The 246152-nt window shown below is 47.4% G+C and overlaps 1 protein-coding gene, 2 long non-coding RNA genes and 1 pseudogene across 12 annotated transcripts; 2 read left to right on the top strand and 2 right to left on the bottom strand.

Moving 5' to 3' along the window:
- Positions 1 to 47308: 47308 nt before the first annotated feature.
- Positions 47309 to 67742, bottom strand: LOC105484260 (uncharacterized). Of its 6 annotated transcripts, none has more exons than XR_011609256.1 (11): positions 67703 to 67742; positions 67216 to 67283; positions 63802 to 63889; positions 58394 to 60025; positions 55902 to 56002; positions 55536 to 55804; positions 54355 to 54456; positions 53638 to 53790; positions 51810 to 53072; positions 51330 to 51644; positions 47309 to 51224 (listed from the first exon to the last, which is right to left on the bottom strand). It is a non-coding gene; the product is annotated as an uncharacterized lncRNA (long non-coding RNA). The 6 variants fall into 6 exon arrangements; XR_988832.2 differs by having other exon boundaries at positions 58394 to 58470; XR_011609255.1 differs by having other exon boundaries at positions 58394 to 63889.
- Positions 67743 to 69156: 1414 nt separating this feature from the next.
- On the bottom strand, positions 69157 to 125023 carry LOC139356821 (uncharacterized). 2 transcript variants are annotated; one of them, XR_011609253.1, is made up of 3 exons: positions 124806 to 125023; positions 102663 to 102739; positions 69157 to 69307 (listed from the first exon to the last, which is right to left on the bottom strand). It is a non-coding gene; the product is annotated as an uncharacterized lncRNA (long non-coding RNA). The 2 variants fall into 2 exon arrangements; XR_011609254.1 differs by having other exon boundaries at positions 69157 to 69282.
- Positions 76485 to 76856, top strand: LOC139356820 (non-histone chromosomal protein HMG-17 pseudogene; annotated as a pseudogene).
- A 609-nt stretch (positions 125024 to 125632) lies between the features above and the next one.
- Positions 125633 to 196091, top strand: LOC105484261 (tetraspanin 11). Of its 4 annotated transcripts, XR_988836.3 has the most exons (9): positions 125633 to 125830; positions 153963 to 154057; positions 163660 to 163851; positions 178547 to 178621; positions 179561 to 179665; positions 182533 to 182691; positions 183064 to 183150; positions 183310 to 183420; positions 191844 to 196091. XR_988836.3 is itself a non-coding variant. In XM_011745731.3 (8 exons), exons 2-8 carry the CDS (start codon positions 153974 to 153976, stop codon positions 183346 to 183348), a joined length of 741 nt encoding a protein of 246 aa, XP_011744033.1. In that variant the 5' UTR covers positions 125633 to 125830; positions 153963 to 153973; the 3' UTR covers positions 183349 to 184553. The 4 variants fall into 4 exon arrangements, 3 of the variants coding, with proteins under 3 accessions (XP_011744033.1, XP_011744030.1, XP_011744031.1); XM_011745731.3 differs by lacking the exon at positions 191844 to 196091 and having other exon boundaries at positions 183310 to 184553; XM_011745728.3 differs by lacking the exon at positions 183310 to 183420 and having other exon boundaries at positions 125635 to 125830.
- Positions 196092 to 246152: the final 50061 nt, after the last annotated feature.

Here is a 246152-nt window from a genome sequence, read left to right as displayed (position 1 = left end):
TGTTTTTGTGTGACTCAGTTCCCAAGCTTCACTTTCCCTTTGGCATAGTGAGTTTGGGGTCCCAAGACTTTTATTTTCCATTCACAGCCCTAACAATTTTCATTTCTAATAAGTTCCTAGGTGATGCAGATAATGTGGGTCCAGGGACCAGTTTTTGGGAACCACTGCAGGTATGGTTCCCAATCCTGACTAATCATCAGAATCACCTGTATTGTTAAAAACAAAACAAAAGAAAAACAAACACACAAACAACAAAAAAAAAAACAGATTCCCAAGAGCCTCATGCCAGAAGCCACCAATTTGAATCTTCAGAAGTGGAGCCACTGGGAACCTGTTTATTTGATAAATCCCCCCATTAGATCCTGGTGTTCAGCAGATGTGGAGTTCCACAGCCCCAGAGTACTCAGGATTATGCTAAACATTTAGTCAGTGTCTAAGAAAGCCTTGATTGATTGGCTGACTTAGATCCGGAGGCGCTTTCAGCAGTAAAATGTGAATCCTTTTGTATGCTAATTTTTTATTTAATTTGTGATGATGATATTCTTTGGAGAAGATCTGTACTGGTCTCTTAGCTACATAAAAATGAGCACTTTTGTAAAGGAAGTTCTTACAATTCTAATAGACAAATTAAAAACTCTGGCACAACCATGTAAATCATCAGAATATTTCCATAGCAATAGCGCAAAAACTTAAAAAAAAAAAAGGATTCCCACTTTGGGAGGCCGAGGCAGGCGGATCATGAGGTCAGGAGATGGAGACCATCCTGGCTAACACGGTGAAACCCCGTCTCTATTAAAAATACAAAAAAATTAGCCAGGCATGGCGGCAGGCACCTGGAGTCTCAGCTACTCAGGAGTCTGAGGCAGGAGAATGGTGTGAACCGGGGAGGCGGAGCTTGCAGTGAGCTGAGATTGCGCCCGGCACTACAGCCTGGGCAACAGAGCGAGACTCCATCTCAAAAATAATAATAATAATAATAATAAAATAAGGAGTCCAAATGCAATTATCCTGAGATTGTGTCAGATTTATCCTTTAGAAATTAATAGTTGCCTTTTATCAGAATTTCTTGGCAATGTGACTAGATTGGTGGCTCATATGCTTATCAAAATTTAGTAGGTTTGATTTTCCAGGTAACATTACTTCCTTTCCTGATATTCTTCATAGGCTGGTTTTTATAACATATTTCTCCTGGTAACTATTTAGCAGAGATTAAGAGCAGAACAATGTTCTTATTTTTTTTTAAGTATTTTATTTAATAAAAAGGAGGGTTGTCACTTCAATAATCTCTGACTAAATTAGGAATTGGATAATATAGGTCTAAACTGTGTAATTTCATCTTTTCTTCATTTCCGTAATGGTTCTAGGTCACATTTCTTACTAACGAACTTCTAAATTTTGTGCAACCTACTTAACTGAAATGAACCATTAAGCTTTGGCTTGTTACATATATGCACAAATGAAGAAATGGCTTGTAAGCTTACCTCTAAATTGTGGTTCATTTAGAGAAGTTACTGTATAATTTGTAGATTGGGTACTGAACACAGTATTTTTAAAATTAGATAATAGAGAGCTAATAGTGACCCAAATGGAAAAACACACCCTATGTTCACTAATAAAATGTAAAATAGAATTCGTCATTCTCTATGTGATGACAAAGAGCACAAAAGCAATGTGAAAATTAACTTAATTGGAAATATTGTAAAATTATTTTCAATATCATACGTTAAATTAAGGCATTGCTTTGATTGCTAAGTAGATAATAGAAAAAGCCGAAGTGGTAAGCCTTGTTAGAATTTGTGCAAATGCTTTACAAATTGCTGATTTTCTAGTACCATCACAACATTTAATAGTGGTACATTTAATAGAAAGACAGTTCAAGTTGAAATAGACGACAGTTAAGTAGATGTTTTGAACAAGTTGTTCAAAAACTTCTCAAACGAAATTTCATCTTTTGTATCCAGAGAGCTAAAAATACATTCCCTAGGATCTAGTACTTTCCTTACACATAGTTGGTAGTCAGTAAACACTTGTCAAAAGTAAGGGAATAGATGAATACTACAGGATAATGTAGTGGAGTCTAAGCTGGTACTGCTCACTGCACGACAGCCAATAAGTCAAGAGACAAGGTGTTGGGGCAAGAGGGCAATAACTCAGTGAATTATTGCTCAGAGAGCCAGCAAACCAAGAAGATGGCAGACTAATGTCCTAAAGAACTGTCTCAAGGCAATGTGCATTTCCGGTCCCTTTAATGTTAAGGGAAGCGGGTAGAAGGAGATTGACGTCAAGAGGTGACTGACAGTTACAGGCATCTGGGCAGCAGAGAGGGTCTGACAGGGAGTTGGAAAACTTCTTTGTCCTTGGTCAGGTCACAATGCTCCTATAAATCTTTAATTATATGTTTCTTCTTATTATTTTATTTTTTCGGATACTGAGTGAAAGCTAGGATCCCATAAATCTTTAATATAACATTGTTACTTGTATGTACACACTCCTTATCTCCTTGGAGGTTAGTTTTGGGAAGGAACTAGCATCCTATTACCCTTGCTTTAAAGTTAAACTACAAACTAAATTCCTTCCATTGTATCATTATCTTGGCCTACATGCAGAGATAAGCAAAATTAATCTACAAGGTACCACCTGGAGGGGAAAGAGGGGTGTTAGGAGCAAAATGGATTTTGTTAAGCTAGGCCTCCTTTTCACTGTTACAAAGATGCTAGGAGAAAAGCTTATCTCCTTGGCACTGGAGAGAAGTCTGGGTGCAAAAGAGAAACAAATTGAAAATCAGTTGTGATTCTTTTAGGATTCGTTAATTTCATCCTCCAGATCTCTTTTGCCAGTCCAATCCTCTCCCAAGAAGTCCAGATTCCAGCTCTTACTGGACACCGCCATTTCAAATAATGCAGCCAACAGGTTAAGAATACAGATGCTGAACCAAGACAGGTTAGGTTCAAATCTCCATACCCGACTGACTTTAGCTGTTTGACCTCAGGCAAGTTACTTTACTTATTGATATCTCATTTGTGAAATTGAGACAATAATAGCATAGCTATCTTAAGTTGTACTGGAAGGATTATGTGACTTAAGACATGTAAAGCATTTGGGATAGTGCCCACATACCTGTGATAGACAGCTTCAGACATAGCTCCCAATGGTCTCCACGTCTTGGTGATCAGCCCTTGTATAATCCCTTCCCCTTGAGTGTGGGCTGAGCCTAATAACTTACTTCTAATACACGGAATTTGGCAAAAGTGAGGGTATGACAGTTAATTTTTTTAATGTCAACTTCATGAGGCTGAGGGATGCCCACATACTGGGTATAACATTATTTCTCAGTGTATCTTTGAGGATATTCCCATAAGAGATCGGCATTTGAATCAGTAGACTGAGTAAAGAATATTGCACTCACCAACGTAAGTGGGCATCATCCAATCCATTGAGGACCCAGATAGAATAAAAAGATAGTGAAAGGACAAATTGGCCAGGCGCTGTGGCTCACACTTGTAATCCCAGCACTTTGGGAGGCTGACCCGGGCAAATCACTCAAGGTCAGGAGTTCAAGACCAGCCTGACCAACATGGCGAAATCCTGTCTCTACTAAAAATACAAAAATTAGCTGGGCCTGGTGGCAGGTGCCTGTAACCCCAGCTAGTCAGGAGGCTGAGGCAGGAGAATCGCTTGAACCCGGGAGGCGGAGGTTGCAGTGAGCTGAGATTGCACCACTGCATTCCAGCCTGGGTGACAAAGCGAGACTCTCTCTCAAAAAAAGGACAAATGTACTCTCTGTTTCAGCCAAGACATCCATTTTCTCCTGCCCTTGAACATCTTTGCTTCTGGTTCTCAGGTCTTCAAGTTTATGGTGGAACTACACTACTGGCTTTCCTGGCCCTCCAGCTTGCACACAGCCTCTGTATCACATGAGCTAATCCCTCATAATACATCTTTCTATAGATATAGATATAGATATAGATACAGATACACACACACATACACGTATGTATCCCATTGGTTCAGTTTCTCTGGAGGACCCCAACTAATACAGATTTAACATGGTTTCTGTGATTAGGTTACTAAAGACTGTGACTTCCATCTTGCTAGCACTGTATCTCTCCTTCTCTGATGAAGTCAGCTGCCATGTTGTGAGCTGCTCTATGGAGAGGTCCATGTGGCAAGGAACTGAGGGAGACCTCTGGCTGACAGTTTGTGAGTAAATAAAGCCTTAGTCCAACAACCTGCAAGAACGTGAATTCTGCTAGCAACTACCCAAGGGAGCTAGGAAGACAGTCCTTCCCAGTTGAGTCCTAGAACTGCAGCCCTGCAAGAGTCCCAGAGCTACAGGGCCCAGCTAATCCACAACTAGGTTTCTAATCTCCAGAAACAATGAGGTAATAAATGCTGCTTTATGCCACTAAGTTTCAGGATAATTTGTTATACAATACTTAAGCATTCTATAAATGTAAGCTAGTAACAGACATCTCGAATTCCACATCTCCTCCCCCACTATTCACACCTCAGTAAATGGAAAACCACCATGTATCCAAGTTGATCAAACCAAAAACCTAAAAAAAGAAAATCGTTTTTAATTATCTTTTTCTCAATGCCTTCTCCCCTAAATAGACCAACTTCATGAATATCTGAGTAAGAGCGTTTCAAGAATAGAAAGTTCAAAAGCTCTTAAGCCAAAAATAAACTTGGGTTATTTTAAGACAAAAGAGAGAGATGTTACAGAACTGAATTTTATCTGCTCACCTGGCTCAGCAAAGCCAATCACTGACACTGGGATAGCAGTGAGAGAAAGTGAGGCACTGACTGCAGGGCGCCAAGCAAGCAGAATCAGGGCAGCTGAAGCTTAGGACCTGAACTCCCCGATGGCTTGCAGGCAAGGATTTTTAAAGGCAGGGGTAGATGTAACCTCCACGTGTTGTTTTATGATTTTGCCTGTAACACAGGCAAAAGCTACAGGCAAACCTGTAAATCAATACATGGAGGTTACATGTTGGCTTAGGCCTAAAAGGGTGGGATATCGTGAAGCAGGCTTACATGTCATAGGTAGATTCAAAGATTTTCTCCTTTGCAATTGGTTTAGGAAGAAAAGTTTAAAAAAAAAAAATTGGGATTGGCAGAAAAATGTCAATCAGAATGATATAGTTTGGCTGTGTCCCCAGAGCCCCCAGGGTACTATGACATTCTCTAAGCCCCTCTGGAAAAATTTTAGGACAAAGAATGTGGTCAGAGTTCAGTTTTCAATTCCCGCTTATCTGAGGTCTACAGGCCAGCAGATCCATTCAGTGAGGGCCCTCAGTGGGGTCCAAATCTCTGAAAGACAACTCTGGGACATATGTTAAGATGTTATCTTTAGTTTCCATAAGGAAAGCAAACATCTCTGGAACTTTAACTTCCTTGGCTACTGCTTTAGACTACTATTACCTTCTTGTTTGACAAATTTCTTTTTACTTCTGGGGCTAGCTAGGTTCCTGGAATTTTCCTTAAAGGAACTCCAGATTTTTCTTTATTTCCATGCTTGAGGTTTTCAGTCCTCTAGAAAGGGGGTTCCTGCTCCATCTCACCCCAGTGCCCTTAGTAATCTGGCCCCTTGCTTTCTTCTCTAATTCTGTTTTTATATCATTCTCCCTCTTACTAGCAGTTCCAGCCACACAGGCTTTTAGCTGCCTGGTTGTTCTTGTTTGGCACCCTACAAATAAATGCTTTTCCTTCTATTGCTGCAAAACTTCAGTGTAGATATCTGGTTTTACTGTGCCAGGAGAGCAGACCCAAGTTTGGTTCTATAATAGTAATGTAATTTTCACCTATTATAAGTCAAAAGATATTATGCCTATTTGTAAGTCAAAAGATATTCATTTGTTTAGGGAAGTAATTGTGGACATCTTCCTAATAATTTAATTCCAATATAGAATTTACACTAACCTAACATTTTAATAATGTTAAAAATTCATTAAGAATCTTCTTTAGATACGAAGGCCCATCTTATTCTGTCCAACAAATTCCTCTCCAACAGTCATCCCTAATTTCTTCACTTTGAACTGCCAACTACCCATTCTTTAAAAATAGTAGGATAAGAATACTATTTATGAGCTTCCTGTTTGTGAATGGCATTACATGAAGGATCCTGTAAAAATCAGAAGAGAATATTCACGACAATGAAGATGATAGTGAGAGCAGCTAATATTTATTTCTCCTCTTCTGCACCAGGCATCACATTAAGCACTTTATACACGTATCTCATTTAATCTTGACAACAATCCTATGAGCTAAGTACCCTTATGCCATTTGTACTGATGAAAGCACCAAGGCCCAGGGAGGTGAGCTAAGTGGCCCAAGGTCCCACAAAGCAAACACTTGTACCACACGTTTTGCTCCAGAACCCATGCTCTTAATTGCTGCTATGCTGCCTCTCTAAATAATAAAAATGGGACACTTCCAAAAGGTAGGCCACTATTCTCTATCCACAGTGGAAAGGTTAAAAAGAGAAATGAAAGATTATATTCAATTCTGTGCATTCAGTGAACATTACCGAATGCCTGATAAAGAAAAGTAGGCTTTGATGTTACATGCATAGCGCTGCCCTAACCTGCACTAGCTGCTGATCTCGGGCCAATCACCCAGCCTCTCATAAACAGGTTAATCATGCTGACCCCATAGGCTTTTGTGAGCATGGGATGAAATGTGAACCACTGGCACAGTGCCTGGCACAAAGAACACAGCTTTGTACACTCTGGAAGAGTTGTTGGGCTGAAAGTAGCTTCTGGCAACCAGAAGATAAAATGGTTAAACCAAAGAGTTGTTCTAACACTACAGGTCAAAATAAAAAGTGCTCAGGAAAAAAGAATTTGTGATGAAACACATTCTGTCTATAAAATTGTGTGTAAACATTCACCATCTCCAAATTGTTGTTGTTTTTCCTTACGGAGATTCCTCTGGATGACAGTCATGGGAAATGGCAAGAAAGACCAGGTAGGGAAAGGCTGAGCCAAAAGACTGCCCAGGGAAATGCAATTACTGATGGTTTCTCCAGTATTGATTTCTGTGGGGACATCAGAGTTACCTGAGTTTTGAGGTGCTAACCCCAGGCAGCCAGAACCGGGGCTGGGGCTGGTCTCAGCTTATCAATGCTTTCCAAGCAGAGCTAACCATTCATTCCTTTATTCATGCATTGCATTCTTTTGTTCTTTCATTCAACACTTATTTATTAAGCCCCACGTGCTGTGCTTGCAGCCTTGAGTCAGCAATAGAACAGGCCTGCAAAAGCCTCCTCTCTGTCTCAGAATAGAGTCATGGAGGGCTAAATCTAACTGGGCTTTCAATAGACATTTATAATCTAGAAGTTGGTGCAGGCTCACTTTAAGAAGGCTCACCCAGTGCCTTCATGGTAGAATTCAGGAAACCCAGACCCAGGCAGCAACTGTCCGAGGTTGCAGAGATAGTAAGCAGCAAAGTCAGTATGCGAATCTAGGTCTTCTGAAGCCACATCTGTACGCCCCTCACTATATCACTACAACACCAGGAAGAGAGAGAGAGCCCAGGGTTTCTTTCTCTTGAAAAGGACCAGTCACTGGAACAGAGCTGTTTGTCCATGGAGATGAGTTGTCTGTGAGCCAGGTTTACAAAGAGTAGAGTGAGGCCAGGTGCAGTGGCTTATGCCTGTAATCCCAGCAGTTTAGGAGGCAGAGGCGGGCGGATCAGGAGGTCAGGAGATCAAGACCATCCTGACCAACACGGTGAAACCCCATCTCTACTTAAAAAAAAATACAAAAAAAATTAGCTGGGCGTGGTGGTAGGCGCCTGTAGTCCCAGCTACTCGGGAGGCTGAGGCAGGAGAATGGCGTGAACCCAGGAGGTGGAGCTTGTGGTGAGCCTAGATCGCACCACTGGGCTCCAACCTGGGCGACAGAGCGAGATTCCGTCTCAAAAAAAAAAAAAAAAAAAAAGGAGTAGAGTGGGAGATCGCAGACAAATATGGCCAGCAAGCATCTCTCTCCAGCCCTCTCTGGAGCCAGCTGTGTCCCTGCTTATGACTTTCGGTTGCTTCACTGTGCAAGGAAAGTCAAAGCCCAGTTCCCATGCCACAGAGGAGTCCCTATCTCCTTTTCTGGCATCTTTTCTCAAGTTCCTGCTACAGATTCTCCACTCTAGCCACATACCTTACCCTGTCCCACCCAAGGACCTTGGCTTCTACCACCGGGAAGGATTCTGCCAACCCCAGGACTGTCCAAATGCCTTTTCTTTTTCTTTTCTTTTTTCTTTTTTTTTTTTTTTTTTTTGGAGACAGAGTTTCACTCTTGTTGCCCATGCTGGAGTGCAGTGGCGCCATCTCGGCTCACTGCAACCTCCGTCTCCTGGGTTCAAGTGATCCTCCTGCCTCAGTCTCCTGAGTTGCTGGGATTACAGGCACCCACCCCCACACCCAGCTAATTTTTTGTAGTTTTTTTTAGTAGAGACAGGGTTTCATCATGTTAGACAGGCTGGCCAGGCTAGTCTGGAACTCCTGAACTCAGGTGATCCACCCCCCTCAGCCTCCCAAAGTGCTGGGATTACAGGCATAAACCACTGCGCCCAACCCAGATGCCTTTTCTATGAAGTATATCCCAGTTGGAAGTAATTTTTGTTTACCCTGGATTTCTGTACTCACTGATTGTGCAAAGAGCTTGCTACAGGCGGCCTTGCAAGATAGTTCTCTACCTTCAAGCCTTACTTCCTCCTAAATGAGTTAGGTCCCATGACATTAGAACCTTTGGGATATTTCTGTACAGTTCTAGTTCCTAGCATTAGCACCTTGTATTCTTTAGGCACCTGACAAATGGCCACCAATCCTCCAGGTGAAAGGACTTTTTACCAAGCCTGCAGGAAGCGCCAGCTAGGCAGGTGTCTCCCTGCTTTGCCCAACAGTGAAAGTCACAGAACATTTCTCAACATTATTCACGTTAAAAACATCTTTTTCCTGCTAAATAGACACACCCTCCACCCTCTTTTAGTAAATCTTCCACAAAATTAGATAAGGAGAAATAACCCTTTGTTTCACATCCGCTGACTCAGATACTGAGCATTATTCAACTGGGTAGGGGTTGGCAGTGGAGAGAAGGGGGCTGAGCAAACTACAAGTGGAGGAAGAAGAGGACAGCCTGGGAGAGGGAGAGCAGAAGAAAGGCGAGCACATTGTGCAGGGGCACCGTGTTTTGCTGTTCCTTTTTTTCTTTCTTTTCTTCATATGGCCCTGGCTCACAGCAAGGCCACTACCTGACAAGCAGATGGGTCACTTCCCATGGGCGCAGCGTGGGTACAACTTGATAGCTACAAAACCAGACAACCTCTCGCCATGCGCTCACCCTGTTCCCAGACCCGGGTGGTGGTCTGGGGGATTGGAAGGGGCGGGAAGGGCGCTGTCTTAATAATCATCCTCACATCTCAGGACTTCGCCCCTCTGGGGAGGTGACCCTTGGCCACCCTCTGCGCAGTTCTCCCTGAAAGATCATGCCACGTCTTAGCACTCTGATCCCTGCGCCCCTGCAGGCCTCCCGGATCGCCCACAAGTCTCGACGAACGCAGGGGGGCGCGGCTGAAGTCAGTCGGGCCGCCCACTTGCTGCACGGCTGCCACGGGACTGGCACAGGATCCTCGACAGCATTATGGGCACCTGGTAGAGCGGCCGATTCCGAGGGCGGGATGGGCCCTTCCGAGGTCGGGCCGTGCCCCGCTGGGCAGCGCGGAGAGGATGTGTAAGGCATGCGACTTGGAGCCAGGTCCAGACCCATCCTGGCTCCTCTCAGGGCTCCTTCCCCTCCTCCCATTCCACCCCAGCCCTGCTGGCTCTCCCGCAGGACCCAGCACCGCGGTAGCTTTCTCTGAACTGCGGCTCAGGGGCTCAGGCGGAGGTGTCACTCCTGTCTCCAGCCCAGGACGGCAGGTCAGGTTATGCAAAGCGTGCGGCACGATCTCCCCCCACCTCCAACCCCCTTTTCTCCCCGGTCCACACTGCAGTTCCCACCGCTCCGGGTGTCCTCCCCAGTGCGCCACGATTTTTGTGTCCAAGCCCCACAGTCCCTCTGAGACCAACCCCTAGCCAGCACAGACTTCCTGCCTCCCCAGCTCGGGTGAGTAGTCCCGAAACGCCCGCGGCCGCAGCATCCTCTGGGTGGCCGCGCTTCCGGGACCACGTGGTACCCCCGAGTAGTCCAGGAGCTGCAAGAGAGGCGCGCGGGGGCCAGCAAGCTCTAGAACAGCAACAGCGGCCCCAGCTGGGGCCCCCGGGACGACTAGTGGCCGGCGACGCTGCGCCCGCACGGTCCCAGGTCGCCGGCCCGCACGGTCCCAGCAGTGTCCAGGAGGGGTCGGGGCCCCGGACTGGGGGCGCAGCGAAGACCGCCCGCAGGCATTCCCTTGGGCAGCTAAGTCCGAGTCAGCTCTACTTAGCCCGCTTCCAGCTTCTAGCCCCGGCTCAGGTGGGGACCTTGCCTAGGAGAGGAGTCTGAGCTGGGGACTCGGCTCTCCTCCCGCCCCTCCCGGCCCGTGCGCCCCAGACACGCGCTCCTGCCGCTGCTTCCTCTGCCCCCAGCCCACAGCTCCAAACCCGCGGGGCGAGCCGTCACCTTACTCTCGAGCCTTAGCCGGCTCCCAAATTTAATTTCCGCCCTGGCTGTCAAGCCATAAAAGTCGATTATAATCGCCTCTTCCCCCACCCTCCTGCCTTTGCTCTCGCCCCCGTTTCAGATTTCTCTTATTTCTCTTCTTGACGTCAAGCCCCCAAGTCGGGACTCTAGGAAGTCCGTCTTCTTAGACCTAGCCCCTTTGTATCCTCCCCCATCCCCACCCCTTTCACTCTCGCTCTCGCTCTGATTTCTTGGCCTTTCCGTTTTTTCTCTCCAGGTAGGGACAGCTCCGGGCCGGGGGTGGAGGGTGGTGCGATGGGGTGGAGGCAAGGAAATTCCCAGCCTTCCAGCGCGAACCTGGGAGACCGGCAGGCATCTGGTCTCGTCCCTCTGGGTCCCCTCCGCACCCAAGAGTGTCTTCCCAAGAGGCTTACTTCACAGAAGGAATGTCGTCAGCTGATTATATCTGATTAGTATCCAGTTCCGACGACTCATCCCTTAAAATGTGTGCTGCCTGCATCCTCTTCTCTCTGGACCCTCCAGGACGTTACCAAGTCGGGCATGCGTTTCCCCTCTTCTAGGATCCTGCCACTCCTCATGGCCAGTCCGTGGCTTCGAGCCTTCCCTTCCACTAGTTCCTCCTACACGCTCCGGCCACATTTGCCTTTGGTAAACTGCTTTTTTTTTTTTTCTTCTGAGACAGAGTTTTGATCTTATTGCCCAGGCTAGAGTGCAGTGGCACAATCTCGGCTCACTGCAACATCTGCCTTCCGGTTTCAAGCAATTCTGCCTCAGTCTCCCAAGTCGAGGGGATTACAGGCACCCGCCACTACGCCCAGCTAATTTTTTTGTATTTTTAGTAGAGAAGGGGTTTCACCATGTTGGTCAGGCTGGTCTTGAGCTGCTGACCTTGTGATCCACCCGCCTCGGCCTCCCAAAGTGCTGGTGGAGCCACCGCGCCCGGCCAGGTAAACTGCACTTTTTAACCTCTTCCGCCTGAACCCACCATCATCTTCATTTCCTTGCCTGTTAAAGTCTGCCTCTGCCTGGCCTTAACACCCATGGACTCTAGACTCACATAGCCTTTCCCTTGCATATTCCACCTGCTGGGAGAGGATCTCCCAGATCTGGGGCGATGGGGTTTCTCACTGTCCAAAACGCTCAAGGCCTTTGCCCCTGCTGACTGGGCCCTGGCCATGATCTCTGCGAGCCCCTCGCAAAGGATAGGACCTGGATGAATGAGGCCTGAAGCTCAGTGATCTATAAATATTTTTGCTTGTTTGTTTCTAAAAGAGTTTTGGAAAACTCTGCATCCTTTCATGCATTTTTAAGATGACATCTAAAACCATGCTAAATTTAAATAGATGTAGAGGATGTAACTGTTATGTAAAAATTGGCTTTTGTGGGAGGCAGCTTCTAAGATGGCCCCTGAATCCCACCTCCTGGTAGTCAGAACCCCCTGAAATTCCCCACCCCCTCCCTGCTTGGGGCTAACAATAGAATAGATCGAATATAAAAGAATGCAATAAACATGATAGGATGTCACTTACAAGATTAGTTTCCAAAAAGGCCATGGCTTCTGTCATGCCCAGCCTATCAGTTCTTTGCTCTGTGAGAAGCCATGCTGTTGTTATCGGTGGAGGGCTTGATTACTAGTCCTCCAGGTTCTTGGCATTTTGGACAAAAAAAGCAAGGAAAGAATGAAGCAAGGAAGGCTCAGATGTATTGAAATGAAACTACACTCCACAGAGTAGGAGCCCACTCTAGTAACTGGCTCAAGAACACCTGCTGTAGGCCAGGCGCAGTGGCTCACGCCTGTAATCCCAGCACTTTGGGAGGCCGAGGCAGGTGGATCACCTGAAGTTGGGACTTCGAGACCAGCCTGACCAACATGAAGAAACCCTGTCTCTACTAAAATACAAAATTAGCCGGACGTGGTGGTACATGCCTGTAATCCCAGCTACTCGGGAGGCTGAGGTAGGAGAATCGCTTGAAACCAGGGAGGCAGAGATTGTGGTGAGCCAAGATCGTGCCATTGCACTCCAGCCTGGGCAACAAGAGCGAAACTCCATCTCAAAAAAAACAACAAAAAAAAAACCAAAAACAAAAACAGAAAACAAACAAACAAAAAAACACCTGCTGCAAAATCTTCTGGGGTTTAAACACTCTCTAGAGATTTCTCATTGGTTACTTGGTTGCACCCTATGCAAATGAAGACTTGGCCCCCAGCCAGTCTGATTGGTCGTGGGAGGTAACCAGTCTGATTGGTCACAGGGAGGTGACCAAGCAGGGGTACTTTCCATTTTTCATCTGCCAGAGACATGGGGTTTTCCTTTTGATTCAGGTCTAGGAGGTCGGCGCCCATCACCTTAGGTTTTCTGCCTCCAGACCCTATTCTCCTGCCTCACTGTGAGCCATCCTATGAGGGGCTCAAGTCGCAGAGAACGAAGAAGGGCCTTTGCCCGTAGCAAGAAATTGAGATCCTCATTTCATCATTACAATTATTAGTACATAACCGATCAAAATAACGTAAATATAATCCACATACTAATAATTATTAAACATTATAACAAATTGTTATTTGAAATTCACCTCAATGAAATTAATTGACTTTTTCTTCCTAATTAGTTCACGTATCTGTGAACAAATATTGCTTATTCCTACGAGACAATACTCAGCGTTTTAACGTATTTTAGATGTAAGCCTTCAAGTACCTTGCTTCCATAAATAATTATAACGTTAATTTTTTGTCACTATGTTACTCAATTCTTTGAACCCTTTCTAAGTTACATGCCAAAAATCACATAGCCGTCTGTCGCCAATATTTTTTTTTTTTTTTTTTTTTTTTTTTTTTAGGGATGTGGTCTCATTAGGTTGCCCAAGCCGGACTTGTACTTTTGGCCTCAAGAGGTCCTCCCATCTCAGTCTCCCAAGTAGCTGGGACTACAAGCATGCACCACTACACTCAGCCAAATACTTTCAATAATTTGCCAGCTGATAACTTAATTGGGTTCTCCTTCAGGTTTGGTAAGGCAATATTTGGAACTTACCTGATTTACTATATATTATACACACACACACACATATATCGATACATAGATACATATGGTTACCCAGTGGTCAGAGTCCCATCAGACACCAGTATTTGGGATTATTCTTTTGTCTGGTGCCTAGGGTTTTTTTTCATACCCCAGTGTTGGTGAGAGGCCTACCTTTCTTCTGAAAGTGGGAGGACAACTATGAAAAAAGTGTGGGAAAGGAGATAAGCCTCCACCCACACCTGACACCTTAACAGCTGGTAGCTTTACAGGCAGGTCAGTTTCTGGAATAGGACATAAGATGTTGAGATTCTAAAGATTCATTCTCTTCAAGCCAGGGTCAGCAAATTTTTTCTGTAAAGTGTCAGATAGTAAATATTTCAGGCTTTGCCAGCCAGATGGTCCTATCCCAACTCTTTAACTCTGACCTTATAGCAGCCAGAGACAATATGTAAACAAAAGATTATGGCTATGCTCCAATAAAACTTTAATTATGGACACTTATAATTGAATTTCATGTGTCCCCAAATATTAGTACCCTTTTGATTTTTCCCCCAACCATTAAAAAATGTAAAAACCATCTTAGTTCCCTGGGGGGTACAGAAACAGGCAGCAGATTTCATCCATAAGCCCTAGTGTGCTGACCTCTGCCAAAGTATTCATGTCAGCATGCTCCTTGGAAAGGCTTCAGGTAACCTCAGGGAATCTGTACTCTCATTTGAAATTGCTATCCTGGTTCTCTACTATGGCTACATATTAGGATCTCACGGGGTGCTTTAAAAACTACCAATGCTTGCCAGGCGTGGTGGCCCATGCCTGTAATCCCAGCACTTTGGGAGGCCAAGGTGGGTGGATTACCTGAGGTCAGGAGTTCGAGACCAGCCCAGTCAACATTGTGAAACCCCATCTCTCTTAAAAACACAAAAAAATTAGCCAGGCGTGGTGGCAGGTGCCTGTAGTCCCAGCTACTCGGGAGACTGAGGCAGCAGAATCACTCAAACCCAGGAGGAAGAGGCTGCAATGAGCTGAGATCATGCCACTGCATTCCAGTCTGGGTGGCAAGTAAAACTCCGTCTCAAAAAAAAAAAAGTACCAGTGCCAAAATGCTCAACCCCACTCTTTCATACTGATTCAGTTGGTCTGGAGTGGGATCTGGGCATAAGGTAGTTTTAAAAATTTCCCAGGTGATTCTAATATGCATCCTGGCCTTGGTCCAGTGTCCTAATTGCTGTAGGCTTTGCACATCTCTCAGGGCAAAATGCTGCTTTGTGTTATAGTTACTGTATTTCATCCAGTCAAAGGTGTCATGATTGTGAGATGAAGTCCCATTTTAGAAATCTTAAAGTGTAAAAAATATAGTTGCCTTTGGGTGAAATGTAATTTTGCCTTGTCTACAAGATTGATCCCCCCCGATGGCAAGGATCCTGACTTCCTCATTCCTGTGTTGCTCTCTCAACATTCACGTTTAGCTGAGTGTGAGGTGTTCAGTGAATGTTTGCTTTGTTTATTGCAAACAAAGCAATTGTTCTTTTCTGTTCACTTCTCTGCCCTGACAGAAGTGCCCTCAAGAAGTGTCTTAAGGAGACAGTTGATAAACAAACAACAGTTTTGGATTCACTGACTGATTATGAAAGAAGCAGTAGATTGGTATCAAGAATCAGTCAGGTAGGAAATGGAGCACTTGGTGGTGTCTTTGGCTATGGGAAAAAGGAAATGCCCACTGATCCCATTCCTGGAAAATGGGAGAGGAGACAGAATACCCTTCACAATGAGGAAGATGGGATTAGGAATTAGTCTCTGATTGACTGATATTTGTGTCTCCATTATCTGAAATCATGCTGTTTGTTTGACTTATTTTTCCAATATGTGCTCTGCTGGTGTAAAGTCTGAATGAAGGAAGGAACTGGAGTCATTTCCCCACATTGCTATGGTTTGAATGTGTCCCCTAAATTTAATGTCTTGGAAACTTAATCCCCAAATTCAAATGTTGATTTGACGTGGAACATTTAGGAAGTAATTAGGATTAGATAAGGTCATCATCGTGGGCTCCCACCCCCATGATGGGATTAGTGGCTTTATAGGAAGAGGAAGATAAGAAGGGAAAGAAAGACATGCATATGTTTGACCACTTGTGATGTGATGCCCTTTGCCATGTTGTGACACAGCAAGGAGACCCTCACCAGATGCCAGTGCCATGTTCTTAGACTTCTCAGCCTCCATATTCATGAACTAAATAAGCTTTCTTTTCTTTATAAATTACCCAGCATGTAGTATTCTGTTAGGTAACAGAAGACAGACTAAGACAACCATACTCCCAGTGCCTAGATTAATACATACCCAGTAGACGATTAATACATATGGTTCATATGGTTGTTTGTTTGTTTGTTTTTTGAGACAGACTCTTGCTCTGTCACCCAGGCTGTAGTTCAATGGCACAATCTCAGCTCACTGCAACCTCTGCTTCTCCAGTTCAAGTGATTTTCATGCCTCAACCACCTGAGTAGCTGGGATTACAGGTGTGCCCCACCACACCCAGCTAATTTTTGTATTTTTAGTAGAGACAGGGTTTTGCCATGTTGGTCAGGCTTGTCTCAAACTCCTGGCCTCCAGTTATCCACCTGCCTTGGCCTCCCACAGTGCTGGGATTACAGGTGTGAGCCATTTGCCTGGCCAAAATATGTTTTGAATAAACTATTGAATAAATGTGCCAACTGAGATTCACTAAATCTCAAGAGGGGTTTCTGTGTGTGGAAAACTTTTTCACAGTAATGTGTTTTGTTTTTAGTCCCTTAAATTGAGTTGCAAAATCTAAATCCTAGTTTTTCTCAAGCTTTTAAATTCAACTTGACAAAGCTTGTAAGTCCATGTATTACTCTCCTAATATTTGTAGAAAATAAGTACAATCACTTTTGCTGGTTCTTTGATTCATGTGTTAACTCATAAATGTAACAGACCAAATCCTTTCTTAAATATTTAAGGGCCCAGCTATACCTGGGCCCTTTTTAGCCATGGCTGGAGGTGGAGTGGCTGAGATACAGGGAGCAGTGTTCTAAGGCTACATAAGGCAGCAGGGCCCTGGGCCCAGCCAAGGAAACCATTCTTCCCTCCTACGACTCTGGACCCGTGATGGGAGAGGCTGCCACAAAGGTCTCTGAAATGCCTTGGAACCCTTTTCTCCATGTCTTGTCTATCAACATTTGCCTTCCTTTTAGTTATGCAAATCTCTGCAGCCTTCTTTGATTCCTCCCCAGAAAATAAGCTTCGCTTTTCTACCACATGGCTGGGCTGCAAATTTTCCAAACTTGTACTCTCTGCTTCCCTTTTAAATATAAGTTCCAGTTTCAGATCATTTCTTTGCTCATACATATATGTTGTTAGAAGAAGCAGCCAGACCACATCTTGAACATTTCACTGCTTAGAAATTCCTTCCACCAGATACCCTAAATCATCTCTCTCAAATTTAAAGTTCCATGGATCCCTAGAGCGAGGGCACAATGCAGTCAGTTTCTTTGCTAAATCATAGCAAAAACGACTGACCTGTGCTCCAGTTCTCAATAAGTTGCTCATCTCCATCTGATACCTCCTCAGCCTGGACTTCATTATCAGCATTTTGGTCACAATAATTTAACAAGTCTCTAGGAAGTTCTAAACTTTCCCTCATCTTCCTGTCTTTTTCTGAGCCCTCTCCACTCTTCCAACCTCTGCTAGTTACCCAATTCCAAAGATGCTTCCACATTTTCAGGTATCATTATAGCAACACCCCACTACTCAGTACCAATTTTCTGTATTAGTCACATTGCTATAAATACCGGAGACTAGGTAATTTATAAGGAAAAGAGGTTCCACAGGTTGTACAGGAAGCATAGTGGATTCTGCTTCTAGGAAGTCCTCATGAAACGTACAGTCATGGTGGAAGGCAGAGGAGGAGCAAGCATTTCACATGGCTGGGGCAACTACCCACAGGGAGAATGCCACCGAATTCTACAATGATTAGCTTTTATTTCTAGGAGGCAAATAAACAGGTGGCTTATGCCTGTAATCCCAGCACTTCAGGAGGCCAAGGTGGGTGGATCACGAGGTCGGGAGATTGAGATTTATGGAGCTTTTTTTGCCTAAACCACTTAGCTTCTTAGCATAGGGACTTTTTAAAATCCTGATTATCAGAATATGGCTGAGAGATGTCAGAACCATTTTTCTCAGATATGAATTCTTAGAAAGAATAGAAACTGAATTTTTTTAATTTTTAATTTTAAGAGGAATTAGAACCAGAGAGAACTATTAAGAAAGGGGTATATCCAGTCTAAGGATTGTTAGGCTGAAGTCCATGAACAGGCTCTGGGAAGTTTGTAAACACTTGGATATTATTTGCAAAATGTGTGTGTGAATGTGCTTTACCTTAGAAAGAGAGTTCATGAATTTCATTAGATTGTTGAAAGAGTTTTGGTATTAACAAAGGAAAAACAAACCACCACCATCACATAACAAAACCACAACACTAATCTAGTCTAATCTTTTTCACCTAACAATAAGTAAATTGAGACTCTGATGGTTAAATTAATAGCCTGAGGCTACACAGTCAGTGGCAGAGCCCAGGATAAAGAGAGAGCTAGGTGGTGTACTTGGTAAATAAATTAGAAATTCCTAACTCTTAGGCTGGAGTTCTTCCTGTTATGTGACGACAGAGTAGGGAATCATTAGATCCAGGAATAATAATTAAATTTATATTTTAAAGAAAAGGTGCAGTGAAATTTAAAGGAAGAGAAAGGGGGTTGCAGATGATAGAATACAAAGAATGTTTGGAGAGATGAAGCAAGATGAGTCCATAGAATCAGAGGCTTAGAAGTAATTTCTATTTATGAAAGGGAGTGAGAACAATGTGGTGAGGTATATAGAGCTATGTGAAAGTGCTTGTCAATAACATGGCTGCAGAATGGTGATAATTGAAAAGGAAGTAAAACACAAAACATTTGCAGAATATTTCTTAATCAAAATTTCACCAGGGGTTCCAAAATGGAAGCATAGAATCAGGCTTGCTTTACTTCTTCCACAGAAAACCAAAAACAAATATATAGCTCTGAAATTATTGCCAGCAATATGTCAGAACTTGAATATGAAGATGAGACAGTTCCTGGGGCCACAGAGAAGTGAAAAACTTTGAGAAGATGGTAAGAGAATCATACTTTCATGTCCACAATGCCCCTCCTCCCAGTCTGCTCAACACCAAGTGTACGGAAAATTTCTCCCTGACTCACAGTTTCCGCACTGGAAAAAGCGAGGTTGAGGTGGACAACCAGCTTTCCTACCATCTTGGGTTCTCTGGCAGGAGACCCATCCCTGCCTCAACCCAAGGGAAGTATCAGGAGTACCTTGAAAGGAGAACTAGTCCTGAGGGCAGCCAGAGACAAAGGAAGGAAGTAAGACTACCATCCTCAGCCCTGGAACCTCTGTAACTCAGCAAAATGAGGCACAAATCAGAGTAGCTCTTCAGCAGCACCATGCTGTAGGAGGTTCATTCCACAGGTTTGTGGTCTGGGCAGAACACCCTAGGCAGCCTTCCTGCACTACTGCAGTATTTCATTTGGCGGCTCCCCATTTGAGCTAGGAAGCACTCTGATCATTTACTAGAACTGTAGCAAACCTAGGCTGAAAGTGCCATCTAGTGACAGAAAGAAGGCAGTGAGCTAGCAATAAAAAAAGAAGTCAACAGATAAATTACAGATAATCTGTAAGCAAACATATCCAATAAAAACCAAAACAAGCCACACAGAGAAGACTTGAACAAAGAGCTAATCCTTAAATGAAAGACATAGATGTACATCCACAAGAAACAACAGCAATCAGGGAACCATGACTTTTTCAAACAAACCAAACAAGGAACCGGTGACTGATCTTAATAAGACGGCAATATGTGAACTCTCTAAGAATTTAAAATATTAGTTTTTTAGTTAGAGTCTTACTCTGTCACACAGGCTGGAGTGCAGTGGTGCAATCTTGGCTCACTGCAACCCCCATCTCTCAGGTTCAAGCGATTCTTGTGCCTCAGCCTCCCAAGTAGCAAGATTACAGGCATGCACCATCACACCCAGTTAATTTTTGTATTTTTAGTAGAGATGGGGTTTCACCATGTTGCCCAGGTTGGTCTCAAACTCCTGGCCTCAAGTGGTCTTCCCGCCTCAGACTCCCAATGTGCTGGGATTATTGGCATGAGCCACTGTGCCCAGCCCAAAATAACAGTTTTAAGAAAACTTAATGACCTCCAAGATAACACAGAAAACAAATTTAGAAATTTATCAGAGAAATTTAACAAAGAGATTGAAGTAATTTCAAAAAACCAAACAGAAATCTTGGAATTGAGAAATACATTTGCTGGACTAAAAAATTCATTACAGGCCCTCAACAGCCAAATGCACTGAACAGACGAAAGAGTCAGTGAGCTTAAAGATGAGCTATTTGAATATTCACTGTTAGAGGACAAAGAAGAAAAAAGAAAAGAAACAGATCACCTACAAGATAGAGAAAATTACCTGAAAAGACAAAATTAAACATTATTGGTATTCAAGAGAGTTGAGAAAGTGTAGAAACCTTATTCAAAGAAATAGAAAACTTTCCAAAACATGAGAAAAAGATAATACCCAGGTACAGGAAAGTAAAAGAACACCAAACATTTTTGACCCAAATAAGACCAACCCAAGGCATATAACAGTCAAACTCTCAAAGGTCAATGACAAACAGAGGATCCTTTGTCTCTTTTAAGAGAAGATCCTAACAGTAGCAAGAGAAAAGAAACAAATAACATATAAAGTAGCTCTAATTCATTTGACAAGAGATTTCTCAACAGAAACTGTATAGGCCAAAAAGGAGTGAGATGACACTTTCAATGTGCTGAGTGAAAAAAACAGATATCCAAGAATATTGTATCCAGCAAAGTTATCCTTCAAATATGAAGGAGAGATAAAGTCTTTTCCAGACAAACAAAAGCTGAGAGAATTCACCACCACCAGACTCATCTTTCAAGAAATGCTAAAGATATTTTCTTCTGAAAGAAAAAAAATTAATGTGAATAAAGAAAACACTTGAAGATATAAAACCCATTGGTAAAATTAAGTATATGGACAAACCCAGAATAGTCTAATACCGTAACTGTGTATTTATATATTTATAATATAAATACAACCCTAGTATGAATTCAAAAGACAAACCTATTAAAAATAATATCTACAACAACTGGATAAGAGACAGGCAATATAAAATAAGTAAATTGAGGCAATATAAAGTCAAAATGTGTGTTGGGGGAGTGGAGTTAAAGTGTAGAGGGTTTCTTGTTGCTCCTATTTTGTGTGCATGACCTAAGATAAGCTGTCATCTCTTTAAATTAACGTGTTACACCTAGGAGATGTTTTTTGTAATGCTGATGGTAACCACAATACAAAAACCAACAATAGATTAACTAAAAATAACAAGTGATCAATTAAAACATACTACCAGAGAAAATAACTACAAAGAAAGACGGTAAGCAAAGGAAGAAAGAGAGGAGTTACAAAACAATCAGAAAATAAGCAAGAAAATGGCACTAGTAAGTCCCACCTTTTCAGTAATAACACTGAATGTAAATGGGCTCAATTCTATAATTAAAAGGCATAGAGTGGCTGAATGAATAAAGAAACATGACCCAACTATATGCTGCCTACAAGAAATCCACTTCACCTATAGAGACACAAATCAAAGATTGCAAAGAGACAAAGAAGGTCACCACATAGGGGTCCATTTAGCAAGAGGATATAATAGTTATAAATATCTACGCACTCAACACCGGAGCTTCCAAGTATATAAAATGAACATTACTATCTCTGAAGGTAGAGATAGACTACAATACAATAATAGTAGCAAATTCACCACATCAGTAGAACAAAGAAAAACATTTTCATCTCATGACAAGATGAGAAAAATCATTTCAATATATTCAGAAAACATTTTTTTTTTTTTTGGGACAGTCTCACTCTGTTGCCCAGGCTGGAGTTCGGTGGCACAATCTTGGCTCACTGCAATCTCCACTTACCAGATTCAAGTGATTCTCCTGCCTCAGCCTCCTGAGTAGCTGGAATTACAGGCATCCATCACCACACCAGGCTAATCTTTGTGTTTTAAGTAGAGACAGGGTTTCAGCATGTTGGCCAGGCTGGTCTCAAACTTCTGACCTCAGGTGATCTGCCTGCCTCAGCCTCCCAAAGTACTAGGATTACACGTGTGAGCCACTGTGCTTGGCCCAGAAAACATATTTAATAAAACAAAAATTAAACAAATTTTAAAACCCATCAGGTTTATTCATAGGATTCTAAATTTTATATGAAAAAGCAAAGGACTGAAAATATCCAAGACAGTCTTGGAAAAGAATAATAAAGTTGGGGCACTTACACTATTGGACTTCAAGACTTATTCTAAAGTTATAGTAATCAAAACTTTACCAGATGGTACTGGGATAAAGATCAACAAATAAGTAAACTGAATAAATAGAGAACCCCCAAATAGATGCATACCATGGCCATTTTGTTCTTAACAAGGTGCCAAAGCAATCCCATGGGAAAAGAAAATTCTTTAAGAAATAGTTCTGGAACAACTAGGTATCTCTCTACAGACATAAATGAACCTCTACCCTTGCCTCACACCACACATAAAAACTAATTCAAATGGAGCATAGACCTAAACATAAAAGTTATAAAGTCTCCAGTTGAAAACAAAAGAATATTTTTGTGAGCTGGACATAGGTAAAAGTTTCTTAGGATATAGAAAGCAATAAATTATAAATGAAACCTCATAAAAATAAAAAATGTGTTCTTCAAACACACTATTAAGAAAAAAGACAAGACATAAGGGAAATATTTTGCAAGACATATATATGACAAATAACTGATAAACAGAATATATTTTTTAAAAAATCCTGACCAAGTGGGGTGGCTTACACCTGTAATCCTGGAACTTTGGGAGGCTGAGGCAGGCAGATCACTTGAGCCCAGGAGTTCAAGGCCAGCCTGGGCAACATAGCAAGACCCCGTCTCATAAATAAATAAATAAATAAATAAATCTCCTTAACTCTATAATAAAAAGACAACTCAACTTTTATAAATAGGCAAAACATTTCAATAGACATTTTACAAATTAATATATATGAATGACCAATAAGAACATTAAAAAGTACTTAACATCATTAGTTGTTAGGAAAATACAAATTAAAACCACAATGAAAAACCACTACACACCTACCAGAATGACTAAAAATAAAAACACTGACAACCAATGTTGGCCAGGATTTGGAACAACCTGAACTTTCATGCATTGTTGGTGGGAATATTAAATTGTATAGTTACTTTGAAAAGGTCTACCTGTTTCTTAGGAAACTGAATATACATATGCTCTGTAACCTAGCTATTACATTTTTAGGTATTTGCCCAAGAGAAATAAAAAAACACAGTCCACAAAAAGATTTGTACAAAAATGTTTGTAGAAGCTCTATTTATAATAGCCCCAAACTAAAAACAGTCCAGGTGTACATCAGTAGGGAAAACTGTGGCATATTTATAAAGTAGTACAAACTAATATTAGATAAAATAGCATGAATAAATCTTGAAAATGCTATTTTGGTGAAAGAAGTCTAACACAAAAGAGACATATTTTATTATTCCAATTTATGAAGTTAGATCCTTGTAAAACAGGCAGAGCTAATATATGATCTTGTATTAGTCAGGATTTTCCAGAGGGACAGAACTTATAGGGTATGTGTGGGGGTGTGTGTGCGTGTGAGTTTATTAGGGAGAACTGGCTCACACGATTACAAGGCAAAGTCCCATGATAGGCTACCTGCAAGCTGGGGAAGGGACAAGCTGGTAGTGGCTCAATCCAAGTCCAAAAGCCTCAAACTAGAGAGGCTGACGGTGCAGTCTTCAGTCTGTGGGCAAAGGCGTGAAAGCCCCTGAAAAACCAATGGTGTGAGTCCCAGAATTCAAAAGCCAAAGAACCTGGAGTTTGATGTCCAAGGGCAGGAGGAGCAGAAGGAGGCATCCAGCACGGGAGAAAGAAGGCAGCCAGAAGACTCAGCAAGTCAGCTTATCCCACCTTCTTCTGCTGGCTTTGTTCTAGCCACCTGGCAGCCGATTGGATGGTGTCCACCCACATTGAGGGTGGATTTTCTTCTCCCAGTCCACTGACTCAAATGTCAATCTCAGATGTCTCCGCTTGCAGACATATCCATAAACAATGCTTTACCAGTTATCTTGGCATCCTTCAATCCAATCGAGTTGACAACTAATATTAACCATCACAGATGACCAAAAAAAAAAAACAAAATCAGACAGTGGATGCATCTAGAGGATAAAGGATCCAGGATTGACTAGGAAGGGTTATTTGTGGAGTTGCTAGACAAAGTACAAGATGCCAAGTTAAACTTGAATTTCAGATAAACAATGAATTTTGTTTTGTTTTTTGAGATGGAGTCTTGCTCTGTCCCCCAAGCTGTAGTGCAGTGGCGCGATCTTGGCTCATTGCAAGCTCCACCTCCCAGGTTCACACCATTCTCCTGCTTCAGCCTCCTGAGTAGCTGGGACTACAGGTGCCCGCCACCATACCCGGCTTTTTTTTTTTTTTTTTTAGTAGAGACCGGGTTTTACTGTATTAGCCAGGATAGTCTCAATCTCCTGATCTCGTGATTTGCCTGCCTGGGCCTCCCAAAGCACTGAGATTACAGGCATGAGCCACTGCACCCGGCCGAGTATTTTTTTTTTTTTTTTTTTTTGAGAAAAGGTCTCACTCTGGAATGCAATGGTGTGATCACAGCTCAGTGCAGCCTCAAACTCCTGGGGTCCTGTGATCCTCCCACTTCAACCACCCAAGTAGCTAGGACTACAAGCATGTACCACTACAACTGGCTAATATTTCTTTTTCTTTTTTCATAGAGACCGAGCCTTGCTATATTGCCCAGGCTGGTCTCGAACTCCTGACCTCAAGCAATCTTTCCGCCATGGCCTCCCAAAGTGCTGAGATTACAGGTGTGAGCCATCATGCCCACGTCGGCAACAAATGATTTTTTTAGGACAAGAATTTCTCATGCACTAGTAGGGGCATACTTACACACACACACAAAGCCATCATTTATCTGAAATTCAAATGTAACTGGGCACCTTATTATTATTTTTCCTTCTAAATCTGGCAACCCCCGACATGAGGAAACTTTCTAGAGTGATGATAATATTTTATATATTATAGGGGTTTAGGTTACACAGGTATATATATTTGTAAAAATTCATCTAATGTTACATTAAAAATGTATGTATTTCATTGTACGTAAAGGTTATCTAAAAAAACTACAAATATTGAACTCTAGTTAATGATATGCATGCTGAAGTGCTAAGTGTAGTAATATCTACAACTTGCTTTGAAATGCCTTGAAAAAGAAAGATGGATTAATGGGTGCATAGAGGAATTGACAAAAGGACAGACAAGTCATCAGCAAATATCATAGAATGGTAATGAGAATCTAGGTGGTCGATTTATGGCTGCTCACTGTACAATTTTTCAACCTTTCTGTTTAAAAATTTTCACAATAAAATGCTGGGGAAAATTCAAGGGGAAAAGATTCATGATGAATAGTGTGACACCAATTTTTCAAAATGTAGATAAATATACACAAAGAACAACCAAAGTGAAATACATTACAATGGTAACAGTTACTATCCAGAAAAACAATAACAACAACAAAAAAAGAAACTTCACAGAATCCCATGAGACAGCAAAAGGGTGCATGATCTTCTTGCAAATTAGGCAGCTAAAATTTGTGTAAGAGGTTGCTTTTAAAACATGAAGCACAGATTTGCAAGGAAAGGCATGGGTTTAAAATGTTCCATTCTATTCAACAAGCCTCATCCTGTTTTTATGTGGCTCAGTGGGTACCACCCTGGGAGTAGACCCAGCTGTTCTGTTACAATTCAGAAATTGTTCAATTTCCATGTAGTTGTGTGGTGTCGATGTGCCATTAATTATTTGATCAGTCCCATATGGATGGACATTGGGCTGTTTCCAGTGTTTTCACTGCTAGTTTTCTTCTTTTTACTTTGCAGTGATTATATCCACAGGGAGGTGCAAAATAGTAGGCAGAGTCCCTTGGATGCTTCACACAGCTTCCCCTAAAGGTGACATCTTCCATAATAGCAGTTACAGTATCAAAACTAGGGAACTGGCATTGGTTCAATATTGTTAGACTACAGACCTTATGCGGTTTTCACAATTTTTACATGCACTTGTGTGTGTGTGTGTTTTCTATGCAAGTTGACCTCATGTATAGTATCTTGTAACCACCACCACCACCATCAACATAGAAGTGTTGTACCACCAAGTGGAACTCCCTTGTGCTGCCCCTGTTCAGTTACATCATCCACCTGTCCCTGTTCCCCTGGCCACTGCTAATCTGTTCTCCATCTCTATAGTTTTGTCATTTTGAGGATGGTATTACATGAAATTATACAGTGTGTAGCCTTCTATGCAATTGACCTTTTTCACTCAGTTTCATGCTCTGAAGATCCTTCAAGTTGAAGTATGTATCAACAGTTTATTTCTTTTTATTCCTGAGTAGTAGTCCATTGAATGGATATAATAGAGTTTGTTGAATCCTTCACTCATTGAACAAAATTTGGGTGGTTTCCAGTTTGGGGCTCTTATGAATAAGGTTCTCATGAACATTCATGTACAGGCTTTTTATGAACATAAGTTTTCATTCTTTAGGATATATGCCAAAGACTGCAGTTGCTGAGTCACATGGTAAGTGCATGTTGAGTTTTATAAGAAACTGCCAAGCTATTTTCCAGAGTGGCTGTACCATTTTCTATTCACGCTAGCAATGTATGAGATGTCCAGTTTCTTTGCATTCTTGCTAGCATCTGTTGTTATTTTTCATCTTATCCATTTTAAGAGGAATAATGATAGCTCATTGTGGTTTTAATTTGTATTCCCCTCATGGCTAATGATGCTGATCATATTTACATGTGCATATTTGCTGTTCATTTCCTTTTTTTTTTTTTTTTTTTTTTTGAGACAAGGTCTCACTTTGTCACTCAGGCTGAAGTGCAGTGGTGTGATCACAGCTCATTGCAGTCTCAACCTCCCTGGCTCAAACGATCCTCCTACCTTAGCCTCCCAAGTAGCTAGAACTACTGGCGCATGCCATCACACCTGGCTAATTTTTAAATTTTTTTGTAGAGATGGTGTCTCCCTGTGTCTTCCAGGCTGGTCTCCAACTCCTGGGCTCAAGTGATTCTCCTGCCTTAGCCTTCCAAAGTTCTGGGATTATAGGCATGAGCCACTGCACCTGGCCTCATATTCGTTGTTTGGTGAGATGTCTGTTTGTGTCTTTTGCTCATTTTCTCAGGGGATTTTATAAAATGTGTTGTTTTAAGGGTTCTTTGTATATTCCAGATGCAAGTCCTTTGTCAGAGATACGGTTGCAAATGTTTTCACTCAGTCTGTAGCATGTCATTTCATCCTTTTAATAGAATCCTTCACAAAGCCAAAGTCCTAACTTTTGATGAAGTCCATTTTATCCATCTTTTCTTCCATAAATTATTATTTTGGTGGCATGTCTAAGGACTAGGTCTTGAATATGTATCCTATATTTTCTTCTAAAAGTTTTATAGTTTTACATTTTATATTTAAATATGTGGTCCATTTGAATTGGTTTTTATATAAGGTAGGAGCTTTAGGTTGTGGTTCAATGTTTTGCACATGACAGTTCAAGCTTTAGGTTGTGGTTCAATGTTTTGCACATGACAGTTCAATCGTTCCAATAGCATCTGTTGAAAGAGTGTCTTTGTTTACTGAGTTGCCTTTGCACCTCTGTCAGAAGTCAATTGGCTGTATTTGTGTAGATCTATTTCTAGACTCACTGCATTCTTCTTTTTACCCTTTATCTTTGCATGCAAATTATAGAATCACCTTGTCTCTATCTATAAAATATCCTGTGCTGGGATTTTGATGGAGTTGCATTAAAAGTATAGATCAATTTGGGAAGACTTAAAATCTCTAATACATTGAGTCTTCAAATCCATGAATCCTATACTCATGATTTATTTAGCGCTTCTTTGATTTTGTTTACAGCATTGTGTACGTTTTCAGCACACAGATCCTGCATATACCTAAAAGTTTTATGTTTCAGAGATATTATAGGTGTAATTATTTTGACATTTTTGGTTTTTAGTTATTTATTGCTAGTGTGTAGAAATTCAGTTGTGTGTTTTGTATTGACCTTGTATTACTTTTAGGACGTGTGTGTGTATTCCTTGGAATTTTCTATGAAGAAATCATCTTACTTATTAATAGGGATGATTTCTTTCCCCCAAGAAAGTAATTTTTCCATCCAAGGAGTCACTCTGGTTCTCTCTCCATGTCTGTCTATCCAGTGCTTGCTATTCTGGAAAGAGGAAAAGTCCCTTATCTAGAGCTCCACTCCAGTCTTTGGGCCTTAACGTATGTGTGTGTTTTGGTAGAGGGGGTGTTCAAGCATCTCCCCAACAATGTGGAGACCAGTTATGTGTGGTGACTCACACCTGTAATCCCAGCACTTTGGGAGGCCAAGGTGGGAGGATTACTTGAGCCAAGAGTTGGAGACCCACCTAAGCAAAATAGTGAAACCCAGTATCTGTAAAAATACAAAAATTAGCTGGGTATGGTGACATGCTTCTCTAGTCCCAGCTACATGTGGGAGGCTAAGTTGACAGGATCTCTTGAGCCCAGGAGGCCAAGGCTGCAGTGAGCCATGATTGTGCCACTGCACTCCAGCCTAGGCAACAGAGTGAGACCCTGTCTCAAAAAAGCAAAAAACCAATATGGAGATCTAGCAAAAACGCATTTACCTGTTACATTGACATATGATGCAATAAATCAACTTTTCATTGCTTTGAGATAGAAATAAATAGTTAAAACCAAAAGTGGCCTCACAAAAAAAAACTGTGCAAACATTCGTATGTGGAACTCTCTCTGACTTGTCCCTCTCACCAAGCTACAAAGAGAAGGGAGAGCTGGGGGCTAGGAGGGGAGCAGGAAGAGGGAGATCTGTGTAGGGAGGGGGAAGGTGCCCCATCTGTGACAATTGTAGGACACGTCTTTCCTCAAAACGTGGCTGCTGGAGAACCCAGACTCTGGCGACTGAGAGCTGCTCTGTGAGTCAGGTTTGAGCTTCCCCACCTGCCTTTGGACAGGACCTGTGTCACATGGCACCTGGATAGCATGAGAGGAAGAACATTAGCAGAGTGGGGGACTGGGTGGCAGAGACCCTCACACCTGCCAGGAAGGTCCATGTGGCTGTGAAAACACCACCAGATTGAAAATCTTACTGTGTAGATCCTTGGGACATCAGCTACTCCACCACACTGGTCACTGTGGTTAGGTGAACTCAAAATGTCTTTCCACAAAATGGTAAGACAGCCAAGTAAAAAGTGGTCCCTGGAGAACTTCCGACTGGCCTGTGCACTGGAGGGACAGGGTGGGGCCTCAGGAAGTTCGTGCTGTTTGGTGACCTGGAATTCAATCTGTGAGATGGGGGCCTGTTAACAGGAACCCCTTGTGCTTTGCTGAGAATCTTTTTCATTTTCACCCAATACATTCTGTAACCACTCACCCTTCAAAGTGTCTGCATGCCTCATCTTTCCTGGTTGTGTGATGAGAACCTGGTTGCTGTTGTTGTTTTCCTGCAACAATGGGAAGAGACACAGAAGGAGCCAAAATATGCCTTTTCTTGCCCCTATTTTCCCTTTCAGTCCTCTCTCTGCTGACCTTTACCCCAGAACCAGGTCTTCTTTCAAAAACAGAATTGGCCCAGACTCTATCAGCAAGTTTTTGACTGTCCTGGGGTTTAAAGAGGGCTTCTAGGAGCCAGACAACCTTTTTCTTGGTCTCTTTGCTAAACTGATTCTAACTCCTAGAGAATGGCATTTCAATTATTCCAGGCCTCTAGGCATGAAGATGCCATCATCCTCCTTTGGAACATTTATGATAATGGCGTGATGGTGCTGAAAACCCCAGTTGCCAGGGTTCTAGTCTATCCCTAACCTAAATTCTTGTTCTATATTTTTGCCTTTAGAAGTGGTAAGTGTGCGTTGTTCAGCCTCTGTAAAGCAACCATCACTCTTTTGGTGATTCCGAACTTCTCATTTTCTGAGTGTTCTTATTTCTCAGAAAGATTTGAACTTGGGCATGGAAAGGTCTGCTTCTCCTGTGCTGGCTCTGCTGTCTTCAGCTGGAGGGTCAGGAGACATTCTGGGTGGAGAACGGCTGTCAGGGAGTACAGGCAACTTCACTCCAGAGAAGCACCTGGAATTTGGAACCAGGGAAACGGGAGGCTAAGAGACATCCTCTTGTTCTTTGACCTGATTCCCCAGTCAGAGGGAAATCAACTGGGGGCTATAACTAATAACTTCTGAATAGCAGGGAAATTTTCACTAATCCAAGTCAAAACCTAGGAAAAAGCCCCCTCTTTTTATCTCAAAACTGTGAAAATCTTCTAGGAACAGGCAGAAAACAAACAGCTGGAGATTTTTTTGCTTCATATGGCCACACACATGAAGAATTACTAAAAGACCAAGGTGTGGAAATAAAAGAGGCAGGCTGCTCAGAGGACAAATAAAAATTAAGTGGATCAAATCAAAGATCTTAAGTTGTGCTTCTTCAAGTCCTTTGGTTTCTCAGCCACTGGTTGTTTTCTCCTGCCATGCAGGGGTTTTCAGGAGGGCTAAAGAAGATTTGGCAATTATGTTTCACAAGGTCATAGGGAAAATTCCATTTCAGGTGGGGAGTAGACATCACTAAGCACATTGTGGGTGTGGTTCATTGATGTCACTACTCATTGAACTATCCTGATGACAGGCATCATACATGTCTTGGACTAGAAGACCAGCAGGTCAGGCTAGGAAAGATCCACTACCCTAGATGGGGAACTCCCATCTGTACCTCCTTCCCTCACAGCAGCACTGCGCAAGGTGCCCTTGTCACAGCTGACATCTTTCTTGTAGGGTGCAGGGAGGAAGGCTACTCTGGCCAGTGTTGACATTAGACAAGAAGGGAGCCTGTGGGTGTCAGTGGGGAGGGTGAGGGGATCATACTTGGCAGGACGCTGGGAGCTGTGGGCACGAGCCCATCCCATTAGCCCACACCACTGTCCAGTGAGACCTGGGAATGAAAAATTCAAAAGAGAAGGCAGCAGAAAACTTTTGAGAGAGAGAGAGAGAGAGTGTAGGGTCAATCAAAACTCCAAATTTCCATCTAGGGGCCAAATATACAGCAAGAACCTGTTGTCAGTTCAAAAGGGCCCCCATCACCATCATAACTAGAATCTTAGCAGCACAGTGGTAGAAACCTTGGGAAAGTAGAAAAAGGATGTTACCTAAAGTCAATTTCTAGAAGACCTTTATGGTAATGAAAAGGAACCAAGAAAATCTAGATGGGTTGAACTTGGAGAACCACAAAGACTCTTGTTTCTAGACTCTAGAAACAGTTAATCTGGGAGTTGCTGACACATTTCTCCACTTTTTCATGAATCAGTCCATGAAAGCACAACTCACTGGCATTGAGGAATGGATGGTGGTCTATTTTCATTTCTAGCTTGCTGATATAAGTGCCAAGAAGAGCTGAACACTGGGACTAGAAGAGATTCAATGAGCCAATTCAGGGTGAATAGTTGGGTCCTATTTTCCCCAAAGCAGTTGCTTTTCAACCATCACTGTCAAAATACATTTGAAGGACACACCACCATAGGGCAATGTTCTAGGGAGATGCAAACTAGCATAAGAGTTGCCCCCACAAAATTTGTTTCCACCACCATGAGCTCCTGCTTGCTGCCTCCTCCCTTGTCCTGGTCCCCTCCATAGCGGCGAGAGGAAAGCCTGGTGTAGAGTGAGGAAGGGATAGAGAAATGAGCATGGCAGAGTTGATTTTTGGACAAACAAAGGTTTCACCCAGTTGCCCGTCTTGAGCTCCTGCTGTCTGCATTTGGGTAGAGCAGAGGCTTGGAATAGAGAGGCCCCTCCCTCCAGCCAGCCTGACACTACTTCCATCCTCTCAGTCAGGGCACATTTTCCCCAGGAAACCAAAGGCAGAAGTCCATGCTGTGGCAGTGAAGAGAAGGTCAGCCTCCTCTTCTGTGAAGGATTCTGATGCCAGCTCAGGGACACAGAGGCTGGTCAGAATGCCTCCCTATACCTCACAGTGAAACATTGCTTTTGGAGAAGTACCAAGCCAGAGAACCCAAGCAGAGTGGACAGAGTGAAGACAAGAATAAAAGACGTCAGGCCGGGCATGGTGACTCATGCCTGTAGTCCCAGCACTTTGGGAGGCCAAGGTGTGCGGATCACTTGAGGTCAGGAGTTTGAAATCAGCCTTGTCAACATGGTGAAACCCCGTCTGTACTAAAAATACAAAAATTAGCCAGGCGTGGTGGTTGGCACCTGTAATCCCAGCTGCTCGGGAGGCTGAGGCAGGAGAATCACTTGAAACCAGGAGGTGGAGGTTGTAGTAAGCTGAGATTGCGCCATTGCACTCCAGCCTGGGCAACAAGAGTGAAACTCCATCTCAAAAAACAAACAAACAAAAAGAATAAAACAGGTCTTGGTTTCACAAAGTGAGACATGGTACAAATATACCCATCACATGATTTTAGAAAAATTGAGTGAAATGGAAGCAAACACAAGATACGCAAAGCAGTAATGTCCTAACTTGTTTGCAGATACCAGAATAATGACTTACACTGGTGATACTGAGGGAGAAGGAAAGGAAAAAATCAGTTGGGGAATACTCGGACTGCAAAAGCAGCCTGCCTCAAAAGTCACAGCAACAGGAAAAAATAAAACAACATGGGAAAAACCTCAGGCTGCACCTGCACGCAGATAATCAGACAGAGTCCAGCAGAGAAGCCCTTTGTTCTTTGTATAATTAACGAACTCCCAGGAAAAAGTTTATTCCCCTTTTCAGGCATATACACGGTGGGCTCCATGGAAACTGGCACGGGAGGAGGGGGACTTACCTAAAACAAACCCACAGTTATATAAACAAGAGAAGTGGTGCTTTGCCTAGAGCCATACCTACAGCTGCATAAGATAAGGGCAATTGCACAGACAGTTTTACTGGTAAAAAGTTACTAAAACAGTTACAGGGAGGAGAGCAGTTTCATATAGAAGTTTATTGCAATCAGCTGCAACCCAGCAATCCACTTGGACTCCCCTCTGCTGCAGAGAGCTTTCTTCTTTAGCTTATTAAACTTTTGCTCCAACCTCACCCTTGTAGCCACGTTCCTTAATCTTCTTGGATGTAGGACAAAGAACCCTGGGTACTAGTTCAAACAATGAGAAACTGCTACATTAAAATGCATTAGTGAGACTGCAACAATACCTTTGCTCATTGTACAAATTAAAAGAAAAATCATTCCCTTTCCCTCAATCACATAGAGAAAAGCACTTGAAGTGTTCAGAAGTAACCCGTGTCACACTCCAAATACAAAATGATTTACATGCAGCAAAATACACAAGAAGTGAATTAAAATATAATCATATTCACTTGGCACAATTGTAACTCCATTAAAACAAATGTGAAAAATACTGAAACTGACATGAATTTAAGTTTCTTCAACAGAAACATAAAAGTAATAAAAAATTACATGAGATATATTGAAGCAAAATGCCTTCTTGAGTTTTTCCCTTAAATTTCTCTGTTTTTTTAATATAGTTTTAATGCCAAAGGAACTCACAACTATATTTTTAAAGTGAATATTATCGCATTGTTTTTGCATTATCTTGTGGGACAGAAATGCAAAGAGTTACAGATTACCACCTTAGAAGTAGAGGCAGTGGTCTGTTTTTGTATTCAAACGGTCCCAGATTTAGATCTCCACACAATTAAACCAGAAAACGGGGATTGTGTACTCACAGGTGCCGTGGGCACACGATATGGGTGCATATACATTTGGATATAGGTACACAACCTACTACATACACACATATGTAACACACACAAAGATTCACCCATGCTCCTCCCTCCCACACCCACCTATACACGCAGGATAAAAAGGAACCCAACTCAGTTACCCATATCGTGCAAGATATATCAAGTGCATTGCCAATTACCTTTACATTAGAAAACCAAACAAAGCCAGAAAAAAAAAAAAAAAAAAAAAAACAAAAACGGATTACTACTTAAGGGATTTATAACAAATTTTGGGGCATACACAATACTTGGTGTAATTCTCCAACACGGTCTTCTATTGAACCCTCCCTGGATAAAGGAAACCACAACCATTTAAATAATACAAGAAAACCAAACCCAGTTTACATTGGCAAAAGCGAAAATTAGGTGGGTGGCTACAGGACTTTGTAAACACTCTTCTTCCTCTCTTCCCCCCTGGGAAAATAAAAACTAAACTAAACTAAACTAAAATTTTTAAAAGCCCAAAACAAATAAAAAAACAAAAACTGCAAGGAAAGTGTCAAACCACAAAACAAAAGAACGCTCCACAGAAGCTCAGCACATCTTCATTTGTGGGCGCTGGCGCCCTTTCCCTGTGGGCGGCGCCAGCTCCTTTCTCCGCTGCCTGCCCAGCTGTTGGGCTGGAGCTCCGCGTGCTGGGTGTAGGTCAAGTGATCCCGTCGCGGGCGGGCGGAGGTGGCCGGGCAGCCGCCGCTGTGCCCGGGTCTGGGGTGAGTTGCACTGCTACCCTGGGCCCCAGCCCTCACGCCTCTCTCCCGGAGCTCCGCGGCTTCGGCTGCTTCTTCCTCCCTCTGTGGGCTGGGTTGGGGTCCTCGCGAGAAGCGCTGCCCCGCTCCCTTCTCCAAATCCACAGGCCCTGGCTCTCTGGAGACAGGGAGGCTCATACAGGATATGTGCAAATGCTTTTATTACAAGCCGAGTTGAAAGATACCCGTTTGCTCTCCGGTCCTTTTGCTGAGCGCCGCAGGAAGCCGGGCTCCTCGGTCCCCAGAGGCAGCCGCAGGCTCGCGGCGCAGGGCCTGCAGTGCCAGTAACGGGCAGGCGCCTCTGCCCTCCCCTCCGTCCCTGATCTCCTGCCTCCTAGTCATGCCGTCTCTGCGGACTCATCCCGGGCTGCGGCCTTTCTTCCCTCAAAGCAGGCCCTTTACACATCGGACTCTACGTCTGGTCCCAATACAAATACATGAAAATGCGGTTCTTCAGGTGGCGAGAACAGTGAGCACTTCTGAAACAAGCCGATTAGGAACACTGAAGTAAATCTGAAGCTTAACGCCCCGGCGCCCTGACTACGGGCTGCCGAGCGGACCCTGCAGTCCCGCAGCTCCCCCGCACTCGCCGCCCTGGGCCGCAGCTCCCAGGCTCTTCTGCGCCGGCCCCTGCCGGCATTGGCCAGGTCCGGGCAGTTCACGAAAGGCAAGAGGGCGTCTGCAGGGCTCCGCGGGGCGCCCCGCTGAGGACTTTGTGGGCCTCGCACTCTACCTCCTCTCCTGTCCTGTCACTGAAAGGACACAAAGATAGATGTGTACCCGCCCCCCACCCGCTACACCCTTGTTCTGCTCTCTAATCTTTGCACATACCAGAGATTTCGTAAGTTCTGTGAGTACCTGGTTTTCTGCACGTACCAGAGATTTTGTTTTGCACATACCAGAGATTTTGTAAGTTCTGAGGCAAGGTCACAAGACGTGTTTAAGTAAGATAAACTCTTGCTGCCATAAACCTGCTCTCCCGCCTCAAAGTTTGAACCAAAATATCAGAAATGGCGGGAACCAATCATAGTTAGCCAGATCGCCTTGTTCAAACACTAGCCAATCATATATCTGATTTGTATAATAACTCTATGCCCACTTTTCTTAGACTATATAACACTGCTCGGAGCTCAGTGGGGGAGCTCTCCTGCCCGTCTCGTTTCACGAGCGAGGGAGAGTTCCAGGTTCGAACCTGTAATAAAGATCCTTGCTGCTTAGCTTTGACTCTGGACTCTGGTGGTCTTCTTCGGGGAATAAACGGTCTGGGCATAACATCACAGGCGGAGGCCAGCTTCTGTGTTGAACTCCTGTGAACTCGGGGTCTTGAGCAAATTGCCCCAGTCTTGAAATCAAAACCTAGGGGGTGGGGTTGGAGGCCATGAAGAATCAAAGGAACATTGTCACTGGAGCTTGACTCCTCTAGAGGGTGGCAGCAAGGGGCTTCTGACGCGGAACTTCGCGGGCCAGTGCATGTGTGTGCGCGCGCACGTGTGAGGGGTGCTTGTAGGAAATGAGCAGAGAGGGAGCATCAACCTAAGAATTAGGGATGTGTAGGCCAGAGAAGAGTTTTGCCTTGGGTATTGAAAGCCGTCATCAAATAAAGACTTGCCTCACAGAGGGACGGGGGAGCCTGCCCTGCTGCTTCCTAGGCCTATCCCAGCCTGCGCTTCTCTTCTCCTCTCTGATGCCTTTCATATTATTCTTCCCAAGAAACCTTCATTCTCCCTGCTGAAACTGCAGCCCCGAGCCCACTGCCCATAGCCCGTTGGCTGTGTTTCCTGGGGTAAGGATCCAGAAGTATGCATGCAAACACCATGCATGCATCTACTCGGAAAGGCCAGCAGGCGACCCCTAAAACTTCTCCATCCTTCCTGCTGGCCTCTTTATGCCTGGCTACGGGAAAACAAGCTCCCGAGACAAAGGAAGGGAGGAAGCCACAGAGCGCACCTGGCACAGCTCCTCCCAGGTGTCTGTTCGTCTTGCTCCCAACCCATATCACTCTCTCCTGATGCTGCCTAATTTTACTTTGGAGCTCCTGCCCCTTCCTGACCTGTTGCGTACGTGTTTATTTATTATCTGTCCCTCCTCACCACAATGTGAGTCACTAGAGCAGAGGCCTGTTTCTCAGCTGTGTCCCTGCACCTAGAACAGCGCCTGCACCTGGTAGGTGCTCAGGAGAGGTCTGTGAAATGAATAAAGGGTAACTGTCAGGCCTCTGAGCCCAAGCCAAGCCATCGCATCCCCTGTGATTTGCATGCATCCCCTGTGACTGGCACGTACATACGTACATACGCACAGATGACCTGAAGTAACTGAAGAATCACAAAAGTGCAAATGCCCTGCCTTGCCTTAACCGATGACATTCCACCACAAAAGAAGTGAAAATGGCCAGTCCTTGCCTTAAGCGATGATATTATCTTGTGAAATTCCTTTTCCTGATTCATCCTGGCTCAAAAAGCTCCCCCACTGAGCACCTTGTGACCCCCACTCCTGCCTGCCAGAGAACAACCCCCTTTGACTGTAATTTTCCTTTACCTACCCAAATCCTATAAACGGCCCCACCTTTATCTCCCTTCGCTGACTCTCTTTTCAGACTCACCCTGCCTGCACTCAGGTGAAATAAACAGCCATGTTGCTCACACAAAGCCTGTTTGGTGGTCTCGTCACACGGACGCGCATGACAGTAACAAGGCCACATGAAGCATCAGAGTTTTGGAGTTTCAAGGGACCTTCGAAGCCATCTCGTTTAAGTTCCCATCTCCTGCATGACAGCCTAATGACTGATGGGCACCATCTCTGCTTGCATATGTCTAGTGATGGGAGGCTCGCTACTTTTTAGGAAATGCCCCCTCATTTTGGGAGAGTTCAGTTGGGAATGTCTTCCTCATGTGACTTGAAATGTCCCCGCCTGTCCATTGAGCTAGTTGCTCCAGGACTGTGACCCTTTCCCCATGCCTCCCATTGCAGGTGGGAGATGCCCAGCACAGCCTCTGAAGTCATCTCCTTTCCTGGTTTACCTAATTCCTTCACCCAGTTCTCCTGTGAAATGGTTCCTAGGGACCTTGCCATCCTGATCATCCTTCTTTGGGTTTGTTCCAGTTTGTGGAAGGTCCCTTAAAATGTGGTGCCAGGATGCTCTAGATGCTCTCACCAGGCAGAGTACAGTGGAACTGAAAGCTCTCTTGTTCTAGACGAGCGGCTCTCAAGCTGGCTGTGCATCAGAATCATCAAAGGGCTTTTAAAAATGTCAGTTTCACTTGTCTTGGGTTTCCAAAGTGCCACAAGTGATTCTTATGAGCAGTCAGGGTTGAGCACCGCAGATGCTGACCCTCTGTTTGCATAGATCCAGTCCAAACTCACGTTTGCATTTTGTGCAATCACAGCACATGGCTGGCTCATACGATGGAGCCCCAAGGCCTTTCTTGAGGTTTACTGGCCTATGGCAGGGATACTTTTCTCAGTAGCTTTTTTCTCTGTCTGTATTAGGCCCAGCCTTAAGGGAGCCAGTAACATCTTGTGTGGTCCTGTTTTCCAGCGCCAGCTGTCCTTCTGTAGCCCTGAGAGGGAAGGGAGGGTCTTTCTGGCTCAGAGGCTTGACATACACTCAGTTTGGAAAGAGCCAGGTTCTCCCTCTCTGCTCCCCATGCCAAGTCCCCTTGCTGCCCATGGCCTCTCCCTTCCCTGTCTGCTGTGTGATAAGGAGTCATGTACCACCGCACCAGGCTGCTGGCACTGCTGTGGAACTGCCTCCTAGGGTCCCAGCCTGGCTACCCACCATGGGGAACACAGGCCAGGCTCTCTGCTTCGTGCTGCCATCCCTATGCCAGGGGGTGGTCTCCTCAGCACAGGAGCTGCAGTGGTTGGACAGGACACTGCTGGTGAGGTTCTTGCTAGACTCAGTTACCTCCAGCACAGGGTGGGAACCAGCTGCCAGGCCTGCCTGGGCTGGGGGCTGTGGCAGGGGTTGGTGGAGAATGACCTGGGAATGAGGCAGGGGGATGGCTTCTCTGAAGGGCTGAGGCTACCGCTGAAAATGCCTGTGGACACACAAATAGTGTGAGTTGTGGGGAGTGGTTGGTGCCAAGCAAGGCAGGGCCCTGCTTCTGAGCAACCACTGCTTTGCAGCTGTTGTTTCCAGCTAGTTCCACCCACCTGGGATTCACATGCCATCATTTTCACCCATCTCAATCCTACCTCATCAGACCTGGCATGAATTTCAACCATCTCAAAATATATTTTATGTTTATGTCAGTCTGATGTGGCCTGCTTCTCCTCTAACTTCAGAAAGCTGTGGTTGAGTGGAATTAAGATAATCTGCATTTCAGCCCTGGCCCTGTCACCTAACAGCTGTGAATTCTCTCACTCTTGGTCTTCTCATCAGTATAATAAAGAATCATGATGCCTATATCTTCTATAAACCAGAACACAAATACCCTCTATATCAATCTATCTTACAGGGTTGGTGTGAGGTTCAAGCAAAACAAGGTCTGTGAAGAAGTACAGTTGCACATCGCACAGAGCTAGACCAAACTAGTATTCGCTGCTTTAATTTTTACAATTAATCGGGCCATTAACAATGCCCCACCAACCTCTAGCTCAGGTTGTCATTGACCCATAGTTTAAGTCTCACACTATATTGTAATCAAACTATTTACATATCGTGTCCTCTGTCCCAGCATGTTCTTGAGCATCATGAGGGCAGGGACCAGGCTTGCTTGCCTTGACGACCTACCCTGGCAGAGGTTCCCCAGCGGCAGCTGCTCTGATGAGATGTGCTCCCTGGAGAGAGCAACACTGTGTGGGGAAAGCCCAGCTCTGAGAGGCAGAGAGAACGGGAAGATCACTGCCTATGTGGGAGGGAGGAGAAAGGGATAAAGAGTACAAAATAAAGATGACTTTCTTGCCTACCAGCAGGCTGAGAACAGATGGGGGAAACCAACTGTTAGAAATCTTTTAGAGTACAGCAAACCACCATGGCACACATGTACCAATGTAACAAACTTGCACGTTCTGCACATGTATCCCAGAACTTAAAGTAAAATAAGTAAAAAATAATAATAAAAGAAAGAAAGAAATCTTTTAGAATAACACACACAGTGTCCCCATAGTTTGCCACCTCCCTAGCCCAGCTCATCATGGTCCCAACGTGGGGCTCCTGGGTCCCTGGAGATCTAGGAAATGTTCAAGGTATGTTCAATATTTTGGAAAGTCCAGTGGAAATCATACTTTTTTAGGCAATGTCACCTGGACTAAGCAAAACAGTGCATTTCTTTGAAGTCAATTGGGTCACACTGGTCATCTTATGCTGATTATGAGCTTTGATTAGCAGCTGAATGCCTTCCCGTTCTCTCTGCCTAAACCGAGGTTTAGACCTCGGTTTTAGACCTCTATTAACCCCATCTTGCTTGGGGTTAATTAATAGAATGATCTTAGATAACTCTTTAAGTGAGTTAGTCCTAAATACCAAGAATATGTTTGGTACTCGCATCTTGCATTTCACTATCTCACCTGGAGCCAGCCAGGCCGAGAGGGATTCCATCCAGGGAATCTCCCTGACATGTTTTCCTTGGATGCCACTCCCTACTCTTGACCATGTTGCTGGCAGGTTCTTGGATCATTTCTCTGTGTCGGTGGATGGATTGTTGTGCAGCTAAATTTCCAGTATGTTCAAACTCTGTGTGCATGGGTGCCCTGCAGCTTAAGCCTGTTTGATGAGGGGACATCTATGGCACCACAAGAAGATAGCTCAGGCAGATCCTGCAGTTGCTGATTCTTCGGGATCCTGGGAAGAGTTCCTACTGAGCAGTATTTCCTAGATCCACCCTGTGACATTACCACTTTGCTAAAGCTCTTGCCTGCACAGGAAGAATGAGCAGCCCTAGCGAGGGGCTGTTAGGGCCAGGGGTAGGAGGTGTACCAGCAGTCAGAGACAGGGAAGACTGACTGATCTCTCGGGGATTTGTGCCTCATCTTGGGGACTATCCAGCCTGCTGGGTGGTGGCTGGCAGCCTGTCCAAATGTATGAGCCACCAGAGGGTCAAGCAGATGCAGGGCAGGACTATCTTCTGGGAGATGTGTCCCCCTAAATTCTTCTGTCACTTCAGACATTCCAGGTAGAAGGAGGTCCTTTGACCTGCAAAGCCAGCCAGAGAACCAGGAACAGGGCAGGGAAAGAGCATGCTAGCCTGAAACGGCTCACACCCAGCTGGGGTGCGAGAAGCAATGTCTGTGGCCCCAGACACACCTCCTTTCCCCACCCTGTCACCTTATCTCTGAGACATACTGTGCAGCATATGTCCAAGGCCCATCTGGCTACACCCTGCCTTTGGGATTCTGTTTCACCACTTTGGAAATCTGCCCAACTCACTTTGGGGAGGTTGTTTGAGTCAGGTTTCCATGGTCTCTCAATCATCCCTCAGCACTGACCAATGTCCCCTTAGAGGAGACCACCGGCCACATCTGGAAAGCAAGGTGTGTGTTTAATAGTGAGGCAGAGCAGAGGGAGCCCATCTTCGGGGATTGCTGGATGTTTCTCTTGTCCTCTTCTGGGTGTGTCAATTGTTGATTTTTGTCACCCCAGTAGGAGAGCCTGGAACAGAGAACTCTTGGGGCTCATTCTGGGAGGCTGAGAAATGCCACTGCGAAGGGACAGCTGCCACCCCCAGAAAGCAGCTTGCTCTTTTCCTTAGTGAAGAGACCCTCCCCCTGCCCCGCCATATTGTGCTTACACACAGGTTGACGCATTTCCTTCCCAGGAAATTCCGCCATGTCCCCGGCATCACAGATGTCTCCAGACCTGCTGATTGGGAGTTTCCAGCTCCTCACTCACAGCTTGTCCTATGAACTTGCATTTCAGATTTGGGGCAGTGAAGGCAGTCTCAGGTCAAAGGCATCAAGAGAGTTGAAAACATTCTAGGCCCATTAGGTTCTTTCAAGGAAAGGCCTCAGCTCCTGTGTTTGCATGTGCTGCTGCTATGTGCCACAACTACTCTCAACTTTAACCCAGACTTACCAGCCACCCCCCATTTCTCCCTGCCCTGCCAACCCTTTCATCACCAAAGGCACATAAGCAGCTGCTTACAACAAGCATACAATCATTCAGTCGGCAACTAGACGCACTGTAAGGAAGCTTGGGAGGTATTAAGTCAATGGCATCCGGGTCTTTTGATGGTGACTCACAGTCACCATCACAGTGAGAATATATTTGACACATTCCCATCATGCACAGATGCACCTAATGGAATCTTGTGCTTCACTGTCTCAGCTGGAGCCAGCCAGGCCAAGAGGGATTCCATCCAGGGAATCTCCCTGACATGTTTTCCTTGGATGCCATTCCCTACTCTTGACCATGTTGCTGGCAGTTTCTTGGACCATTTCTCTATGTCGGTGGATGGATTGTTGTGTAGCTAAATTTCCAGTGTGACTACGTTGCACACTGATAAGTTCTAATCTACTTTAATCTGTTCTCATTCATTAAAATTTTGATTTCACAATCCCTAGTATGTCGGCCTGCAGTCTGAGAGGCACAGTTGCCTTTTAACCTCCTTTTGCAGGTGAAGCCACCAACTTGCTGGTCCCTGGTGCAGCCCCCACTTCTGAGGGGAGACACTGCTGCCTTCATCTTCTGTGAATCCACCCCTGTTCCTGGCACAGCACAGTAACTTTGAGTCTTTACAGATGTGCAACAGCCTTTGTTGAGTGAGACCTCGCATTCTTATGCCTCCCTGCCTTGCTCTCATTCTCAACTAGTCAAGCCCTCCCTATTATATTTCCTCTTAGACATGTCACCCCTACTCTTGCACATCCAGCTGTTTGACCTTGTGCATCACACATGTTAAGCTTATCCTGCCCTCCACCTTCTCTGAATGCCTGTACTCCTCGGGGTTTGTACCACCCTGTGGGCAATTAGTTAGAGCTCTTTATGTTATCTTCGTCTTCTGAGACCCTGTTAGCTTCCTAACTCCTTGAGTATGGAAAACCTCCTTGAGTATGGGGACTGGTTTATTTACAACCTAGCAGCCAAAATGGGTTAAAGCGTACACTTTTCCTGACTTCCAGGATAGGTGGTTGTATATGAATTAATATTCCCCAAAAATCAATTTAGAGAATGTTATCTCTTAAGAAGCTTCCAATGTTTCTTTTGGTTTTATGTTGACTGCGTTTCATTTCATCAGGAACATGAAGGTCTATCACCCCCACCATCCTATTTTGTTGATGGGGACATGAAGGCACAGGGTGGTTGATGGATTTGTCAAGAACTCCTGATCTCTACTATTTCCATGCTTTTCCTTATTCACTAGATTCTTCTTTCTTCATCAGGGGGACAGGAGACACCTCTGCTACTCCTCCAACCCAGTTCTGGAGCAGAAAGCTCTGGACCCCAGGAAGTCACATGCTGCCCTAGCTTGGCTGGAGCCTTTCCCCACATCCCCCTGGGGGGTCCAGGGCCTCCCTCCCATCACCTCCAGCCACACCTTTCCTTTCTTCACAAGCCTAAAAAGCTAGTCCTTCCTCAATATAAAGTACTTTCAGGAAAGCTTCTGAAAACAGTGTGTCTTTAATGTTTTTTAATGTAACCCACTGTCATCAAGGCATTTTACAAGGAGACTCTCTAGATACACACACATATTGGCAATGAATGTTTGGCAAATGTTTCACCGCATAATACTAACATTTGTGACTTTTGATGCACTCTGATATTTCCTATTGTGCTATGCTATGCTATTCTTTTAAAGGGCTGACCAAATTGATGTCACAACCTTCTAATGGATCTAGGTCTGCAGTTTAAACACTCTACTCCAAAAGTTCCAGCAAGGACAAAAATCTCAGCCCTAAATTTGCCAACAATACCCTTTTCTGGGACTTTATTATAAGATGTTGCATGAAAAATTTGTTAATTGTTAATATATGTATGTGTGCACTGAGTCTTACTGGAAAATATATTGATGACTATTGGTTACAGCCTAAAAAGAATGCTTGAAAGTTTTCCTGGTGAGGAAAGACCAAGCTAAGAAGGGGAGTCTGTGTGTGTGTGTAATGGGGGTGGTCCCATCCCCCTAATGAGATGCCACATGCTGTGCAGATGTTTTATAATATTTGATCTCTTCTTCTCCCCAAAATCATGTCCAGAGGAGAAATTCCATGGACCTTCCCCTGCCTCCCCCAGACCCTTCCCAGCACCGTGACTGGCCTGGGCAGAGCTCACATCTCTGTGGGGAACAGGCTGGGCTTCCTGTGGGACTCAGGGTCTTCAATCACCTTTACTTCATAGGTCTCCTCCTCAGACCCCTTGTCTTAACACACTACAGCTCTCTGGCTCTCTCAGGAGTGGCACCTAAAATATCCAAAATGGAGACAAAAAATCAGAGACTGCCAACCCTCCTGCCCTTCCCTCAGCAAGTAAGGCATCACACACATATGCAGGCATGCACATGCGCACACAGGCACACGTGCACACCTATCGCAGGAAAACCCCACCCCCGATATTTATCGTGGGTTCTTTTCTATTTCCTAAGCATCTCAGCTGGCTTGAGAAGTAAAGGGAAAGAGTACAAGACAGAGAAATTTAAAGCTGGGTGTCCAGGGGAAACGTCACATGTTGGCAGGTTCTGTGATGCTCCCCGAGCCATAAAACCAGCAAGTTTTATTAGCGATTTTCAAAAGGGGAGGGAGTGCACGAATAGGGGGTGGGTCACAAAGATCACATACTTTACAAGGTAATGAAATATCACAAAGCAAGTGGAGGCAGAGCGAGATCACAGGACCACAGGATGGGACAAAATTAAAATTGCTAATGAAGTTTCGGGCATGCGTTGTCATTGATAACATCAAGAGACAGGGTTTGAGAGCAGACAACCTGTCTGACCAAAATTTATTAGGCAGGAATTTCCTCATCCTAATAAACCTGGGAGCACTACAGGAGACCCGGGCTTATTTCATCCCTTCAGCTTTGACCCTAAAAGGCGGTTGCCTTAAGGGGGCTGTCTATAGACCTACCCTCAGGGTGCATTCTTTCTCAGGGATGTTCCTTGCTGAGAAAAAGAATTCAGCGATATTTCTCCTATTTGCTTTTGAAAGAAGAGAAATATGGCTCTGTTCCGCCTGGCTCACCAGCACAGTCAGGCTCCAAGTCTTATCTCCCTTGTTCCCTGAAGATTGCTGTTATCCTGTTCTTTTTTCAAGGTGCCCAGATTTCATATTGTTCAAACACACATGCTCCACAAACAATATGTGCAGTTAACGCAATCATCACAAGGTCCTGAGGTGACATTCATCCTCCTCAGCTTATGAAGATGAAGGGATTAAGAGATTAAGGTAAAGACAGGCATAGGAAATCACAAGGGTATTGATTGGGAAAGTGATAAATGTCCATGAAATCTTCACAACTTATGTTCAGAGACTGCAGTAAAGACAGGCACAAGAAATTATAAAAGTATTAATTTGGGGAACTAATAAATGTCCATGAAATCTTCACAATTTATATTCTTCTGCCGCAGCTTCAGCCGGTCCCTCCGTTCGGGGTCCCTGACTTCACGCAACACACACCAACACAATTGCTGTGGACTTTTCCTCCTAAAATCACTGAGGAACCCATGGAGCCACAGAAGTGTTAAGATTAGGGTGAGGGTTTTATGTGGGAGAAGGATGTCTGGTTTGGATCCAAGAAGATCTGAGTGCTGTCCTCCACTCTAGCCCGAGTCACTTAGCCCACCCTGTGCCTCAGTTTCCCTTTCTATGAAATTGTGATAACCCATGCCCTGCCTGCCTCAGAAGCTTCCCCTGAGTCACAAATAAAGTAACAGATGAGATGATGCTTTGAGGGTGCAAAGAACCAACTTTGAAAGAAAGGTCCCGGGCTGTACGATATAGGGCAGTGTGGCCCTAGAGAGAAGGCTGTCCCTCCTCTTCATGGTAGACAGCTGGGCCTTTGGGCCTTTGTTTGGCACAGCTGAGAAGTTCCTGACATCTTATTTTGATAGTATCTTTGAGCAAAGGATAGTGAGCCTGAGGCCCTGCTGAGCCTGAATCCCACCTGAGCTCCAAATCTTCCTACGCCAGGATGTGCCTTGGGATAGAACACTTTCCCCCCTAGGACAGGGGCTTCTGCTCATCTAGTCACACCTTCTTGAGGTGTGAGCTAAGTGTTCTTCCTTTTCCTAGCAGTGCCTCCCTCCATCTTTCTTCCTATAGAGCCTGCATGCTGGGGCCCACTTTATCCTCAAGCCCCTGAGGGCACCAGGAAAAGATCCTGGCTTTGAGCCACTCAGACAGGGGAGGGGCAGAGCTCTCTCAGGGCTGCCCACCTATATTTGTCTGTCCTTGTATTGCTATAAAGGGATACCTGAGACTGGGTAATTTATAAAGAAGAGAGGTTTAATTGGCTCATAGTTCTGCAGACTGTACAGGAAGCATGATGCTGACATCTGCTTGGCTTCCAGGGAGGCCTCAGGAAACTTACAATCATGATAGTAGGTGAAGGGAGAGCAGACATGTCACATGGCTAGAGCAGAAGCAAGAGAGAAAGAGTGACATGCCACATAGTTTTAAACAGCCAGATCTTGCAAGAAGTCACCCACTATCACAAGGACAGTACCAAGGGGATAGTGCTAAACCTTCATGAGTAATCCACCCCCATGATCCAGTCACCTCCCATCAGGCCACACCTCCAATACCAGGGATTACAATTTGACATGAGATTTGGGCGGGGAGGCAGATCCAAACTATATCACCACCCCAGAGTTGGAAGGACAGATAAGCTATGGGACCTCCAGGTGGAGCAGGATGATAGGAATATGGCCTATGCTTTGGAAAGGCACAGTGGGCGGAGCTGAATATGCAGAATGGCAGAGGGCAGGCAACACCACTTCTGACATGCTGGCCCATTCTGAGCAAAAGCAATCCTGGAGCCAGAGCTGCCCTTAGCCTTGAGCTACCACATGGAGGACAAGGCCCCAGAGGCAGAACTTGGGCTTTATTTTTCTTCTTCACCAAGCTGAAGCATCCTGAGTGTTGTTTTCACCAACTGCAATGGAAGAGAGTGTTAATGATGTTCAATGAGCACTTACGATGTGCCGGGCATTGTGCTGAATGCTTTGCTGTGTTTTATTTCACTGATAGATGTATCTGTGGGGAGAAGAAAAACCCTGGGGCCTCCTCCCCCAGCTCCTCTAAAAATCACTCTCCCTTAATGTAACATAGAACAAAGTTTCATATGAAAATGCCCTTAGAGGGAGGTAATTAAAATAGCAAACACTGGTTTTATCTAGGTCTACACCCTCCCCTCCCCTGCTGGGAGGGGTCAGAAGTGAAGGCCCTTGTCCAGGTCTGTCCTCAGGACAGAGCCCAGAGAGCAGGCTATGCCACACCTCCTCTGTGCACCCTGGGGTGGTGGCCGGGCAGTCCATTCTCATGCATACACAAAAAGCCCACCTCACAGCTAGGTGAATGGCATTTTCTTTGTTCAGGTTGGCAAGGGTAAAGTGGGTAAGTCCATTCACTTTAGGGAGGTAGGGTACAGAGCAGAAGTGAGGGCAGCACCCACCTCTCAACTGGCTCACCCCTTCTTCTGTCCTGAGGGTTCTCATCCCCTTGTGCCTTCTGCCCCCACACCCAGGCTAGAAGGCGCCTTCCCTCACCTCCATCCTCCACCTCCAACTGAAGCCACAACAGGGAGTTAATGAACCTAATGCTTTGGTGAGGGACTGGGAAGCCAAACCTGGAGAGGCAGAGGTCCTGGGAAGAGGCCCAGAAGACAGCAGACCTTGCTCCTAGGATTGTGAAACAAGGTGCTTCCAGGCCATACAGCTGCCCTGCACATTATAGTCCTAATGATACAGACAGGTGACAGGGAAATACTGGGTAGAAGAGGGCAGTTCCCCAGCAAAGGCCCCACCCCCAAGCCTGGAAACCCACAGCCCTAAATGGGAACAAGCATTCCTGTTTTCAAGCCAAATGTTGCCTTTTGGCTCACCACACCCCTCTATCCTGTACCCATATAAACCCCAAACCCCAGGCTTCACAAGCAAACAAGCAGATGAACAAAAGAGCAGAGGAGCAGAAGAGTGGCATGGTGGAGAAGGAGAGAAAAGAAGGAGCATCTGAATGTTGAGAGGAGTTCAGCTGGGGACAGTCAGAGAGATCTGCCATGGGACAGCCAAACTCCAGAAAAAGATCCTCTTCCCACTCCATCCCCTTTTCAGCTCCCCATCCTTCCCTCTAAGAGCCACATCCATCACCCAATAAAATTCCCGCATTCACCATCCTTCAAGTCTGTGTGTGACCTGATTCTTCCTGGATGGCAGACAAGAACCCAGGTATCAAGAGGGCACTGAGCTGGTTAACACTTAAGCCGTCTACGGACAGTAGAGCTAAAAGAGCACTGTAGCATGCCCACTGGGACTCTGAGAGTCATAGGCACACACCCCTAGATGCCACCATGGGGCCAAAGCCCAAAAGCACTCACCTCAGCTCCTGCACCTGCCCGTCTGTGTGCTCCCCCTCCTGTAAGGGGTTTGAGTGGCGGCCAGACAAGCTGCACCCCTGTGGCATATCCTGCAAAGGATTGCAGGGGATCAGGGAAGTCTCCTGTTTTACTAAGAGGTGCAGCGTTAACTTACCTTGGAGGGCTGGAGGAGACCAGAAGAGACCACCTATCCCAGCTTCTTCCCCTGGATAGGAAATCCCCAGGGCAATTTCTGAGGAGACCGCTCAGAGAGATAGACCACTCTCAGACCTATCTGATGGTAAAGTGGGAGAAAAATGTGGCTGGTGGTAAACAGAGCCCTGCCTAAATCAATTTGCTGGGTTTTTTTTTTCTTTTCTATCACTATTAACTAAACAAAAGGTACATGTGACTGTGATATGAGTTTGCAGTTAGTAGTAATCAATTATTCATAGACCTGTGGACAAGTACCCCTCACCCCTACAACTTTCTACTACCCATAAGATGCACTTATGACCTCAAGTGAAAAGATGTAGCCCAAACAACAGGCTGAGATCCTGAAAGTTGATATCTATTAGCGCGGATTTCATCTCTTGATTCTCATGTTAATTTTTATTGAGCTTATTTTGCATGTGAAGAAATAGAGGCCCCAGGAGTTAAGCAAGTTCCCCGGGGGATAGTTGCTAGTGAGGGGCATAGTTTATGTCAGAAGCCAAGCTGAAGTCTTCTGATGTTTTCACCACACCATGATGAAACACCTCCAATGAAACTCCCACCTCCAGCAGGAGAGAAACACTCCTCTCCCTCTTTATTCCTTACAGGGAAATTTACAGTTCTTCTAGTTTCCTTAGAAGACAATGAAAAGGATATCTCTCCAGAAGGAACATCAGCAACTTTATGGAGGCACTCCAAGTTGCAGCTAAAATGAGGGCATCTCAGACACCTTCCTGGCTCCAGCCAGGGTGTGTTACAGGTAGTTAGAGAGGCATGAGCAGAGCAGAAGAGGGTTCTTCGCCACTCACTAGGAATGTGATGGTTCAACAATTATCATACTGCCTCTCTAAAAACGATAATTCAGTGTTGTACCCGAGTGCGTTAGAGAAACACCACACTTGGAGACAAATTTAAGAGTCCCTTATTAGCCGGCGACTGAGAGATGGCTAACGCTCGAAATTCTCTCGGCCCCGAGGAAGGGGCTTGATTTTCCCTTATACTTTGGTTTGGAAAGGGGAGGGTGAGCTTAGTTACAGGAGTTCTGCAGAAGTAAAAACAGGCAAAAAAATTAAAAAGACAAATGGTTACAGGGAAACAAACAGTTCCAGGTGCAGGGGATCTAAATCTACCATAAGGCGATAGGTATGGGGGATCTGCCGGACACAAACTCAAGGCTTTATGGTGTTATCTCTTGAGTGAAATCCTGGGAACTTTGTACATTGCTTGCTTCAGTACCTTATCAGTTAATTGAACTCTTTGATATGTTGAGAGTCAGCTTACACAAGTTAACTCCTTGAGGAAGGGGGTGGGTAAGGAGTCCTTGATGTCTTGTAAATGAAGGAGCCAAATGGAGTTCATCTGGCTTTCTCAGCTAAGGGAGAGCCTATTCATAAGGAAACAAGGCTAGGTGATTAAGGAAGAGTCTAAAAACAAGGCTGGGTATTACATTCCCCACTTGTGTATTTGGGGAATCAAATCGTTGATTCCTCAGTTACAATAAGGGGGTCATATTGAGTTTTAAGATACATAAGTTTGACAGAAGCTATGCGTTGCTTTACAAAGTTAAGAACCCAATTTAATATACACAGTCAAAAAATTAAGCTTAATAGCAGGATGAGAAGGGGTCCAGCTAATCCAGTGACTAGAGTAGTTAGCCATGGATTCCAGTTAAACATGTTTTGATACCAGAGGATGTTATTTTCTCATTCTTGTTGGCATCTATGTAGATTTTCTCGAACCTTTTGGAGAGTATCTTTTATGACTCCAGACTGATTGGCACAGAAGCAACAACTTTCTCCTAGAGCTGCGCATAAACCTCCTTGAGAGAGGAATATTAGATCTAAGCCTCAGCGGTTTTGAAGAACTACTTCAGCTAGAGACTCTACCTGGGAATGTAGTATATCTATGGCTGACTGGAGGTTACTTAAATCAGCATCCACCTGTTGAGATAGGGACATTAGTCCAGTTTCTCCTTGAACTAGGGCAGCCGTACTGATGGCCGCTGATCCAGGTATGCTAAGGCCGGCTAAGGGGGGATCTAGGAGCAGGGCGGCTCGGCGAAACCTGGGATGTAACTTAGGGGGAGCAATGAGAAGTTGTCCTTCTGGTCCACTGTACACGTATACCTGGGGAAGTACATGAACTAACACGCACAGGAGAGGTCCTGGTTCAGTCCCATTAAGGCAGCGAGTGAGACCTGAAGTGCAGGCCAACTAGTTATTGTTAGGCACTTGCTAAGAGACTGAGGTGCTTATGGAAGTAAGCAGGAACTGATTACAAGTAGCCTGAAAGGGAGAAGCAGATAAGTTATACCCGGTACTAATTAGACAAGAAGCGTTTCCAGACACATCCCCCCTAGTGTGAGGGCACGGGATTGTGCAAGACAGCACAGAGGGCCACTTTTAAGTATGGCTTCTACTCCTAATCCTACATAATAAGGAGGTTTTGCCTTTAGACATAGCCAACAATCTTGGGCTAGTTTACCCTGGGTGAGGTTAAGGAGGTGACGGGTTGAAGATGTTGTTGTTGTAGCTAGGGGTTTAGGAACTAGGAATGGTGGCGGAACAGTTAAATGGACCTTGTCAGGGTGTTTTTGGACATGGGGTCGCCTAGATCAGTTAAAGGCCCGATGGGCTTGGGTGGGCTCCATGAGACCAGGATTTTCTGTATGGTGAACATAGTCCCAACATCAAATCCTGGGATATAAAGTCTTAATCCCCATGACATGCCATAATACCAATGAGCTGAATTAGGGTCATGGACAGTTATAGTAAGAAGATTACAATTTTTGCTAGTACACAACTTAGGATGGGAAGCACAACTTATGGAAATAGTTGAAGATCAGGTTAATCCCTCAGAGTAAGTGGCTAAAGTAACACATGTCCAATCAGGGCAGAAAAACTAGTAAGTATCTGAGCAGCTAGAATCAGGGTGATTCCCAGGACAGAGGTAAAAGTCAACATTTTGGAGTCCCTTTTCTGCACCTTTGGAGCTCCCACATCCAGTCTGGCTCCCGGAGTGTCAAATCCTGCTGCAAAGTTGACGCTTCTTGCCCCCATGACCGGCAGATTGCGTTGCTCTCCGTGGGTACCGGCTGGTTCTGGGAACAGCGCACATAAATCAACTGCAAAGGAGACTTCTTCGGAAGTTCCTGCCCTCCAAGTAGTGTTTGCGAATACATGTCCTGTCGTGAAAGAGGTGAGGAGAAAGGAATAGGAAGGCACAGAGGACGTGACAGGCAAAAACAAACAAGAGAAGTAAATAAAAAGAATTAATCTAATGGCTTCACCTGACTTAGGCACAGTTTTAAGGGGCCTGACCCAGGCTTGGGGATCCATGTTTCTTGCTGGGCTTTGTTGATCTTTTTGATGCGGGAGTGATGAATCCAAGCAGGAATGCCGTCCACCTTCAGAGCCATTGGCATGGTGAGGATGACAGTATGAGGTCCTTTCCAAGCAGGAGTGACTCATTCTCTCTGGAACTTTTTAACAAACACCAGGTCACCAGGCTGGAACGAGTGGCAGGGCCCCGTCTGGTCAGGAACTAGATTGGGATGGGCTCCTCAGACAAGTGGCTGGATGATATCTTGTGCCTGTTGGAGAGACTGTAGATACTGTAACAAATTAGCTTGTGATATTTCTGCCAAATGGGTGTCCCTTAGCTTAGGCAAGATAGGCAGCGCCCTCCCATACACGATTTCAAAAGGTGAAAACCCAGCCCAGTAAGGAGTGCACCTTACTCTAAGAAGGGCTAAAGGAAGGAGTCTTACCTGATTCTCACTGGTCTCTAAGATTAACTTTGTAAGAGTGCTTTTCAGGGTGTGGTTCATGCGTTCTACCTGCCCAGAGCTCTGGGATCAATAGGCACAATGGAGCTTTCATTGCATGTTTAATGCCTTACTGACTGACTGAGCTATGGACGAGGTGAAGGCCGGTCCATTATCAGATCCTATGGCAGCAGGCAGCCCACATCGAGGGATGATTTCATTGAGTAAAAACCTAACTACCGTGATGGCAGTCTCGTTCTTGGTGGCAAATGCCTCAGTCCATCCGGAGAAGTTGTCTACTAGTATTAGAAGGTATTTTTACCCAGCCCGGTGTGGTTTTATTTCTGTAAAGTCAACTTCCCACCTTTCTCCTGGTGAGTGTCCTCGGAGACAGTGACCTGGGCTGGGTTTAGGACCTTGCTTGGCATTTACCTGGGCACAAGTTATACACCGGAGAGCCGCTTGATCTGCTAAGCTTTGAAGACAGGGTATCTTAAAACGGCTCCGGAGGAGCTGGGCCAATTTTGCTCCTCCTAAATGGGTGGTAGAATGCAAGCGACCGATTAAAGTTTCCTGGAGAGCTTGGGGTATGAAGATTCTGGAGTCAGGAAGATTCCACCAACCTTCCTGATTTTTATTGGCCCCGAGATCTGAAGCCAATTTTTCTTCTGTTGAGTACTTGGCATTGTCGGTCAGATCTGGCTGTGGAAAGGAGACTGTGGGTAACAAGTTTAGAGGCCTGACTAGAAGTCACGCTGCATCCCGGGTCTCTGAGTCAGCTTTCTGGTTACCACAGGCAACGGCTGTGTTTTCTCTTTGATGTCCTTTGCAGTGGATTACAGCCACCTGCTGAGGGAGCCATACGGCTTCAAGCAGGGCTAGAATTTCTTCTTTGTTTTTGATAGTCTTTCCTGAGTAGCCTGCACTCCTGATAGATGGCTCCATGTACATGTACAGCAAAAAAAGCATACCTGCTGTCAGTGTAAATGTTAATACGTTTATCCTTACCCCACTGGAGAGCCTGAGTGAGGGCGATCAATTCAGCTTTTTATGCCAGGGTATTTGCTGGTAAAGCCTGGGCCCATAGCACATCTGTCTCCATAGTAACGGCTGCACCAGCCTTTCGTACTCCCTGTTTGAGGAAGCTGCTACTGTCTGTAAACATGGTGGTGTCCGCCTTCTTCAGAGGCACATCTTGGAGATCAGGTCAGCCAGTTTCTGGAGTTTCTAATAGTTCCTGACAGTCAGGGACAGGTGTGGCGAAGTCTGGATCAGGAAGTAAAGTAGCTGGATTTAAACAGCTTGTGGGAGAGAAAGTCAAACGAGGCTGATCTAACAGTAAACTCTGATACTGCAGGATGCAAGCATTTGACATCCATTTGCCAAAAGCACTTCATAGCAAAGTCTCTACGGCATGAGGAGCTGTAAGGGTTAAATTCTGGCCCAGAGTTAACTTATCAGCCTCTTGGTCTAGGCTTGCTGTTGCCGCTATGGCTCACAGACAACTTGACCATCCAGAGGCCACAGGATCCAGCCCCTTAGACGAATAGGCCACTGGGCATCTCCAGGGTCCTAAAGTCTGAGTAAGCACCCCCTTAGCAACTCCCTGGCTTTCGTGGACAAACAGGTGAAACGGCTTTGGGATATTTGGGAGGGCTAGAGCAGGGACTTCAGTTAATGCCTTTTTCAGATTTTGAAAAGCCTGTTCTTCTGTGTCTGTCCAAACTAGCGGGCCATTCCCTCCTGTAGCAGTGTACAGGGGCTTGGCAATCTCCACGAACCCCAATATCCATAGGCGACAGTATCCCCCGGCCCCTAGGAATTCACGTACCTGTCTCTTGGTGGTGGGAGTGGGGATTCGTAGGATGGCTTCTTTCCAGGCACTGGTGAGTGCCCTTTTTCCTTGGTTTATCTCGTATCCCAGGTAGGACACTCTGGGAAGACAAAGCTGGGCCTTCTTGGCTGAGACTCGATACCCGAGCTCCTGAAGGAGATAAAGTAAGTCCCTAGTATGTTGCAGGGAACTGTCTATAGTTCCAGCAGCTAATAAAACGTTGTCCACGTACTGAAGAAGAGTACAGTTAGGGTGACTAGCTTGGAATGGTATAAGATCCTGCTGGAAAGCCTCTCCAAAAAGGGTGGGGGAATTTTTAAAACCTTGAGGTAACCGAGTCCAAGTCAATTGGGTATTGTCTCCTGAGCTAGGATCTGTCCATCCAAAAGCAAAGATTGGTTGGCTCTTAGGGGCCAGAGGAATAGCAAAGAAGGCATCCTTTAGGTCAAGGACAGTGTATACTATATGTTCTGGTGGGAGCAGGCTAAGTAGTGTATAAGGATGAGGGATGGTTGGATGGACAGTAATGGTCTGTTTGTTAACTTCCCTTAAGTCCTGTACCAGCTGGTAATCATTCATTCTGGGTTTCTGGACTGGGAAAAATGGAGTATTCTAGGCGGACTGACATGGTGTGAGTATGCCAGCTTGTAATAGTCATTGAATATGGGGATTAATCCCCTGTCTAGCCCAGTGACTCATAGGATATTGCTTTACCTGGACCAGCAAGGCAGTGGCCAGGAGTTGTACAACCACTGGCGGATGTTGTTTAGCCAGTCCTGGAGGGTTTGACTCGGCCCAAACTCGGGGAAAGAGTGTCTGTAAGTCCAACAGGAGAGGATTAGTATTAAGTTCCAGTGGTTATGATGGTGAAACTAAAAGATATTCCTCCGACAGAGGGGTAGTTAGCAGGAGTTGGGCAGTGCAGGGTGCTGTATTTCCTAGCATGAAGTGAGCCTCCTGGGCTGAGAAAGAGATAGAGGTCTGTAACTTATGGAGCAGGTCTTATCTGAGGAGAGGAAAAGGACACTCTGGAACCACAAGAAATGAGTATGTCACTCTTTTCTGTCCCAAGCTCACTTCTCATGAGTGTGTGACAGGATATTCCTAAATAGCTCCAGTAGCCCCTTGTACAGCCACTCTTTTATTAGAGACACTGCCCAAGGGGGTGTGCAGTACCGAGTGCTCTGCCCCAGTATCTACTAGGAAGCATACAGGCTGGCCCCCCACCATGGGCTCCTGGGGGCCAAGAGCGAGGGAGCCCTGGCCCCGTCAGTCATCTGACTCTTCCGTTGCAAGGAGGATGAGGACCTTTTTCTTTTCTAATTTCTCCTCTGGCCTTAGTGGGCGTTCCTTTTTCCAGTGCCCAGTCTGCTTGCGATAAGTACATTGGTCCTTTTCTAGGGGAGTCTCTTCACCTCTTTTGCCCTTCTGGTAGGGACCCGAGGTTTCCTGGCCATTCCTCTGTGATAGGGGCCTTCCCTTCTTGACCTTCTGGATAGCCACCAGGAGGCTTAGCAAAAACGAAGATTTTTGCTTGTCTTTTGGATACTTTATCAGCGGCCTTTTCAGCTGCCTGTGCAGATTGTTTTTGTTTTTCAAACTCTCGATTGTCAAAAACTTTTTGGGCTATCTCTAAAAGCTGACTCTAAAAGCTGGCTATCTCTAAAAGCAAATTCCTCCAGTTTTTGGAGTTTTCTTTTAATATCAGGGACTGCCTGAGCCACAGATGCCAAATTAAGAGCATGGCTATTTTCGGGAGCTGCGGGGTCAAAAGGGGTGTAAGTCCCATAGACCTCCTGGAGGCGTTAAAAACGCTCCCGGTGACTCATCAGGCCCCTGTACGAGTTTAGTCATCTTAGACAAGTTTATGGGTTTCCCAGCAGCTCCCTTGATACCTGCAAGGAGATACCAGTGAAAATCGTCCAAAGCTCTCTTCCCACCCAAGGAATTCGGGTCCCAATCAGGCCGGGTAGAGGGAAAGACCCTCCTCAAGAAGGTCTCTAGCTTCCTCCTCAGGACTATTGGCTGATGAGGAAATACTTTCCGGCCTCTCTTCGGATATGTCCCCTTTCTTCAGAGGTCAAAAGGGTCAAAGGAGCTGCTGACAGTCATCCCAGGTGGGCCAATGGGTCCGGAGCACGGACACCATCAGTGAGGTCAAGACCTGGGGATTTTCAGAGAAGGGAGGATTATGAGCCTTCCAGTTATACAGGTCAGAAGTAGAAAAAGGGACATAAACCAAGAATGGGCTGGGCACTCACCACCCGGAGGGACTTGTGCTTCTCTCAGTGGTAGAAGCGAGGGCTACTTCCTCCTGCCACAGCTGCAATCCAGAGGCAACAGGCGGAGACGAGGGAAGATTCTAAGGGAGCAGGACGGTTATAAGGTGGTGGAACTGGGTTGGGGAGACTCTCCTCTTCTTCAGAGGGAGGCAGTACAGGGGGAGCTAAACCGGCTGAGGGTCCAGCCGAAAGTGTGGTCTAGCCCAACAGGACCTTGGAGGCAGAATTATGAAGGGCGCATGAGCGGAGCCATGGAGGGGGGCTTCTGACCAAACTCAGCCATTGATCAATGTAGGGAAACTGATCGGGATGGCCAGGAGTTTCAGCAACAACCCGCCACACAGCCTGAACAACTGCGAGGTTCAGTGACCCTACTGGGGGCCACCCGACTCCGAACTTTGGCCGTTCTACTTCACAGAATGTCCGGAGTTTGCCTTTTTTAAGGCGGACTCCATAATCCTCTGAGAAGCCTAGAGAAAAATTCTGCAACGTACTTTGGAGGGGGCTCCAATCCTTACAGGGCTGGGAAGAGGAATTTCCCATTTTTGGAGGCAGTTTAACAAGGTTTGAGCAGGGATATCTGTCCACAACACCAACAGAGAAACTCACTTCCTGGGGACTGGAGTATCGGAAGAACAAAATTAACTTAACCAGAAGGAGCAGAAAGACAATAGCTAACACCACTTGCCACATGACGGTTACATTTTAGCTTTAAGATTGAGAGAGGAGGACTAGAGGCCGACCCGAGGTCTCCTTGGCCGGATGGACCTAGGTGTCCTCCCTCTTTCCCTGGATCTGTAGCCTAAATACTTTTGGTGTCTCCACAACTCAAAGGCAAATAGCTCAAACTCAGCCTTTTCTTTTAAGGGTTTGAGGAGTGAGAGCAGAACGAAGTCCTGGAGACACTGAACTTGCTGAGACACCAGAAAACGAGGTGTATGGGGTAAGGGGTAGGGATGAGAGGAGGAAAAGGGCCACTCAGCTCTTTCCTAAGGTAGGAGAGTAGCCACAGAGGAATAGAATAAGAGTCTAAATGAAGTAAAGCGGTATGGGCATAGGTTTCTCTGCACAGTGCCCTATTTAAGGGCACGGGAAAAGTTATGGGATGACAAAAGAGGTGAGCAAGGAGGTCTGCGGGGTGGCTATTTTGTTTTTTTTTTTTTTTTTTGAGACGGAGTCTCGCGCTGTCGCCCAGGCTGGAGTGCAGTGGTGCGATCTCAGCTCACTGCAAGCTCCACCTCCCGGGTTCACGCCATTCTCTCCTGCCTCAGCCTCCTGAGTAGCTGGGACTACAGGCGCCTGCCACCGCGCCCGGCTAATTTTTTGTATTTTTAGTAGAGACGGGGTTTCACCGTGGTCTCGATCTCCTGACCTTGTGATCCGCCCGCCTCGGTCTCCCAAAGTGCTGGGATTACAGGCGTGAGCCACTGCACCCGGCCTTGGGGTGGCTATTTTGAACCCATCACCGGTTTAGTCTAGAGGTGGCCCAGTCACTTGGACATGGGGTATGACAATTTAAAAGTCAGCAACCTTCATGGTGCCAGAAATCCCAAACAGGCGTATGTTCTTCACACTCATTCCCGTAACAACACCTGATTTGTTTCTGACAGAAAAGGCAGGACTGGGATGGCCAGCCTAAACAATTGATAAGAAATTTAACCTCCTGTGATAAAAAATCAACACTAAGGACCTTGAAGAAGTTCTTGCCCAGACGTCTTGGGAAATATCAACAACCTGACATACGAAACTTTGACAACCACTAAACAAGACTACAGACACCACGCAAGACAATGAACATAAAGCAAACAATAGATCCTAGGGTATATAAACAATTACAGCAGTTTTTATTAGACAGACAAGGGGAGGGGGGTCCCATGATGGGATCAGTCAGATGCCCTCCTGGCCGCTCCCCCGAGGGGACTTGGGCTCCTCTTAGCATTGGCAGGCCAGTATAAACCCATGGCTCAGATCAAGCTGTGTTGGATGCTGCCTTAAGCCTCATGAGGTCGCCACGGAACCGCAGGTGAGGGCCCACTCAAACCCCACAGATCCAGAGGCCCCTGGACTCCTCAGTCGTGCACACATTCACGCAGAGTTCATAACAATTTTTCTTATTTCTCATTCTAAACGAAGGTCCCGGGAGACCTGAACGAGAGAAGGAGAAGAGATAGGGAAAGGGGGAGAGAGAGCGAGAAAGAAAGAGAGGAGAGAGACACTAGTCTTAATGGAGAGGCCGGCCTGCCAGAAACCAGTACTCTATCCTCCAGTGTCCTGTAGTATGGATTGAGTCAAAGAGACGGACGCCCTTGTCAGGGCTGCCTCCCTCTCACCAAACCAGAACCAAAAGGCGCCTAACAGAAAAACCAGGGCTGTGTCCTCCAGCATCCTGGAAAAGTGGGCCGAGTCAAAGAGAGGGACACCCTCATCAGGGCTGCCTCCCTCTCACCAAACCAAAGTCAAATCTGACTTACCTGACCCCGGGATCAGAAGCTGAGGACTCAGAGGCTGAATTTTGTGGGCACACACACGGTAGTCGATCTGCTCTCCTCTGGAAGACAGTCACCTTTCAGAGACGTGGAAATTTTTTTTTCCAGGTGGGCTCCCCTATAAGCCAGGAATCCATCTAGGGGAGCCTGGAGTGAGCCCAGCTCTTGCCCAGTGGCGAATATAATCTCGCTGGGGCCTCCAAATGTTGTATCTGAGCAAGCTAGAGAAACGCCACACTTGTAGACAAATTTAAGAGTCCTTTATTAGCTGGCAACCGAGAGACTGCTAGTGCTCAAAATTCTCTCGGCCCCGAGGAAGGGGCTTGATTTTCCTTTATAGTTTGGTTTGGAAAGGGAAGGGTGAGCTTAGTTACAGGAGTTCTACAGAAGTAAAAACGTGCAAAAAAATTAAAAAGACAAATGGTTACAGGGAAACAAACAGTTCCAGGTGCAGGGGATCTAAATCTATCATAAGGCGATAGGTATGGGGGATCTGCCGGACACAAACTCAAGGCTTTATGGTGTTATCTCTTGAGCGAAATCCTGGGAACTTCGTATATTGCTTGCTTCAGTACCTTGTCAGTTAACTGGACTCTTTGATATGTTGAGAGTTAGCTTACACAAGTTAACTCCTTGAGGAAGGGGGTGGGTAAGGAGTCCTTGATGTCTTGTAAATGAAGGAGCCAAATGGAGTTCATCTGGCTTTCTCAGCTAAGGGAGAGCCTATTCACGTGGAAACAAGGCTAGGTGATTAAGGGAGAGTCTAAAAACAAGGTTAGGTATTACATTAGCAGCAGCAGGGCCAGGTGGCCAGGGAGAGACAACCTCCTGAGGATCCACAGCTGTTAACCTTAAAGTGTTAATTGAATGCAGACCCTGAGAAAAGCAACTTCCTAGGCATGCAAGTTAAGAGACAAAATGGTGAAGTACGACCTCCTGGGTACACTCCACTGGGAAAAGGAAAGCCTCAGACGGGCATGCATACGACTTCCTAAACACACTGCGCATGCTCAATTCCAAAGGGTAAGGATTTCACTGCGCATGCGGGAGCCCACCCCAAGGGAAGAATCATGGGAAAGAGGTGAGCCTGTGAAGTCCTAGGCTCATGGTTAATCACTGCTCTTGCACTTGTTCTCCAAATTGCCCACTTGGATCTATTCCAAGTGTTCTTTCCTTTCTTTACTGATCTAAAGACTTTTTAATAAACGTCCACTCCTTCTCTGAAATTTTCCATGATCTCTATTTCTGCTGTATGCCCCTCCATCAAATTCTTTCTTCTGAGGAGGCAAGAATTGAAGTTGCTGCAGACCCACATGGATTCACCACCAATAACTCAGACACCTTCTACTGGTAACAGGTAGACCAGCTCCATCAAGGTAGCTGGCTGGGCACATACCCAGGAGGAAGTCCGGTCAGCAGAGCACATTTGGTCCAGTGCATTCCCAGCTCCAGGTCTTGTCATCTGGCCCTAGGCTGACCCATACCTTCTGCTCCCCTGAAGCCATGGTCCAGCTTTAATCCTCTCCCTAGATCAGCTCCTCTTCTTCTCTCCACCGGGGATCATCATTCTTTTTATTCTCTCCCCTTTAGCTTTCCTTTCTTCTTGAATCCCCTCTCCTATATTTGTTGGAAAGCAATTTTGGAGGAACCTTCAAGTTACTAGAGGTCAAAACAAAGACAACTTAAAGAACAAGATGTCAACTCCACTGTGCTAGAAGTTGACAAATATCATCACCAATTACCAGAGGACAATGGTGAGGCACCCATGCTTCAGGTTGGGGAATGGGGAAAGAAGGATTTCAGGTCATAGCCCAGGAGTTCTCTTTTGGGGGAATGATGACATTTGGAAACTAAGTGTGACTTGGGATATGAGTACCTCAAGTTTCTAAACAGTTTGCTAGAACCCATTTCTTGTACCCTGAGCACATCTTACAAATTGTGACCTGGGCAGAGTTGAAGTTATAGTGTTGGGGTAAAGGAGCAAGGCAGGAAAAATGAGATGAAAATGGGGAAGGATTGGGGCTACTGGTCCCAAAGTCTGACCTGGTCCTCAGACAGTGTCCTAAACCTCCTTCTGGGATAGCTTAGGCAGTCACCTTTGTTATTGCAACGCAACTCATCATCCTAGTCAATTGGCTGACCTATTTAAACACACCCAGCTGTCTGCTAGTCCACCTTTAGACAAATATCCATGCCATCTGCCTATCTATCCACACACTTTTGTACTTACCTTCCTGACACTGGGTTAATCTGCTATTTTCTTGGTTAACTGCTGCGTATGAGGTGTCTCTCCCAGTTTCTCTGCCTTCCCTTGGTGCACTTGTCTTCTGATCCAGACCTGTGACCCGCCAGGAACTTTCCAAAGTTGCTTCCACAACTTCCGCCCACCTTCCTATGGTTCACTCATAGCTGCAGGGGAAACTCTGCGGTCTGGAAACTCCACCCCAACATGCAAGCCAGAGACTTTGCAGACTAAGAACTCATCCCTTCTTGCCTTGTCCTTGTAGAGTGTGCCTTGCCCACTCTAGGGAGCTCTTCCCCTCCATCACTGGGAAGGTGCTTGTTGGATGGGGATGGAGGCTGAGGTGAGTTTCTGCCCTCTTGGTAGAAGAGAATCACTTAATGACCAAAGTTGAATCTCAGAAGCCTGGAGATTTGTTTTGGGAATGAGCCATGGAACTGTTAGATACGAGTTCTAAATTTCCTTCCAAAGAATCAATATGTTGGTATGTTCAATTCTTTGCCTTCTACTTTTAAACTTAACTTCCTCATAAAGCAACCTTTTTCGATCACCTGCTCCACCCTGACTCATTTCAATCACTGCTCCACCCTGACTCATTCCGATTACCTGCCACCTGCTCCGCCGTAACTCATTCTCCACCCTGCATAACCATTTTTCCCACCAAACCACTCACCCCGTCACTCTCTTTAAATTAGCCAATCGGAATTTGTTTAGCCTGTGCCGTCTCACCCTAGCCAACAGAGGAACGACACAGCAGCAGGGGCCATGTGCGTCAGGAATAAAGACCCCTTCCCCTCCCTTATCCAAGTGTGCGCTCACCATTGCTCCATCTGTAAGGGCGCACCCTTCTATAGAAGTACATTGCCTTGCTGAGAATTAAAAAGAAAAATTTTATATTCAAGTGCTATTTCTTTTGTGGTACCGAAACTTTATTTGTAACAGAACAGTTAATCACTCTTTGTTCAGAGGCCACATGGAGAACTGGAGGAGATGTATACCTTGGTCTGAATGGCTCTAGGGTCCCACAGCCCAGAAATGATCATCATCCAACTACGAGACAAAGCATATCTTCACACACTGCCCCCAAGGAGCCTCTTGGTGGCAGAGGGGAAACATAGCGTCTGCCAGAGTATAGATGACTGTGATGGAAGTGTTAGTCTGAGAAGAGGGCAGGGGCAGCCGAGGGCAGGGGCGCTGTATGGACTCTTCATTCTCCTAATCCTTCTCCTTGGGTAGCTCCACCTATGGGCCACATGTGGTGGCTCATATCTCTAATCTCAACACTTTGGGAGCTGAGGCAGGAGGATTGCTTGAACCCAGGAGTTTGAGATCAGCCTGGGTAACACAGCGAGACCCTGTCTCTACAAAACATTTAAAAATTAGCCAAACATAGTGGCGTGCACCTGTAGTTCCAGTTACTTGGGAGGCTGAGGTGGGAGGATCACTTGAGCCCAGGAGTTCAAGGCTGCAGTGAGCTATGATCACTATGAGTGCACCACTACACTCCAGCCTGGGCAACAGAGCAAAACCCTGTCTCAAAATAAAACAGATTATTAAGGGGGTCTGAGACCAAAAAGTTTAACTGCTGATGCAGACATTAGAGCAAAGACATTACAAAACTAAATGTGTTGAGCAGCCTCACACAGTAACCACTATAAAAGTAAGGAAATCTGAGGTGGGGGGACTGCCTGAGCCAAAAAGTTGGAGACCAGCCTGGGCAACATAGCAAGACCCCACCTCTACAATTTTTTTTTTAAATAGCCAGGTGTGGTGGCATGTGCCTGTAGCCCTAGCTACTTGGGAGGCTAAGACAGGAGGATCACTTGAGCCCAGGAAGTCAAGGTTGTCATGAACTATGATCCTGCCACTGCACTCCAGCCTGGGTGACAGAGTGAGACCCTGTCTCAAAAATAAAAATTTTAAAACAGTAAGAAAATGTCATGCGGGTGTGCCCAAGGACATGTAGTTTCTTCTCAAGCAAGGAAAGTGTCTAGAATGAGATAATGTAGAGAGGACAGGGGTAAACAATGCCAATTTAAGCATCAACGACATGTCAGGGTTTGTGATGGCTGAGAGCAATGCAACCATGATTAAAATTCACCAACTATTCCAAAAAAGCTTACTGAGTAGAAGGAAAGAGAGACACAGCTGAAATTTTGATTGATACATGGGTAGGGAGAAGGGAAATGTATGCGTGGGATATAGGAGGTCAGTGGGGAGGGGACTTGTCCCTTTGGAAAGGGGAGAAGGGGGACTTCCTGAGAAAGGTATGTCTGTGCTGAGTCTTGGACGATGAGTGGGAATTTGGTTACTGAGTGGGAGAGGAGCTTCGGACGAAGAGGGTACCCCAGCACTGGTAACAGCATGAGCCTGGGCCCAGAGGTATGAACCCGCATGGTTCGAGAAGGTATGAAAGCGGGCAGAGAAAACGAAAGCAGACTAGAATGGCCCCCCCAACAAAATTAATGTAATGTCCCTCAATAAAATTAAGATTTTTAAAAAATCGAGACTTAGCAGCTCTGATAACATCAAGTATCTATTCTACTTTTAGAAGAGAATAGGCTAGTTCATAAGTTAGGTGTATGAAGACAAAGTACCTGTTTTGGAAAACAAAAATGAAACTGCTCTCACATCTTGATACAAAGTGAAATGCTCCTGTCACCCCTTTGCCTTCCAGGTGCTTTTCTGTCTTTGTGCAGATTCTGTCTCTGGCTCCCAAGGAATGCCCAGAGCGGCCATTATAGGCCATTGTGGGCCACAGGAGGAGGAAAGTTCACCCCCTCAGGGTTCATCAACATGAACCCCAGGACTTCACTCCACGTGGTTCAGAAAGGGATTGTGTGACTAGGTCATGCTACGCATGTGAAATTGTTTTTCCCGCCAAAGGAGCTGGTCAGGATGGCTCAATGTTTATTTCAGAAGCGGCGGATCAATGCCATTCTGAAAAGTGAGTATGCTGTTCTAAATCACATGGGGGCGGGGGAAAACCCTGCTAATCACGTCAAATAAAAGAGGAGAGGGGAGAGAAAGAGAACATCTTCTGATAGTAATCCATGCCCACCTATCCCCCCACCAGCAGACTTCATCAAAGGTTGAAATGACCCAAAAGATGCTCTGGCATTTACCCAGGGGTCCCTGGGGGAAATCTGACCTTTCCAACAGGCACTGGTAGGTGGCAGAAGAAGCCTCTTTGACATCCAGCTGGGACTCTGCTTCCAGTAGAAGCCTGATTAAAACCCCTGGAATTAAAGAGGGTTAGACAAGTCTCCAGACAGGGGACCTGGGTCCTAGAACCCCTCAGAGCACCAAGGCAGGCTGGCAGCAACCTGGGCAAATGTCTGCCCAGAACAGCAGGCAGCTGAGGCAGTGCAACCTGAGTGAGACTCTGCTGGCAGTCAGGCTGGGGGGCTAAGGCAGTGCAGGGAGAGAGCCAGCTCACAGTGGTCTGCAGGTGGAGGAGATTCTGCAAACAGGGAAGAAAACTATCAAGAGAAGTAACAGGCCCCAGGAGCAGATTGATATGAGACTGTCAGAGCAGAATGGGGACAAACAGTAAAGGAGTGAAGGTTTGAGTAGAGAGAGAGAAAGCCAGCCTGTCCTTACAAGTGAAGTGGTTCAGAGACAGGCAACCTAACATACAGAACCTTACTCTCAGGGACCTGGGCTTAAATCCCTCTTGCTAGTAATCCAGTGGTCTAGTTTCACTCATGGGGTTCACAAACATCTATGGGCCAAGGAACAGGCAGACAGTGATTGTGCCCGAGGAGGTGTGAGGGTGGGTGTGCGGAGGGAGCCACATGTCCCCAGGAGGGCCTTGGCTTTCCTTTCCTCGTGTTCCAGGATGATGGTTGTGATGCAGGACAGGCAAGCTCCAAAACTGGGGCTGAGCCCTAGAGAGATTTTTGCTTTGCCTAGGAAAGAATTTAAGGGTGAGCTGATGGGGTTAGCAATCTTTTATTAACTGGTACTGCTCCTAGCAGAGTAGGGCTAACTCATAAGCAGTGCACCTAGAGTTGGCAGTGTGTGGACTCTCGGCAACTATATTCATACTCTCAAAAGCCCACTTTTAATAATATGCAAGTTAAAGGATGGGTTAATGCAAATTGAGGGGGCAGGTTATTGAGACTTTTCTAGGAAAACAGCAGTAACTTCCAGTTTGTTGCCACGGAAAGGAGTGGTAATTTCCGAGTTGTCGCCATGGCATTTGTAAACTGTCATGGCGCTTGGTGGGCGTGTCTAATGCAAATAAGCAATGAGGTCGGCTAGCGATTGTTTTTGTCGCCAACTGCTGGTTTTGTTGTTTTTTGTTTTGTTTTGTTTTGTTTTGTTTTGAGACGGAGTCTCGCTCTGTCGCCCAGGCTGGAGTGCAGTGGCCAGATCTCAGCTCACTGCAAGCTCCGCCTCCCGGGTTCACGCCATTCTCCTGCCTCAGCCTCCCGAGTAGCTGGGACTACAGGCGCCCGCCACCTCGCCCTGCTAGTTTTTTGTATTTTTTAGTAGAGACGGGGTTTCACCGTGTTAGCCAGGATGGTCTCGATCTTCTGACCTCGTGATCCGCCCGTCTCGGCCTCCCAAAGTGCTGGGATTACAGGCTTGAGCCACCGCGCCCGGCCTGTTGTTTTTTTTTTAACTTTATCCCGTTTGGACTGGATCCTGTTTCAGTTAGCAGGGTTGTGACTAGGAAACAAGTATTCTATTTCAGTAGGAGGCCTGACTGTGAAGGCTTATCAGCCTAGTGTCTGAATCCGAGTGGAATCATATGGGACCCCCCCCCATCAATGGGGCCAGGTAGTAGGTGGCTCAGAGATGGCTCTAAGTGGTCTGATGACGTCACAGCCAACCCAATAAATACCGCCTTCATGTTTCTTTCGCCATTGTCAGTAAGTAGGTTCCTGTTTCAGTAACAGAGGTACACTTTGCACACATCGTGCGGCACATGCATGTGTATGTGAGGCCATTGGAGCATATTTCATTTTCAGAAGGCACCAATGCCAGATATTTGGTCAGAACAAATAACTGCATGTGGAGCGGTTCCCTCAACCTTTTCCCTTTCATGTCTTTTAAGTCCATCAGGCAAATTGAGCTGATGAGCATTGCCCTGATTCCCCTGGAGAAACACTGAGAGCTGATTATCTGTACAGGCTGCCAGAAGCCAGTAGCTGAAACACCACAGCTGCAATCACGGTAACGATTGCTATTAAATTAATAGGTAACAGTGCCAGGTGCTGTTCTAAGCTCTTGACAAATAGTAACTCATTTAACTAGTAGTAGCTGATACAGCATTTTATAAGCAACTTAAGTCAAAGTGATTTACCTGTGTTTGGCAACTAAAAATAAAACAAAAAAGGTATGGTATCAGCCCACTACTATTCTGTGCTCTGAGCAGGCCCGGTCCTCCCATGGGAGGCAGGCTGCCAAGGTCACTCCACCCCAGACACCCTCCCTGAGGCACAAGGAGGATGAACCATTCCCTCTCCCCATGCCCATTTTGTTTAAGCAGCAATGACAATGAGGAGGCCACATGAGACAATGTGGATGTAACTCTGGATCTATTCCTTACCCTCTTGGTCTGATTAAAAGCAGGAGCAGGAGGTCCCCATGCTTAGAGGCTGTCTCCAACCCAGGCTCCAAATAACTTTTTATGCTTCACTCAAAATCTCCCCTTCCTACCAGCCATTCCTTTCTATGGCACAAAGGTCTCCCTCCCCCACATTCCCCAGCCTTCCCCGAAGGGAATCAGGGGAACCACAAGGTGGCTGAGCTCCAGGGGACCATGGACTTTGATTCCCCACTGTCTTTTCCTTGCAATGCCATAGCACAGGGGGTGTCTGCTGCCAGGCCACCCAGAGGAGAACATGCCAGGCAGCTCAATCTAGCTTTTCCTCAGCTTAGTCAGAAGCTCTCAATCTTAGTATTGGACAAAGACAAACCCACCGCTGAATAGCCTGGGTTTTCTCTTCTTGTTTGACTCTCTCATCCTACCATGTTTAGAAACCTGTGCTGTTTCTCCTAAATGTACCATCCTAGCTCCTTAAATAGAAATTGTGTTAACTGGGCATATTCTTAATGCCTTTCCCTTTCCCTCTTATATAGACTTGACCTCTAAATTTTCCCCTTTGACCAAGACCTTCACTGAACACTTACTGATCACAAAACGTGTCTAGAAGAAATCGAGAATATGACTAGAAAAGAAGGTTTTGCAAAAAGAATAAAAGTGGGTGGCTTTGGAGGACAACTACATGCCCCTCCTAGGATCTTACCCTAGCAAGGCTAGTTCCAGGGCTACTAAGGAGAGTGGTCCCAAGGATATTACCTAAGCCAAGTGACCTTCATCTTGGTGCCCATCCCCTTAGAGGTCTACAGGCCAAAACAGTACAAAAAGCAAGATGGCAGAGTCAGATGGAGACAATGCCTGGTTTAGAGGCATGAGGGCCAGGATGGTATTGCATGCAGGACAGGAATGTTTACTAAGCTTCTGGGAATAGGACTTTGCTTGATCCAAAATGACTGGGAAAAAGTTCCATGGCACATCTTGATAAGAAAGGAAATGAACCCAAATCCTTACCTGGGTTCCTAAGAAGAAATAGAACCTCTCATCACTGATCAAGGTGAACCTGTCATCACTGGCCATTCCTATACAAGTACAGAAATGCATGAAGACTTTTAGATCACCCTGTACATAACATATTGAAAATATAACAAGGAGTTGTGATAGGTGAATGATGGAAGCCTCTAGTTTGGGCCTAATGATATGATGTTTAGGCTAAACTCAGGCAATTAAAAGAAATTAACTGTCTTTGAGGGGCATGCATTGCAGAAGAGGAAGCTTATACAAGTCTCTAAGGCAGGAACAAACTTGGGGGACAGACACAAAGGCAACCATGGCTGAAGCCTACTGCCAAGAGGGGTGAGGGAGGCAAGGGCAGGCACTGACAAGGTCCGCAGGACTCAGGCCCTGTGCAGTTTCTAGGGAGAGTCATCTGGATTTCATTGCAAATCTGACGGACAGTCCTTGGAAGGTTTTAACCAGAAGGGTGATGTGATCGACTTACATGAAAAAGATAACTCCAGATGGTCGATGGAGAACACCTGAAGGGGAAGAGAGTACAAACATGAAGGCCAAGCAAGAGGCTGCTGTAGTACTCCAGGCAGGAAATGATGGGAGCTTTCACCAGGCTGGACATAGTGGAGACGGAGGAAGCTGTATCCATTTGGCAAATGCTTTACAGGTCATCTCGACAAGACTTTATGGTGGATTGGATGTGAGTTAAAGGGGAGAAGGGAATCAAGGATGGACCTCTAGGGTTTTGACCTGAGTGACTCTGGATGGATGGTGGGGCTAATACAGGAGTTATTAAGAAATAATTTTTAGGCAGATAGAGAAGGTAAAAGGAGTTCTCAGTAAGGGTTTTTCTTTTAAAACGAGAGCAACCCCAATACCATTTCTTTTCTAACAGAAAGGCGCTTAAAGAGGGCCAGGCCAGCAAGCTTTGATATGCAAATGCACACCATTAGAAGCTGGGTTCACCCAGTATGGCGATTCCCACCTTCTTCTTGTCACCAGGTGTGTCAAGTGTCATAGGCACCTCCAGATAACTCCACATGTTCAGGACATTATGGCAGGCCCGCCTTTGCATAACAAAGGGCTAAGCTGGGACGGCCAGGTTTTTTGCCAGCTACATGAATGACACACCTGTTCAAACCAATCCCTTGGGCCCTACACAAATCAGACACTGCCTCCTCCAGCCTCCCATATAACCAATCACTTTTCTGCCACATAGAGTTTCTCTTTGCTTGGATCCCCCCCGCGCCGTCTCTGTGTGGGGCAGCTGTTTTCTTCTTCCTTTCCTCTTTCTTGCCTATTAAATTCTCTGCTCCTTAAAACCACTCCAGACTTGTGACCATGTTGGCGCATCTAAATCAGCATGAGACCAAGGACTCTGGTGTTCCTCCAATCATCAGAGCCATATCATTTTGCTGCATTGGCCGGGAATTCATTCAGCGGATTGGTGAGTACACAGTGGAGCAAATCTCAAACTCAAATCTGTCCTTCAATCTCAAGGCTCTCTTCCTGCTATTCTGCCGCCAAACTTTGTTTCTCTTTCTATCTGTGGTCTCTTACTCTCTGTGTGTGTAGAATGTGCAGGAATTTTTACAGCCTAAGGAAGTAATCCTATTAGGCAAGATCAGGAAATGCTGTAGTCTTGGGTATATAGCTCACGAAAATGCCCTTGCAATCTTCTAGGAACAGAGATTCCCACCCCTCCAGGCCACCCCCCACAATGCCGCCTCCCCTCCACCACGTGGTGAGGTTACTTGCTCTGGCAAGCACATGGTAGTCCTAAGACAACAGCGCCACCTAGTGGAAATAGAAATCCTGGCCGGGTGCGGTGGCTCACACCTGTAATCCCAGCATTTTGGGAGACCTTGGTGGGCGGATACATGAGGTACGGAGTTGGAGACCAGCCTGACCAACATGGAGAAACCCCATCTCTACTAAAAATACAAAATTAACCAGCCGTGGTGGCACATACCTGTAATCCCAGCTACTCAGGAGGCTGAGGCAGAAGAATCGCTTGAATCCGGGAGGTGGAGGTTGTGGTGAGTCGAGATCACGCCATTGCACTCCAGCCTGGGCAACAAGAGCGAAACTCCATCTCAAAAAAAAAAAAAGAAAAAAAAAAAATCCTCTCCATAAGACACATTGCTGGTTCTCTGCAGTATATTAAGCTTTCCAACTTTTCCTTTTTGTGCCTTTTCTACTGGAAACTAGGATCTAAGCTACTTCTGTAAATGGGAAAGTTCTGCCTTTTGCAGTTAGGAGTAAGATGTCTTCCGTAGCCAAGTTTTATTCTCAATATTGACCCACCAGCAGAAAAAATGGCTATTTAGTTCTTACGTTCTTTTAAGGAACCTATTCTGTCTCTGATTAAAATGGTACTTAATTAGTAAGGGGATTTTTAAGTCCGAAGGTTAACTGGAACCATTTTTCTAAGGGTAATTGCTTTAGCACGGGCCATAGTAGCGGGCAATCCAGCACACTGCCTCCTCCATTAAAGGAGCCTTGCCCTAAGGCGACACAGTCTCTCCCAATATCCATTTTTCGGGGAGCCAGGGGGATCATAGAGATTTAGGAAGTCAAAGGCGAATCACACAAGGTGGATAAGCTGAAGCTGCATGGGTAAAGTGTGGTTAGTCCCATCACTTAGTTCATCCGGTTCCATGGCTTGGAGGACCACGCCTACAGCCACGGGTGGCACATTTAACATGGTGCCTGGACCCAGGAAGCAGGGAGGGAAAACAGTGGGAGGACGCTCCCTGCCTCCTCCTCCACCCTGTGTATGTACAGTCATACGGAAAGGAAGGAGACTAAGAGGACGCTTTTATTTTTACTTGTTTTTCTAGATGGGAAACAGATTATCTTCGGCTTGCACCCCTCTGGAGTGCACTCTGAAACACTGGAACTACCTTTACCTCAGGACTTTGAAGGAAAAAGTGACTCATTTTATTTTACACAAGGGTGTGGTGTTTTTACTACACCTGTGCAGCGTTGTAAGATCAACCCAGGTCTTTCAGCAATCATATCGGGCAGGCCCAGGGAGAAAAGCTCCCCACAATTAGAAAAGCAACTTTCAGGGGAGCCATCTGAGGATCCCCCTTATTTTGGGCACCTTCAAGTTCCCTTCTCACTACAGGACCTTAAGCAAATAAAGTGAAACTTAGGCTGCTTTTCTAACGACCCTGATAGGTATACAGAAGCATTCCAAAATTTAACTCAGGTGTTTCAGCTCACATGAAGGGTTGTTATGCTCCTCCTAAACCATACCCTCACAGCAGCTGAAAAGCAGGCAGCTCTGCAAGCAGCAGAGATTTCGGAGATGAGCAATAGATCTCCTATAATATACCAAAAGGGAAGAACGCAGATATGGAAAGCAAAAAAAAACGTGGAAACTCCATTCCCACTAGGAAGGGAAGCAGTTCTGGTAAACAACCCTGATGGGGACCCCAATAACTCGAGAGATGAATGGAAAAGGAGGCACATTTTAAGATGCATATTAAAGGGCCTGTGGAAGACCAGGGCCAAACCTCTCAGTTACTCTGAACTGTCTAGGATAAACCAAAAGCCAGATGAGAATCCTGTAGCTTTTAGGGAAAGGCTAAGAGAGGCACTAATAAAGTACACCTCTTTATACCCTGATTCAGTCAAGGGCTCATTCCAAAGGACACGTTTATTACACAGGCAGCTCCCGATATTAAAAGGAAACTACAAAAGCAGGCTATAAGGCCAGATAGCACCTTAGAGAACCTCCTGAAGGTGGCCACTTTGGTCTTTTGTAATAGGAACGAGGAGGAGACCCAAAAGAATGAGAGAAATCTCAAGAGAAGGACAGAGGCTGTAGCGGCTGCTTTGCAGATTTGCAAAATCCAGGATCCCCAAGGTGCATACGCTAGTTGCTATTGGTGCGGCAGGCCAGGGTATTTTAAAAAAGAATCCCCAGGAAGCAAGACAAAGCCACCTCAACCCTGTCCAGCTTGTGGCACAGACCACTGAAGATGGAACTGCCCCCAGAGATGGAGGTCACTGGGTTCAGGACGAGTCTCACAGATGTTCCCACAGGACTGATGGGTCCTGGGGCTCAAACGCTGGCTTCAGCGGCTCAGACTGCCACTATAGCACAGGAGCCCTGGCTAATTCTGGAAATTAAAGGAAGGAAAGTAGACCTCCTTCTAAACGTTAGAGCCCGTCTCTCCCTTTTCTCCTCTCTAATCCAGGCCTCTCCTCTTCCCATAGTATGACCGTAAGGGGATGTCTCAGGAAAAACTCTAATCCAATATTTTTCTCAACCATAGTTGTAGTTAGGAGGACCTATTTACACATGCTTCCAAGTCATTATAACTCTACTAGTCAGAAAATCTCCAAGTTAACCCTAGGAAATAATTTAACTGTTTACACTTCACATAATGTGTCAGGATTACTGTCCTCTAGGGGGAGCCCTTAGCCAACAAACAGCTGGTAAAGCAAGAAGGACCTAAGGCAGGATAAGCGGTCGCCACTCTAAATAACGTCTCTCCCCAGGCACAGGTGCTGAATTAGCTGAGCAAATAGCTCCTACAAGAGCACTTAGATTAAGCAAGAGGAAGGTAGCTACCATTTATACTAACTCCAAGTATGCTTTCTGTTTTCCATGCACTCTGCAGGGATGTTATAGGGAGTCAGATTTCTGCTCTCTACAAGAAGGACTTTCTGGTCAGAATAAAGGGATACCTGCAGAAGTAGAGGGAGACAGAACCAACTCATCACACCTCAGCTGGGACAGTGGACAGCAGGGAGTAGGCTTCCAGAAGGTAAGTGATAGAGCAGATAGGCCTTCTCAGGCATGGCCTTCAAGCCCGTGGCTCTGATTCACTCAAATAGTATTGAATGAGTAGCAAAAGCAATGCTTTTTCTTTAGCTTTTTCTCAAGGTGACAAGAATGGGGTTTTTAAAGAGTGGTTTGAGAGGGTGGATTTAAAAGATTTACAGGCTGGGTGTCGTGGCTCATGCCTGTAATCCCAGCACTCTGGGAGGCTGAGGCGGGTGGATCACTTGAGGTCAGGAATTTGAGACCAGCCTGGCCAACATGGTGAAACCCTGTCTCTACTAAAAATATAAAAATTAGCTGGGCGTGGTGGCAGGCGTCTCTAATACAGCTACTTGGGAGGCTAAGGCAGGAGAATCGCACGAACCTGGGAGGCAGAAGTTGCAGTGAGCCAAGATCGCATCACTGCACTCCAGCCTGGGTGACAGAGTGAGATCCTGCCACCAAAAAAAAAAGAAAAGAAAAGAAAGAGGTAAATCTGCCATGGCTTTGCTCCCCTTCAGGGGATAACAGTGGGACATTTATCCAGTGGCCTGTGTGGGGCCGCAGCTTTTGCCAGCTGAAATGGTTGATAAAGAGAGAATGGCAGTAGCTGGGACCCCAAAGCCATAGCCCAGCCACCTGACACCTAAGAGGCTTGTGGGAAATACAGAAGCACCAAAGAAAAGCTAGACTTAGAAACGAGCTTGGGGATCATTTCACAGGTGAGGAAACTGAGGTCCAAAGAGCTGAAGGAAATGTGGGCTGCTGGGCTGCTCCGTACCTCCAGGTGAACATGCACCCCTTCCAAAGCCCCAGATCAGAGTCCTCTCCCCACAGCCCCAACCCACTCACGGCCCCCAGCAGCTGGGCCCCAGGAAAAGCACTGAGGAGGGAGGTCATGCAGCCCTAAGCTGGAGCCGACCCCCATGGCAGGCCGGCAGTGTGGCTGTGTGTTTCCCTGCAGAGGCACACAGGGACCTTGCAACCCCACCTCAGCAGCCACATTGACCTCCATCTCCTTGGTCATTGCACTGAGTTATTCATGAGGTTAATGATTCTGCTTTCACAATAAGTCAGCCTGACAACCTGCTCTTTGAAACATTAAAAGAAAACAAATAAACAAAAAACGCTGTAATTAAGTAACTGTCTCCAAGGTGCCTCTTTCCCAGAGATAGCAGTTAAGCCGGAGGGGAGCCAGGATGAAAGCTCAAACGCAAGTCCTTTTTGTCCCCAGGGGCACATTTCAGGCTCTTGTGCCTCAATGTTTTCCAAAGAGGCCAAAACAACAGAACCTGGGCAATGGGGTAGGAAAACTCCATATCTTTTATATCCAGCCCAGACCAGTTAACGTGACAAATTAGCGGGAGGCTGCCCTCCTGCGGGCCCTGGCGCCTGCTTCCTGAGGACCAGGGATCTAAGCAAACAGAGGTGAGCTCATGGATCCTCCTGAGCAGGGCAGGGAGGGCTGGAGATCACGTTAATCTGCTGCTGCCGCTGCTGCTGCAGCCAAGTGAGGCCCAAACTCAGCTTGGAAGGTGTCCACTCCTAGAGGGAAGCCTGGGCCATGGCTAGCAGGAGTGTCTTTCTGTCCTTCCTGATCAGGGAGGCCGCCAAAGCCAGCCTCGAGACCTGACAGACTCAGTGCAGAAAGAAGTGTCTGCTCCTAGGTGCTGGCAGTCTATGGAGATGGACATGTGCCTTACCCCATTTGTTTTCAAATATATATTTTTAAGCTAAACTTAAGACATGGAGGAGGAGGAGTGGAAAGGCTCTCTGTTGGTAAGATAAGGAGAATGTCTTCCATTTTCCCAGTCCTTTCCAAAACATAGTCACAATATCTCATCCTCACAATGGAATAACTGCTATTCAATATAATTTTGAATCAGTCATTTTGAGCATTATTATTTCAGCTTTATTAATAAGTGTGTGCAGTAGATGCTACACTCCCAGCCCCGGGGCTTCCCCACTCCCTACTGAGCTGCACTCCAACAGCACTGGAGCAAGCCCATCCTAAGTACCCTATGAAGTAGCTGAGGACCAAGCAGATGAGCTGAGACTCGTGGTCCCATCCACAGAAACTGACTCTCGTCCCCTTATGAGCATCAGTGGAATGCACTGGAGGAAATCCAGCTGCTCCCAGACCTGACAAGAAGGCATGGAAGAAATCAAGCAAGGTCATGCCATGGGAAGGGATCTGGACAGCACAGTGACCACCACTACTGTCACTGTCAGTGCAACCCCCCACCCACCACCTCTACTGGAATCACTCTCAACTGAGCCTGCATCTTTGCATTATTCATAAGACATGAAGACCTAGGCATGAGCACCTCACTCCCTCTCTGCCAGGAGTCAGTCACAGCATCTGGCTTTTTCAGCTTCCCAGTGAGAGATAGCTCCTGTCACGGAAGCTCACATAGTAGTGGATCACCAACACGGAAGGGGGTTCATAGGCTGTGCAGCCAAAACAAACAAAAAGACAGCCACACAGTAGGTCAACTGTTATCCCCATTTTACAGATGAGGAGACTGAGGCCCACAGCTTCATTACATTAAGTGACTAGCTCAGTGTCATACAGCCACTAAGAAATGTCATGCCTCTTATGGGTCGCTGTGCTTTGCTCATCAAATCAGGACAAGCTATGTGGAGAGACAGCTTCGTCTGCAGCCTTGCTTGGATAGGTGCTGCCCATCTCTGAATCTGAAGACAGCGCCCTCTAGGTTGAGAATATCCCGTACAAAGCAGGTGTTTGCATGCTGGCAGACGGTTCGGTATAGCCAGGCTCAGCCTTTCCCCCTCTCTCCCCATTCCTGTGATCTTTCTCTGGCTCCCTCTGGCCCCATCACCAAAGTATCCACCGCACGATGAGGTCAGGGAACTGAGCATCCTTCTGACTGCGGAGCTGTATGAGGCCGAGCAATGGACAAGTCGGGAGAGGGGCAGGAGCCTTGTGCTAAGGTGAGGGGGCTTCATTTAACCAGAGGCCGCTGGGAGCTTGGAAGGATTTTCAGCAAGAGAGTGACCTGATTAGGTTTTAGGAAGTGGGAGAATGGATAGGAGGGAATAAAGAGTGGACGTGAAGAGGCTTATTAATAGACTTATGGTAGACGGAGGTCATAGGGCAGATGGAGAAAAGTGAGTGAGTCAAATGCTAAACAGGTGGAATTCAAGGTCTCGGTGATTGATTAGACACAAGGTGGGTAGGGAGGGGGCAAAGGGGAAAAGTCAAGTTGCTTGGACAGCTGAGAGCTCTAAGAGAGACAACCCTAGTAGATAAACAGGTAAAAGAAAGTGTGATGTTTCCGGGGTTGAGGGCTCAGAAAGGACGTCTGGAAATGGAAAGGTCAAATACAGCCTCTTGCTTGGTCAGTGTGGATCACTCCCCTTCCTGCCTCTCTACTCCTCCAGCTGAACACTGTGGCCAGTTTCTGACTTCATCACCAGGTGTTACGAGGCAAGTTAACTGAGCAAGGCGGAAGCACCTGGCAGGTAGCAGCACAAAGCCAGGAGACCTGGGCTCTCCCATTGGTTCAGCTGCAAACTAATTCTGTGGCCTTGAGCAAATCTGGGTCTTGGTTTCCTGGCCATCACTAACATTCCAGGGGTTTATGAATGAAATGTGAGGAGGTGTGCTGCTATGTAAATGTTTACTGCTAATAACCAACCATCCACAAAACACCTGTGAATCACCTGGGCAACCCAACAGCTTTAAAAATCTTAAGTGACTCTTGTTCTTCTGATTCATCACTTTCTATGCATTTAACTTCCAGAACAAATTTAGCCCTCAAAATATCTTGGTACATTTTCTACCCACCCCTTACCCTTTAAATACTCCATCGTTTAAATGCCACGTCACCATTTCTGCACACCTGTTACCCAGCACACCCGCGTCCTTTTCCTCTTGAAGCAACAAGCCCAGCCACACCCACGCTTCGCTTCCTCCAGAGAAGACAAAAGGCACTGGAGACTCTGCCTTGCTGGATCTGCCCCAGCCATGTCCTAAAGGAAAAATGGCAGAGCATCTCAGGCAGGGGCAGGGAAAGCAGGGCAGGGAAGCAGGAGAGAGGGGCAGTTAGCAGTCAGTGAATAGGTGCAGGGTGGCTAGAGTTAAGGTTGGCAATTAAAATAATTTCCACCTACACACATGGCAGCCTTGAAGGCACAGGATGGGGGAAGATTGCCGCAGGATGCCAACTGCAGCATCCATTTTAAGACTTTCTGTTCACTGGCTACAGTTAACAGAAAGACTTTCTGTTCACTGGCATCAGCAGCCATCAGGTGGACCAGCCTGGAGTCCTAGCCCATTCTATCACTCATATGGACCATTATCTGCTCAAGGAATGAGTAGAACCAAGGCTGGCCCTGTCCTGCCAGAAGCATTGTCCTTAGCCACTCTCAGTTCACGGTCACCTTTAAAAAAAAAAAAAAAAAGCAGGAGCAGTGTGAAGAAGAAGAGGCGAGAACGACCCCCAGACCGACCAAAGCCCGCGCGCTGCATCCCGCGTCCAGCTCCTACCTCCCGCCGCCGTCGCCACCATGCCCAAGAGAAAGGCTGAAGGGGATGCTAAAGGAGATAAAGCCAAGGTGAAGGACGAACCACAGAGAAGATCCGCGAGGTTGTCTACTAAACCTGCTCCTCCAAAGCCAGAGCCCAAGCCTAAAAAGGCCCCTGCAAAGAAGGGAGAGAAGGTACCCAAAGGGAAAAAGGGAAAAGCTGATGCTGGCAAGGAGGGGAATAACCCTGCAGAAAACGGAGATGCCAAAACAGACCAGGCACAGAAAGCTGAAGGTGCTGGAGATGCTAAGTGAAGTGTGTGCATTTTTGATAACTGTGTACTTCTGGTGACTATACAGTTTGAAATACTATTTATCAAGTTTTATAAAAATGCAGAATTTTGTTTTACTTTTTTTTTTTAAGCTATGTTGTTAGCACACAGAACACTTCATTGTTGTCTTTGGGGAAGGGGCGTATGTCACTAATAGAATGTCTCCAAAGCTGGATTGATGTGGGGAAAACACCTTTCCCTTCTAGTTTTGGGAGACTTCCTCTTGGTTCCCAGGAGGAGGGAGTCCCTGACTTTGACACACATGGCCACCTTGGCACAAAAGCCTTGTGGTATGGAAAAACAAATTTGTTTTTATGTCCTCTTCTCCCTTTCCATCTTTCAGCATAGACTTAACTCCCTTAAGCCCAGACATCTGTTGGGACCTGACCCGTAGTCATTGGTTACCAGTGTGTCAGGCAATCTGGACTTTCCAGTGATGCCACTGAGATGGCACCTGTCAAAACAGCATTGGTTCCATTTCTAGATTGTGGATCTTCAGATAAATTCTGCCATTTTCATTTCACTTCCTGAAAGTCAGGGTCGGCTTGTGAAAAGTTGTTAAACAACATGCTAAATGTGAAATGTCAACCCTCACTCTAAACTTTCCCTGTTCAGAGCATCAGATGAAGACTTCATTGGGTTTTAGAGTGGCTTTCTGATTTTTGGTAGTCCATTGAAGAAGGGAGTTTGAAAGTTGTTGTATACTGTTAACGATTGTCTGCCCATGTCCTGCCTGAAATACCATCATTGTTTATGGAAAGTGTCTTTAATAAAGCTGGATACAGTTTGGCTTGGGAAAAAAAAAAAAAGCAAAAATTGCCTCTGAAATACCAGCAATTCCCTTAAATGCAGGGCTTACAATAAGCTGCGAAGGTTGCTTAAGAAAGGGCTGAAGAGCCTTTCAAAGTATTTGCACTTGAGAAATGGAAAACTCAGAAATGTTTGCCTCCTTGGGCAGCCTTGGCTGTGGGCTCTTCTGCAGCTGACTGGGGCTAGATGAGAACTTCTTTCAGAGCAACAGGTGCCACCGTCGTGAAAGCTAATAAGAGTGATAGAAAGTATTTATTGAGCACTTACTATGTGCCAGGAACTGTTCTAAGCATCCACATGCATTAACTCATTTACTCCTCATAACAACTGCATGAAGTAGCAACCATTATTTGCCTGCATTTTACAGATGGGGAAATCCAAGTACAAAGAGGCTAATTAACCGGCCCCAAGTTCCCCAGCTGGCAAGCAACAGAGCTGGGATGTGAAACCAGGCAGGTGGCTTCAAATAAGGCCTCTCTGAAGATAAAGTACATCCAAAGTTACACAAGGAAAGCAAGTTGAGTAGGTGAGATTTTTGTCTCTTATTCTTCTCTTCCCAGGTGCCGTTCTAAGTCCCTTCAGTGATGAGAATAATTCTCGAAGCCTCACCAGAGAGATGTGTGAGTGACAATGTGGAACGATTGTGAAGTTTCAGAAACTAGTTCCTAAGAGTGGTTCATATTTTAAGCTGAGATCAAATTACCAACCCCCTTTAAATTATGTCATGCTACTTCAATGATACATAAAGTTCCTCCTACCCTGCCCAGCTCCTCTTCCTCACCCTCCCTAGACATTTATATCATCAAAATGAGATGCTCTGGAAGCCCTTTAAAAGCTACTTCCAGCCAGGTGCGCTGGCTCACGCCTGTGATCCTAACACTTTGGGAGGCAAAGGCGCACAGATCACTTAAGCTGAGGAGTTCAGGACCAGTCTGGCCAACATGGCGAAACCCTGTCTCTACTAAAAATACAAATATTAGCTGCATGTGGTGGCACATGCCTGTAGTCCCAGCTACTTGAGAGGCTAAGGCACGAGAATCCTTTGAACTAGGGGAGCGGAGACTGCACTGAGCTGAGATTGCACCACTGCACTCCAGCCTGGGTAACAGAGCAAGACCCCGTCACAAAAAAAAAGAAAACTACTTCCAAAACCTGAGTGTTTTTATTCTTTTGTGAATAACATGAGAACTGCACACATCCCTGCATTCCCAGCAATTTCTTGAATTAGCTCATGTTGAGTGACTATCTTTTATGGAAGTTAATTCCTTGAGCTTAACCTCTGAGAATCTGCCAAAAATCTCCCAGCCAAGGTGAAGACAAGACTCGTTCTCTCGCCCCATCCCTATGTTGCTCTTTGATATTTGATTGTTACACCAGCTAATTCTAATAGGATAGACTTGAAATCCTTTCCCCCCAATAAACCTCTGTGCTGCAAGCGAGAGACTCCAAGATCTATGTACTCCACGTCTCTCATTCAAACATCCTTGGTTTGTAAATCTCCTAGACCTCCCCACTCCATTACATGCCTCTGCCCAGGTACCTAAAGGAAGCCACTGAAAACCTGAAAAACTGGCTTCAGATCCATGTAGTAGTTCCCTTGAAAAGGCTCCTTCTGCTGAAGAACTGGCAGTATCCCCTTCTCCATACCCAGCCCGCTGGCTTATCATTATTATTTGCCATCAGAAATCTCACATACTGTTTGTTCTCTGCCCAAATTCATATTCCAGTTGTTTGTTATCAAGGCCAGCCCACCCTGCACCTGGGAAAAGCGGCTGAAACCTGCAGGGCCCAATCTCTCTCCAGGCCATTTCCAGTCTCCGCAGACCTGGGTTCCCATTACGGCGCTTCCTCCTGACATTCTCTTTAGCTCAAACAGCACAACTTGTTTCTCTTTTTCCAGGGTCTGCTCCCTCCTGACTCAGGATCCTCTGAAGTCTTTCTGAAACTGACACCAGGATCAAGGGAGGAAAACCCAGGCAGCACAAAGCCTTTGACAGGCTCCTGTAACAAGTTCTGTGCTGCCAGCTCCTCTTGAAAATCCTCTCTCGGCTCTTTCTAGATGTGCCCCAGACTCTCACGAGCACATTTCTTTCAAACAGCCCATCAGTCACACCATGAGTGTTTACTTAGTGCCTGCCTCATGCGAGACATTGTCCTCCACACCCGGGAGCATGCCTCCCTGTAGAAGAATTGATTCCTGCCTTCCAGACCTCATGGCCTCTGCAAGGAAACACGATATCAGCCAAAGAAAATGCAAAGCCTGGAGAACGCTTTCCAAATGAGAGGCACAGGCTCTACTAGCTGAAGAAGTTGAAGATTAGAATTAAACCTTGAGGGGTAGGAGAGAGAGAGGGGGAAAGATGCTCTTCACAGGAGATCAAGTGAGCAAAGACACAAACATATTTGGGGGCAGTAAGTCCATGACCTGGGCAGGCTGAGGAGACTTCCTTTTATATATATATATATATATTTTTTTTTTTTTTTTGAGACAGGATCTTGCTCCATCGTCCAGGCTGGAGTGCAGAGGTACCATCTCACTGCACCCTCCCACCACCGGGTTCAAGTGGTTCTCGTGCCTCAGCCTCCTGAGTAGCTAGAACTATAGTCACGTGCACTACACGCGGCTAATTTTTGTATTTTTAGTAGAGATAGGGTTTCACCATGTTGCCCAGGCTGGTCTCGAACTCCTAACCTCAAGTGATCCAACTGCCTCCGCCTCTCAAAGCACTGGGATTACAGGCGTGAGCCACCACGCCCAGCTCTGAGGAAGTTTTTGAGTGGTACACTGGAAAGGTGCCTCATAGACACTGCCATCCCTTGTTGAAGCTAACCTCTCTCCAAGAAAATGGAAATAAAATAAGAGGTAGAGGGGCAGGACTTCCCACCAACAGGCATGGCCCTGGTGGTGCTTCTGCCTGGGAAGGTCCAGCTAGACCAGGGGCTCCTTTACTGGTAGTTCTAGCCCAAAGCTATCGTCCCCCTCCTGGGAGGGAGAGCCCTGTGACTTCCCCCAGCCCGCACTTACTCCACAAATTCCCCTGGACAGAGCACCAGCCTGGGAATCAGGGGACCTGGTTCCTGACCCAGCACTTTCACTAACTAGATGGCAAGCCACACAGCCTCGTGAGCCTCCATGTCTGCATGTGTACAATGACAATTGTCATTGACATTGGGGTTTGGAGAAGATGTACTAAGTCCTTTTAGCTCTTAGGTGTTATTTTCAATCATTTCTGTAGCCCACCTTCCATCATCCATTATTCAATGGGTCTCACGGGAGATCTTATTTTTCAGTTCCTGGGGTATTGTGATATGGTGAAATATATATATTTGGTCTTTATCCAGTTTCCTGGCATACAACTCCAAATCTCCATAGTGATGTCTTTTTGTATGCCAAGGAGTTGACTGGTGGCTGACAGCCCCTAAGTGGCTTCAGAATGGGGGCTGGTCATAAAGACCCAGGCTGGATGAGAGGATTGGCACTTTTAACCCCATTCCCTGGCCTCCAGAGAAAGGAGAGGAGCGGAAGGCTAAGTTGATCACCAATGACCAATGATTTAATCAGTCATGCCTACATAATAAAGCCTCTATAAACACCCAAAAGGACTTCCATACCAACCCCAACAGGGTTTGAAGAGCTTCCAGATAGCTGAACATATGAAGATTCCTGGAGGGTGGCATCCAAGGAGGGCATCGAAGCCCTGCCCACCTGCCTTTCCCTATGCATTTCTTCATCCGTACCCTTTGAAATAGCCTTTACAATAAACTCAGTATTTCCCTGAGCTCTGTGAGCCACTCTGGCAAACTAACTGGGCGCAAGGAGGGAGCTGTGGGAACCCTGATCTATAGCCAGTGGGCCAGAAGCACAGGTAAAACAACCTGGAACTTGTGATTGGCATTAGAAGTGGGGGATATTCTCATAGGACTGAGTCGTCAACCTGTGGGCTCTGATGCTATCTCCAGGTAGATAGTGTTGGAATTGAACTACAGTGGAGGACACCCAGCTGGTGTCCGCTGCTAGAGGATTGCTTGCTGGCTGGTGGGAGGAAACTCTACCCTGCAAACACATGTCTGGTGTCAGAAGTACTGTGTGACTGTGTTGGGAGAATGCAGTAGGAAAAAACTGGGCTTGTTATTCCTGTATGCTCTGAAGGTATTGTCCTTTTTGCCAGCTTTCTTCCTCTTCCTGCTATTTCCTGGCTGTCATCTTTTTCAAAATTTGCATTTTTTAAATATGAAAAGATTCATATTTATTATAGAAAATTTGGAAAATACAGAAAGCACAGAGACACTATGGAAATCATCTATAATTCAATCATTCAAAGACAACCACCATTAACTATTTGACGTATATCTTTCTCATAGACAGTGGTCCCTCAGTAGCCTGAGGAACTGGTTCCATGACCCCTGTGCATGCCAAAAACTGTGGATGCTCAAGTCCCTTATATAAAATGGTGTGCTATTTGCATATAACGTACACATGCCCTCCTGTATACTTTAAATCATCTCTAGATTACAATATAATGTAAATGCTATGTAAATAGTTATAATGTAATTTTATTTATATTGTTTTTTATTATTGTGTTTTTTTCTGAATAGTCATGCACTGCTTAATGACATTTTGGTCAATGACGAACTGCATATGTAATGATGGTTCCATAAGATTATAATGCAGCAGAAAATTTCCAGTCACCTAGTAACATCATAGCTCTCATAACATTGTAGTGCAATACATTACTCATGTGTTTGTGGTGGTCCTTTCAGAGGTATTCCAGAAGGAGGCATTGTTATCATAGGAGATGGCAGCTCAATGCATGTTATTGCTTCAAAAGACTTTCCAGTGGGACAAGATGTGGAGGTGGAAGACAGTGGTGTTGATTATCCTGAGCTGGTGTAAGCCTAAGCTAATGTGTGGTTTGTATCTTTGTTTTTAATAATGAGGTTTAAGAAGCCAAAATTAAAATAAAAGAATTAAAGAATAGAAAAAGCTTATATTAATAGAATAAGAAACAAAGAAAATATTTTATACAGCTGTAAAATATGTCTGTTTCAAGCTAAGTGTTATTACAAAAAAGTCAAAAAGTTTTTTAAAATTTTAAAGTTCATAAAGTAAAAAAGTTACAGTAGGCTAAGGTTAACTTCTTATTGAAGGAAGGATAATTTTTGGAACTAAACAGTGTAGCCTAAGTCTACAGGGTTTACAAAGTTTACAATGTCCTAGGCCATCACATTCACTCACCACTCACTCACTGACTCACCGAGAGCAATTTCAGTCCTGCAGACTCCATTCATGAAAAGTACCCTATACACATGTACCACTTTGTATCTTTTATATCGTATTTTTATTTCACCTTTTCTACATTTAGATACACAAATACTTACCATGGTGTTACAACTGCCTACAATGTTCAGTCCAGTCACATACTTTGCAGGTTTGTAGCCTCGGAGCAATAGGCTATCCCATACAGCCTAGGTGTGGAGTAGGTTCTACCATCTAGGTTTGTGTAAGGGCACTCTGATGTTTGCACAATGATGAAATCATCTAAGAATGCATTTCTCAGAATGTATCCCTGTTGTTAAGTAATGCATGACTGTATATTCCATCCTCAGTTGGTTGAATCCATGGATGCAGAACCCATGGATACAGAGGGCCGACTGTACATGCATACTGTCTTACTCCATTTTCTGTTGCTATAACTGAATACCTGATACCAGGTAATTTATCAAGAAAAGACATTTATTTCTTAAGTTCTGGAGGCAGGGGAGTCTCACACGAAGGTGCCAGCATCTGGTGAGAGCCTACTTCCTGCATTATAATGACAGAAGGCGTTATGTGGCAAGAAGGCAAAAGCATGAGCGTGCCAGCTCAGGGCTCCCTTCTCCTCTTATAAAGCCACCAGTCCCATCACGGGCCCACCCTGATTACCTTATCTCATCCTAGTTACCTCCCAAAGGCCCACCTCTAAATACCATCAACATATGAATTTGGTGATTAAAGTTTCCAAAACATTGAAACCATAGCACATGCATTTAGTTTTAGCCAAGTTAGTACCATACAGCACATAAATTATATATTGGTGACAATTCCACTTCCTGTATGGACAGACTAGGTTGGTTTTGGACCAACCCTCCCTGAGAACTAGAAAAGCTGGATGACGTATAACAAAATCTGTTTGAGGGCTTCTGAAAAATGGTCAAAGCAGTGAAACTTTGTGGTGTCACAATCTGAAAGAGGACGGAAATCAAGAGAAATGAACCTGGAATTTGGGGCCTCTCTGCCCCTCAAAGCTACAGGTAGATTCCATAAGCAAGAAGAGTGACCGGGGACTGATGAATGAATGAGCCTTGAGCAGTCTAGTGAGGTAATGTAACCAAAATGGAGGTCAGGATTCACTTCGGAAGAGGGATCCTGGTAACACCCCAGGAATTCTGCTGGGACCCCAAAGGCCTGTGCTGTAGTTATAAGAGTAAATCCACCCTCACAAAGAATGAAGCCAAGCCTCAAATCAGGTCAATTCGATCTAACCTTTGACTAGCTAACAGCCAGAAAAGCAAACCTTCCTCTGATGGAAGATAACATCAGCTAAAACCTCATATTATCCCTGTATTTTTCAAACACAATGTTTGACCCTCAAAAAGGTATATAATAGGGAAGCCTAGAGAGCTGTCTTTACTGGAGAAGTAGCTGTGGCAGATCATTGCACCATAGAATGTAATTGGAAAAGCAGATCCATATGCAAGAGCCATAGTTAAGGGCACCAGAGAGCCTAGGAGCCATTGAGGACTATACAGGATCAGGTTCTGGGGAGGAGAATCTGCGGAGAGGAAGCCGGGGATCTCTGTCAATTCTGTGAACAGGTAAAAAGCTGAGAAACTTTGCCCAGGCAGTGAGTCACTCCCAGGGGATTGAGAAACCATCAGAACTTCAGAAGTCTCATGAGGTTAATTGATTAAAATTGGAGACTTGAGGACTCTCAAAAATATGGTTTGTTTTGCCTCAATAAGTTGACTAAATTCTGTAACTGTGCAAGGAATATGGCTAAAATTTCAAGCAGAGAATTTTGGGCAGTTTTATGGTGTTGAGGAGAGAAATATTAGAATTTAGGGGCTGCCCGGGAAACATGTCTCAGTAAACATTTCAGAGATTCAATTAGAATCCCTGGAGGTCTATGCCCCAGGATCAGGAGCTAACCAGAGGCAACAAGCTGCACTGGAACTAGAACGACTCCATCCACCCTCCCAGTTGCTGCTACACCCTGCCTCTCAGGCCCTGAGCTGAAGCAGCACCCCTCTCCCAGGGCATCAATGCCTTGGCTACCCAGAACAGTCACACTCGCTAGTGCTGGAGCTGAAGTGGCACCGTATCTTCCAGGGAATTCTTGCCTTGGCTACTCAGGGTAGTCACACCTCTAGCACCTAAGCTGAAGTGGTGCCCTACCTCCCAGGGAATCAGTGCCTTGGATGAGCCTAGCAGCTCTACCTCCCAGGGCTGAATTGACATGGCACCCTGCATCCCAAGAAAACAGCATTGAGTGAGCTGAGACACCCCACCCTCCAGGCCAAACAACTATAGAACCCTGTCTTCTTGGAAGTGGACTACCCCTCACCCTTGCCACCAGAAGATTCTGAGCTGCTGAGTCACCCTGCATCCTTGGAAAGTGGAGTCATTGCTGTGTTGCTCCATGTCCCCTGGGGCCCAAGCCATAGCTGAACTCTGCCATTCCTGGTCCTTGCTGTCTCATGGAGCCAGGGGCACTGCCATGTTATCTCATCATCCCTGGGTCCAGAGTCACCACTACACAGTGCCTTATCCTCCAGAACCTGAGTTACTGTTGTGCCCTATTGGCTCCAGTTCCCAAATTATAGCTTTCTCTGCTCATGGACCTGAACCTCCAGAGCACCCCTTCTTCCCTGGAGCTGAGCCAGTGCTGTGCCCTGCCCTCCAGGGTCAGAGTCAGAGCTACCATCCAGCCCACTGAGTCTGAGCTGCTGGAGTATACCTCAAAGCCACAGACACCAGATTTATTGGCCATCTTAATCTACCTATGCCTCAGAGAGTGAACCTTCACTCCAAGTCCCAGCTGCCACAGTAGGTTTGTGAGATCCTGAGCCCAAACTCAGGTTTTACAGCTACTCTAAACACCTGTCCCTGGAACTCAGCACCACTGCAACCACTTGTGGGCCATGCCAGACCCAACATGAGGAGAGACGCCCTCACCTAAGACTCCTCTTGTGGAGAAAATGAGAATGGGAGGATCCTAAAAGCTCTTGCTACTGAGAACTCTAACAGCACACACTTCTGCCACTGCTGTCAGAAACTCCAGCAGCCTAGGCCAGTGAGGTGCCCATAGTCATCCTTGACCTTGACTGCAGCTGAAGAAGATGCACAGAGACTATACCACTGCATCCACTTGGAATCAGGGCCACCACACCCTGCCCAAACAGCATCTTAAGACCCACCTGCAGGTGAAAGTCTTTACCTACAAACGACACTCTGTAAATTTTGGAAGGGGTGACTGTTCCACCAGATGCACAGACACCAATACAAGGATAAAAGAAGCATGAAAAAGCAAGAAAACATGACACCACCAAAGGAACACAATAATTCTCTAGTGACTGACCTCAAAGAAAAGAAAATTTATCAATTGCCTGAAAAGGAGCTCAAAATAATATTTTCAAGAAAACTCAGCAAGATATAAGATTCAGGATACAGATGGACAACTCAAAAAACTCAAGGAAACAATTCATGATCTGACTGAGAAATTCAACCAAGAGATAGATATTATAAAAGAGAACCAAACAGAAATCGTGTAGCTGAAGAATTCAATAAATGAAACAAAAAATACAGTAGAGAATTTCAATAGCAGACTACATCATGCAGAAGAATCTGTGAACTTGATCACAGGTTTTTTGAAATTACTCAGGGTGGGGGAAAAGGAAAGAAAATAAAAAAGTAAGACAGCCTACATGACTTATTGGATGCCATTAAGCAAACTAACTCTTGCATTAGTTATGTTCCAGAAGAAGAGACAGAGAAAAGGATAAAAACTTCTTTAATTAAATAATTGCTGAAAACTTCCCTAGTCTTGGGAGAGATATAGACATCCAGATCCATGAAGCTCAAAGAGACTCAACCAAAAGAGGTCCTCCTCGAGACATATTATAACTAAACTGTCAAAAGTAATAAAGTGAGCATTTTGAAAGCAGCAAGGGAAAAGCATCAAGTCACATATAAGAGAATCACTACTAGGCTATCAATAGATTTCTCAAGAGAAACCTTGCAAGCCAGGAGAGAATGACATGAGAATGGGATGAGATATTCAAAGTGCTGAAAGAAAAAAAAAACTGTCAGCCAAGAATACTATATCAAGTAAGTCTGCCCTTCATAAATCAAAGAGTGGAAAAGACATAGAAAGAAAATCTGAGTGGAAAAGATATCCAAAGTCTAACCAAATGAAAACTGAAATGGCCATCCTAGTAGCAGAAAAATAGACCTCAAAGCAAAAAGTTGCTAAAGTTAAAGAAGAGTATTTCATAATCACAAAGGTTAATTCACCAGAAACTATCACAATTCTAAATCTATATGCATGCAACAACATAGTTTTAAAATATTTATTTTAAAAAGCAAAAATTTACAGAATTAGAAGGAAAGATGACAAATTCACACTCCTAGCAGAAAGAGTTCAATAAATCTCTCTCCATAGCCGATAATGGACCCAATAAAATCAGCAAGGAATGAGAAGAACAAAAACACATAATTGGCAAATGTACAGCACCACATAATTTCTTTTATATAATGTTCAAAAACTGGCAAAATGATGTCATTAGAAATCATGCCAGTGGCTGCTTTTCAGGAGGGAAAAAAAACGTAGTTGTTGGAAATGGATATAAAGGTGAGTTTTTGGGGTTCAGGCAACATTCTGTAAAGTTCTATTCCTTCAGCCAGGTTGTACTTAGATGAGTATGTTCATTTAGAGATAATCATTGAACTGGTATAATTCAATTTCAAATGCATATTAAATATATTTGTGTAGTTCGAACACTACACACAGCAATAAAAAACAATTTTGTCAACATATCAAACTGAGTAAGTCTTGGATATTGTGTTGAATGAAAACACATGGATAGAAGTTAAAAATTTTGTAAATTTTTTTAAAATGCTATATATTTTTATATACATAAATATATGTAGTAAAAGTATAACTTCTGAATAAGAAGAGTATGTACCAATTTCAGATAACTTCCATAGTTATCTATGGAGCAGCAGGGAAGGGGAGACTATGAAAGAGGACTCAATTATATATGCAACCTTTTATTTCTTAAAACATTCTTAAGTAAATATGGCAAACTGTCAACATTTGTTAAATTTGGCTGGAGGGTATATGGATGTTTGTTATATTTGCTGTAATTTTCTATATAAAAGATTTCATAATTACTTGTTTTTAATGCTGCAAATATTTTCTCATGTCATAAGATATTCTGAAATAGCAAATTTTAAAGACTTATTTTTACTATTATAAATATTACTATAATAAACATCCTTATCTTAAATATGTACTGTATTTGTAATTTCTTTTTTTTATTGTTATACTTTAAGTTCTAGGGTACACGTGTACAACGTGCAGGTTTGTTACACAGGTATACATGTGCCATGTTGGTTTACTGCACCCATCAACTCAACATTTACATTGGTATTTCTCCTAATGCTATCCCTCCCCCAGCCCCCTACTCCATGACAGGCCCCGGTGTGTGATGTTCCCCGCCCTGTGTCCAAGTGTTCCCATTGTTCAATTCCCACCTATGAGTGAGAACATGCAGTGTTTAGTTTTCTGTACTTGCAGTAGTTTGCTGAGAATGATGGTTTCCAGCTTCATCCATGTCCCTGCAAAGGACATGAACTCATCTGTTTTTATGGCTGAAAAGTATTCCATGGTGTATATGTGCCACATTTTCTTAATCCAGTCTATCATTGATGCACATTTGGGTTGGTTCCAAGTCTTTGCTATTGTGAGTAGTGCCACAATAAACATATGTGTGCATGGGTCTTTATAGTAGCATGATTTATAATCCTTTGGGTATGTACCCAGTAATGGGATTGCTGAGTCAAATGGTATTTCTAGTTCTAGATTCTTGAGGAATTGCCACAGTGTCTTCCACAATGGTTGAACTAATTTACACTCCCACCAACAGTGTAAAAGCTTTTCTATTTCTCCATATCCTCTCCAGCATCTGTTGTTTCCTGACCTTTTTTTTTTTTTTTTTTTTTTTGAGATGGAGTCTCACTCTGTTGCCCAGGCTGAAGTGCAGTGGTGTGATCTCGGCTCACTGCAAGCTCCACCTCCCAGGTTCACACCATTCTCCTGCCTCAGCCTCCCAAGTAGCTGGAACTACAGGTGCCTGCCCCCACAACTAATTTTTTTGTATTTTTAGTAGAGATGGAGCTTCACTGTGTTAGCCAGGATGGTCTCAATCTCCTGACCTTGTGATCCACCCGCCTTGGCCTCCCAAAGTGCTGGGATTACAGGCATGAGCCACCACACCCTGCCTTCCTGACTTTTTAATGACTGCCATTCTAACCGGCATGAGATGATATCTCATTGTGGTTTTGATTTGCATTTCTCTGATGACCAGGGATGATGAGCATTTTTTCACGTGTCTGTTGGCTGCATAAATGTCTTCTTTTGAGAAATGTCTGTTCATATTCTTTGCCCACTTTTTGATGGGGTTGTTTGTTTTTTTCTTGTGAATTTGTTTGAGTTATTTGTAGATTCTGGATATTAGCCCTTTGTCAAATGGGTAGATTGCAAAACTTCTTTCCCATTCTGTATGTTGCCTTTTCACTCTGATGGTACTTTCTTTTGCCATGCAGAAGCTCTTTAGTTTAGTTAGATCCCATATGTCTATTTTGGCTTTCGTAGCCATTGCTTTCACTGTTTTAGTCATGAAGCTCTTGCCCATGCCTATGTCCTGAATGGTATTGCCTAGGTTTTCTTCCATGGTTGTTATGGTTTTAGGTCTAACATTTAAGTCTTTAATCCATCTTGAATTAATTTTTGTATAAGGTGTAAAGAAAGGATCCAATATCAGCTTTCTACATATGGCTAGCCAGTTTCCCCAGCACCATTTATTAAATAGGGAATCCTTTCCCCATTTCTTGTTTTTGTTAGGTCTGTTGAAGATCACATGGTTGTAGATATGTGGTATTATTTCTGAGGCCTCTGTTCTGTTCCATTGGTCTATATATCTATTTTGGTACCAGTACCATGCTCTTTTGGTTACTGTAGCCTTGTAGTATAGTTTGAAGTCAGGTAGTGTGATGCCTCCAGCTTTGTTCTTTTTGCTTAGGATTGTCTTTGCAATGCAGGTTCTTTTTTTTGGTTCTATATGAACTTTAAAGTAGTTTTTCCAATTCTGTGAAGAAAGTCAGTGGTAGATTGATAGGGATAGCATTGGATCTATAAATTACCTTGGGCAGTATGGCCATTTTCACAATATTGATTCTTCTTATCCATGAGCATGGAATATTCTTCCATTTGTTTGCATCCTCTTTCATTTCGTTGAGCAGTGGTTTGTAGTTCTCCTTGAAAAGGTCCTTCACATCCCTTCTAAGTTGGATGCCTAGGTATTTTATTCTCTTTGTAGCAATTGTGAATGGGAGTTTACTCATGATTTAGCTCTCTGTCTGTTATTGGTGTATAGGAATGCTTGTGGGATTTTTGGACATTGATTTTGTATCCTGAGACTTTGCTGAAGTTGCTTATCAGCTTAAGGAGATTTTGGACTGAGACAATGGGGTTTTCTAAATATACAATCATGTCATCTGGAAACAGGTATGATTTGACTTCCTCTTTTCCTAATTGAATACCCTTTCTTTCTTTCTCTTCCCTGATTGCCCTGGCCAGAACTTCCAACACTATGCTGAATACGAGTGGTGAGAGGACATCCTTGTCTTATGCCGGTTTTCAAAGGGAATGCTTCCAGTTTTTGCCCATTTAGTATGATATTGGCTGTGGGTATGTCATAAATGGCTCTTATTATTTTGAGATACGTTCCATCAGTACCTAGTTTATTGAGAGTTTTTAGCATGAAGGACTGTTGAATTTTGTCAAAGCCGTTTTCTTTTTCTTTTTTTAAATTATACTTTAATTTCTAGGGTACATGTGCACAACATGCAGGTTTGTTACATATGTATACATGTGCCTCTGCATCTATTGAGATAATCATGTGGTTTTAGTCATTGGTTCTGTTTATGTGATGGGTTACATTTACTGATTTGTATACGTTGAACCAGCCTTGGTTAGATGAAGCCGACTTGATCATGGTAGATAAGCCTTTTGATGTGCTGCTGGATTCGGTTTGCCAGTGTTTTACTGAGGATTTTCGCATTGATGTTCATCAGGGACATTAGTCTAAAATTCTCTTTTTCTGTTGGTCTCTGCCAGGCTTTGGTATCAGTATGATGATGGGCTCATAAAATAAGTTAGGGAGGATTCCCTCTTTTTCTATTGATTGGCATAGTTTCAGAAGGAATGGTACCAGCTCCTCTTTGTACCTCTGTGAGAATTCGGCTGTGAATCCATCTGGTCCTGGACTTCTCTTGGTCGGTACACTATTAATTATTGCCTCAATTTCAGAGCCTGTTATTGGTCTATTCAGAGGTTCAACTTCTTCCTGGTTTAGTCTTGGGAGGGTGTATGTGTCCAGGAATTTATCCATTTCTTCTAGATTTTCTAGTTTTTTGCATAGAGGTGTTTATAGTATTCTCTGATGGTAGTTTGTATTTCTGTGGGATCGGTGAAGATATCCCCTTTTTCATTTTTTATTGCATCTATTTGATTCTTCTTTCTTTTCTTCTTTATTAGTCTTGCTAGCAGTCTGTCAATTTTGTTGATCTTTTTAAAAAAAAAAAAAAAAAGATTGCATTCCACTAGCTTTTGAATTTGTTTGCTTTTGCTTCTCTAGTTCTTTTAATTGTGATGTTAGGGTATCAATTTTAGATCTTTCCTCCTTTCTCTTGTGGGCATTTAGTGCTATAAATTTCCCTCTACACATTGTTTAAATGTGTCCCAGAGATTCTGGTATGTTGTGTCTTTGTTCTCATTGGTTTCAAAGAACATCTTTATTTCTGCCTTCATTTCATTATTTACCCAGTAGTCATTCAGGAGCAGGTTGTTCAGTTTCCACGTAGTTGTGGGTTTTGAGTGAGTTTCTTAATCCTGGGTTCTAATTTGATTGCACTGTGGTCTGAGAGACATTTTGTTATAATTTCTGCTCTTTTACATTTGCTGAGGAGTGCTTTACTTCCAAGTATGTAGTCAACTTTAGAATAAGTGTGATGTGGTGCTGAGAAGAATGTATGTTCTGTTGATTTGGGGTGGAGAGTTCTGTAGATGTCTATTAGGTCCACTTGGTGCAGAGCTAAGTTCAAGTCCTGGATATCCTTGTTAACCTTCTGTCTCATTGATCTGTCTAATATGGACAGTGGGGTGTTAAAGTCTCCCATTACTGTTGTGTGGGAGTCTAAGTCTCTCTGTAGGTCTCTAAGGACTTGTTTTATAAATCTGGGTGCTCCTGTATTGGGTGCATATATATTTAGGATAGTTAGCTCTTCTTGTTGAATTGATCCCTTTACCATTATTTAATGGCCTTCTTTGTCTCTTTTGATCTTTGTTGTTATAAAGTCTGTTTTATCAGAGACTAGGATTGCAAACCCTGCTTTTTTTTGCTTTCCATTTGCTTGGTAGATCTTCCTCCATCCCTTTATTTTGAGCCTATGTGTGTCTCTGCACATGAGATGGGTCTCCTGAATACAGCACACTGATGGGTCTTGACCCTTTATCTAATTTGCCAGTCTGTGTCTTTTAATTGGGGCATTTAGCCCATTTACATTTAAGGTTAACATTGTTATGTGTGAATTTGATCCTGTCATTATGATGTTAGCTGGTTATTTTGCCCATTAATTGATGCAGTTTCTTCATAGCATCAATGGTCTTTACAATTTGGCATGTTTTTGCAGTGACTGGTACTGGTTGTTCCTTTCCATATTTAGTGCTTCCTTCAGGAGCTCTTGTAAGGTAGGCCTGGTGGTGACACAATCTCTCAGCATTTGCTTGTCTGTAAAGGATTTTATTTCTCCTTCACTTATGAAGCTTAGTTTGGCTGGATATGAAATTCTGGGTTGAAAATTCTTTTCTTTAAGAATGTTGAATATTGGCCCTCACTCTCTTCTGGCTTGTAGGGTTTCTGCTGAGAGATGTGCTTTTAGTCTGATGGGCTTCCCTTTGTGGGTAACTCGACCTTTCTCTCTGGCTGCCCTTAACATTTTTTTCCTTCATTTCAACCTTGGTGAATCTGACAATTATGTGTCTTGGGGTTGTTCTTCTCGAGGAGTATCCTTGTGGCGTTCTCTGTGTTTCCTGAATTTGAATGTTGGCCTGCTTTGCTGGGTTGGGGAAGTTCTCCTGGATAATATCCTGAAGTGTGTTTTCCAGCTTGGTTCCATTCTCCCTGTCACTTTCAGGTACACCAATCAAACGTAGATTTGGTCTTTTCACATAGTCCCATATTTCTTGGAGGTTTTGTTCATTTCTTTTTACTCTTTTTTCTCTAATATTGTCTTCTCACTTTATTTCATTAATTTGATCTTCAATCACTGATATCCTTTCTTCCACTTGATCAAATCAGCTGTTGAAGCTTGTGCATGTGCCATGAAGTTCTCATGCCATGGTTTTCAGCTCCATCAGGTCATTTAAGGTCTTCCCTACACTGTTTATTCTAGTTAGCCATTTGTCTAACCTTTTTTCAAGGTTTTTAGCTTCCTTGCGATGGGTTAGAACATGCTCCTTTAGCTCAGAGAAGTTTGTTATTACTGACCCCCTGAAGACTACTTCAGTCAACTCATCAAAGTCATTCTCCGTCCAGCTTTGTTCTGTCGCTGGCGAGGAGCTGAGATCCTTTGGAGGAGAAATGGTGCTCTGGTTTTTAAAATTTTCAGTTTTTCTGCTCTGGTTTCTCCCTATCTTTGTGGTTTTATCTACCTTTGGTCTTTGATGTTGGTGACCTACAGATGGGGTTTTGGTGTGGATGTCTTTTTTGTTGATGTTGATACTATTCCTTTCTGTTTGTTAGTTTTCCTTCTAACAGTCAGGTCCCTCAGCTGCAGGCCTGTTGGAGTTTGCTGGAGGTCCACTGCAGACCCTGTTTGCCTGGGTATCACCAGTGGAAGCTGCAAAACAGCAAATATTGCAGAACAGCAAATATAGATGCCGGATCCTTCCTCTGGAAGCTTTGTCCCAGAGGGGCACCTGCCTGCATGAGGTGTCAGTCGGCCCCTACTGGGAGGTTTCTCCCAGTTAGGCTACACAGGGGTCAGGGACCCTTTTGAGGAGGCAGTCTGTCTGTTCTCAGAGCTCAAACACCATGGTGGGAGAACCACTGCTCTCTTCAGAGCTGTAAGACAGGGAGGTTTAAGTCTGCAGAAGTTTCTGCTGCCTTTTGTTCAGCTGTGCCCTGCCCCCAGAGAAGGAGTCTATAGTAGGTCTTGCTGAGCTGCGGTGGCCTCCACCCAGTTGGAGCTTCCCAGCTGCTTTGTTTACCTACTCAAGCCTCAGCAATGGCGGAAGCCCCTCCCCTCGCCATGCTGTAGCCTCACAGGTCAATCTCAGACTGCTGCGCTAGCAGTGAGCAAGGCTCTGTGGGTGTTGAACCCATCGAACAAGGCACAGGAGAGAATCTCCTCATCTGCTGGTCGCTAAGACAATTGGAAAAGTGCAGTATTTGGACGACAGTGTCCCATTTTTCCAGGTATGGTCTGTCATGGCTTCTTTCGGCTAGGAAAGGGAAATCCTCTGACCCCTTGTGCTTCCCAGGTGAGGCAATACCCTGCCCTGCTTCAGCTTGCCTTCCATGGGCTGTACTCACTGTCCAACCAGTCCCAATGAGATGAACCAGGTACCTCAGCTGGAAATGTAGAAATCACCCATCTTCTGCAACAATCACGCTGGGAGCTGGAGACCAGAGCTGTTCCTATTCTGTTATTTCTTAAGAGATATTTCTAGATGTGGGATTATTAAGAGCGTATTTAAAGTCTTTAATCAATATTTCCCCTACCATCACCACCAGCCCTCCTCCCCAATACTTAGAAGTCAGAATGGTTCAATGCCAATTGTCATAACACTGTTATTTATTAACCCCGGAAACCAAAACCCTCTTTTCTATCTGGCCTTGGGGTGTAGTCAGAGATCCACTCTCCACCAGACTCACATGCCCACTCTAGCCTGTGTCCTTCCCCAAATGCTTAGAGCTAATCTTCATACTCTGAATTCATGATGAAGGTTCTACTGGTGAGCCAGCTTAAACTAGTCTTCAAAGTGTACAAATGGCACGTAGATAATGAGCCTCAGCCATTAAGTAACCTCCTAAGGGAATGACGGAGGAGATGCTATGGTGGTTGCCCCTAACTTCAATGTGAAAGAGAACACAATCTACAACCTTGGCTCATCCAAGCACATCATTTCAGGTAGAGTTCTACTCCTTATATGAAGGAACATGGGAAGTTCATGAAGTCAGGGCCCAAACTCTCTTCCACCATGTCATTCTAGTAAATTACAGGCAAACCTGCTACTTCTCAGCAGAGGAATACTAGTTTTTCTGCCCCGAATGCAGTTGAAAGGAAACTGGTAATCAAAGAGAGAAGTTTCTTCCTCCACTCCCCAAGTTGCTTATTTTAAACTCCCTGAAAGCTTGTCACTAGGGGTTCTCTGAGTCACTCCATTCCCATCCCTGCCCCAGGTCCCTGACTCCCCAACTGTGAAAGCTATGCACTAGTGAAAAGTGTTGCTCATCTGCATCTGTGTCCTGTGGGTCTGTGAGACTTGTGTACATCCAGGGACCACTACAGAGACCACACCTGGGGTTGAAAAGTCACTGATAAGCTGTGCTCAGGCCTGTTCTACAATGAAACAGGAGAAGTATGGCAGGGGGAGCCAACAAACCCTTTGAGTTTTAGACTAAGTTGGAGTGAAAGATGACAGGGTGGAACAGCCTCAGCGGTGCAGAGTCAGGGTAGGAAGGTGGGACCCTTAGGCTCCAGCCTGGGAACAAGCCCATTCCCTCAAAGGAATGGCTGACAGCTTTCACTTTAACATGGATTTCCATCTCCATTTTCAAAGGGCCTCCCAAGGCCATTTCCCCTACCACCACCTGCAGCAGCACTTCTCCCCCATACTTAGAAGCCAGATACATCAGATGGCTGCCTTTTCATTCCTCCGCCTGATGAGCCATGGAAGCCTCCTAAGGTCGTCATGACTAATCCCTGTCTTCCAGGCTAGATAATAACTGAGTTACATGCCACCCAAGGGCAGAGCAGGCCATGTCTTGACTATCCACCAGTCTCCTCCAGCACAGAAGAAGAAATTAAATGAACCCAGGAGCCTTATGACTGGTAGATTTTACATAAGGGCTAGATGGACTGGATGAGCAGTGTAATGAAATCATCACTGCTCCCGAGTTGGACACAGGCGCCCATTGGAATGCATCAGAGTAAACTGCCAAATCTTTCATTGCCCAAGGTCAGAGGGCTCCACGAAGGGGAATGCCCATAGGCTGCTGTGAAGTATTACATCAACTCTTTCCTTCTGAATGTGACAGTATTTCTACATGCGTAATTGACACAATGAACAGCCTTGCCTTGCAGCCACACTGTGAGGCACTGCCTCCCATACACAGCACCGTTTTTGGCTCTCCCTGCTGTCCTCATTGGCCTCAAGCCAAAGCCTAATGGGCTGAATCCCTCCCAAAACTGCCCCCAACTTGTAAAATCCTGCAGTGGTCCCCCATTGCCTGCAGTATGAAATCCAAACTCCTTAGCATGACTGGCAAGTCATTCCAGATCTGGCTCCAGGCTGATTCTGGCCTCCAGTACCACTGTGTGCTTCCTCTCCTCCTGTGTACCCGAAACATTTGTAGATTCAGTATGTTCTTAATATGCCTTGCACCTTGATGCTGCCAAACCTTTGCTTGTGTTCCTTGCTCAGCCTAATATACTTTTTCCTCTTCCTCTATCTGTGGAAAGTCTTCTCATTCTTCTAGGCCTCAATTAAAAGGCTCTTGCTCCATAAAACACTCCTCATTCCATAATTCAGAGAGCATTAGTCTGTCCTCTGGCCCCCCATCTGCATCCCAATTCAGCTTGTTCCATTCTGTTCTGTATTTTTCATGTGTTCCTTCCATGGTTGGTCATGTATTGAAACATCTACTATGCGTCATCACTGTGCTCAGCATTTGGAATATATACATGATCCCAGCTTGGAGAACCCACAGTCTGGAGGCAGGGACAGCTATGCAAAAAGCTACAGTACAAGATAATATGGATAATCCAAATTATGTCCTCTGCCAAAATCTTTCAATGGTTTCCCACCTTACTTGGAGTGAAATCCAGTCATAACTGTTACCTACAGGACCTCACACAGCCTGGCTCTGATCACCTCTTGGGAATCTTCTCCCATCACTCCCCTCTTTCACTCCAGTGACCTCTGACCTCCCCACTGTTCCTCTCACACCCTGCATAGTCTTCCCCAGGGCATTTGCACTGCTGTTCCTTCTGCCTGTAAAGCTCCTCCCTGAGGTATTTGCATGGCTGGCCCCCTCACTTCCCTCTAGTCTTTTGTCAAATGTCACCTTCTCGGTAAGGCCTCTACTGGCCACCTATCTTCCTGACACTTTATGTCCACCTTCCTCTGTACTTATTCCATTGTAGGCACTATGTATTTTACTCATTTATTGTTCATGGTTTGCTCCTCCGATAGATTGCAAGCTCCGTGTCAGAAGGCATCTTTATCTGTCTTGTTCCAATGAATAACCTGAAACAGCATCTGGCACATAATAGGTGCTCATTAAAGATCTGCCAAATAAATAAATCACAGAATGAGTGCATGCTATAGGAGACAGAAGCAAGGGCAAAGGAAGGAACAACTCTGGTAAATCCCCCCAAAGTCCACTTCCTAGAGCCCAGATAGTTCACGTAAGTGAGAAATGCAAATCCAAAGAAGGGCCTGTATCACTGGCTTCTCCTGCTAGTATAATCAGCAAAACACTAAAAGGCTACATGGCCTGATCCACAGCTATTCATTCAGCCCCAAATATGAATGAAGTATCTACTATGTGCCAAGGGGTACTAGGATCTGGGGGCTCAGTGGTGAACAAGATCAGCTGTTCCCTGCCCTAAGCTAATTTAAAACAAAGTGAATGAACAACACAAATTGTAACAAGTGCTAGAACTCCTGCCCAAGTCATATCCTCCTGGAACTAAGAGGGAATTTTGCTTAGTGGGTAGAAATGTGGGCTCAGAATTAACTGCCTGATTCAGTTCTAGTTCCACTATTTATTAACTGTGTGACATTGAGTAAGTAACTTATCTTCTCTGAGCTTCAGTTTCTTCTTTTGCAAAATAGGAATCTTAATGAAACCATCTTTGAAAAAATGTAACATGGTGAGAAATCTAACCTAACTGACTCTGCCTTGCTTCTAACCTCACAAGGCTTTGTTAACTTTTGAACAGTTCCTTCCAGAAATTAACCCCCTCCTTGCAAGGGAACCAAAACCTCTTTTGTCAGACTCATGAAAGGCACAAGATTATGATTATGGGGAAGGGGAGGTGGTGGCGGTTGAATTCTGCTAAAATATAGGCATAGTAAAACAATAATGAGCCATTGTTCCAGAGGTTACAAGATTTGTTACTTCTTCAGTTATTCATATAGATAACATCACTACTGTCAAAACATAAAATTGGTCTTTGAGATATTTTTCAGACATTTGTATTCTGGTGACCAGCTGACTTCACCTGGACCCATGACCCATAGAAAGAACTGACTCCCACCCAGAAACTAACTCAGCGTGCAAAGACAGTTTGGACACACCTGTGGTTTCATCCCAACTAATCAGCAGCACCTGTTACCTAGCCCCATGTCTGCAAATTATCCTTACAAACCCTAGCCTCCAAGCTTTTGGGGAGGTGAATTTGAGAACTGTATCCCACCCTGCTTGGCTGAGCAAACGATAAACTCTTCCTCTGCAACACCACTGTCTCAGTATATCAGCTTTTTTTTTTTTCTTTTGAGGCAGGGTCTCACTCTGTCTCCCAGGCTGGAGTACAGTGGCATGATCTCGGCTCACTGGAACAGCACAATCTCGGCTCACTGCAACCTCCACCTCCTGGGTTCAAGCGAGTCTCATGCCTCAGCCTCCTAAGTAGCTAGGATTACAGGCATGTGCTACCATGCCCAGCTAGTTTTTGTATTTTTAGTAGAGATGTGGTTTTGCCATATTGTTCAGGATGGTCTCGAACTCCTGACCTCAGGCAATCCACCTGCTTCCACCTCCCAAAGTGGTGGGATTACAGGCATAAGCCACCGCGCCCCGTCTATATCAGCTTTTCTGCGTAGCAGTCAAGAAGTACCAGTTGGGCAGTTACATTACTAGTACCTAATGATTGGGATACTGTGAGGATTAAATAGATAATCCATAAAGAGACTGAAACAGTAAAATATCATCCAGTTGTCACCAATGTTAGGAGAAGAAGGACTCAACATCACATCAGCTCACTGATAGGTAAGCACATGTTTTCTGATTGACGTGAATTGTGTCAACAGTTAGTGGCAGAAACAAAAAAAGCAGCCAGAACTTTTCACTGTGTTGGTCTAACAGACAAAGCTACTCCTTCCTCCCAGCTTGTGATGTGATTATTCTCTTGCTCAGAATAAGTTTTGGCTTACTTTAGATCCCATAACTAAGTGTCCATTATGCTGTGTACTGAGCAGCAAATGGGAAGATCACAGGGCCTCCTGTAGCTGGAGCTGCCATTAGTGCCCTAGGGCATTTGTGTGCTGGCTTCTCAGTGTCCTCACCACTTCTGGCCCCTCCACCATGCCCACAAGCACAAGTGACTCTGGACACTGGGAAGCTATGGAGGAGGCTCAAGCTCTTTGAACTGACCAGTCTTCAGTTTTTAATGACCACCAGCAGTTGCAGCCACCCCCGCTGCACCAATTAGTCCTGAGACTAGAACAGGGTATATTCCTGGATCCCTTCCAGAATCCCCTCGACACACATCACAGCCCTGTTCTGCATTTCCTTTGCTTCCCCTACTTTTCTTCCCTTTCTTTTAGAGGTCCCACCTTCCCCAGAAAACTCTCAAGTGGCCACATAATTTCAAAGCACCCTTGCTTTTTCTGTGTCTGCAGAGAAGTAGATGAGTGTTACTCTAGTACTGAGCACATTGGATCATGGTGTCAGGTTATATTCCCCTCTCCACTTAAACAGTGACCTCCTTCAAGGCTAACATTGTTTCTTTTTCTAAATTTTTTCTTTCTTTCTTTCTTTCTTTCTTTCTTCTTTCTTTTCTTTTCCTTTCTTTTTTTTTCTTTTCTTTTCCTTTCTTTCTTTCCTTTTCCTTCCTTCTTTCTTTCCTTCCTTTCTTCCTTCCTTCCTTCTTTCTTTACTTTCTTTCTTTCCATCTTTCTCTCTTTCTTTCCTTTCTTTTCCTTTGTTTTAATAGAGACAGGGTCTCACTTTGTTGTCCAGGCTGGTTTTGAACTCCTGGCTTCAGGGTACTGGGATTACAGGTATGAGCCACTGTGCCTGGCCAACACTGTTTCTTTTGCTTCATACCTCCTGTACCTAGCATGGGATCTGGCATACAGTGGGAGGATAATAAATGTTGGTTAAGAATGAACAGGGAAGAAAGAAAGGAATGAGCAAATGCCTTCCAAAAAACAAGACAGAGAAGGGAAGGATGGGAAAGGACAGTGCAGGATCAAGGACTGTCAAGGATCAAGTGCTTGGCCCCAGCAAGGGCTACACAAGAGCCTATCCTTTGGGATTTTGCAGCATAATAAGCATGGAATCTATAGTTCCAGCCCTAGGTCTGTCAGTTACCAACTCTGACCCCAGACATTTCACTTACCAGTCTGTGGCTCCATTTCTTCATCAACAAAGGAAGCTATGTTGGGCTACGTGATCTCTTCCTTTGAAACAAATAGAAAAGTATATTCCCCACTCCCATCTGCAGGTTTCCTCAAGTCCCCTGATATGTTTGGCTATATCCCCACCCAAATTATGTCTTGAATTTCCATGTGTTGTGGGAGGGACCTGGTGACAGGTGATTGAATCATGGAGGCAGGTCTTTCCCATGCTGTTCTCATAATACTGAATAAGTCCCACGAGATCTGATGGTTTTAAGAATGGGAGCTTCCCTGCACAAACTCTCTCTTTGCCTGCTGCCAGCCATGTAAGACATGACTTGCTCCTTTTTGCCTTCTGCCATGATTGTGAGACCTTCCCAGCCATGTGGAACTATAAATCCACTAACCCTCTTTTTCTTCCTACTCTCTTTATCAGCAGCATGAAAACAAACTAATACATCCCCCTTTATGAAAGAACCCAGAAACCGTTCTGGTCACTGTAATGCTCTCTATGGATTTATCTAGTGTGGTCTTTCTCACACTTGAATGGATGATTCCAGAATGTAATTGCCTCACTCACAGTGTGGTGCTGGCAAGCAGTTGAGGTCTTGGGCACGCTGGGGTCAAATCAAAGTGGAGGTCCATAATCTAGGGTCCATTGTACAAAAGCATAATTTATTCACCACATTTCAGGTAGTATAGTCAGAGAAGAGTGAATTGAGAGGCATCAGGCATCAGCACACACACACAAAGTGCTTAGGGAATAAGAAGGAAGAGACCTGAGACGGGAGATAAATTGTCTTGTATGATCTTAAATATCACTTTTTTCTTATCTTGCCTGGATTAAGAGAGATTAGAAATGCTATCCCCAGCTAGTACAGGGTAGTAAGCAGTAAGAGTGCAGGGTTTAAAGACAGCCAGATGTGAGTTGAAATCTCAGCTCTACCCCTTACTAGCTGTGGGACTTTGAGCAAGTCTCTTCACCTCTCTGAGACTCAGTCTTCTCATGTAAATATATGGATAAAAATAATGTTTGCCTCCCAGGGTTATTGTGAGAGTTTAAACGATAATGCACAATTATCATCAGTGGGAGCTAAAACCACTAGACAAAAGACTTACGGGGTTAGTCACATGACCTCAAAATATCACTCCAGACTACTGTTTAGACTCTTCGAAACTGTCAATGTCATGAAAGGGGGATGCACAAGGGTGGGGGGGTGGTGAGAAACTACTCTAATTAAAGGAGACTAAAGAAACAGGAAAAGTAAATGCAATGTGTGATCCTTGATTAGATCCTAAATTGAGAAAAACAAGAGAGGAAGGAAGGAAGGGAGGGAGGAAGGCAAGCAGGGAGGAATTATTGAGAAATAGGGGAAATTTGAACAAAGATTATATAATAAATAATGGAATTGTTTTAATGTTAACTTTCCTGAGTAGAGAGAGGGAGCAATTAATAAAGCTAGATGTTTCAGTGCATATTATTCCAAATTTTTGCATGTTTTAAACATTTTCAAAATAAGGATTAGGCAGAAAAAATAATGCACGTAAAGTTCATGGTACATAATGTGTAACAAATATGATATGCTGGTGATGATATCTCGACTTGATTGAAGCTATTAAAATTTCAAAATGTTTATTTTATCTCCACATCTGTTTCTGACTTGCTATGTGAGATGGCTCAAGCCAGTAACCCATTCCAAGGTTCAGTTTTCCCATCTAGAAAGCAGGAAGACATCAGAGCCACATGTGGAACACCAAAAAGAAACAAATACTGAGAGGATAATAAAGATTACACATATAATGAGAAAATCAAATTCCTCTCTAGGGTTGGGATACATGAGTCCATGTTACTGTAATTATGATGGGAACACCCTCTGATTATTCAAATGAACTCTACCCTGGTGTATTTTTTTTTTCTTTTTGCATCTTTTTTCATACTATGATAAAGTTACTATCACTCTGTGCTTTTAAAATGTGCTATGAAGCTTAAAAGAGGAAAAGCAATGCCTGTTTAAGAAAACTCAAAGAGAAGGCAGGCCCTACGGCATGAGTAACACAATTCCATGAACATTGATTGAATACCTTCCTCTGTGTCAGCCACTTGGGATGCAAAAAGAGCAATAAGATGATTTTCTGCTGTTGCTTGAAGGCCTCATGACCTATTAAAGAAAAAAAAAACACATAATCAAGAAATTAGATAAGCCATATGAACTCTTTGCCAAACATTGTGTCATGTAAAACAGTAGGTTCATAGTAAGTAGGTATTCACTAAATCACTGTTAAATGAAAGAAGACTGGATGGATGGATGGATGGATTCATGGACAAACAGGAGGACAATAGAATGGAGAGAATGATATGAGAACCACCAGAAAGAATAACTAATTCCATATGAAGCTTTAGGAGGCTGGTGGAAAGCCACTGGTTTACTGATATTTGAAGTGGATGTTGAAGGACCAGGATAATTTCATTTGGAATGAAAACCATCTTAGGGGAACAGCATAACGTAAGGAATAATTTTTTACTTTTCAATCAAATCTGTCCTACTGGGAGAAAGAAATCAGAGGAATACAATGTTAATGATGTAGTCACCTAGGTAAACCTATTCTGAATCAAAAGAGAGGATGATAGCACTTTCTGGAAGAGGAACAACACAGTTTTGTTCCGTGAGCATTATTGAACATGCACCATGTTGAAACCATTTCTCAGTCTGATGATACAAAGACAGTCAGACACTACCATAGGCCAGAGAGTCCCATGGCTTGGTAGCAAGATTTTTTCTATAGATCTTTCTGTACTGGTCCACAAAAGTAAAAGTTAAAGGACAAGAGACAAGCAGTCAAACTTAAAACTAGTTCTTAAGTAAAAGTCTTTGCTGAACATTGGGTGGCATGTAAAACATAGTAGGGTCAGAGTAAGCAGGAATTCAGCAGATCACTGTTGAATGAAAGAATGGCTGAGTGAATGCATGGATGGATGGATGGATGGATGGATGGATGGATGGATGGATGGGTGGATGGATGGACAAGCAGACAGAAGAATGGAAAAGTTGATCAAATAACTCTAAATACAGGCAAAATAGAAACGCCCAGGGAAATGCCTCCTGAATAATATGTCTATACCTAAGCTGCCAGGGACTGGTTTGGGTTCCTGGAAGGCTTACATAGACAAAAGAGTTTTTAAAATGCCTGAAATCACTTAGAAAATGCAAAAGAGTAAAGAAAGTCAAAACTTAGAAAAGGATAATTGAAAACAGTACTTGAGTAAGACAATTTATACCCATTGCCATAATTTTATTTTGCCCTAATTATATATTTTCTTAAGAACTGTAAAGCCTAGGTTATAATGAAGATATAGCCTAATCATTTCACTGTTGATCTAATAAGAAGTTTTCTTTTTAGAAAAAGCAAAATAATATGGCCGAATCATGCTTTTCATCTCTTACCCCTTCTCTGTCATATAGAACTGGAGTAAATGTATTCATCTTCCCTCTCTGATTCCTCTAGCTGGTAGGGAGGAACTGAAATTGTGGGTACAGCCTAGGAGAAATTACCTGGCTTTTGGAGAATGTCTTACTACCCTCCAGAATAAATGACAGTAAAAGACAATGAGCTGGGCGTTGTCGCCAGCCCTTTGGGAGGCTGAGGCAGGCAAATTGCTTGAGCCCCAGAATTTCAGGGCCAGCCTGGCCAACATGGGGAAACACCGTCTCTACTAAAAAAATACAAAAATTAGCCAGGTGTGGTGGTGGGCACCTCTAGTCCCACCTACTTGGGAGGCTGAGGTAGGAGAATCTCTTGAACCCAGGAGGAGGAGGAGGTTGCAGGGAGCCAAGATTGCACCACTGCACTCCAGTCCTGGAGACACAGTGAGACTCCATCTCAATAATAATAGTAATTATAATAATAACAACAAAAGACAACAGAGGCTTATTTTACTGGGGAAATGGTGCAGTGTAGCAGCTAATTGTGCTGACTTGGGAATCAGTCTATGGGCAACATCCTTAATCTTCCTAGGCCTCAATTTCCTAATCTGTAAAATGGGGAGAATGTGAGTATCCATCTCATAAAGTTGTTATAAAGATTAAAATTATAGAGGATGCAAATCATTAGTAGTCATAATAAACTTATGTGCCAATAAATTAGCACTGTAACTCATAATAAATACAAAATAAATATTAACTATCGCTGAGAGATGATGAAAAATAAAAGCAGATAATTGGGAATTTGATATATAGTGTTCAATTGAACCAGTCATGGCTTGGTCACTCCACTGGCTAACACTGGAGTGAATCAAAATTTTTTTAAACCAATGGCTGTCAATGGGAAGTGGTACTGCCCCCAGGGGAAGTTTCAAAGAAGTTGTCACAGTGACTAGAAAACTCCACTGGTGCTAAATAGGTGAGGGCCAGGGATGATAAATGTCCTCCAGTGAGCAGGAGAATCCTGCACAACAAGAAATTGTCATCTAAAACACCAGAAGCACCCCTAATGAGAAATCGTGGATTAAACTCTCCATGGGATTCCATTCCCATTTCCATTCCCCTGGCCAGATTGCTTCAGGCTTGGACATGGGCCTATTTTGGCCAACAAGACATAAAAGCCTGTTGAGATTCTGAGAAAACCTTTTCCTGTGATTAAAATAAAAGCGTATCCCTCACTAGGGGAACTTGGGGCCTCCGTGGCTGACTTGCCACCATGAGGGGAAAGCCCAGAGACACAGAGAACACCCAGAGCCCTGACATTCCTGAGATGCCATATTAGTCAGTTTTGGAACTACCTACCTCCAGGTGTCTTGCAGGGCAAAAAAATTCATTTCTTTTAATATAATCAAATTTTAATCTGATTTAATCTATTATTTGCAGCCTGATGCATTCTGAATAGTATATTGTTTGGCCTAAAGAAGGTGAAAGGGGGAAAAAATCACATGATGATAGCTCTAATCTCATTAATTAGGGTGCTGCCCTCATCACCTAATCAGTTCTTAATGCCACCACATTGAGGATACCAACACATATGAATTTTGAGGGAACACAAATATTCAGCCCATAGCTGACTTGCATGCTAAAAGCTAAATACTCAACAGAGGAAAGATGTTGCTCCTCAAATGTATATACAGGTTTAACACAATCTCTATCAAAATCTGAGCAAGGTTTTTATAAATATAGCTTATTTTAAAATTTACATGGGGAGGCAAAGGAACTAGAATAGCTAAAACAAATTTGAAATAGAAGAATAACGTGAGTGGAATTAGTCTACTCAATTTCCAGACTTGTTATTTTGAAATATATAGCGACAGTGACGAAAACTGGATGGTATTGATGGAGAGATAGACACAGAGCTCACTGGAACAGAATAAAGAACCCAGAAATAGATTTGCACTAACATGCATGAGTGAGTTTTAGAAAAGGCACAGAAGTAATTTGATGGAGAAAAAAGAACCTTTTCAACAAATGGTACTAGAGGAATTGGACATTTACAGGGGAAAAAATACCTTGCCCTAACTACTATTTGGTACACAAAAATTAACTCAAAATGTATCATGGACTTATGAACAGCTATAAAACTTCTAGAAAAAAGCACAGGAGAAAATCTTCATTATATAGGGTTAGGCAAAGAGTTGTTAGACTTGACATCAAAAGCATGATCCATAAAAGGAAAATTTGAAAAATTGGACTTCATCAAAATTTAGAACTTTTAGTCCCTGAAAAACCCTGTCAAGAGGATGAAAAACAACCCACAAACAGAAAGAAGTTACTTGTAAACCACATATCTGACAAAGAATGAGTATTTGTAATATATAAGAATTCTTAAAACTCAACAGTTAAAAAAAATTAGAAAATAGACAAAGGATATGAACAAATATTTCACCGAAGAGGCTATACAGATGATAAATAAGAACACGAAAAGACGCTCAACATCACTAGCGATTAGGGAAATGCAAATGTAAACCATTAAGCTATCATACACACTTATCAGAATGACTGAAATGAAAGGTAGTGCCAATGAATGCAGCTGAGGACACAGAGAAACTGGATCTCTCGTGCATTGCTAATGCAAATTAAAATGGTATAGCCACTCTCTAAAAACTAAATGTGCAGCTACCATATGACCCAGCAATTGTACTCCTGGGCATTTATCCCAGAGAAATGAAAACTTATGTTTACACAAAAACCTGTACACAGGCCAGGCATGGTGGCTCACACCTGTAATCCCAGCACTTTGGGAGGCTGAGGTGGAAGGATTGCTTGAGCCCAGGATTCAAGGCCAGAACTGGACAACACAGTGAGATCCCCATCTCTACCAAAAAATTTTTTTTAATTAGCCAAGTGTTGTGGTGCATGCCAGTAGTCCCAGCTACTCGAGAGACTGAGGTGGGAGGATCACTTGAGCCCAGGAGGCCGAGGCTGCAGTGAACCGTGATCTTGCCACTGCACTTTAACTGGTGACAGAGTAAAACCCTAGGTGACAGAGCAAAACCCTGTCTCAAGCAAACAGACAAACAAACCAAAAAACCCTGCACACAATTTTTCATAGCACCTTTATGCATAAAAGCCAAAAACTGGAGACAGACCTGATGTCCTTCAATGAGTGAATGGTTAAACAATCTATGGTACAGCCATACACTGAAATACTGTTGATACATGCAACAACTTCTTGAATCTCCAGAGAATTATACTGAATGAAACAAAGAAAGTTAATCACAAAAGGTTACATACTGCATGATTCCATTTATATAGCTTTCTTGAAATGGCAAAATTATAGAAATGGAAAACTGATTCGTGGTTGCCAAGGGTAAAGAAGGGGGCTTGTAGGAAGAAGGGAAGTGGGTGTGGCTATAATAGGGCAACAGCGATGGAAATGTTCGCTATCTTGAATGCATCAATGTCGATACAGTTGTGATACTGTACTATGGTTTTATAAGACATTACCATTGAGGGAAACTGGGTAAAGGGTATGTGGAATCTCTCTGTATTAGTTCTTACAACTGCATGTGAATCTACAATTATTTCAAAATCAAAAGTTTAATTGAAAAAAAACTCCGCACCACAATCCACAAGTCCGTGGAGCCATGAAGCCCAGAGCTGTGTGGCATGGACTTAGAAACAAAGACCAAAACAGGCCCTGTGGGTGAGCAAGAGGGAAGAAGCCAACCGCCCCACACGGGATCAAGATAAATGTTCGTTGATATTACATTTGCAGAAAGAAAAAAGGAAGGAAATCACCATATGAGTTGATTTACAAAAGACTCTTCTTTCAGCCTGAATCCATCTGAAGCCAGAGATTCCATTCAACCTGGCACACATTCAGATAGCAAGTCTGCCTGGTACAGAAATCAGGCTCACACTGAGTAATTTGATCCATTTACTCCAAGTCAGCAGTTTGGACATATGTTTGCAATCTAAGGGCTTCCTGTGAGGTACACAGAGCCATAATAACATTTTTTACGAGAACTTTCTGGTTTTGGATGCCAGGCCAGACTGGAGTTGAAGACGTGGTTGGATGTAAACAAGAGTTTTAAAGGTCAGTTCTCTAGCCAGCAGGCTGGACTGTGTGGACCTTGACAGTGGGTGGGGAAACTGTTCTCAATGGGTTTTCTCATAAAAAGATGATTTGCATGTGTTTCCTTGTACCAGAGCAGAAAAATCCCACAGGACTTTTCCACTTTGCTTCTGTATCTGATGGAAGGCAGAGGAAGTGGCACAAAGCCAACACCCGCCCTTCAACCCCAATTCTCCCAGTCCAGCCCTGAGAAATGCTATCACGCTGGGTCCTATGTTAAGCAAAGCCACAGCCCCTCCTCTGACTGGGCCAGTACAGCTAAATAATAAATATCCTCCTCAACCCCATCGGTCTCTCTAATTCCTTAAAAAATCCCGCTACACTCCCAGCCCCTTGGAGAGCTGCTGCACCCTGCTCACCCTGGCTTTTGCACAGGGCCCATTTTACATGAGTCACTCCCAAAGGAACAATTCTCTTCCCAGTGTGCTCCTTAGGCATTTCAAGTGATTCTGTAAACCACATACTAAAAAAAGCAATGTTCTCATGTATTAATTTGACTAATATCCCATCAAATATGCCCCTACTGCTCTCAATTTATTCTACCAAACACAAGGATCTGGAAAAGCTCATTCTTTCTTACTCAACACTAGCACCCTTTTAACAATTTCATCTCCTCCTTCTGCTGCAGGAAATAAAACTCGGAGTTTGAAGGGAACCTTTCCTTAAACTGTAGACACAAACACTGCCTCTGTCTGTGGCCTTTGATCAGGAGTCCTAAGCCCTCATGCCTCAGCCTCCAAAGGGCTGTCCTCAAAGGCCAGGGGCAAAGGAAAGTTGACTGACTAATTTGGCAAGAGGCTCTTGACCAGGGATTCCTAACTCATCTGTGGCCTCTCCAGCCCCCAAAAGTGGAAGTCCATAGAATTATAGGGAGAGTATGAATATGCACGTCTTCCACATGTAAATTGATCTTTCTCATTTCCTATCTTTTTCTTCAACGGGGAATGGGGAAGGGTGCAGAGAGAAGGAAAGCACAAAACAGGATCAAGAAAGCAAACTGCCCAAATGACAGAAACCTCATACCAGAACGGTTGCTGAATTCTGAAGTCCTGGCTCCCAGCTCACAGGAGCCAATCTCACGTCCCAGTGAGTTGGGGGGAGTGTCTTCCTGAGCAGGTGAACGGGGCAGTGGTGTGGCTGCTCATCACCCCTCATCGCCATACTGTGAAGGTCACATGCAAGACAGGAAAAGCCATGGAGGAGATGAGGTGTGGGGCCAAGAACACTCAAGTTGGAGGTTCTCGCTGTGGGCTCAGCTATGTGATTATATACTAGGGCAAGCCCATTGTCCTTCTGTGCCTCAGTTTCCTCATTGGTAGGATTCAAATGTTAATACCCATCTCAGGAAATGATTGTGAGGAGTCAGTGTTAGGAATGTGTTCTGCTGCAAGTAACAGAAAGTCCAACAACTACATCTAAACAAATTAGGAGTTTGTTGCTCTCACATAAGAAGTCCAAAGGTAGATATTCCAGGGCTCAAATACCTGTGCGATTCTTATTTATTCTAAAACCCACATTTTTTCACATTTGAACATCTTTGGGAATCTGGTTGTATCTTAAAAACCTGTCAAGTTGTAGTTTAATTAACAGTATTTAATCTTTCCTAATGATACTTAAATACTGCTGTGTCTTATAATATTGCTTACGTATCCAATGAAGACAATATCGGGGCTAGACTCTTTCTAGTGTTTATCTCCTCCATTCTTAGTCTGTGGATGCCTTCCTGCATCCTCAAAACCTCTTGGTTGCAACATAGCTGCTGCATCTCCAAGAATCACATCCATATTACAGGCAGGAGGGAGAGAGAAGTGGGAAGAAGACGAAAGGTTTTCTTTCCTTGACATCTTTTTTCTTTTAGTTAGAAAGAGATGCCCTCTCTACCAACTTTCACTTACATATTATTGGGCAGAACTATGTCACATGGCCAACTACAGAGTTCTGGGAAGTTGAATGTTTAGATTTCCAGGCTCTCTAAAAGAGGAAGGCAAGGGAGGAAGTAGGTGCTTGCTTGGGTACTGAGTGAGCCCACCTATTGTATCTGCCACTGTATTTAAAGTACCTAGGACAAGTATCTGGCATGTAGCAGATGCTCAAGACAGAGAAATCCTGTACCTTCTACACACACACACACACACAAATACACACACACACACACACACACAAACACACACACACACACGATTTCTTTTGGAGATGAGGGAAGCCAGCCCACCAAACAACTTCATTTCTTGAAACACTACAATCACCACTCTATAGGAATGCAAATGAGGCTTACCCAAGAAAGAGTGATAAACACACTTCTATCCTTTCCAATTCTGCAGAGCCGTTTCAGTAGGCTCATGCACCAGAAGATTCTGGCACAAAATAAATAAACAAACTGTTTTGCTTTTCTCACACGTGAGGGATTTTTGGTTTCCATCCACCAAGCTGAGGCTCTCACTTCAGCTCTGCGGCAGCCACAGCCCTACAGGCCCTGCTTGGTCTCAGTGGGAAGCATTTACAAGCTGGCATCTGTGAGCCATCCTCACTTCAAATCTGTGAGCAGGGGATAAGCATTTCTATTTGCCAAAACTGCATCTCAGAGAAATTAGGAACATGTTCGAGGTCATCCAATTGGTAAGTGAGGAGCTAAGACAAACTGAGGTCGTTCTGGTGCCGGTACCCTTCCTTGATGTCTCCTTGCCCCACTGAGGGATTGCTTTCTGTTTAACTCTCAGTTTTAGGCCAAAAAAGTCAGGCATCTCCCCAACATCAGGATCCCATGGAAGGGTTGTCATAGTGATGATAGAAAGTGGAGGCACTTTAGGGTTTTCTCTGCCCCTCTGCTCCCAGGCAGGCCTGGGGGTCTGCTAGCCTCCTTGAGACTCTCTAAAGACATCTGGGCAGCAGAGTCAATCCCTGGGGGCTCATCTAGGAACTCCAGGGACTGTGTGCTTCCTTCTACTCCATAGATGGGAGACACTGCGACTTCTGCAAAGAGGAGGCAATGCCCAAGGTCATAACAGGAGTGAGAACCTGTGTGAGGACCAGACCAAAGGCTTCATGCTGCCCTCTCTCTGGGGCCCAGGGCTGCACTGGCTCCTGTTTTGTCCTTGATTAGAGATACCAGCTCTCAGACTTCTCAGGGTCACAGAGAGCAGGGCTGGGCTTGGAGGGGATGGGTTGGGAGGGAGAGATTCTGAGGTAAGACAGTGAGTCCCTGGGCAAGTATTTGTTTAAAGAGCAGCAGGAGAAGGGAGTGAAGTGGGGAAGCGGTGGAAGTGTGCAAATAGCCATGGTCCTTGGCCATTTTTGAGACTTCATCAGGGAGGCCTACCCTGACCCTCATGATCTAAATGAGCCCTCTACTTCATTATTTCCTCTGTTCTTTTCCATTATAGCACTCATTACCATTTTTGACTGCCTATTTCTTTGTGTGTCTTTTCTTTTTCATGTCTGTCCAGGCCACTAGGCTCTAGAGTCCATAAAGGCAGGAAAGACATTGGCTGTCCATTTGCCCAGGACCCAGCAGTGCCTGGCATATAGTAAATGCTCAACAAATACATAATGAGAAAATGGTTTTTTGGTTTTTTTTTTTAACATTCCTGATTCAGCTTGGACATTGATATGAACCAAAATACGTGACCATTGAATAGCTGCAACTTGTGTCTGTGAGTAATCACCATTAGATACAAGTTTAAAACAAATGTAATTTATTATAAAAATACTCTTTTGTTTATCTGTGATGTTTTTTAGTGCTGAGGCAGATAATAAAAGATCAGGCTGGGTATTGTGGGTCATGCCTGCAATCTCAGCACTTCGGGAGCCTAAGGCAGGAGGATCACTTGAGCTCAGGAGTTTGAGACCAGTCTGGGCAACATGGCAAGACCTTGTTTCTTCCAAAAAAAAAAAAAATTAAGATTAATATATTTTCCAATAGACATGAGTTAATTAAAAGATTATTTCTGATCTTATTATTTCACATATTTACTTCACGGTGTAATGATCAAGTCTGGCACATGATGGTTTGTAGTCTGTCTTACTTTTGTGTAGAAAACAATATTAAAGGGATTTTTATTTTGCTCCTTTGACATGAGAACATAGGGCAGAAGGTATCTTTTAGCCTCATAAGGGACCAAAAATCCCCCGGCTCACTACACACAGCCTCAGAGGGTACCGTTCCTACTGCTGTTCAGGTGAAAGGCACCCCTGGAGTTGGGCAGTGTGCAGCCTGCACAGCCTTGCAGGAGCAGCCTTGTGAAAATCCAGGCATGACAGCTCATCTCCCTGTTTTTACACTTGCCCCTTTTTGTTCTTCCCATGACATCCAGAATGATCTTTTCAAAATTTAGGTGAGAGCATGGGATTTGTCTCCTTGAAATTCTCCAGTGACCCCTCATTGTATTGAAAACAAAAACAAAACCCCTCTCCCTGGCCCTCGGGTCACATAGTATCTGCCCTTCACCTGTATCTCTTGCCTGTTGCTTACCTCCCCTTTCTCCTTTGCTCGCTGAACTCAGGTTCTCGGTTAGCCAAGTTCATACCTGATTCAGGGGCTTGCACCTGTGTGCCTTCTTCCTGAACTTGCTCTCCTACCTGGCTTCCTACCTTTGACCAATCTTCATTGGTGTATTAGTCTGCTTTCACACTGCTATAAAAGAACTACCTGAGACTGGGTAATTTATCAAGAAAAAAGGTTTAATTGACTCAGAGTTCCGCATGCCTGGGGAGGCCTCAGGAAACTTACAGTCATGATAGAAGGCAAAGAAGAAGCAAGGCACATCTTACATGGTAGCAGAAGATAAAGAGTGAGATGGGGGTGAACCATCACACACTTAAACCATCTGATCCCATGAGAACTCACTATAACAAGAACATCATGGGGGAAACTGCCCCCATGACCTAATCACTTCCCACCAGGTCCCTCCCTTTACACGTGAGGATTACAATTCAAGATGAGATTTGGGTGAGGACACAAAGTCAAACCATATCAACTGGCTATTTGCTTCTCATCACTCAGATCTCATCCCCAGGAGAGCTCTTCCCTGACTCTGATTCTGACCTGCACTCCTCAGTCACCCTCCATGACATCTCTGTGTCTCTTCTCTCCATAGAACTCATCACTATCTGATATGTCCTTGTTTCTCTATGTTTAGTCACTCATTATCTGTGTGCTCCACTAGACTTCAAGCTCAGTGAGAGCTGTGGCACTATCTACGTTGTTCTTTGCTGCACTTCCAGTGCTGACAACAGTGCCAGGCCCATAGTAAGTGCCCTTGAAACATTTATTAAATGGAGGAATGAAAATCCACAAGGAGACTTGGTGGTGGTGGCTCCCCAGCCTGGCTTGCTGACCAACTAGGGGAGTCCATCCGAGAACTCGAGAACCAACAGGAGCCTGTTGCCCTGGAAAGAGTCAAGAAGTCAAGAGGCCTGAGTCTACTGCCTTTTCTTGTTGCAGCCATTAGCCTCTCTCTCTCTCTCTCTCTGTCTCTCTCGCTCACTCTCGCTCTCATTCTTACTTTCGCTCTCTCTGTCTCAGGACTTCCATTTCCTCATCCGACTTGTGAGGCAATTGAATTGGGAGGTCTCTGAGGTCAGAGGGTTGGAGTCTTTGGGGTAGCCAAGTCCCTAACTCTCCAGAGCCACTGCAGGTCCTGAGCCTGGGGTTGGGCCAGACCCCACACACAGGCTTCCAAGAAGACACATTTGCAAAGCCTGTGTGCTGGCCCCTCCCCCAAGGCTTCAGAAACAGGTGCTTGAGACAAAATGAGGAACGTGATGGGAACTCTGTGATTGAAGAGAGTGTGTGGGTTTGACTTCTGGGCACCGTACTCAACAATCAGCCCGATGTGAGTGGGTCTCCCACTGCCTCAGCTGCTGGCCTCCACTCTCAGCCTGTATCCCATGAGAGTCTGGCTGATTTTCTGACTCTTCATTAGCACAAATCCAGCAGTGCCAATGTGGTATCTCCAGACAGAGGCCAAGCTGGCTCTCAGCACTGCCGACTGGGGAGCAGATAGACCTTGCTGCCGTTTCCTCTCCCCACCCTCCTGGGTTCGGCTCTGCCACCTCTTAGAGTAGGACTAGGCAATGGCCAGAGGGCAGCTCGGGGTAGATGGGAAGAGAACTGCTGCAGACCTGAATGAAAGGAAGGAGTAAGGCACACACATGACCACAGGAGGGAGGCGGAGGCTCCAGAGGCTATTCTGCCAACACCTGACCATGTGACATCATCTCCCTCTCTAGGGATCAGTCTCCTGATGACCTCTAAGCCATCGCCCAGTGCTAGAATGTTCAAGTTCTCATTAAGTGCTAATTTCTAAAACCGCGCTCATCACATATGTGCTATGTAGGAAATAGGGCAGGGAGGGAGATCGCAGGAATTCCTGTCTGATAAGAAGGAAGCGCATTGGTCAGCAGACTCCGGCCTTTCTTTCCACGACAGCACACTTGATGAAGGCTAATTGAGAGTTTAACATACTTCCAGGGATTTTTGTGGACTTCAGCACAGATGCAAAGGATCCAGGGCTATGCATGATTCTTGGAGGCTGGGGATTAGGGATTGGGGTGACAGCTATAATTTTCACCATGTCACACTAGTGTATTGGACACCACATTTAAGAGCCACTTAAATCTGCACCAGCAGACCAGATTGGAAAATTTCTGTTAACAAGGCTATAGACTAGGCCCAAATCATGTTGCATACCATTAGCAGAGTGTCTTGATGGTTTTATAATTTATTCTACATGTATTCAGTTCTGTTATTGTCCAGCATTATACTAAGTGCTAGGGAAGTAAAGATGAATAGAATCCAGCCCTTGCTCTCTAGCAGTTCCCAAAGAACCTGCTGTGGTACCGAGCATTGTCCAAGCCAGAGCCCACACCATTAGTCCAAATGATACTTTTTGTTTAATTTTGTAAAAGACCTGCCTTTGAGATAGATGTAGTCCAGGGTGCACACAGCCAGGTGAGCACATTAAACTGACCATTGGTCCCCATTTTTCCCCTCAACTGAGCACCCTGGTGCAGTCAACAATCTGTGCAACTGATCCTGGGGTGGTCATGGTGGGCTGCCAAATTTCAACTAACATCTACATATATTTTCATCCTAATGGGATATACATGTTAGCAATGCCTGTCAAATGGAGCACAGACCCAAACAAGTCATATCACAGTGGAGCGCGGGGTAAGCTGGCTGTGATGTGAAGTGAGAAATGTAAAATCTGGCCAACTTGGTGTTTACTGGAACATAAAAAAAATGTAACAGAACAGAAAACAGTATTAAAGGGAGACCAAATGATAGTGTGATAATAGTTGGATGCTTTTATAGTTGCTTTGAAAATCATTTATACTGCAGTAGTAATCATATTGTAATTATTCCTGACTTGTTTAGTGTGTTTTTGTATTTTAATGCTGTGATGTGTGCACACACACACACAACAAAAGTTGGGAACCATCACTGTAGTGGTTCTAGTGGAAAAGAAGTATATAAAAAAAATTCTGTTCCTTGATTAAGTTCTTCTTAGATATTGGAGATAAAAACAAGTCACTGAATTCTACCTAGAGAGGCCAGGGAAGACTTCCTAAAGGAGGTGATAACTAAGCAAAATTTGAAGATTAAATAGGAATTCAGCAAGCAGATGGGGGGAAAGGGCACTGAAAGCAATGGAAACGACTTGGGCAAATGTGTGAAAGAAAAGACAAATTGTGTGTACTGAACTGCAAGCTGTGATATGGACTGGAGAGGAAAGCATGAAAAAGAGCATCAAGAGGCGAAGGTGAAGTCAGCTCACAAAAGAGTCCTAACGGATGTGGCTGTGGTCCCAATCCTTCCCCCAAATTCAAACCTCCCACCACCGCCACCAATCCTGAAGTAAAGGTAAGAATTTTCCCAAGACACACGTGATGTATTTTTGCTTTGGGCTCAGCAAAATGCCACAAGCTTTAATCTTTTAACTTGGGTAGAAAATGTATAACACTAGATAGGTGTTTTGCAGAAATACCAAGGACTACTACAAAATGAAAACGTGGAGCCTCTTTTTCAAAAATTATTAAGAATTTCAAGACAGCAACAGCAGAGCATTTAACGAAGTGCTAGGCCCATCTAAGTGTGGGGCCTTGTGTAACCGCACAGATTGCATGCCCATAAAGTAGTTTTTGTCTGTAGTTGAGGGCAACCAGGAAAAAGGAAGAAAGAAAGGGTTGGGTGGTGGGGAGATAGAGAGAAAGAGAGGAAGAGGGAGAGACAAAGAGAAAGAGAGATTGAGATGCTAATTAAAGGCAGTCAAAATCCTTTATTTTAATTGAGCTTCCAAAATTTTGTCCTCAAAGTATCCCTAGTAACAAGAAGGACCGTGCAGTATAGCAACCCTCCACAACCATATAATTTGAGTTCTTATGTCACTGAAAAATATTTTGCATGAATTCTTTATAATGATACATAGTGTTTATATTAATATGAAAAGTGTTTTTAGTAAGGTGACTGGTTATGAGATAAATATACAAAAACTTGTATCTCATAATGGATCAGGAGGTCAGAGTGCATACCCGCTTCTACATCTTCACCTACACAAAGTACTGTGAAATAACAGAAATTATATTTTGAAAAAATAGATTTATAACGTGGCTGGAAATCAAGGAAGGATGCTACCTGCTGACTAGAAATATTGAAGTATGATTTTTTATAAAGATAGGACTGAATTGATTTTAAAAAAAAGAGAGAGAGAGAGAGAGAAAGAAAGAAAGGAAAAAAAAAAACAAAACACCAAGCCAAAACGAGCAGGAGGAATTACACAAGGCAAGAATAGTTCCAGAGCACCCCAAGTTAAGAGCAATGAGATCCATGTAGGGAAGAGAGCCTGGGATCTCAGTAACATCAGTTGAATACTTCAGAACAGCTGAGCCAGTCAGGCCTGTCCCCTTCCAGGCCTCCATTAACATGGAGCAATTTGTAGACAGGGTGTTTCCTCCTAGGCTCAAGCTGTTGTCACTGTGCTCCGAAAGGGGAGTTCTGACTCAATAAATCTTGTGAGCTGGGGCCAACAGGCAGAGTAGGACCTCTGGTGCCATGGACTCCTGAGAGAGATAGAGAATCCCTGCCATGTGGGTCATGCTATCTGCAGACCCCACCTGCATAGACACCTCCCCATAATCGCTGGGAAAGGCAACAGAAATTGGTATAGGCAATAGTGATTTCCATTTGAATTGGGAAAGGCATTGTCTTTGGATATCACAGCCTCTGCCCGTAGCTAGTTTTCACATATTTTTGAGATGTTCCTATGGTCAGATGATTGATCAATTTACAAATATTGCATGACTGAAAAGAACATAAAATGTGATGTCAAAATGTTTCTTTTCTATAATTATTATACCATATTTGTTATTTGTGTTCATTTAAATCCTCTTCAGTGCTGTTCAATAAAAATACAATGAGAAACACATATGATATTTTAAATTTTCTAGTCACCACTTTAAAATAAGCAAAAATAAACTGATGAGATTAATTTTGGTAGATTTTATTTATCCATTTATTTTAGGTTGCAATCTTTTTTAACTTTTATTGTAGGTTTGAGGGTACATGTGAAGGTGTGTTACATATGTAAACTCATGTCACAGGGGTTTTTTGTACAGATCATTTCATCATCCAAGAATTAAGATCAGTACCCAATATTCATCTTTTCTGCTCTTCTCCCTCCTCCCAACCTCCACCCTCAAGAAGACCCCAGTGTCTGTTGTTTCCTTCTTTGTGTTCTTGTTTGTGTTCATAAGTTCTCATAATTTTAATAGGTTTTATTTAACTCATATCTAAAGTATGATCTTTTCAAAATATACAGAGCTATTTTACTTTAAAATATTAGAGCTATTTTACTTTATTTTTTCATACCAAGTCTTTGAAATCCAATATACGTTTTATACTTTATAGCACATTTCAACGTGGATTAGCCATATTTGAAGTATTAAATAACCTAGTGACGATTGGCTATACTGTGTGGCTAGTGGCTACTGTATTGGAAAATGCACCTCTCAATCCTTGGTTATTTTTTGTCTACTTGTCCTATCATTTTTGCTTTATACATTTGGAGCTATGCACAAAGGTTCATTGGTGGACATGAACAAAATCAAAAAAGTCTTTTTTGGCCAGGTATGGTGACTCAGGCCTGTAGTCCTAGCATTTGGGAGGCCAAGGTGAGCAGATCACTTGAGGTCAGGAGTTTGAGGCCAGCCTGGCTAACATGGTGAAACTCTGTCTCTACTAAAAATACAAAAAATTAGCCAGGCATGGTGGCGTGCGCCTATAGTCCCAGCTACTCGGGGGGCTGAGGCAAGAGAATGGAATGAACCCTGGAGGTAAGGCTTGCAGTGACCCGAGATCATGCCACTACATTCCAGCCTGCGCAACAGAGCGAGACTCCATCTCAAAAAAAAAAAAAAATTAGCCAGGCATGGTGGCATGCACCTATAATCCCAGCTACTCAGGAGGCTGAGGCAGGAGAATTGCTTGAACCTGGGAGATGGAGGTTGCAGTGAGCCAAGATCATGCCACTGTACTCCAGCCTGGGTGACAGAGCAAGACTCCATCTCTAAATAAATAAATAAATAAACAAAAAAATAGTCTTCTTTGACCATTCATTCTTTGGGCTTTGGAGTCATTTTATCTTATATTAATATTGGCACATCTACTTCTTGGTGCCATCATTTCCTTAGTTAATAATCTTTTCCACTCCTTTATTTTGAAACTTTCTGTGTCGTTTTTTCACGTGGGTCCCTTTTAAGCAACATATAACTGCATGTGGTTTTGTTATCCAGAGAGTTGCCATCTTTTAATAGACACATTAACCTAATCATTAATTCTAAATAGTGGCATATTTGGACTTATTTGTCCATATGCTTGTACTTTTAGTTACTGTGCTTTCTTGTTGTTTCTTTTAATTTTTTCATTTCTTACTTTTGTTGGATTAATCAAGGTTTTAGCTGTCCTGGTTCCTCTTTTTTTTTTAATGTTAGCAGTTTAACATTTACACATCCTATTTCTATTCTTCCAGTAGTTACCGTTAAGTTTTTTCAGGAGAAGGAAGCAGATCGTTTTATTTGCAATGATGTGTGATTGCCACTTGATGACTACTTTATCTTATCCATTTTTGGTTATCGTTATCCTTAATTTTAACTAATTTTAAGTTACACATATATTTTCTCCCTGTGAAAAAACTAAGACATCATAGGTTTGGTCAAATTCCTCTGACTGCATCCCCAATCCCAGTCTCTTCTCAAGAAGTAACAACTATATTTAAGTTTAAAACATTTTTGACTTTTTATGTGTGTATATATACATACATACACATGTATGTATACATGTGTGTACGTATGAATATGCCTATATATACACACATATGTATGTATACATGTGTATGTGTATGTGTGAATATATCTATACTAGTGTGTGTGTGTGTTCAGCTACCAAAAGAAATACTTTCTGTGATACATTTTTTAAGAATTTGCCATAAAGAATAATTGAATAAGTAGGCAAGTACATATACGAAAGAATGTTTCATAACAACATCATCAAAATTTTTTTTTTAATTGAAAACATCCTGGCCAGGAGTGTGGCTCACGCCTGTAATCCCAGCACTTTGGGAGGCCGAGGTGAGTGCACTACCTGAGGTCAGGAGTTCAAGCCCAGCCTGGCCAACATGGTGAAACCCCATCTCTACTAAAAATACAAAAATTAGCTGGGCATGGTGGTGCATGTCTGTAATCCCAGCTACTCGGGAGGCTGAGCAGGAGAATCAACGTGAACTCGGGAGGTGGATGTTGCAGTGAGCCGAGATCAAGCCACTGTACTCCAGCCTGGGCAACAGAGTGAGACTTTGTCTCAAAAAAAAAAAAAGGAAAGAAAAGAAAATATACTAAATATTCATTAATAGGGTATTGGTTAAATAAAGTGTGGTATATCCATACATTACATTTTAAATGATGTAACATATTCTTAAATCCATTGACATAAAAAGCTGACTAGAATATAGTCTCAAATTTTAAAAAAATTGGATTACAAACACATATTCACAAACACACACAATTAAAAGATATTCACCAAAATCCAGTAATATAGTGGTTATTTCTGATAGGTAAGAGTCCAAGTGGTTTTTACTTTCTTATTTAATATTTTATACTGATCAAATTGTCTAAAATGAGCATAGATAGATGTTACACTTTTGAAATTATTTTTTTAAACCTATTCCCTTCTTTCTAAAAAATCTTAGATAAAATCTTAAATAGAATAGTTGCTCCAGGGAAATTCATGATGTTTACCCAAAAGCTTCTCTTCCTTCCCAGTATGTGACTTTGGGTCCAGAAAACCTGTGTCCTTACAGAAGCAGGCTTTAGAAAGCTTCTTGGAGAAGATGAGAGAGGATTAGCAGTGTGCTACATGTAGAAAAAAAAATCCAGCTGTAAGTAATTGTCATTTTGTATGTTATTTCTATATTTGCTCGGCTGTCTCTACTTATGTTTCCTGTATACTACATACGTTTTTCTGTTTTGCCCTCACTAATGTTCTCCCGGGAAAGAACCAAGCTGTAAGCTCCTTCATGTAGAATGCCAAGAGAGCACGGATATTTGAACAATGCTTTTGACACTGCTAATGAAGATCAATATTTCAAGCACTAATTAGTGCAACTAATGTTCTTGGTGTGATTGGAAGTATGCCTGAAAACAGTTGAAAAATTCCTACTTGTAACATCTTTCTCATGGGAATTATACCTGAGGCTGTGAGGTTCAATTCCGCAGTCATTTCTTTACCTATTAAGCACCAGATATTATTGCAAAAATCGTCAGGGTCAGTCATCAAGTTCACAGCCAAATGCAGGCGGAATTAAAGCTAAGCCTAACTGATCAATATTTAACATCTGGTCATTCCTCAGTCCTTCTAGAAGAAAGACAGATGCTAACAAAAGGCTTTTTAGCTCTATTTTTCACATGGATTAAAAAACTAAGGCGAGTTTTCACTTTCTAAGAGAGTAGAAAGAATCTTAGGAGGAGTTTCTCCCCATTTTAAAGATAGAGAAGCAGGCTGAGTCAGACCAGCTGTCTCTGATGTGTATCCTGAAGGGAATGTTTTCTATTAATATCTCCAAGAACCTAGCTGATCTTCCTCAGAATGGCCCAGTCAGGAGTTTATACAAAGAGTACACATTAGGGCCATATCAGGACAGCAGCTTAACCAAGCATGGATGTCAGGGAGGCAGAAGTAGCTTCATTTCCTTGCAACCCTCCTAGGTAGTGACTAGAACTTCTTTTGAAAGACAAGCGTACGCTCAGAGGACGGAGAAAAGCAAGTTTTACAGTTCCTGACCTATGAGGGTTTACTGTACAACCTGAATGCCAGGTTAACGTGCCATATATTCTAGGGATGCCAACAATAACAGAACATTCTCCTCACTGTCGTGTGTGTGTGTGTGTGTGTGTGTAGCCACCCACAAAACAAAAGATGGTATTTTCTATGACTCCATTTCTAGGAATGGATATAGATACTGTTGTTGGGTAGAGAGGCTATCAGGCCCTGTGCTGGCATGGAGCAGGGTCTCACAAGATCTACACTATATCACCCAGTTACAACAGATGTAGGTCATTTCAGATCACAAACAAGGAAGTCTAAGTTGGTTTTTTGGGGGTTTTTTTCCTAAATTTCTAAAGGAGTCTCTACAAACTCCATTACTACTGCATCCAATGACAGATCTCCCTATCAGACACAAAGGCAGGGAAATGGTGCCAGAGCATGGCCTAAAAGCAGAAGCTGCCAGCACTCCGCTGGGGACAGAAGATAAGCTACAGGCCTGAATATGGGGCCGTCTTAGTCAATTTGTGTTGCTATAAAGGAATATCTGAGGCTGGGTAGTTTATAAAGAAAAGGACTTTATTTGGCTCATGGTTCTACTGGCTGTACAGGAAGCATGGTGATAACATCTGCTTCTGACAAGGGCCTCAGGAAGCTTCCACTCATGGGGGTTGGTGAAGGGGAGCCGCATATGCAGATCACAAGTTGGGAGAGGTGGCAGAGAGTGTGGAGGAGGTGCCAGGCTCTTTTCAACAACCAGTTATCACAGGAACTAACAGCAATAACTCACTCTTGCAAGAATGGCACCAAGCCATTCATGAGGGATCCACCCCCATGACTCGAACACCTCCTACCAGGCCCCACCTCCAACACTGGGGAGTAAATTTCAACATGAGACTTGGAGGGGACAAACAAACCATATCCAAACGATAGTGGAGGCATAGGTCTCCAGATCTGGGATCCAAACTCTCCTTTGGGGGATTTCACTTAGCCCCTTCCATTTTTTTTTTCCAAATAAGGGATTACCTTCCCCATTTTGCTAATGCAGGAAATACAGGACCCAGACTTAGCCACATCCTAGTGTTTGTGACTCAACCAACGCTCCATGCTCATGGGAAGCTGCTAAAATGGGAGCCTGCACAAACAGGAGTTGTCCTGTTCATTCTCACAGCACCATCCATTCTATCTCTGGAGTACTCAGCCTGGTAGAGAATCCTCCCTCCTCATACAACCACAGAATAAGAATCAAAATGGAATACTTCCAACTCCTATCTCATCTTCCTCATATCTTTTCCAGTCCAAGCTGAATTCCCATCTCTGTTTTCCTAGATGGTAGATTCTCAATCTTCCCCCTCGCCTTCTTCAAGTATGTTTTGTGAAATAAGATGGAATAGGTTAGGATCTTGTTAGCGGTGCAATGCTGGTAGGAGAAGAGGTCCATTCGTTCAAAAAAGGTGAGGACAAAAGAAAGCCAAAATCAAAAGTCTAGGAATTAGAATTCTAGGCCTGTGTGTTCTGATATGGTAGCCGCTACCCCCGTGCGGTTACTGAGCACTCGAGATGTGCCACATGCAACTGAAGGGCTGGATTCTCTATTTCATTTAATTTTAATTAACATAAATTTAAAAATCGATCATTTGATTCTATTGTTGGAAAGCATAATTATGTATGTGGCAACGTAGGCTTGTAAATCTATTTCCTCAACCATAAATGTTATGAAATCTAAATACACATTGAATATTTCCAATGAAAATGTAGTGTCTGAATGTAAATGTGCAATACACATAAAATATAACCAGAGTTGGAAGACTTAGTAGGAAAAAATGTAAAATATCTTATCGTTGATTTTTCATATTGACACGTTGAAATGATATTTTAGATATACTGTGTTAAATAAAATATATCATTACAATTACTTCCACCTGTTTCTTTATATTCATTTTTAAACGTGGCTCACAGAAAATTTTTAACGACATATTATATTTCCATCGGTTCTCCACTGTAGACGTTTAATGTTACTGGGGATACTACTAGAGAGGGAATACCCTAGCCCAGAGCTTCATTCATCACTCACCCTCTCCTACTGCTAAAAAAGTCACTCTAGGCGTTTTCCAACCCTCTCTTTCCTCATTGCTGTTTCAATGTTATTAACTTTGGTGAATACTGACTTCCCCTCACCCTTACCCTCTTCCAGCATTCCTCCCCTCCTTGGGCCTACTCCACTCTTCTTTCTTACTTCTGGCTTTTGAAAATCCATCTTCTACTACGAATAAGCTTCCCCTTCACTCCCCATTCCCCAGGCTCTTTCCTTCACACCACCTTCTCTGAGTTTTTCTGACCATCCCTGTCTGTTTAAACGGCTCCCTCAGAGGCCAAAGGGAGCGGCGTCGGGGCCTGTGCTCATTCAGGCCTCCCTCCCACTGTCGCTGCTTGACCTCTCAGTCCCACCTTTTCTTTGTTTCCCGCGCCCTTTCTCAGTGTCCCTGTACCTCCGAATGGATTTCTAGGAAACAGACTCTGCACAGAGATGGCGGTGGTATGCGGGAGGTCTCCTGGGAGGTACTCTTGGGAACAACACCTTGAGAGAGTGAGGGAAACAGGATTCGGCAGAGAATGAACTTGAACTGTGCCGTTTTCCACAGAGGCCTCGGCGGATCCTTTGGGAAGTTATGGAGCTGGGGTGGCCCTTCAGGGCCCTCCATAATGGAAGCAAAGAGGTGAACCTTTGTATCTCCCCATCAACCAATTGGATCCGAGATACAGATGCACCCCCAAGGAGTGGCAACCCGGTTTATAAAACCCACCACTCAAATAGGTATCTTGAACTAACCCAGCGATCTCCTAATTTCTAAATCTAAACCAGTTTTTTGGGGGCGCCCTCCTCCTTGGTGTCCCTGCAGCCCGGGCCCCCACTGAACGTCCCTCTTCTCCTGAGTCCTGTCACCCTGCACAGTCCTGACCCTCCCTCATGGTTTCTCCTGATGGTTTCCGTTCCTCTCATGGGCTCCTTCTAGGTAGACCTAGGTTCTGTCTTCAGCCCTGTTCTCTCTACCTTTTCTACCCTCTCCCTCCACCTCCAACTTCTTTCCAGATGATTCCAAAATTCACAGCCTCTCCTGTGAACTCCAGAATCACCTTTCCAATTGCATTTGCTGGATATCTGCCCCTGGAAGAAGGTGGCCTGCTTCTCCAATCCAACTTGCCCCACACTAAACCCAGTCACATCACTCCAGGTGCTCCTCCAGACTTCCACAATGTTACAGCCCCAGTGTGCGCCTCCTGCACCACACACTCTGTAGACTCTCCTTTGCTGCAGCTTCCGCATTCATCCCCCAGTTAAAGTCTTATCTCACCGGACTATTGGAATCATCTCCTTCCCGGGTGGCCCCTCTGCGAAGCCCCTCTCAGCAGTCAGCTGGGGTATTTAGAACGCTGGTGCTCCCGGTGCAGTGGCTTTGTCAGCGTTCCCTGCCTCCAGTGGCTTCCCTGGCCTAGCAACCTGGTAAATGGGTAATCTTCCTCACTGCAGCTAAGTTTCAAAAGAACACGGTTGGATAAGCACAAGGCCCTGGTTACTTTGGGAAATACATAATCCATGCCCCACTGTTAGGGCCGGTCCCGTTAGGGCCAGCTTTGCACCTTCACAAGGGCTCAGCGGGAACAGATGGACGCTACTCTCTGCTCTTCCTTTTTGCTTCTGATTAGAGAGACCTTGATTCTCCCCGGGGCCCAGGAAATGTAAAGCTGATGCTCCACAGGACTCTGACAGGGACAGGGCAGTGATGGGGGGTGGTGAGGAAGGGGGATGGATAGGCTCTCTCTTATCAGACAAGCTTGTCCCTAGAGTCCCTGGAAACCCCCAAAGGCCAACCTCTCCCAGGGGCCGACGAACGTAGAGGGCAGGGGGACATAAGCGGGGAGCTGCGGAGGGCGGGAGTTTGAAAGTCGCTCCACCGCCCCCTAGTCGATTCTTTTGCCCCGCCCCCCGCAGGGATACCCCCGGCAACCGCACAGCTGCCTCGGACTCTGACTTAATTCCCTCCGCGTGCTCTGAATCGCAGAGAGGCAAACTCCCAAACAAAGAGCCGGCAGCTAGCGTGCGGGGCTCCTGGGCGCGTCCTGCCGGCTGGGCTGGGAGAGCCGGCGCCGGGGCGTCGCGGCGGAGCGCGGGGCGGGGCGGCGAGGGGGAGACGCTAAAGCCGGCAGGAAGCCTCCGTGGGCGCAGGGGCGCGGGCCGTGCTGCCCGCAAGCTGACCTTCCCGGGCTGGGAGGGAAGAGCGTTGGCTGCGGGTGGTGGGCGGCTGGGCGGCCCCGGGAGCCACCGCTCTCCGCCTCTCTAGGCGCAGCTCCCGTCGCCGCGTCCGGAGCCCCTGACCGGGTAAGTGCAGAAGCGCGCCTGGGAAGTGGGGGCGCCAAGGGAGAGGCTGGGGGTCTGGGAGAGGCGCCTCCACCTCCGCTGCCAGCCCCGCCCGCAGTCCCGAGCTAGACTGTTCCAAGCTTCCCCCGGGCGGGCAGAGGGAAGCCGGCTGGCGGTGAGGAGTGGAGGAGGCAGGAATGCCTGGGACACTCGCGGGGCATGTGAGCAGGTATTGGTGTCTGCACGGAGCACGCAGCACGGCGTCCATAACTACGCGCCTGAGTCTGCGGGAGAGAACTCTGGGCCTCTGAGGGCCTCGTGCTGTCCAGCGTGCCCGGGGCATGTCTGTTCCTCTTGAAAATGTCATTCTTTGTCCACCCTGAGTTCGAGTAGCTGCCTCTTGTGCGTACACCAAGATGACAGACCCAGAGTCGCCTTAGCAAGATGCAGACAGGCCTTGGCAGCATACCCCATGCAACGCAGGGGTTGCTAAGTGCTGGCAGCTGCTGTATTTGGTACACATTGCTTTCAGAGGGCCTGTGCAGGGATGTCCCCGTGTTCTGGGCCTGTTCTGGGCCCGTCTGTGTATTTGTGACAACATGGCTGTGTAGGCCTTGTCACTTGTGTTTTCGTGCCCGTCCTTGCACGTGCAGTTGGGCGACTCCATGTGGAAAGAAGGCATGGAAGGTTCTGGGGTGTATCCTTTTCACCAGCGTTATGTGCAGTGTGCACATGTGTGAACGGGCTGGAAAGTATGAAAGGGAGGCAGCTCAGTTGGGGTTGGTGGGACAGCATCTTAACTTGAGTCTAAGCTGCTGTGTGTGCACGAGGAATAAGTGTTCCAGAGGTTTCCAGTTCCTAGCAAGTATTGTGAGGTGAGTGTGGGGGTGGGGGGTGAAGAGAAGAGGCAGCTTATGGAAAAACTCCTAAGTGCACTGTGGAGCATAGGGTGTGTGCAGGAGAGCGTGAAGAAGAGAATGATGGTGGTGTTAGTCAAAAGTGGATGATCTGTGTTCGATTTGTGGGCAGCTGGATTGTAGTGGAAAGCAGCAGTTAGAGGCTGGAGACAGGTTTGAATCAGAACTTAATGGTTGTCACTATGTCAGTAGCATTGTTCCCTGGACAGATAGGTCATCTGGGGCTCAGTTGCTTTGTGCGCAAAATGGGACTAATAACCGCTGGCCCCACCTGTCTCCCAAGGGACTGGAGGCTCCAATTAATGCCTGGAAATGCTTTAAGACTCCTAGGGTGAGGGGGCACTACTGGCCCACAGGGGCCAAGTTGGTGGTCTGGCAAGTGCTTAGGTGGTCCAGAGCCGTTTGGTTTGTGGGTACCAGAGGGAGGCATTTGTGTGCTCCTTCCCACGATATTCAGCATAATAGGAATTTTACACCCACCTTTGGACTCGTGTGTAAAATATGTACAGGCCTGTGTGATTCCCCGTAGTTCTTGTGTGAGTGCCTGCTACAGAACAAGAGGCAAACTGGCTTTGATATCTTTAGGTCTCCCTAGAGCACCTTGACTTTCCAGAGAGCCCTCTTTCAGATGAGCCCAGGACGTTTATAACCACCAACTTGCTTTTCTCTTTATGCCACCAAATGAAGCGGTAAGGAGCACCCTTCACAGTTTGCAGCCAGGGAGATAGGAGATGAAGAAGCTTTCCCAGCTAAGGTCACAGGTCTGGAGTGTCCACCACCGAGTTCTGTCTCTTGGGTTATAGTGCCTTCAGACCCAAGGCCAACCCTGGACTGGGCTGAGGAAGGAGGGAGGCATCAAAAGTCATGCACAGACGGCACCGAATTCCAGGATGTAGTTGGGTGGTTTGTCCAGCCTCGGATGTCACCTGTCACTGAGACTTTTTTGCATGTGGTTGCTGTTTAGTAGTGTTTGTAAAAGGAAAGATCCTTGGGTGGGAGATGCCGGCAACCCAGGTCAGGTCCTGGCTCAGCTCCCTGCCTGGGGAAGGTCACATCAGCTCTCTGGTTCTGCTTCCTCTTTGGTCCAAATCAGGGCATCTTTCCAGATTATCATTCTGATTTCAACTGTGTTTTGCTTCCTCAGAGAGACCTTTCTGATCCCCCATCCAAAGTAGCCACCTCCCAGCCATGATCACATCATTGTTCCTTCCTAGCACTTGCAACCTGTCTGAACTTAGCTTTGCCACATCCTACTCCATGTGAGCTCACCAAAAGCGGGGCTGCCTTTGTGCTGTTACCTGCTGGCTCCACCTGGAACACAGTAGGTGCTCAAGAGATATTATTGTTTGTGAACGAGTGAGTGAATCAATTAGGAAGGGGCTGTGCATGTGTGTTTTTCAACTTGTACTCCTGGGAGCTTTGGAAGGGAAGAGCAGGCTCCATTGGCAGGGCCCCAGTTCCCTCACACCAGCAGCTCGGGGTCCATCTAAGTTACATGTCAGCTTCCAGATAGGATCTCCTTTGAAGTAAAGGCTCTCTCGCTAAAATAAAACTAAAAAACTGTTGCACCAGAAGACTTAGAGGAGTCTTTTCAACTCCAAGTAGAAATAATAGTACCGCAACTGGAAGAAATCTGCACTTGACCCTCAACGAGGATTATAGGCAGGATTCAGAGGTACAAAGTGCTTGTTCCACAAACCATTTCTGCTTAGCCATGGAATTCATCCTATGGCTATTTTTATACTACTGGTTTAATTTCCTGAATTTTGGTCAGAGTTAATATGGAAATGATTTTGCTTACAACACAGCAGCAAGGGCTATGTGAGAACTCTAACCCATCTATATCTGAGACAGGCACTAGACGGAGGACACCAAACATCTGCAAGGTGGACAAGCTGTGCACAGATATTTGAGAGCTACCTATCTAGGGTGACTCTGTCTGTCATCATCCTCTATCGGGGGTATTCCCAGGCATACTTGCCCAGACGTGCCTCACCCCCAGTAGATGCCCACTCAGCATTGTTTTTCTTGAGTAGTTGACAGTGCTGAGGAACTCTGGTCTCTGAGTGATTACTGAGCGTAGAGGACAGCCACGTCACGAAACCTGGCTATATTTACACGTGATGACCCTGACCTGTATTTACAGCAGCCATGCTTCCTGGGCTTTCCAAGCTCTCCTCCATGTAAAACAGTCTCTTGTGTTGCCTTTTCCTAGAAATACACTTGGAAGTGGCAGCACAGCTGCTGTGTCCAACACCGTGCCTGGGTTCAGGGCACAGAATCTAGATTTACCACCCTTTTCTAAGCCCCATAGGAGGAGCATTAATGACCGTGCCCGTGATAGAGGAGGTGGTGGTGTTCAGTTTGGTTGGTTTAGGTGGGTTGTTGAGGAGGGAGACTGTGGAGAGAAGTGGAGAGAAGGGTCGGGAGTAGAGAACTAGACCCTCTGTTCATTCCTTTTGATGCTGTCTTTGCTTCCCTTTTGATGATGCCCTGCTCCGGCTGACTCTGGTGGGTTTCTGGGTTCAAAGGTTTATACTCGCAAGATGGCACTCCACAGGGTAGAGGAAATTGGGGAGGGGGCAGCAGATATACGCTATACGTGTATGTTTTCCAAGTGCCTGCTGTGAGCTTTGAACTTCCAGGCCCTGAGACATGCAATAAGGACCTAGCCCCTGACCTCAGAGCACTCGTTGTTGAGGACATTAAACTCATTCCCAGGAAGGGATGAGAAAACAGCTGAGTGCAGACTAAGTGGCACTCACCCAAGCCCCAGCTGGAGCTCCGAGAAGGAAAGGTGTGCAGAGAGGGCAGGCAGAGGCAGCCAGCAGCAAGGGTGGCAGGAGAGCCCAGCTCTAGGGCCAGATGGTTCAGGCACAGATCCTGGCTCTGCCCCTTCCTCTCCGTGTGAACTTCTGTGTGTTATGTTAAGCTTCAATTTCCTCATCTGTAAATCGAGGAAATGACCTCAACTCCTAGCAGGGTGCATGGATGCCTGCCTAAGCTGAGCTCAGAAAAGAGGTACAGAGCACCCAGGTGTCTGATGACCACAATGAAGGAGTTTGAAAAAGGGCTCATGGCGAGGAGGGGCGTTGAAGGGTGGCGACGACTGTGGGACCTTGTCTAATGCTGGTCTCCCCTGTAGTAGTCACAATGTAGTGGCGTCGTGCTTGGTAGGCCCCAGGCCAGTCAAGCACTCCCTTTCTCCCTGGGATGCTTTTCCAACTGGCCATGCAACTTCCACTCACAACTATGGAGAGGGAAGTAGCTGCGTCCCTCTCTCACTGCCCTGCACAATGTACAAGCACTCGTACAAGCACGTGGCCCTGCTTAGAGGCTTAAGGATTTTTGCTGTAAAATATCAAGAATTGAGGATGTTACAGAGGTTCAGGAAATGAGAATTGCTCTGATGGTTCCCTGGTCTGTTTTGAAAGGGAGTAGGGGACCCTCCTTGATGGTGGTATGGGATAAATCCCCCAGCGGTTCTCAGCCCTGTCCTGGCTTAGGCATTCATTTTTTTTTTTTTTTTTTTAATATGTACTTCGTGTTTTGAAAGGGTTTGTCAGCCAAACTTCAATATAAATGAGAATGCATTTCTCTATCTTAAAAATATTAATAATCAAAGACCGTATAACTGTTAGTTTGATTCCTTTCTGCTTGATATATATCAGTTTAGGTCATTTGCTAGCAGATTCTAGTGTGTTTAAAAAGCCCAGAAGAAAAAAGGACAAAGGACAGAAGCAGACTGGTGTTGTCTGGTTTGTCCGAGGTCTGGCACAGTTAGCAAACATTTAATCACATAGCTGGTGTGGTAGCTTGACTGAAGCCTTTTTGTCAGGTAGAAATTCAAGTTTCTTTTTTTTTTTTTTTTTTTTTTTTGAGACGGAGTCTCATGCTGTTGCCCAGGCTGGAGTGCAGTGGCACGATCTCGGCTCACTGCAAGCTCCGCCTCCCAGGTTCCCACCATTCTCCTGCCTCAGCCTCCTGAGTAGCTGGGACTACAGGCGCCCGCCACCGCACCCGGCTAATTTTTTGTATTTTTAGTAGAGACGGGGTTTCACTGTGGTCTCGATCTCCTGACCTTGTGATCCGCCCGCCTCGGCCTCCCAAAGTGCTGGGATTACAGGCTTGAGCCACCGCGCCCAGCCTAGAAATTCAAGTTTCTATGAGCGTTCTTGAAATGCAGTAAAGAGATTTCTCTCCCAGAACTGCCTTTTGTAGATAAGCACTAGGGTTTTGATAGTTGGAAACCACGGTCCTATGCTGTGCTTTTAGAATTGGAGTCCTAGGCTCATGCCTGTAATCCCAGTGCTTTGGGAGGTCAAGGTGGTCAGATCACCTGACGTCAGGAGTTCAAGACCAGCCTGGCCAACATGGTGAAACCCCATCTCTATTAAAAATACAAAAATTAGCTGTATGTGGTGGTAGGTGCCTGTAATCCCAGGTACTCGGGAAGCTGAGGAAGGAAAATCGTTTGAACCTGGGAGATGGAGGTTGCAGTGAGCCAAGATCGCGCCACTGCACTCCAGCCTAGGCGACAGAGTGAGACTCTTTCTAAAAAAAAAAAAAAAATTAGAGTCCTCATCCTATCCTACTTGAGAATAAAATTATGTTTATTAAGTTTTTATCCCTAGCAACTAGTGCAAAGCTTGGCAAACAGTAAGAATTCAATAAACGTTCATTGAATGGACATTTTAGGAAGGTGCTTATCAGTCATCACCGAGACTGTGCCTCAGGGATACGTTCCTCAACCAGAGCCAGATAGGTAATTTGTGGGACCCAGTGCCAACTGAAAACATGGAACCCTAGCTCAAATGCAGGAAAAGATACCATTAAAGGTATATTTATACCTTTATAAATATAAGCCTTTTCCTTTTTTCCGTGGTCTTTCTCTCAACTTGTCATGTGCTATTTTTATTTACTATTTAATGATATTTTAAGTAAAGAAAAATTAAATTTTTAAATTATTAGCATGAATTTTCCTGTTCATCCTTAATATTGTACAATGCCACTTTAAAAGACTGAGCATATAACGCGTGTAGAATCATCAAACTACACAATTCCGATTTCATAGCTCATACATGCACATGCATTTTGTTCTTACCGGAGCAGTGGCATTGCTGCTCTCAACTACTCATCAATGCACTCAGCATCGCTAACTCAACTGTTTTTATTCCTCTAGCAGCATCCCTGGGGCTCACTAGGTCTCTGCGACTGTGCTGGGCATATGGTCCTTCTCTTGAGAGTTGATAATTCAGGCCTTGTCTGTGCCTACCCAAAAAAGGAGGAAGGGTTGGACATCAGTGGTTCATACCCTGTTTGCGTGAGAGTGTCACAAACTCCTTTGGAGATCTACTAAAACCTATGGAACCGCAGCACATAGATGGTAAAAATGTTTTATACAATTTCAGGAGCCCCCAAGTTATAACTCCATGGAAGGAATTGTCTTTTAGGCTTACTGCTACGCTGTGGTATCCTGTTCCAGAGACAAGATAGGGACTATTTTGAAAGCAAATGAGAAATTGTTCAAATCCTTCTATCTGGGAAAGGAGATGAGATTTTAAGTCATTTGGCTTTTGAAATTCAATTCCTGATGCCTAGAAGGGAATGACGCTGCCTTTCTGATTCCCAGTGGACAGGTTGTAAATGTCCTTAAGCGTGAAATGACGTGGTCCACGATGAAGGCTTTTGTGAGAGAGCTTCTCTTTCCGCCCCACAGGCTGGACTCTCCTCCGGCCTGGCTGACCCCGGCCAGAGCCGCAGGATGACAAACTGCCACCATCCTGTTGCTGGGCTGCAGCTGCTGCTCTAGTGGGGAGAGGCAGCTGCACATCCAACCAACACTGACGGAATTCAGGCACAGGCTGGGGCATCACGGTCACTCTCTGGGTGATCCTTGCCCTCTAATTTCACCGGGCAGAGGAGGACACTGGCTCAGATAGGTTAGGTGACCTGCCCAGGGTCCCCCAGCCAGTAAGAGTGACATTAATCTTCCCTCCATGTATGTGACAGCCCAACCCCCAAATCAGGAGGACACTGGCTCAGGTAGGTTAGGTGACCTGCCCAAGGTCCTGTAGCCAGTAAGACATTCATCTTCTCTCCATGTATGTGACAGCCCAACCCGTAAACCAAACATCGAGAACCAGGCTCATGTTTATGTTCCCCTTTCCAGCTCCCTCCTCTCAGCACTGGGGATGGGAGAAGGGAGGAAAGCTGCCCGCTACCTCTGTCCGGGATAGTGCAGGAGCCTCTGCACTGACCTCTCCCCGAAGCTCATGGGTGTCCTTTGCAGCATCCAACCAGTCATTGCCCATCCAGTTCTCAGAAATTGTCAGGTCAAGAAAACAGTGGCTGCAGCTGTAGTGGCTGCAGCTGTGGACCTGGGACAGGCTGCTCTGGGGACCTTCTCCAGTGGAAGACACAGCAGTGTTGTTGAGGCCACTGTGTCTTAGACTCTGGGTCCCCTGTGTCAAGCCTGATGGTGAGCTCTTGATTCAGATTGAGTTGAGATCATTGTTGATTTGGGGCCTGGAATGCCTCCCATGTCCTCTAGACAGCCATGAGGGGCCATGTCCTATACTCCTTCCCTTCACACCTACACACAGCAGTGAACACACACCAGGGCCCCCATGAATAGAGATGCCTATGGACCTTTAGCTCCAATCTCAGTCCTAAATCCAAACCTGGGAGTCCCCAGAACCTGGAGGTGTCATTCACTTTGGCCCGGCTCTGTGGGGGACTGTGGATGCGGGCTCTCAGAGTCATGATTACCCAGCTCCCTGGCCGCCTCAAATTTCTGCAAGGCACTAGCCCCCAGCTGTTGGGTGGGCCAGGCCCAGGTGGACGGGGGTGACTGGGAAGATGCACTTCAGATGTTTCTGTCTTGGCTTCATGCCTGAGGGGCAGAGCAGAGCCAACCACAGAGGACTCCTGCTCTGCACCTGCTGGAATTGCAGCCATGTGTGCCTTGTTGTGGTCACATGGACTCAGATCCCAAGGCCTGGGTACAGGCTCCAGAGAATCCATCCAGGCTCAGCTTCTCTGGCATCTTAGTCCATTTTCACACTGCTGATAAAGACATACCTGAGACTGGGAAGGAAAAGAGGTTTAATTGGACTTATAGTTCCATATGGCTGGGGAGGCTTAACACACCCCTTCAACAAAAGAGATCCTGCTTTATCTGCCTTATATACTGAGGTTCTACATCAAGCTTGTCAAACCTACGGCCTGCACGTGGCCCAGGACAGCTTTGAATGCAGCCCAACACAAATTAGGAAACTTAAAATACTATGAGAGGTTTTTTTGCAATTTTTTTCTTTTAGCTCGTTAGCTATCATTAGTGTTAGGGTATTTTATGCATGGCCCAAGATAATTATTCTTCTTCCAATGTGGCCCAGGGAAGCCAAAGCATTGGATACCCCTGCTCTACATAAAAATTTATTTGAAAGAATCTACTACTACCATAACTTTCTCAGAATACAAGTAAAGAAACTCAAGTCACAGAGAGGGTCAGTGACTTGCCTGAGGTGCTGGCAAGTAGAGAGGGACCTCCTAAACCTAAGACCTCTGCCTCTGAAACCTAGGCCTCTGCCTGTCCCCACCCCCATCTGTGTGCCATTGCCTTTATAAACACAACACAGCTGTCAACAGATGACCCTCGCATCACTTTGGCAACTCCCCTTTCTTTGGTCATCATGGGAAGCAAGGACTCCCTCAGCCCCTGTCCCTCTCCTATGATCCGAGAGCATACACTCTCCCCAGCCAAATTCCCCTTGTGCCAAGCACTGGTCTTCCCTGCAGGGAGGTGAGCAAGCAGCTCCCACCCAGACAGGGCATCATACAACATGTCTCCATGGGGTGAAGAAAAGAGCAGCTCTTCTCCACAGAAATCATACATGCATTCAGTCAAGAAGACTGGGGAAATTATCACAGAGATCATTCTCTGAGTGTGGGAAAAAGTATAGACTGTATTCTTCACTATAATTAAGCTCAGCTTCAAGGGAGTAGTAAGTATATTAGCCAATGCATTGTTCTCTTTCTCTCCCTCTCTTTTTTTTTTTTTGTTTGGGAGGTGGAGTTTCACTCTTGTCTCCCAGGCTGGAGTGCAATGGCGTGATCTTAGCTCACTGCAACCTCCACCTACTGGGTTCAAGCGATTCTCCTGCCTCAGCCTCCCAAGTAGCTGGGATTACAGGCACCCGCCAACATGCCTGGCTAATTTTTGTATTTTTAGTAGAGACAGGTTTTCACATGTTGGCCAGGCTGGTCTTGAACTCCTGACCTTAGGTGATCTGCCCACCTCAGCCTTCCAAAGTGCTGGGATTATAGGCATGAGCCACCACACCTGACTGCGTTGTTCTTTTGGGAAAGTATTTTTGCAACCCGTTATGTGAAAGTTAAAACCCTGTGCTCTTAGTGCCAAGAGGCAGTGATTTTCCTGCATGGGCTTAGGGTCACCAGCAGCCTCCTCCACTCCCCTAGCTGGATCCATTGGTGCAGTTAGGCAGCCTGGGTCAGCTGCCATGGACTGACCATAGGCCAGGCTGGACAGCCCTTGACTGTCCTAGGTGACATAGTCTCTGCCATGGTCTTGCAGAATCACGGGAAATCAATTAACAGATGCCCAATTATCCCTACAGAGAAGTCGTTTTAGAACTCATCTAAATGGATGCTTATTCCCTAACGCCAGCTCTGGTTTATAACCTGCTGAACCATTTAGGTTTCTTTAATTTAACCTCATAAGTGGTGGGTGACTCTTAAGTCTCATTCCCTGGATCAGAAAGCCCAGTGGTGCCCTATTGCTTACAAAATAAAATCCTGAAATCTTGAGCCTGGCACACACCTTCTCTGTTACCTTCTTTGCTTAATTCCTGCTCTTCCTTCAAAACCCTTGCCCACAGCTCCCTCCTCAGCACTCCTGTACACATTTTTCTCCCTGAACTGCATACATTGTGCTACAGTGATGTTGATGTGTCCATTTCCCCAGCTGTGAGCTCTTTGAGGTCAGGGACAGCTTCATTCATTCTCTTTTCTTCATTCTTTGTCTTTGGGAATCTCCAGCATCTGGCACATTGTGTGCCACATACGAGGCCTCAGATGTTCAATGAATTAATAATTAACTGGTTAATTTCAAGGGAGAAAACAGATACCTGAACCACCAAGCACACCCCTACAATGATAAATGAGGAGGGCAGCCTCAGGCAGGGCAGCATCAGGGAGAAGAGTGGAGTGGTGGGTTCGCAAGATGTTCATTGAGAAGAGCTGCAGAAAGGAATGGCTTAGTGTTGGGGTGGGAAGTGGTAACACTGAGAAAAAGGAGTGAGCACTGCATAGGTGGATGGAGTGTCACAGATTAGGAATACAAGATGGATGGGTTGCAGTGGGAAGATACTGACTTAGTTCTGGGCATGCTGGATGTTAGGGGGCCTGTGGTCATGGGCATGAGCCTGGAGCCCAGCAGGCTTTGAGAGTCATCAGCTTGTTGGAGATGGGTGGAGTTTGGCATGAATGGGGGTAGCAAAGAGGAGACAAGAGGCAAAGCACAAAATGTTCCCATCTCACCCTGGAGGGAGTGCCAGCCTTAAAGCTGTAAACCAGGAAGAGGACCAGTCGATGAGGCCAAGGAAGAGAGGACAGTTTCGGAGACTTGGTTATGATGTTCAGATCAAGGCAAATTGGAAACTTGGAGAAGAATACAATGAGAATGGTAACATGAAACCAGCAGTGGGGGAAGAAGGCTTCAAAAGAAGGTGTGACCAACTTTTCAAATTCAGCAGAGATGAAGCAGGAGGAGATAGGAAAAGCCACCTTTGGCTCTGGCAATTAGAAGTGACTTTGGGATGAGTGGGTAGTGGAGGAGGTCAGACAGTGGTGGGGTGCAGGATGAATGGATGAAGAAGTGAGTCTTCAGAGGAAGAAAGCTCTGGCAATAACTTAAGAGGGAAAGAGGATCTAGGGAAGTGTGACTTGAGAAAGTCTGGTCAAAGTATGCATGGTCATTAGGTTGAACTGTTGCATCTTAACAGCTGAGATTGTGTCCTGGCTCACTATACTAGTCTTATTCAGGACTAATTTGTTGCTTCTAGAAGTGGAGCTAGAGCAGTATTTTTTTGAGGGGACGGGGGTAGTGGAGCAGGGACATTTGTACGAAGACTCTGACCCCCAGCTATAAGAGTCAATTAAAACAAAGGCTGAGCTGCATGTCAGAAACCCAACAGGACTGTGGCTTAAAGAACAAATAAGCTTCTTTTTCTCTCATATAACAGTCCAGGCTAGGCAAGCTGTTCTGCTCCACACAGTCACACAGGGAGCCAGGTTCCTGCCCTTGTTTCTCTGCCATCCCTAAGGGTAATGCGTGGTCTCAAAGTGTGGTACCTAGACCAGCAGCATCAGCCTCACCTGGAAACTTGTTAGAAATGCAGAGTCTCAGGCATCACCCCAGACTTACTCAGAATCTCTAGTAGGGGAGCACTGTAGTTTTGAAAGCCCTCCAGGTGATTCTAATGTACCCTTGATTTTTGAGAACCACCACTCTGAGGTGCTGTCCTTGTCTGCATGGTTGAAGCTGATTTCAGACACATCTGTGGCAAGGGAAAGACTGGAAGGGGAAAGATTGTGGCAGTATGCATGGGCAGTATTTTAAGGTCCAGGGGTGGAGTGCTACTTCCACTCATCCATTGTCAAGAATACTATATGGCCAGAGCTAGCTGCTAGACCGGCTGGGGAATGCAGTCACTTGTTAGGTGGCCACATACCCAGCTACGACTCCATTTTAATGGAAGAAGGGGAGAAAAATCTTCCGGGAGACCATTAGTAGTCTTGGCTCCCTTATGAATCAAACTTAAGTTTAATGCCACATCCCATCCTCTAGAAGGAAAAGAAAATATCTACCTACAGATCACTACAGCTTATCTGTTTAAAGAGATCCATGGGGGTCTTTTATTGGGTGTACCACCCCCCAAATGTCTGTCCACCCTCACTGGACGTGAGCAACCTAGCCCTTAGACACCTGCCTCAACTGCTCACCCACTATATACTGTGCTGCCCAGTCCCTGGTTGGTAACTTCCAATAAACATCAGGATTTCCCCAGCTGACCCCATCAAAAGGAAGGCACCCAGGCTGGGCAGGGAAGGATATGTAGTTAGAAGGGGTGCTGGTTTATTAAAAATCAGAGCTAGAAAGATGAGCAGCTTGTCCAGTGAGCAGCTGGGCACTTGCAGGGCAGCTGTGCACACCTGCACAGACTGTGCCTTGCACAATTCCAGGGACAGCCATTCTCATGTGTCTCAACCATGTCCCACCCTCAGGGGAACCCCAGCAGCCTGGGATGTTGGGCCTTCTGCTGCTGCTGCTCTTTGCCTTACAGATCCTGAGCTTACCCTCAATGGGTCACCCCTGAAGCTTCCATCCTTGCTCTGAGCAGCTTCTCAGGAAGCATCTCAGTGCTCCAAGGACCAAGCCTGGACAGAGAAATCAATTCTGGATGGGGACAGCTTATCTTCCCTCCTCAAAGCCTACTAAAAGCCCAAACCTGAGAGACCTTGACTTTGGCATCAGCAACACCTGGGCTTGATTCCCAGGTCTGCCAAAGGAGCCTCAGCCTCCTTGTTTATAAAACAGAAGTGGGCCGGGTACAGTGGCTCACACCTGTAATCCCAGCACTTTGGGAGACCAAGGTGGGTGGATCACTTGACGCTGGGAGTTCGAGACCAGCCTGGCCAACATGGTGACTCCTGTCTCTACTAAAAATACAAAAATTAGCCGGGTGTAGTGAGCATGGTGGCGCATGCCTGTAGTCCCAGCTACTCGGGAGGCTGAGGCAGAACTGCTTGAACCTGGGAGGCGAAGGTTCTATTGAGCCAAGATTGCTTCACTGCACTTCAGCCTGGGCAACAGAGCGAGACTCCATCAAAAAAAAAAATAAAAAGTAAATCCCGAAGGAATGGCACCTGCCTCACTGAGTTATTGAGACAAGTAAGAAACTTGGACCAGATGAGGGCCCGACCACTATGCTGAAGCTGCAGGGGGCTGGGTTTTCGACTACTGGCCAGAGTCTGGGAGAGATGGTTTCTCAAGGCCATAAAACACCTGTCTTCATAACTAGGAAATCATAATTTCTGAAACAGAGGCAGGATGATGCACCTTCCTTAGATCTGGCATTCGTTTATGTAATGATCTACCTTCAAATTCAGCCACATGCACGCGCTCCATCTCTAACAGCTCTGCCGCTTGTGACGCTGAAGTCTACAGCAGGAGAAGGGAGCCACTTGTGTTTGTCGACACTGAGGTCACACTTGTGGTGGGCCTTAGGGGCTCTGGGCTTTCCTGGCCTCTGCTGTGGGTCCGTTTTTAAGGGCTGGAGCAAAGGCAAGAAAAAGTGGGCTGGGCGCGGTGGCTGAAGCCTGTAATCCCAGCACTTTGGGAGGCCGAGACGGGCGGATCACGAGGTCAGAAGATTGAGACCATCCTGGCTAACACGGTGAAACCCCATCTCTACTAAAAAATACAAAAAAACTAGCCGGGCGAGGTGGCGGGCGCCTGTAGTCCCAGCTACTTGGGAGGCTGAGGCAGGAGAATGGCGTAAACCCGGGAGGCGGAGCTTACAGTGAGCTGAGATAGAGCCACTGCACTCCAGCCTGGGTGACAGAGCAAGACTCCGTCTCAAAAAAAAAAAAAAAAAAAAGAGTGGGCAAAGGGTTAGGAGAAGTGAGGAGACTGCATATTCATTTTCAATCCCTGTCAGAGCTGCCCCCTCCTGTGGGTTTCTTCTGAGGTCTCACTCCTCTAAAGGGCCTGATTATGCCCTCAGGTGTTTCCCATCAGTGGAACTGTCCTGTTCACATTGGTGCCTTGTTTGGATTATTTTCAAAAGGATTTTTTACTTTGATATACAATGGACATAGGTCTGTGTCTCTCATCTGAGGCTGAAATTGGAAAACGAGGGAAAAGAGAAGACACTGTGGAGAGTGCACAGAAAGCTTAGGGAGAAAAAGACGGGGGCAATCCCTGGACTGGCTTGTGAAAGACTCCCAAAGGGCCCTGTTGGGAGAACTGGCTGGTGCCTGCACTAAAGCCATCTATACAGAAATGCATCCTGCACGTTCCCACAGGCGCACGCCATAGAAGCGATGGCCTGAGTTTCGATTCTCTCCTTTCAAATACCTTTGACTTAGGTTCCTGGGGAACCAGGTGAGAGCCTGAGTGGGATAAGAAATACTTATGTGATTCTCAAAGAGTTCATGAGCATTCACATGGCTCCTTAGTGCATTCCTTCCTTCCTTCATTCAGCATCCGACACTCATACATCAGGTACTCTGTTGGGTGTTCAGGGCCCAGAACTCAACTCAGATTTTATCAGATAATATAGCTAAGGGGCATGCCTCAGGCTTCATTAGTGGGGATTGTTGACCCTGGGATGTAAGAGCAAGAAGTGGCTTGGAGAAAGACATAGAGTGTGGAGGGAATCTGACAGGTTTGGAAGCTTGAGGAGTATTGAATATTGTTGACAAGCAGCATAACATGGTGGTCAAGAGCCAACCTGGGATGTTTTTTAAGTGAATAGAAGCACTGCTCATAATTATGTCCACAACAGGTGTAAACCAGAGTTAACCTGTCTCCCTTTCCTCTTCTGTAACATGCGGATGATGTGCGTGCCTACCTCATGGGGTGGTGAGGATTAAAAGAAATATTGCTTACAAGGCAGGAGTCCCTGACCCCCAGACCATGCCCCAGTAGGAACCAGCCTCAAAGCAAGAGGTGAGTGGCGGGTGAATGAGCATTACCGCCTGAGCTCCACCTCCGGTCAGATAAACAGCGGCATTTGATTCTCATAGGAGCACGAACCCTATTATGAATTCACATGTGAGAGATCTCAGTTGCACACTCCTTATGAGAATCTAATGCCTGATGATCAGAGTTGAAACAGTTTCATCCCAAAACCTTCCTCCCCCTACCTCCACCATCCGTGGAAAAATTGTCTTCCATGAAACCAGTCCCTGGTGCCAAAAAGGTTGGGGACCGCTGTTACAAGGTACAGTTGATCCTTGAATGGCATATGTTTAAACTGTGCAGGTCACCTGCATATTTTTCAACCAAAACAGATAAAAAATACAGTACTTGCAGGATGCAAAACCCATATATACAGAGAGCTGACTTTTCACACGCAAGGGTTCTGTGAGACCAACTGACAACCTTGAGTATGCGTGGATTTTGCTATACTTGGGGATCTTGGAACCAATCCCCTGCGTATACTGCGGGACAACTGCTCTTAGTACTGTGCCTGATGCATGGTACATGATAAACACTAGCCACGGTTATTCCTAGGCACACAAAATGCACAGAGCATTGGGTGATGCAGAAATGGTCCGAAACTACTGTGCCAGCAGTAAGTCTTGGAATCAGGCCTCATTTTTACCCAACCCAGTAAGGAAGGTGGTCACTCCAGTATTATAGGTGAGAAGAACTGAGGCCCAAAGGCAAGGAGCAAGTTAGAAATAGAACTTGGACTAGAACCCAGGTGCCTGGGTGTAGGCCTAGCCCCTCTTAAGTTGCAGTAGTGTTTGGGGGCCTATTGAGAAGGGAAGGAATGTGTAGAGGTGACCCAAGCACCAAGACAGCTGTCACCTTCTGGACTTGATGACCTCACTGGCCCTGCTGGGATGGCAGAGGCCCTGCCGGTGCTGCCTCCTGGAACCCCACCCACAGAGCACCGCAGCTGCAGCCCCGTCTGGGGGCACCTCTTCCAACCCCACCAAGGGTGCTCCTTTTGCTGTGCCTTGCTGCTATGTTGAAAACAGAGATGAGGGACTTCTCTCATTCTACAGCGCTTATCACTGTAGCTGTTGCCTTCTTCCTACTTCTTTTAAATGACTTTCCTGTCGGAAGCAATTTGCTTTGTTAAACTCAGGTCTTGGTTTTCTCCAAGTAGATTTTTCATGGCCACCTGGGGACAGGGTCTCCCCTCACAACCATCTGAATAGAGTGCACTAGCAGGCCGGTGGGCTGAGGGGCAGAGGTGCTGAGACTGCATCCCAGCCATCAGATTCAGGCTCTGAATGATGTATTTTTAGGGTTACCCAACCTTTTCCCATTGTCTTTCATTGGAAAGCTCTTAGAAACTTGGGTCTAATAATTCCTTTACCCTTGTCTGGCACTGGTGCCATAAAATTGAAGTACACACTGTTCTCACAAATTCTCCATCCCAGTTGGTCCTCACAGTCACCATGCAAGCGAGACAAAGCTGGCCCAGCATCGTCTCCATCTTACAGAGGAGGAAGAGAGGCTCTGGAGGTCATGGAATTTTTCCGGGGTTCACACTGCTGTAGGTGGCAGCTGGTACTCACACCCAGATCTTCAAACTTGCCAACTAGTGGCTATTTTCTGTTTGCTTCATCACTGATTTTTGTCACAAGCACTGAAGAAGTTCTGATTTCAGACTGCAGCTTTTTTAAAAAAGAAAAAAGGATCTAGGAAAAGCATGGCATGTGTGTGGCATTGGAATATTTACCAAAAAAGAAAGAGAAACACACATAGCAAACCATCCAGGGACTCTGTCTGTATGTCTGCATCTAGAGAACAAGGACAAGTCAAACCACTTGCCTAATGATAGGAGCAGAGTCCTGACTAAGACATGGAATGCAATTTGTTACTTGCAAATGAAGTAAAAAAAAAATAGTCATGTACTTAGGAAAACATGTCTCTCAGGGCATAGAGACAAAGAATTCTTAGTGCTAGGGTTTTAATTCAAGTTCTGCTTACAGCACCATCCACGTGACTCTGTACTTAGCAATCTGACCCCAGGTTTAGTCCAAAAGAGTTGCCTGAATTCATTTACCTGCACACAATGAACATGGTGATAGAAAAGGCCAGCGGTTGCTCAGAGACCCCCGCCCAGCCTGTGCCTCACTGTGGCACTGGCAGCCACTGGATCTCTTGGCCTAAGTCAAGGAGACAGAGGACCAGGGAGAAGTTGTGATTCCCTCCAGAGGGTTCTCCAAGCAGTTTGTTTCTTTGCAGTGACAGCCATCATGGCCCTGCTGACTCAGGTTCCCTTAAGGGTCAGAGAACACTGTCCCTGCTGCCTCCCACAGCCCCGACTGGGGTCTCTGCCCAGGGCAGATCCCCTCATTCTTAACTTCCACCAGAGACCACCAAGCTAAAAGAAACTACAAGAAACCCAAACTAGATCTGCGCAAGGAAAAGTCAAACATCTGCTCTGGGTGTCCGGGTCTCACTTGCTGGGTCTCAAACATCTGCTCTCATGTGTCTGGGTCTCCACTTACTGTTCTGTGCCTCAGTTTTCTCCTCTACAAGAAGGGATGATAATCCATCATGGGATTATTTTAAGGATTAAATTAATTAATGCACATACATCACTTGGTTTGCGGCATGCCTAGCATGTGGTTAGCATTTAGTAAATGTTTATGTTTATAATTAGTGTATCTGCCAATGAAAATGTTGTTGGTAGCTGTGGAAAGAACACTGGCCTGGGAGACAGGAAACCAGATCCTGCCCTGCCACTAATCTGCAGTGTGACTTTGGCCACAGTGTGACCTCCTGTTCCCCGACCCCAAGCTCCACCAAACAGGCTCAGCTTCCTTGATTCTCACACAAAGGAGCTGAGCTCAGGATCCTTTTGGCTTCTTCCAGCTACCCCATTCCAAGAGTCTGAAGAAGTCTCACTTCTATGACAGCTTCAGGAATATGGACAGTCACAGTGTCCACTCATCGGGAATGGAGCAGGAAAGTGAAAATTAAATAAGAGGGAAACAGGTACAGAAGGACAAGGCTGTTGGCATGGGGTGTGGAAATCCACATGCAGGGACTGTAACCAAGTTTCATCTGAGGCCTAAATTAAGTTATAAATTAAATCATTTAGACTGTTTTTTCCTTTCCAGCTGTCTTTGGTCATCGAGCAGGCATGACCTTTTGTTGGCCAAGAACTCAGAGGTAGAAACTGGCACTTATTTAACCGAAGGGATGCAGAGTGGGGTCTAGCTTATCCCCTATGGCAAACACACTAGTTTTGTGGGGAGTTTTCCTTTTTTTTTTTAATGACAGATAAAACTGTATGTATTTACCATGTACAACAGGATTTTTGAAGCATATATACATTGTGGAATGACTAAGTCTAATTAACATAGGTGGTACTTCATAGAATTATCGTTTTGTGGTGAGAGCATGTAACATTCACTCTCGTAGTGTTTTTCAGGAATACAATATATTATTCACTATAATAATCTTGTTGTACAATGGATCTCTTGAACTTACTCCGCTTGTCTAAAAATTCTGTACCCTTTGACTATCATCTCCCTAATCCCCCTCACAACCACCCCAGCCCCTGGGAACAACCATTCTGTTTCTATGGGATCAATGATTTTAGATTTCACATGTAAGATCATATGTTGTTTGTCCTTCTGTGCCTGGCTTATTTCGCTTAACATAAGCCACTTCTGTGTCTACATCCAAAGGAAGTGAAGTCAGTATGTGAAAGAGATATCTGCACTCCCATGTCCACGTCAGCACTGTTCACAATAGCCAAGATATGGAATCCACCTAAGTGTCCATCAACAGATGAATGGATGAACGGAATGTGTGTATATACACAATGGAAGACTGTTTGGTCTTTTAAAAGAAGAAAATCCTGTTGCTTGTGACAATATGGTTGAACCTGGAAGACTTTATTTAAAGTGAAATATGCCAGCTTTGTTTTTATTTTAGAAGCACCAAGTTCCCCAGAAGCCCTCCCCTGGATATGGGATGCTCCCCGCTTAGGGAATAGAGAGTCAGAGTCCCCCAACCTGAGCTTTTGCTAATGGGAGCTTTTGCTAAAAAGCTGATGAGATCCCAGGAGTAGAGGATGTGGAGAAAGGGAGGCAAGTCACAACTAAGTGAGGCCAGCCAGACTGTTCCAGGCCCTAACCCGAACCCGACTTCCCAGTGCTTCCTGTTGCACTGGCCCATGCTGCCCAGCCGTTCCCCGAGGCCTTTGCTCACACTGTCCCCTCCGCCTGGGCAGCCCCTGCTCATTTTCTGCCCTCAGAAACCCTGCCTGTCCTCAAGGACCAGATTAAATGCCCCTTCCTTTTGCCATCCCCCTGCCCCCACCATCCCTGTCTGGCAGAATGAACACCCCTCCCTCTGTGTTCCCATTATCAACACAGGCCAGCATCTCAAAAGTGCTCCCGTGTCTGGAAGTTGTTTATATGCCTGTGGCCCACCCTGCATGGCTCTGTCAGCTCCTGAAGGAGTTAAGTCCAGTGATTCTAAGTACCAGGCCTGGCACCTGCTGGTGACTCCACACATCTTTGAGTGTGTAAAGGATGTAGCTGGCCCAGGGCCTGAAAATGCCTTGTATTTATGTCTGATTTATAAAAATCAGCTCCCAAGCACTCCTCAACTCCCTGCCAACCATCACCATTAAAGGACTCAGCTCTCCTGCTCAGCCAGTAGTTGTGGTCCCTCTGCTTCTGGTCACTGGCCCTGGCCGGAGCCTTGCCCTGTTCACTGGGACTCCCAGCACATCTGGCCAGCCAGCTGGGCCCTTTCTACATGTCCCTTGTCTTCTCTGTGCTTTGACCCTCATTCACTTAGGGAAGGGGGGATCCAGCCGGAGACACAATGATCCCCAAGTCTCACAGCCCATGACATTACACATCCGGCCCTGAAGAAAGTCGCCAAAATCCATCACCTCACCATCAAGGCATCTGCGGTTGCTTTTCTGAGATGTCCTATGGCCTGGGTCCTGCCTATGACATTAACGGCCCCCAGGGCCTGCTGGCTCCCCCTGAATCCCAGCTTTGTTCTGCAGTCAGAACCTCAGCCTGGAAGAAGGCCCACTGAGGCCCGTTACCAGGACATGTGGGAAATCCTTGACATTTCAACAGGAACTGTGTCCTAAATGTGAGTTAGCATGAGAGAACACGGCCACCCTTGTGCTCCGCCCCACTCAGTTTGTTTCAGATGTGAAGGATACTTACACTGCAAGGTCGTGAACTTTCAGAACTGGAAAGGGCCTTGAAGAACATTGAATCAAAGTGTGGTCCCGAGACCAGCAGCATCTGGGAGCAGTGGCCAGCCATCCTGGTTTTCCGGTATTACCCAGGTTTAACACTGAACAGCATTACCATATTCCAAGAAATCCCTCTGTCCTGGGCAAATGGGGATCATTAGTCGCCCTTCTGAGAGCAAATTCTCCAGGGTCTCACCCTAAACCTAATGAATCAGAAACTTTGGGGGTGGACCCAGCAATTTGTGTTTTAACAAGCCCTCTAGATAGTTCTGAGACTTGCTCAGGAGAACCACTCTGCTGATAGCTGGGAAAACAAACACCCTGAGAAGACAGTAACATACCTCACGAAGCACAGGCAGCAAAGAAGGGCAGACCCAGAGAAAGGGTCCTGACTGCACTGTGAGGTTCAGCTGCCCCAGCTCAAGCCAACAGGCTCGGAGAGTTACCCCACAAACTCCATCAGCCTGCTAAGTAAATATGGTACTGAAAAGGACCCAAACCACTTGCTGTGGTCCACGGGCACTGGGTGCCACTCTGGGGATCTGGGAAGGTGGGGACAGCCACCTTCAGAGAGGATGGGATCCCTCTGAGCCCTGAGCATTTGGACAGGCAGAGAGGAGCAGGTGTTTCTGATTCAGATCACAGCGTGAATGACCTGGAGCAGGGATGCAGCAGGGCCTTTCAGAGGCCAAAGAAAAGACCAGCTTCACAGAGGTGGGGGGTCTGGGGGTATGGTCCCTCTCCTTTGTCTTCCTGGGCCTGTCCGTGATTCTGTGTCCAGTGTTGATTACCACCCCTGGGTGGGAGTCTCTGCCTTGCCTGCCCCCCGCTCTCTGGCTCTTGCCCCTTAGGGACACCTCCTCCCATTGGTTCAAGAAGCCCAATTCCTGTGAACAGAAATAACCCACTTAGGAAGGCCAGTCTGCTTCCCAGAAATCAGAAGACACTCCTCAAAGCTCAGCGAAAACAATTTCAGGGGATTATCCAAAGTCCAGGTCCTTCCGTTCACTGGTGGGGGCAGATGAACCCACCTCAAGTGGCATATGTTTGCTTCTCTCCAGGGGCTACTGCAGCCATTACCATGCCCACCTCGTGTATCACTCTCTAGGAAAAGAAAAATTGTGGGGTACAACAAGGTCCTAGACAGGGGAGTTCATTGGGCAGCCAGGAGGAGGGCTGGAAGTGGTTGCTAGCAATAGTAGCTCCTCCTCTCTCCCTCCTTCAGCCCTGTCCCCTTTCCCTAGAGGTAACAGAGCTAAGTGGGCTTTGGAGCCTTTCCCAGTGCTCTAGGCATGCTCCAGCCTCCCTTCCTGACAACACAAAAGCGCTTCTGTATTAGTCCGTTTTCATACTGCTGATAAAGACTTACCTGAGACTGGGAAGAAAAAGAGATTTAATTGGACTTACAGTTCCACATAACTGGGGAGGCCTCAGAATCATGGCAGGAGGCAAAAGGCACTTCCTACATGGTGGTGGCAAGAGACAATGAGAGAGAAGCAAAAGTGGAAATCCCTGATAAGCCCATCAGATCTCGTGAGACTTACTCACTATCACAAGAATGGTACACGAAAGGCTGGTCCCCATGATTCAGTTGCCTCCCCCGGGGTCATTCCCACAATACATGGGAATTCTGGGAGATACCATTCAGTTGAGATTTGGATAGGGACACAGCCAAACCTTATCATTCTGCCCCAGCCCCTCCAAATCTCATGTCCTCACATTTCAAAACCAATCATGCTGTCCCAACAGTCCCTCAAAGTCTTACTTCAGCATTAACCCAAAGGTCCACGGTCCAAAGTCTCATCTGAGACAAGGCAAGTCCCTTTCACCTATGAGCCTATAAAATCAAAAGTGAGCTAGTTACTTCCTAGGTACAATGGTTGTACAGGTATTGGGTAAATACAGCCATTCCAAATGGGAGAAATTGGCCAAAACAAAGGGGTTACAGGGCCCATGCAAGTTCAAAATCCAGCAGGGCAGTCAAATTTTAAAGCTCCAAAATCATCCCCTTTGACTCCAGGTCTCACATCCAGGTCACGTTTATGTAAGAGGTGGTTCCCATGGTCTTGGGCAGCACCAGTCCTGTGGCTTTGCAGGGTGCAGCTGCTTTCACAGTCTGGCATTGAGTGTCTGCAGCTTTTCCAGGCACATGGTCCAGGCACAAGCTGTCGGTGGATCTACCATTCTGGGGTCTGGAGGACAGTGGCCCTCTTCTTACAGCTCCACTAGGCAGCTCCCCAGTAGGTACTCTATGTGGGGGCTCTAACCCCACATTTCCCTTCCACACTGCCCTAGCAGAGGTTCTCCATGAGGGCCCTGCCCCTGCAGCAAACTTTTGCCTGGGCATCCAGGTGTTTCTATATATCCTGTGAAATCTAGGCAGAGCTTCCCAAACCTCAATTCTTGACTTCTGTGCACCCACAGGCTCATCACCATGTGGAAGCTGCCAAGGCTTGGGGCTTCCACCCTCTGAAGCCACAGCCTGAGCTTTACGGTGGCCCCTTTCAGTTACAGCTGGAGCAGCTGGGATATAGGACACCAAGTCCCTAGGCTGCACATAGCAGAGGGACCTTGGACCCGTCCCACAAAACCACTGTTTTCCTTCTAGACTTCTGGGCCTGTGATGGGCAGGGCTGCCATGAAGACCTCTGACATGCCCTGGAGATATTTTCCCCATTGTCTTGGGGATTAACATTTGGCTCCTCATTACTTTTTTTTTTTTTTTTTTTTTTTTTTTTTTGAGACGGAGTCTCGCTGTGTCACCCGGGCTGGAATGCAGTGGCCGGATCTCAGCTCACTGCAAGCTCCGCCTCCGGGGTTTACGCCATCCTCCTGCCTCAGCCTCCCGAGTAGCTGGGACTACAGGCACCCGCCATCTCGCCCGGCTAGTTTTTTTTTTTTGTATTTTTTAGTAGAGACGGGGTTTCACCGTGTTAGCCAGGATGGTCTCGATCTCCTGACCTCGTGATCCACCCGTCTCGGCCTCCCAAAGTGCTGGGATTACAGGCTTGAGCCACCGCGCCCGGCCGGCTCCTCATTACTTATGCAAATTTCTGCAGCTGGCTTGGATTTCTCCTCAGAAAATGAAATTTTCTACTGCATTGTCAGGCTACAAATTTTCCAAAGTCTTATGCTCTTCTTCCCTTATAAAACTGAATGCCTTTAATAGCACCCAAGTCACCTCTTGAATGCTTTGCTGCTTAGAACTTTCTTCCGCCAGATACCCTCGAGTTCAAAGTTTCACAGATCTCTAGGGCAAGAACAAAATGCCGGCAGTCTCTTTGGTAAAACATAACAAGAGTCACCTTTGCTGCAGTTCCCAACAAGTTCCTTATCTCCATCTGAGACCACCTCAGCCTGGACCTTATTGTTCATATCACCATCAGCATTTTTGTCAAAGCCATTCAACAAGTGTCTAGGAAGTTCCAAACTTTCTCACATTTTCCTGTCTTCTGAGCCTTTCAAAATATTCCAACCTCTGCCTGTTACCCAGTTCCAAAGTTGCTTTCACATTTTCTGGTATCTTTTCAGCAATACCCCACTCACTGGTACCAATTTACTAATATTAGTCCATTTTCACACTGCTGATAAAGATGTATCCAAGACTGGGAGGAAAAAGAGATTTAATTGGACTTGCAGATCCACATGACTGGGGAGGCCTCAGAATCATGGTGGGAGGCAAAAAGCACTTCTTACATGGTGGCAGCAAAAGAAAACGAGAAAGATGCAACAGTGGAAACTCCTGATAAACCCATCAGATCTTGTGAGACTGATTCACTATCGTGAGAATAGTATGCGAAAGACTGGCCTCCATGATTCAATTACCTCCCCCTGGGTCCCTCCCACAACACATGGGAATTCTAGGAGATACAGTGCAAGTTGAGATTTGGGTGGGGACATAGCCAAACCATATCAGCTTCCTTTCCCAGGCCGCCTAGCTGCTTCCCTCCTGGCCTTGTCATTTGAAAATATCCACCTCCCGGTCTCATTTCCTCCCACCTCATGGTGCAGCCCTAACCCCCCACCTGTCCTCCATGGATGAAGGTGAGCCCTTGCTAGTCCTCATTTGACTGAGACCTCTTGGCAGCATGTGGCACTGTGGACCACCCTGTCTTCCCTGGCTTCCAGGACCCTGCACTCCCCTGGTTCTCCTTCTACCCTCTCCCTCGCATACCATTTTGCTGCCTGATTTCTTCTTCCTCCACTGGCTCTCTTTTTAGACAGCAGGGCTCCTCCTCAGAATCTTTCCTCCCCTGCCTCTTACACACACTGCCTGCCTGATGGAACCTCCTCTCTGTGCTCTTGAGGAGTCTGTGCCCTGCTCTCCATCCCCCACCCCCTTCTCTTTCTTGGACTTAAGCGCCACCATCCTGGGGTCAGCCTTATCTTCAGGATGCAAATCCAAGTCTCAGAGCTTGGCACGTAAGGTCACTTTTGACCCCCTACATATCCTTCAGCTCTCACTCCCTCCACTCATACTCTGTACCAGTGGCCTCCAAAGTGGAGACAGACAGTACACTGGGGTGCAGGGAGGACTTACTAGAATCTGTATCCCTAATTATTTTTACCTTTAAACAGTGCAGAATTAAACTTTGAATATCTGCATATAGATTGATAATAGTACATGAATAATATTTATCAATAAATTAGTGGAGGCAGTTGTACAGTCAGAATTGCTTGGCAACCACTGCATGGCATTATCTCTGGTCTTGCTGTGTAAGACCTGCCATGCCCCAGCATGGGATGCTCCTATACACCTTAGTACCCACTGCTTCCTCTGCTGTGTCAGGGTGATATTAGCTGCGAGCAATAGCATATTCAAACATGTAGCCGAAAGAAGCTACAAGTTTGTCTTTGTCTCATGTAAACTCAGTCTGGAGGTAAGCAGCTCAGGGATGGTATGGCAGCTCTAAACTCATCTGAGACCCAGACTCCTTGAACCCATGGTTTCCAGCTCATGGCCCAGGATGGCTGCTTGAGCTCCAGCCATAACATCAGCATTCCAACCAACAGAAAGAAAGGGTGAAGAGAGACATCCCCCCCACACACACATTAAGGATACCTCTGATTATTAGAGATAAAGAATGACATTTATTAATGATGAAGAGTTTGATCCACCAGAAGGATATCACAACTCCAAATTTCTTTGCACTCTATGAAATATCTACAAAATATATGAAGCAAAAATTAACAGTATTAAGCAAGGGATAGATAAATTCACAATCATAGTGGGAGTCCGGAATATACCTTTTTCAATAGCCAATAGAACGTATCAGTAAGGATATAGAAGATGTGAAAAGTACAATTAACAAATTTGATCTAACTGACACATACAGAATTTGTACCCTATAATGACAGGATTCTCATTCTTTTCAAATGCCTGTGAAACATATGTCAAAAAATGATCCTTGTAAGAAGTTGCCTATACCACTTCTTATATACCATTTACCGGCCAGCAGTGAATCCTCCTTCTAGCAGGACGGGAGTCTGGGAAATGTTGTCTGTTCCAGGTGACTAAGTATCTAACTAAAATTGAGAGGTTCTATTCTAACAAATACTAGGGGGACCAGCAGTCTCTGGTCCCTCCCCTTCCTCCTTTGCCCTGGTAGATCTCGTCCTGTGAGTACTGCACAGTGGGTAAAAGCTTGAGCCCAGAAGCAGAGATTCTTTATTCAGCTCTGACTTTGTCATTTACTTGTTATGTGACTTTAGTTTAATTATTTAACCTGTCTAAACCTGATTATATTATGAAATGGGAATAACCCTATTTCATAGGGGTATTGGGAAGATGGACTGAAATCATGAGTGTAAAGCACTTAGTTCTGTGCCTGGCACATAGTAAGTGTTCCATAAATATTAGCTACATAGAGAGGTTAAATAACTTGCCCAAGGTCACACAGCCAGTAAAATGACAAAGCTAGCTTTCAGATCCAGTCATCTGGCTGCAGGCTGGTACTGACACTTCTTTGGGGCCTCTGCCACCCCCAGCACAGTGCCCCACATGTGGTGTTGGGGAAAGGAGCACTGAATGGTGGAGAATAGGAAACTCAACTACAGATTAGCCATGTGACCTTAGAAAAGTCATTTTTAAATACACATCTTAAATATGTAAAATTCCTCATTCTTTCTGCCGAAGATTGAATTAAGTGAGCCCAGAGGTTTCCCCTGACCCTGACATTTTGTGGTTCTATCTTCCCTACCACTAATGACCGAAATTTTACCATTAGAATGGTTTCTTTTCCTTAAGCCTTGTCTTCTGCCTGAAGTTCTTTTTAAAAGATACAATTTTCCTTTAGAGGGCAGGGTCCTGACTCTGTGGTTTGAGTAAGTGAATCAGGCCCCTTTGCCGCAAGTAGAGAGAAGGTTCTGGGGCAGAAGTCCAGTGGCCCTGCCTGGGAGGGGAGGGGTGTGCGCAGGGAGAGAGACTGCAGACAGGAGTGGCCAGGCCCCACAAACTATGCCACTCGCTAAGGGCCTGCGGTGGCCCAGGAGACGCTGCACCTGCTCTCTTGTCAGGACTGACTGCATGACCGTGAAATCGCTCCCGTTACATCCCCTGGCCGACACCATCCACGGCCATATCTTATAGGCTTTCTTTTTTTTCTCCTTCTGTATTTATTCTACCACCCTACCTCGAAAACTAAATTGGAGAAAAATGAGTTTTGTCTTTTTTTAACGAGAAGACTAGCAGTCTTAAATTGCCTTCTTCAAAGTCTGCAAATAGAAATCACAAATAAGTCAGCCACATTGTCTTTTCTCTCTTCCTCTCTTCCTGTCTCAGTGAGCCCATGAGCTTGAAATAAGAGGCAGAACAGTGGCTCAGAGGAAATAACTGGGGCGTGGCCAAGCACCAGTCCAGGAGGCAAGAACAGGATGAAAGGAGGGCCCTACTGGGGGTTGGAAATAATGGAGGAAGAGATGGAAATGCTAAATCCCCCTGGCCCAGCCCATGTGTCTTCTCTGCAGGCCCAGCAGCCATGGTCCATTATAAGACTGAACAGGATGACTGGCTGATCGTCTGCCTGAATAAGCATAAGCTGTGCCTCATTGCTTATGGTTCTGAAATAAAAGAGGTTCCCAAAATGGGGGTAATTTCTTAAAGACCAACTACTCTGTGAGTGTGGGTGTGCACGTTCCCGGGGCAAATGTAGCTCAAGAAGGGGAAACTACAAAGGCTTCAGACTTTCTGAGGTTCAGACAGAGAAGCAAACAAGATTACCAGGCACAGTAGGCCCTCTCTGCCTTTATCACCACCGTCGATGTCATACTTCCCAGAGAGTCCATCAGTGGGTGTCAGGACAAGAGAGAGCATGGTGCTGGGGTAAAGACGGGAGTTTTAGGACTGGAGTCTTAGGCCGTCACCCCAGTTCTATGACATGTAATAATGGGTAACATTGATTGAACACTTACTACATGCCAAGGACTATGTTAAACACTTCACATAGATTATTTCATTTAATCCTCAAAACAACCCTATGATATATGTGTCATTATCCCCCACTTACAGATGAGAATGCTGAGGGATGGGAGGTCACATAACTTGCCCAAAGTATCACACATCTTGTGACAGATCAGGGTGTGAACCCAGGGAGTCAGACTCCAGGGGCTCTTGTACTTCTTCCTGCCAAACCACCAGGCCTGTCTGGGCCTGCTTCCTCATCTGGAAAGTCAAGCTGCAGCAGCCAGGTCGGGTGGACTGGGTGATCACTGGGGCCCTTTCCAGCACAGGTGCTCTGCTCTGGGGTTCATGCCGCACCTGTGGATTCAGAGTCCTTTTCAAATGATGCAGAGTGCAAGTTTCCTATGCAAAGTAGTGATGCTGAATATGTGTGTGTGTGTGTGTGTGTGTGTGTGTGTGTGTGTGTGTGTGTGTGTGTGTGTAAGACAGGTAAACTTGTGTCCTGCAACCCTGATGAGACAGGACAAGAGATTAAGAATACAGTAAGACCAGCGCAAAGTCTGTGGGAGAATTGTAGGTTAGAACTTTGTCAGGAGGACAAAACTGACATCTAAAGTTCTGGAAGATTCTGCCCCACTTCACCTCTATTTGATGTCCTTAGCAATTCCCAGATCTTTGCTCCATGCTACCCATGCATAGCCTCAAAGTCCCCAGGCAGATAGGTTAATGAGCCCTTCGAAGGGAACCTTGCCAAGATCCTCTGGCACTGGGAAGGACAAGGTGGTTCTTGGTGATTCCCTGGCCCAGCATATGTGTCTTCTCTGCAGGCCCAGCAGCCATGGCCCACTATAAGACTGAGCAGGACGACTGGCTGATCGTCTACTTGAAGTACTTACTCTTTGTCTTCAACTTCTTCTTCTGGGTGAGTGAATTTTGCACACACATCCTCTTCCCAGAACACTGAATGAGTCAAGCCACCTTTTTTTTGTGTCACCACTTTGAGGTTGATATCTTCCAAATCAAAGATCAACGATCAACCATGGATGAACTCTTCCCACTTTAAAGCGAATATGTACATTTGCTACTGAGAAGGAAGAGAAGAATTGGGTCTGCAGGTTGGCATGGAGTTCGTACCACCTGGTATCTGAATAGAGGCACAAACATAAAAATAAGCTTTGTGTTCCAGCCCTACTATATGAAGGGTCCAGTTCTTTCTTCCCCACTAACTTGTTGCACCAGTGCCTTTTGGAAAATGTGACTGCCTGAAATAATAACTTGTTTTCCACTGAAGTCCATTCGCCTTTCATGGTTAACATTCTCCAGGCCCAGGGCAGAGAAACAGAAGTCCTGGAGGCTCCGACTACTGCTGCCTGTGATGAAAATGATCTCTATGGCGACTCCCCTCAGGAGCCTCTCTGGGTGAGGTCTTCCAGAGGGGTGTAGTCTGTCCACTTGAAGCAATCATCTGGGTAATTGGGAGCAGAATACCATCAGTTCCCGAAAATAGACACTGGAATGTATTTATTTGTTACGACAGTCTCACTAAATTTGAGAAGGTAGAAGGGTGACAAGAGTGCAGGCTTTGCAGGCAGCTGGACCCATGCTCTGCTGACTACTAATGGTGGAGCCTTGGGCAGGCTACTTAACTTCCAGGAATCTGTTTCCCCAGCTACAATTCAATGATAAATTCTAGCCTGTTGGGGTTGCCTTCAATGAATGTAGTATTTTGAATATATTAGATGTCAAATGCCTAAAAATACCAGCCAATCAACCCATGATAAGGCATAGCTGGGCTTCCTGCTACCATGGTAAGGGAGAAGACACTTGACAGAGTCTTAGAAGCATCTCAGAAAGGCAAGTGCAAAGGTGGGGGACATGTCTGAGTTTTCTGGGTCTTTCCCACAGGGGCTTGCTTAAGATTGGAAAAGACCATGACGTGAGAGTTTAGGGTGGGTAGACATGGCAAGGCAAGAGTTCTGAAGAGCCTTGGAGAATAGACCAGTCATTAGATGCTATCTATTAAAAAGTTGTGCAGTCTGCTATTTGTTTAAATGTTTGCAAAGTTCCTGAAAGGAATAATAAAATAATTTGTCACTTTTACCTTCCTGGACGAGAGTTTCCTGCAATACTGAAGTCGTGACGATGAAGATGGTGCAGTAATAAAGCTGTGTTGATATGGATAGGAAACTGTGTGGTAGAGATGGTTTCCATTCTGAGGGACAAATCCAATAGGGCGATAAGGATTCTTGCTAAGTAAGCATTTCTTTTTAAGAATAACTTTATTTCCTGATTATAAAAGTCTTATGTATCCACTACAGATAATTTCTAAAATATTAAAAAGTATCATAAAATGAAAATTGTTTTTATCTCACTATGTTCATTTCAAAGTGCCATACACTGGATGGCTTTAAACAACAAAAATTTATTCCCTCACAGTTCCGGAGGCTAAAAGTCAGAAATCAAGGTGTCACAGGGCCAAGCTCCCTATGAGACTTGGGTAGAATCTTTCCTTGCCTCGTCCCAGCTTCTGGTTGTGGCTGGTGACTCTTGGCACTCCTTGGCTTGTGGCTGCATCGCTACAGTCTCCAAAGCCTCTGTCATCACACACTGTTGTCCCTGTGTGTCTCTGTCTTCACGTGACATTTTCTTCTTACAAGGACACCAGTCATGTTGGATTAGGACCCACTCGAATGACCTCATCTTAACTTGATTACATCTGTGAATATCATATTTCCAGATAAGGCCACATTCTCAGGTACCAAGGGTAAGGATTTCAACATATCTTTTGGGGGACCCAGTCCAACCCAAACCACTGGCCACCCCAGGAACAGCCACTGTTGACATTCCCTCTAGACTTTGCTTTGATCAGGGCAGGAGATGGTGGTGACTTGCACTGTGGGAGTGTCAATGGGGATCTAAGTATTTGCAGAGAGTGAAGGGATTTAAAAGGTGAAATTGTCAAGATTGAGTCCTTAACCTAAAAAGGCATCTGGGACGTGTGGATGGTGGATGGTAGAGCTCTTCATTGTAAACAGGAGACCAAGGTTCAACCTCAGTCTCCAATAGCGCTGGCTTTAAGACTTTTGGGATCATGTCCCATGTAAGATATACGTGGAAGCATAAGAAATAGTTATGTGAAACATTGTTCACCAAAGTAAGTTTACCCTTATGTTGCGTGATGCGCTCAGATTTTTTTTCTATTTTGATTATTTCCTTCTTTTTGTTTTTAGTGCAGCTTACAACCCACTAAACTTAATCACAACCCTAATGGGTCACATTCCAAAGTTTGAAAAATTCAGAGTCATCTTCACCTCCACCTGAACGAGGTCAGACTTCAGATGGCAATCCTTCCCCACCACCCTGTGCCTCACTCCCGCCTCCCGCCCCGGCCTCCACCACCTAGAATTTCAGTTAAGCTGGTGTTGATTGGATGATCCTACAGAGCAGGGAAGGAACCAAAAATGCTGACACTTTCTTGCCTCCTTTGCAACCGTAAAAGAAAATGTGGTCCAGGGTTTCCTCTGTGGCCACCCAGGAGATGTGTTTCTTTCCCCTCCCTTTTCTTCCATGGCTCCCTACGGCTCCCATCGCCCCTGCAATGGTGTTCTCTAACTTCTTATTTTAGTCAGCCGCTTGGCTGTGTTAATAATCAAAACTTTTCTAGCCTCTCAGGCGCTCTGCCAGGCTATGGGGAGCACTGAGGAAGCAGCTGCTCCCTTGCCTGGAGAGGCTGCCTCTGCTCCACAAGGTGTGTCCCGCCCTTGAGCATTAGCTGAGGCCTTGGTATTTCCTCAGGGACCAGGGATACATGGGGCTAAGACAGGTAGCAGAGAAGACGGAGGACTTGAGCCCCAGCAGGGGAGTGAGATGACTTGAGAGCATCACTTCGGGAGTCAGGGAGGCCGTGGGAGGGAAGCACCTTCTGCCGAGGCTCAAAGCCCTTCTCTTGGTACATCGACATCCCACCGAATGTGGCCACTGCCCACTTTCCAGGCTTGCCATCTAAGAAAGAGCAGGTGATGGCTTTTCTGCTACACCCCTACTTGAGATGCTGAATGGCCTGGGACCACTGCCCCCCCACCATGGTCTTCTGCCCCTCTGTGCTGTCAGGATCTGCTGGGAGGCAGAGTCACAGTTGAGGGGGATGTGCACTTGGTCTGCACAGCGCCATGGCAGATGAGACAAGTCAGGACGAAGCCTACAGTAACCCCTTCTAGCTGCTCTGCTGTAGCTCAGGACTCTAGGCCTGCTGTAGCCCAGACACCAGTGACTTGCTTCCCAGGCCAAGCAGCTTCGTTGTGGGTCAGCAGCCCGGTTGGTTAAATGGGCACTAAACTGAGCATTAGGATTCTTAATTTCTGCTCTCCACACTTCCTTTGGCCTTCTTGTGGGACTGTGGAAAACTCACTTCTCTCCAGGCCTTGGTTTCTCCATCCAGAATATAAAAGGGGTTGAAATCAATCAGTCCCTTCCTCCCTCCCTCCCTTCCTCCCCTGCTTGCTTCTGTCCTCCTGTCCTCCCTTCCTCCCTCCCTCCCTCCCTTCCTTCTTTCCTTCCTTCCTTCCATCCATGTGTAGCCCTCTGCTAGGGATATTAAGATGAACGAGATTTAATCAAGAGGCTAAAAGAGGAGGCACACAAGGTATCCAATAAAATAAATAGACTATGAGTGTAATTATACAAACATGTGCAAGACATGGAGTTGGTACAGAGGACAGAATGATTTGCTGGGAGATGGGGCAGGGACAGCTCCAAGGAAGGTTTCCTCTGGGCTCTGAGCTGGGTTTGGAAGATGAACAGATGATCACATGTTCCCTCCCAGCTCCACCCTTCAGTAAGACTCATGAGATTTTGCTCTTGTTATAGGGGTAGATGGGAGTGGGGAAGACAGCAGAGGAGGTAGTGTTCTGAGGTTAAAGGCAGAGAGCCAAAAACAAGGATGCCTCAAAGTGGAAAATAGCCCTTAGCATGACAAGCCTATCCTTGAAGATTCCATAAACCAAGGCAGCAGGAGCATGGGCAGAGCCGCAGAGAAATGCATGCCTGGCACTCAGAGAAGGTTGTTCATGAGGAGGGTGAGCAGCAGCACCTGATGCATGCTTTTGTGTGCCCTCCTGGAGAGCTCGGCAGCTCGGGCGTGGGACTGGGGTGCCTGCCTGCGTGTGGGCATAGGGCTCAGCTGTGCTGTATCAGGACTGCAGCCCAGGGTTCAGCTGACTCTTCTGATGTGGGAATGGGAAACCATTCTTTAAAAGAACTTGAGTCTTGTTCAGACCTGGTCTCCCAGTCCTCTCCCTGAGCCCCCACGCTGTGTTTGCTCCCCATATTAGACCCATTCACTTCTCCTTCATAGCACCCTGGTGATTACTAAGTCAGGTCTTTCAACCCAGTGTCCTACAAGTGATCCTGGGGCAGGGGCAGTGGCAGTGTCAGGCATGGGCCCCATGATGGCCCAAGAGCCTGGCATCATCATAGCAGGTGCACAGTGGGTATTGGTTGAAAGAAGGAATGAGAGTAACCAAGCATCAGTCTGACCTTAAGATACCTAGGGCGCAACCCCAGCCTTTCCAGGAGCCTCTTCTTAATGACCCAGAGAAAAACCCATTCCTCACTGGGGCTGCTGGGACTTTGTAGACTGCCCCTTTAAAAATCAAAACAGCCATAAAGCAGGAAAGAGAAACACTAGCTGTTGCCCTAGGAGCTCAGCAGACAGAGGCAGGTAGGGGAGCAGGTGCCATTTCCACAGCCCTCTGCAGAGCCCCATCCACTGAGTCCCACACTCACTGGGGCGGCTCCCCGGTGCCAGGCTGTGTGCTGGGCTGTGTTCTGAGGGGAGTGAGGGGCCCCCTGCCCCAAGTGCCAAGGGCTGCTGTGAAGTGAGCAGCACCACAGGCTTGCAGGAGAGGGATGAACTCACCTGCCCAGGACAGTCAGAGCAGGTGCCACACTCAAAATCTCAAAATGGGCCTTAGAGGGTGTGTAGGAGTTCAGTGGAAGAGGAAGGGCAGAGAGAACAATGTGTGAAAGGTGGGCAGGAATAAGAGCCTCCCTGAGGCCCACAGAGGCTGTCTTGCTTATCCACATCCACACAGCCAGTAAACAGAGGGGCTTGGACTCAGACACCGCGCCACGTCCCAGAGTTCACCCTATTTCCCACTCTGCTAATAGTGCCTGAGTTATTAGGTAACCACACTGTTTTCAAGAAAAAGCAACTACTTAGTTCAAAGTGATTAAAACCCAGGAAAAAAAAAATACAAAAATTAGCCAGGCATGGTGGCACGCCCCTGTAATCCTAGCTACTCAGGAGGCTGAGGCAGGAGAATCTCTTGAACCTGGGAGGCAGAAGTTGCAGTGAGCCGAGATCGCGCCATTGCACTCCAGCCTGGGTGACCAAGGAAGACTTCGCCTCAAAAAAAAAAAAAAAACCCAGGTGTGGGGGAAGGAAAATACCACAAGATGATGCCAAAAAGTCAGGTTAAGGCCAGACAGTAAGAGCCCCGAGGCCATGTGAAAGAGTTTTTGGGCTGGGTGCCCTGGGCGTGGGAGCTGGTGGGGACTTCTCAGCCGGGGGTGCCTTGGGGGATCAGCCTGTGGCTGGAGCAGGAGTCAGGAGCCGGCAGCCGACTGTGGTGGGGAACCAAGTTGGGCAGTGTGGCGGGGAAATGGAGACAGATTTGAGGGCAGAGGGGAATTGGCACATGGTTGTCGTTGAGAGGAGGAGGAGCCTATAGTGACCCTGCGGTGTCTGAGGTTGGTAGGTGATGGCACCATGGATGAGACTGAGCAGGGAGGAGGAGCACAGATGATGAGTGTGGTTCCCATGGGTGAGCTCCTGTCCAACCCCAAAGGCTTTTCAGTCCAGTGTGGGGCTTGGCATGTAGTAGGTGGCCAGTAAACACAAAGTCTGCTATCACCCTGTGCACTTCCCGTCACCCTGTGCATTTCCCGCGTCCTGAGCCATGGGCTCCTCCTCACTGAGCGTGGAGAACTCCCCTGCCCAGAGGATCCTTCTGTATTGGGATTCAAGTGGTCCTGGCTCCTGCCCCATCCCTTTCCTTCCCTCATTGTGGAAGCCCTGTGGTAGCAAGACACAAAGAAAAACGCCTACAGTCACTTTTATACCCTCTGCCTGCTTTCCTCCAGGTCTGCTGCCTTATTTCTCTCAGCCCTTAGGCATGTGCAGCCACTCAGGTTAATGCTTCACCCCATCATGTTTCTTTCCTAGGAATGGAAAGTTCCTAAAATTACACAGCAGGGGTGGCCTGCTCCGCCCCTCCTGGCCGGCTTGCATCCTCATTGCCTGGCTTCACCCTCTGCAGGGCTTGCCGGCTAGTCAGCCACAGGCTATGGCTTTGAAAAATGTAGTTATTGCCTAGGCCTGGTGGCTCATGCCTGTAATCCCAACACTTTGGGAGGCCGAGGCGGGTGGATCACCTGAGGTCAGGAGTTCGAGACCAGCATGACTGACTTGGTGAAACCCTGTTTCTACTAAAAATACAAAAATTAGCCAGATGTGGTGGTGCATGCCTGTAATCCCAGCTACTCAGAAGGCTGAGGTGGGAGAATTGCTTGAAAACCTGTGAAGTGGAGGTTGCAGTGAGCCGAGATCGCACCACTGCACTCCAGGCTGGGTGAAAGAGCAATAAAAAAAAAAAAGAAAAGGAAAATGTAGTTATTACCCTCACGGAATACCACACCAGTTTCTGTAAAGAGCCAAATACTGTTGAATCAACTGTATGCCAATGGTTGTTGAATAGTTCAGTGGTGTCAGATCTTTCCCCACCCCATCAGTCCCTCTTCCTGCCTCTTCTGCTGCTCTCTGCTGACTTAGGCAGTTTCCAGATGGCTTGAGTGACAGCCAGGAGCCACTGGTTCGGAACCATCTTGCCGGAGGTTCTTTGGCAGAAGCTTGACCTCCAGTACTAAGAGGGGCAGTTTAACCATGTGGAAGGGACCTCAGAGATGTTCCCATCCAGTGCCCCCAGTTTACAGATGAAGAAACTGAGGCTTAGAGGGGCTGCGTGTGGTTAGTCAGGCGCACAGTCAGAACTAGAACCCAGGCTGCTGACTTCTGTCCTCCCGTGACCCCGTCTGGTGACCCATCCAACAGTGAGCAGTGTTCATTTTCCTGCCCAGAGAAAAGCTTGTTTTCTAAAGAGATGACCATGTCCCAAGCAGGTCTTCTGAAGGAATGAAACCTTCTCATTCCTTACAGCTAAGCCTAAGGACTGGGACGGGTGGAGGCCCTCAAAACATTAGATCCTGGGGAAAGCAATCAAAGGGCTTCCCAGTAGTTATAGGCTGGGAACCACCTAGATAAGCCTGGGAGAGGGGTGGAGGCCCTCAAAACATTGGATCCATGGGGAAAAGTAATCAAAGGGGTTCTTAGTAGTTACAGGTTGGGAACCACTGGTCTAATACATCCCTTATTTAGGAGATGAAGAAGCTGAGGTCCAGAGAGAGGTTAAGGGACTATGTTGAGGTCACACCGCTAGTTATGCAAAGTTGGGACCCTCACCCAAGCCTTCCAGGCATGCTGAAGGGGGCAAAAAGAATTCCATGCAGGATATTTGGCTGCAAACCCTCACTTTACACAATTTTGTTGACCCAAATTCAGGAAATCCCTCACTGGTCATGGAGGTTGTGTGAGCCACAGATAACCTATACCCACAGAGAATTTTAAAACCTATTCTAGGATTTCACTGAAGCTAAGATATCATCAGTGGTAAGATACACTATTTGTTTTTTTGTACCACTAAGAAAAACTGCCAAGTATAATTATAAAATACCATCAGTCATAAGATACATCCCAATTGTAGAGATGTTAAAATGTGAGAGAAAAATGTGTGCATCATGGAATTGAAGAAATCTGCGTGATAGCCACTCCCATTCTGTTTGCTGTAGCCCAGATGGTGTCCTTCCACCTGGCTCTTTCACCTGGTGGAGGTGCCAGTGGAGATAAAATGGCACTTTGAAGAAATAGTATCTGTTACAAACGGAGAAGTAGAGGAGCAGGCCCAGCCCAGTCTGTGGGATCTGGGTAGAGTTGTGGATTTGCTCTCTCAGGAGACGTGGGTTTGAATCTCAGTTCTGAAACTCTAATGGTGTCGTCTTGGGCACATTCTTATTCTCTTCAAGCCTCAATTTCCTCATCTGCACAATGCAGAATATGTGCCCTGCCACCCTGCTGCATGCCCACAGAACTGTTGCAAAGCTCAGAAGAGAAAATGGTAAATATGTGTTTGTTAGATCCACAAATGTCTGTGAATGCCCAGAAGGAGAACTGGGAAATGACAGGGTAGGTTGTGTGGAGTCTTCCTGGGGCAGATGGGGAGCTCCTCTCGGCAACAAGGCTCAGGGGGCATGGACAGGGCCCAGGGCACTTCTCTAGCTTTGACCACACCCAGGACCCCTTGAGGAAGCATTCCTCACCCATTAGAGGAAAGAGACCCATCCTTAAATGGGGGCAGGGAGACTAGCCGGCAGAAGTCCACCTTCCCAGGAGCAGATGGCAGAGACAGTCAGAGGTCCCAGGGGTTCTGTCCCCAAATCCTGGGCAAACACCCTCGTACTCCCCACCTGGCATGCTGAAGATGCTGTGCATGTGTGCATACACACACATTATGCCCTGCTGGGTCCAACAGTCACAGAAAGCGTAACTTGGCTTCATTGCAAATAGAATCAGCCAAGCTGAGCCATCCCTGCCCTATTTCCCAACTCCAGTTTCTAAGGAGGCGTCCCCCCATCTGCAAGTCAGGAGGGTCCTATCTATCCCTCCCTTCTTCTCCGGACCAAAGGAGAATCAGACAGTTAGCAAAAAAGTTTCTCCTCCTGCAGTCCCAGGCGGCTCCAGCCTGTCAAGCACCCTGACTCGTCAATCATGGAGGCAGCGTGACTGAGTGGGCAGGCCCTGGGCTCTGAGTTCTCGTCCTGCCTCTGCCCCTACCTCTGCCCCCAACTAGAGGCAGGACCTCGGGCAATTTACCTTTCCCCCATGGGTCTCAGTTTCTTCCTATGTATAGTAGGGATAAAAAGCCCATCTGTGCTTCCCAAATGGGCAAACATAAGGATTAAACAAGGGGCGGTGCTGGAACAAGCCCCACCGGGGAAGTGTGGACAGAGGGAAGGAGTGCTTTGAGGGGAGAGGAACCAAGGGTGGCAGGAGTTGGGGAGGTGAAAAGTCAGGGAGGCAGAGGGACTCAGATACGTTGGTCATCGCTGAAACTGCAGTCCTCTCCCCCGGCCTCATATGCAGTAGGCCACCACAGTAAAAAGCACCGAATTCACAGTCGGACCTGGATTCCAAACCTGGCTCTACAGGCTGCTTACCTTGGACAAGTCTCCTAACCTCTCTCAGCCTCGATTTCCTCATCTATAAAATTGGGTAACCATACCATTCTCGCCTCCTTTGGAGGAATGAATGAGCCGGTGCAAAAGAAGTGCCTGGCGCCCTGTGGGCATTGAATAAATGGCAGCTGCTGAGGCCCCCACCACCCCCTGCTCTAACCCATTGGTCTCCTGCAGGTCGGGGGAGCAGCCGTCCTGGCTGTGGGCATCTGGACCCTGGTGGAGAAGAGTGGCTACCTCAGCGTCCTGGCCTCCAGCACCTTTGCCGCCTCCGCCTACATCCTCATCTTTGCGGGCGCACTTGTCATGGTGACCGGCTTCCTGGGCTTTGGTGCCATCCTCCGGGAGCAGAAGGGCTGCCTCTCCACGGTCAGTGCCCACCCCGTGCTTGGCAGGGAGGGGGAGCCCTGCACCACCCAGTCAGGTTTCCAGCAAGCGAGAGGGGCCCCAGCCCTGGAGTGGGAGGGGCTGAGGCTGTGGGAGAGCCAGAGAGGGGGTGGCGGCTCCTGGGTCTGGTGTTTGCCACGGTCTCCGGGTTCCTAGGACCCAAGCAAGCAGGGCCGTCTCAGTAGCTGCAGTGGCAGCTCCTTCTCCACATCTCCATCTCTGTCTCCTTCTCCCACTCCCCTTCTGCCTCCTCCTCCATTTCTTCTCCTCTTCTTCCTGCTCCTCTCCTTCTTCCCCTCCTCTCTACCCTTCCCCTCATCCTTATCCCTTTTCCTTCTCATTCTCTTTCTCCTCCTACTTGCCCTCCTCCCCTTCCTCTCCCTCCTTCCTCCTCTTCCTCCTCCTCTTCCCCTACCTCCTTCTAGGTTTTATTATGGCAGTTTTCAAAGATATACAGAAATAACGAGTGTTTTTCATGAAGCTCTGTCTTCCCTTCACCCAAAGTTCAACAATTACCATCTCATAGCCGATCTTGGTTCCATCCACTCTCTCACCTGCATCCTGCCCGCTTCCTAACCCCAGGGTGGTTCTGAAACAGTCCCAGACAGCATGTCATCTGTTAGTGTTTCAGTGTGTACCTCTAAAACTTCAGGACCCTCTTCTAGAAAACGTGATAACATTACCATTATCACACTTTAAAACAATTAACAGTCATTCCTTAATATCATGAAATACCCAGGCAGCTTCACATCTTCCCAATTGAACCATAAGCTGTCATTGTGTTTACATTTGAGTTAGAATCTAAATTAGGCTCATGTGTTAAAACTGGTTGCTTATCTCCTAAGTCTCCTAAACTGAAGGCCCCCAGAGTTTGGATTTTGAGCTATTTTCCAGCAGGTGGGACATGTGTGCTGAGAGCCAGCCACGCCACCACCCACCCCCACATGGGGCCTACCATGAGGATTTCCAGCAGGGCGATGCAGGTCGGTCAGCTGAGGTCCTTGAGAGCCACGTAGCCCATCCCAGATCTGACCAACGTAGCCGGATGAAGGCACATGACATGACTGACTAAAACCAGGCATGTAGGGTGTCTAGGGATATTCCCTGTGGGTGGCACTGACTAGCCATGAGGTTTACGGGGATCAGTGCAGTTGGGCCCAGAGAGAGAACCCCTCTCCTCTGCAGTGTCAGCAAGCCTGTTTGTATCCTGTCTGGCTCTGCACCCCTTAGCAAGTAGGGCCTTCAGCCTGGCCTCAGGCTTCAGGCTGGGCCTCTGGACCTCAGGCCTGGAGGTCTGCCCATGAGCAGGCTGCTGAGCCGCCTGCCCTCACCTGCCTCCTTCCTTCCGTTGGGTCATCTAGTTCGGAGAGGACAGGACTCACCTCTGGACAGCTCGAGAGGGAATGCAGAAGCCCCCACCGAGTACCTTCCTTCTGACCCAGAGCCATCTGTCCTGGTTCTGTAGAGCCACTAAAGGCCAGTGCTCCTCTGCAGCACTGGGAAACAGGCCCTGCATTCCTCCCTGGGCCCAATTAGAACACAAATGGCCACTATTTACTAGAGCCACCTCCCTGTATCCTCACTACAGCAACCTGCAAAGTCCCGGTAATCTGAACTCTGTGCCAAGCAAGTGCCGTGCTCAACACTCATGCGCAGCAACTCACTCAGTCCTCGCCCTGCCCCGAAGAGCAGCAACTCTTACTCTGTGTACGGACGGGGAAGAAACAGCAGAGGCAGGTGAAGCGGTTTGCCAGAGTCACCTGGCAGTTGTGTTCTTTTAGGTGATGGTCAGTCAGGTGTGGCCACAAGAGGGGGCACAGGAGAGGCACAGGACCACAGAGTTTACCAGATTCATAGGTCCTAGACCGAGCCTGTCCAACCCGTAGCCCACGGGCCGCCTGCAGCCCAGGACAGCTTTGAATGCGGCCCAATACAAATCTGCAAACTTTCTCAAAACATGAGACTTTTTTGTGATTTTATTTTTCTTAGCTCATCAGCTATCATTAGCGTGTTTTATGTGTGGACCAGGGAAGCCAAAAGATCAGACACCCTGTCCTAGACAGATTCACTGCACACTCCACCAGGAGTGGGGTGGGGGGTCACACGGGTGGAGAACTAGGGCTCCCCAAGCAGGCAGGGAACAGAGAGTGAGTGTCAGGATGGCACCATCAGAAAAGGCAGGAGGGGATTCCATTGGTGCATTTGAATATCATTAGATCACAGTCAGGGGAGGGTAGCAAGGGGAACCTGTAGCAGGGCCAGCCCTGGTGTGTCTGCTCACCCCAGCAGGTGCGCACAGCCCGCATGTAGGGATGTGGAGGCAGAAGAAATGCAGAGTTTTAAAATGCATGATACACACTGCTGGTGAGCGGCATGTGGTCTGCCTCCAAGCCCACGCTGTCACCCACCTCACTCTTCTGCATCCAAAGAGGTCATATTCACTCCCATTTTCCAGATGACGAAACTGGGCTGAGATGTGGAGCAAGTAATGCCTGGAGCTGGACTGTGCATTACAATCTGTTGGAATCACCTCTAAGAGTCTGCTTCCCTGGGGAGGACAAGCCTGATGGGAGGCAGAGGGACCAGAGGCCAAGGGGGAGGATGTGTGCAGGGCACACCCTGCCCTCCATCTCTGGAGAGGTCTTCATGAAACAGTGGCTTTCAGAGATCTGGTTGGTAACAAGGGAGGGCTCCTTGCAGCACCTAGCCCAGAACCCTAGGGCAAGATATGGGGGTATGGTGGGGGGACCCTAGAAGCCTCAGGTATCTCAGTGCCTCCTTGCTCCCATTATAGTAAGGAAAGAACAGCACACCTGGGTCAGAGCATATTCAGTTTAGAAGGGACCTCGAGGGTCACAGAGTCCAGTGCTCCATCCAAAGGTTACAGGCTGAATGACAGTGTCTGGGTGAGTGTGTGGGTCACCCAGGCATTAGTGGGAGACACTCAGAATTATTGGAGTGTTTGGAGAATAGTGTAATCATAGGAGCTCTTCTCCTTGGCCATCTCAAAGGCCAGAAGGGAAGCCTAAGCTTTAGCACCTGACCACGCTGTGCTCTCCAAGCCACCGATCACAGCCTCCCATTCCACACTTCCTCTCACACCATCCATTCATGAGATCTGTCCAGACATCCAGGCTGATCCATGAAGAATGAACGTCTTCAGCCTCTGCATCTCAACCTGGCTGTCACTTAGTCTAGGCGGCCTGCCCAGAGGGAACCAAGCCCTGTGCCTGGGCCATGCAGGAGAGATGTGGAGAGTCAGTGAAGGTCAGGGCCTTGTGCTTGCCTAAAGGCTTGCTGGGCACCTCTTGCCCTACCCTTCTGCACTTCAGGGAGTCAACAAAGTGAGCCTTATCCCTCTGGGGCTTGAGGCAGGGAGGGGCACAGCAGCTGTTGGACAGGCTGGTGCAAGATTCCCTGCTTCTTCTCAGCTCCAGTTTACCCTCTTCTTTAGAGACTTGTCTGCGTTCACTCCCATCCCACACAGTACTGGCGATCTCTCTGGTCCAAGTCACTAAACAGACACATCAGGGAGGCAACAGCTTGAAACTGAGGTCAGAAAAAAGTGTGCATGCACACACACACATGCATATGCACACACACACATGCATATGCACTCAGCCACCAATGCAGGACTGTGGAGACAGGCACCTCTGCCAGGGCACTAGCAAACAGCAAACTCCATGGCCTAGAAAGCTTTCTTTGCTTTGTCTACTCCTCTGAAAGAACCAGTGACAGAACTGGCCCAAGGACAGAGCAAGAGGTAAAGCTGGGGATCCTGAGTAATTCACATCCTGGCCCAACAGCCCCTGAAACATCGAGCACTTGATTGTTTAAACCAAGAAGGTGGCTGTACAACCTTTCTTGGGCTAGCACAAGTAGGAATTTTAAACCCCAGGCTCCTGTTTAGAGTCGCGTGGTGTGGTTAAGGCAGTGTAAAAGTGCTCCATGCCTCTCAGCAGTTCCTTTCTGGTTCCATTTCATTTTGTCCCCTCCATGTCTCACTTCCATGTGAAATCTTGAATCAGCTGACAGGTGAGGGAAGCTCCAAAGGAGAAGGGCAGCGAGTCTATCACTAGACAAAGTGGTCCCTGAGGAGGAGAGGGAAAGATGAAAGCCCAGGCATCTGAATGACCTGCATCTACCTTGGATCGGGAGGAGCGTGGGAGAAGTTCCCAAGGAATGACCCAGAGGGAGACCATCCAGCTTCCACACAGGCACGAAGTCCGTCCTGGTACAGCCCTTTCTCCTCGCTCACCTGCAGCCCCTCAAGGTCACTTTCCCAAGGAGGAAGTGGCTGTCGGGGACAGAAATAGCACATCTCTGCCGGTGCTGAAATGATGATCAGCTTGGCACTGGAAATCTGCCGAGCAGGAACAGGAGTGGGGCCTCAATTATTCACACCAGATCTTTTTTAGCAAAGACTGCATGAGAGAGATCATTCAGGCCGTCTGAGCCTAGGGCCAAAGACCAGGACAGAGGCCACCTAGATCAAAAGAGAGGGATATTTTTAGAGTTTTGAATGGAGGCTCTGAAAACTTCTATATTTTAAGCCAAATGAAGATCATGGTGGATGATTCAAACTAAACTGGGTCTTTATTGGGCGTTCTTTTCTGTTTGGGGGATGGATTAAAAAGTAAGAAGTTCTAAAAACCAATTTCTGAAAACAAGGGGATCCAGAATTGCCACACCTCCATCAAATAGGCCAAGACTTGGTCAACCAGGGCACTAAAGTCCACAATCAGAGGTGAAAATATATGGGCTCAGGTTCAAAAGCTGGTTTCCGTGTACCTTGCCCAGCTTGCTCTGGGACCTCGGGTAAGTCACTCAGCTTCTGCCTGCCTCCTTGTGTTGCCATTTTATACAGGATGATGTGTGAGGTTAATGAAGAAGTATTTTCAGGTCTTAGGAAGTGAATCACCACATTATAAAAAGACGGTAAAAATGGGGCTCTAATGAACATCCGCATCACTATTGCCATCACCATGACCAAGCTCCCTTAAGAAGGAACCTAAATAAATAAGAGTTATTCTGAGGGCCATGGCTCCCAGGGCCCTGCAGCCTGAGCTGGGCCACATCCTCTGAAGTAGCTGGCGCTGATGGGAAGTTCAGGGTGAGGAGAGCCTGGGTCCCCATGCCTGGGAACTGGACTGTGTCCTCCCTGGCTCGTTTCTTACCTACATGTGCTGTTATGTTGCTCCACCAACCACCCAGCTCCAGGGTGGGCCTTGCCTCATCTGTTTGGTGGCTCTTTAACCTTTGAGTCTGCTGACCCCACCGTGCTCCAAAGGGAGCATTCTATAGCCAGGGCTTGGGGAACCCCGACCGCTCTCCAGCATGAGCCTTTCCTCATCCAGCGTGGCTTCTGCAATGCAGGCAGGGGAATGGACCAGGTGGCCTCAGAACCCTGAAGGATCCTTGGGAAGCAGGATGCAAACATCCCCGAGAGCTGGCCGCTCAAGAGACCCATAGGATCTGTGTTGACATCCACCCTTTTCGGGGTACAGCAGGCGTATCTGATCACCACAGTCCAGGAGCATTGTCTCGAAGGGGTGGTTCTACGGCCAATTAGCTTCCACCACCACCTCCCTCCAGTTTTCTGCAATGGATGCTCCATATTGCATGGATGGGACTGCCTAATTCATCAATAGCAACAAGCATTTCCAGCACATTCCTGGCAAGTCCTGCTCTGCTGGGCCCAAGGCAGGGTGAGAAGGGGAGGAAGGAAAAAGGGACCCTGACTTATTCTAGGCTTAGAGTCTAGTGAGGAGCACGAGGCGCCTGTATTAAAAGGCAAAGGACCATGCAGGCAGTTTAAATTTGTGTTGGATTTGGTCAGAGGCTCTGACCTCTCTGCGCTTTCCTTAACTTCCAGGCTGCCCTGTTCCATGGAGCCTGGTGTCTCCTCGTTCTTGGGAGCCTTCCCTTTCCACCCATAGCCAGTCCTGTCCTAGAATTAATTACCACTGCTCGGGACCCATCACCAGCCCTGTCCTGGGGTCCCTGCCACTGCTCCTTGTCCTACCCTTGCTCCTTCCTTGCACAGGTGCCTTCAGGCTGTACTATCTCTCCCACAGCCTGCAAGAAGACAGCCAATGGGAAAGTCTGGGTCCTTCCAGGGCACTGGGAGGGAGTAGCAATTGGTCACTTTCCTCATGCCTGAATCCACTGAACACCAGCATCCTCTGAGTTCCCTGCGCCGTGTCTGCCTATAGGGGGACTGGCCCTCATCACCCCAGCCAGCTGACCAGGGCCTGATGCCCAATCTGCGGGGCCACTGTCACTCAGCCTGTTCAGACTGGGCTCTCAGTCATCCCAGCTTGAATCCTAGTAAACGCCTGTCTTTGGCCTGGAGTTCTGAAACTGTGTTCTCCTTCCATGACCCTCACCACCTCCTGGAACACACACAGTGCGATCTCCTTAGACCTCCAACATTTGGGCTGGAACATTGAAGGGCCTCAGCCACATTTTCTTGATGTGTCTCTGGAAGACTTGCTGCCTCCCCGAGACCCAGTTTTGTCCCTCCGTGCCTCTTCCAGCATGCCCTTACTCTGTCCACCGGTTTTCTGCACCCTAGCTCTGGCCCCCTTTTCTGCTCCCAGAACCACATGTCAGTATCACACATTGGCCAGAGCACATTCTTGAGCCCTCACTGTAGAGCCGCTTCCAGGTGGAATGGCTGAATCCCAACCTTTGGCGTGGTTGCAGCTGGACGACCCAGGCGTTGAGCCCTGGGCTGGGGCCAGGAGGGGTAGAGGTTACCTCCATCTTTCTAAGAGTGACCCTTGGTTACAGGAATGACTGAAGGCTCCCAAATCTACATCCTCTCTTTTCTGCACAAATGGGCCTGGCAGCTGCACCTCTGAGCCGACTGCAGTTAATGGTTAATTGCCAGAAAATAATTCACCCTGAGGCCGTTGCCACTGAAAAAGCTGGCTTCACTTTTCCTGTTTGGCGGGAGTGACCCTCCCTCCCTGACCCTCCCTCCGGCTTCCTCTGTAATCCTCTCACACACACAGCCAGCTGGGAGCCTCGGGCTGGGCTCTCCTCCCTGCAACTTAACCTTGGCAGGGTCTTGGGTTTTCTTTGGCTGTTGCTGCACTGTTCTGAGAATAGGCTAGTACCTCCCTCTCATCCCAACCTGCCTGGACTGCCTTGACTGGATGTGGCATGGCAGGAAGCTTCACAAACCCTGACTATCTCTAATTACGCAGAATGGCTGGAGACACAGATGAGGAATGCTTCAGTGAAGCTCCCTTCTTTGTGGTAGAATCAATCCAATGGAGAAATTTCGAAATTCCAGTTTCATAACGTTCTTCAAACTTACCTCAAAGATGGCACCAGCTGATGCTGAGCTGCCCTGTCTCTTATGCACCAGCGAATCTGCCCCAAAATATCTATCTGGGGCTCAGCTTGCCCCAGGCAATGTAAGTCCAGCCCTCAATTTCTGGCAGGGCATGGTGGCTCATGCCTGTAATCCCAGCACTCTGGGAGGCCAAGCTGGGAGGATTGCTTGAGGCCAGGAGTTTGTGACCAGCCTGGGAAATATGGTGAGACACCATCTCTACAAATAAATAAATACATAAATTTAATTAGCCAGGCATAGTGGTATGCACCTGTAGTCCCAACTACTCAGGAGGCTGAGGCAGGAGAATGGCGTAAACCCGGGAGGCGGAGCTTGCAGTGAGCTGAGATCCGGCCACTGCACTCCAGCCTCGGCTACAGAGTCAGACTCCGTCTCAAAAAAAAAAAAAAAAAAAAAAAAAGAATTAATTGGAAATAAAATCACTTTGCTATATGGGGAAAGGTGAATGTTTGGATCCCATTCTATGCTTAACACACTGCTCTCGTTTGGCATATTTTGAAATGGGATCATTCTTATGGAGGGCTCTGGGGCAGATGCTACAGGGGCTTTCTTTGGAATTCTCGTTATCTGTTTCCGTTAGACCATAGGTGGTCACTTTTGGAAGGACCGGCAGCCCTGGATCTGCAGGGGCAGACCAGTCACAGAAACCAGAGTGGAGCTGGAGGTCAGTGGAGTAGGTTCAGGTCATACTAAGGGCACAGGGACCATGAAGGCAGAACCAGGTAAAGATCAGAGCCAGGAGGGCAAGCAGGGATCAGCACGTACACAGTCCCAGGGAGCGAGACAAGCAGGGAGGCCCCAGAGTCAGGGAGGCTCAGAAACAAGGATGCTAACAGTGAGACCATGGCTCAGAAACTTCTGGCCCAGGGAGGGCTTCATGGAGGCTGTGCCTGAGCTAAGAGTGTTGGTGGCTGAGCAGCCAATAAATAGAACACAGATGGGGTCGGGGCAGGGAATTCTGGGCAGGAGGAACAGCGAGAGCAAAAGGCGCAGAGGCTGGAGGCTTCACTGTGTACGGCTCTGTGTGCACGCACAGGAGTGTTTCTCAGGTTTGTACAGCAGTGACTAGCTTCTGAGGTGAGAGCGGGCTGGGTTGAATAAAGTGAAGGGTGGAGGGGGCAGAGACAGGCATTAGAATCCATGGCCATGAACCCAGGATGAGCCAAGGGGTTGAGGAGCAGGTGAAAGCTGCTCTTGTGCCATTCTTGGCAAAAAGGAAGGCCAGCTGCCCGGGGCGGGGCGGGGGACCTGGATTATCTCTTGCCTGCCCCACTGGTGCAGGGAGGGCTTCCCTGGGCTTCCCTCTATTCTCTCCATCTTCACCTACTCATTCCTCACCTCTCCTGACACTCTGTCCCTTGTGGAGCACTGACACCCCTGTGTTCACCTGAACCATACCTGCCCTAAAATGCTGAATCCACCCTGAGTGAGCCCAGGGAGCTCATCCGTCCATCTCTCCCCCATTTAGTGGGGACAGTACCATGCAGCAGGTCAGAGCACAGGTTCTACAGCTGGAACTCCTGGGTTCTGTTCCTCACTCACCATGTACTTGCTAAGTGACCTCCAGCAAGCTACTTAGCGTCTCCAAGCTCCTGTCCTCACCTATAAAGTAAGGCTGATGCTCGTGCCCACGTGGCAATGTGATGAGCAATGCTTAGTACTCATCTCCAAGGGTGGACAGGAGATGCCATGCAATGTGCTTATAAGGAGGGGGCTGGCACCTGGGAGAGCTTGTACATGTGGGCTGTTACTGTTACATGTGGGAACCATGTGCCAGGCTAGACTTGGTGCTCCAGGGCTGTGCAGATGAGTAAGGCACTGCCTCTGCCAAGGAAGGGTTATTTTTTTTCTTTTGCTGGAAGGCATGCCTGTCTATTGCTCCCACTACAGAAAACCTGCCTGCCCTCTGCTCCTCTACGAGAAGCAAGGCCAGCCCGCCCTGAGTTGGGGTGTTGCCTCCTAAGCCATGGGCCAGTGCTTCTGGGGGCTCTCTGCAGAGAATTCTGGGCTTTATTGGTGGAGCGGGGGCCCTCCCTGGCACAGTGAGCTAGGAAAAGCAGGACACCATGAGGTCCAGTGAATTCTAACTACATGGAAATATGGGCTGAGAATTTCTTATTACTGACTTTTGTATAATAATTCAAAAAGCAATACCAAACCCAACTTAAAGAAGGCTAAAGGTGTTTCCAGAACCTTCTTGATGCTTCCTAGAGTCAACCCCTAACACAAACCTTATGGCGTCATACCCCTCCCCAGCTCACTGAAGCAAATGGAGGAATCCATGGCTGCTTCAGAAAACAGATGATCACCAAGGAAACATTGAGAGCTCTCGGGTTGTACCTGGTCTCATGGAATTCCCTCGTGGAATTCCAGCCCCCGCGGTCCCATGGGATGTGAGCTGAAGCAATATAGGCTTCCCTGATCCTTTTGTCAAGGTGAGCAGCCTCCTACCGCAGAGGCGCCCTCCTAGGCGGGTACAGTGCTGCACATGCTTCTGTCCATGTTCCGTTTCCAGCTGCTTGGGAGCTAGCTAACATTCCTTGGATCTTATTTTTGTGGCTCCCACAGTGCATAGGGACACATAAGCGAATCAAGTCCCAGCATCAGCCTGAGAACCTGAAGGTAAATGTGTGACCCAGGGTTTTGCCACCTCGGCACTGCTGGCATTTTGGGCCAGATAATTTTTCACTGCGGGAGACTGCCCTGCACCCAGTGGGATGCTTAGCGTCTGGGCCTCGATCCTCTAGATACTCCTTTTGCCAAATACCCACTGGGTGCAAAATTGTGCCAGGTTGAGAACCACTGGTGTAAATTTAACTAAGGTAACTGCTATCCTACTCTCAGATCAGAAAAAGATTAAGCTACTGCCCCCAGCATGGGGCTGGTATGCTGCAGCCAGTTTCTGCTGTCTCAGAGGTGTACTTTATTAGAAAGTGCACTCCTGCATCTTAATCAGGGGATGTCTGCTAAGTGTGTATCTAGACCCAGCACCATACCGGGCACTGTGGAGGAGCCAGAAGCAACCTCAGATGTGGTCCCTGTTTCTCCGAAGCTCACAGTCATTCTAGGGGACAGAGTGGTAACACCTGAAGCAAAAGCAGTGCTACAGAGCAATGGGTAAAGCTGTGTCACTCATCCAGTGATGACCTACACTGAGGAACCACATGGCAGGCAGGGGAGGGACACAGAGGTGAAGCCCAGTCCAGCCGAAGAGAGACAGGCAAAGCAGAGAGTGCAGGTGTCAGGAGACAGCAGATGACGCGCTGCAGGCATTCAGAGGGCGGGGAGTGGCAGTTGCTCCCACCCAGGGATGGCCTGGTGGAGCCATGACTGAGCCGAGCCAGGTGTGGAAGGAGAGGTAGGCGCCAGCATTCGGCAGGGGGACAGGCAGGGCAAAGGCCTGAAGGCTGGACACTTGGCCTGTGTGCAGCAACACCAGGAACACTTTTCAGCTTTGCACACAGAGCCAGTGTGTGCCGCAGGGGCCCTGAGATGATCCCGCCGGACCCAGGGAGTTAGGAAAGCCTGGGTAAGGTGCAGGGTGGAGGGGCAGAGGTGACGGCTCTGTCAGAGCCCATGACCTCACCCGGCTGAAGCCCTAGCTGATGAGGGACCCTTTGCCTGCTCCTGGGCCTGGTGGACCACACACCTAGTGGGTCACACCTGCAGCCTCCCTGCTGTGGAAGCTGCTGCCTGGAGCCAGTGCCTGTGCCCACCAGCACCCGGCCTCAGTCCCCTCGAAGCCCCAGGCCAGGCCTTCACTCCCCTCCCAGGCATCTTTACACACTGGAGCTTGAGAAGGCTATCCCCACACACTACTGTCCCTGCCAAGTGCTCCCCCTCCTCCTGGAGAAGGTCACTCCAGCAGGTCAGATAGCCTGTGTGATGCCTCTGAACCAGCCTGTGCAGATAGGATGCACAGGGGTAGGATGTACTAATTTAGCCAGCCACTAAACCAAGGGGTGAGGTTCGGTATCTCTACCTCCCCATCCTCCCTGTTCGCCACCCTGTCTTCAATAGGAACCGGGGCAGTGGCTTCTCCTGAGAAGCGGCGTGACAGCTATCCAGGAGTATCCTGTGGACGTGACTCACGGCCCACAGGGGCGATGGGGAGAAGGAAGGTGGAGAGATGCCAGCATGCGGCTCTCCTAGCTGCCAGCAGCCTGGGTGCTCCTGTCAGTTAGGGACACTCCATCACCTCTTCCTCCCATGTCCCGGAGGTTTCTGGGAGCGACTGGCATCAGTGCCTTCAGGTCCTGTGCAGCGGGAGGGAGCCAGCCTCAGCACCATAGCTGGGGATGGTGGAGGGAAGTTTGGAGCAGGCAGGAAGGGCACGCATGTCAGAGAGGAGCCGCAGGGCCCCGCAGCGTATGGCAGGGGAGAGCCCCTGAGTCGAGGAGGCTCAGAAACAAGGATGCCTTACCCTGGGTAGGGTGAGGGTGAATGTGTAGCCATGCTCTGTCTGATGGACTGGGCGGCTCCCTGGGGGACCACACTCTGGCATGGGCTGGCTGCGCCTCCCACTGGCTGACAAGGACCGCACCCCTCATGCTGTGGGACCTGGAGCTCTGGGAGGGCAGGAGGCAGGTCAGATCACTGGAAAGGACATTTCCCCTCTCACTGGGTCCTTGTTGACCCTAAAGTTTGCGTCCTACACGAGGGGACCAAAGAAGGCTGAAATCCGGCCCATGCAACTCTTCCTGAGCCACGTTTTTCTAATTTGCACCAAAGTACTAGCAGCCATCCAGCTAGAGCCAGCATGTGGTGGAGCCTGAACCCAACCCAAGTTCACTGACTTTCCCCCAGCCTTCCTCAGTGTTTGGGCCCTGCTTCTCAGAGGCTTGTCAAGCAGGAGGACCATCCACAGACCCTCTCTTCAGCCTCCTGCCGCAGCTTACCCTGCATCCCACTCGGTACATGTAGACCCAGGCTTGGGCCTGAGGCCCTCTTCATCCACACTCATCCCCAGGGAGTGGAAAGTCCGTAGGGTGGAGGGAATGTGTCCTTGTGGAATCTGCAACTCCCTCCCACCACTTCCTGACCTCCTCCTAGGGACCCAGGAGTGTGAATCCTCTGTCCAGACAACCTGCACGCAGCATCTGCAAGCATGTCCTGAGGCTGACTAGCATGTGTGCCTCTAGCCTGCACCACACTCAGCCCTCTCCACACCCCCTGCCAAGGGGCATCTGACCCTGGGGGAGGGGCAGGCAGAGCTGGAGGTTGTTCCTGGTGCAGCGAAGAGCCTGGGGCAGGAAAGGAAGGGGCAGGGACCTTGCATTTGTGCTCTTGGCCTCAGGCCCCACAAATGATGGGGCTAGGCCTGACACTGTTACTCTGAAACTGGAAACTCTCCCTGTATCCCTGATACTGGGAGACTATAGGACACAGTAAAATTGCAATGAGGAGGTGGGTAACACACTTCATGTGAAAGGAAGCCCTGCTCTTGGACCACAGTTCTTTCCCTGTGAAAAGAGATGGCCCCTCTCCTACATTCCTTAATCCCTGCCCATGCCAGGCTCCCTGCTGAGTGGTGCAGGAGATGGTTGGGCGAGTCCCATGGGCCCATGGATTAGCATTGCCTCTGAAATGCCCTGTCTGTCCTGGGCATCCCCCACCACCACCCACCACCATATACCTCCTGCTCACACTCCTTTCCCTGCTGGGTGAAGCCTAGAGTTTCAGTCTCACCCACAGGCTGGGCCTTCCCTAGAATCCAGCCATCCCAGTGACCATGGGCAGCTGCCCTGCTGTGGCCAGGTGGGTGGGGAGTGCCTGGGGGCAGCCCGGGTGGGAGGTGCTCTTGAGTCGGGCTGAGCTTCCCCACAGTGGGGCTGGTTTTGATCAATAGTGTTCCCCCTCTCTTCCCCTCTCTCCCCCTCTCTCCCCCTCTCTCCCCCTCTCTCCCCCTCTCTCCCCCTCTCCCCCCCTCTCCCCCCCATCCTCCCCTCCCCCCTCTCTCCCCCGCTCTCCCCCTCTCTCCCCTCTCCCCCCCTCCCCCTTTCTCCCCCTTTCTCCCCCTTTCTCCCCCTCTCTCCCCCTTTCTCCCTCCCTCCCTCTCCCTTGCTCTCCCCCCCTCTCTCCTCTCTCCCCCCCTTTCTCCCCCTCTCTCCCCCTCTCTCCCCCTTTCTCCCTCCCTCCCTCTCCCTCACTCTCCCCCCCTCTCCCCCTCTCCTCTCTACCCCCTCTCCCCCGCTCTCCCCCCCTCTCCCCCATCCCCCTCTCTCCCCCCTCTCCTCCCCACCCCCCTCTCTCCCCCTCTCTCCCCCTCTCTCCCTCTCTCTTCCCCTCTCTCCCCCTCCCTCCCTCTCTATTCTCCTCTCTTCTCTTCCCTTGTCCCTGCCTGGGAGCTCCATGGCTGCCTGTAGCCAGCTTCATCCCGCTCTCCCCGCTCCTCCAGGGTTGGGAGAGAGGGAGGCCCAACATGCCTTCTAGGCCTGTTGGCTCCTGCAAGCAGAATTGGTTGAGCAGGGTCTCAGGAGCTCCACCTGACTGTGCAAGCCAGGTGGGAGTGAGAAGGAAGCAGCACCCATGTCCTTCTACAGGTCACACTGAGTGCAGGGCCGGGAAGTCAGCAGCAGCAGCAGGCCTGGGAGGTGGGAAGAGCAGTGGTGAGGGGAATGAGAACCCTGCAGGGCCATGAAGAACAGGAAATGGGCATCAGGGCTGAAAGACAGCACAGGAATCGCCTTCCCCTGGATCTCTGATTTGGTTTTTCCTGAGCCTTGGTTGTTGCAGTCCACCCTGGTCCCTGCACTGCAACTACAAGGGTACTGTCCACTCCCTGAACACAAATGCCCCATGGCTTCTCACTTGTTCTCCCCTCTTTCTGGAATGTGCTTCCCTCCTTCACTTAGCAAATGCCTATTCAGTCCTTAAAGATGTTACTTAGGTGTCACCACCTCCAGGAAGCCTTCTCTGACTGCCCACCCTACCAGGAGCCTCCCACCATCTCTAGAGCTTACCCCATAGGGACATTTATAACACAGCATTGCAGTCACTCATCTGTCTTCCCACCATCAATAACTTTGAGAGCAATAGTTGTCTTACGCTACCTGGCATCTGGCATATAGCAGGTATTTAATACATATTGGATCGGTAGATGCATTACTGAATTGTCAGCAGACCAAGGAGGGAAGGAGTAAGTGGGGAACTTGGTACTGGCAGCCAGTGAGACTGGTACATCCAGGAGGAAGATGGTCTGGATGATAGGGGTCCCAGCAGGTATCTCTACCACCCCCACCACTGTGGGGAAACGTTTGTCATAGCAGCATCCTGATCCCGGTGGTGACTGTCCTCTCTCCTTGCTCCTAGTATTTCTGCCTGTTGCTCGTCATCTTCCTGGTTGAGCTGGTGGCGGGAGTCCTGGCCCATGTGTATTACCAGAGGGTAAGTGACGTTTCCTCCTCCTGCATCCTCTGTCAGTGCCCCTGAAGCAGCAATGTGGGTAGGGAGGTTTGCATTGTGATGAGGGAAGCTGAGGCGGGCGCAGGGGTGGTCCTGTTTCCCAGGCCCTGGCAATCCCCCTACACATCTGCATCCCAGCTGCTGGTCCCGGCTCCAGCAATTCTGTCCTGCATGTGTGGATGCTGATGTCTTCCATGTGGGAACTGGGGACGGGGGTTTCCCGTGGGACATTGGGTCATCCCTCTCCCCTTCCAAGGATGGTCTAGAGGATGAATCCATCTGTCAGAGACATCCAAGAAAAAAGGCCTGGGCCAGGGTCACATGCCAGACCCTGAAGCAGGATCAGGCCTTGCCTGCCTGGATTGAAAAAGGATGGAGTGAGTCCCAGAGTCAGTCCTATCCACTCCCACCCTTGAGCCCGCTGAATCGGGAATTTGAGGTCATGACCAGGGTAATGTTTGGTTGGTAGAGACAGTACGACTCTGCTGGTTGTTTCCAGCCAGTGCTGATATGATGCCCAGAGGGTAACAATTATAAATACTTTCAATATCACCTCATGATCACAGTTAAGATCAACAGACGTTTCAAAGCACCGTGTGTCTGGCCTCACCACCGCCTCCCACCAGCTTCTGGATGTGACCCTTTACCTGAGCTGTCTCCCCAGCCTCTCTCAGCTCTGCCCATCACACCTCTGCCCTAAGTGGGGGCCCAGTTTTGGTATCTTCCTCTCCATAGCTGTCTTCTGCACTGTCTCTGGCTGATGGTCCCTTACACTGCTGAGAAACCTCTGCATCACACCATCCACAGTCCACAGTGTTCTAGAATTAGCTGGGGGGTGGTGGGGGGTTGTGAGTAGGCCTGGGGCCAGGACGGGGATGGGGCTGGTCCTGCTGATGGCACCTTCCCTCTTACCCTCCTCAGCTGAGTGATGAACTGAAGCAGCACTTGAACCAGACTCTGGCTGAGAACTACGGGCAGCCTGGAGCCACGCAGATCACCGCCTCAGTAGACCGGCTCCAGCAGGATGTAAGCCATGCCCCATATGGCCTTGAAGGCTAAGCCCACATGCGTTCAAACCCTAACTGTTCTTTCCTGTCTGGGTGACCCTAGGCAGGTTACTTACCCTCTCTGAGCTTCAGATGTCACATCCTTAAAATGAAGCCTCTTTAGGGCATATGAGCATTAAACATGGTCACATCCGTAGATGTCCCCACTGCCATGAAAAGTACCTGCTGAAGCCCGGTTCCTCTCCTATTCTGACCACCTCCTCCAGGCCCCACCCCTGCTGCCTTCCCGTTCTGGGGCCTCTGTGGCCAGGAAGCCGGCTGTGCCAGGAGAACTCCGTCTCCTGCCAGGATCCAGCCCAGGAAGCTCCTGTCCAGGCTGCTTCTATCCACGGGGCTGCCTTCCTCCTTCCCCGGGGGGCTGGCTACTGCGGCTCCATAAGACTGAGCTGTAACCAGCAGAGAGATTTCAGTTAAGCTGCCACAGGAACCCTCCAGTGTGAGCCATCAGACAGAATGCTGGGGGACAGAAAGGTTTTCTCCTTTCCAGGAAGAGACGCAGCAAATCCCTCCAGGGACACCCACCGGCCTGACCAGACATAAACGATGGGCAAATGGACCTCAGAGCTGTCCTGTCCAATATGGCAGCCACCACCCACATGTGGCTATTTCCAGCTCAATTAAATACAACATTCAATTCCTTAGTCATACCAACTGCATTTCTCGTGCTCATTAGCCCATGTGTCTAGTGAGCTCCGATCAGACAGCACAGATGTAGGACGCTGCCTTCATTGCAGAAAGTTCTCCGGGACAGCGCTGCTCTAGGATCCGAATGTGTCCATGTCAGAAAATTCAAAGCAGTCCCATCTGCCCACTCTGGTCCCCTTTCTCTCTGCCACCCCACTCCCCATCCCCACCCCCTGGACCTGAGGCCTTGCTCTTGGCCCCAGGGAACATCAGGCAAGTAGAGGAAGTAGATGTGGGGAGCTCTGAGCCCCAGGGGCGTCATGGATCAACTGGAAGGCCCCTCCCCATCTCCCCAGGACTCAGGACCAGCTCCCACTGGGTGCTGCAGAGAGGAGTCTCTTCTCTGAAGTAGTGGCCTGGGACATGCATGTACACACAAGTACACACCCACAGGCACACTCGCACCCCACGGGCTTAGCTCAGGACCAGGAGGAGGCAGCACACACTACTGGCCAGCCCTGTGCAAAACTAAGTGTGCACTCCACTCACTGGGCCTCACCTGTGAGGAACTGTGCTAGACAAAGAGGAATAGGACAGGATCCCTGCCCTCGGGGAAGCTGGACACACAGCAGGCAATGTGCAGGCAGTGCAAGGCTGGGCCACCTTCAGAAGAGGCAGGAGCCTCAGAAGAGAGAGCAGCCAAGGTAGGGAGGACTTCATGGGGCAGAGGCAGGGTTTGCTTAAGTGAAGAGGGTGGAAGCGGCAGGTCAGGGCCAGGGGCAGATAAGGAAAGGCACAGCTGAGAGCGAAGGCTGTGTCGCTGACGAAGACTTGCAGGGTGTCTATGCGTGCGGACACGGCCCTCACACAAGCCGGGAACACTTAGAACCCCAGACCACATCTCAGGCAGGAGACTGAGCCCAAGAAAGCAGTGGCTGCAGAGCCAGGGCCAGCACCCAGGCCAGCATCCACCACCACATGGATGTAAATGAGACACACGAAGCTGTATTCACACAAGCGTGATGGTGGAAGCAGGTGTCTCTCCTTCACCACTGACTCAGCGCCGGGCTCTCTTCTAGGTGCTTTATGTGAATCACCTCTGTCAGTCCTCACAACAGCATGGCATGGAGGTACTTTTGTTGTCCGCATTTTACAAATGACAGCCATCAGGCGGCACCAGCACAGACAGGCAGTCACGCGGAATGTGCAGTTCCCACGTGACTCCTGCACGCTGTGCCAGTCCCTGCTCTGTCTGTGTGTTGTCATGCTCTCCTCAGCTCCTGGGGCCCCTGTTCATCCCTGTGGATTGTTCCTGGCCCTGGACAGAGCCTCTGTGCCTCACACAAGCTTCTATCATCTCCTACTATGCGACAGTGGATGCTAAGCTACCCAAGGGTAGGCCCCATGCCTTACTCAGGTTGCTTCACTCCAGGCACATAGTAGCTGCCTAGCAAACTCTTGGTAGCTGGACTAAACATACCTCCACCCCCCATCTCCAGACACACACCAGCAGCAGCCTCATAGCAGCCCTGCTGTCTGTCCCGTGTGGGAACTTTGAATCTCAGTGCCGTAACTGGGAAAGGCGAGAAGCAACCAATGTCCGCTGTCTTGGAATCATTTTATATCTGGGTGGGCACTTTCCTGCCCTGGGGTGGTGCAGATGACCCCAGGTCTTAGCACTCATGACAGCCCCTCTGGTTGACACTGGTCTCCCAGTGCCATGGGCAGATCTGGGGCTCTGAGACTTCAAAGCCTGAATGGGGGCCTGGGAGCCTCTGGCCAGGCTAGATCCCTGTCCCCACACCCTGACCCCTGGGTGACCAGGAAACTCCCCTGCCTTGTGGTTTTGTCCCCACCCTGGGCTCTGCCACCTAGTAGTGGTCCACAGCCTCACTCTCTGGGGACCCACCTCGCAGACCCGGCCTGCCCCCAAGACACCTAGCATAGCCTCCTTGAAGGACTTGGGTGGCTAAAAAGCTGGGAAGCAGGTGTCCTGCAGGCAGTTCAGCACTGAGTCTGAGAAGGGCCCTGGAGTGACCAGCTCTCTTCTCAAAGCATGGGAAGGGAAAACACATTATACACATACTAACTAACCATGGTTCAGATAGACAAGTAGGGGTTGGGTTAGTATTTGAATAATGTGTCCTGCAGCCTGGAACCCTACGCAGGCCTCTCACCTCCAGCCTCTGCCTCTGCCTCCAGTTCAAGTGCTGTGGAAGCAACAGCTCAGCTGACTGGCAGCACAGCACGTACATCCTGTCGCGGGAGGCCGAGGGCCGCCGGGTGCCCGACAGCTGCTGCAAGACAGTGGTGACGCGCTGCGGCCAGCGGGCCCACCCCTCCAACATCTATAAGGTGGAGGTGAGCACCCAAGCTCAAGCTGGGGGTGAGGAGAGGGCCCCGGCCTGGCCGTTCAGGAGCCCCAGAAAGGCTGGATCAGGCAAGTGGGTGTGGGAAAGCAGGACACATGTGCTCCTTGGCCACGAGCCCACAGTGCCTGGGGCTTTCCAGAGTCTCTACAAAGCCCTGGGACAAGCAGCTCATACCGGAGAGTCTAGGACACCACGGCATGCCCCTGGGTCCACTCAAGTAGCCTGTGGGCAGTTCAAGGCTAGGTCCAGCCTGTGAGTCCTCTGGCTTGTCCTCAGCCTCTGCGGCAGTGACAGCCCGCCCTCCCTCCCCACCCGCGCCTGCTCCTGGGCCATGGCCGCGTCACCTGCCCTTCTCTTACAGGGAGGCTGCCTCACCAAGCTGGAGCAGTTCCTGGCCGACCACCTGCTGCTCATGGGGGCTGTGGGCATCGGGGTGGCCTGCCTGCAGGTGAGTTGCAGTGCAGGGACGGGTGGGGGTGGAAGGGCTCTGAACCCCTCTCGCATTGACACAGGTCTTCAGTAACCACCTGGGCTGAAATAACTGACCCTTTGCACACCCGCACCCTACCCTGCTCTCTTCTTCTCTCCCCCTCCCTCTGCAACCAAGGCTGAATCCCACGGTCAGTATCTCCCCCAGAGAACATGAAGGAAAATAGCTGGGGGACAACATGAACTGGTCGGGAACAGGGACCTGGGAGGAGTGTGAGTGTGGGCTCAGGTATGTGCATGCACCCCATGTGTGTGCACGGAGGGGCGAGTGTGCAAGCCATCTGTGGTACATGTGTCTGCATGCTTCTGGGTCCATGTGGTTGGGGTTGTATGCATGTATATGTGTTTAGGGGTGCTTGTGCATGTGTGTGTGAGTGTGCATGTATCTGCATTCATTCCTTTGTGTGTGCATGTGTGTTTGTGTGTGTACAGTCAGTCCTCCATGTCCATGGGTTCTGCATCCATGAATTCAACCAATTGTAGATCAAAAATATTCCAAAAAATGGATGATTGCATCTGTACTGAACAAACCTTGGCACCATTGCCTGAATAATGCAATATACCGACTATTTACATAGCATTTACACTGTATGAGGTAGTATAAGTAGTCTAGGGATGAGGTTCAGGTATTATATAGGGGAGAATGTGCATAGGTTATATGCAAATATTGCACCATTTTATATCAGGAATTGAGCATCCATGGATTTTGGTGTCCAGGTTGGTGACCGTGTGTGTGTGTGTGCGCCCTCATCCAGCTGTCTCTCTTAGGATGAGCAATGTCCTTGGCTCCCATTTCTCCCTGTACCCTCTCCCCTAGCTGCTACCCAGGAAGTCAGGGTGACTCTCTCAGGTTGCTCTAGTCAGAGGTCCGAAGGGGGTGAGCCAAGAAGGCCTCCTCAGCAGCAAGGGCCCCTGCAGTCCCCACCTCATGTACATGGCTGCTTCAGCTCAGCAGCAGCTGAGTGTGGGATGTCCTTCTAGGAGTCCTGCTGTCCTGCGAAGCCCTTCCCACTCCAGGGTTAAGCACCGTCTAGAGAAGGGGAGGAGCAGAGGGTTTGGTCTCAGAAGGCCTGGGTCCAGTCCTGGCTTTGCTCCTAGATAACCTTGAGCTATTTAACTTCCCTGTCCATTGACTTCTTCATCTGCAAAATGTGGACCATTTCCCCAGCTCTTGAATGAGGCGATGCCTGTGACCCACTTACGAAGTACCTGGCACATAGGAAGGCCTCCAGAAGTGGAAACTGTCTTTCTCCAGTTTTCTGTAGACTTCAGAGGATTTCTGATACTTCCTCTCGTTGGGCCCACACAACAGCCTGAGACTCAGGCCAGAAAAGGGGTGGTGTTCTTCGCTTTTTTTTTTTTTTTTTTTTTTTTTTTTTGCGACAGAGCCTCACTCTGTCACCCAGGCTGGAGTGCAGTGGTGCAATCTCAGTTCACTGCAACCTCCACCTCCCAGGTTCAAGCGATTCTCCTGCCTCAGCCTCCCAAGTAGCTGGGATTACAGGCGCACGCCACCATGCCGGCTAGTTTTGTATTTTTAGCAGAGGCTGAGGTTTCATCATGTTGGCCAGGCTGGTCTCCAACTCTTGACCTCAGGTGATCTGCCCACCTCGGTCTCCCAAAGTGCTGGGATTACAGGCATGAGCCATGGCACCCAGCTGCTCTCCACATTTTACAGATCAGAAAGTTGAGACCCAGAGAGGGGAGTTACCCAGGGCCTCACACCCTGAACCAGCACCCAGGTCTCCTGGCTTTGGTTCTTTGCTTTCCCGAACTCCCTACCATGACACAGAGGTCTGTGGGAAAGAGAGCAGGGGACAGTGCCCTTGACTGGCTTGGAGAGACTTCCAGTGCAGGGTCCTTGGAGACCATGGTGCCACCTACCCACATCATCTGTGGGCCTGGAGGGCCTAGCTGCAGCCTAACACACTGGGAGGAGGGTCCGTCGCCTCTGGAGGGACACCCATCTTGGTTCTGCCACCTACAACTGTGTGACCTAGGGCCAGTTCTTTCATCTCTGAGCCTCAGTTACTCATTTGTAAAATGGGGCTAGTTATACCTTATCTGCTGCCTGGTGGTGGGAATTAGCGATATCCATGTAAGTCACTCAGCTCATGGCTGAGCAGATAGCAGGTGTTCAATAAATGATACCCATCATTTCTGTGATTTCTGCATAAGCACATCATCTCTCAAAAAAAAAGCTCTTGTTCCTTGACCAGACCGGCCTGCTCCTCGTCATCCTCACTCAGCTGCAGGGCCAGGGAGCCCAGGTAGCGTGAGCATTGCCCCTCTATTGCACTTCCCCAGGGCAGGCCTCCTGTCCCCTGTGCTGAACCCCAGGGAAGTCGTCAGTGGGAACAGGGGAAGGGATGCTCAGCAGCACAGAGCAGCTGAACTTTCCAGAAACCTGTGAACTCCAGGTGCTGAGGGGTCCTGCTCTGTATGGACACTGACCAGGCCTGGGCCACTCTGTCTATTTCTTCCTCACCTCTCTGGCCTCAAGAACCTGTAGAAGCTGCAAACGAGGTCAGTGAGGCCGAGGGCAGGGAGTGGGGCTGCGGATGCCCAGAGCCGGCCGTCAAGGTAGACCATACTGGTGGAGGTCTGATGTTGAAAAGGTCAGGTTGTTGAGCAGTGGACCTGCAGGCCTGCCACGCCTCCTGCCCACTCACAACCCCCACTGCGCAGCCTGTGTTCCTTCGCCGTTGCTGTGGAATGGCTTTTGGTGGCTCTCAACCTCTTGCCCAGTTTTCTCCCCTGTGGCCCACTCAGCCAGCCCTGCAGCAGCCAAGCCTCGGGTTAGAGCTCCCTCTGCCAGCCGACGCTGGGCACTAGACTGCTGAAGTCCCAGGTGGGTCATAAGCCTTGAGAAAGGGCTCATACCAGTCTCTTCCCCAGGGTCATAGTTTCCCTCCCAGTGAGCAGACACCAGGCATTTATCTCCCCTACATGCCCAGCCTGGCACTTCCAAGACCCCCAAGGCTCGGGAAATATCAGCCCAACCTGGTGTCATAATGTGCCCCAGCCCCCAGCTACTGCAAGAAATCTTGCTTGGGAGTTACAAGGCCTGATTTCTAAACATAGCCCCACCTCTTGCTGTGTGACCTCAGGGAAATCTCATTCCCTCTCTGAACCCTTAGTGTCCTTACCTGTAAAATGGACAGATTGGATATTTGTGAGCCTTTTTAAAGCAGCAGCATCCTCTTTTCAATGGAAATCTTATGTAGGAGCCCAGTACATAAACCATGGGAGGTGGAGCTGTTCCAGGCAGACACAAGCCTAGCATCATGACCTCCCCTCACAGCCCTTGGTGGCCCTGAGCTACGCAAGGGTTTCCAATACAGCTTGCAAGCTGTGGGTCTAGCCTATTTTGTGGGACCTTCTGGATCTAGCGTTCTATGATTTTTCAGTGAAGTTCTCATCTTAGGAACCAGTGACCTTGAGACTGATGTCCTGCAATACCTGGAGTGTTAAAGCAGATGGTTTGTGAACACTAAAAACTAAACAGAATATTTAACGCAGGGAGCACACCTTGATTTCAGCGAGGTATTTGGCAGTGCATCACTTGTTGCCTTGTGGACATGTGGACCAGGCACTTGTCTGCTCAGGAGAAATCAGGGCAGGCTGACTGACCACACTGTGAGAGGGAGATGAGCGAGTTCATGTCAGCTTGGCAAAAAGTCTCCAGGAGTGGGCTGTGGCCCTTCAGCCTCAGACCTGTCTCTTCATTTTTCTTGATGACCTCAACAAAGACCCAGGAAGCATGCTAAACTATTTACCTAGCGTTTCTGGTCTGTTGTATGATAAAGCTAGTATTGAAAAAAGAGCTTGTTGGATGTGAAGATGTGCTGAAATGAAGGTTGAAACACTTAACAGAGTTAAAGTCCTTGCACTTGAGCTTTGTTTTGTTTTGCATTTAAGCCTGTAACAGAGAGAGGGCATCTGCCTGAGTTACATGATAGGGTGCTGCCCCCAAAGATGTGGCCTGGAACGGCACTGGTAGAAATCGTGGAGAGAGCCAGGATGTGGGCAATGCCAGCTCAGGCCACCCTCCGGGTAGGAGCAGACCTCCACAGAGCCCCCACGGCAGGGACCTCAACCTCGGCTGCACATTGGGATCACCTGACAAGCTTTAAAACTATCCCAGGCCTGTCATCCCAGCACTTTGGGAGGCTGAGGCGGGCGGATCACAAAGTCAAGAGATCAAGACCATCCTGGCCAACATGGTGAAACCCCATCTCTAGTAAAAATGCAAAAATTAGCCGGGCGTGGAGGCATGCACCTGTAATCCCAGCTAATCAGGAGACTGAGGCAGGAGAAATGCTTGAACCCAGGAGGCGGAGGTTGCGGTGAGCCGAGATCGCGCCACTACACTCTAGGGTGACAGACTCCATCTCAAACAAAACAAAACAAAAACAAAACAAAGCTACCCCAGGCCTGGGCTACCCACAGCAAAGTGAAACAAAATGCTCTGGGGCTGGCACCTGGGCATCAGTGTATTCGTGAAGCTCTCTAGTGATGCCACTGTGTGGCCAGATGCAGAGGGAGTGGCAAGGGGTGTGTGGGGCCCGGAAGTCAGGTGTGTGAGAGGTCAGGAGTTGGGGAGCAGACGCAGCACCCTCGTGGTCTTGAAATGCCCAAGGCAGTCATGTGGGGAATGGAGGGACTGTTCCTGGGAGGTTCCAGAGGGCAGAAGGGGAACAGTAGGTGGAATTAGTTTCAAGGAGACACATTCAAGAACTTTTTAACAATTTGAATTGCTAAACAGTGGCCCTTGCAGAGTACTAAACTCCCTGTGGCTGCAGGTTGGGGCAGAGGCTGGGGGCAGGGATGCTGAAGGGAGGATCCCCTGCAGAGAGGAGGGGCAGAGGCCCCTCCACGCTGAGGTTCTGCATTCTGGGAGTGCACCTATCCCCTCAGCAGAGACCTCCCAGGCTTCTCACCCACGTCAGTCATGGAGCAGCACACCAGAGGCAGTTTCAGACCTGGACAGGATCATCACAGTGCTGAGGTACTCCCTGATCAGACTCTTCCGCCTGGAAAGGCCTTACAGACTCCCTGGACCAGTGCCACCGGTCCTGGTTGCATGCTAGAATCGGGTTTTTAAATACCATTGCAGCCAGGCGCAGTGGCTCACGCCTGTAATCCCAGCACTTTGGGAGGCCGAGACGGGCGGATCACGAGGTCAGGAGATCGAGACCATCCTGGCTAACACGGTGAAACCCTGTCTCTACTAAAAATACAAAAAATTAGCTGGGCATGGTGGTATGCACCTGTAATCGCAGCTACTCGGGAGGCTGAGGCAGGAGAATCCCTTGAACCAGGGAGACGGAAGTTGCAGTGAGCCAAGATTGTGCCACTACACTCCAGCCTGGGTGACAGAGCAAAACTCGGTCTAAAACAAAACAAAACAAACAAAACACATTGCTCTGGCCCCCTCTCCACAGACTGGCTTGGATTGTCTGGGCTGGGGTCTGTGCACAGGTATTTTTAAGCCTCCCAGCTGGGTCAAACGTGCATTTAGGGTTCAGAGTCCCTGGGCTCATCTCATTCATGCACATGTGAAGACATGAAGCCTCACCAGAAAGTCACCTGCTGAAGGTGACAGCCGCTGTGGCAGAGCTGGCCAGGTCTCCAGCTCACGGGCCTGCTTCCTCTGCTTCCTCTGCTTCCTCTGCTTCCTCTGCACCAGCTTCCCCTCTTGTGGGTAGACTCTGGAGGCACTCCACTTTGAGGTAATTTTAGAAGCTAATTTCTAGAATATTCTGGCTGGGGAACATTTCACTGAAAATGTCAGAGTAGCCCAGGCCTTTTCCTGCAGCCCTCCTCACATCAGCGTCCTAGGAGCCTCCGCCCAGGCAGCCGGCAGAGGAGGCTGTGTTTACTTTGGAACAGAGCTTCTGTGTGCCAGGAGCTGTGCCCAGTGCCCGGGCCCCATTGCAGGCAGGGTACCGTCCCTTCTTCCAGGGAGATTTTACTTGAAGGAAGGGGACAGATAAGTGTGTGGCAGTCACAGTGCAGTGCTAAGTGCTGTGTTAGTAGGAGCCCTGGGGTTTAGGAAGCAAACATCAGTGGCCCTAACCAGTCACGGGAGGTCAGGGAAGGCTTCCTGGAGGAAGTGATATCTCGTTAAGTCCTGAAGAAGCCCGATAGAGGGGAAAGAGCCAGGGTGAGGGAATGGCATGTGCAAAGCCCTGGCTTGCAGGTGGGGAGTGGGGGTCTTTACCCTGCCTGGCCTCTCAAAGGATTGGGGTATTGGAAGGACTGGGTGTTGTGCTGTTGGTTTCTGTTATTCTAGCTTTTAAAGAATCTCACCAAGGAAGACCCTAAACCAGTGTACAGACTGGATATTTTCCTATTGGCAGAGGGGGATTTGAGGCTCAGAGAGGGAGGTAACTGTACCCAAGATGACACAGGCCACTGGTGTAGCCTCGAGTAGAACCTAGCCCACCTCCAACATGCTCACCTTGCAAATGTAAACGTGTCTCAGAGCATAGAAAACTCACAAGACAGTCGAGACTGGGATCTGCAGATCATTAAAAGGGAAACCGAACGATCATTTTGGAATGACTTCCTGGACGCTCCCTGGCCCTTCCTTCATGCCCTCTGCTGACAGCCAGGTGCTGACTCAGAAGCCTCAGAGGAAGCTGAAGGCAGGACGGCCTCCCTGTTAAAAATGTCGCATGTGTGGCCAAGTGTCACACACAGGCAGCTGCCGGAAGACAGCACCAGGCACCGTGTGGCTGGGCCTCCAAGCTGAGCCCGACCCCATCTGCCACCTGCAGCGCCTGCGGTTAGCTGGCCTCGTGTTGTCTCTGCGTGCCCCCTGCTGGCTGCAGGAGCCATCCGTGATGGTGTCTCAGTGTCCTCTGTCAGGAGGGAGATGGCAATGCTTATTCAGGAACCAGACTGAGTGGCATCCTGTACCCCTCCACATGCTTTGGTGTGGTGTGCACATGTGTGTGTGTGCATGTGGACGCAGTGATGAGAATCTGGCCCACACACCTCTGCCCCTTACTGTGCCTGTCCTGGGAGGCTCCCTGGGAACACCCAGCTCACACAGGACCCTGTCTGCCCGGGAGCACGGCCCCTCCAGCCCTCCCCCAGCAGGAGACGTACACCGCAGGCAATGCAGATATGGTTTCCAGCACAAACCCGTGCCAGCCAAACAGCTCCCTTCTGGCCTCCCTCTTAGCACAGATAAAGATCCAGAAAACCCCACAGGAAAATCATCAAACCATGAGGTAGGGACACCTGCACGGGTGGAACGGCATGACAGCTGCCTGCGTAAAGCTAGCGGGAGATGAGATAACCTCCTAAGCCGCCTTTCAGCCTGAGGCCCCAGGTGGATTAACACCAAGTCTGCAGGCTGAAAGCAGTGTTCAGGCTCCACAGTGTCCTCCAGGTTGGGAGGGATGGAGAGGAGGAAGGAGGGGAAGGAGATGGACCCCTCCCATACTACCTCCCCCAGCTAGGCTGTCAGAGACTGGGTACGGGACACACACATCTCCACCAGCCTGCTCTCCTCCCGCTGGATAGAGCTCCACCTGCGTCCAGGTTTGCACCAGCAAGGTCAGGGCAGCAGCAGCTGCTAGCAAAGTCAGGACACTGTTTCAATACTTAGGGGAGCCACCTTCACCCCAGGTACCATGGGACAGTCATAGGGCTGCTGTAGTCCAGTGCCCCCTCCTGTGTGCAGACAGCCAAGATCCAACAACATGCCATCGTCATTATCAGGATCATAATCACATTACCCTCAATGCGTCCTTGGGTGGGAGGGAGGAGAGGAAGAGGAGGAAGAAGGCAGAGGGGGGCCATGAAGAGCAAGGAGGGAGAATAAAGCTCCTCTGCATTCTGGAAGTGGGAGAAGTGAGAAGGGGTGTGCAGGGTGATCCTCCCAGGCCTGTGTCTGCTTTGGACCAGATGATCCGGCCCCTTCTTGTTTAGCCTGTGGATACCGACAGAAGGGCTGGCAGACAGGACTCCCGGGGCCTGGGCTTGGTGCTGCATTCTACACTGATTGACAGGGTGAGCTCACCAGCTCTTATCATTTTATGCTGACTGACAGGGTGACAGCTCAGCGGGCTCCTCCCAGAGTCTCAGTTTCCCCCATGGTTCCTGTACACCAGCCAGAGCATCGAAGATGGACCTGAGTTTTGCTCTGGAGTCCAAGGACAGCAAAACGCAGGCAGACTCTTTCCTAGAGAGACAGTCCACTTCAGACAGCTCTGGTGAGGGAGTGGAAATGTTACTCTCAGGGCCTAATTAAATCAGGCCGTCTCTGGAGATCTAGGACCACAGACCAGCAGCATCAACTGGGAGCTTGCTAGGAATGCAGACCCTCAGGCTGCCACCAGGCCTGCAGAATTGTAATAAGGAGGTCCCCAAATGATTCATGCCCATTAAAGTGTGCAAAGCCCTGCTCTTGGATAGTAGATGGCAGAATGTGGTTCCCCCATGCACACCGCCATCACCTGGGAGCTTGTCAGAAATGCAGAATCTCAGGCCCCACCCTGACCTTTTGAGCAGGAATCTGCCCTTTGTCCAGGCCCCAGGGGATTCAAGTGAGCAGCACTGCTCCAGGGCCCTGGGGGTCAGCAGCTTCCATGAGTTCTGATTTCTCTTTGCTCCTCTGCTCTCTCCACCTGGCAGATCTGCGGGATGGTTCTCACCTGCTGCTTGCACCGGAGGCTCCAGCGGCATTTTTACTAATGGCCAACCACCTCCTCTTCCAACTGCCCCTCAGGACGACAGGTGGCCACATGCCATCTGCAAGGCCTGCAGAGTTAGCACCAGCTCCACTAGGGCCATAGATACCCCCTCTTTTGTGCCCAGCTCCTGCAAATCCACCAAGTGCCTGAGACCATAGCTTCTATTGTGCCCACCCAGGCAGGGACCCTCGGCCCCCTCTCCTCCATTTTCAGCCCCCATGGCCAGATCCTGGGCAGGGAAATGATCCTTTCAGGAGACAACCAGAGCCCCTCACCAGGCACAGGGGCACCCGTGGACTACGAGATGGTGGCAGTTGAGTTCTCTGCTCCCTCCCAACCCCTGAACCTGGAACAATGGGCAGAAAACCCAGGAACGCCGGCACTCCTGCATTCAGCAGGGGCTTCCCCCACCCATGCTCAGAAGCCCTGACCTTGTTGTTTCTGAAAAATGCATGGGTGGGGCAGGGAGGCCTGACTACCGCCCCCCCCCCCCCCCCCCCCGGAAGACCTTGCCCTTTGACCTGCCCGCTCTCCACACTGCCTCACCTGGAAAGCCATGTCCTGCTGGCCTCCTTCCTGCAGGGCCTGGGAGTGGGGAGGCCTGGGTAGGGCAGCCACAGGCTGGGTAGAGCCGCCCTGGCAGGAAGCAGGGGGTAAGGTGGCCACACCAGCACATGCTGCACTAGGAGCAGAGCCCTGCACCTGCCTAGCAGCCTTCCCGGGAGAAACCCCCTGGGAGACCATGGCCCCAAGCCCTGGCCTCTAGTGATATGCCCCCCAGGGATCTCCTGTTCCCGGGCCTGATTCTCAGGAACACCAGGTTTGCAGACCATCTTCAGTTCCTAATGTTGGTGGGTGTCAAACATCTGGAGTGGACCAACTCGCAGCCCTGCAAAGTTGGAGTCGCTGAGAAGCAGCAGCTCTGAATAGAGGGGCATCTGCCTGAACCTCACTTTTCCTGGGGCCCTCTCCTTGACCCCGTGGCCACTGCACTGCTTCCAGGGGGTCCCGCTCTGCTTCCCTTCCCACCCATCCTAGAGTGGACAGAGTTTTTCCCCCAGGTTCTCTCTTGCATCACTAAATTCAGCAGGGAATTTTCAGGAAGAACTTTCCCCAGTAATAAGGGAGAACGGAAAGAAAATCCTAGAAAATACAGAGTATCCATGCTGGCAGCTTTTTGTACAACACCCATAGGGACCCCCCAAATGGCTATTACAAGGGGGCAGCCCATTCACTACACAAGAACACCATACCTGGCTTCCACCCTCCCCAGGTCCTACACTTCTCCCCAGAGCGGGACCCTCTTCCCCTCTAAGAAGGGGGGTACCTTGTGCTAAGGCCAAGACAGAGAGAGGTCCCAGCTCGCCTCCCTGCTTGATCCAAATTGCACTGTGGTGAGCACATTGCTGACCTAGGCCAGTCCTGGGGCAGGGGTGCTCTCTCTCCCATACATAGGAGTGGCCTCAAGGCCACGCAGTGCTGACCCCAACAGAGCCCTGAACTGTCCAGAAGCTGCATCCTCAGCACAGGAAGTACCCACATGGACAGAGGGAAACCCAGCCTCGGGGCCGGTTGCCTCCTCTTCTCTGGGTGTTGTCCAGTGGCTTCTTGGAGCCTAGGCTGGTTTATCTCCCCTGCCTAAAAGGCCCTGGAGTTACCAATGCAAATTCATTAAAAGGAAGACCAGATATCCCAGACTGCACAGGGCAGAGAGAAATGGTGTAGTGCATGATTCGCGCTGCTCTCCAACCTCCTGGAATTCGTGCAGATAATCGAAAACTGGCTGTGACTCCCAGGCTCCCTGAAGGATGAGATCACAACTGACAAATCTTACTACAGAGGGAGAGTGGAGAGAGAGAGGGGGTACTGGGCTAGAGCCATGTTCTTCCCGCCGGGGTGCCAAGGGGAGGCGGCAGTGGGCACGGGGTGCTGGGGCCTTACCTGTCTGCCCTAGTGGGGATGAAAGACAGGTGGCAGGCAGGTGCCCTGTGCGCAGCCTTGTCACTGAAGGCAGGCCCAGGAGAGCGTGCCCCATCTGCCCCAGCCCCATGGGATAGTTGGTCCAGCCTTACTGGGGCAGGATTAGCTGTGATTCCTGCCCTGTGTGTCGTCCAGCCAGACTGCCTCTTAGAGAATGGCTTGTCCAAGCTGCAGACAGTGGTAGAACAACCCAGGGCCTGGAAATCTGACCTCCTTGGCCATGCCAACAGCCTGGGAGATCAGACAGGGTTAGAGGAAATGGAGGCCCAGGATAGGGCAGGTTCTGCCTGGGAGTGTACAGTGGCTGGAGTCCAGAGCCAACCATGTGGTCCCCAGTGGGGTGTGCCCTTCCTGCTGACCAGGGTACAGCTCCATGTCCAGTTCAGTTCCTCCCAGGCCCGTGTTTGGAAGCTGGTACAGCCTTGAGTTCCTTGGAGAGAGAGGACATGCCTGTGGAATGTCACCATCAGTCCTGTGTGGGCAAAAGGCCTCTGTACGCCAGGGCCCCAGGAAAGCAGCATCAGGAGCTGGGATCCCACCCAGCTGGCCTGGGCACATCCTTGCCCTGCACACACCATGCTGCCCTTCCCTAAGCTTGCAGGGGCAGACACTAAGGGAGAAGGGCGCATCCCCGAGTCCCCCGGGTGACCTGTGTCAGGACAGCCAGCAAAAATGAAACATGGCCTTGGCTGAGGGGGTGGAATGTTTGTGTCCATTCTCTTTCTCCCTCCTGCTTCCCTAACCCTAGCCCCATGTCCAGGGCCCCTCAGGCAGAGTAAGTGAGGAGTGTGTCCAGGCATGTTTTTGTGTTTACCAAGGTCCTGCCGTGCACTTAGAATCTGTCACCATAAATACTTATCTTGCAGTTACCCCAGTAAGAGGGCGTTACTTCCCCCATTTTATAAATGAGGAAGTTAAGGCTGGGCAAAGTTAAGACTTGTCTGTCAGTGGTCATGGCAGTTGTCTTGCCACCCCCAGCCAGGGAAAAGGAAGGAAAGCTGGGCCGGGAACCCCTCTCCTCAGTGTCCCCCAGTTCTCCATCTCCATAATGAGCCATTGGGCTGTCAGTAAGGAACAGAGTGTCACTCGGGGGGCACTGTCACAAAGCAGCACCCGTGGCACATGTGCCGGAGATGCGGAAGCCTGGCTCATTTCAGGCTGACAGCTGGGCCCTCCGGGTACAGGGGCTCAGGCAGCAGCCAGGAGCCCAAAGCGCCAAGGCTCATGACGACCACCCAGCCCATCACCCCAAGTAGCAACACTAACCCCAAAGCAATAGCAGGGACTGTCCCTCAGCCCTCAGGGCCTTCATGCAGAGTGTGGAATCTCATGTCCACATGGAGGTCACCCCTCAGGTCACACCCACTTCCGGAGCCACCCTGGGCAGGCAGGGAGGGGCACTCTGGGGATGCGTTGACCACCTCCCCTTCAGGTGAGGCCCTTTTCTGCCTTCTTTCTAGCCCCCGCGTGGAGCACCTGCTGTTGCTGGGGCTCTGGGGTGGACCCTGTGTGATTTCTCTCAGCGAGCCTGTGCTGTGCACGGCCAGAGGTGTTTACATCCAGAAGGGCCCAGCATGGCCCTGTGGGGTATGGGAGGAACATGGTAGATCACTGTGATGTGCCTCGGGGCCCTCCTGCCCTGGAGCCAGCTGTGGTTTCAGAATCTGCTACTTGGGCCCTCTTCAGGGTTTTGAGGCTGGAGAAGTGAGTTGGAACAGTCGCTGTCATCACCGCCCACCCTGTCACCCACCTGGAAAACATGCTGAGGTACTGGCCACTCTGGGGCTGAGGAGGGAATGCCAGTCTTTTGCATGGCTGCTGGGCCAGGCTCACATCCACTGAGGGTATGGTGACCAAGCGTCTAAACCAGTCGTTCTCAAACTTCAGTGAGTATCAGAATCACCTGGAAGGGCTTTTCCAAACAGATTGCTGGCCCCACCCCCAGAATTTCTCATCAGGAGGGGGCAAGACCAATCCTTTGCATTTCTGACAAGTTCCCAGGAGCTGCAGCTGCTGGCCCTGGAACCACACTTTGAGAACGACTGCTTTAGACCAAACTCTAAAGGAAGATGCAGCCACCCTCCTTTATATGTCACAACGCTCAGGGTTCACGAGTACCTCAGGCTGTCCAGCTGAGCGCCACCTGCAGCAGCCGAGATTCCCGACTCGCTCCACCACTGGGGGCTGGGAGTGAAGCATGTCACCATGGTCAGCTCATGGCCAGCCAGGAAAGCGTTTCTGCTGTGCGTCTGTGCAGTGCTTGCTCTTCCCTGGAGGACTCTTGGATGGCCTGTAATCTTGGCCAGGAGACCAGGTGCCTGGGTCCCTTCCTGGAAGGGGACAAGTTACACACCCCAGCCCCATTTTCCCACCAACTTCTACATGCCTTGGGAGAACCTGCTACATTCTGGCTGCTCCCTTCCCCTATTTCAGCAGTACCCAGCCCTGCTTATAAACCTGAGGCTTGCTCCCCATGCCCTGCCCTGTGCAAGTGCCAGCCATTATTCCAGACAGCCCAATGTTGGTGAGGCCGGATGGACTCCTGGAACCAGCTGGCTCATGGATGTGGGTCATCGCAGTATTCTAGAAACGGATGTCTTAACCTAGTGTGTATAGAGAAATTGTTCTCGTTGTAAACATACCCCTGTTCTTACCTGAACTCGGTGGAAGCCCAGCTTCGTGTGCTACGGGGCATGATAATGATAATAAAGGAATTGTATCTAGGACTACCTTCTGTTGGTTGTTTTTCTCCTCTGCAAGGAAGCCCCAGGCCATCAGTTCATCAGATGTACTGTGACCCACTGCTACATCGTGAAGCTGCCATATTAGCCACGGCTTCCCTATAAGTAAACCATTGGCCACATTGGATACGGTCCTGCTTACCCTTCTTTTGTCAGCCCTCATCACTGTTGTGTTTGAACTGACTTCTCCTGCTCACAAGTGTCATTAGCTCCTGGCTGCAACAGAGAGCCAGGCTCAAACACATGTACTTAAATTTTATTCCTCCTCAGGCTTCCTCCCTTCAGTCAGTCATGTTTTCATACCATTTACCATGACGCACAACCAGCATCTGTTCATGAACCTGCAGTGAGCTCCTTCCACTGCAGGCGGCACCCTCTGCTTGGCTGCAGCAGATGCAGAGTGTGGCAAAAAGTCAGGAGCAAGGGGGCTCGGTCTGGTGAGACACACACACCTACTGCAAGCCGCACCCCCAGACCAACTCACTCCACTGTGACAGGGTTTCTCCACCATTGACCAGCTGATTTGTCCTCATCCCCAAACCTGGAGTTGGACACATTTTCATTGCAAATGCAGAAAGATGAATCTTTGCTGAGGGGACTAATAGTTACCTAGTCCAGAGCTACAAGAAAGTACGTGTTTTTGTCTTCTATGACATAAAATGGTCATATTATTTCATTCACTATTCTGTCTAGAAAACTTGCTTGAGAGGTGGTATATTCATCTGTATTCACAGTGCTAAAAAGAACTACCTGAGAGTGGGTAATTTATAAAGAGAAGAGGTTTAATTGACTCACAGTTTCACAGGCTTGCCAGGAAGCATGGCTGGGAGGCCTCAGGAAACTTACAATCATGACAGAAGGCAAAGACGAAGGGGAAGCAGGCACCTTCTTCACATGGTGGCAGGAGAGGGAGAGTGAGGGGATAGGTGCCACACTTTTAAACAACCAGATCTCATGAGAACTCACCATCACGAGAACAACAAGGGGGAATCCGCCCCCATGATCCAATCACCTCCCACCAGGCTCCTGCCCCAACATTGAGAATTACAATTTGACATGAGATTTGGGGGACACAGAGCCAAACCATATCAGGCAGTGAGGAACCTGAAGAGTACCCAGGTAGTCTGGGCTCAGGGGTATCCCCAGACAGAGGGATGGGGGTGGTGAGGGAGGCAGCTGAGAACCCAACAGGGCTCTGCCACTTGTGGTGTAAGCACATTGATCCACCCGGGGAGGTCCCCAGGCAGGGACCCACTTTGCAGGGGAGCTCCAGTCGCTCTCCTGTGTCTGCAGGGCCTCTTTGGTCAAGGTCCAGTTGTTCACTGAACGGTCATAGCAGTGGCCGCCTGACTGTTTAGATGTTGAGCAGGGGAATTGAGCCAGCCTAGGGCATGCTCAGGGTCATCTGACCCACTGGAGTGAGTTGCCTTCTCCCCTCCACCATCACTATGAGTGTGTGCATGTGTATGTGCAAATCATCCAACGCGAATGTACTAAGGAGGGACAGGTGCCCTCCAGGCTCTTTCCTGCTGCAAGTAGGCAGCACTGTTACTGGCTTACAGCTGCTGCCTACACGGCCCCAACAGCCAACAAGAGCCATGTCAGCCAGGCAGGCAGCATGATGCCATTGCTGAAGCTGTGCCTTTGGTGGCTGCTGGCTGGCCTGCCACCCTCTGGCTTCTGTCTCTAGCTGAAACCCTGTCTGGCAGTGACTTGAGCAGAAAGAGGAGGATCCTTCCAGGAACCTGGTGGGAGCCTTTGCATCAGGCCAGAGGACAAGAGGGAAAGAGTGAAACAGGAATCCAGCCCTTTCCATCAGCAAGGTACAAACAACGTCACCGCACTAAGGGCATAACAAAGCCAGCCAGAGGCAAGAACATTAATGTTCCCATGATGGGGACAAGGAGCAACTTCCACTGGGCTTTTAAAACACACCGTAGTTCACGAAGCCCAAATTCTACTTTAGAGAACCCTGAGTTAGGGGCCAGAGGTCAAATTCAACATCCTCTCCCCAAGTTCCCTATTGGTAAATAAGAAGGTTGGGTCATTTTAGGAACTGGGGTCTCTCACCAAAGAAAAGAAATATATTGAGAATATACAGATGCTCCTCAACATAAGATGGGGCTACATCTTGATAAATACATTGTAAGTTAAAAATATTGTAACTAAGTTAGGTGTGGTGGCTCACATCTGTAATCCCAACACTTTGGGAAGCTGAGGTGGGAGGATTGCTTGAGTCCAGGAGTTCTAACCTGGGCAACATATGGAGACCCCGCCTCTACAAAAAATAAACAAAATTGCCTGGGCATGGTGGCACACACCTGTGGTCCCAGCTGCTATGGAGGCTGAGGTAGGAGGATTGCTTGAGCCCAGGAGTTCAAGACTGCAGTGAGCCATGGTTGCACCACTGTACTCCAGTCTGGATGACAGAGCAAGACCCTGTCAACCAAAAAAAAGGAAAAAGAAAAAGAAAGAAACAAAAAGAGGAAAGAAAGGAAAGAAAAGAAAAGAAAGAAAGGAGAAAAGAAAATATCAAGAAAGAAAAGTAAAAAATGCATGTTAAATACACCTAACCTACCAAACATCTTAGCTTAGCCTGGCCTACCTTAAACGTGCTCAGAACACTTAAATTAGCCTACGTTTCAGCAAAGTCATCTAACGCAAAGCCTGTTTTATAACAAAGTGTTGAATGTCTCATGTAATTTATTAAATACTAGTTTGAAAGTAAAAAGCAGAAATGGTTTTTGTATGGGTATTGAAAGTACGGTTTCTACTGAATGTATGTGGCTTTCACACCATCATAAAGTTGAAAAAAATCACAATTTGAACCATCATTAATAGGGGACCGTCTGTCTTGGGATTCCAGAAATTTGCCCACTGGTGGATTGGCCCTGCTCTGGATGTTGGACATGGGTAAGTTCCAGAATTCGGTAACCAGAAGAAACATTTCTAGGCAACAGGTACTAACCGCAGGCCACTGTGCAGCTTTCCTCTACCAGTTCACCTCTCTCCTCTCACAGGGCCAAGGGAAACTAGTGTCCAGGTCTGTCCCCGCTGGTTCTCAGCTATCTGATGGTCTCTGGGGCCACAAAGGGGAAGTCCCGAATAGCAGCATCAGCCAGGAGAGCCTGGCTCAAGTGTGCCCTGTGGAGTGTTGTTACTCTTTCTGTTAGCTTGAGGAGACAATAGGCTGTCTCGTGGCTGTCATTAAACTCAGCAAAAGCAAGATGGCTAAATCAATAGCCTCCCAATTGATGAATGCTTTAAGAAGGGGCCATCCCGATGCCAATATCTTTGAGTCCAAAATGACATTTATTTAATCTGGCTTTCCTCTTGCTTCTGTGGAATATTGAGTGCTGCTGCTGAGCTAACCCAGAGCAAACTGAGGCCTGGGGAAGCTTGTTCCCTGAGCTCCTGCAGGCAGCAGCTCACCCACCTTGATACACCAACTCTCCTTCCCCGACCACCCCCTTCCCACACCACTCTCCTGTATCCCCGGCTTTCGGCCTGGAGGATGCTCTTCCTTGAAGACCTGACTTTAATTTTTTAGGGACTCGTGTCCAACCAATTTCTTGCCAAGCTCCTATCCTGGTCTAGGAACAAGCTGGATGCCTCTAGACACATGCTTTCATTCAATCCCCACAGCAGCTCTGTAAAACAGGCATTATTTGCATTTTGCGGATGACAAAACCAAGACAAATTCAATGACTGCCCAAGGTTCACATGGACACCAAATGCAGAGTGGGAATTTAACCCAGGGTCTCCAACTCCCAAACCAGTGCCCTTTCCATCCGCGCCACAGTACATGTCTAATGGTGAAAGTTCAAGTGTGGTGATGGCTGATAAGATAGTTTTGGTCTGGAGGAAACTCGATAATGTTTTGCAGGCTATGAAGCTCAATACACACAAAAGAAGAGGTTTAATTACACCATGCTTGTCTCTGCCCTCCCCTGCACAGGAGCACCGAGCCCAGAAAATCCGTTCATCCATCTATTTGTATGAACAATAAGTCATCTTCCCATTTATGCTGGATGAATGGCAAAAATGCTCCCTCTCCCACCAATAAATCTAGTTAACCACAAAGGCTGTACATCTCTCAGATCTGCCGGCTTTGTCTCCACCCCACTGCCCTTCCCTGCAGCTCTATCATCTCTCACCTAAATCACTGCAGTGCCTGTGCCTGATCTCCCTGCAGCCTCCTCTGTCCCTCTGACCACTCTTCACACTGTAGCTTCAGCCAACTTTCTAAAGGCCAGATCTGAGCCCATCACATTTGGGCCTTTCCATGGAAAGCCTTTCCATGGCTCCCATTGCTCTCAGCCTAAACGTCAAGCTCCTTGACCAGGTTTTCAAGGTTGTGATCTGGCAGTGTCTCCAGACTGTCCACCTTCACCCTCTGTGCTTCAACTCTGTGGACCACATCCATCCACAGGACACATCTCCTTCCACTCCTTGCCAGGTTAACTAACACATCCTGTCTTCAGCTCTTAGCATCAACATCACCTCCTCTGGAGGGCCTCCTTCTCCTCAGGCTGGGTCACAGCCTCTCCCACATGGCCAGCCAATAGCCTGTGAATATAACCATCAACACTGACCTGCAATCACGTTCACTCTTCTGGGGTCCCCACTGGATGGTTGGCCCTGCAAGCACAGGGACTGTGTCTGCATCTTCCTTGACTGTTGTCTAGGTGCTTGGCATGAGTTACTTGAGTATTCAGTAAGTCTGAGCCAATAGACATTTGTGTGTGCAGACACCAGTGTTAGCCACATGAAGGGCTGGCAGGGTTCTGCTGCAGCTCATAAGCCGCCCTTTCTCAACTGTGCTTTGCTGAGCACCAATGGGGAGGCAGTTCCCCTACCACATCGCACAACAGTGAGAGGACTCCCAGAGTCATCGCAGCCACTCCCATGGACGCATCCCAGACAGCTCTAGCCCAGTCACCAGACGTCCCCAGGGAAGGAAGATGACCCTCTCATATACAGCCAGGGCAGCCTGCCTTCCACAGCTCTGCTTGTGTGACGGGGGCCCAGTGCTAAGAGAGAGGCCAGTGCGTTCCACTGCCCTGTGAGCCACAAGCACACAAGTGGGTCCACAGACCTGGGGGCAGGAGCCAGAGCAAGAACAAGCAGAGATGAGGTGGCTTCCACCAAAATTCCCATGACTTGGTTGGTCCTCCACAGATGATGGGGGTCACCTGCCCCTCTGCCATGACCAGTCCACATCCTGCAGCCACTGAGTCTCTCTCAGCAAATCCCCTGGGGAGGCTCTCAGGGACCCTGCTCCAGCTGGGCCTGTGTCAGAGGGTCCCCTCAGACACAGAGTGGTCTCTGCGGGCTTTGGGACACGGCGGCTGCAGGATGGGGCCCTGGAGGCTGATGCCTTGGGACAATTCCATGTGGACCTGGCCACCCCCTTGAGGAGAGAAGGAGGTAGAGCTCCATGTGCAGAGGGGTTTCAAGATGCCCACCTCCAACTGTTGTCAGACCCACGTGCACACTCGTTCTTTATGCCTGCCTCCTCTCCGGGGACGTGGTTCAGCAATGACCCAGGGCAAGGGGAATTCTCAGCTGCCGTTGTCTACCATGTGTCACTGTGACTGTGACAGCCAAGGAAACCCCATACACCAGGACCCAACCAAGGCCACTGCGGGACTTCTACTGCAGTAGGACAGTGGGATGCCCCTCAGGCCCCGCCTCTTCAGAGTGCCCATTTGGAGCAGGAACCCATCCTGAACTACTGCCTCACTGTAGCAGAGGGGCACACCGGACTCTGAGGGTCTGCAAGACAAAGAATGGACCCCATGCAACTGGCACCCAGCTCCCATCCTGTGCCATGTCCCTGCTAGTTAGCATCTCCACCTATATGGGGGCCGGAGAGGAAGGGACAGTCACTTCCATCCACCTGAACTGCTCTTTGGCCACCAAAACCTGGAGGGATGGCCATCTAGTTTCAAGTCAAACCAGAACATCTACAAGAGGTTCTAGGGCAGGGCAGCAACCTCTCCAGAGAGCCCAAGATGCAGGCGCATGTTAGAAGGAGGGAGAGTGACACCGCTCCAGCTGGGGGCTGCGGGGAAGAGACTTACACCCTGACGCCCACTGCCAGCCGCCCGGAGGCAGTTCTCACCCCCTGCCTGCTCACCCCCTCTGTGAGATGACTGCAAAGAAAGGCTGAGTCCACATCAGACATCCCCCTGTAATCATCGACAAGCTCACAGGGACTTTCTGAGACAAGTCTGTAAATTGGTTGCATCAGACCTGATTGAACTAACTCTGATGTTGGCAAGGGAAGCAGAGTGAGGGAATTCACTCAGGGGAATTCTGCCCCAGTGAGATCATAGTCAGGAGACACTGAGGAGGGACACTGAGCCACCTTCACTGGCTTTACAGGATGTGGCCCTCTGGGAGGTGTGGGGACCGCTCCGCAGGACAGGCAAGGGGCTTGGAGGAACATCTACTCTATGCGTGGAGGCTTCCACCGAATGTAGACTCGGCCAAATGATGAAACGGCCAAGCAGCGGGTGAGCCAAGAAGGCAGTTTGAGGACCTGTGAACGAGGCTCTGCAAACGGACAGATGAGGTGGGGGGTGGCCGGGGGAGCAGACACTGCAGCAAAGGCTCCAGGGCCAGAGGATGCCCCTAAAGCACTCCAGAGACAAGATTTTCAGGGAGGACACATGTCTCCCAATGCACTGGACTGTTGCTGTTGATATTAACAAAAGCTAAAAATGGCATAAACAAACCTACCTCCCCCACACCCACATCAGAAACACATGATGCTCCACGTCCCACTGGGTGACTTGAGCACTTGTTTGGTGAGCATCTGTCTACAAGAGTGTGTTTGCTCTGGAATCTGCACTTTGGGGCTCCCGGGGAGGACTCCTGACCAGGAAGACCGGCCAGAGGACTAGGGAAGGCTAGTGTTGCCCAAATGTGTGCCTCTCTCGTATTGCACCAGCACCATGGCTCCTGCCTCAGAGACTTTACCCCATCCAGCACCCTAAGACCAGCCTACTGTCCACTCCCACCTGCCAAAAATATGAATCCTGAACACATCAAAAGTTATATCCTCCTGGTCCCAATTTATGTATTACTTAAAGATGAACAGAGGAGTGACAAGAAGCTGGGTGGCCATGACTCAGCCCTGAGAGCAGACGGGCAGGTGGAGGATGGAGAAGAGAACTCGTCTGGCTGGGAAACCAGGGTAAGGAGCCAAACTGTAGGAAGAAGGGCAGCCACCCACCAAGGCCCCACCCAGTGATGTGCACTGGATCCTGGCTAGTGGATAACCTTTGCACGCTGAGTCCCATAGATTCTTGACTTTTTCTTAACTGCAAAACATTACACTACACCAGCCTCAGTTCTGAGGGGTGCCTCCTGCCATTGAATACCCAACCCTGTCTGTTCATCTCACACATCCGGGTGTGTGCATGCCATGACTCCAGCTCTTTCTTTCTGGGGCTATGGTAGCCTAGGGCCAGTCTGATCTCTCTTGGGCTTTCTGTATTTCTTCTCTTTGAGATCATAGAGGATGTGATTGTCACCCACCCACTGCTGATGTCAATGAGCCCTGGGAAGGAGATAGGGATCCTAGGACCAAACTGGACATCTTTCCCTCCCTCCCAGCAAGGCAACCTGTGGCTGGGTGAAGCTGGCAGGAACAATCAGGGGCGCCACTCCTACTTGCCCTCATGATGGGTCCTCTGTCGCTGTCTGAGTAGTAAAACTTAAGAACAGTTTCCCCACCCAGAAGCAAGGGGAGAAAGTGAGTAGCATCCACACTAGAGAGAAATTTGAAAGGTGTGCAGAGCCTGTCTCGAGAAAGCCTGCATGTGGTGGAAGGGGCGGCCTCCCATGCCAGTGGAGGGCAGGAGGAAGGAAGAAGGAAAAACCCAACAACTGCTCCTCAGTGAAAAGCACAGGGACCCTGCCAGCTCTGCTACGTTTCTGGCAAAGTGCTTCACCAGCCCCCAGGGGACCCCCACTGCTGTGGCATCTGAGCTGTGTTAGCAAACACCATCACCCTGTGATTAGTTGCCTCCAGCCTCCTTCCCACTCCTCTCTCCACCTGCCTCTCCCAGGCTCCTGTCTGCAGATGCCAGGCCTGGCAGGACCCCTGGGTCCTCTCCATGCATTCTGAGCATAGGCTGGTGAGTCTCATCAGAGAGCCTTGTGGGGGTTGCACAGTGATTTGGCCTGACTGAGACTGAACGGGGGTCCTGTATTCCCACCCATCCCCCACACTTAGGGAAAAAATAAATTAAGCCATTAAAGAAATCAACACAGTAAAAAGTTATCAATCAGAAAGCTAACCCTTAACTTACCTCAGAGGTAGTATTCCTGAACAATTAATCACAATAAAGTAAAGTTAACAAATTACACTGTAAGATATAAAAAGCCTGGTGAGGTGCCCCAGGGATCTTGCCTGGTGGCAGGCAGACGCCGCCCCGCCAACTCCCCCACGGCGGCCACGGATGGCAGCAGCCTCCATGGGGATAGTCTCTCCGCAGGTGGAAGCACTGTGCTCCCTGCCCCATGGGGGGACAAAGTGTCAGGGTGAGGAAAGGCAGGGGACAGACACCCATCAGTGGGGGTGGTTCCTCCAGAGCACACCCCCCGCCCACTTCATCATCTCTGGCAAATATGCACACACAGATGCAGGCATCCAGGTGCCCCATGCCCCAGGTCTCCATGTGCTGACACCGCCTCCCCGCCTCTCCACCACTGAGAAGGCTGAGGCTGAGGCAGGGGTGGGTGGGCGCAGGGGTCATATCTGGAGAGTGTAGGCCAGCGACACAAAGCTCAAATCCTCTCCCTCCACAGAGTATCCAGCAGAGGAGTGGGGAGTGGAGAGTGGGGAATGGCTTGTGGGGACACACCGGCCAGCCCACACACACATCCTACTTCTTACCAGTCCCATGGATGTGCTGGGCAATGGTTATGGAGAAGGCCATGCCCAGGATCTGAAAGATACACGGAAGGGCCTTCGACAGGAGCTCCAGCACTCTGGGTCTGACCTCCGCCCCACGAGTCGGGGTGTCACAGGGCTCCTAGTGCGTGTGGGGATAGCCACTGGTGTGGTGGGAAAACGTCCCTGGAATGGAGAAGATGGTGAGCAGAGGTCACCCTGGGTGTGGCAGGAAGGGAGAGGGAGGAACAGGGCAGGAGGACGCCCAGTACAGGAAGGAGGCAAGGCCTGTGGTAGCACAGCCAAAGCTCAGAGCCAGAGAGCTTAGCTGGTGGCATTCGGGAAAATTCCCTTTCAAAACCACAGAGTTGTCTCAGTGGACATGGCCAAAGCTATCATCTGGTCCACAGCAGGAGAATCTAGGGCGAGGCAGGGTGACTCAGAGGATCAGGCCCCAGCCAATGTCAGCACCAACCAGCCAGAAGTCGCCAACCATCCCAGTGTGGTCCAGGCCTGATCAGTGCCCTTCTACAAGCAGGGGCAGGCCTAGGGGCCAACCTGAGTATCAAGCCTCCCCTGCCACCTTCACCAGCTGAGGGCATTTCAAACTAACTTTAATTCAGGGCTCCAAATAAACCCACATTGAAATTTGAGAAGATGAAATTGAGAAGATTTGCCAATGGCCTCCTCAAGGGCCAGGATTTGGGTCTGTTGTGCTTGTGGTTAAATCCCCAGACTGGGGCCTCACCCTTGGCAAATCCTTTGGGTCCTCCTCCTAGGGTGATCCTGTCTGGACCCTGCCCTGACTCTGCAGGAGGGAGAAAGTGCAGACCCCTGGCGTAGAGAGGAGTCCTGAGCCAACGGGCATCTCAGGTCTCCCTCATCACCACAGGCCCATTCAACACATGCACAGCAGGTAAACTGAGGCCAGTCAGGCCATGACTGTATAGTGAGCCCACGCTTCAGACTCCTCATTTATTAATTCTTTTAATTAGCTCAATATCCCTATGGCATTATTTTCTTCTTTTGGTTGAACCATATTGACTTGTAGTTTTAATATATGTTTCTGCCATATGTATATGTCATGCAGACATCCCATCTCTCTGGGGGTGGGGCCCACAATTTCCCCTCAAGCTACCCTCCCTCCTGAGCTTCTACCCTCACTTGCACACTGCTTAGGACCCATGGACAACCACTGCCCATAGCCGTTCATAGCTGCCACCAGTCTCCGATTGATGTAGGGGTGGCCCCTCCCCAGGGGTGACCTCTTGTGCTGGGGCTGGGCCCAGAGCAGCACATTAGGAACCCTCCTAGGCTTCTGTGTAGACTCGCTGCCCACCTTCTCTAAAAACAAGAGCATTTCCAAGACCTGGGTTCATATCTTACCCATTCCCCCCCCCCCCCCCCCCACTGTAAGGTCTAGAACATGCCTGGAATACCAGATAAATATTTGCTTGAGGAATGAATAAATGAATGATGGGGACAGGTGGGGGTTCCTGAGCAGACCACAGCCCAGGAACAGGGCCACACCCAGACCCACAAACCCAGAGAAAGCCCTCTGTGCACCCTACCTTCCCCACTCCCAGAAACCCCAGGGCCCCCAAATTACTCCCCTTTCAGCCACCCTTGGCTCCTCACCGACCTGGGGTAGGTCGCCTGTCCTACCTGCCCCAGCCCCCATCATAGCCCATCACATCCCCTGGCTACTTTAATCCCCACTGCCTCATGCCTCTCTGCAGAGACACCCAGTCTGGTATCTCTGGTGGCCCCCACCCCGACCCCTCGGCCCCTCTGCCACCCTCATCCCCTCTTTGCTTCCAGGAGATTTTCAAATGCTAGGGCTCAGCACTCCCCGATGCTTTCTGTGAGCTAGGGCCAGGCTCAACATTTAATAACATTTAATAAATTAGTGGATGGGAAGACTTTTTTTTTTTTAAGGCTTTAATTTCACAGCCTGACATGCCTGCTAGTAATGAACCTGCCCGGCCCTGGGAGAAGAAAACCTGCCAAGAACTTCATCTCAGGGAGCAGGGACAACATGTCAGTTTCAGGAGTGCCCCTGCTTTGTATTTCAGCACCCCTTGCCTCCAGGGACTCCGCAGCTCCGTCATTCTCACAGCCGTAGAGGCGGGGCCAGGGAGGAGGGAGAACCGGCAGGTGCTTCCACTTCCGCATGGAGGGACATGGAGGGGCAGAGACACCTTGGTCAAAGTTACCCAGTAGGCAGAAGGGCCACAGCTCCCTAGAACCACAGAGGGGGAGGCGGCCACACTGAGTCCCCCAGGATCTGAGTGTTCACCCTCCAACAACTTATTCCGTTTCTTTTTTTCTTTTTTCTTTTTTTTTTTTTTTTTTTGCTTAACTTTAGTCAAGAATTCTTTCTTATTAACTCAAGAATCTACTTCCCTGTGGCTAACACACATCCTCCTAGTTTTGCTCAAGAAATCTACCAAGAACAAGTAAAACAGGCCTTTAAATATTTGAAGCTATGCATGGAACAATTCAGGTTCCTCTGCTGAAAGCTGCCTGTCCAGTTTCCCCAGAGAAACATGTCCAAGGTCACGGAGCTCCTCGTAGTACAGTCATGCCTGCTCCCAGCACGCAGAGCCCCTTCCCTGTCCTTTCTCCTTGGTGCTGTGCTGCTGTGGATGGTGCCTGCAGCCCCAGGCTAAATGCCCCAGGCTAAGGAGACCAGGCTGAAGCAGGGCAGCCATGAGTCAGGAGCTGGTAGTGGAGAGAGGTGAGGACGTCCTGCCACTGCCCCAGCTGCTCCAGCCCCAGCCCGCCCACGAGGGGGCCACTCTGCTGGCCTCCCGGAGCCCCATCCGCCCAGGACCAGCAGCAGCGTCTGGCTAGACAGGCTCTCCTCCCTCCACCATCCTCCCGGGAGGCAGCCTGCTTTTCCAATTTGCAGCATGTTTTCTTTTGGCAGGGAGCTGCTGCCATCTGTGCTCTGGACTGTGAAACAAGTTTTCATCAATAAATTAAGATAGTGACTGAGATGGGAAGTCACTCTGCAACACAGAAGGGGCCAATGCGAATCTAAAGCAAGACTGGGTTCCCACCCACTTCCCTGAGTTTCCTGTGCGCCATTCGACCCAGGCTTCTAAGAGAAGGAGAGACTCGGAAGGTCAACTGCCTCCTTCTGGCCCCATTACATCCTTGAGGTGGGTAAGCCAAGGGTCACAGTGACAGGTAAGCCAGGCTTTCAGCAATGCTCTGAGCCAAAATAATGACCCCAATCACTGTGTTAGACGAGCTAAGTCATTCAGACACTGCCTGCCCAATGACTAACACTTTAAAACCTCCCCGCAAATCAAAATGCTCTTCCCCCGGAGTCTCCTCGCTCTTCAGCATGACCTCTGCCTCCACACTTCTGCCTTCCACAAATGCGCCTTCCACACCTCTGCCTCCAGACCCTGCTCACAGCACGCCTTCTCACCCAGAAAGCCTTCCTTGTCTTCTCTGCCCTGTTCTCAATCCAATCCGGGGCCTTCAAGGCCAGCTGAAGCTCCACCTCCTCCTCTGGACCTGCCCACCCCCTATTGCTCCGCAGTGGCTGTACCCTCATCAGCCTTAGAGCCTTCTCCCGCCCTGTGAGCACTGACCTCTTGCGGGCGCCTATTCGGGCTACAAATGGCTGCACGAGGACAGGAGCCTCTGTTCAGACTTCTCTGTGCAGTGTCCTAGCATCAAGCACGATGCTGGGCACAGAGGGAATCTCGTTCATAAACAGCCAGATATGGGCTGTGTGAGCCACGCAGGAGGGAAGCAGCAAGCAAGACATGTTTTCAGCCCAGCAACAGAAGTGCCTCCCCACCTTGGTGCGATGATACATGACCTCCTTCAGCCCGGCTTGTACAGGCCAGAGCAGATGGCAGGAGAAGGGCCATCTGTCCATCCACTGCCACACACAGAGAGGTGAGCCTCTCTGCATATGCTTATGAGTTCACAGACAAGTAGGCCTTTAGATGAAGCAGTGTCATGAGGCCAAACAGCACAGCACCCTGACCACATGCTGCTAACGGGACGCGTCATCCTGGGCATCATTCACTCCTTTCAGCCTCGGTTTTTCCATCTATAAAACAAAAAGTTGAAACTAATAATATCCAAAGCCCTTTCCAGCCCTAAGAGCCTATGACTGCCCTTCTATTTAGTCCTCCCTCTAGCTGTATGAGATACGTAAGACAACTGCTATTAGTTTATTTTACAGATGAGCAGGCTGAGGCCTCTCTAAGTGACTTGCCCACAGAGCTAGGAGCTGGAACCAGGCACCTCTGCCTCCATGAGAGTGGCCCCACTTCTCTCAGGGAAGAGCGCAGGAAAGAAATGATGTCCACCAAGTGCTATGTGAGCTGGGCCTGAGAAGTGCTGTTACTTGCCCCTCATCCCCTTGTGAGATGACATCATGATCCAAATTCCCTGGTGCAGGAAACCAAGGCTCAGAGATGTGACTTGCTCAGGGACCCCGGGGTCAAGGTCTGGTGCCAATTCCCCACCCTACCTTGGGAGCTGGTGGTCATAAACCAGAGACAGAAATGTCCACATGAAACTGTGTGCTGCATGTTGGCCATCACTCATGGATCACTAATGAAAACCGACTTGGAATCGCTATTTTAAGGACAGGATGGCGAGGAGGCATGCTTGTAAACAGTCTTGCTTTAAATACACACAAACAGAGAGAGAGAAGATGGCAAAGTTTCAGGCCACAACGACATTAAATCACAACTGCTAATTATACCCCAACCTGGCTATAAATCAGAATCAATTACTTCTGAGTTCAGGCACTTCCCATATGTAGAGTGAACAGAGTCATGTGAGGCCTTTGGTCAAGTGTAGGCTGGGGTAGGCTCAGGGTGGGCAGCTTTAAAGCAGATCTCTGGCTGGGCACGGTGGCTCACACCTATAATCTCAGCACTTTAGGAGGCTGAGGCAGGAGGATCACTTGAGTTCAGGTATATGAAACCAGGCTGGGCAACATAGTGAGACCCCATCTCTAAAAAGAAATTTTTTTTTTTTAAATTTACTGGGTGTGGTGACACGTGCCTGTAGTCCCAGCTACATGAGAGGCTGAGGTGGAAGGATCACTTAAACCTGGGAGGTTGAGGTTGCAGTGAGCCATGATTGCGCCAATGCACTCCAGCCTGGGTGGCAGAGTGAGACTCTGTCTCAAAAAAATAAATAAAATCAAAGTAGATCCCAACAGGCCCTCCCTCCACTCCTCCAACTCTTCATGATAAAGATAAGCACTCCCACTACCAAGACCTGGCGGCAGGAAACAAGGTCGTGTTAGAAAGATGAACAGAGGGGTCAGGAGGGCACCTATGTCAAGGTGTGAGCTGGCAAGAGGAGCTAAGAACAAAGTTCAATGAACACAACAGAAACAGATTGAGAACAGCAAAAAGAAACACTGTGCGTTTTCATATGAGATCTGAACAATAAATTTGTTCTTGCTCTTGTTTATTCAACAGGCCAGGTGTGGTGTGGCTCACCCCTGTAATGCCAGCACTTTGGGAGGATGAGGAGGGCAGATCACGTGAGGTCAGGAGTTTGAGACCAGCCTGGCCAACATGGTGAAACCCCGTCTCTACTGAAAATACAAAAATTAGCCACGCGTGGTGATGCATGCCTGTCATCCCAGCCACTCAGGGGGCTGTCTTTTAAGCAACGCAGAATAGTCATAACTTTGGAGTTTTTCTGTAGTCCCTCTGAAAGACTGAACCTGGCCTCCAAAGTCAAGATCAGGGGTGCCGCTGGGGAGCTTCTCTGACCTCCTGAAGGAATTAGTATCCAACTCAAGAAATGCCAATCAGCCAATGAGGCCACATTTAACCGCTTCCATCCCTCCCAGCCCTAGCCAAAGCACTCCCAAAATCAGCAATTACACTGGAGGCGACTCTCACTGCAGCCCGGCATTAACTACTTGCAACCCACTCGCCTCCCGCAGGAACCCGACACCTCCCATCACAGCGCACGCCAGGCACCAGGCCTATGGCCTTGGCCTCAGGGACTCTGTCACGCTGCCCACACCTGCACAGGACCCCTGTGCCACCAAAAAAAAAAAAAAAAGGAAACCCCATTGGTGATTCCATGAAACTAACACAGGCCCCCGTGCTGCCCTCCCTCTACCAGCTTGCAAAGGCCACATGCCTTTGGGGTGGTACAGGGACAATCTCAGGTATGTGGCGGCAAAGGCTTGAGAGGGAAGAAAGCGCTAGAGAAAAGTTTAACAGAGCTGAGTTGGGCTCCTTTTTCAGTTACCCTGATCAATTTCTCCCGTTACTTGATGTGGGCCGTGGGCAGGGCCAGTCAGCTGCTGGGGAGATTCAAACCCAGGTCGGCCCAGGGTCCCCGTCTCCTTAGACCACCTCTGCGAAGGGTCAGCACGCCACAGTCAGATGAGGTCCATGCACAGCTCACTCCAGGCTCACCTAACACAGCCTCTTTATAAAAAGCCGGGAGTTGGCGGGACAGACAGAGCCAGGCTGGAGGGCCCAAGGCTGACTGTTCCTGCACCATCAGCCCTCCAGCCCAGCCACATGCCTTGCCTCTCCTGACTGTGCACCGCTGTTTTGGCCTCTGGGGGACAAAGGGGAGCTGAAGACTGTAGCAGGGAACCCCCAGGATGGGGAGGCTGGCACCAGAACAGCTCTCCTGGTGGCGGGACAGCTGCTGCCCTCCCTCCAGCCTCTCCTCTGTCCCCTGGAAAGCAACAAATACATTTCACTCATCAGTCAACACATGTGGTGCATGATGCATCCACCCCGTGCGGTGGTCATAAACCAGAGAGAGAAATGTCCACATGAAACTATGTGCTGCATGCTGGCCATCACTCATGGATCACTAATGAAAACTGACTTGGAATCACTATTTTAAGGACAGGATGGTGGGGAGGCATGCTTGTAAAGAGAGCCCTTGGTGACTCAAAGTTCATCTGCAACTCATTTTTCTTATATTGTTAAATATATCCCTTCAAGATCATTGCAAAGAAAAATTAAGTTAACATAAGAAACAGTGCCTGGTGGGTAGTGAACGTTCTACAGGTGTTGGATGCTGTTGTCATCATTGTCATCATTATCAGAATGGACAAGACAGAACCCCACAGTCACTCATTTCAGCTCTCTTTTTGGTGAAGAAATGTGTTGAGCATTTAGCTGGAAACCTGGCACTCAGGCACAAGGTTGGTGTAGAAGGCACCAGCAGGCCTGACCCGGGGCAAGGCTAGGCACTCTTGTCCAGTTCTCTGCTGATGTATAGGCAGTTCTTCCTGACTGCTCCTCACCTCCAGAATAAGCAGACTCCCTCAGCTTTGAGGATGTGGGAAGAACAGGGGTGAGGGTAAGGAAGAGAGCCTCTGAGCATTGAAAGGGCTGGGAAAGGAGGCTGGAGCCCTGGAGGCAGTCAGCACCTGCTCCCAAGAATGCAAGGCTGGGCCTAGCAGAGAAGCAGGCCCCTGTCCAGCCTGCACTTCAAAGGGAATGACATGACTCCCACTATGCCCTTTCCAGAACCAGGCCTGGGCTCTAGGCTCTGCGCTGGGTGCTCCCAATGCTCTATTCCATTTAACCTCACACCAGTGGCTCACACAGGTGGTCGCTGCTGTCCAAGACCCATGCTCTTGCCAAACAGGAGGGTTCTGTTTCTGGTTGCACACCATGAAATGCTGGACGAGGGATGCGTCCCAAATCAGCAGCTGCCTCCGGCCATGGTGACAAGAAGATCCTGCACGAGTCGGTCAGGACCCAGTTGGTGGCAGGCTCTCCACATGTGTACAGCATGAGGGCTCTGTCCCCAGTCCCAGAGCTCTGGGAGGGCAGGAATGGCTAGATAAGGGCATAGGGCTGGGGGAGCCCAGGGGCTGGGATTTCTCCCCGGCTCAGGGTAAGCCTCTGCTCACACACGCCTGTACCTACACCTGCCACAGATGAACGGCCATTCCTGCACCATTCTCTGGCCTGGAATGAGCTTCCCTATGTCACTGCCTTCACCATGCCCTCCAAACGCCATTCCAGTCTCACCTGCTCCACAAAGCCTGGCTACAGGCTTCACCTCTCTCTGGCTGCACCAGCATCCAGGCATGTGGAAATCATATTCCCCACAGGAACTGGGTGGGAACTAGAGGTGCCTGGCCTGAGAGGGATTTGGCAAGGAACGCAGATGAATGCAGAGTTTTAAGTGTGAGAGGATGGCCAGGTTTACAGTGTCTGGGCTTACTCCATGAGGCTCTGGGGGGCAGAACAGGGACCAAGTGCTAGAAACTACAAGGTAAAAACCTATCCCTCAAGCTCACTCACCCAGGGACTCAGAGCGGGCTAACATGACGGCTGAGCAGTGAGGTCCCCGCCATGAGAAGTCTGGACGGAAACCACCTGGCCCCCTGCCAGACCTCTGCTCCGGGAAGGGCTGTCCTGTGAGCTTCGGTCCCAGCCTTGCCGCACTGCTTGCTCCCACACTGCACTAGGAGCTCCCTCCCGGGAGCAGGGTCCCCTTTCCAGGTTGGCCTCCCCTCCCAGCTCTGAGTTCAAGCATGGCGCTGATGGGCTGCCCAGTCCCCAGGGGTGGACAGCTGGTACTGTCAGAGGGAGGAAGGCTAAGAACCCAGCATTCTCTGTGTAAAGTAAAGGTGTCCTTTACACTAAAGGTGCAATGAAAGAACTTCCTCCCCCACACGCCTAGGAAACTCAACAAAACATAAACACTGGTTACCCCGGATGACAGCGTTGTAAGTGGTTTTAATTCATGTAATTTTCATGCCTCGCTGTTCTTTCCTGTACTCTCTGATGACTATATGCTAGTTTTATAATCAAATAAACTTTTTTTTTTTGAGACGGAGTCTCATTGTTGTTGCCCAGGCTGGAGTGCAATGGCACGATCTCGGCTCACCGCAACCTCCACCTCCTGGGTTCAAGTGATTCTCCTACCTCAGCCTCCCAAGTAGCTGGGATTACAGGCGCTCGCCACCACGCCAGGCTAATTTTTGTATTTTTAGTAGAGATGGGGTTTCACCATGTTGGCCAGGCTGGTCTTGAACTCCTGATCTCAAGTGATCCACATGCCTTGGCCTCCCAAAGTGCTGGGGTTATAGGCATGAGCCACCATGCCCTGTACAAATAAACTTTATTTTTAAAAACTAACTCCCTTCTCCCCTCTCAGACACATCTATCATCTGTCAAGATCAGCCATTGAGAGCCCTCGACCTTGCCCCCTCCTCCTTCAGACCCCGTGGTACAGTCACACCAGGGAGGGTGTCACAGCGCAGGGGTTTCATCTCCAGGGCAGCTCATTGCTGGGAAGGCCACAGCACCCAGCTCCCTGTGCTGCCAGATTCCAGGCCCTGTAGACAGCGTGTGTCACACAGCAGGTGCACACTGACTGTCATCTCCCTTCCTTAGTCCTGGAGGTGGTCTCTGCTGTGGCTCTGCATGTCACCAATGCTCTCTGACCATCTCTAAAGACAGCGTTTGATCTCAAAAATGCCCCGGCCTCTAAGTAACCTGTGGCAGTATGAAGCCAACAATGAGGAATTTCTTCCAAGCTCTCCCCTGGAGATGGTGTGGCAGGAGGGCATGCCTGCCACTGAGATAACTCCCAAAGCACAGCGGGAAAGGAAGAGGAGAACGATGAGGAAGAAAGGGAGCTGAGAAGGGAAGGGAGGCAGACAGGAGATGAGGCGGTACATGGAAGACAGCCCGGTGCCACCCCCATAGGCTACCCTATCACCTCAGTCCCTCCCAGCATCCGAGGCCCTTCTTCAGGGCTGCTATGCCTATCACGGCCACTAATCTGGCTGCTCCCTGAGTCTGGCAGCCAACCATCACACAGAAGTCCAAGAGCCCAGCTCTGCACACCTCAAGCACTCCTGCCACAGCAGTGGGAAAGAGTTCTGGTGTCACCGACGTGGCGCCTTGAGTCAACCTGGGACGGGCAATGTCTGTGGCCACTGGGAAGCTGACCTCAGCGTGGTCCCGCTGGGACTAGCATGGGAGCAGAGACGGGGCTTCTCGAGTCTATCTGTGCGGTTGGGAAGGTCTTCCTGTATGTGTGGCTATGGGCAGATCTAGAAAGGGGGATAATGGCCCTGCCTTCAGGGCACCCCAACTCTACTGGGGAGACTCGCTCTGACACATGAAACACACCAGACACCCAAGAGGCATATGAAATGGTGAGACATGACAGGTGAATACTAAAAAGCCGGGAACTCCATTCTGGACAAACAGGACTGATGTCATTGAATCAAGTCTGCAAAATCACAGAGGACAATAAAGAGAACTGACACAGACCTGTCTAAGATCCTGAAACAGGACCCCAGGCATCCCTTGAAGCTCAAAAGAATGATCTGAGGACAAATAAAGGGCAGTTGAGTTTTACACAATGGGCAAAGGCAAGGAGCTCCTTACCATGCAGGTGACACAGGATAAAACATGACTGAGGGCCGGGCGCGGTGGCTCAAGCCTGTAATCCCAGCACTTTGGGAGGCCGAGGCGGGTGGATCACGAGGTCAAGAGATCGAGACTATCCTGGCTAACATGGTGAAACCCCGTCTCTACTAAAAATACAGAAAACTAGCCGGGCGTGGTGGCGGGCACCTGTAGTCTCAGCTACTTGGGAGGCTGAGGCGGGAGAATGGCGTGAACCCGGGAGGCGGAGCTTGCAGTGAGCCGAGATCACGCCACTGCACTCCAGCCTGGGAGACACAGCGAGACTCCGTCTCAAAAACAAAAACAAAAAAAAAAAAAAACAAAAAAAAAAAACCTGACTGAGACCAGGAGAGCTCAGATAAACTCCGGGGAGAACCACAATGTGCTGTGGAGGGGAGCAGACACACGGGGGCGCTCCTGACCTCCACAGACGGCCCATGCCAACAGGGCCCGATGGAGCTGCCTACCTAGCGTGGGTAGGCCTCATTCCTTCAGAGAAATGAAAGAAATTTTAATTTCTTTAAAATAAAATGCTTTAATTTTAAGAGACTTAAAATGAAAACCTTTAAACCAGCCCTGCCCTTGTGTGTGCTGAGTTCCAGAACCAGGGGCTGCCAGCGAGCCGCAAAGGCAACGGCCTAGGCTGGAGGGGAGCAGGGCAGGGGGCGCGGGTGCCCGAGGGGAGCAGGGCCGGGGGCGCGGGTGCCCGAGGGGAGCAGGGCCTGGGGGTGCGGGTGTCGGAGGGGAGCAGGGCCTGGGGGCGAGGGTGCTGGAGGGGAGCAGGGCCGGGGGGCGCGGGTGCCGGAGGGGAGCAGGGCTGGGGGCGTGGGTGGTGGTTCCTGTTCTTCCCAGGGTCACTGAGCACCTAGGTGAGCTGAGCTACCAGAGTCCTTGGAAAGACCCAGCGCCCATCCTTTTAGGGTCAAGAAGTAAGGCGCAGAGAGGGAGAGCGGCTCGGCGAAAGAGGCCCCTAAGCTCCCAGGGCAGACTGCTGGATGCTGAGAGATGAGGCCAGGTCAACTGCCCTAGGAGGGGAAGGGGAGGGAGAGCCCTGGCAAGGAAGCCCCTGACTCCGCAGGAATCGTTTCCTGAGCCTGGCTGGGGTGGTGCGAGCCTAGTGAACCACGCTCCCTCCTTTCTCTGCTACTCCAGCAGGAACTGGCCCCTGTGAACCGTCTGCCCGCATTACTCGGCTCTCACACTGTGACTAAAGAGACCAGCCACCACACAGTCCCGGTTACAGGGGCGGCTGGGGCCTCGCCCTCTGCAAGGACCTGCTGCCACTGGCGCTCGCTGTCTGTGAGCACAAGGTCTGGTGGGCAGGAGGTGACTGGAAGGCATGTTTTCCCAAAGCAGAGCTCGCCAGCCACTTCCCAGAGTTCCCAGCCCACACCACCAGCTGCCTCCCCTCCTCCCATCTGTGCACCTTGTGCCATCGAGGGAGGACTGGCACCCAGCTCCAGGGCTGTGGCTGGCAGAGAAGGAGCTGGCCTCCTGCCCACTGGGACAGAGAGGTAGTGGGTGGGGCTTCTACCTTCCTCACCTCCCGAGATGTCCACAGGCTTTGAGGAAATGGTTGAGGGGCTTTGGAAGTTCAGGGAAAGAAAAGGAGGCCCAGGAAGAGGATAAGGCCAGCCTGGACTTGTTCACCACAGGGACCAGGGTCCATGTAGCTGACAGTCTCCTGGGGAGGGGACAGGAGTCTGGGTCAAGAAGGCTAAGTCCCAGACATAGTCATCTCCCTGCCTCTGCACAGACCGTTGGGGTCAAAAACAGCATCGTGTAAGCACCCTCCCCTTGGAGTGCACTGTTTGGGGCAAGGCGCCCCCAGACAGGCCCTGTAACACTTACACCCAGCTGTCCCAATGGGCAAGCTGAAAGGACAGCCTCACCCCAGGTGCCCGCACCAGAGAGCTATGACTGACAGCCAAGGCTGACTGGTGAGCCCTTGGTTCCGAGCGAGAGGGCCTGTGAGCGCAGTGGAGCCTCAGGACAGCACTACTAGAGCTGGCTTCTCAAAGGCCGTGCCCTTGAGCTCAGTCACCTCTCGCCCCTCTGCCGCCCATCACTGGCACCCAGCTCAGGCTCTCCGTCTGCCCCACACCTCATTTCAGAGGAAACAGGAAACCAATGGGGCCTTCACTGCCCTCCTCAGCCAAACCCGGGCAAGGCCAGCCCATGGAAAGGGAGCCAGGAAGGGTGACAATGGAGGGGCAGAGGCCTGGCTGCTTCTGCTGTGATCTGGGTGTACACTAAGCTGCTTAGCCAACAGCTCTCCCTCCTGGGCTCAGGGCTCAGCCATGTGAGGATGAAGGGATCAATGCAGCCCTGAGGGAGAGTGTGAGGGCCTCAGCCAGAGCTGGTGCCCCGCAAACTACTGTGAAACCCAAGTAAGTTACTCCACTTCTCTGAGCCCCCTTATGTGCAAAATAGGAACAGCAAACAGGAGCCCCCACCTCCTGGGGTTTTACCGGAAATTCAGTGAGGTAGTAAAGCACCCCGCTCCACGCCTGGCCTATAAGAGATGCTCCACAAACGGGAACTGCCATGGCAGTGGGGTCATCACCACAGGATGGCTGAGCCCAGCAGACAACAAGACGTGGAAATCAACCCCTGTGGAGTCACTCACAAGGAAGAAGGTGGAAAAGCTCATGAGAAACAAGCATCCTTATGACAGGCTTGCACGGATGCCTCTGTATTCAGTTATTTTTTTCTGCTTTGTTTTTTGTTTGTTTGTTTGCTTGCTTTTCTGAGACAGAGTTTCGCTCTTGTTGCCCAGGCTGGAGTGCAGTGGCGCAATCTCAGCTCACCACAACCTCCGCCTCCCAGGTTCAAGCGATTCTGCTGCCTCAGCCTCCCGAGTAGCTGGGGTTACAGGCACATGCCACCACACCCGACTAATTTTGTATTTTTAGTAGAGATGTGGTTTCTCCATGTTGGTCAGGCTGGTCTCGAACTCCTGACCTCAGGTGATCCGCCTGCCTCAGCCTCCCAAAATGCTAGGGTTACAGGTGTGAGCCAACGTGCCCGCCCTCTGCTTTGGTTAAGGCTCATCAGTGATAGCCTCCTTCATTCCCCCAAATATACCACCCACACTCCAGCTTTCTCAGGCTGATTCAGAGGCTGTGCAAGGAGGCCTCTGGGGACCCCGTTCTCCCACAGAACTCCTGGCTGAATGCCCTGCCTCATGGTCCCTCTAGGACAGGCCCACACTTCACTTCTGCGCAGTTGGGAATGTGTGTGAGGTAAGGGTGTAGCCGCCATAGAGGGAAGGGCCCTGGACCTGGGTCAAGCCCAGTGACTGCTGGAGCTCCTTGTTCGTCTGTTACATCCTCTGCTGGTAGGCAAAGGGGAAAAAAAACTCCTGGCCATCAGAGCACCCAGATTCTACTCGGGGCTCTTTCCAGAACTGGCCATGGGAGCTTGGGCAGGCTGTGTTGCATGTCTAGGCTGTGGCTCCTTATCTGCAGAATGGGAGCCATGCTCACTGGTGGATGGAGGAGGGGACAGCGGGCAGGCTGGGTGGCATCCCAGGGCTCCAGGCTTTGGACAGAAGGCATGTCCAGGGCCTGGGTCATGCCCACAACAACCTAGAGCAGGGCAAGCAGCCTTCCCAGGCTGCTGGCAGGGGCATCCTTGCCCTAAAGCAGCCCATCCCTATCCCACCCCAGGTAGCGACTTTGAAAGAGCAGCTTCTAGATGCTTAGCCAACTACACACGAAGGCTTCTCCCTGCTGGGTACAAAGTAAGAATAACGCCACCCTCATGGGCCCAGCGAAGCTCTGAGAGGGGATCCATGAAGCCGGCCTCGGGAACCAGAGGAGGCAGGGGGCAGCAAGAGGACTGGGCAACAGACTGTTCGCTCGCCTGATTAGCTGACCCCACCCAGAAGAAGAGGGAGGATTCTAGTTCTTTAGGGGAATGGGCAGACTTCTCCTTCTGTAGGAGCCCCCTGCCTCCCGGAGCCCCAGCTCTGAAGCAGCTGCCTGGCAGAGACGGTGAGGAGCGTGCAGGGAAAGGACTTCGCCCTCCACTGCTCTCCAGCCAGGACACAGCCCCAGCTGGCAGTCTTTCGTTCTGTACTGAGCCAAGGGACACACACCAGAGCCCCAGGCTGGCCATGCCCCACCACCTCTCCAGCCCCACTGGGCACACTGGCAAGTCCGGGGCTTCTGCCCATAGTCAGGACCTATCGTGGCCTGGAGCCCACACCCACCACACTGATTACAGCAGGACTGAGGGCACTCATGGTATCTCAGGGAAAAAAACTGAGGCCCAGAAGGAAAATGTTTGTTTAAAAATTTGCACACCATTTCTCCAGGGCCACTAAGCCAGGCCCACTTACTTTGATCACTCTTTAGTGCTGTCCTTCCAGCCATATGAAGAAAACATGTATGTTTTCAAAACTTAGGAATATACTGTATTCTATTTTTTCTCACTTGAAATTACATTGACACACCTGCAACCGTATGTATTTTTTAAAACTCTAAGAACTGTACACCAAAAAGAGCAAACTTAAAGCTGGGAGTTGTGGCTCACGCCTATAATCCCAGCACTTTGGGAGGCTGAGGTGGGTGAGTCACCTAAGCCCAGGAGTCTGAGACAAGCCTGGACAACATGAAGAAACCTGTCTCTACAAAAAACACAAAAATTAGCTAGGTGTGGTGGTGCGCACCTGTAACCCCAGCTACTGGAGAGGCTGAGGCTTGAGCCCAGGAGATTGAGGCTGCAGTGAGCTGAGATGGAGCCACTGCACTACAGCCCAGGCAACAGAGCCAGACCCTGTCTCAATCAATCAATCAATCAATAAAAAGAGCAAACTGTAAGGCATGTATGTTGGTAATACATAACCTAATTATACATATATATACACAGTATATAAACTTCACAGTGCATTGAGAACATTTTCCCTGTATCATTGAATAGTTTCCCAAACCCACTCATCCATGCACATACTATACTTTATTTAAAATGTTCCCCTAATGGGCCAGGTGCGGTGGCTCATGCCTGTAATCCCAGCACTTGGGAGGCCAAGGTGGATGGATCACGTGGTCAGGAGTTCAAGACCAGCCTGGCCAACATGGTGAAACCCCATCCCTACTAAAAATACAAAAATTAGCTGGGCATGCTTTCATGCACATGTAATCCTAGCTACTCAAGAGGCTGAGACAGGAGAATTGCTTGAACCTGGGAGGCAGAGGTTGCAGTGAGCTGAGATCACACCATTGCACTTTAGCCTGGGCAACATAGTGAGACTCTGTCCCAAAAAATAAAAAGTAACTGAATAAATAAAATGTTCCCCTAATGTAAGATATTTGTTTTTAATTTTCCTTTATTATAAATTCCTCCTTAATGAATACTCTAACACATAAGATATTTGATAGCTTTTCTTATTATTTTCTTAATATGGAGTTTTAGAAGTGCAGTTACTGGTCCGAGGATAGGCCTTTAGTACCCTTAGCCTTAGTTCTTTAGGCTTTTAGTACCCTCTGCAAAGAGGTTTTCCTGAAAGCTTTTGACAGGCTATACTCCACCAGTGCTGGAATAGAGGGCTGCATCATATTAGCAGTTATCAGCTTAAAAATCCGTGCACATTTGGAAGGCGAGATGGCGTGCGGCTATAGTCCCAGCTACTAGGGAGGCTGAGGCAGAAGAATCACTTGAGGCCGGCCGAGCGCGGTGACTCAAGCCTGTAATCCCAGCACTTTGGGAGGCCGAGACGGGCGGATCACGAGGTCAGGAGATCGAGACCATCCTGGCTAATATGGCGAAACCCCGTCTCTACTAAAAATACAAAAAACTAGCCGGGCGAGGTGGTGGGCGCCTGTAGTCCCAGCTACTCGGGAGGCTGAGGCAGGAGAATGGCGTAAACCCGGGAGGCGGAGCTTGCAGTGAGCTGAGATCCGGCCACTGCACTCCAGCCTGGGCGACAGAGCGAGACTCCGTCTCAAAAAAAAAAAAAAAAAAAAAAAAAAAAAAAAAAAAAAGAATCACTTGAGGCCAGGAATTTGAGCCTGCAGTAGCTGTGATTGCACCACTGCACTCCAGCCTGAGCAACAAGGTTGAAGGGGGCCAGCCTCTCCACACCTGTGGGTATTTCTCGTCAGGTGGGAAGAGAGACTGAGAAAAGAAATAAGACACAGAGAAAAAGTATAGAAAAAGAACAGTGGGCCCAGGGGACTGGCGCTCAGCATATGGAGAACCCACACCAGCACCGGTCTCTGAATTCCCTCAGTATTTATTGATTACCATTTTCACTATCTCAGCAAAGGGAATGTGGCAGGAGAACAGGGTGATAGTGGGGAGAAGGTCAGCAAGAAAACATGTCAGCAAAGGAATCTGTGTCACAAATAAGTTCAAGGGAAGGTACTATGCCTGGATGTGCACGTAGGCTAAATTTATGCTTCTCTCCACCCAAACATTTTAGTGCAGTAAAGAGTAATAGAGCAGCATTGCTGCCAGCATGTCTCGCCTCTGGCCACAGGGCAGTTTTCTCTTACCTCTGAATAGAACAAATGTACAATCGGGTGTTATACTAGACATTCCGTTCCCAGGGGCTTGCAGGAGACAGAGGCCTTCCTCTTTTACTAATTCTCCGCAGCACAGACCCTTCATGGGTGTCGGGCTGGGGGACAGTCAGGTCTTTCCCATCCCACAAGGCCATATCTCAGGCTGTCTCAGTGGGGAGAAACTTTGGACAATACTAGGCTTTCCAGGGCAGAGGTCCCTGCAGCTTTCCACAGTGCATTGTGCCCCTGGTTAATCGAGAATGGAGAATGGCAATGACTTTTACAAACCATACTGCCTGTAAACATTTTGTTAACAAGGCACATCCTGCACAGCCCTAGATCCCTTAAATCTTGATTCCATACAACTCATGTTTCTGTGAGCACAAGGTTGGGGCTAAAGTTACAGATTAACAGCATCTCAAGGCAAAACATTTGTTCAGGGTACAGATCAAAATGGAGTTACTTATGTCTTCCTTTTCCACATGGACACAGTAACAGTCTGATCTCTCTTTTCCCTACACAAGGTGAGATCCTATCTCTATAAAAAATAATAATAATAAAGAAAAAAGAAAGGCAAAAACAGCATACTATGACTGCCGTTGAGTATACGTTACAGAGGGCCTCTCCTCTGAGGGCTGACCGTGGGAAGGCAGGGAACTGGACCCAAAGACCCTGGCTTTTCCTCCCCAGGAGACCAGGGATATGCTCAGCATCCCCATATGCCGAAGGCTGTCTAACGCCCCTCCTGCTTTGTAAGAGGTTCCATCCTAATGCAGAGCTGGGGAAAGGAGAGATGCTGGGAGGGATTAGCATGCCCCACCAGGGAAAAGGCTGGTGCTCTCAGTGGTGGCTGGCTCTGGCTGCAGCTACGGGACTGAGAGAAGAAAGTCATTCAGAGAAATCCCAAAACACAGAGAGCAGCTTCGTGGCTTAGATCCTTCTTGCTTCCCTTCTCCGAGGGCTGGCAGTGGGGAGTGTATATTCCTCCGAAAATGAGAGCTGGCTAATACCAGGTGTGGTGTTGTGCCCGTAATCCCAGCTACTTGGGAGACTGAGACACAAGAATCACTTGAACCCAGGAGGTGGAAGTGGCAGTGAGCTGAGATCGCACTACTGCACTCCAAACTGGGAAACAGAATGAGCTCATCTCCATGAGCTCAGCTCGAATAAATAAAATGCCCCAGGAGGGAAAAAAGGAGTGAGAGCAGATGGAATAAAGTCACAGTAGAATGTGGCAGCCAGGTGAGGGTGACAAAAGGGTTCACTACGTTATTCACCATATTTTTGTGCATGTTTAAAAATTCCCACAAAAAAAAAAGATAAGAGGAAAAAGGGGAGTAATAGAAACCGGGGGACTACATAAGATCACGATGCCTGTCCCTCTTTGTCAAACTTCTCTGTACTTCTCATCTTGGCAATGCCCTCCCTGTTCCTGCCCTATAGCTGCATTCTTTTGCCTTTATTCCATTTCAAAATTTCCACACCCTTGGCTGTTTTCCTCACCCCCACTCAGCTCCTTGCTTATCTCCTTCTTCCTCACCCTCCCTGTCAAAACCCTGTCAGAAGCTCTGATAACCCTCCAAGAAGACCAAGTCCAGAAGAGCAGACCAGGAACCAGGACTCCTGGGTTTCAGCCCCAGCGACGCCACTGTCTGCACCTATGCAACTAACCCCTGCCCAGTACACATCACATGAAAGCCCAGCAGAGCCAGGAAAGAGACGTTCAGAAGTCACTGCTGCTACTACTTCTACAAGGCAAAAAAGGAGAGCCCCCGTCCCTCAGAACCTATTTGCTAGGATCCACTTCAGGTAGCAGAGCGGGGACATGGTGGCCTGGCAGGGCACCACGGAGGGCTGGGGAAATGGGAATATAGATGCCATCATGATTATATTAATGAGGGTAAAAATTAGGCCAATAGGGGATGTCCCCTCTGCACATGTGTACAAGTGTGTGCCTTTCACAGACAATAGAGGCTGAAGTCAGGAAGGCAGCATGCACAGGCAGGCCTGGCTCAGACAGGGGCCACGTCCCAGCCAGACAGTCTCCCGCCCCGCGTTCCCAGCAAGGATGTGAAAACAGCTCTGCCACTTTCTTTCCACCCGCCCCCCTCCATGCCTTGCCTTTCTCCCTCTTTTCCATGAGGGAGGAGAGTGTGCTCACCCTCTTCTCTCCCAGGATGACGGAGTCAGGCCTGGAAAACAGAAGGCAGGATCAAGGGACAAATCCATGTGCCCTCCGGTCTAATACTAGCCATGTCCTGCTGGCTGGGTGCCTGCGGAATCCGCCACCGCTCTCCAGGCTGAGAAGACGGCCACCCGACCTCCTTTGGGAGGTCATTCCTTTGGGGCAGTCATGTTTTGGGGGAAACCAGAGAGAACCTGAAGTGAGGAAACAGCTTGGGGATGAAGGTGCTTTTCAGACACCGGGCCAGTCCTGCCAGTCCCTAATGTTTACTAAGCACAGCCAGCATGCCCGTGGGTGAAAGGCCTTTGGCGGCCCCTGCTCCCTAACAGCTAAGCACTAAACAGTGCATCCGCTGCTGCTCTCAGATGACCCCTGCTAACTCTCCCAGTGGACCTCACGCTGCCCCACTAGGGACTGGGATTTGAAGTGGTAGCCTTTACCTCCATTCTTGAGTGAGGAAATGAGGCAAGGGATTTTACCCTAAAACAGGGAATATAGACTAGTTGGCCTTGGGATCTAAACCTAGGAGTCCCGACTCCCAGCCAGGGCTCTCCCCATGAGACGGGGGAGAGTTGGCCAAGTTTTCCGGGGAAGGGCACCATCTGGGGTTCGGTTTTCCTAGCTTGCCAAGGAGAAGGAGCCGGCCCTGACAACTCAATGACATTCACAAAGGGCATCGTGGGAACAAATGAAAGCCACAAACCACAATTCAGCACAAAGCAGGCTGGCTCCTGGCAGCTGCAGACTGATCAGCCCAGTATGTCCCAGGGGTGGGGCAGGAGCGGACTCTGAGATGCCCAGGAAGGACGTTTGGCATGCCAGCCAGACCAAGGCTGCTCCACAGAACGAGGGCAGCAAAGGATGCAGACCCAGGACCAGGGTTCCAGGCTCAGCTCAGCTGCTTCTAACCAGGAGCCTTGGACAGATCACTTGGCCTCTCTGACCCTCAGTTTTTCTACCTATAGAGTGGACATAATGCATCTTCTCTACAGGAACAATAGAAGTGCTTTGTAAACCATAAACAGCATGGGAAAATGAGGGAATATCCTAGTCCTCTTGAGGATGAGATGGGGAGGGAAGAGGAGGGAAGGAAGAGAAGAAGGTAGAGAAGGATCCACAATGAGGCTGAGATTTTGAAACCCAGCCTGCTGGCTTTATAGCCAAGCTTTTCATCATCACTGGAAACTCAACCTGCAGTAAATGTATGCTGAGGTCACAAACGTGATTAAAAAGGTTGTTTGCAAAGTTGATTCCAGGGAAATGAGCTGCAGATGGCGGCGGCATCAATGTCCTTTCGCAGCAGGCAGCAGCTGGCTGTGTGGACTCAGGGACAGCTGGAGGGAGTTGGGCTAATGCCCTCTCCCAGCTTTGGAAGGCGGGGGCAAGCTGACTCTGCCCTCTCTGTGCCTGGGGATGGGGGAGATTTGCAGAGACGTGAAACCCTAAACCATAAAACTGCCATTTGTTCCAGAGAGAAAAGCCAGTTTTTCAATTCCAGCCCAACCAGGAGGGCGGGCCAAGCTCAGAGAAAGAAGAGTGGGCTAAGTGTACGAGCCCTTCTACGGCAGCCTGCCTCAGGTGGGACAGGCTGCAGCGGCTCTGGCTGTCCACTGGAAGTGTCCTTGGTGAGGGAGGAAGGAAGGGATTTGGCAAAGCCACTTCTGAGGTCTCTCGGCCAGAGAGACCCTCTGTTCCGAGGCCAACAGGTAGCCCTGGTACAAGGAGAAGGTGGAAAATACAGGCACCAGAAAGTTCTCTGCTGCTTATGGCTTCGTAAAATGCTTTGCAGGTGACATTTCACATAAGTGGTCACCAGCCTGTCTGTCTGGTGACATCAGGAGGCAGGACCCAGGACTATGTGTCAGTGGCTTCCTATCAGAGCAGCCAATATAGGATATTTAAAAATGTGAAGAAGGAGACGTTGATCAGGATAATACAATGAGCCCTTGGCCCAAATTTGGGAAGGGCCCTCCCTTTCGATGTATTTCACTACCTCAGCTGCCATCCCTCTCCTGGTCACTTCTACCCATGCTTCAGCCGCAGCCCCACCTACTCCAGGAAGCCCTCCCTGCAACCGCCTGTCCTGCAGAGCCTCACACCGCACTGCTCGCTGCCTTGGCTGCTGCTCCCAATCACATGTGTGCCCATGTCTATCTGACAACTGGGCACTCCCTAATGGTAGGAGCACGTCCGTATGACATTTCTCAAATGTTCCCTACAGTACAAGGAACCAGAGCACATCCAGTGACGTCGGGATCTGAGCCTGCAGAGCTTTTCACAAACTTGCAGAACAAGCTGTGTCCTTTGGCGTCATTACCTGCCCTCCCCCTCTGACGGAACCTGGAAAAGAGTCAACAGCCTGCTACCAAAAATCCCCCATGGCCCGGACTCTCGGACGATTCCCCTACAAAAGCTGGGGAGCACAGTCCCAGGCTTACTAATCTCCTCTCTACCCCATCCCCATTTTTTCTAGTGCCCAGAAAGCCCCAACCAATCTCTCAGCAAATTCCACAGGATCTGTCAGATTCAGATCCAGTCAACTGCAGGCCGAGTGCTCTTCACATCTCGTCTCATCTACTGCAGGAAGCAACCTGAGGGCAGCAAAGAGGAAGACAGCTGGTATGAATGGGCTCTGCAGTCTACCAGCTGTGCGGCCCAGAGCAAGCTACCTAACGTCTCTGAGCTTCAGCTGCTTCAGCTGTAAAATGGCATGTATACCGCCTCTCTCAGGTTTACTGTTGAAATCATGTTTGTAAAGTGTTTATAAAGTGTTTGGCACTCTTAGAAAGTACTCGATAAATGGTAATTAACATTAAATTATCATACCAATCTCTCCAGGTAGGTGTTATTGTCTTCTCTCTACCAATGAGGAGGGTGACGCTCAGAGACATTCAGCAACTGGTTCAGATTCACACAGTATCGGCGCGGGAGGCAGAGCTGGGGGTTCAGACAGAGCAGCAGAGCGTGCCCTCAGCTCCGGGGAAGTTTGCAGCCTCAAGTCACAGGGACAGAGTAGCTGTGGGAGCTTGGGTCAGGCACCTCCACCCCTCCTCAGCTTCAGTAGCTGCCCCAGAAACACGAGGCATGGCCTCAGCAAGTCTCCATTTGAGAGGATCGGCTGGGCTCTCCCAAATTAAGTGCTGTTGCAGGCAGCTGGGCCAACCCGCCCTCCCCCGCAACCCCAGAGCTCATCAGATTGGCACCTGCTTTTTCCACACAGGCAAATGTAAAGCCAAGAGCTAAAGAAAATTTCAGTTGTTAGTCATGGTGGACACATTTATTGGACAGGTGCAAGCCTTTCCCTGCCACACTTAGATGGTTTCAAAAGAAATAAAAGCTTTACTGAAAGAAATTGTCCTCAGATTTGGGGTTCCATTCCCCACACACAGTGATAACGAAAGTGCCTTTATTGCCACTTTTTTTGAGACAGTGTCCCACTCTGTCACCCAGGCTGGAGTACAGTGGTACCATCACAGCTCACAGCAGCCTCAACCTCCTGGGCTCAAGGGATCCACCCACCTCAACCTCCCAAGTAGCTGGGGCTATAGGCACATACCATGCCTGGCTAATTTTTTTTTTTTTTAATAGAAATGAGGTCTCACTATGCTGCCTAGGCTGGTCTCAAACTACTGGGGTCAAGCAATCCTCCAGCCTCAGCCACCCCAAGTCTGTTGATTTCACTATAATTAACCCACTGTCTAATTTCTCATTTTCTGACTCAACTACAAAATACCGCATAAGAGAAAAATACCATTACATGTCTTTGCTTCTAGGAGCTACCTTGATCAAGTTTGCTGAAGAAGGAATCATATGCCTCCCCTTTGTTTAGTTTACTATCAGATTGATGGGAATTCTAGAAGCCCTTACTCTTATTCCTGTCATTCCCTAACAGCCTGTTCGGGAATGCCTCCAAGCTTTATCTTGGATTGAGTTAAATTCAGCAACTCCTTACTACAAAGCAACACTCAGAAATAGACCTACCAGATCCTTGGTTTAATCCAATCCACAAAGCCCTGCTACAAGATTCTAAACTTGATCTATACAATCTTTCTGGGTCCCTCTGTGCATCCTCAGAATATCTATCTGTTTGTAGGGGATAACAAGAAACCCTCTGGACATATGAATGTATTGACAGCTAGCAGACAGGAGGAACTCGCCTGTAAGGATACTCATTTATCCCAGTTTTCTACAAACGAAACTGCTGAAACCAAGCACTGGAAAACCTCCCTAAAATTACTTGGTAAAACTACATGGTCCACAACTCACTTTGGAGATACATAGATTCATACTTGCCCAGTACCAAGAAGACGGAGCTGGGTATTTCTTCAAATAAACTGTTACCTTGGCAGAGAACGGTGCCCTATGAGCACAGAATTCAAAATCTCTCGCTTCATGAATTCTTGCCAAGGAAATTGCAATCACAGCCCAGCAGAGAGGAATTAATGTATTCGGTCAGGTTGTCTTAGATAATAGGATAGCCCTAGATTACATCTTAGCGGAGCAGCGAGGAGTATGTATGGTTGCAAATACCACGTGCTATATTTACCTAAACGAATCTGTGGAGGTAGAAACTCATCTAGAAAAAGTTAGAGAGCAAGCCACGTGGGTACAACAGCCCTCCCGGACTGTCTCTGAAGACTGGTTTTCTTTTTTGTTTTCTTGGATTCCTCGTGGAAAACAGTCTATGTTTTCTGGGTTGCTAAAATTAGGCATGTCAGTCTTGTTAATTGTGCTTATGCCTTCTATTATGACCAAATGTGCATTAAAATGTTGTAGTGAAGCTGTGACTAAAGCAACTAATACAATGACAGTTCAGCACCACGGTGCCATGCCTGGGACTCGTGAATATTCTGAACTCCATGCTATTATAGAAACTTTCTCTCTCCGTATCCTAGTCCCCAATCTTTGCTCTGATTCGGCAGGAAGTAGCCAGAGTGGTCTGTTCCCCTATACCCTTCAGGACTGTGGAGTGACAAGGAAAGAATTGAGCTGCAAAAGGGACCCCATTTTTAGAAGCCTGACGACCCCAAGCATGAAAATAAAGAAAAACCCTGAGTTCCTTCAAGAGAAATTCCAGGCACGTCACTAGCCCTAGAAGTAAATAAGAAGGTAATATAGCCTAAAACAAGAGCCAAGGACGTTCGAGTTTCAGAGATGTTTGCTTTCCCTGTAGGAACTAAAGACAACATCTTAACATATGTCCTTGAGTTGTCTTTCAGAAACCCCCACTGAGGACCCACACCGAACAGATCCAGTGGCATTTAGACCTCAGATAAGAGGGAAACTGAACATTAAACTTCTTCCTGATGGGGCTTAGAGAAAGTCACACCCCATCCCAGCCAGTTAACATTTTTCTACAGACCCCAGATTTTTAAACAAAGCTTCTCTTCTTTAACCAGTTGCAAATCAGAAAATCTTCAAATCTACCTGTGACCTGTAAACCCCCCTCAAAATATCGTACCCTTTTAGGCCTAAGCCAATGTGTAATCTCCGTGCATTGATTTATGATTTTGCCTGTAGCTTCTGCTTTCCTGAAATTTACTCCTGCCTTTAAAAACCCTTGCCTGCAAGCCACTGGGGAGGTCAGGATTTGGGCATTTAACTGCTTGGTCCTCTTTGCTTGGTGCCCTGCAAATGAACACTCTTCTGTCGCTGCAAAACCTCAGTGTAGATATCTGGTTTTATTGCACCAGGCAAGCAGACCCCAGTTCACTGTAACAGAAGGCCATGAGGAAGAGCTTAGGTTTGTATTCTGAGTTTAGCGGGAAGTAGAGGCTATTAAGCTGAGTTACGACATAGTCTCACCATTTCAGTCCCACTCTTAGTCCTAGCAAAACCCTTTGGCTGCTGTGTGGAATAATGATTATAAGAAAACAAGCATGAAGCTGAAAGAGAAGTAAGGGGCTGGGCGCGGTGGTTCATGCCTATAATCCCAGCACTTTGAGAAGCCATGGTAGGAGGATTGCTTGAGCCCAGGAGTTCGAGACCAGCCTAGACAACATGGCGGGACCACGTCTCTACAAAAAACTTAAAAGTTAGCTACATATAGTGGTGCGTGCCTGTACTCAGGAGGCTAAGGTGGGAGAATTGCTTGAGCCCAGAAGGTTGACGTTGCATTGAGCCATATTCACGCCACTGCACTCCAGCCTGGGCCACAGAGCAAAACCTTGTCTCAAAAAAATTTTTTTAAAAAGACAAGGAAAATCCTCCTGTATTCTAGGTGAGGGGTGATACTCTACGCTAGGTTGAAAGCACTGGTAATAAAGAATAGTGGATGGACTGGGGATATATTTTGGGAGCAGGGCCAAAAGAATTTGCCGAATGCGACAGGGAGAGCTCATGAGTGTCCAGCTGGAGCTACGGAAGAAAATGGGAGAGGGGCAAGGCAAAGGGTAGAAATCAAGAGTTCTCTTTTGTTCAGGTAAATCCAAGATGAAATTAGATGTCTGGACAACACGCCGAAAAGAAGAAAGAAAAGAAAAGAAAAGAGAAATTAGATGTTGAGGTGGAAATGCCAAGTGGGCAGATGGATACACCCATCCTGAGTTCTGGGGAGAAGAATGCCCTAGAGGCTGGGGGCAAATCTACGCAAAGATGACACTTAGCATCCAAGAATTGCAGAAGATTAGCCAGGGAGGGAGTGCAGGTGGGAAAGAGGACCCAGGCCTGAGCCCAGATGGACGGCCTGGCGGAAGCGGAGGAGCAGTTGCCACCGCGGCAGCTTAACAGAACTGTCTAAACTTGATGAAACCCCAGAGGCAGCAGTAGAGAACCATAGATATGACTGGGATTAAGCTTCATGCCTGGGCTGAATGAAGGCTTAGAGTCAGAAATGTTCCCTGTTACAGAAAAATGTTAAATTTGTACTTCTTGGCTAGGTGTGGTGGCTCAGGCCTAGGATTCCACACTTTGAGAGGCCACAGTAGGAGAAATGCCTGAGCCCAGAAGTTCAAGAACAGCCTAGGCAACATAGGGAGACCCTGACTCTACAAAAAATTTAAAAATTAGCTGGCTGTGGTGGTGCACACCTGTGGTCCCAGCTGCTCAGGAGGCTGAGGTCGGAGGATCGCTTGTGCCCGGAAGGTCAAGGCTTCATTAAGATGTGATCATGCCACTGCACTCCAGCCTGGGCAACAGATCAAGGCCCTGTTTCGAAAAAGTAATAAATTTTTTAAAAAAATATTTGTTTTGAGACAGAGTCTCACTCTGTCACCCAGGCTGGAGTGCAGTGGTGCGATCTCAGCTCACTGCAAGCTCCACCTCCCGGGTTCACGCCATTCTCCTGACTCAGCCTCCCGAGTAGCTGGGACCACAAACACCCGCCACCATGCCCAGCTAATTTTTGTATTTTTGGTAGAGATGGGGTTTCACCATGTTGGCCAGGCTGGTCTCGAACTCCTGACCTCAGATGATCCACCTGCCTCAGCCTCCCAAAGTGCTGGGATTACAGGTGTGAGCCACCATGCCTGGCTTTAAAAAAAACTTTAAGTTGCACTTCTTGCTTACCTGAGTCTGAGGAATGAGATTTATATCCACTACTCATAAAAATAATTACATAAAATTTTATATATGCATAATTAACCAGGTTATGTATATGTCATTATATGAGTGTTACAAAATAATCAGTGCCCTGAAGGCAAAGAAAGAACTAGGAAAGAGAATGGGAAGGGGCTCAGTCGAGATACAGCCTTCAAGGAAAGCGTCTCTTAAGAAGCCTTCATGGCATTTCTCCTTTCCAGTCAGACCTCTGCTGCAAACATGCTCCACCAGATCCTCGGCCAGGCCAAGAAGCTTCCAAGCGTGATTCTCCTCTTAATATTTATTGGAGCTGGAGGTCCTGGAGCAGCACTGTATGTCTTGCATCTGGCACTATTCAATCAGATGTTAGTAGGGGCAGAAAGAATAACCCAAAACCCTGAGACAAACTGGGTGCCCATGATCAGCACAAGTTCAACTCAGTGAATGTAGATTACAGCAAACTGAAGCAAGAAGGCCCAGATTTCTAAATGAAATGTTTCACTCTAAAGCTGCTTAGAATGAAGGTCTTCCAGGAGCCATCTGCACAATTTCCCACTTAACCAGGAAACATTTCTCCTCTAAATATATGAAATCATCTTGATGTATTATTTTGGAGATTATACTAATCAATACATATCTGAGACTTGAAAAAAATAAAAAAGAAGGTTTCGTAAACAGAAGACAGTTCAAGAGAGTTCTTGTGATCCTAAAGGGAGGAAGGATTTTTGCCAAAGGTTGAGAGAACAGACAGATGAAAGCTATGGAAGGGACAACAGCGCAATTTAAAGCTTGAGAAACCGAAGGTAAATGAGAATGGCAACAACAACAAAAACTAAACCTGAGATTTGAAGGGAAACTGAGTCTTCAGAGGAAAGAAGGCAAAGTAATCGTTGTTTGAAAGGTTAAGGATATAGGTAGCTTGCAACTCTTCTCAACTGGGCTTCCTCATCTGAACAGGGTTCCTTATTCCTCATCTGACCCAGAACACACGACTTAATTTGAGTAACTATTTCTTAATTCCCATAAGAATGGCAAATCGGCTGGGCACAGTGGCTCACACTTGTAATCCCAGCACTTTGGGAGGCTGAGGCGGGCAGATCACTTGAGGCCAGGAGTTCAAGACTAGCCTGGCCAACATGGCAAAACCCTGTCTCTACTAAAACTACAAAAATTAGCCAGGTGTGGTGGTGGGTGCCTGTAATTCCAGCTACCCGGGAGGCTGAAGCAAAAGAATCCCTTGAACCCAGGAGGCGGAGGCTGCAGTGAGATGAGATCTTGCCATTGCACTCCAGCCTGGGTGACAGAGCAAGACCTGTCTCAAAATAAATAAATAAATAAATAAATAAATAAATAAATAAATAAATAAAATAATGGCAAATCTAGAATCCAGAAGGATGGCATTGATCTAGATGCATGGAGCGTGAAGTTGATCAGTTCTATGCAATAGATGACACAGGGCACTGGGGCTTCGAATCCAGATGTCAAAAGGCCTGCTGTAAAGACGTCTGTCTGATAAAAAATCATAATACCAGAAAACCAGAATCAACAACGAAAATTTAAAAGAAAAATAGAGATCTCACCCAGGGACTCTCAAGCTTCACTGAGGCAATGTGGTGTGATTCTGGGGTGGGGTGAAGGCCCTTCCTGATCCAGATATCCTGTCATGAGTGTTCACAGCCAATGCACTCTCAGCTGTACCCACCTGGCTTGCAGCATTGGGCTTTGCCCCCAGCCTCTGTTATTTCGGGACCCTGTCATCCCCATTGCTGGCAGCGAGCCCAGTGCTGTAACAGCATCTCCTGCCATCAGCCTGCCCTTCGGAATGCTGGACGGCAACTCCAGGGCTTCTCAGTGATGCTGGTGCCCTCCTCACCAGGCCACACCTTAGCACGCCGGTAAACGGAGTATGCTCTGGGCCCTCCCAGGGAACACTGTGGAGGGTGGGTTTTCTGGCCTCTATAATCTAACCAGTTTGGCATGCCCACTGCTCTGGACATTCTGATTCCTTCCTTCACCATTTGCTGTGGCAGTTCTTCCAATTCTACCTCACTTAACGTGGGTCAATACTTTTTCAAGCCTCTCAGAGGCAACCTCTTAGAGGTTGTAGTGTAGTAGTGGTGCATTGGCGCCCACTCCCGGGGTCCGTGGCAGGGTGTAAATTCCATACCGTAAAAGAAAGTTCTCCCTTTTCCAATTAGTATTTTGTTTCCTTTGGTTCAGCACCCTCAGGATCCAGTCCCGTACATAATCCCCCAGTTCCTGATGGTTCACATTGACCAGGCCTACAACTACTTTAGGACAAGGTTTCCTTTTTTTCTTAGCAGGCCTAGCACTTTTGTGGCTGGGTTATGTTGTAACTTGACCTTAGTTTCGGGTCTGATGGCCAAGGCGGGAGGTAGAGCTGAATGCTGAGCAGAGCGCGGGTTTTCTTGCAAGACAGGATCCTCCGCATGATCTTCAAATAAGCCGGAGGCTCTAGCCTTTAACAGAGAGAAGTGGGTCACTTCTGCAGGCCCTCTTCCTCACTTGTTACCGGCAGCCTTGCACTCACAGGAATGCCTTTCTTAACAGGCTTCCACTCCAAAGATCTTATTATCGAAACCGCAAATATGTCGTATACCAACGTCTGAGCCCTTTTAATTACCGTCATTGCCGCCTCCCTGACAGCTGTCTACAGCACCCAAATTATTTTCTGTGCACTGTTAGGACAACCTCGCTTCATGGCTGTATTTTTCATCAACAAAAACAACCCCCTCCTAACCAATTCAATCAAACGCCTAACAATTGGTACTATTTTTGCCGGGTTTTTCCATCTCCAACAATACTATTCCAATATCAATTCCCCAAATGACTATGACCCTTCACCTCAAACTCACAACCCTCAGCGTAACTATTTTAGGCTTCTCACTAGCAATAGAACTTAACCTTATAACTAACAACCTCAAACTCAAGCACCCATCACAAATGTTTAATTTCTCCAACATAGTAGGATTTTACCCAATCACAATACACTGCACAACACCGCACTCAAATTTACATGCAAGTCAGAACCTAACCTCTCTTCTACTAGACCTGATTTGATTAGAAAAATCGATACCAAAAAATACTGCCCACGTTCAAATGATAGCCTCCACCATTGTATCTACCCAGAAAGATCTAATTATGCTCTACTTTTTCTCCTTCCTTATTCCATCTCTAACTCTATTCTTAATTATTTAACCCTATTCCCTCACATAATCGCAATCGCAGTAAAGACACTAACAGAAATCAACCAGCAACCACCACCCACCAACACCCATAACTGCACAAGGCAGCTACATCCATAGAAACCTCACGAAGTAATACTATTTCCTCAACCTCAAAAGTTACCCAGTTTTCCATATTCTTAAAATCGGTTACAATTTCCACCTCATCATAATCAATTAATCACATAATTATCACCAACTCTTACAGCAGCCATAATAATAAGGCACCCCAAATAACCACACTTGACCTTCAGGTCTCAGGATACTCCTCAGTAACCATTGCTATTGTATAACCAAAAACAACCATTATTCCCCCTAAAAAAAAATTTAAAACTATTAAACCAGGCTGGGCATGGTGGCTCACGCCTGTAATCCCAGCACTTTGGGAGGCCGAGACAGGCGGATCATGAGGTCAGGAGTTTGAGACTAGCCTGACCAACATGGTGAAACCCCATCTCTACTAAAAATACAAAAATTAGCCAGGCATGATGGCGCATGCCTGTAATCCCAGCTACTCAGGAGGCTGAGGCAGGAGAATTGCTTGAACCCGGAAGGCGGAGGTTGCAGTGAGCTGAGATCGTGCCACTGCACTCCAGCCTGGGCAACAGAGCGAGACTACGTCTCAAAAACAAAACAAAACAAAAACAAAAACAAAAAAACTATTAAACCTACAAAAGTTCCACCAAAATTTAACACAGTACTGCAACCCACACCTCCATTAATAATTAATCCCAAGCCTCCATATGTAGGAGAAGGCTTTGAAGAAAACCCCATAAAGCCTGTAATAAGAATAATACTTAATAAGAATACAGTGCATGTCATAATTCTTACATGGGATATAACCATAACTAATGACATCAGAAATCTTCGTCGTGCTTCAACTCTAAGAACTCTAATGACTAACATCTGAAAAACACATTCTCTATTATTAATCACTCGGTTATTGAGCCACCTGCACGATCAAACATCTCAGCATGGTAAAGTCTCGGCTTGCTTCTAGGTATTTGACTGGCCCTTCAAATCATCACAGGGTTTTCTTAGCGATACACTACACGTCAGATACTCTAACCGCCTTCTCGGTCACTCACTTCTGCTGAGATGTAAATTATTGCTGAATTATAATTATGCTATATGCTAATGGGGCTTCGATAGTCTTCATCTGCCTAATTTTACATGTAGGTCGAGGCTTATACTAGGGGTCACTTACTTTCCTAGAAACTTGGAATATTGCCAGTATTCTTCTATTAGCAGTTATAGCAACAACATTAATAGGTTACATACTTTCATGAGGCCAAACATCATTCTGAGGTGCAACGGTAATTACAAATCTATTGGCCATCCCATATATTGGAACCGACCTTGTACAGTGAATCTGAGGTGGATTCTCATTGGATAAAGCGACTTTTACATAATTCTTCACTTTTCATTTCATCTTACCTTTCATTATTACAGCCCTAGTAGCCATTCACCTCTTATTCCTACATGAAACGGGGTCTATTAACCCGTCAGGAATTTCATCAGATTCTGACAAAATCCCTTTTCACCCTTATTACACAATTAAAGAGATTCTAGGCTTAATTCTACTTCTCTTGCTCTTATCAATTCTGCTGACCTCCTAGGAGACCCACACATCTACCCCCCAGCAAACCCCCTCAGCACTCTGCCCCATATCAAACCGGAGCGCTACTTTTTACTCGCCTACGCAATTCTACAGTCCATCCTAAACAAACTAGGATTTTCTTGCAAGATAGGATCCTCCATGTGATCTTCAAATAAGTCAGAGGCTCTAGCCTTTAACAGAAAGGAGTGAGTCACTTCTGCAGGCCCACAGTTCCAGTGGAACCTGATAATTCAAGATGTTTTAGTGCTTGGACCCAAGTATCCCCATCCAAAGTCTCAGAATCTTCCTGCTTCCAAATCAGTACCCTGACCTCCATATAGCAGAACTGGCTGGAGTTGAGAATTAAGAATTCAACAATTTCTGGAACTTTGCTATTCATATAATTTCTTAGCTTTACTGCCCCTAGGCTACCGGAGATGAGATTCTATTTATATGCAGCCAAGTTCTGGCTTCATACTTCCCCTCACATGATTAAGTAACCAACCCAGGCAGTCATTGTCTTTCTCCAATGCATGGATAGCCTCCAACAACAGCCATCTAATTCCAAAAGTCTTGTATTTACTTAATTTCCCCTGAAACTCTCAACCTCCTAGATGTGACACTTGCCAGCGTATCCCCTTCCACCAGTATCGCGTCCCAGTTTGCCAACTGTAAACATGTGAACACTGGCACCGGCATGGATGGCTGGGGCAACTAGTGCTCCACCTACTACCAGTGATGGGGTCCTTATTACAACCAGCCAGGTGCAGCAACAACATCCTATTTTAGAGTCGGTTCCTAGGACCACATCCAGTACCAGCTGTCACAGGTGGAGTTCACTGAAACACACTCTGAGACACTGAGATTTCTATACGGAAGTTATTGGAGAGTAATCACAGAAATAGCACCTGTAAGCGGTGAAAGACGAAGAATTTGGCAGATAGAAAAGTTGAGCTGAGCCTCAGTAGGTCCATGAGGAGCTCTGGATCTGGGATGGCCCTTCTGAGATATTGCAAACTGAGGCGTGGCGGACAAGTCTTGGTACCTCACAGGAGCCAGTCATTGGACGTGCAAGGTCCCTAGGGAGGGAGCTTAATCTTGGGCAGTGTCTTTCTTTGGCTAAAAGCAACACTGGGAAAATAGCACAGGTGAGAGGTGCCAGGCAGCGGCTCCCCCAGCGGCTGGAGAATGAGCAGTGTCTCAGTCCTGGAGGGGAATCCGGGCAGCACCCACAGCATCCACAATGTCCTGCAGCACTGAAAGCAGCCCTCACCTTTCTGAGACTGTTTCCTGACCTGCAAAATAAGGGAAAACAGTTGGTTCTTGAGCAGTGTGGTGGCTAGAGGGCACTCCCAAAAAACCTAAGAACCTATTGTTGACCAGAAGCCTTCCCACAGAAACAGTCGATTAACACATATTTTGTATGTGATGTGTATCCTGTATCCTTATAATAAAGTAAGCTAGAAAAAAGGAAATTATAAGGAAGAAAATATATGTTTACACTGGGCACAGTGGCTCACGTCTGTAATCCCAGCACTTTGGGAGGCCAAGGAGGGTGGATCGCCTGAGGTCTGGAGTTTGAGACCAGCCTGGCCAACATGGTGACACCCCATCTCTATTAAACATGCAAAAATTAGCCAGGTGTGGTGGTGGGCCCCTGTAATCCCAGCTACTCGGGAGGCTGAGGCAGGAGAATCACTTGAACCCGGGAGGCAGAGATTGCAATGAGTTCAGATCATGGCACCGCACTCCAGCCTGGGCAACAGAGACTCTGTTTCAAAAAAAAAAAAAAAGGAAAAAAGAAAAGAAACAGAAAATATATATTTGTTATTCATTACGTGGAAGTAGATAATCATAAAAGTCTTCATCGTAATCATCTTCACACTGAGTAGGCCGAGGAGGAGGAAGAGGAGGAGTTGGTCTTGCTGTCTCGGGGTGGTAGAGGTGGAAGAGGTGGAGGAGGTGGAAGGGGAGCCAGGAGAGGCGGGCACACTTGGGGTAACATTTGTTGAAAAAAATCCACACAGCCTAGGCAACAATGCAAAACCTCTCCACAAAAGATACAAAAATTAGCTGGGTGTGGTGGTGTGCACCTATAGTCCCAGCTACTGGAGAGGTTGAGACAGGAGGATCGCTTGAGCCCAGAAGGTCAAGGCTGCAGTAAACCGTGATTACGCCACTGCACTCCAGCCAGGGGGACTAAGGGAGATCCTGTCTCCAAAAAAAAAAAAGAGAAAAAAATCCCTGTAAAAGTGGACTCACCGTTCAAACTCATGTTGTTCAAGAGTCGACTGAAATAGCTACCTCAAAGATGTCCAGAAAAGCAAATTAGAAAGCAAATGAAAGCAATTTGTGAACTGTTAACAAGGTTATTCTTTTCATCCTAAAGTCTGGAGCAATCTCATCACCATCTTTCTATTACGCCCCACGCCCACTTCTCGTCTCAAGAAGAGTCAGTATTTTACCAGGATTTAGCTTTACTGTCCACTTTACTGCTTCTCCAAAAAGTTGCAGTGATGATGTTGAGAAGTGACTAATTCATTAGGTATACCTTTGAGTTGTTTTTCACCATAAATTAATTTCTAAAGCAGGCTCTATAATAACTAGAAATCTTCTAGTCTATAATCAGGTACTCTATAAAACATAAAATTACAGGATTTATAGTTCTTTAAAATGGAAAACTGCTCTCAAAAAAAATGTTACTAGTTCAAAGGAGATTCATAAATGAATCATGTAATTTTGAACAATTCTCACCAGATGGAGCTAGTTACAAATAAATATTTTTTAAATATTTTTCTTTTTTCTTTTCTTTTTTTCGTTTTTTTAATATAGTAGTCTTTTAATTCCTTGTAAGGAAAATTTCCTGGATAATTCCATGTTTTTTAATAATCACAGAGATATTCCTATCCTTACTCGTTCATTACCAAAAATAAAGACTTCAGTAACAATTTATACTCCATAGAGTATACGATCTCATCTATTTTGACATCAAGAAAAAAAAAGACAGAAAGACAAAACACAAATTCTGAGGCAGAAATTAAGACAATACAACATGCTTATTTTTTATTTAATTTATTGTTTGTTTTGCTGCTTGAATGTTTATCTTCCAAGAGCCTACAGAAGTGAGGGAAAGTATCTGCAGACTAATTTTAAATAAAATAAAATAAAGCTTTTAGCTTACTTATTAAACTAGGAAGAATTTTCCTTAAACACATCACTCTAATTGGTCTGCAATGCATCAATAAATGGAGAACATGGATCTCATCTAGGAAATATTTTAAACATTGTGGACGCTACCAAAAAGCTCATCAGAATATAAAAATTTTCAAGTCACAATCCCCTAAGCAGACTAAAAACAAGTTAGCCTTTAACCTAAAATCAGAAGTGCAAAATCTGTAAAAATAAAAATATTGCCATTGTTCTCAGCAATCTATGAATAAATCCTACAGCTCCTTAAGGTCTTTTCAATAAAATGAACCATGATCGCTTGACAAACTCCTTGCTTAAATGACAGATAACTTTTGAATCTGGGCTTCTCAATCTGTCAAGAGAAGCAAGCTGTATTGGCAGCATTGCTCCCTTTTGAAAATCACCTTCTGAACAGAAGGTCCAGCAAAGACCTTCAATGCAACACTCCCTACATATGTGCAAGTCTGCATATGACATCCTCCCGTAGGTGCAAGTCCCAGTCAATGAACCAGAAACAGATGAAAGACAAGAGGAGAAAGTCGAGGTCAAATGTTTCAGTTTACCCATGCTATCCCAGATAAAATGCCAAGGGCTTTTGGAATAAAATAGACAATATGCAAGGATGAGGTGACCAGATGTCAATAATGTTGGGAATTTAAAATGCATGTACCACACATGAACACAGAATTCTTTAAATGCAGCTGCAGGAGGTTCCGTTTGGGGGTCATCCTCTTGGGAACTCTCTTCTGAGCAGTACTGCTTGTCATTTCTATCATCTGATACATCTATACTTCCAAATAATCATGACTGATACTCTAAGTGATGTCTTGACACCTTCTGAGGTTTTACAGGTTCTTCCAAATCAAAGAGAGGGCACATCATGCATAGTATTATTTGGGGGTTAGCATATATTTTGTAATAATTATGCTAAAATTGGTAATCCATTTTGAGGCTCAATGATAGCTCTATTAATTATATTGTCTTATTAACTGAAATATTCCACTCTGTCAATAGGATTAATGATTGGAGATTATGATACAACCAAAACCAAAGCTGGTCAATGGGCTCTTGGAATGGAATCACCCACCATGAACCATCCATCTGATCAACTCTTTAATTTTCTTCCTAAACATCAGATCATCAGAGTGTTTTAGTGCAGCCCGCACAATTAATAGAGTCCAGATTGAAGGGTCCAGATTGAAGACCTTACATTTTTGTAGAATTCAGAATCAGTTTTCACTCAGTAAACTCTCTATTTGCTCGCTCTCTTCTACATGTAATTGTTCCACTTGGGTTGAACTTCATGGAAGAATTCTCATTCTGCCCCTGAGCCTCTCCTTTAGGGACTTGGAAATGGAAGGTGGTGCGGTTCTCTCTGGCCATCTGCCAGGCAAGGAGCCCCGGGCTTCTTGGGGTAAGTTCGTCCCTTTTCCCAAGTCTTTCACTTTGTACTCTTCATTCAGAGTTAAATGGCATAAAACTCAGATTTTCAAAGCCGGTTGATTTAATCCGGGACACATAAGACTAGGATCAAATAAGTGAAGTAAATGATTCAAATGCAATGACTTCTGTTGTTTTTCCTAAAATTATTCTATGGCCTAATTTTCAGAAACTATTTTAGGACAAAAAAGAACCAAAAAAAAAGTTATACTAAAACAAATAAAGAGAGAGACTAGTCATTTGCTTGGTCAGAGCTTCTTTTTTAAAAAATAAAATAATATTAAGTCAAAGAGGAAAACAAATATAACATCAAACTATTTGCAAAATAATGAAAATTGGCTGGGCACAGTGGCTCACTTTGGGAGGCTGTGGCAGGTGAATCACCTGAGCCCAAGAGTTCTGGACCGGCCTAGGCAACATAGAGGGACCTCATCTCTACAAAAAATTTGTGGGGCATGGTGGTACACACCTGTAGTCCCAGCTACTAAAGAGGCTGAGGTGGAAAGATCTCTTGAGCCTGGGAAGTTGAGGCTGCAGTGAGCCATGAGCATGCCACTGCAGTCCAGCCCTGTCTCAAGAAAATCACAATAATAATGAAAATGAGAACAATGCATAGAAAACTTAGGGGTTATAGTCAAGCTACAGTGTAACTCATAACCTTAAATGTTTTTCTTCTTTTAAAAAAAATCTAACTCTTCAACTCAAAAAATTAGAATAGCTAAAACAAATCTAAGAAGAGAGAAAATGAAAATAAATTTAAAGAAAATAAAAGCAGTAAAAATGATAAACCCAATAGCAGATGTTTTGGGAGGGGGGAAATACAAATGAAATAAGCATCTTTCTGTCAAATTCACTCTACACTGTCACACTTTCACACACACACACACACACGAAAAAAATAGGTAAAATAAAAAATCAGCAATAGTCTGGAAATTTTTAATGATAAAATAACAATTATTCACATATGCAGATAAAACAAAAATCTCAGTAAACTAGATGATTAACAGAAAGATATAATGGCCAAAATTGACTCAACAACTGGAAAATCTAAAACTTATGGCCAAAGAAAAAAATGTTTAAGTTATCAAAGAAATGTTTATTAGACATTTCCCAGGCTCAGACAGTTTTACTGTTCAGTTATTTTAAACTTTCCGTATCTGGACAAAAATACACAAAAATATGAAGACTAATTTGTGGACCAAACATTGTTTATGCAGCAGAACTCATTTACATCATATAATTCCCTCTTTCTTCCATTTATTGTTAGAAGTCGGCCTCTAACCTGCCTCTGATAGAACACTTGATTGGATTTTTCATTTCTTTGCCTCTTAGAATATTAAAATGTTTTTCTCCGGCCGGCTCCACAAAACTGATTTTGATGAAATTTTGCCTTCTCTCATATTTTTTAGTGACGGGCCACCCAACTCTTAAACATCTGATTGCATTCTGGAAAGCTCTGTGGCTCTGAGAGACCATGAGATCTTCCTTCCTTCCTTCCTTCCTTCCTTCCTTCCTTCCTTCCTTCCTTCCTTGCTTCCTCCCTCCCTCCCTTCCTTCTTCCCTCCCTCCCTTCCTTCTTCCCTCCCTCCCTCCCTTCTTTCTTTCTTTCTTTTTCTTTCTTTCCTTCCTTCCTTGCTTCCTCCCTCCCTCCCTTCCTTCTTCCCTCCCCCCTTCCTTCTTCCCTCCCTCCTTTCTTTTTCTTTCTTTCTTTCTTTCTTCCTTTCTTCCTTCCTTCCTTCCTTTTCTTTCCTTTCTTCTTTCCTTCCTTCCTTCCTTCTTTCCTTGCTTCCTCCCTCCCTCTCTTCCTTCTTTCTTCCCTCCCTTTCTTTCCTTCCTTCCTTCTTTCCTTGCTTCCTCCCTTCTTCCTTCTTCCCTCCCTCCCTCCTTTCTTTCTCTTCTCTTCCCTTCTCTTCTTTCTTTCTTTCTCTATTTCTTTATTTTCCTTCCTTCCTTCCTTCTTTCCTTCCTTCCTTCCTTCTTTCTTTCTTTCTTTTTTGACAGAGTCTCACCCTATTGCCCAGGCTGGAGTGCAGTGGCCCAATCACAGCTCACTGCAGTCTCAACCTCCTGGGCTGAAGTAATCCTCCCACTTCAGCCTCCTGAGAAGCTGGGACTACAGGCACGCACCACACCCCGCTAATTTTTTAGTATTTTTTGTAGAGACGGGGTTTTGCAATGTTGCCCAGGCTGAAAGATTATATTTCTTAATGTCATTCTACTAACTAGTCCTTCAAGTTATTACAAATTATAAATCTGCAGTAATTAAAATGGAGTCATATTGACACAAGAATAGCTTTCAGCGAAATAGAATAGAGAGCACAGAAAGTCACAAGATTTTAAAACAACTTAATATATAATAATTACCAATCAACAGGAAAGAAGGAAATTATTCCATTTATTTCATAAATAGCATTGCAGAAATTGGCTTGCTATTTGGTGATAAAATAAATAATAAGTTGAGTACGGTAGTGCATGCTTGTAGTCCCAGCTACTCGGTAGCTGAGGCAGGAGGATCGCTTGAGCCCAGGAATTCAAGGCTGTAGTGTGCCATGATCACACCTGTGAATAGTTGCTGCATTCCCGCCTAGAAAATACAGTAAGACTCTGTCTCTAAAGATAAACAAATAAATCCCAGATGAATTAAAGATCCGAATATAAAATAAAACCAAAAACTATGAGCTTTTATCTTCTCTTCAAAAGAAAGCACGTTCAAGCTTAAACACAAAGGAAGATACGGCCGGGCGCGGTGGCTCACGCCTGGAATCCCAGCACTTCGGGAGGCCGAGGGGGGCGGATCACAAGGTCAGGAGATGGAGAACGTCCTGACTAACACAGTGAAACCCCGTCTCTACTAAAAACACAAAAAATTAGCCGGGCGAGGTGCCAGGCGCCTGTAGTCCGAGCTACTCGGGAGACTGAGGCAGGAGAATGGCGTGAACCCGGGAGACGGGGCTTGCAGTGAGCCGAGATCGCGCCACTGCACTCCCCTGGGCGACAGAGCCAGACTCCGTCTCAAAAAATATATATATATCATAATCCACTGAACTGCATAAAAATTTAAAACACCTGTAATATAAACATGACACACACCTGTATATAAACATGACACCAAAAAACAATAACCAATTGAAAAACAATATTTATAACAAACATGACAAATGATTAATGCCTTTTATATATAAACAGCTTACGCAAGTCACTAAGAAAAACACTAAGACCCCAATAGAAAGTTGAGCAAATTATATATAAAGAGGTTTCCCAGAAGAGGAAATATAAATAAAAAGAAACATGAAAAAAAAATTAACCTCACTACAAAACAAATACAAGCAAAACCTTTAAATGGCAAAATGCCCTACTTTTTCTATGAAATCATAAAGATTGCAAATATAAATACTCAATGGTAATGAAGGTGTAAAACTATAAACATTCACTGTAAACATTCCACTTTCCTTTCTCTCTCTCTTTCTTTCTTTCTTTCTTTCTTTCTTTCTTTCTTTCTTTCTTTCTTTCTTTCTTTCTTTCTTTCTCTCTCTTTCTCTTTCTCTTCCTTCCTCCCTCCCTCCCTCCCTTCCTTCCTTCCTTTCTTTCTTTCTTTGAGACAGGGTCTTGCTGTGTCACCCAGGCACAATCATGGCTAACTGCAGCCTTGAACTTTCAGTTACAAGTGATCCTCCCACCTCAACCTCTCAAGTAGCTAGGACTGTAGGTGTGTGCCACCTCACCTGGCTAATTTTTTTATTTTTTGGATAGATGTGGCCTCACTATGTTGCCCAGGCTGGTCTTGAACTCCTGGGCTCTAGCAATCCTCTTGCCTTGGCTTCCCAAAGTGCTGGGATTACAAGCATGACTGTAATAGACATACTTCTATTAAGAGTTAATCAGTATAGCATTTCTGGAAAGCCATTTAACACAATCAAGCATGTTTAAATACTCTACCTTTTGACCCAGTTTATCTATATATTACTAATATATTGCTACATAATAAAGAACCCTAATATTTAGCAATTTAAATATGTTAAAAGACCATAACATTTATTATCTCACATAGTTTCTACCAGACAGGAATCTGGGAGCATATTGGCCTAGATGGTTCTGGCTCACGGTTTTTCATGAGGTTTCATTCCAGCTGGTGGCCAAGGCTTCGGATGTCTGAAGGCTTAGCCAGGGCTGGAAGATCTACTCCCAAGGCAGCTCTTTCACATCGTAGTTGGCGGATGCCTCACGTCCTTACCACATGGACCTCTCCAAAGGAGAGCTGAAGTCCTCTGCCAGAACAAGGGAACCAGCACAGAGAGATCAAGGCGAAAGCCACAATGGCCGGCCGCAGAAATCACACTTCTTCATTTTTGCAATATCATACAGGTAACACAAAAAAGTTCCGTTCAGTGGGAAGTGGGAATGGGGGCTCAGGGGGTGGTACTTACACAACAGCAGTAATAACAGAAAAGGGGACCATACTGTTGGAGAATGGCTAACAGAATCTCTTTGTAGGAATCTAATTTAACCAAATAATCTGA

The sequence above is a fragment of the Macaca nemestrina genome, chromosome 10, assembly GCF_043159975.1.
Source record: "Macaca nemestrina isolate mMacNem1 chromosome 10, mMacNem.hap1, whole genome shotgun sequence".
Lineage (NCBI taxonomy): Eukaryota > Metazoa > Chordata > Mammalia > Primates > Cercopithecidae > Macaca > Macaca nemestrina.
This window is presented reverse-complemented; position numbering and strand designations above follow the sequence as displayed.

Bases quoted from the DNA above. Each gene is read 5' to 3' on its own strand.
- LOC105484261 (XM_011745728.3), top strand. From the start codon at position 153,974: ATGGCCCACTATAAGACTGAGCAGGACGACTGGCTGATCGTCTACTTG. The intron at 163,852-178,546 runs GTCAGTGCCCAC...CCTTGCTCCTAG, and splicing joins AGAAGGGCTGCCTCTCCACG to TATTTCTGCCTGTTGCTCGT. The intron at 182,692-183,063 runs GTGAGCACCCAA...CTTCTCTTACAG, and splicing joins CCAACATCTATAAGGTGGAG to GGAGGCTGCCTCACCAAGCT.